The sequence below is a fragment of the Lynx canadensis genome, chromosome A3, assembly GCF_007474595.2.
Source record: "Lynx canadensis isolate LIC74 chromosome A3, mLynCan4.pri.v2, whole genome shotgun sequence".
NCBI classification, from domain to species: Eukaryota; Metazoa; Chordata; class Mammalia; order Carnivora; family Felidae; genus Lynx; species Lynx canadensis.
Window position 1 is genome coordinate 22,658,626 of NC_044305.1, and position 261,040 is coordinate 22,919,665.

The window sequence follows — 261,040 nt, forward strand, 5'->3', positions numbered from 1 at the left end:
GGAAAACATAGCCATATACTCATTCTAATCCTCATCCCACTGTCCACCTTGGCCAAGTGACCTCACCTCTCTGAGCCTCAGTTTCCTCATGAGCATAGGGGATAAGCCCGCCTTCCATGGGACCACAAGGAATCAAAGCCACACCCTGGGTAAAGGACAGAGCATAGTACCTAAAGCATTGTTTGTGCACTGGTGGACAAGGGGCTCTGAGAGAGGCAGGGGTGACTACCTGAAGGAATCAGGGAAGGCTTCCAGGAGGAGGTGACACTGGACCTAACTTCTGAGTAATGAGCAGGAATCCAGGAGGCCTGAAGAGAAAGCACCTGCTAAGTGTGGGGTGAGGAACTTGGGGAGCAGAGAACAGACATTCCCTGTGGCCACAGCACCAGAGAAGCCTGACTGTGAAGGTTTGGGATGCCATGATCTGAAGGGGATGGCTCTCACTCCAAAGACACCAGCCGGTACAGTGGTTGTTTGTTTGTTTGTTTGTTTGGGGTTTTTTTTTTTTAGTGTTTTTTAGAAACTCCTTTATTAACTCCCTATTATTAAAAATGTCAAACATACACAAATGCAAGAAGAGGTGCATTTACAGGGGGCATTTGAAGCAGGGTGAGTAGGGTGCCTGATGCCCAGGCCCTCTCTGAACTCATCTCCTGCTCTCTCTGGCTCCAAAGTGAGGCCAGATGGCCTCGGAGGGTGCGGCAAGGCCAGCAGCTCGGAAGCCCCCACCTTCCCCAACCAACCAGGCAGTCTGAACCAGCCATGTTCAGTCAGAGCTGGAGGTAGCAGCTTTCTTTTACTAACCAGTGAAAAAGAAAAAGAAATTAAGTCTTTTTCCAGCCAGACTACATTTCCTGCATCTGAGAGGGTGAGAATTTGCTCTTGGAAGGGAAGAAAGAGTCTCCTGTCTGGAGCTTCCTTTTTGAAGCTCCATGAATATACATAGCAGGCAGAGAGGGCTCTTTGAGATGCTAACAAGCTTCTTTACCTTGGGAAATTGAGGTCACTAAGGGGCCTTGACTAGTGGGGGGCTGGGGTGGGAGAGGACTTGCTGGAGAGACTGGAACCCAGGCAACCCAGCTCTGACCTTGGGCAATTCCATTCTCCTCTGAGCCTTTATTTTCTCACCTGTGAAATGGGGCCACTACCTCCTGGGGCTGCCAGGGACAGATGATGCGAAGTGATGCATCCAACATGGTACCTGGTACACAGTAGTCAACCCAATACTTACTGGTGCTTTTTTCATGGAACCCCAGGGCTGGAAGGGACTGTGGGGCAGTTAGTAGTAGAGAAATATGGGTTTGGCAATCTAAATGACCTGGGTTCAAATCCTTGCTCTGTCTGCCACTAGCTCTGTGTCCTTGGGTAAAAAAAAGAAAAATAAAAAATAAAATAAAATAAAAAATAAATATCACCTCTTTGTGCCTCAGTTTCCTCATCAGTAAAACAGAAAGAATTGTTTACCTATCATGGGTACTATGTGGATGTAATAAGCTAAGATATAAACCTTTCATCAATACTAATACATAAAGCAAATTTTAGTTCTTGAGTTTCATGATTATGTCAGCTTTGGCCCCTCCCTGTAGCCCAGGCCTGGCTGAGTGGAGAGGAGGCGGTGGGGAAGGCGCGGTCAGGGGAAAGCCTGCAGGCTGTCAGGAGAGACAGCCAGCTTCTTATTGAAGAAGACGAGGGAAGAAAGGTATGAACCCTTTGCCTTGTCCAACCCCTGATTCATGCCTCATCCCCAAGCCAACCACACTCCTCAATGCCTCACGACGATGACCAGCCCAGCCTCCTCATGGTGCCCCTTTCCATACGGAAAGTCTCATGAAATGCAAATATGATCACATCACCTTCTCACTCCAAGTTCTCCAGTGACTCTCCAAGGGCAAGTCCTTCCTACAGCTGCATGCCCCTCTTATTTCTATGACCTAATCTCCTGCTGCTTGTCCCCTACTCTTCTAGCCACATCTAAACACTGCAGACAGTCTCCTTGACACATAGCAGGTTCTCAGTAAACATCCATTGAATGAGTGTGAGTGAGTAAGTGAAAAGAAGCCAAGGAGATCTGCTGCCAGAGAAACCCCCTTCTCTGGCCCCTCTCCCCAGGGACAGAGCGAGTGCTGGCAGTGGTTGGGCAGGCAGGGGGCCAGCAGTCTGGGCGACCCCTGCCCAGCTCCTAATGCTGCCCAGACTGCAGGTCTAATTGCTACAACTCTGGAACAAAGTGAGTTAATGAGGCAGATTAATGTTCTCATGTCACTCCTGTTCCTTCCACAACCATCAGGAAGCTGGAGGAGAGGCAGCTGGAGCTTTGGGGGATGCCTTTGGGTGGCCGAGGTGCCTGATCCCCACCCAGCCTGGCCATGTGGGCTCTCTCACTCTTTTCCTTGCTCCCTGATGCCACAGGTCATCCACAAAGAGAAGGGAACAAATATTAGGTGCCTTTGGTGTTGTGGGCACTGGACATGGGGACCCATTTATTCTTCACAAGGTAGAAGAATGAATTACTGTCTTTACTGGTGAAGAGGGGTGTCTGAGGCCCAGAGAGATGGGGTGGTCTGCCCAAGAGACCCCAGCAGGGTTGAGATGTCTCTCTCACATCGTGCCCCAACTTGTGAGGGGGATGGAGCCTGGTTTAGACTGGCCAGTCCCCTCTCCTCACCACCTGCACTGGAGGTGGTAATAATAATAATGTAACATAATAATAATATAATAATATATATTATAATACAATAATACTAGTAGTAACATAACATTATAATATAATAATACAATAATACTAGTAATAATAACAGTAATAACAGATAACATTTACTGTCTGCTGGACATTGTACTAAAAACTAAGAAGTCACTAAAGCCTAAACAGACCTATGAAGTAGAGCACACTACATGCCCATTATACAGATGAAGAATGTGAAGCACAGAGGTGAAGATGCTTGGCTGAGATCACATGGCGAGTAAGTGGGTCCGGCCTTCTGATCTATATTCTCCACCACCTTCCTCCATGGTCTCCATTTGGATTCCAACCCAGGTTCTGGCCTTAGGGGTGGGGGACTGGTCACCAGGTCACCTTCTCCTGACTGCTGCCCCCACCTCTGGCCTGGCCCACTGGGCTCTCACTGCCTTCAAAGGTGGGCTTTGCAAGAATAACACACATTGTGTGTGTGTCTTTAAGGGCATTTTTAAAAAGTTTATCCTCAGAGAGAGAGAGAGAGAGAGAGAGAGAGAGCGCATGTGCACACTAGTGTGCAAGTGGGAGAGGGGCAGACAGAGAGAGGGAGAGAGAGAATCCCAAGCAGGCTCTGTGCTCTCAGCACAGTGAGAGCACAGAGCCTGACGCAGGGCTTGAAACCACAAACTGTGAGATCACAACCTGAGCCAAAATCCAGAGTAGGACACTTAACTGACTGAGCCACCCAGGCGCCCCAACACACACTGTGTTTTAACTGTCATCATTTGTTCTTTATTACAAAACAATATATGTTCACTGTAAGAAACAGGAAGGAAATAGGCATTTGGAAGTAAAAATTATTCTTTTCCCAGAGATGGCCACTTTTGATATTTTGCTGCATGTCCTGTAGTCTCTATTTTGTATATATAATCACCATCAAGACATCCGTCAGCAGCATAAGACTTGCTCTGTGCTTGGCCCTGTGCTGAGTATCTTGCACAAATTATCTCGTGCAATTATCTCATTTCACCCTCACTATGATAGGTAGATAGACAGATAGATAGATAGATAAAAATTTCTATTTTCAGATAAGCAAACAGAGGTTCAGAGAGGCAAAGTTGCTTGTCTGAGGTCACAGAGCTGGTCACTGGTACAGCCAAGTTCAAACTCACATGTTTTGACTCCAATAATCTGAACTGTTTTCTTATGATAACCTCCTAGAGCTGGAATTGCCACATCAAGCATATGCAAAATTCTAAGCTTTGGGATAATTCTGTACCAACCTGCCCTAAAAAGGAGGGGGAGTGCCAGTTTACATCCTCACCAAAGAGACTAAGGAGGTCTATTCCCCATACACTTGTCCACACTGAATTTTATTTTTTTAAACCTGTCAGTTTGATACACAAACAAGATGTACCATCACTGTTTTTGATTTTTTTAATTTCACTGTGTGTGTCTTTGTGTGTATCTAGGACCCAGCTGCCCAGAGCCTGCAGCCCCATGTCTCAGCACAGAACGAGGCACCTAGGAGAAGCTGAGCCATCACGTTAAGGGTCATACCTTAAGGCCAGTCACCTGACACCTTGGTCACTGCGTACTTTGCCCTTAGAAGAAAGTCTTACCTGGAAAATAGAATGTCCTGGAATGCAGGTATCCCTTGGCCTACTTGACAGATAGGAAAACTGAGTCAGGAGTGGCCTCCACCAAGCTTTTGGCCCTGACAGTTCCTCTGTCCCTGAGTTTCACTCTGCTGTGTAAAAATTTTGAATTATAAACCTTAAGATTCAAGAAATTCAATGAATCCAAGGACAAGAAATACGAAGAAAACTACACTAAGGTAAATCATAACCAAGTTGTTCAAACCAGTGATAAAAAGAAAATCTTAAAAGCGGTCCGTTTAAAAAAAAAAGATGTTACATACTGAGGGACAAAGATAAGAATGACAGCAGATTTCTTGTCAAAAACAATGTAAGCAAGAAGACAACATCTTTGAAGTACTGAAAACAAAAATCCATCAACTTATAATTCTATGTCCAACAAACATAACTTTCAAAAATGAAGGTTAAAATAAAGACTTTTCCAAACATAGAAAAGCTGAAAGAACTCACCACCAGTAGACCCACACTACAAGAAATGTTAAAGTTCTTCAGGCTAAAGGAAAATGATATCAGAGAGCAATACAGATCTACAAAATGGAATGAAGACCACTGGAAATGGTAACGACATGGGTAAATATATAGGATTATTTTTCTCACCATTAAATCTCTTTAAAAGATAACTATTAGGCAAAAATAATGTTGAGTTTATAGCATATGTAAAAGTAAAATGCATAATAATAATAACACAAAATGTAACATTATGCTATACATGAAATGATGTATATCATTTAAAAATAGACTGTGATAAGTTAAAGATATATACTATAAACCATACAACAGTTGCTAAAGCAAAAATAAAAAGTTATAGCTAATAATCAACAAGGAAGAAAGAGAATCATAAAAACATTTACCTAGTCCTAAAGAAAGCAGAAAAAGAAGAAAAGGACAGACAGGACAAAGAGAAAACAAATGGCAAGAAAGAAGATTTAAACCTAATCACATAAACAATCACATTAAATATAATAGTCTAAACATCCCAACTAAAGACAGAGATTTTCAGACTGGTTTAAAAAACAGACCGAATTATATGTGCCTATAAAAATGCACTTCAAATATAAAAACACAAATGAGTTAAAAGTAAAAGAATAGAAAAATATATATCATTTTGATACTGATCAAAAGAAAACTGGAGTAACATCAGAAAAAGTAGGTTTGGGACAATAAAGAAAGTCATTTCATAATGATAAAGAGGTCAATCATCATGAGAGATAAAAATCTCAAATATTTATGCATTTAATATTAAAGCTTCAAATACATGAACCAAAAGTGATAAAAATGCAAGGAGAAATAGACAAATCTCCAATTATAGTCATAGATTTCTATGCCCCTCTCTTAATAACTGATAGAACAAGTAAACAGAATATAAATAAGGCCACAGAAGATTTAAAAACTATTGACCAACTTGACCTAACTGACATTTATAGAACACTCTATGCAATAATAGCAAAATACATACTCTTTTATGGAATATTTACCATGACAGACCATATTCTGGGGCCATTAAATAAGTCTCAATACATTATAAAAGATTTAATTCATAAAAAAATATGCTCTGGGGCGCCTGGGTGGCGCAGTCGGTTAAGCGTCCGACTTCAGCCAGGTCACGATCTCGCGGTCCGTGAGTTCGAGCCCCGCGTCGGGCTCTGGGCTGATGGCTCAGAGCCTGGAGCCTGTTTCCGATTCTGTGTCTCCCTCTCTCTCTGCCCCTCCCCCGTTCATGCTCTGTCTCTCTCTGTCCCAAAAATAAATAAATTTGAAAAAAAAAATTAAAAAAAAATATGCTCTATGATCACAATGAAATTAAAATAAAAATCAATAACAAAAATCTGAGGAAATCCCAAATATTTGGAAATGAAATAACATACTTCTAAATAATTCATTGGCCAAAGGAAAATCAAAAGGGAAGTCAGAAAATATTTTGAACTGAAAAAAAATGAAAACATGACAACATAAATTTGCTGCTAAAGCAGTATTTAGTCCCAAATGCCCATATTAGTGAAGTGAATTTTTTTATTTTTTATTTTTATTTATTTTTAAATGTTTTTATTTTTGAGAGGAGAGACAGAGCATGAGCAGGGGAGGGGCAGAGAGAGAGGGAGATACAGAATCTGAAGCAGGCTCCAGGCTCTGAGCTGTCAGCACAGAGCCTGACGCAGGGCTCAAATTCATGGACTGTGAGATCATCACCTGAGCCAAAGTCGGACACCCAACCGCCTGAGCCACCCAGGCACCCCCAACCCCGGCAAATTTTTTAAATAAAAAAAGAAAAGACAAAAATTACCAATATCGGGAATGAAAGAGGTGACATCACTACAGATTATACAGATAATAGAAGAAGAATAAAATTCACTGAGAAGGTACAGTAATCAAGTCAGTGTGGTATTGTCATAAGGATAGATCAATAGAACAGAATTGGGAGTTCAGAAGAATAACCCTTACATTTATGGTCAGTTGATTTTCAGCATGGATGCCAAGACCATTCAATGAGGAAAGAACTGCCTTTTAAGCAAATGATGATAGCACAACTGAATACCCATATGCAAAAGAATAAAGATGGACCACTACTTACTTCACACCATTTGCAAAAAATGAACTCAAAATGGGTCAGTGACCTAAATGTAAGAGCTGAAACTATAAACCTCTAGATTAAAACATAGGTATAAATCTTAAAGACTTAAATTAGGCAATGGTTTCTTAGATATGAAACAAAAAGCATGTGCACCAAAAGAAAAAAAAATAGAGAAGTTGAGCTTCATCAAAATTAGAAGAATATAAAAGGACACTATTTTTGTGCTATAAAGGACACTATCAAAAATGTGCTAAGACAACTCACAGAATGGAGTAATATCTGCAATCACATATCCAATAACAGATTTGTGTTCAAAATATATAAAGAACTCTTACAACTCAGTAATAAAGAGACAAATTGCCCAATTTAAAAATTGGCAAAGGATTTGAATGAATTTGAATGAATGTCTCCAAAGAAGATATATAAATGGTCAATAAACACATGAAAAGATGCTCAACATCATTAGCCATCAGGGTAATGCAAATCAAAGCCAAAACGAGATACTACCTCACATCCGCTAGGATGACTACAGTTAAAAAGACAGACAATAACATTCCTGAGGCGAGGGATATAAAAGAAAAATAAACTATTGGGACTGCATCAAAATAAAAAGCTTCTGCACAGTGAAGGAAACAATCAACAAGACTAAAAGGCAACCTACAGAATGGGAGAAGACATTTGCAAATGACATATCAGATAAAGGGTTAGTGCCCAAAATATATAAAGAACTTATCAAACTCAAAACCCAAAAAACAAAAAATCCAATTAAAAAAATGGAAAGAGGGGCGCCTGGGTGGCTCAGTCGGTTCAGCGTCCGACTTCGGCTCAGGTCATGATCTCATGGTCTGTGAGTTCGAGCCCCGCATCGGGCTCTGTGCTGACAGCTCAGAGCCTGGAGCCTGCTTCAGATCTGTCTCCCTCTCTCTCTGCCCCTCCCCCATTCATGCTCTGTCTCTCTCTGTCTCAAAAATAAATAAACATTAAAAAAATTTTTTTTAAATGGAAAGAAGACATGAACGGACACTACCGTAAAGAAGACATACAGATGGCAAACAGACATCTGTGAAAAGATGCTCAACATCACGGATGGTAAATCAAAACTACAATGAGATATCACCTCACGCCTGTCAGAATGGCTAAAATCAACTACACAAGAAACAACAGGTGTTGGAAAGGATGTGGAAAAAGGGGAATATTCTTGTATTGTTGGTGGGAATGCAAACTGGTGCAGCCACTGTAGAAAACAGTATGGAGGTTCCTCAAAAGTTAAAAATAGAACTACCTTATGATCCAGTAATCACACTACTGGGATGTATCCCCAAAATACAAAACATTAATTCAGAGGGATACATGCACCCCTATGTTTGTTACAGCATTATTTATGATAGCCAAATTATGGAAGCTGCCCAAGTGTCCATTGATAGATGAATGGATAAAGAAGATGTGGTGTATATGCACGCACACACACACACAGGTGGCGCGCGCACACACACACACACACAATGGAATATATTCAGCCATTAAAGGAATGAAATCTTGCCATTTGCAATGACATGGATGGAGCCAGAAAGGTGTAATAAGTGAAATAAATAAGTCAGAGAAAGACAAATACCATATGATTTCACTCATAGGTGGAATTTAAGAAACAAAACAACAAGTCAAGGGAAAAAAAAAGGGAGAGAGAGACAAACCAAGAAACAGACTCTTAACTACAGAGAACAAACTGATGGTTACCAGAGCGGAGGGGGGTGGGGGGAATGGGTAAAATATGTGATGGGGTATTAAGAGTACACTTATCATGAGGAACACTGAGTCATGTACAGAACTATTGAATCACTATATTATACACATGAAACCTAATATAACACTGTATGTTAACCATACTGGAATTAAAATTTAAAAACTTCATTTTAAAAAAGACAATAACAGGAGTGCCTGGGTAGCTCATTGGTTAAGCATCTGACTCTTGGTTTCGGCTCAGGTCATGATCTCACAGTTCATGAGTTTAAGCCCCGCATCAGGTTTTGGTGCTGGCAGCAGGGAGCCTGCTTGGGATTCTCTCTCTCCCTCTCTCTCTCTGCCCCTCTCTCTCTCCCCAACTCATGCTGTCTCTGTCTCTTTTGAATAAATAAATGAACTTAAAAAATAGAAAGACAAAACAAACGGTGAGTGTCTTGAAAAAACTGGAACCTCCTATCCTGTTATGGAAATGTAGAATGGCGTAGGCACTTTGGAAAACAGCCTGGTAGTTTTTTTAAAGGTTAAACATAGGCCCATATGAAACTAGCGATTCCACTGCTAGGTAGATACCCAAGAAAAATAAAAACATAACTTGTACACAATGTCCATAGCAGCTTTATTTGTAACAGCCAAAAAGAGGACACCACAAATTGGATACCAAATGCCCAATGTCTGTAAATTGATGAGTGGATAAAATGTAGATAAATACAATGGAATACCACTTATCATGAAAAGGAACGAATATGACATGCTTACATGCTACAGCTTGTATGAACCTTGGAAACGTGAAGCTCAGTAGAAAAGCTGGTCACAAAAGATCACATATTATATGATTCCAATTATATGAAGTGTCCAGAATAAGCAAATCTACAGAGATAGAAAGTAGATTAATGGTTGCCTAGGGCTGAGGGTAGGGGAGTGGGTAGGGGGAAAAGGGGAGTAGCTGCTAATAAGAATAGAGGGTTTTTTGGGGCGCCTGGGTGGCTCAGTCGGTTGAGCGTCCGACTTCGGCTCAGGTCATGATCTCGCGGTCCGTGAGTTCGAGCCCCGCATCAGGCTATGTGCTGACAGCTCAGAGCCTGGAGCCTGTTTCGATTCTGTGTCTCCCTCTCTCTGACCCTCCCCCGTTCATGCTTTGTCTCTCTCTGTCTCAAAAATAAATAAACGTTAAAAAAAATTAAAAAAAAAAAGAATAGAGGGTTTTTCTGGGGGCAGTGATTAAAATATTCTAAAATTTATTGCTGATGGTTGTAAAACTCTGTGTACAATGGAATAAGAAGCCATCATTCTGTACACTTTAATAGGCAAATTGGGAGGGGGCGCCTGGGTGGTGCAGTCCGGTTAAGCGTCCACTTCAGCCAGGTCACGATCTCGCGTCCGTGAGTTCGAGCCCCGAGTCGGGCTCTGGGCTGATGGCTCAGAGCCTGGAGCCTGTTTCCGATTCTGTGTCTCCCTCTCTCTCTGCCCCTCCCCCGTTCATGCTCTGTCTCTCTCTGTCCCAAAAATAATAAATAAAACGTTGGGAAAAAAAATAAAAAATAAATAGGCAAATTGGGGGCGTCTGGTGGCTCAGATGGTTAAGTGTCTGACTCTTCATTTCCCCTCAGGTTATGACCTCACAGTTCGCAAGATCAAGCCCACATTGGGCTCTGTGCTGACAGTGTGGAGCCTGCTTGGACTTCTCTCTCTCTCTCTGTCCTCTGTGCCCCCACCCCACTCCTCTCTCTCTCTCTCAAATAAATATTTTAAAAATAGAAAATAGGCGAATTGTACAGTATGTAATTATATCTCAATGAAGCTGTCATATTTTTTTAAAAGGATAACAAAGGAATATTATGAACAACTTTACGTCAATAATTTTGACAATTTAGATGAAATGGACAATTCCTTGAAGATACAAATTGTCAAAGCTCATGCAAAAAGATAGAGATAACCTGAGTAGTCCTATATTTATTAAAGAAATTGAATTGGCAGGTATAAGTTTCCCGCCAAGAACACTCACAGCTCAGATAGCTTCACTGGTGATTCTACCAAACATTTAGAAGAAATAATACTAATTCTGTACAAACTCTTGTAAAAGATTGAAGAGAAGGAAATACTTCTCACCTCACTTTGGGGGCCCTGATACCAAAACCAGATAAATTCAATACAATAATGAAAACTACAGACCAGTATCCCTCCTGAACACAGATATCAAAATCCTAAACAAAATTTTAGCAGATCTAATTCGACAGTATATTAAAAGGCCAATGGGGCTCATCTTAAGAATTCAGGGTTAGTTGACATTTGAAAATAAGGCAATGTAATTAACTGTATTCACAGAATAAAGAGAAAAACCATGTGATCATCTCAAAAAACACAGAAAAAGCATTTGACAAAATCCGACATCCATTCCCAATTTAAGACATTCTCAGTGAACTAAGATAGAAGGGAACTTCCTCAACTTGATCTCACAGCTAGCATCACACTCAATGGTAAGAGATGGGGAAGCTTCCCCGTCTAAGATCACCAACAAGGCAAGGAGGTCCACTTGGACCACTTCTAATCAACATTCCATTGGAGGTTCCAGCCAGGGGATTAGGCAAGAAAATGAAACAAAAGGCATCCAGATATAAAGAAAAAAATAAAACTATCTTTATATGCAGATGATATTCTCACCTATGTAGAAAATTCCACAGAATCCACATACCAAAAGAGCTATTATAACTAATAAGTAGGTTACCAAGGTGCAGGATACAAGATCGATATACAAAACTCAATTGTATTCTATATACTAGCTACAGACAAACAGAAATTGAAATTTAAAAATACCTTTTATAGGGGCGCTTGGGTGGCTCAGTTGGTTAAGCATCCAACTTGATTTTGGCTCGGGTTTGCCCTGAGTTGGGTTCTGCACTGTCAGTGTGGAGCCTGCTTGGGATTCCCCCTCTCTCTCCCTCATTCTCTCTCTCTCTCTCTGTCCACCTCTTTCTCCCCCTGTCTCTCTGCCCCTCCCCCATTCATGGGGGAACTCTCTTGCTCTCAAAATAAACACACATTAAAAAACACCTTTTAGGGGCGCCTGGGTGGCGCAGTCGGTTAAGCGTCCGACTTCAGCCAGGTCACGATCTCGCGGTCCATGAGTTCGAGCCCCGCATCAGGCTCTGGGTTGATGGCTCAGAGCCTGGAGCCTGTTTCCGATTCTGTGTCTCCCTCTCTCTCTGCCCCTCCCCCATTCATGCTCTGTCTCTCTCTGTCCCAAAAAAAAAATAAACGTTGAAAAAAAAATTAAAAAAAAATACCTTTTATAATAGCATCAAAAATGTGAAATACTTAGTAATAAACAGGACAAAAGATGTGAAAGACCTTGATATGGGAAACTACTGCTGAGATAATAAGTTAAAAAAAAAAAAAAACTTCCCTGGGGCACCTGGGTGGCTCAGTAAGTTAAGCGCCTGACTTCGGCTCTGGTCATGATCTCACAGCTCATGAGTTCAAGCCCTGCGTTGGGCCCTGTGCTGACAGCTCAGAGCCTGGAGCTTGCTTCAGATTCTGTGTCTCCCTCACGCTCTCTGCCCCTCCCCCACTCGTTCTGTCTCTCTCTGTCTCTCTCTCTCAAAAATAAATAAAAACATTTAAAAAATTAAAAAGAAACTTACCTAAATAAGATATTTTGCTAATGGGCTGGAACACTCAATACTGTTAAGATGTTTATTCTCCCCAAATTGACACATATATTAAAATGGATCTCAATCAAAACTTCAACAGGTATGGGGCGCCTGGGTGGCTCAGTCGGTTGGGCAGCCGACTTCGGCTCAGGTCATGATCTCGCGGTCCGTGAGTTCGAGCCCGGCGTCGGGTTCTGTGCTGACAGCTCAGAGCCTGGAGCCTGTTTCAGATTCTGTGTCTCCCTCTCTCTGACCCTCCCCTGTTCATGCTCTGTCTCTCTCTGTCTCAAAAATAAATAAAACGTTAAAAAAATTAAAAAAAAAAAACTTCAACAGGTAGAGACTGATAAGCTAATTCTCAAACTCATGTGGAAATACAAAGGACCTACAATAGCCAAAACAACATTGAAAAAGAAGAGGAAAGTTGGAGGGCTGGTTTCAAAACGGTGTGATGCTAGTATAAAGATAAATAACTTAGTGAACAGAAGAGAGAGTCTAGAAATAGACCCACACAGATACATGGACCACTGATTTTTTTAAAAAAGTAATATCTACACCCAACACGGGGCTCAAATTCACTACCCTGAGATCAAGATTTGCATGCTCTATGTACTGAGCCAGCCAGATGCCCTGGACAACTGATTTTTGATGCAGGAGCATAGACAATGCAGTAGAACCAGGAGAGCTTTTTGAGCAAATGGTGCTGGAATGAATGGGTATTTATAAACAAAAAGTGAAATTTAATCGGTATCTCACACTATATAAAAACTAACTAGGGGCGCCTGGGTGGTTCAGTCTTAAGCGTCCAACTTCGGCTCAGGTATGATCTCGTGGTTTGTGAGTTCGAGCCCCGTGCCGGGCTCTGTGCTGACAGCTCAGAGCCTGGAGCCTGCTTCGTATTCTGTGTCTCCCTCTCTCTCTGCCCCTCCCCCGCTCATGCTCTGTCTCTCTGTCTCTCAAAAATGAATACATGCAAAAAAAAAAAAAAAAACTAAAAAAAAACTAACTCAAAATGGATCATAGTTCAAAATATGAAACCTAAAATTTTCTTTCAAGAAGAAAACATAGAATAAACCTTTATGATACTGGGTTAGGCAAAGACTTCTTACATATGACAACACCAAACACAATCCAGAAAGATTTGTACTTCATCAAAAATGCCTGTACTCTGAAAGACACTCTTAAGGAAATGAAAAACCACAGACTGGGAGAATGTTTGCAAAACATATATCCTCTATAGGACTTGTATCCAGAGTACAAAAAGATCCCTTAACACTCAATAATAAGAAAGCAAACAACCCAATATAAAAGTAGACAAACGATTTGAAGAGACACTTCAGTGAAGAAGATACACAGGGGCGCCTGGGTGGCTCAGTTGGTTTAGTGTACAACTTCAGCTCAGGTCATGATCTCATGGTTCTTGGGTTTGAGCCCTGTATTGGGCTCTGTGCTGACAGCTCAGAGCCTGGAGCCTGCTTTGGATTCTGTGTCTCCCTCTCTGTCTGTTCCTCCCCCCAACCTCAAAAATAAATAAAAGATTTTTAAAAATTAAAAAAAACGAAGATATACACATGGCAAATAAACACATGAGAAGCTCAACATCGCTGGCCATTAAGGAATTGCAAATTATCACCTGAAGGAAATATCACAGCTATTAGCCTGCTTGAAATTAGTAAGATTGACCATGCCAAGTGTTGGTGAGGGTGTAGAGGAACTGGAACTTCCATACACTGCTAGTGGGAATTTAAAATGGTACACCCACTTTGGAAAACACTAGTTTCTTAAAAAGTTAAACATACACCTACCATGTTGGCCAGTTATAACTCTCCTAGGTATTTACCCAAGAGAAATGAAAGCATTTGTTCATATAAAGACATAATCACATATTCATTGAAGCTTAATTTGTAATAGCCCCAAACTGGAAACATACCCAGCATCTACCAACAAGTAAATGTAAACTGTGGCATATCCACCCAATGGAATACTACTCAGCAATAAAAAGGAATGAAGTACTAATACACATTACAACATGGATGTATCTCCAAATCATTATATTGAGTGAAAGAAGCCAAACAAAAAGAGTATGTATGATTCCATTTAGAATTCTAGGAACACAAAAGAATGCTTGCCTGGAGGGACAAGAATAGAGAGTAGGAAAGGGAGGCTGCGAAGGGGTAGAAGGGCAAAGGGGAGGATTATCAAGGGCCACAAGGAAACTTTGGGGAGTGATGGATATGTCCATTATCTTGATTGTAGTGATGGTTTCAGAGGGGTATGTATACATTTGTCAAAACCTACCAATTTGAACACTTTAGATATATGATTTAGTGTATTCCAATTATACTTCAGTAAGAGTTGTGTTTTAAAAAGGAAAATAAATCAAATTTACACTGGGAGAAAAAAAGAGATTAAAATACCTTGACTGTTTTTTTTTCGATTTAGAGGTTCTAAAATTCTTTGAGTTTTGAAATATTAAGTTTCATCTATTTGAAGATCCATAATCATTTATTTCCAGAATGTAAACACACCTCATTCTGTCATTGAAAGATAACTGTCCTGAGGTTGTGAGATGTACTGGTAGGTACCAAGTAAGATGCTATAATTCTAAATCATTTCTCCCAAATGTAACACCCATAATCTAAGATCCCATGATTCCATCATTTCATCAACCTCCATTTTTTTCCTCCAAACAATGGCTCAGAATTTAAATCTCCTCCTGCTTTAGAGACTAAACGTGATATTTAGAAACAGTTTTAAGTAATATGGGGATGTGCTTCCACCTTGAGAACAAGCAGGGAGGGATGGAACAGAAGTGAAATACAAGAGTGTTCTGGAGTGTCATCCCCACTGTGCAAAAGAAAAACATCCCCAGGGAGAGTGACCAATGGCACGTATCTCTAACACTACAGTGGACACCTCTAGTGAATTTTCTTTTTGTCTTCTTCCTTTGTAATATTTTTACATTTTAATTTTTCTTTTATTTATTTTTAAGTCAAGGGGCTTTATTTTTCAGAGTAATTTTAGGTTTACAGAAAAATTGAGGAGAAAGTACATCCCTCGATTGTTACAATCGATGAGCCAATGTTGATACATTATTAACTAAAGTTGGTAATTTACATTAGGGTTCACTGTTTGTATTGTAAAGATCCACGGGTTTAGACAAATGTATAATGTCATGTATCCACCATTTTAGTATCATACAGATACAGACTCATTCAGTATCATATAGCATCATTCAGTATCATTCAGTACCGTACCTCTGCCCTAAAATCCTCTGTGTTCCACCTACTCATCCCTCCCTTCCCCCAAATCCCTGGCAACAACTCATCTTTTTACTGTCTCTACGGTTTTACCTTTTCCAGAACGCCATATAGTCAGAATCAGACAGTATGTCATCTTTTCAGACTGGCTTTTGCATTTAAAACTCCTCCATGTATTTTTGTAGCTTGATACCTCGTTTCTTTTTATCACTGAATAATATTCCATTAAACGGATGTACCACAATTTATTTATGCATTCATTTATTGAAGGACATTTTGGATGCTCCCATTATTTTATTTTAAATCTTTGTCTTAATGATTTATCTCTTTTTCATTATTTTAAAAAATCATGTACATGTTGGCAACAACCTAAACTAAATGTCCATCATTTGGGAGCTGGTTCAAGGGGGTCTGACTTTGTAGCACAGGTCCCTGCAGCTATCAGAAATTATCTTTAGGGGCACCTGGGTGGCTCAGTCGGTTAAGTGTCTGACTTCAGCTCAGGTCATGATCTCGCGGTCTGTGAGTTCGAGCCCCGTGTCGGGCTCTGTGCTGTCAGTCCAGAGCCTGGAGCTTGCATCGGATTCTGTGTCTCCCTCTCCTCTGCCCCTCCCCCACACACTCTCTGTATCTGAAAAAATGAATAAACGTTAAAAAAAATAAATTATCTTTAGTAGGTGTGTTGGTGAGGGTGTGGAGCAACTGGAACTCTCACACTGTGCTGGTGGAATGAAAATTGGTTCAACCACTTTGGAGGACTGGGAGTATCCACTAATGCTGAACATTTTCATCTTCTATGACCCAGAAACCACTCCTGGCTATGTACCCAACAGAAATAACCTTGTAAGTTCCCCAGAAATATCTATAAATAAGTCCAAAGCAGCTCTATCCACATAGCTAAAACTGGAAATAATTTAAATGTCTCTCAACAATAGGATGGATAAAGTATGAAATATTCACTCAGTGAAACACTAGGCAGTGACAGAAAAGGATGAACTACCAATCCACAACATAGATGAATCTCCCAGACAAAATGATGAGCAAAAGAAGCCAGACACAAAAGAAACATCCTGCACGATCCCATTTATATGAAGGTTTAGAACAGTCAGAACTAAACTATGGTTTTGAAAGTCGAATAATGGTTGCCGCTAGGGGTCAGGGGTGGGGAATTAACTGCGAAAAAGCATAATGGAGTCTTCTGGGGGAGCTGGAAATATCCAATATCTTGATCTGAGTGGTGGTTACAGGGTAGTTACACACATATATCATATATATGTCATATGATATATGTAACATATATGACACATACACACGAGTCAAGCTATACTACACACGTAAGATTAGCGCACTCTACAACATGTTATACCTGCTCAAATGTTTCAAATACATACAAACAGTTTAAATATAATAATACTCTGCAGTTTAAATATAAAATTATTATATAATTTAATTAATTAATATATTATTTAATATATAAATAAATATTTAACATATTTATATTAAATTATATATTATATTATTTATATAATACAATATATAATGAACTCAGAAAGATGGCCAGCATCAAGGGAAAAAGCCACAAACAGGATTAATATGACCCTAGTTATGCAAAATCATCTACACACATGCACTTTACCTACGGATGACTTCAACATTGTATGAGCCACCATTTATGAGCAATTTCTGTATGCCAAGTGCTGTCCTAAGCACTTCATTCCATCATTTCATCCTTACACGAGTCTTTGAGGTAAAGACTATCACTAGTCATTGCTGGCTCCACTTCACAGACAAGAGGACTGAGGCACAGAGGTTAGGTAATTTGCTTAAAGTCAACCAGCTAAGTGGCAGAGTTGGATATGAACGTGGGTCTTACAGCACCAGAGTCCACACTCTTACGTAAACCCCCAAACCCTGCCCACAGCCCCTGAGGCCCCACATGGTCTGGTCCCTGCCACCCCCTCATGCTTCACCTCATCCTCTCTTTCCCCAACACGCAGCCTCCCATCTTCCTTTCTCTTCGCTGAAAACACCACTGCCCTCACACCACAGGGTTTACACCTCTGCCATTCTCTTGGACAGGAATGATTTTCCTCAGCTCCTCTTTGCTAAGGGGACTTCTCTTTACCTCTTAGGCCTCAGTCCAAGCGTCACCTCCTCCAAGACGCCTTCCTAAAAACCCAGCCTGGGCTGAGACCTCATAGTTCCAATCACCCTTCCCTCTGGACCTCACCCCTGTTTTATCTGCTTTTTTTGAGTTCCCTAAGAGTGCAGAAGTGTCCCTCAGAGTCCTGCCTCCTCTGCTCACTGCAGTGAGTGAGCACTTAACAAATATTTGATGAGTGAGTGAATGAATGAATCCATCTGCCAGGGAAGATCAACTTGGAGAGACATCTGGAAGGCTGACATCAAAATGTTAATGATGGTCACCACAGGGAGGTGGGTTCCAGGGAATGTTTACACTCATTTTTTGTACTTTGGGGTTTATCTGGCTGGACAGTGTTCTGGTGGGTACGTATCTTTTTCCAGCCCTTCAGCATTTCCCCTGTCTAGGGCACCCCTGCTACCACCCTCCCCTCCACCTCCGCCCCTGCACACACTCTCCCAGCTCTGCCTGCAGCCCCAAGTGGGCGGTGTATTAATAAACGGAGGGAGAAGGTCACCAGCTTGCAAGCACTGAGCTGTCCTTGACTCGGGTGCAGATGAAATGCGCTGAGGCGGGGGAGCTGTTCACCAGCACCGAGCACGTGTGAGCTATTTCTGATTCCCACCCAGCCGGGCACAGCACATCTGCCATGGGAGCCAGGGCCAGCCTGGCGGGCAGCGGGGGGATCCACTGACCAGCCACCAGGCCGTGCTCACAACCAGACCCACCACTGCCCCGCTGAAAACTCACCCACAGTCTTCCAGTGTTCGGGGGGGACAAGACCCTCAGATTGGCAGCTGAGGCTCAGCAAGACCAAGTTCCCACCACCCTTCCTGCCCCCCGCTCTCCCCAGCGCAACCAGGCTCTCCCTTAACTCCCGGCCTTTGCATGTCCCATCATTTCCTCCGCCAGGAACGCCTGCTCTGTCTCCAATTGTTGGCTCCTTCCCTCTGAACTTAGAAGTCTCAGCTCAGACCACTGGTCCTCCAGGGAGCCCTGTCCCTGTCCTAGGGCTTCCTGCTGCCGCAACAGGTATCTTGATGCTGTCTTAGTGGCCTGTGATCCGCCTCCCAGACTGTAATGTGGCCACTGTGAGGGACCCTTATTAGTCACCTCCACGCCCCGGGCATCCAGCGAGGGCCTGGGCCGCAGCAGGCACAATCCACGTAACCCACTGGCTACACAAGGGAGAAGGTGCTCTGAGTGCTGAGAGGGACCAGAAGGCAGAGAGGCTTCAGGAAGTGGGGGGGGGAGTGGGGGTCAGGGGAACAGGAGGGAGCAAATGACTAAATTTGGCTGGGCCTTGGAGGCCAAAAGTCAGAGAGATGTGGCTCTAGGGTACAGGGGAGGTGGAGAGGAAGACCCATCCACAGTCAGTAGGGGAGAGTCCTGGTCCAGCCAGCCCAGCCCGAGCTCCAAGCAGCACAGGTGCCAGGTGCCAGGTGTGGCTGCTCAGAGGTCCTGCCTCCCCCAGCCCCGACAGAGCAGTGGATACGGAATCTGCACAGAATGGAGCATTTTGTCTAAATATATCTGCTCCCCAGTGAAGGATACACAGGGAGGGAGCGGGGGGGGGGGCACGGTGGGCCTGCAGTGCTGGAAAGACCTTTGCTCGCCCACAGGCACTTGCTCACAGGCCCACAGCCCCCTGCCCTGGCAGAAAGGGTCCACTCTGGACCCCAGGGAAAGAGGTGAACCTGGGTGGCCTCTCCAGACAGGATTCCCATTGCCTGACGTCCCACCTAAAAGCTGCTGCTTTGAATATGGGCCAAGCACAAATCAGGACAGCAGAGGAGGGAGGGGGACACAGGCGCAGGGCCTGGGGAGGTGACCCAGGGGTGGGCCTGGGGGAGGGAGACCCAGAGGTGGGCTGAGGGAGAGGACACAGAAGTGAGCCTGAGGGAGGGGGACACAGGGAGGGGGCTTGGGAGAGGGGACCTTGGTCTAGGCAGTCCAGAGTCCAGCCTCTGCTCACCACCTTCTTGCAACAAAGGCACAGACAGGGAGACAACTCAACAGGGTCACATCGGAGCCTGAGGGCAGTGAGGGCCAGAGGATCCAAGCACCCTGGCTCCCAGGCATCCTGAGAGTTCCTGGAATTCTCTTCAGCTTCCTGAGGTTCTCTCAAGGACCCTTCAGAGTAGGATAGCAGAAAGAGCACTAGATCCCAAGTCCAAGCCTCTGATTCAGTCCCATGTCCACCACTGAGGCCCTCAGGCGAGTCATGTCTGGGCCTCCACTTCCCCATCCGTAAAATGGAGATAAGCACATCTCCCTCTGTGTGCTGGTCTCACTGGGAGGCCCAGGCTGACCTGTGAACTGATCTGGACTGGAGTGTGAGGAAGGAATGCCAGAGGGTCCAGTGTGCATGTACACATGGAGAGAGAGCAGATCAGAAGACAGCATAACATCAGCTGCTTTTTCTTGAGCACCTACTATGTGCTGGGCCCTGCCCTAGGTACCTTAACACACAGAACTCACTTCGCCCTGACATCAAGCCTCCAGGCAGGCGGTGACATCATTATCCCATGGGGAACAGATGGAAAAACTGAGGTTCAAAGAGATTTCTGTAACCTGCTGAAGGTCACATAGCTGGTGAGCTGAGCCAGAACCCAACTCAGGCCAAACCCTCAGTCAGCTCACTTCCTCCTGTGGGTGGACAAGCTTGCTGGCTGCCACCCCAGGGTGGTCAGCCTATGGCTCTGAAAAGCCTTCCCAGAATCCTCACGGCTGAGGCAGTTGCCACTTTCCATTCAATTTTGTGCTTTCAATTAAAAACAAGACCAGGAAAAAAAAAAAAAACCTGCTCATTAAAACAGCTGGACATTAATACTTGCCGCTATTAACACCTCATTTTTAAAGGGCAATAAGTCTCCCTTTAAACTCCCAGAGTCTCCCGCCCCACCCTCACTCAAGCTCACCCTAGACAGGATGATACAGTGGCTAAGAGCATAGGCCATGAGGACGGGCAGTCTGGGTTCAAATCCCAGCTCTGTTAGCTGCTGCTCGACCTTAGGAGTGTCATTCTCCCTCTCTGTGACTTGTTTCCCCATGTGTAGAGAGGGGACAGTCATCCCTCCCACCCAGAGTCCTTGGGTGTATTAGAGAGAAAGATAATTCAAGATCTGGCCCAGGTCTTACTGGAACAGTCAGCAACACTCCTATTTAGCATATGGATGATGAGTCTACACCAGATTCCCTCAAAGTGGCTCCTGCACTGTATATATGTGAAGAGAGGTAATAAATGTTATGATCGTTTAAGCCACTAACTTTTGGGGTAATTTGTTACGCAGAGGTAGATAACTAAGGCAGACGGTGAGCCTTGAGATGGAGTGGAAGAGAGGCGAGAGAGCCAGAAGCTGCTTCCAGAAGGTGTGGTTTACCCTGCTCTCATGCTGGGTATGCAGGGGCTCCCCTCTAGTGGCCCCAGTCTGTCCAGAGATGCCTCCCTCCCAACCTCAGCCTTCCCTGGGTGGCTGCTTCTTACAACTGTTTACAGATGCCAGAACAGATCTGAAACAGCTCATCTAACCCACGGAGCCTACTATGTGCCAGCACAGAGTTAAGGCTTCCACATTGGTTTTCATTAAATTCTCACAACAGCCTCTGAGCTGATATATTATCCCCATGGCCTAGAATAATGTCTGGCACAGTAGATGTTTGTAATAGTTAGTGTGGACTAGGCTGCACTGACAATAGACCCCCAAATTTCATGGGCTTACAGAATGAGAAACATATTCCTTTCAAGCAGTTGGGCTCCTCCCCAGGTTGGCAAAAAAACAGCCCTGGTGGGTCCGTAAACTAAAAGGAGTCAACCGAACAACCAACTTCCCGATTGCTCGACACCAGGCACCCCCACATTGCCCCAGATGGGCTCATGCAGTCATTGCTCCTACTCCAGTACGGGAGAAAAGGAGCGAGGGGACGTGTAGGCTGAGCTCTTGTCTGAGGCACCTGCCACATGACCTGGCCCCTGTGCAGGAAAGGAGCCTGATGGGGGCACCGGCTGTACTCTGGCCACCGGGCTCAAAAGTGCTCGGCTCACACTCATGAGCCATGCACCCACTATGCTCCAGGCCCCAGGCTGGGCACCGCTGGGAGCACCAAGAAGCATCAGCCTGGCCCCTGCCTGGAGGGGTAGGGGGGGCAGACATATAAGTGGACCTCATAGGCACAGGCACTCTGGAGTCCAGGCAGGAGTGGCTCACGTGAATGAGAGAGAAAGTCTCCTGAAAGGGCAAGGCCTAGGCTGAGTGGTAAATAACAAATAGGAGTTACCAAGCAAAGACTTTGGGGAAGGGTATTCTGGGCAGAGGGAACAGTAAATGTGAAGGCTGGGGGCCAGAAGACATGGAATGTTCTGTAAGTCCCAATTCACTCAGCTGAGCTGTAAGTGAGAGCATGCCGGAGGGGGCCGGAGGGGGCTGCAGGAGTGCACAGGGGCAGGTGACAGAGGCCACTCAGAGCTCTGGGCTACTATGAGGTGTGAGGGGCTGGGTGTGGCTTCCGGATCACTTTGCCTGCATGTAGATGGTCTATGGGCAGGAGACCTGGGAGGGGGATGGGAGAGTCATCTTGGCCAGAGGCCATGGAGGCCAGAGCCAAAAGACGCTTGAGAAGGGGACATGGGGCAGGGAAGGAGCCCAGCCTCTGCTCTGTGGCTGAACTCCCAGACCTGTCCCAAGGGCTTCAGGTGCAAGGCTGCCTCCCCACCGGGAGAGAAAATGGCCTTGTCATTTATCAAACCCAGCCTGGCAAATGGTTCCTGGAGGCCTCGGGGCCTGCTGGCCATGGGTCCTCTCTGCCCACCACTGCCCACTGCCTGTGCCCCTGCCCCGTCCAGCATCAGCAGAGGATGGTGACACCAGGTCAGCAGAGGTCAGTTGGCTCTGGCCTCAGCCTCAGCAGGCAGGCAGATGGCCAACACTCCATGCCATGCCGGGAAGGCCTGGGGTGTGGCCAGCCAGGAGAGCACTGTGGGTCTGCCCTGCTCCGAACCTTCTATGGCTCCTCAGTTTCTTTCAGTGGGAAGCATCCATGCAAGGGCTGGTACTGAGGAGAGGAGTCCCCTCTCCACGCTAACCTGCGGTGGGACCTCAGTGAGAGCCAAGGGTTCTGCTAACTACAACCAGGGCAGTCCCTTCAGGAACCCCTCGGGGATCTGATTCACATCTGGCAAGTTTCCAGCCCCACTGGGGCAGGCTGCTTCACCTTTCTGGGCCTCAGTTTCCTCATGTGTCAACAGTGCATCCTGTATCCCACCAGGCCCTGATTCTACCTCACATGAAGCCCCTTGCTCTCCAGGCTTTGGAACTTCATACTGCCCCTGCTGCCCACCACAGGGTTTAACTCCTTCTCCTCCCAGGCATCAGGTCTGTCACCTCCTTGGGGCAGCCCTCCCTGACCCCACCAGACTAGGTTTCCTTATACTCCGTGGCAGCAGCACAGGTCACTGATGTGAGTTTATCTTCGTCTGGGAAGTTCTCATGACTGTTGGCCCTCCCAAGAGGATCGCGGGCTCCCAGGCCAGGGACCAGGAGTTCCACTGGCTGATATAGGCCCAACACCTGCTCTGGCACAGAGCAGACACTTCGCATGTGTTTGCTGAATGAATACTTAGAAGAAAGGAGGAAAGAAAGGGAGGTCAGGAGGGATGATAATATCTACCTCCTAGGGTCGAGAGCACCTGACAATACACAAAAGGCCTGGCTTGAGTGGGGGGCAACGTCACTCACACGCACGTGTACACACATCTCTCACACACTCCCCACACACATATACACACATACCACATAAAACGTTCACACATACTCCACACACACACACATACCCGCCCCCCATGCGTGTAGGGGAGCGAAGAAGGGGCCTGAGGGTGGCCTCACCTCCCTGTCCACACCCACATTCACCCAGAGCCCCCTGATAAACCAGATATAAGAGAGTCAGATCACGGGGTACCTGGGTGGTTCAGGTCGGTTAAGCATCTGACTTTAGCTTAGGTCATGATCTCATAGTTCATGGGTTCAAGCCCCGCATTGGTCTCTGTGCTGTCAGCCAGAGCCTGGAGCCTGCTTTGGATTCTCTCTCTCCCTCTCTCTGCCCCTCCCCAGCTCACACTCTGTCTCTCTCTCAAAAATAAATAAACATTAAAAAAAAAAAAAACTAAAAAAAAAAAAATTAAAAAAAAAAAGACAGAGAGAGTCACATCTACAGATCGGCAGAGGTGGACCTGGCCCAGTGGGGAGCCAAGACCTCTGCCCAGACCTCTGTCCCCACCCACGTTGTCCCTGGAAGGCCTCACACATGCCCAGTCCTCCAGGAATCTCTCACACCCCAAAGGTGGCAGGTTTCCCTGGAGAAGAAGTGCGAGATGCTGACACCTCCTTGCCTGTCATCACACCTTGGCTTCAAGGGTGGGTGCTGGAGGTCGATGAGGAAGCTCAGAAAATTCCCAGAAGTGCCAGCCAGGTAGGGGTTCAGAGATGGGCTGGGGCAGCTCCAACCCCCTACCCCACCCCACCCTTACCACACAGATGGAGAAACTGAAACCTAGAGAAGGGAACAGGAGGCTCACAGTGACCCAGCCGGCTTCCTGCCTGGGGTCTGCCTTCTGGCCTGGATGCCTGACTCACACGGACCTGGGTTTAAATCCTAGATCTACCATTCACCTGCTGTACAGCCTCAGTTTCCTCGGATGTAAGATGGACATGATCAGAGCACCTTGCTCCCTCCACTGTGGGGGACACATATGGAAAACACACGTGGCAGAGGGCCCTGTCCCTCCAGGAGCTCCTCCTGAGTCACAGGGACCCCTCAGAGCCATCAACACAAGCTGCCCAGTCGGCCTCAGAATCCCAAAGCCCAGCCTTCACAGTGCACACTGCCCAGAAAAGGCAGGCAACCACGCCAGGGTCACACAGCAAGGCCCCAACACACTGGGACTCGAACTGGGCCCTGTACAGCAGAGCCTCCCACCCTACAAGTGGATCTGGCAGAGCCGAGGAGGTGCCAGGGCTTGTCGGCAGCCAGGGGAGGGAGGGAGGCAGGCAGGCAGCTGGGGGTGGTGGGAAGAGCCTTTTCTCCCTTCTCCCCTGTCTTTAGCAAACCCGGATCCCCGTCTCCAAGCTGCGCTCCAGAGCCCTTGATTGCTGCGTCACTGCGCGCAGTCAGCCCGCAGTGGGCGGAAGGAGAGGCTCCCTCCCTCTGGCTTGAGCTTAGGGGACAGGGATAGGTGGGAAGCCAGGCAGAGGGTCAGGGGTAAGGACAGGGAGGGCTCCCTGACACCTCCCAGAGGGAATCTCAGCTCCGTTCACCCCTGGAGTCACAGAGGGCTGAGCTAGGCAAGCCTTGGAGACCTAACCCCCGGAACCTCAACAAACAGATGGAGATCATGAGGCCCAGAGAGGTGCTGGGATTCCGTAGGGGAGTCCCAGCAGCAACCAGGTCCCAGTCATTCCAAACCCCCATCTCCTGGGAGCTGCAAAGCAAAAGCCTCCTGGACCCACCCCTGTCACCGCAGGCTCATCTGTCACAGTAGAGAGAAAATATGTGAACCAGAGGCCTAGTTTTCACTCCTCAGCCCGATATCTGGGGGCACAGAGACCCCCTCCTGCACAATCACAAATACTTCATCAGGGTGTGGTTCTGAGCCCCTGTCATGGGGCCCAGCACAGTGCGAAGGTACACAGCAGGTACTCAATAAGTGGTCTTGTACTCCGTTTATATGCCAGGATGCCTGCCCCATTTCTCCATTATCAAAGACAGAACCTGCCCACATCATATGCTTTCTAAAGATGACCCCCTCATGTACCAAATGTGGCTAGAGCCATTTTTGAAGCAAACTCCGGGGGATGGGTCACCTGTACAGGCCTTCTTAGGCCGAAGGAAGGAATGCAAATGCCACGTTTGTTCTGCTGCCTTCTCACAAGCATCTGTACCCCTGTGCTAGGCCCTGGAGGCTGCTGTATGTGAGGGATCTGCCCCTTCATCGAGTGATCCCAGGAATCCAGCGTCTCGTGCTGCATCTATGGTCCCTCCTCCACACCCGTGTCACCACCCAATGCCCCTGGAGCCCTATAGATGGGCCACCTCCAGAACTGTGAGTTAGTGAAGAGCAAAGTCACGGGGAGGGGCCATTGTTCTCTTGCTAACAGCCATGCGACCCACCAGGCCTCTGGTGGGGCCAGGAAGGGACCACTGACATCTAGGGCGCTCCTGAGCTGCTGTGGGCTCAGGCCAAGTCCTACCTCTAGCGAGTGGCCAGGTTCCCACAAGCCAGGGTCTGGGTCTGCCACATTCAATTCCCACGGCCCAACGTGCACCTCTATACACACACACCCCCTCACCCATCACTGCTGGCGAACACATCTCCAAATGTGGCGAAGACTAGATTCTACACTCTAACCGGTTTGGATTCAAATCCTGGCACCCTCCACTTTGCCAGCTCTGGGGCCTTGGGCAGCTACAGCTCTCTGCGCCTGTCTCCTCATCTGTAAAATGGGGATAATAATAGGGGTCATGGGACTAAAGGAGAGGCTGAATTTAAGGGGCTTTCAGCTGGTGCTCATTAAACAGAGGGCCCAGCACTGCACTTGGCTCCCGGGAGTTGGTCACTGGTACTTGGCTCGGTGAGTGGGTGTTAGCCACTGACACCACTGCCATTATCATTATCATCACCAACAGCAGCAGGGATCCCCAAGCCTGGTTTTGCAACCAGCCCTGGTGAAGGGTGTAGCAAAATTCTCCAAACAAAATTTGCTTCCATTCATTTTGGGTTTTTGAAAAGGCCACGTCAGACAGCTTGGCGGGGAGGAGGCGGCGTTGCGAAACCCAGCACAGAGGGATCCAGAGCCCCACTCCTCGGCTCAGGAAATGATGTGCCATCAGCTAGCAATAGGCTCCTGTGCGCGGGCACCCCAAGGGCTCCTGGGCTGTGGGTTCACCTCCTGCCACCCTCTGGGTGACCTTGGGAAGCTACCCAAACTCTCTGAGCCTCAGTTTCCTCATCTGTTAAATGGAGACATGCCCACCTCTGGGGGTAGGGGGCGGGGTGGAAAGATGTGGAGATTAAATATCTTCTGCAAACTGTTGTACATGGCCTGAAGGCCTCTGTCCTGGCCAGGGGCATCCACCAGCAGACTGTGGACAGGGTGTAAGAACAGAACACACACTCCCCCCTCCACCATGGGCCATGACAAAAGTCTGGTCACATAAGTCTTAGTGGCCCCCCCCACAGGAGTCTGATGAAGTCAAGGGTGGGCTTGTCTTTGGTCCAACACACAGGAGGCCTCTCATCAGTGACAGCCTTTTCCAAAAAGGGTGCAGTGAGAGTGTGCATAATGGGGTGCCTTTCCCACCAGAGCCAGCCCCTGCACTCCCTTAACTGACAGGTCATCTGTCAGAAGAAGCTGCTGAGCCTCATCAGCTCCCCGTTGACCCCCGCCCCAAGCGCTAATACACACTGGCCTCCAAAGCCACTAGAGCAAACCCAGCCCCATCCCAGCTCTCCACACGCTCAAAGAAGAGGCAGGGGCCTTGAGAATTCCCCTCCTGGGCTGTCAGGATCACAGACTCCACACTGAGACGGTGGAAATTCTCTGAGATCACAAGGTCCAAGCTTGCACTTTATCAGGGAACCCAGAGAGGGGACACGCTGCATTCAAGGCACACAGCAAGGCAGCAACAGGGCTCCGGGCACAGACGGGACACTCCCCATGCCGGCACGCTGCCCCCCCTCCATGACAAGCCTCCTGTGGGCTGCCCCCTTCCCCAGGCCTGCCCAGCACGTGGCTGCCTCCCAGCTCTCATCAATGTAGTTCTCTCAGCCAGCAGTGCCCTTCCGGCCATTCTCCATCTACCCAAATCCTCTAATCCTCCCAAATCCACCCCAGATCTAGTACATGTCCTCCAGGAAGCACTTCCCACAGGCCCAAACTCTTCCCAGCACCGGACAGCACCAGCCCCCACCTCCAGGAAGGGCCTGGCAGGGTGACTACAGTTCACAGAGCAGGGCCCTGTGGGTTTGACTCTGTCCCCATCCCTAGGGGACACTGAGCAGGCCTCAGGAAGCCCTAGTGGCCCAAAGACAGAATGGAGCATTAGGAAATGGCAGACAAGCTAGTGGACAAGTTGGTGACCTACTGAATGAAAGTAAGGAAGTGATGATGTGTATAATGAATTGGCAGAAATAAATGTCAGACCATATACCCCTGAAGACACAGGCTCCTGCCCAAGCATGGCTCCTCACTCTCTTATAGAGTCTTTGAGGTCCTACAGACACACTGGGATTGTAGAGGCTATGGGCCTCTAACCCCACAGAGCCTGACCAAATGCTTTTGAGTTTGCAGGCCCAGCTGGAGACCAGGAGCCCATATGGACAGTTGTATTGACAACTAGACCTCGTCAAGGCTCCCACCATGTTCTGCCACCCAGCCCTTGACTTAGGATGGCCCAAATGACACCTGTCCATTCATTCAGCCAAATAAATGGACCGAGGTCCAGAATGAACCAAGGACTGTTCTCAGCACCAGTGGGATGGCATAAAGAGGCAGGCATGACCCTGCTCTGCTCCACACAACTACATCAAGAGGCATCCAGTAATAAGGAACAGTGGCTGGTAGTGAAGGCAGAGGTCCGTGGGACTGGGAAGTGGTAACAGGGATACAATCTGGCCTGGGTGTCAGGAAGGCTTTCTTCTGGAAGTGATACACCTAAGTGAGTCTGGATGAGAAGTAGTAATTAAGTAGGCAAATGGGAAGGGGGCGGTGTTCAGGTAGAGGAACCAGCGTGTGCAAAGACCCTGAGGCTGGAGGCAATGAGGCCTGTTCCAGGAACGAAAGCAGGCCAGGGGGACCCAAGCCAAAGAGGGAAGGGAGGAGCTGTAAGATGTGGCTAGAAAGGTAGCTAGTCTGGGGAGGAGGCTAGGCTTCATTCTAGGAGTAGTGGGCATATATTAAGTACCCATGGTGTGCTTTAAAAAAAAAAAAAAATCTGCATTCAAGATTTTATTCACATTATAGAATGTTTAAGTGGAAGTGTTTAAATGCACCATAGTCAGATAATGCTATTTTTAATGCTTTTCTGAATGACTGAATCTATCAATTAATCACAGATATACGGGAGCATAGAGACCACCTGCTCCTGTCCCACAGAGTGCCCAGTACAATTCCTCAGAGCCTCCCCATCATGTAGAAACACTGGCATTTATGAAGCTAGTGGCCCCATAAACTGCACAAGAAATTAACGAGATGCCAGTGGGTGCCCCTGGTACGTCCAATTCGTCACCAAGTCTTACAAAAGCTCTAAAGTACACAATCTATCCTTAGCTCCGAGTGCTGTTCAGCCTCCTTTCAAAAAACACCAATTCAGCTGCCAGGCAGCCTTGCACCCAGGGCACAGCCCTCGAACCTGCAGCTCTGTTTCAAGGCGGAAACCAGCCGGATGCTGCCGTGGGTCCCACATAACCCAGCCATCAGGCCTGCTCTGCCCCACACTTTCTCTCTAGTCGGGGCCTTGCACTCCGCCCCCAGAGCCTGGCACAGACTGTCTCTCCTCTGCCCCCAGACAAAACAGGGGCTCCTTGAGGGTGGGGACCACATCAGATCATTACACGTCTCTAGCATCCAGCACAGGCCCAGTCCAGTCTCTGATGGATGAATGAAGGAAGGGTGCCATGGACATCACACAGAGGCACACTCACAGAAGTTGAGCTGCTGTTATCTGGGCTCCAGGAGGACTCAGGAGTCCTGGCGCACCCCTGCCACAGCACAGGCACACGCACACACGCCTGCCCCACGTGCACAGCCAGTGTCTCCAAGAGCTGCTGGGAACACACTCTGCATCTGCTGCTGACTGGCCTCCAACAGCCAGCTCCAGGGCCTGGCGGTGGCTCCCAGCACTCCAGCCACCAATCGGTCACCCAGCTCTGCAGCCCCACCCAGCCCTGCTGCCCATGGGAGTCTGGCTTAGGCCCCTCAGGCCACCCTGGGACCAGACAGCCCACAGTTCCCTCTGTGGGACAGAAACTGGGCTCCTCCAACAGCCACTCTCGGAGATGATCCTGTACAACCTCCAGCCTCCACCACCTTGAGCCTTCAGGAAAACACAGCCCCCTCCCACAAGTGAAGGCACAAGAGCAGAGACAGCCAGAACCAGGACCCTGGGGAGCTAGGCTGAGACTGAAGGTGCACCAGGGGTAGAGGCAGGCCGGTGCAGCCTCCTGGGGCTGGGGACTGCAGCCTGCCCCCCCCCCCGTCATTTCCACTTCCAGGCAGGTGGGGGTGCAGGAACCCTCCCCCCCACAATTAGCACTGCCCCCCAAGCTTGAGGCTTACATCCTCAGGGCACCTCATCCACCCCCTCACCCACCTCCCCACAACTGGCCTTCGCCAATCCATAGCCCCTTTCCTCATTTCATTCCCACAACATCAACAGTCCCTGGCTGCCCGCCCCTCTGCAACACCGGCAGCTCTGAGGAAGAAGGGGAGAAGGGAGAGGGATGAGAACACCAAGGAATGGAACGATGGAGGGGGGGTTGGAGCCGGTAGGTTCGGCCGAAAGAGGCCAGGGGCAGTCATCACATGTCCAGGTAGCACATGTCCCCTCCCAGCAGGTCCCGCACATCTGGACCCAGCTGGCCTCTCCGGCCAGCGGGTCCACCTGCCACGGGCTCTGAACGCGAACCCCTTTCACCGCGGGGCGCCGCACGTGGGGGCCTCCCGTGGCCATGTGAGCGCCCCCCCAACCCAGGTGCCCAGGTCAGCCCAGCCCCTCCCGGGTACGCAAACAGGGAGGGGGCGCCATGCAGCGCTGGGAGGTGGGGTTGCCCCCGCCCCCTCCCCAGATGCCGGGTCCGGGAAAAGAGCTCCGGAATGGGGGTGCTGGCTGGGCAGGCTCCCGGGGCTACTGAGTCGGGATGGAGGCAGCTGGGCTGAATGGAGAAATGCCCCGGCCGGCCGGCAGAGCCCTCCCTCTCCTTAGCTCCCAAGGTTGGTGGGGAGGGGAGGGGTCTCCCTGACCCCCTGGCCGCCCTGCGGATTGAGGGTCGGGCCCGAGGAGGGGCTTCCCAGCTTTGGCAGCCTCTTGACATCGGAGAGTCCGCGGGAAAAAGAGGTGGAATGGGGGTCCAGCCCTGGCTAGGGGGTTCCGGGCCCAGGCACGCCACCCCCACCCCCGCCCGCTTTGGGGGTCCAAGAAAACCTAGACTGGAGGATCCCACCCAGAGAAGGGGGCTTGCCAGCCGCAGAACCGCCCCCTCGGATTGGGGCTCAGAAGACGGAACTGGCAGGGGGAGGGGGCTTTCCTGCGCCAGCGCCGCCCGTCGGTTTAGGGAGGTCTGTCCGGGAGGAGACTCGGATCGGGGGTCTCGCCGAGGGACGGGGCGCACCGGCCCCGGAAAGGGGGTCTGGCCACTGAGCGCCACCCCCGCGCCCTCACCTGCGCCGGGCGCCTCGGCCGCCTCCGGCCCTCTCGGCCGCTGCGCTGCGCCGCCCGCCGTTCGGGTCCGCTGGCAGGTCCGCCGCCTAGGCCCCGGCCCGGGCCCCGGCCCGCGGGCGCCCCATGCCTCTCCTCTGGCCGGCGCGGCGCCCCAGATGCGGCTGCGGGAGGAGGAGCCGCGCGGCCCCGGCTCCCGAGAGCGGCGGGGAGGGGGCGGGGGGCGGGGAGATGCGCGCGGGGGAGGGGGCCGCGCGGCTGCGCCCAAAACCAGGCGCGGATCCGGCCACCGGCCCGGGGCTGGGTGGGGGGGGGCGGGGGGCGCGCCGATGCCAGCGCCCACCCCCCACCCACGCCCCCGCAACCCGGGGTGGGAGGGGGAGGGTCTCCGCGGCCAGCGACGCTCTGTCGCGAGCCGGAAGGGCGCTTGGAGATCCGCGGTCGGCCGCCCAGAGAGTGCAGGCTACTGGTACAAGGTCACACAGCGTGGGCTGCGGTTAGCGCGGGAACCTGGAACCCCAGGCTACAGAGCTGGGCAGTAGGAACCTATGTGGACCCGGCGTCGGCCGGGTGGAGGAGGGAAACTGAAGCTCACAGTGGACGAGACTGGCCAGGTCCACACCGTGCAAGTCCGGAGGGTCCTGGGATTTGAACTTGGGGCTACTGAGCCTGGGAACACGTGCCCCGTCCCGGTGACCCATTTCCTGCAGGTGCCTTCTCGCCTGTGGCAGCACAGGATTAAAACAATCCCTGGATGGACCTGGACTGTGTACTCATACTACTTCTGGGGCTCTGTGATCGTAGATAAGAGACCGCCCCTTTTGAGCCCCAGGTTCGCCACCTGTAAAATGGGGACAACATTAGTATAGTATCTACAACTTGGGTTGAGGATCCAAAGAGATGATAGGTCTAAGCTCCTTGACGGTGCCCGACATTCAGTAGGTATCAAATGAATGTGCTCACCCTCCCTGGTTCTCACATCTCCCAAGAATGCTAGTTGAATGCAAATAGAGTCAGAACAGTGATTGTTAAAGGGTGGTGTTCAAAATCCAACGAAGCCCATTTTTCTAGCCTCGTTCCCCATTTGCCCACCCTGCCCACATCCCCATCCCAGAAACACCTGCCTTTCCCTGTGCCAGCAATGCCTTCCCACCATCTCCACCTACAAACTCCTATTCACCCATCAAAGCCTAGAGTAATCAGTTGTATACCCCAGCTACTCACCCTCCCTGCCAGTCCATCCATGACTCCCTTCACCATTCCCAGTGTCTGGTGTAGGTCTCTGTTTTTTGGTCTCTGTTTTTGTGGACCTTGACAACTGTGGTTAGAGATGTCACTCAGAGGAGATGACACCATGAGGACCAATGTTGCCTAAGAGGGTCCCTGGAGGAGGTGTGGCTCCACAGGGTCTGGAAGGAAATGTGGGTTTAGAGTTCTAGGGGGAGGAGAGAAAGCATGTAGCCAGCAAGAAGGTGACTGTATGTTTGGGCAGGGTGTCAGTGGGGAGGAGAACTGGCTGGGGGGGTTAGGAAGACCTTATTGTCTGAGCTGGGAGCCATTGAGAGGCCGGAGCCAGACAGCAACCTGGCGATACGTGATCAGGTCAAAGATGAGCAGGCTTTGCGTTGGAGGACACCTCACACAGGGGTCCCAGGAGACTTGTACAAGGATATTCAAGCAGCATCATTTGTAATAGTGGAAAGCTGGACACTAACTGTCCATCATCAGGAGACTGGATAAATAGCGACAGACTCAAACAATGGAAATTCTCCACGCCACGATCTTCAAAATAGATGAATGCAAGCCACACATGTCTATGAGGATAAATCTCAGAAACACACTTGTTGATTCAGTCTGTGGAAAGTCAGAATTGTACCCTTATTATTTGTGTATCTTTGTTGAACTTTATACTTCAATACAATTTTTTTAAATAAAAAAATATATATTGTTGGATGAAAAAAACAAGTTGCAGATGGATAAACAGTTTTTGTCAGATATATAAAGTTTGAAAGCCTGCAACACAACACTATGTATTGTTTAGGGACACATACATATGTCATACATACAAACTACATACAGGAGTGATAAATAGCAAATTAAAAAGGGTAGTGACCCTGAGAGAGAGGGAGAAGGGAATGTAACAGGGGCTTCAAATACACTTGAAACGGTTTATTTCTTAAGTTGGGTGGTGGGTACCCAGGCATTTGTTATACTGTTCTCTAGACTTTTTTTTGTGATCATGAAACATTCATAATGTATTAATACTTTTTTTTTTTTTAAAGAAAGTCAGGTGGTGCCTGGGAAAGTAATTGGGAGACATTGCTGATTCTTGAGTGGGGTCAGTGGACCAGAAATGGCAAGACTAGAGAAGGAAGGCAGAGGGAGTCTTGTGTAACAGTCTAGGAGAGAGGTATAAAGGTCTGAACAGGGACAGGAACAGAATTATGGGGAGGCAGGGAAGGATGGGAGAGATTTAGAGGAGTAAACAACTGATGTGCTTAGGCTACGGTCATAAACTTTAAAGTCCGCAGGGCCTGGGCAGGTCACTGAAGCAGGGTATGAGGATGAAGTCCTAGGGACTGGTAGGTAGGGGCAGCCCCAGTGCCAGCTGATTGTTGCCACGTGGGAAAGGAGGCTCAGTGGGCCACATCTCCCCCCCCCCTCTTTTTTTAAGAAATCAGCAATTCATATTTTTTAATGCAAAGTCTCCTAAATTTAAATTATGGCAACTAAATTGAAAAAAGAATTAATTCTGTAGGGACCAAGTCATACTGGTTTGCAGTCTCTTCAATAAAGAAATGAAATGAAGGGGCCGTGGCACCATGTTTTCCTGCCTGTGAGGCTGAAGCAGCTCACAGCCCAAGCAGCAGTCAGGGAGGGCTTCCTGGAAGAAATGACACCGAACAGGGAACGCAGAAGGTGTTTCAGGCTGAGAGAACAGCAAATATAAAAGCAGGGGCTGAGTTGAGTGAGTCTAAAAGAAAAACAAAAGCAAAAAAAACACCACCACGATGTCTCACAGAAGGGGAACGCGTGGCCAGTCAACACACAAGGAGGTGCCTGACCTCATTAGTCGTCAGGGAAATGTAAATCAAGACTATGATGAGATGCCACTTCACACCCATTCAACTGGCAGAAACAAAGAAAGTCTGACAATACTAAGTGTCAGTGAAGATGTAGATGGATCCGGCTCTTCTGTCTGCTGAGGGGAGGGCGTGCCAATATACCACTGTCACCCGGTGAATCCATTCCTGGGTACGTCTGCCCAGAGACACCCATGCACATGTATGCTGAGCCAGGGCTTCTCGAACTTTAATGTCCGTGGAAGTCACCCGGGGATCTTGCAAAAAGGCAGATTCTGATCCAGCGAATCTAGGGCAGGGCCAAAGATTCTGCATTTCTAACATGTTTCCAGGTGATGCTAAGGCTGTTGATTCTCAGACCACATTTTGTGGAGCATCAGGAAACATGCACAAGAATATCCATAGCAGCGCTGTTTGTAATAGCAGAAATCCTGACAACAATCCAATTATCAATGGGCAAGAGAATGAATAAATAGATAAATGAATTGTGGTACAGTCACACACGGCCCTCAAAACGAGTGAGTCACAACTACACTCAACAACATAGGTGAATTCCCATCGATACAACATTTCGCTTTTTAAAAAGGCTAGATGCTGTTCTTGTTTTAAAGTTGATAAGTTAAAAAATACATTGTGTAAGCATTTGTACATGTAATAAAATGAGAACAAAGAAACTAGGAAAATATATCCTCAGAATTCAGAATATTAGTGTCCTCAGGCAGAGAGCCGGGGCTTCAGGAAGGACCCTGGAAGAGGATGGAATGACTCAAACCAAATAGAGTCCATTTGGCAGCAGGTAACCTCCAGCCCTGGGTAATGACCAGCTCTGGTAATGACTAGATCCAGACAGCGACCACAGCTAGCTAATGATAAGACTCGGCTTGTGACCAAAGCAGATAATGTCCAGATCCATCACGACCAGATCTGGGGAGGCCTGGCCCTAGCGCCATTCTCCAAGGCAGTCGGGCATCTGGACAGCCCCTTGGGGGAAAGGGAAAGGGACGAGCCTCCCAGGGCCCCCGAAGCCAGGGAGGGTTGGCCTCCTCCTCACCCCACCCTACGTCCCAAACCTTCTCCTAAACAGCCTTGGGGCCTGATGCCTCCTCCCCGTTACTCCGCCTCAGCCGGCTCAGCCTCCACATCTCCTGACTCCACTGCTACTCCAGCCTCTTTCCATGGCTCCTGCTCCAGTCTGCCCCCTCCCAAACCACCCTCCACCCCAGCCCTGTCTGTCTAGAAAGACAGATCTTTCTGGAACACGGATCTGGTGTCACCCCTGTGCTCAGAACCCTGCATGGGCTCCCCAACACTCGGGAAGGAAGTTTGAACCCCTCAGCCTGGTCTTTAAAACCCTTCACCGTTTGGTCTTTGCACCATTTCCTAATTCAATTCTGGTCAGACCCCAGGGCTCAGGTCCAGGCTCTGCAGTCTCTCCGGAGGACAAGCTGTGTGCAGGCCCTACTACCTGGGATGCCTCTTCCCCCACTGCTCACCTCTCTGAATCCAGCTCGATGTCACTCACTCTGGGGAAACCTTCCCTGACTTCTGCACCCTACTCTCCGTTCCCAGTTTGTCACTTCCAAATACTTAATTTGTTTCCCTTTAGTATTACCAAGCATTTATTTATTTATTTTTTCCGTCAGCTTTATTAAGGTATAATCGACAAACAAAAATTATATATATGTACAGGGTACATCCTGGTGCTTTGATATATGTATACGTTGTGGAATGATCACCACAATCAAGTTTATTAACATGTCCATCACCCCCACATAGTTCCCTTTTTTTCTCGTAGTGAGAACACTGAAGGTTTACCCTCTTCGCAAATTTCAAGTATGCAATACAGTATTGTTAACTCTAGACTCCCCGAGTCTTTATGATGACTCTATGTCTCTATGTCTCTATGTCTCAAACAACACTCTATGTCTCAAACACCTCATAGCAACTGTTGTTGGTGTCCGCCTGGGACTCCAGCTTCAGCCATGGACACCGGTCAGCTCCCAGACACCGGTCCCTCCACTTTTCTGCCTGATGATGGCGTTTTCTGAAGCCACAAGAGTTTGCTCTGCCCAAGCACAGGACAACTTGGAAAGGCAGAAGAGTGAATGCCCCCAGGAGCAACCTTCGGTCATGGTGGTCGGGAACCAATAGGCGAATGCCCAGCCTCCTTCAGGGAGAGGGTTCTGAGGTGTCCTCTCCACCATTTCTCAGAAGGTCCCCAGCAGGATGAGTTCCAGGAGCCGCTCACTAATGCACATTTTATTGACATTCACTCCTGCCCCGTCTCACCCTCCACCTGCTCTGCCTCCTACTTACTGGGATCACCTCCCAAAGAAACCCCCTGTGCTCCTCACTGTCTCGAGGTCTGCTTCTGGGGGAGGCCAAACTAAGCCACACCTGTTTGCTTCCATTTCTCCCATAAGACTGGAAATGGCTCCCTGAGGCCTGAGCCACATTGAGTACACCTCAAATTCTGGCCTCCAACAGTCTGAATTCAAATCCTGACTGTGCTGATCTGTGTGACCTCGGCCAGGTCAGTCACTCGCTTGTACCCACAGGCTCAGCCAAAAGAAGTAGGAGATTCCCAGGCTGTTAATGAAATATATCCCAAGGTTGGGGAGGGGGAGCTATGTAGGACTTTTCCCTCTTCCTTCTTTCCTGTGTTTTCCAAATTTTTGAGTGTTCATGTATTCCTTCACAGTGTGGAAGGAGTGTGGGCTCCAGAGTGAGCAGGCGTGGGTTCAGATCTTGGCTCTGTTACACACTGGCTGTGACTGGGAAAGTCACCCAACCTCACGGGGCCTCAGTTTCCACATCTGGAAAATGGACACAAGAATGAATACCTACTTTGCAAAATGGTTGTGACTTCTGTGATGGAAGCTTTTTGTAAACTGCACAGTGAATTGAGAGCCCGAGTTATTGTCATCCCTGGGGCTGGCATCAGGCCTGGCCTGGAGGAGGTGCCTGGAAAATGTTTGGAGAACAAAATGAGTGAAGCTGGTAGTGGAAACCCCAGGGTGTTCCTTATCCCATTCATTTGCTTGTTCATTCACTCAGTGTTCAGGATACCCACTTGGGCCAAGCCCTGTGCTGGGCACCGAGGGTGCACAGTTGCAGAAAGAACATCTCTGGCCTCAGGAGACTTGCAGTCTTCAGGGGAGATCCAAGAAAACCCACCATTCTGGGGGCTTGGGGGGGGGGTTGCTGACTGAGTATCAAGGAAGTATGGGAAGGCTTCTGGGGAGAGGTAATGCCCGAGCTGTGCAGGACTTAACCTGATGAGCAAGGGGAAGACAGAATGGGCATTCCAGCATGAAGGGACAGTGCACCAAGGTCTGAAGGCCAGACTGGGCCCACACAAGCCACTATGTGCAGCTCACTGGAGCTAAAGCCTCAAGAGTTCAAAGGTAAAGCCAGAAAGGTCAGCAGGTGCTGGATCATCGTGACCTTGAAGTCCTCTGAGGAGTCAAGCTTTTCAGTTGAAGGTGATGGGGATCTATGGAAAATGAAGACAAGAGTGGGAAAGAATCTTCGACTTTGTTTGTGAACCAGGACAATTCATTTTGCCTCTCAGAGCTCCAGTGTCCTCAGCTGTACGATGGGCGCATAAATACCGCAATAGGGATGCTCTGAGGAGGACTTGAAGTATGCTCGTTGCCTGGCAGTGGAAGGTGTTCAGTGGATATGAACTAAATGAATGAATGAGTGAGTGAATGAATAAATAAGTTTCTGCCGGGATCAGGAGCATACTGGTACCTTCACTCACGCTATCCTAAGCCTGGTGGACAGCTCCCAGACACGGGTCCCTCCACTTTTCTGAAGTCACAAGAGCTTGTTCTTCCCAAGCACAGGACAACTTGGAAATGCCCCCCACCCTCTAATCCTACCGTTTCCCTGCCCTGCCCCTTGCAGTAGGGCCTCCTATTCACCCACAGGCCAACAGACTAGAGGGCTGGGACTAGTTCTAGGGTCATGAAGTGAGTTAACTGCACAGACAGGTCCAGTGCTCTGTCCTTGCTCTGTGATGCCAGAAATGTCTTTTCTCTGGCCCGCATTATGGATGTGCCTCCAGGCCCTGCCCTGGTGCTTCCCGGGATGGGGAGGTGTACGGGTTCCGTTGTCTCCTTGAAGGGCCAGAACCGCCTGCCTCTGCCTCCCAGATGCCCGAGCCACCATCTGCTCCCACCCGAGCCCTCAGCTCTTTTCTTAAAATAAGTCTTCTTGTTTCCTTGGAGACATCTCTCACATGGAAGAAAGGAAGGGAGAGAGGGAGGAAGGGAGGAGGACAGGTTGGGTCCCATTTCCTGAGTACCTACTGTGTGTCAGGCCTGACCCTCATCCCACTCCTTTGACATGGGGATCCCTTCTTCCCTTTTTGGGTGAGGTACTGAGGCTTGGAGACATGACATGACGTGCCCTAGATCTCAGAGGGAGTAAGAGCTGAGTCAGGATTCGAACCTGGCCCTGTAGGGCCCAAAAGCTAAAGCCTGTGTGACATGAGGGAGAGGTGCATTTCGTATGGCCCTTGCCCCATGTCTAAGTGTCCAGGACAGTGCCCATCCCCCCAAGTCATCCTCCCTTATTGATCAATGTAGAAAACGCTTATGGATACCTGTTGTATGTTAGGCCTCAGGCCAGACATGGGGCTGAAAGAGCGTCTCAGATGCAAACAGGAAAAACTCTTTTCCCTTGACACAGAGTGTGGGGGAAATGCGAGGGGCAGAAGGACCCCAAAAAATGACCACTTGCCCACTTATTTCCTGTGCATACACCAAAGACTCCAGAGGGACCATTTCAGTGGATCCTCCAAATACCCCAGCTTGTGTGATTTAAGAGCCCCATTTTCAGAGAGGAAACTGAGGCCCAAAGAAGCAAATTCACTTATCTCAGGATACATAGGGAGCAAGCGGTGGAACCAGGATAAAGTCCCAGACACAGAAGATAACTTGCTGGAATTGCCCCCACAGACCTAGACAGAGCGCTGCTGTGGGATATGGAAGGGTGTGATGGCTGGGATCCCAAGGACCCTCAAGTGAAGAGGAGAAAACAGAAGGATGTGGACTCATGGGTCTCAGCCTCTTTTTGGCCTCAGCCTTCTTGAGCCAGCTCTGAGGCTGATACTACCAGGGTTTCTGGATACCGCCAGCCCAAGCAGAGACAAACCCCACCTGCTTTAATATCTAGTGAATCCCTAGTGATCCCTAGTGATCAATCCCCTTTGATCCCTAGTGAATCAAAGCATCTCACAAACATGCCTCACCCAGTGGACATCTGGTCAGCCCCAAGCACTTGTGTCCCCTACCCAAGTAGCCCGTCTGGCTGACTGCACTAGTCCAAATCTTGGGTGTAGAGGCAACTTTCACATCTCATGGCTAAGCCTAGAACAGGAGAGCATATTTCCAAAGATTTCGGGCAGAAGTGTGGGATCACCATCAACACAACGCCTGTGTGCTACGTGCTACACAGATTACACCCTGCATCTCATTTTCCACTCTGCAGTGCAGGTCTTTCTTCATGGACTGTGGCAACCCCGCAGCAGACAGAGAAAGAAGGGAGGGAATTCCAGGTAGAGGGACCTGCATGAACAAAATGAAGGGAACACAGGGGCTTCAGAAAAAAGCAAACAGCTGAGTGCAGGTGCATGGGGACAGCAGCAGAGCAGAGTCTGGAGCAGGGGTCCAATCAGGAAAGACCTTGAGTGGCAGGTGAACAGCTCAGCCTTCATCTGGGAGGCAGAGTGGTGCTATCACAGGGTTTAGAACACAGGGAAGATGTGATTGTGTATTGTTTCGTGGTGGCCAGTGTGGAAGATGGCTTTCAAGGGGGTGTGAGATGGGAGGAGGCCACTGCCACTGTCCAGAGGAGAGATGATGAGCCTGGGCTAGGCTGGAGCTATGGAAAGGGAGAGGAAGGGGATAGTTGGGAGAGAAGTCAAAGAGGCAGACACAGGAGTTGCTAACCGATCCAGATGGGGGCAAGGTAAGGGGAAAAGGAAAAATGAGACTCTGGTTTCTAGTGTGGGTGGCTGGTAGGGCCACCCTTGTGATGGGAGATCTGGAGAGGACAAAGGAGAGGAGGGCCTGCCTGGGGATTTGAGTCATATGAGGTATCTGCAGGACACATGGTGCTGCCCCTCATGTGGGCTCCATGGCCCACAGTTTTCAGAGGTGTCCATCCGCAGACTCCATTGAACCTCTGAACGATCCTGTGAGGTCAACACCATTATTCTCAGAGTGCAGGTTCAAGGCTCAGAGACTGACGGTGACTGATCAAGGGCTCACAGAGTGAGTGACGGAGCTAGGTTTTCTTCAAGACCAACACTTTTCTCGTGCACTCAAGGAGACTCCTAGTCACACGGAGGCTTGTAAGAAGACGTCCAGGAAAATGGGCAACCAGGGGAGAGGCTGAAGCCGGAGACAGAACGATTAAAGGCAGGGAGTAGACAAGGTCATTCATAGGGAGGACATTGGGAGATGGGACAATCACCTGAGCAGAACCTCAAGAATCAGCAGGCTTTGAGAGTTGAGTCTAAAAGGATGTAAGCAGAGAAACAGAAGGAAAACCGAGAGGGTGCAGGCGGCAGAGCTGGGGAAGACCATGCTTCTAGAAGAAGAATGTGGCCAACAGTGTTAGGAAATGACTGTTTTTCCTGAGCTGCTCGTACCCGGGGCCTATGGCAAGGCTCCAAGGAGACAATGAAGGCACTACGAAGCTGTCGAGCACTGGACACAGGCCAAGGGTAATTGTTCTGGTCCTGACTCTGCCACCATCTCCTCCAGGTGACCTTGGAAAAATTCCTTTCCCTCTCTAGACCCCTGCTTCTCCCCCTGTCCAATAAGAGGTTTCCAGCTCTGGAGGCATTCCTTTATCCATTCTATTAGTTCAAGAAATATTTACTGAGAAACTGCTATGTGCCAGACACGTTCTAGGAATTTGGGAGACTTCAGTAAACAACATAGATAAAGATCCAGCCCTCCAAGAGCTTTCAGCTAGCAAAGGGAAAGCTGATCAATTCACCAAAAAACAAAACAAAACAAAAAAACCCTACACACAATAAAAAAGTAAATGACACAATTTGTTAGGTGGTTATAAGTTCTATGAAAAAAGGGAAAAGGTAGATCAGGGTAAGAAGAGTAGGGGGTTGCTAGAGTTGGTGCAGATTATCAATTTTAAAGTCTTTTAATGTTTATTTATTTTTGAGAGAAAGAGAGAGAGAGGGTGAGCAGGGGAGAGGCAGAGAGAGAGAGAGAGGGAGATATAGAATCTGAAGCAGGCTCCAGGCTCTGAGCTGTCAGCACTGAGCCTGACACAGGGCTCGAACCCACAAACCGTGAGATCATGACTGGTGCCAAAGTCAGACGCTTAACCAACTGAGCCACCTAGGCGCCCCAGATTATTAATTTTAAAATAGGGCAGCCAGATAGCACCGAGAAGGTAATATATGAGGAAGAGAGTGAAGGAGACATGACACCCCTGCAGATACCTGGGGGAAAGCACTCCAGCGGAGGGAGCAGCCAGTGCAAAGGTTCTAACGTGAGAGATGCTAAGATGTTCCCACTATAAAACATCCAAAAATGTTAGATTAAAAATATATATATGGAAATGGACAAGTCTTACAGGCCAGAAACAAAGCAAGAATGTGAAAGCAAGGAGATAAACCTGCCCAGAAGCTGTGGGTGCTGTGCGGACATGTACAGCTCAGGTAACACAGTCTATGACCCATGTAAGACTGAGAGCCAAAACAGGCAAGGGTCATTCTGCAAAAATTATAGATTTGGGAAGGGCTATAACACTGAAAAAAAGGATGAATTAAAAAAAATCCTACTTCACAGAAGCAGGCAGCAAAGAAAATTGTCTGTTTCAGCCTGGCATTTTACAGAAAAATCTCCTCTGAGAAGGTATGGCCATTGACTGGCCCCCACATGGGTTTTAGGCCTGAATTGTTAAGTATTGATGAGGTACCGAAAAAATTCAAGCTGAGAACTTCAATTTAAGGTGGACTCCAAGAAGGGCACCTGGATGGCTCAGTCGGTTAAGCATTGGACTTCAGCTCAGGTCATGATCTCGTGGTTCGTGGGTTCAAGCCCTGCGTCAGGCTCTATGCTGACAGCTCAGAGCCTGGAGCCTGCTTCAGATTCTGTGTCTCCCCTCTCTGTCTGCCCTTTCTCCACTTGTTCTCTCTCTCTCTCTCTCTCAAAAATAAATAAACATTAAAAAAATTTTTTAAATAAAAATTAAAGTGGACCCTGGGTGGAACCTGGGTGGCTCAGTCAGCTGAGCACCAGACTTCAGCTCAGGTCATGATCTCACGGTTTGTGACTTTGAGCCCCACATTGGGCTCACCACTGTCAGTGCAGATCCTGCTTTGGATCCTCTGTCCCTATCTCTCTCTACTCCTCCCCCACTTGCATGTGCTCTCTCTCTCTCTCTCTCTCTCTCTCTCTCTCAAATAAATAAATAAAACATTTACATAAACAAATAAATATAAATTTTTTAAAAAGTGGATTCCAAAATTAACAAATCCAAAAGTTAGTTCTCTGAAAAAAGATCAAGAAGAGAAATACAAAGGTAACACGAAGCAGATAACACAAGTTACCAACATCAGGAATGAATAAAGGAATAAAGGACAGATACTACAGACATTTAAAAGGTAATAAGAGAATATAACACTTCCATGTCAAAAATTGGATAATTTCATTGAAATGGACAAATTCCTTGAAAAACATTACTTATCAAAACAGATACAAGAAGAAATAAAAGTTCTGAATAATCCTATATATGTTAAAGAAATTTAATCTGTAATTTAAAACCTTCCCATAAAGGAAACTCTAAGCCCAAGTGATTTCACTGGTGAATCCTTTTAAATGTTTAGAGAATAAAAACATCAATCCTACAAATTATTCTAGAAATTAGGAAAGGAGGGAATATGTCCCAACTTGTGATTTCAGCCTAAACTTGTTACCAAATTCTAAGAAGGAAAGTTGTAAGCCAATACCTCCATGGATGTAAAAATACTAAATACTGTAATAATAATACTAAATGCTATAATATTAATACTAAATACTACCTGGTGGTATACAGCATAGAACATCATGACCCAACGCAACTTATTCTACAAACACAAAGTTGGTTTGATTCAAAAATCTATCAATATAACTCTCTTTAACAGATTTTTAAAAAATGATCATCTCAAAAGATGTGGAAAATATATTTCAAAGTCAACAACCATTCATAATAAAAACTCTTGGTCAACTAGGAATAGAGGATATCTTCATTAATCTTATCAAGGGCATCTGGAAAGCACCATAGCTAACATCATACTTACCGGTGAAAATTTGAATGCTTTCTTATTTAGATTAACCGTCCACTATCATTATTGTTTATTCAACATCACAAGCTAGCCAGAGCTACAAGGCAAGGGGGAAATGTACTAAATTGAAACAGAAAAGTAAAAATGTCATTATTCACAGATGACATATTGTACATGTAGAAAATCCAAAAGAATCTACAAACTATTAGAATTCATAAGTGAATTTAGCAAGGTCTGTATATACAAAATCAATGTTCAAAAATTAATTATATTTGCATATATGAGCAACAATTAAAAATAAAATTTTAATGGGGTGCCTAGGTGGCTCAGTCGGTTAAGCGTCCAACTTTGGCTCAGGTCATGATCTCACAGTTGTAAGTTTGAGCCCCATGTTGGGCTCTGTGCTGACAGCTCAGAGTCTGGAGCCTGCTTCAGATTCTGTGTTTCCCTCTTTCTCTGTCCCTTCCCCACTCGGGGTCTGTCTGTCTGTCTCTCTCTCTTTCAAAAATAAATAAACATTTAAAAAATAAATAAAATAAAATAAAAATTTAATAATACCATTGCAATAACACCAAAACTCATTAAATACTGAGGAATAACTCTAATAAAAAATGGGTGGGGCACCTGGGTAGCTCAGTCGGTTAAGTGTAGGACTTCAGCTCAGGTCATGATCTCACAGTCCAAGAGTTCAAGTCCTGCATCAGGCTGTGTGCAGTTACACAGTTGTAAGTTTGAGCCCCATGTTGGGCTCTGTGCTGACAGCTCAGAGCCTGGAGCCTGCTTTGGATTCTGTGTCTCCTCCTCTCTCTGCCCCCCCCCGCCCCCGCTCATGCTCTGTCTCTCTCTGTCTCAAAAATAAATAAAAACATTCAACAAAATGGGCAAGTCTTCTACACTGAAAACGACAAAACCTTGTAGACAAAAATTAAATTAGACCTTAACAAATGGAGAGATATACTATGTCCTTAGATTGGAAGACTCACTATTTGAGAGGTGTCAGTTCTCCCCACGTAGATCTATAGATCCCAATCCCAATCAAAATCCTCTGGACAATTTGATAATCTCATTCTGAAACTTACATGAAAATTCAAAGGACTTTCAATTGTCGAGATTATATTAAAGGATAATAAAGATGTAGCACTGGGGTGCCTGGGTGGCTCAGTGGGTTGAGCATCTGACGCTTGATTTCAAGCTCAGGTTATGGTTCCAGGGTTGTGGGATCAAGCCCCTCATTGGGATCTGCACTGAGCATGCAGCCTGCTTAAGATTCTCTTTTTCTCCCTGTGCCCCTCTCCCCTGCTTATGCTCGCAGTCTCTCTCTCACAAAAAAATGAATGAATGAATGAATGAATGAATAAACAAACAAACAAATAAATATTTAAAAATAAAGCTGTAGGACTAACAATACTAGATTTTAGGGTATATTGAAAACTATAGCTCAGAGGACTAGGACCTAGAAAGTACAAAGAACTCTCAAAACTCAACAGCAAAAAATATTCAATCAGAAATAAACCCACATAAATAGAGTCAACTAATTTTTGAAAAAGGAGCAAAGGCAATACAATGAAGCGGAGATAGTATTTTCAATAAATGGTGCTGGAACAACTGCACATCCATATGCAAAAAAAAAAAAAAAAAGAATCTAGGCATGGTCCTTAAACCTTTCACAAAAATTAACTTTCAAAAGACACATATGATGAAGGACTGTTATCTAAAATATCCAAAAACTCTTAAAACTCAACAATATGAAAATGAACAGCCTAATTAAAAAATGGTCAAAAGACCAAAGAAGATAGACAGATAGAAAGTAAGCATTTGAAAAGATGTTCAGCATCATTTGTCACTAGGGAATTGCTAATTAGAACAAGGTATCTCTCCCCACTGATTAAAATGGCCACAACCCCAAACATGGAAATCACCAAACGCTGGTGAGAACACAGGGCAACAGGCACTTCTCGTTTCATTGCTAGCGGGAATGCAAAATGGCACAGCCACTTTGGAAGACAGTTTCTTACTAAACTAAGCATACTCTTAAACTGTATGATCCAGCAGTTATGCTCCTTGGCATTTACTTAAATAAATTGAAAACTTAGGTCCACACAAACACTTGTCTATGGATGTTCATGGCAGCTTTATTCATAATTGCCCAAACTGGGAAACAACCAAGATGTCCTTCAGTAGGTGAATGGATAGATAAACCGTGGTCCTTCAGGCAGTGGAATATTATTCAGTGCAAAAAGGAAATGAGCTGTCAAGCCATGAAAAGGCACGATTGAAACTTAAGTGAATATTACTAAGTGATAGAAGCCAATCTAAAAGGACTTCATAGTGTATAATTCCAACTGGTGACATTCTGGAAAAGGCAAACTAGGGAGACAGTAAAAAGGATCAGTGGTTGCCAGGGGTTGGGGGGAGGAAGAGATGAACAGGCAGAGTAGAGAGGGTTTTTACAGCAGTTAAGCCATTCTGCATGATGCTATAATGGTGGGTGCATGCCATACGTCTGTCCAAACCCACAGAACGTACAACACCAGGAGTAAATCCTGATGTAAACTATGGGCTTTAGGCACTGATGATGTGTCAAGACAGATTCATAGATTTTAACAAGCCATTCTGTATAATTACACCACTCTGCTGGAGAATTTTGATAGTAGGGAAGGCTGTCCAAATGTTGGGGCAGCAGGTATATAGAAACTCTCTGTACTTTTCACTCAATTTTGCTGTGAATCTAAAACTGCTCTAAAAACTAAAGTCTTTACTTAAAACAAATCTAAACACACTATTACCATATAACCCAGAAATTGCACTCTTGGTCATTTATCCAAGAGATACAAAAACTTAAGTTCACACAAAAACTTATACATGAATGTCCACAGCAACTGTGCCAATAGTAGCTGAATGCTGGAAGCAACTCAGATCTTCACTGGGTGGATTGTCAAACAAACTATGTACATCCACACTATGGAATATATACCTCAGTAATAAGAAGGAAGGAAATATTGATATCATGGCAACTTGGGTGAATCTCAAGGGAATTTATGCAGAAAGAAAGAAGCCAATCCTAAAAAGTTACATAGTATGCAATTCTGTTATATAATTTTTTTTGAAATGACGAAATTATAGACATGGAGGACAGATTAGCCAGGGGTTAGGGATGATCCACGTGGTGGGGGAGAAAATGTGGGATGGAGGTGGGTATGGCTACAAAAGGGAAACACAGGGGATTCTTGTGGTAATGAAACTGTTCTGTATCTTGACTCGTGGTAGATACATGAACCTACCTGTGTGACAAAATTGAACAGAACTAAACACACACACACACACACACACACACACACACACACAAATGAGTACAAGTAAAACTGGGGAATTCTAAATAAGATTGGTAGATTGTATCTATATCAATATCCTGCTTGTGATATTGCACTCTAGTTTTGCAAGATGTTATCATTGGGAAGAACTGGGTAAAGAGCACATGGGCTCTCTGTTATTTCTTACAACTGTATGGGAATCTACAATTATCTTAAAATTAAAAGTTTAATTACTTCACAGTACACACAAATGTCAAATCATTATGTTGTACACCTGAAACTAATATGATTATATCTCAATTAAAGGGTGAATTAAAAAACCTTAATTAATAGAATCAGCTAATTTAAAAAATAGTAATTAAAAAAATTTTAATGTTTATTCATTCTTTTGAGAGACAGAGTGCAAGTGGGGAAGGGGCAGCAAGAGAGGGAGACACAGACTCCGAAGCAGGATCCAGGCTCTGAGCTGTGAAGAACAGTGCCTGACTCAGGGCTTAAACCCACAAATCGTGAGATCATTACCTGAGCTGCAGTCAGAAGCTTAACCAACTGAGCCACCCAGGCGCCCCTAAAAAATAATAATTGAGACAGTGTGGGATCAGTGCACTGATAAACAAATAGATCAGGAGTACAGAACAGAGAATCCAAAAACACATCTATGCATATTTGATCACCTAGCTAATGATGTGCTCTTGAAATTCAGGGAAAGAATACATATTTTTGTAGTTTTCAATAAAAAGTGTATTTAAAAAGTATTTATTTTGTATTTTTCTATTTTCAATAAATAGTGCAGTCAAACTGGATATCCACATGAAGAAAAAGAATGTTGACCCTTATCTCACATCATTCACAAAAATTAATTCAAGATAGAAGACCATATATCTGTACATGGAAACTAAAAACAATAAAAGTTCTAAAGAAAATATTAATAAATATGTTCATTTCTTAAAAACTTCTTAGAAGAATGATAAATTAGATTTCATTAAAAGTGAACTCTTCAGGGAGCCTGGGTGGTTCAGTCTGTTGAGCACCCAACTCTTGATTCCAGCTCAGGTTGTGAGATCCTGATCCCAGGGTGGTGAGATCAAGTCCCATGTCAGGCTCTGCACTAAGTGTGGAGCCTACTTGGGATTCTCTCTCTCCCTCTCCCTCTCCCTCTGCACCTCCCCTGCTCATGCACACCTTCTCTCTCACTTTCTTTCTCTCTCTCTCTCTCTAAAAAAAGGGGGGGGGGCATTCTTCATTTAGGAGATGTGAAAGGTAGGCCTCAGATTGGGAGAAGGTACATTTTGAATATATGCATACAACTAAGGGTTCATATCCAGAACATACAAAGAGTTCCTAAGAATCAATAAGAAATAGACACCCCAAGTTAAAAAATAAAACATATCAGAACAGTTGAATGATGAAGGCCTCGCAAGAGGGGCCACTGGCCTGTTCACACCTCAAAGGCTCACCCAGGACCCCAAGCCCCCTGGGCAGGAGGACTCCCCTTGGTTCTGGGCAGCACAGAGCCTGAGCTCCATCACAGCTTCCCCTGCCCTCAGCAAGAGAAAATGGATTTAAGTCATGGTGCTCCAAACAGGCTCTAGAGGAAAAAAGACTGAAGAAACTGGGTCTGAGATAGCTCACAGTGGTGGATTTCAAATTATTGTCAGGATTGGGGGAGGTCTGGGATTGGATATTTCTCAGGAAGGTGCAGGATTTCCTGAAGGAGGGGACTGATCTTGGGCCTGAGCACCACTGGCCAAGCAGCTGCCCTAACCAGCCACTGTGGGCACAGACTATCAAGGTGGAAAGATGAGAGAACACCCCCGGGGAACCAAGTGTGGGCAATGTTAGTTCCTCTTGTTGCCACTACAGACTGTCTGCCCTACACCCACCAACACTGACTGATCCCAGACACTTGATGCAATTGGGGGTTCCAGCACTTCAGAGACAATTCCCAGGAATTCCATTGTTTGTAACCTCAGTTTTCATGATCATATGAGGAAACTGAAGCACAGAGGGATTTAAGATGACTTGTCCCAAATCGAAGAGAAAGTAAGTGGCAGAGCCAAGAATCTAATCTAAGCAACCTGACTCCAGAGCCTTCTATGGAATGAGCTATGTGATCTCTGAGTTCACTAGCTCTAGAAGTCGTGCTTTCAAAGATTCTATTTCTTGGGGCACCTGGGTGGCTCAGTTGGTTAAGCATCTGACCGGCTCAGATCGTGATCTCACGGTTCGGTTCGTGAGTTCGAGCCTGCGTCGGGCTCTGTGCTGACAGCTGAGAGCCTGGAGCCTGCTTCGGACTCTGTGTCTCCCTCTCTCTCTGCCCCTCCCCCGCTCATGCTCTGTCTCTCTGTCTCTCAAAAATGAATAAACGTTAAAAAAAAAAAAACTTTCAAAGATTCTATTCCATAGCAGTGCTAAAATAAAAATAAAGGAAAGTGGACAAGTAGTGGGAAGTTTCTTGAATTTTGAGCTGCAGACTCCCAGGACTAAAAGAGATCTTGGGGGTCAGTTAGCTCAAAACCACTGTTTACTGCTGTGTACACAAGTTCAAGAGGATTTCCTGATGTCCCCGCAACAGCATCAACGTATCTGCAAATAGTGGACTAGAAGCAGATACAGATTCACATCATTTAAGTGCATTGTGAGGATCCAAAGAGCTCTGTAAACTGAAAGTTCTTTCATGGTTAATTGCTGGTTGGCTCATTTGCAGGCAAAAATCTGACCTCAACTGACGTGAGGCTGTTGTATACCAATAAGTGTGATTATTTACATATTTTGCTGCAGATATATCAATTAGTTTCATTAGAGATACTACTCCAGACTCAGTAGTGTCCCAGAGTTGGTACATACTGACTCATGGGAGCTGTTTGTTAAATATTTAGGAATTTTGTAAGCCATTCAGTTGGTAGCTTGAAATGAGATGTGGCTGGAGTATTTACACCATGGAAATCAGAAAATGCCACAAATCAGGCTTAGAAAAACTTTCTGAGCATCAGTTTACCAGAGCACCACTGCCCTACACTCTGCAGGAGGTGTTACATAATGTGGAGTACATACCACTTTATTTTTCCAGTAAATTCCAATTAATTCTAAGTTCCAAAAAAGGGGGGCAACAGATGTGAACATGGACCAAACAGGATATCAAGATAGCCAGTAAACATAATAGGTGTTCTACATCATTAATCATCATGAAAATACAAATTAAAGGCACAATGAAACACCACTACATCCCCACCAAAATAGCAAAAATTAAAAACACACAATGCTAAGTGCTGGTGAGGGTGTACAGCACCTGGAACTCTCATATCTGGCTTGTGGGAGAGTAAATTGGTAAATTTAGTATCTCCTAAAGCTAAACATCCACATACTCCATCACCTGAGAATTTTACTCCTGGATATTTACCCAATAAAAATAAGTGTTTATGCTTACCAAAAGTAATATACAAGAATGTTCATAGCTTCACTCATAATGGCACCAAACTGGAAACAACCCAAATGTCCATAAATAGGAGAATGGATAAATGAATTGTGGTATATTAATATAATGGAATACTATACAAATTATCACCATATACAATAACATAAATGAATCACATGTTACATCTAGATAAGGAATCCTGCATTATTCCATTGTATAAAGTCTCACAACTAATCAGAATATTGTTTCCCTCAAAAGTGTTGTAGACTTTACTTTTCATAGGAAATAGTTCAATTTTTGAAAGTATAAAAAATACAAAAATAAACTCTGTGGTACTTCGGATGCTCAACAGAAGCAAAACCAAATCCTCCTTGGGAGAAAACATTCTCATTCTAGCCTTCAGTGAATTCTCATGGATACAGTCCAACTGACAACTAAAAAATTTCAAAGCATTCAAAAAACATGCCACCTTGAGCAAGACAGAAGAAACATCAGATAACAGAATCAGATCCCCAAAGATTTCAAATTTTTTTTTTCAATGTTTATTTATTTTTGGGACAGAGAGAGACAGAGCATGAGCGGGGGAGGGGCAGAGAGAGAGGGAGACACAGAATCGGAAGCAGGCTCCAGGCTCCGAGCCGTCAGCCCAGAGCCTGACGCGGGGCTCGAACTCACGGACCGCGAGATCGTGACCTGGCTGAAGTCGGACGCTTAACCGACTGCGCCACCCAGGCGCCCCTTTTTTTAAATTTTTTTTTCAATGTTTATTTATTTTTGGGACAGAGAGAGACAGAGCATGAGCGGGGGAGGGGCAGAGAGAGAGGGAGACACAGAATCGGAAGCAGGCTCCAGGCTCCGAGCCGTCAGCCCAGAGCCTGAGATTTCAAATATTTGTATTATCAGATTGAAAATATAAAATAAATACACTTCTGATGTTTAGAGAAATACAGAGGAAGTTGAAAACACAAATAAGGAACAAGAGACTCTCCAAAAAGAACAGGTAGATTTGAAAGACAATGAAGTCAAACTTCCAGAAATGAAAATGTAATAAAATTGAAATTCAAAAATTTTTGGAAAGTTTCAATAGCAGTTTAGCCTCAGATGAGGAAAAAAAAAAGGGACCTAGAACCTGAAGAAATTATCCAGAATATAGCAGAGAGAGAAGGAGAGGGAGAGGCAGAGGGAAGAGGGAAAATATGAGGCACAGAGGACACACTGAGAAGGTATAACAAATGAATAGAGTTCCAAGAAGAGAAAATAGAAGAAGGGAGGGAGAAAAAGTATTTGAAGACTTTTCCAGGCCTGATGAAAGGCATGAGTCTTCAGATTTAGGAGTCATGATAAGTCCAGGATGGATAGAAACACAAACACACAAAAAAACCAGCCTAGATGTCCCATAGTCCAACTGCAGCCACCTATGACAAAGAGAAGATCTTAACAACTATGTGTCCAGTGAGGAGACCTTTCCAGTACCAGGTATGCTTCGTAGGACCCAGAAGCTACCCTTCCAGCTAACACCTGAGAGAGGTCATTTGTCACTTTGACTTAGAGCCTTTGTGAGGCAATATACCTCAAACTGAACGATAGATTTCAAACCCAACGTGGAAATGTGCCCAATAACTGGACCCTCACCTGGTGGGGAAAGGTGTTCACTCTCTCCAGGGCTATTTTCTATAAAGCCTTTTCCTCGGCAGCCACACCTTCTAGAAATCACTGGAAGCTGAGTGGCACTCAGCCTTCCCACTAGTCTCCGTGCTTCTAGACTCTTCCTTTCCTGTCCATTCTTCATGTAGGAGCCAGAGTGATCTATTCAAAACACAACTCTGATTCTTACACTTGTTTGCCTTTCTTCAATGCACACCCGCCTCCCCCAACACCCTGCACCTGCAGAATGAAGTCCAAGCTTCCTTAACTGGCAGTCGAGGCCCTTAGGATCCAGCCCTGATGAAGTTTCTAGACTCATCTACCTCCCTCCACTTCTGCCTACCCACCCTACTCTGCCTTTTCTCAACGCCCTGTGTTCTTTAATATCTCTGAATAATGTGCTGTTCCTTCTCTCTGCCTGGCAGGCCCCTCTCCCTCTTGAGTGTCTTGAAATTTTAAGCTCATCCTTTTAGATTTTGTTTAAATGTCATACAGTCACAAAGGCCTCCCTGATGTTCTTCCTATCCCAACACCAGTGGGATGCTTCTGCAATTTTATTTTATTTTAATAGAATAAAATATTTTTATTACCGAATTTTATTTTAATAAAGTCATGGTATTTTTCATATTACACTGTAATGATCTGTTGTTTACGTGTCTGTCCTGTTGCACTTGCCATACGCTGTGAGCATATTGAGGTCAGGGACCAGGTCTTACCATATCTGTGTCACCAGGAATCTGCCAGGGCCTCATAGTGAGGTGGATCCCATTCCATGCAGAAGGTAGGAAAGTGAGCATGAAAGGTGAAACATGCATAGTTAAACCTGACCTATGATTCGTGAGTTCGAACTCAGAGTCTGGCTCTGTGCTGACAGCACAGAGCCTGATTGGGATTCAACGTCTCCCTCTCGCTGCCCCTATACCCCCCAGCCCCCCGCTCTCATTCTCTCCCTCAAAAAACAATTGCCCCACAAGATCCAATAAATTATCCCTGAAATGCAGCATTTGTGGTTTTGCATCCACCAACCTATTTAGTAACACGTTCCTATAGAATGATTTGGAAAGTCACATGGCTCAGCTCATACTCCCTGAGGGACACACACCCACTGCCTGGAATGGCAGGTAGAGTCAATTGTGCTTTTAAAATTAGTTTTCTCTCCCTCTATCTTGCTCAGAATATGGTTGAATTCATGTAAGATAAATGTGCACATAATTCACCTACCCAGCTGAATAAATGAAAGGACAGACAGATGAAAGAGGGGGTAGGGGGATCAATTTGTGAGTGCATGGCTGAATAACAATAACAATAAATAGCACTAATGCTAATCATCATAGGTGATATTTATTGTGCACTTAATATGTGCTGGGCACTCCCCTAGACACTTTATGTTTATTAATCCATTGAATCTTCAAACAACCCTATGAAGTTTATACTATCACCCCAATTTTACAGGTGAGGAAATTGAGTCATAGTGAAAGTGAATGAGATATAGAGGTGGATGGATGGATGGATGTGTAAGGTGGCTGGACTGATGGAGGGGTAGTAGACAAACAAATAAAATAATACCTGTTCTTTTGTGCCAGATTGAGCCCTGCCTTGTTATCTCCAGCCTTGGTGCCTGGACCTCAAAGTCAACCTCAATCTAAGCTCTTTGTTCTCTGACCCCCTCAGACTACGACCCCCCATCCTGCATTCACAATGCTGCCTTTGCCTCCACTTAGCACAGCCTCTCACCCAATGGTCTACTAGTTTAGACAGCCAAACCCATCTACTCCTTTCAGGAGCAGATTATACATAGAGCAGATTATGTGGCAAAGATGGCCACAACAGGGTCTGCAATTCCCCATGCTGTCCCATTGAGAGGTGAGGTCTGTGTTCCTTCCCCTTGAACCTGGGTGGGCTTGGGACTATTGCAGAAGTGAGGCAAGGCTAATTTCCAAGGGTAGGTCATAAAGGGTGACACAACATCCACCTGGCCCTCCTGGGATGCTTGCTCTCAGAACCCAGCCACCATGCTGTGAGGAAGCGCAATCTAGTGCAGGGAGAGAGGGCACAGAAAAGCCACGTGTAGTTGTTCTGGCTGAGAGCCCCACTGAGGTCCCAGCTGATAGCCAGCATCAACTGCCAGACATGTGAGTGAAGACACTCCAGATGATTCCAGCCACCGGCTGTTGAGTCACCTCTAGTTACGGAGTCTTTCCAGAGAAGACCCTAGACATCACAAAGCTGGCATACCCACTGTGCCCTGTCTATATTCTTGACCTACAGACTGTGAGCAAAATAAAATGATTAGTTTGTGCCACTAAGTTCTGGGGTGGTTTGTTTTGCAGTAATAGTAACCTGAACATCCTCCCCCTCCCTGCACCAGCCAGGCCCTGCCTTGACATTCCTAGGGAAGGTGGGGGGGGGGGGGCGGCGCCTGAGCCCCAGGCTGCAACTGAATCCTGTGTCAGCTGCCTCCGAGGCCTGTGGGCACAGGGAGCAGGCCTCTACCAAGCTCTCCTCCCCCGGCTCTTCAGGGTGGAATGAGGTCAGCTTCCAGGTGTCCCGGATTCCCTGCAGACAGGGGTCAAGACCAGGCTGGGGCCCCTGCTGATGAGGCAGGGCCTCGGCGCAGGAGCTTGACCCCAGCAAAAGCTTGTTCTGGCTCCATCTGAGCCTGGCCTGGTTTGCTTCCAGGTTTTGTTCTTTTAAAAACTGGTTCACTCAGTGGGTATTTAAGACAAAAACCACAGACCTTGGTCTGATTTAAGGGGAAAAAATAGTATTGGGGTCCGGGAATCTGACAGACCTAGGCTGAACCCCAGCTCTGCCACTTGCCAGCCGTGTGGTCCGGTAAATTACATCACCTTTCTGGGCATTGTCTGTGTAGTGGGGATAAGAACAGCTGCCACCTCCCGGGTTTGTTATGAGAGGAGATGAGCTGAGCTACGGGAGCGCCCTACTCAGTGCCTGGCACACAGCAGGAGCCCAATAAATGCCAGTTGCCTTTCCTCATTTCTGAGGGGAGTATGGCTCTCTTTCATCCACCAGGCCTAACACAGAGGCTTGTATACCCAAAGTGCTCAGTAAATATATCCGAAATGAATGGATGAATTTCTCGGCTCATCTCTAACCTCTACCCACACGTTGACACATTTCTCTTTCCCAATAGACACTGACCCCCTTAGGGCAAGGGCAAGGACACCCACTCTTATTCACCTTTCTTTATCCATTTGTCTCCTCAGCATACAGTAGGTGCTTAGTCAGTGACTACTAAAACAAATAAGTGCCCCCTTGGTTCAGCAGAGTCCTCAGTTCAGGATTTGCATCGGGTTCCTGACGAGGGTTGAGGTGAAGCTGCCACAAGACAGAGCTCTCTGCCACCTGGTTTCCATCTACCATCAGCCTCTACTTCCAGAACCGTCTGCTGACCAGCGCTTCCCTACCTAGAGCCTCAGCCCGCTGTATTTTGGTCATCACAGCCCACACGGTACATGCACTCCCAAGGCTGTATGCAGGCCTTAGACACCTCTCAACAATTTTTGTAGGTCAGAAAAGCTGCACAATTCTGGAGGGTGTGTTAGGCTAGGTGCCCCAAATGCAAATCCTGGATGAGGATCAGGGTGCAGTAGTTTAGTTGGGATGCAGGGAATGAGTCAGGAAAGGGAGGGAAGCCAAGATGGGTGCTGATACTCAAGTTATTGCTGTGGGCGATCGTCGCACTGAGGGGCGAGGAAGTCTTTCTCCACACCCCCTCATCCCCTTGGTCAAGGGTGGCTTCTGGGGTATTAAGCCCCCCCCCCCAGAACTTTTGGTTGAGTGTGCTCCCTCAGCAGAGAACAGAGAGGCCATGAGCAGACACCTCTGGGAACACAGCACAGTATTCACATGAGCATTTGTGTCACAGGGGAGTGACTTAACATACAGCAGTCACTCACGGCTTGAGGTGCAGTGAGAGGCTCTTAGTTCTAGGAGTTCTGGGTTAAGTCTGTCCCTTTACCTGCCACTCAAGAATGCAAGTGAGTGCGGGTGACACCATTACAGGGATAACTGAATCCACTCAAATTGATCATATTTAAAGTAAATCATTTGGAGAATCTAGGACTTTAAGTTATTTGTGTGACAAACCTCAGATCCCAGCGGAGAGGTTGGAAACTGCAGCACAGAGACAGTAACGATCCTCTGAACCGCCACAGCAGATTCCCTCTGATCCCTTCTGTGTCCAGTGGGCTGCAGACTCCAGCCCCTCTGACCTCTCTGCAGGTCCGAAGACACTAGATGACAAGAGGAAGGGACTCTTCCAGGGCCCCCAAAGTTTTCTGCACCTCTGCCCAGACATCCCTTCAGAAGCCAGTCACCTCCAGTCTGCTCCTTACCTCTTAGCAGGTGAATTGAGGCTTCCTGCTTATTTCTAGACTTTTCCTGAACCCATTTCAGGAAGGACCAGCTCTGAATAGCAGACTTGGGACACAACAGTGATCATAACAAAGACAACAGCAACAGCAGCAACAATAATAATGACGATGGTATAGGTGGCCCCCAACTTCCCACGGTTTGACTTAGTTTTTGACTTTACAATGGTGTGAAAAAGATACACATTCAGTAGAAACCACACTTCCCAATTTGCATTTTGATCTTTTCCCGGGCTAGGCACGCACAGGAGGATGCTTTCCCGTGGTGCTGGGGCAGTGGCAGCGAGCAGGGCTCCCAGGTACGGGAGTAAACAGCTGATACACTTGGCAACCACTCTGCACCCAAACAGCCATTCTGTTTGTCCCTTCCAGTACAGTATTCAGTCAACTCTAAAGTGAGATATTCAGTACTTTATTATAAAACGTGACCCGTGGGAGATGACTTTGCCCAGGGCAGGCTAATGTAAGTGTTATGAGCACACTGAAGATAGGCTGGGCTGAGCTCAGATGTTTGGTAGGTTAGGTGTATTAAATTTTCGACTTACTGTATTTTCCACTTATCAGGACATTAACTCCATCGTGAGTCAAGGCAGATCTGTACTTGTCTCTTGAATCCTTTTTAGAGACAGGCAGAACATGGAGAAAATGGTACCTCATATTTGTTTAGCATTTTGTGGGCTTATCACATAAATGCTGCCTCGGATACTAACAACTTACCGAACACTACCAAGTGACAATTGCTGGAGTCACAGCAATGAACAAGATGGACATAGTCCCTATCCTCATGGAGCCTGCATTCTCATGGGAAAGGTGGACAAGAAACAAGCAATTATAACAAAGCATGATCATAAGTAGTAGCATTTGATAAGCATCAAACGCTGCTAAATTCTTTGCATGGATTGCTTCATTCAGTCCTTACAACCAATATTTTGAAGTGACAGTGTTTCGGCCTCATTACACAGACAAAGAAACTGAGGGACAGAGAGGGTAAGCAACCTGCTTGAGACCACACAGCTGGCAAGAGGCACATCTGGCAATTCTGAAACCAACCAGGCTGTTTCACCCTTGTGCTTTCTGCACCTCAGTTTCTGTATCTGTAAAATGGGAGCAAATAAATAATAGTCCCCCCAAACCCCACCCATGGCCATCGTGTCATTGTCAGGCTTAACCAAGGTAGTGATGGGAACACTGTATAGATGGCCAAAGTGTGAGCTGCCGGTTTTCTTATTCCTGCCTGAAACTCTGGCCTCCTGTGCTTGCATCTTGCCCCTGATGGCTGTCTGTGCATGACCAGAGCTGCAGCCCCCTGGCAGGGCTCTTGGTTAGTGGAGAAATCACTGTTTGCCCTTACGAACTCTCTAATGACAGCACAGTTCTGTGGCGTCTGTGCTGATTTAATTATAGATTAATCAGGAGAGCCAGGGCAGGAGCTCTCCTCTTGTCTCCAGCAAGCTGGAACGTGACCCCTACGTGTGCACATGCATGTGAGGGACAGAGGTGGCTCCCTGGCTCAGGGGATAGCTACAGTGAGTCCAGACCCCTCTGCCTGCCTCTGACCAACACCTCCCAAGCTGAGTTCCCATGACCAGGCCTTTGCTGTTCCTTAGACACCGAATGCCCTTTTTATCCCATCCTATCTCTTCACAGTCATGTTTTCAAGGCTCAGCCTAAATATCACCTTCCACAGGAAGCCTTCCCTGATGCCCCCAGGTTGGATGACTTCTTCCCCTTCTGAACTTCCAGAGAGGTTGACCTGGCTTCATCTGGAGGCCCTGAGCACTACCCACTCTGAGCTCACCTCCCTCCTGGGATAGTATCTCCTTGAGGACAAGTGTGTCCCCAGCGCCCAGCCTGGGGTTGGCATCAGTAAACTGACTGAATAATGAATGGAGTAAATCTACACAGAAATTCCCATGGGCCCAAAGAACCTAGAGTCAAGAGCCCAGCCTTCTTCCGGTCTCCCAGTCTCCCCGAGGACTGCTGTGCCTGCCTGGTAGGGCTCACACATCCAGGTGATCCCTGTGGCCCTTCTCAGAGGTTAGACGGCCTCCTTGGGCTTCTCCCACCTGCCTGGGGACTGGCCTCCTGAAGCTCACTTATGGGGAGCTCGTATCCACAGATGGCACAGGCCAGAGAGAAATAAGCCCCGAGTCCTCGCCCCTCTGCCAGAACAGACCTGTGACCATCCGGCTGCCTTATTTCTTCCCCATGAACCAGACCAGATGACCCACTGCTCAGCAGTGACTGTAGTGATGACAGAGAAATGTGTTGACCCTTTACAACACCCCCACCCCCCACCCCATGAGCATTATGTACATTACCTCATTTAAGTGACTCAGGGCAGTGGCCCTTCTTGGCCCCTTTTGCAGATGGGTAAACTAGAAGCAGAGCAACTTCATTAGTAATGGCAGAGAAGGCTTAAACTCAGTTTAGCTCTGGAGCCTGTGCCCAGTGACACCCCACACATGCTGTACCCTATGCCAGCTGGGGCCCTTGACCCCTGACCCTGGGTCACCCTTGCGTGGTGGGATCCGTGGGCCTAGGCTGGTACCTACTGCGGCCGGCATCCTCTGGGGTGTCATGAATGAACCACCTCATGAACATGCAGGCAGGCCCCTTGTGCTCAGCGCTCTGGGCTAAATCTGATCACAATGTGGGATAAATGAAGCGGCAGGATAAATGCATTAAAAATCACGGTCAGAGGAACATGCTGTTCAGGGAGGGGTCTGGGGAGGTGGGAAAGGAGCAGCAGGAGAAGGCCAGGTGCTGCCAGCCGCTCCCGCTCCCGTACAGCCCCCGATGAAGTTCCCTTCCGTGGGGGAGGACCCTCCCCCTATTTCTACCCTCCCCTGGTTCCTATGGAAACGCAAAGCAGAGCATTTAGGAGGGGAAATGCCTAGCTATGAGCGATATGGGGAGGGACTCAGAATAGCAGCTGGGACTGGGGACAGGGGTGGACAGGGTCTCTTTCCTGACATGGGGTGAAGTTCCAGAAGGACCTGGTCTAGCCCAGCACCCCCAAAGGCCCCTTGGCAGCATCCAGAGATGCAGTGTTGTGAGAGAAGCACTTTTGGCCAAATCAGGGCCAAACACGGGTGGTGCCTTTGGGTAATAACATAATCATAACAGCAGCTGAACAGCCACAGGGCATTTGTGCCTTGCCCCACAATGAGAGGAAGGCCTGTGACATCTCTCTTACAGGTGGGGAAAGGGAAGCTCAGAGGTGTAAAGTGACTTGTCCCACGTCCCACAGGTGGGAATGGGCCAGGCAGCCTAGCACCAGGAATCTCTCTTCACTGCACTGCATGCCTGCTGTGGCACCATTCCATTGTAACAGCACCTCCTTCACAGGGTAAATCGTTCATTCAGCGAAGATTCATTGAGCAGCTACTCTGTTTTAAGCACTTATTCTAGGCACTGGGGATGCAGCAGGGAGCAAGCCAGACAGAGCTGCTGCCTTCAGGAAGTGTACTTTATTGGACAGAGATGGGTGGCTTACAGACTTCCACACTCTGGCCCACACAAGGGCTGGGGTCCAAGGTCTAGGCTAGACGTGAGGGCTTCACAGAGCTCAGAAGATATAAAGCCTGGTTCGTGTTTGGTTGGCTCTGTGTAACAAATGCAGGCTCTAAATCCAGCTCTGCCACCTGCTGGCTATGAGATCTTGGGCCAGTTACTTACCCTCTCTGTTCCTCACTTTCTCCACCTATAAAATGGGGATGATAATGGGACTTACCTGTTGTGCCTGGCGAGGTACCACATTTAAACACTTAGGATGGTGCCAGGCATGTACTGAGTGCTCTCAAATGTTAGCTCTTGATGTTTTTTATTATTAGACCGTTCAGGCAAGAGCCTGCTCTCCCATGTCCCCACCCCAAGCTAAAGGTGTGCTTCTGTCCTTTCTCTAAGCCCCTCTGACTTTAGTCTCCCGGGAGCTGGCTCCCTGGGTGGAAGAGGGGTGGCTGACAGGCTCACAGGTCATTGCCCACTTGGCCTGAGCGCAGGTGGGTGTTTGTGAGAGAAACACACCATTGCCCACTCTCTGCTCCCAACAGTCCCGGCACAAAGCCAGAGAAGGAAGGAGGCTACTGAGAGGTGGACCTACCTGAATCATGTGGCAAAAAGGGACCTGACTGGGCAGGGACATCGAGCAGAGTATCTCTGCTCAAAGAAACGTCTCCCTGGCCAGCGGCTCCCAGGGTGTTGGGCACATTGCTGATCTCCTGCCTTTCACTGTGGTCTTATAGCACAGCAGTAATGTGTTGCACAACACAGACTGGCTCCATCGTGTTCTAGAAGGGATTCCTAAACCCAGGAATACAATGAGGAGCAAGAGTTAAAAGAAACGGAAATGCGTGAGCCTAACTCAGGAGCCTCGTCTCTAGCTGGTGTCCCGATCTGCTTGGCTTCCGCATTGTCAAACGCACCCGCCATGCCTTTTAGGAGTCGGGGTTGTCCCTGATCTCTCTCTGCTCAGGGAGCTGAGCTTTGAAAACAGGAACGAGAGGGAGCTTGGAAAATCGCAAAGGGCTGTATAATCCAGAGGGATGATTTGGAGCTGCCTGAAGACTCGATCTCCCAGCTTGAAGGTCTGACAGCTGTTTCCAAGTTGACCTCCGGGAGGGCTTTGTGTAAACCCTTATGCTGGCCATTCAAGAGGACTGGATGGCATGGCCTCGTCTCTTGGGTGGCTGCATCTCCTGTCTTCCTCCCCTACCTCTCTCTCTTTCTCTCTCCTTTCTGGTGAGTTCAAGCTTGCCTTTCTCTCACATGGTTTTTTCATCTCCTGAGTCAGAGTGGAGCAAGACCCTGGAGAACAGAGCAGTGCCTTGATGGATGGAGAGACACTGGACACAGAGAGACGGTCCTGAGCTGGCCTGGCCACCAGCACCTAGGAAGCTCCTGGAAGAAGCCCCATCCCATCTCTGCTTGTTCTCCCTGTTGTCCAGTGTGGGCTCCTGGCCCTTCCCGCTCTGAGCACCTCAGTTATGCGATATCACCCCTCTTCTGCATTGGCTGCCCCCATTCTCTCCTCTGCCCAGGCTGACCTTCAGCTGCTTTGGAGCTCAGCCCCCTTCGTGCACCTCAGGCCAGCAGCCAAGGCTCTCCAGGCCTGGCAGTCCCTACGCATGCTGACCTGGCAGTATCTTGACTGCTTTCCTCTCCTCAGAGCAATGAAGACTTTGGTGACGTGTCACATTCGTTCTCCAGCTGTCCATGGTCTCAGACCAGTGGGGATTTCGAGGCACAGAGAGGGCATACTGTGTCCAGGGTATTCAGGTAGAGGGCTGTGGGGCGAGCCAGCAACAGCTGGCTTGTGAGCTCAGGACTCTGAGAGCACAGTTTTGAGCCTCGCTTCCTGGGAGGAGCTACAAGCACAGGTGAGCCTACCTGGGCCTAGGCCTTTCTCTAAGCAATCAGCTCGGAGAGCAGGAGACACAGCACGAGCACTCTGCCTACTTCTGCAGATCTTGGCTCCTTCCCTGTAGACACCACCAGAGCGGGGTTGAGCCTCTGTGTCAGCCTGGTGTTTAGACTTACTATCAGAAGTGATGCAGTTTGAACAACAGAAAGCACTCTGACCCAGCAATTCCATTGCTATCAAGCCTAAGCAAAGATGCTTCTCCAAGCAGGTTCACTGCAGAAGTGTTCCTACTTGAGCAAAATCAGAAATCTGTTCCCCAACAGTGGAGAGTGGTTACGCCCAGGTACATACGGACAGTGAAACACTGGGTGGCTGATAAAAGTGAGGTTGTGGAGGTAAATATGCTGACATGACCTTACATGAGTGAGAGAGAGAGAGGGAAAGAGAGAAACCAAGAAACAGACTCTTAACTATAGAGAACAAACTGATCGTTACTAGAGGGGAGGTGGGTGGAGGACGAGAGAAATAGGTGATGGGGATTAAAGCGTGCACTTATGATGAGCACTGAGTAATGTTAGAATTGTTGAACCACTACATTGTACCCCTGAAATTAATATAACACTGGATGTTAACCATACTGGAACTAAAGTTAAAAACCTTAACAAATAAACTTTACAAAATAGCATGTCAGTGGAATCCCATTGTATGTGTATGTGTGTATATATACACACACACACAAATGTATACATGAGAAAACCTAGGTGCTTTATAGAAAAATTCTTAACTGCAACTCAGCAGTAAGAATTAGGGAAACTTATGATCCAGTATTTCCACTACTGGGTTTTAACCCAAAGAAAACAAAAACACTAATTTGAAAAGATATTATATATATTACTTACAATAATATTATAAATATATACTATTTACAGTAACCATGATGTGGAAGTCACCTGTATCCACTGATAGATGAATGGATAAAAAGATGTGGTATCTACGTACAATGGAATATTACTCAGCCATAAAAAAGAATGAAATCTTGCCATTTGCAACAACCTGGATGGAGCTAGAGAGTATTATGTTAAGTGAAATAGGTCAGTCAGAGAAAGACAAATGCTATATGGTTTCACTCATGCATAGAATTTAAGAAATAAAACAAACAAATGAAGAAAAAAGGGGACAAAAAACTGGACCCCTAAAATACATGGAACAAACTGGTGGTTGCGAGAGGGGAGATGGGTAAGGGGATTAGGAGGGCACACGCCATGGTGAGCACTGAGGAATGTATAGAATTGTCAAATCACTACATTGTACACCTGAAACTAATATGACACTGTAGGTTAACTTCACTTAAAAAAAGAATTAGGGGAACTTAAGGAGTTGCTTTCCCTTATCTGTATTTTCTCATTTTTCTTTATTACGGGTTCATTGTAGAAAGAGTATAGTTATCATTGTGCATTTATCTTTTTTTTAACAAGTGTAAACCCTTTGACCAGTAATTCTAATTCCAGTTAGTTTCCTAAAGAAATCAATCATTAGGATAAGCACAAAGATTTAACTACAGAAATAAATGACTTGCTTCTTGTGGGGGGAAAGATAGACACAAACTAAAGTTTTCTGCAGGGATTGGTGGGTTGAATACAGCGCGATGTGGTGCGCTCACATGCAGGAGCGTGAGCCACGCGGCCACTAAAAACCATGTGGCAGAAGGGCAGTTGTTGACTGGGACAGATGTTTGTGAATAGATGATTGGAAGGGAAAAAACCCAGGTTTTAGAACAGTATGTACTGAATCAGCCCCTCTTTCTGTAATGTGTGCTTGGTCCAAAGTCTGGAAGGATGTATGTGTAGATGTGAATGGGTGTTTCATCTAGACAGGTTGATTACAGGTGATCTTAATTTTCTTCGTTACACTTTCCTGATTATTTTATCAATATGTTTTATTGTATCATTTTAACAACTAATTTTTTAAAGAAGGAAAAACTAAACAACCTATTCTGAGAAGTCACGTAGTGAGAGGGAGGTGGCGGCGAGCATTGGGAGCGGGACCCCATCGTCCCACAGGGAGGGACAGGGAGGAGCCACAGCACCTGCTGAGAGGGCTAGGATTGGGGGCCGCCCGCTTTGCGCCGGCCCCAGGAGACGCCCTGCGCCTGCGCCAGCTGAGGAAGCTCACCCCCCCCCCCCCACCCCCGCCCCCTCCTCCCAGGCCTGCTCTCTGCCATTCACCCTCTGGAATTAGCTTGCAGAGACCGTTTTAGGAAGCCCGTGGGCGGTTGGAAGCAGCTTGTGAGCAGAGCTGGAGGCCGGCTGAGAGCTGCGGAGAGTGAGTGCCCAGAGGAAGACAAGACAGAAAACAAAGGGAAGCCGGTGCCCTTTCCTATTTTTCTTTTTGGTCTGATTTTTCAAAAACAATTCTCTGGAAAATCCTTGCTTTGGTCGAAATGCTTCCTCCTCTTCCATTTCCCCCAGGCCTCCATATAGGGGCCAAATCTAAGCCTAAAGTGGGGACCAATGCTTCCACTAACTCCATGTGCAACCTTGCTCATCCTCCCTGGGCCTCAGTTTCCTTTTCTATCACATTGCACTGGAAGGGACTCAACGTTCTCCTCCCACTCTTTAGGTCCATGCTTCCATCTCAGAAGAGAGGCTTCTGGACCTGATGTCTCCAGAGACTCTTTACAGCTCAGAGAATCTGAGCTTTGTGCTTTGAGATCCCTGAGAGTCTAAAATATGCTGGCAAGAGCTGGATTTTGCAGTCCATGATTCTAGAACGTAACGGTATTAAATTGCTAAGACTCTAAGTCTAGGTTCTAGCCAAGGCGCTGCTCCCTGTTCCGTATTGAAGACTGTATCTGGGGATGTCTCACCCTCACCCCCACCAGACTGAGCCTGGCCTTCGCCAGAGCATCGGGGGCCGCCTTCCCCAGCCTGGTCAGAGACACCCGCAGTCTTGGGTCCTTGCAAGCAAGACACATGGCTTCAGACCCCAGGTAGCCTCCTGAAGTAGACATGGAAATGGTAGTTCGGGAATACGATGCCCTCACCGTGTGCCAGGCTGCAATGAGGATTGGCCGTTTGTCAGCTGAGCCTCTGCCCTGAGCCAACAGCTATTGTCTCTGTTTATTCAACACCCACCGCGTGCCAGGTCTGGGGGCTACAGAAATTACTGGATCTGAGAGACACTACATTTATGCCCACTTTCCAGATGAGGACGCTGAAGCACACACAGGTCTAAAGACTTGCCAAGGTCACAGAACTGGAAGGTGGCAGAGCTAAACCTGAACCCATATTAGCTGACTCGAGAACCCTGCTGAACTGCTCTGCTGCCTCCCTGCAGACACCAGCCCTGCTGACCCCCAGTGGGCAGTCAGCCATGGGGAGAGACAGCAAATGACTTGCATACAATCAGGCTTCTAAGACAAGGACCCAGAACATACACCTGGCCCTGCCCACCCTCCCCAGCCAGGGTGGCTGAGGTGTGTGTGGAGGTGGGTGGGGGGGGCAATGTTTCACAAATGAGCGAGGCACGTGTTCAGCTTGCATGCATGTGGGTGTCTGTGTGGATCCAGGAGAGTGTCTCCGTGTCTCTGTGTGGGTGTCCCTGTGCACAATGTGTGCGCCCATCTGATGTGTGTGAGCAGTTTGGATGTGGGGGCTGCTGTGTCTATCCTAGAGCGTGTTAGAAACAGATGAGTGTGAGCTCTGTTGAGCCCATGAGAGGGAAGCAGTGAGGGAGAGTTCTGCCTTCCTCAGAGGGCTGAGTGTAAAGGCCTTCAGAGTTCCATGACCTTGGGACCCTGAAAAGCTGCTTGTCCCCTGGGTATCTCCGCATTTTGCCAATTTGAGGTTGGAGCCCCAGATCCTACACCATTGCTTTTGTTGGCTCCTACACCCACCTGGTGACTGGACCCACCACCCAGCACTATTGTGGGAACCTCTTGGGCTAGATTAACCTTGCCCTTGATCCATGGAGGGCCAGTGAAACTCATGCAAAAAGGCAGCTGGGTTCCAGGGTCCCTGGTCCTGAGCCCAGCTGTGTGTTCACAAACAACTTGCCTTCAGTCTCCCCTTTCCTCTGCCCTGAATCAAGTCTGCTAATACCAAGTGACTTTGGGATAGAGTCCTAGAAAAATGATGTGTGATCTCAGAACTGGAAGGAAACTTCACAGCCACCTAGTAAAACTACTCTCCTGGTAGATGTCTGTGTTAGCCCCATTAAGCTTCCTAGGTTTTACTTGAATGCTCCTGAGAATGGAGAGCTCACTACTTCAAAAGAGCCCACTCCATTCTGGGCAGCTTTGACTATGAGCTCTGCCTCATACTGAGGTTTTAGATCTGCCTCCCATAACTTCACTCCACTGGTCTCAGCCCTGCCCTCTGAAGCCAACGAGAGTCCAGTCCTGCCAAGCCATGGATACAGGGTGAGGCCCAGAATGCCTGAAGAGAGCTTGGGGATAGCTGCCCTGGCTGGACCTGGGTCAGGATCTCAGAAACAGCTTTGGGCTCTGGGGAGATCTGGGAACCACAGCCTGGAGAGAAGGGTGTGCATGCATAGTGAACAGATGACAGGGAGGGGGTGTGGCTCCCTCCACAGCACAAGACTGCTGCCGGGATGAATGATGACATGTGCAGGGAGCTTGGCACATGGGGGGCTGGACAAGTACTGCTTTTAGGCTATTATTCATCCACCCAGCCATTCATTCATTTACTCTCCTCCTCTGGGCCAAGCCCAGAGGGCCAAAGATGAAACAGGCACAGCCCTACCCCCTAGCCCGGGATGATCAGGAACAGGGGGGGCAGATGCAGCTCTGGCATGTCATTGTAACTAACTGGGTGCATGCCCAGAACCCAGGTCCTGGCTCCAGATGCAGCTCACAGAGGGGGCTGCAAGTATCTTTGGCTTGGTCCCTTGCTCTTGGAGATGGGGAGCACACATTCCCCTGCACTTCAGGAACTAGGTACTGGGCTTCCACAGGAGGGCCCATACAGGCAGGGCCAATACAGCTGTTTTACAGAGGAGAAAACTGAGTTCCAGAGCAGCTAAAGGACTTGTCCAAGGGTTATAGCAGTGTCAAGGCCCCCGATATATTCAAAGAGCTGCAGCTTTCTGGTGGGGTATTTAGGCCCAGCACACAGTTCTTGAGCTTGGGGCAGGTGGATGAGACCCCAGGGACACCTCCCAACGGAGTAGCCTCATCTCTGCAGAGCCCACACTCCGGGCTGGACACAGGGTAGCTTGGACACCAGCCCTGACACAGCATGCTAGGTGGCCAAGATAAAGCCCTTGCCTTCTCTGGGCCTCTCTCCCCCCTACTCTAAGAAGAGGGCACTTGAACTACATCAGGAAAGTCAAACAGGTTTCTCTCATGTGCCAGCTTCCTGCAGTTGGCTGAGGCTACCTGGGGCACCGCATTGAGAAGGAAAGGGTGTCACGATCACTTCATCACATCTCTTGTGGGTGAGGGACTGGAGTGGCACTATGTGTGCCGGGACACACCCTGCCTGGATCGGAGAATTGCTAGGACACTACTCCCATCTCTCCCCTGGCACCGGTGTCCCGTGTGCCCAAGAGCCTGAGAGCTTCCTCGGGGTCCACCATGCCCCATGGGAGGCAAGAAACATGTTGAGACTCTTTCTAAGGAGCACCCAGGGCATTGTGTGCTGTGGCCAGTGCTGTCCTCACAGGCCACCAAGCCCAGCTGGCTTGAGATCTTGGACCTGGCTTCACAGCTACACAGCCCTGTGGCCTGACCAGCTCCCTGTCCTCCCTCCCCCTCTCATCAATTCCAACAGACGATCAAGCCAGTGTGGACCGAATACGAAGAAAGAGTCTGAGTGAAGTGCATGAGCAAGGCCTTTCCCCGCTGCCCTCCTGGTGCTTGGCCTCATCCTGGATAGATGGGGAAGGAAAAGAAGGCATTGCTGACCTACGATGTGACCTACGGCCTTCACGCTTATCCTGAGAGGTGGTTACTACCCCCATTTTACAGAGGAGGAAACTGAGTCTCAGAAAGGTTCAGTGACTTCCCTAGTATTATCGTGATCCATGGGCAAGGCTGGGATTCTGGCATGCTCCAGAATCCAGGTGTTTCCTCTTCCTAACCAAGTGGCCACCAGCCAGCCAGTGATGAGAAGAACACCACAACTGGGGCTCAGAACGACCCCAGGTCTAGCCCCAAGCAGCATCTTCATTGAGCTTCTGCAGGATCTTGACCATTTACATCGCCTCACTTGCTCTCAATGTCCTCACCTGTAAAACTGAGCAGCAAGTCTCTGCTGTCTTGGCATCCCTTCACCCCCTGCCCCTGCTTCTGGTGTCTCCCCAGAACGAGGGCAGGGCAGGGTCAGGATCTAACAACACCGCGCCTCTAATCCAGACGGGTCAGTTCTCCTGCCAGGGGATGGACAGAGCCCTCCATGGATTAGAACATGGTCCTGCAGCCACACAAGAGGATAGTAAAGCAGAAAAGTTGCAATCCACGGGCTTGCGAATTTGATTTTGGTTGGCTCGTGCAGTATTTTTTTTAAATCTGGATTTGCTGCCAACATTTAAAAATAGAGAAGTTGCACTTAAAAATCCAGATTTCCGTCTTCTCTTAAAAAACTGGAAGCTTTGACAAGTTGGCCTTGAATTGGCCCGGAGGGGCTGGAACTGGGGAGCAGAGGCATGCTCTGTGTCCTGTGGCCTGCCCGACCCCTGTTGGCATCCTCAAGTTTGTGTCCCATGATGCAAGGGCTAGGAGCTCAGGCTCTGGATTCAGGCCGGCCTGGGTTTGTCCAAGCGCGGGGTTCAATCGCAGTTGACTATCAGAGAGCTCCCTAACTTCTCAGGGGGCCAGCTTCCATGCTGGCAAAATGGGGAGTCCTTATAGTACTTCCTTCATATGGAAGCTGCTAGGCTGCAAAGAGTGAATGTATATAAAGCTACTGCTGGGGTTTCACCTGCTGCCGGGCACATAGTGAACACTTGGTAAATGGCAGTCATGGTCTTGACCACCACCACCCTCTCTGGACAAGGGCAGGGAGGTCAGGAGCAGCAGCAACAGCAGCGCTTGATGCCCTCCCCAGCCGGGCTCTGGACCATCCTGGGGCGCCCCCTTACCAGCACACATGCTGGTGGGGCAGCGGCAATCCTGTCTGGGAGGTACATCCCCAATCAGCAGGTCAGCAGCCACTTAGTACTCCAGTGCCATCGCTGAGGCCCATGGCACCCTCCATGCTGCTGGCCAGTGAGCCCAAACTCTTCTTCCCTTTGGGCAGGAAACAACTCACCAAGTGACCTTGGACGAGTTCTTTTTCCCTCCTGGGACCCTGGTTTCACCAACGGCAGCATGAGCGGTGGCCTTTGAACTGTGACACCTTGGGAGTCTGGCAGATAGGCAGGCCAAAGCCTCATGATGCAGGAATGAATTAGTCAGGATTCTTTGGCTGCAAGAGCAGAAACCTATCAAAAGGGGCGTAAGAAAAAGATATTGTATCTGTCTTTCTGTGATGGCTTATTTCCCACAACAGAATGTCCTCAGGGCTTGTCTCCACGTTGTCACATATTGCAGAATTTCCTTCTTTATTAAGGCCAAATAATATTCCGTTGCATGTATATATCACATTTTCATTATCCATTTATCTGTTGATGGACATTTAGGTTATTTCCACATCTTGGCTATTGTGAGATATCTAAAACAGTCAGATTCATAGAATCAAAGAATGGAATGGTGGTTGCCAGGAGCTGGAACGATGGGGAAATGAGGAGTTACAAGTCAATGGATATAAAGTTCTAGTTAAGCAAGATGAGTAAGTTCTAGAGATCTGCTGTATTACATTGCACCTACAGTCAACAATACTGTTTTGTGCACTTAAAAATTTGTTAAGAGGGTAGATCTCATGTTAAAGGTTCTTACCACAATCAAATAAAATTAGTCAATAAAAAGGTATTGTATTTGCTCGTGAAGGAGGAAGCCTGAGGATTGTGTGCTACAGGTAGGGATTGATCCAGGTGCTCCGGTGATGTTATCAGCTCTTTCTTATCTCTCAGCTTAGCTTCCTTCTGTGTTGGCCTCATCCTCATTTCTGGTGCAAGGGCTTTTGGGTATAATAAGCCCTATTAGGTCCAACTGAGAGTCCTCTACTCCAGAACTCCAAAAATAGAAGGCACCCTTCTGTGCCTATGAGAAGCATCCCAGGGATGCTAGGCCAAGTGGCCTAGCTAAAGTTGTGTCTATTCCTGCAGATGGAAGGATGGCTGAATTACTGTAATTGGCACTCCTCCCAAGGATGACAGAATATAAAGTTTTCCTCAAAGCAAAGGAGGCTTGACGCTAGAAGAGAGGTGAATAGAAATGAGTTGTACAATCTACTGGCCATTCTAGGGGCCCCTTTAAGTGCAGGGACAGAGCCTTCTCAGAGAGGGACCATTTACGCACTTAGCCCCATGCTTGGAGCAAGGCGTCACAGAATCATGAACAGATGATTGTAGCCCTGAAAAGCCACAAGAAACTACCGCACATCACCAGACTGTGATAGCAAGGGCCAGCTATGTATGCGGCTCTGGCTGTAAATGCCATGAGGGGGTCAGGAAGGCTTGCGAGAAGCCCTTGGTGGCTGAGGAAAGGACAAGGGTGGAGGCGTGAGTCAGGGCGTTAGGACTTCAAATCTGGACAGGAAAAATCAGAGTAGACGTGAATCACGAAACGTAGGAGTGGGGATAGATTAAGTGGGGCTGAGGAAACACGGTTTTGACTGTTGCAAAATACAAAATAAAAAAGCATAACACTGGGAAAAACTAGAACAAAATATGGGCCCATATATACTTCATCCTGATGGATGAATAGACTTTTAAGCATTAAAGCAGTGGGAAAAATCAAATCAAAAAGAACAAGCTTGACGTATTTGACATACAAAAGAGTAAAGCGTACAGTTCAAAACATAAAATCGAAAGGCAAATCGGGGGGAAATATTTCTAACATTTAGATACATTACGATAAGATAAATGCATATGTTTTAAAAAAAGAAGATCCGACAGAAAATGAGCAGAGGACATAAACACTTTCCAAAAGGGAAATGCCTAATGGTGTAGGTTTCTTCATTCGAAATGTACCACGAAGACCCCCCAACCTCTCACATCCCACTCTCTACCTTCAGGCTGCTAGGCTCCAAATTAAACAGTTTATTGATCCACAGAGGGGATAGCAGGGGAAAATACCTGCGCAGATGCCTGGGCATGAAACCAGCCTCTCAGAGGCCCCACATCTGGCAGCATCTTTCTCTAAAGCAAATGTCTTTTGCAGATTCCACTGCAACTCTGGTAGGACCGAGTGAGAGGGGCCTCCGCTCTCAGGCTCAGGTGCACCCCGGACTAAGCAGCCCCTCAGCGGCCCCAGTGGTCTGTAAGGGGCAGAAGCAGCCTCCTTCTGGACCAGATGTTGCTCCTCTCCACCTCCCTGGAGCCGGGTCGATCCAGTGTGCCCACGGGCCAGATATGACACAGAAATTCTGCGTGGAAACATGAGGCAGCTGTTGCGAACCGAGGGGCCAGTAAGTTGTCGGGCTGGCAACCTTGGATCCACGGGTAACTCTCACAGATGATGTAACTGTCTTTCCTGCGGAGTGCTTGGAGGTGGCCAACACTGCTGCATTTATACAGGTGGGCTGGAATTCTGGCTCTGAGACTCGCTGGCCTGAGCCTCACCTCTCGATGCCTTGGTTTCCTCGTCTGCACGATGAGGAATAAGGACTTCCTTGAAGAGTTGGTGCTCCGCCCGAATAAGGCAAGGACCCAGCTCAGTGCCCAGCAGCTGGGAGGAGGCCCCCACCACACGCTAGGTCATATTAATCATGAAGCCCACGGAAATGCTGCGGGTGGGAGTGGGTGCAGGGGTGATTCTTGAGCAGGACAAATCAGTACCAACTGCGGCTGCACACACCCCCGGTTCTCTGTTAGCCACAAGAGAACCCTAACAGCAAGCAGACCCTCCTCACTGCCCACTGGCAGCAAGAACACCCACGGTGGAGGGGGGTGGGACGCAGAGCCACCACAGCCTATCACACCCCCTGATTCACTGCTTCTCAACAGAGCCATTTCCAGTCCCCTGCCTCCACCCCCTGGCTCAGAATTCCTGTGGCAGCTGCCCCCTCCCCCCAATCCTTCCTCATGCCCCACCGGCCCAGATATACCACAGACATATGGGAATGGGAAGGGCTGACAGATCCCTGATGGGACAGGAGAGAGGGCATTTGTGTGGGGATGGGGACCCCACGAGTCAGTATTGTGCCTAGATTCTGAGACTGCAGCGAAGTAAGGGCTTATCAGGCTAGAAGAGCCCTCGAAAGGCCTCCAGTGCATCCTTCATCTGAGGCAGGAATGCAGTCCAATATGTACACCTGACAGCAATCTGGCCCAAGTCAGTACCCTCTGTCACCTGGGTTACCACTCTAGCTTCCTTACCGCTGTCCCCACTCCCACCCCTCTCCCCTGGCAGTCTGCGGCCAACGCAGCAGCTTGTGATCCTGTTAAAACAAAAGTCAGACCACGTCACTCTTCTGCTAAAAACCCTCTAATGGGTCCCCATTTCACTGAGTGAAATGCTTACAGCCCGTAAGCCCTGGACAATTTGATCCCTTGTGGCTGCCCAGATTTCCTCTCCAGCTATTCCCTGTGCTCTCACCATATTGACCCCCGGTGTTCCCGTAACCCACCAGGCATGCTCCTGCTCCAGGGCTTTTGCATTCCCTGTTCATTCTGCCTGGAACGCTCTTCCCATAGATGCCCACATGGCTCCTTGCTCACCTTCAAATCTGTGCTCAAATGTCACCCCATTTAAATTGCAACATCTCCTCTTACCCTCCCAGCACTCTCAATGTCCCTTATCCTGCTCTAGTTTTTGCCAGAGCATTTCTTACAACTAACAATCTCTGTAACCTACTTCTTATGCTTGTTGTCTGCCCCTCCCCTCCAAATGAGCGTAAGCTCACCGGGGCAGGCACTCAGAAAGTACTGTTTGGATGAAGAAGGAACAGAGCCCACGGCAGCCTCCCTGTAACTTCTCCCATGGTTCCCAGCTCTGCACTCTGAAGGGCGCAGAGACCTCCTCTGTCAAGATAGCTCCCCCAGCCTCTCTGCTCATGGGTGAGGCCCCACATGTTTCTCCAACTGCTTCTCACGTAAGAGCTCCCTCTCCCCAAAATGTAACCTATCTGTCAGGATCCCTTTAGAAGTAGAGTCCTGACCTGAGCCAGGTAAAAATGTCTGGAGGCGACACAGGAAAAATAGAGAAATCTGGGGAGGGGAGAAGATAGACAAAGAACCAAGGAGGAAAGACCTGTGGAGTTTCTTTCACACAGGCCATCTGAGAAGCCCCCTACTTCTCCTACCTTCCTCCCACCAAGCATTTTAACCAATAACTCCCAAGATTCCTGTTCTCCAGAGAAACCTGGAGATAACCCTGTTATCCCAGTGAGCACCAGATTGAGGATGCAGGACAGAAGGCCTGGCAGGTTGGGGACACACCCCTCCCCCCAGCAGGGACAGCCGACACTATTTCTGGCTCTCATCACCCCCAGCCCCCATCTCAGCAGGGAGGCCAGTTCAGGGCAGGAGCCCAGCGTTGGGGGAGAATGAGCCAGCATGAGCCAGCATGAGCCAGCAAGGAGACCCTGGATACTCCATAGGTAGAATGTTCTAGTGAAAACAAAGCCTGCCTGGGCCAGATGTATGGGACTCTGAGGCATAGAGGTGCCCTGGTCTATTGGGGACCGAGGAGAGGAGCGGACCTGCGGAATCACAGGACCACACCACCCCCAGTTATCAGCAGGTAGCTCAGGTGAGCGTCCCACTCCATTCTGCTTTGGATCTGGTGGATGTCACGGGGATGTGACTCAGTGACGGCTTTGCCCAGACATTCACCGTGCATTTCCAGCCCCCGTTGCAGCAGGGCATTTTGGCCAAGCCAGAGTCTGATTAGTTGGAGAAACTGACATGTCACGGTGCCCTGAGAATATTAAATAATATTTACAAGGGGATGACGTTGGGAAAGTAATTATCGATGGTGAGAGGCAGTCAGCGGCGGGGAACTCCCCCACTGCTCAAGCAGTGACAAATTAGACGGATGGGCTCAGATCAGCGAGGGTTGTCGTGGGGACAGCGGGAGTGGTTGGAGACTTGCTACCTCTGCTGATTCTGTTAATAGGATAAAGCAGCCTTGCAAATAAGAGCCAGGCCTCAGGAGGCCTGCATTTGAGGGGATTTGGAAATCAGGCCAGGTCCTGCCAACAGCTTCACTTTTAGATGTGTTAGAAGTGGAAGGAGCTTACAGATCAGCAAGGCCACTGGCTCTCCATTTGCAAGGTTTCTGCCTTCCAGAAATATTGCAAGTATTAAGTAATAATTAATTTGTTTTCACATTTTTTATTCATCAAAGACACATAGAGGACTGCCAGCTGGGACCAGCAGGAGACAGAGTCGATGTCACTCCGGCCCCAAACAAGAGACCTATTGGTTTTTTGTCAGTCCGGACACATTATCCTGTGCAAATGTAGTTTCCCTTTTGAAAACATTTAAAATAACACAATGGTCCACTTTTAAATTCTTGAGGGAGCCTGGAGAATCTACATCAGAAACCCCATATCTAAGCAAACTCTCTTACTTTACATGTAAGTAGACCGAGGCCCAAGGAAGTGACTTGTCCGACTTCACACAGCTGGCTGGCAACAGGGCCAGGCCTAGATCCGGGAAGCAGGGAGAAGGGAAGGCTGTCCTAGACCTGCAAGGGCAGGGAGAGAGTACATCACAGCAGTGAACACAGCAGCTGAGTGTGGGCTCTGGCCACCAAGGGGCTCGGGCTTGACTCTTGTGCTCAATCCTTACTAGCTGTGGGACGCCGGCAGAATGACCGAAGTTCTCTGAGCCCATTTTCTTACAGTAAAATGAGGATAATAGTAGCACCTAGCCCATATTTTTGTGAGGATTAAGTGAACTAACAGAACACTTAGCAAATAGTGGTTACTTTTTCTTAATCCCTGTTTGTGTGGGTTGTAGGGGGTAGTGGGTCTGTGTAGATAGCAGACCAACAGCTTGAAGAACATAGTCACATGACCCAACTTCCAGACGCTGCTCTGACAATGCCAGGAGGACACAAATTCTGTCCCAATGGAACTCTAAGTACTAAATTGCAATGCTGTTACTTCTGGGTAGTTACTCAAAACTGAGTGTGCCACAGGACCCAGGCCATATCCAGATTCACAGCCTCTGAATCCCTGTGGGGTGGGACTTGGAAATATGTACTTTAAAAAGTTATTATTGAGATATAATTTACATGGCATAAAATTCACCATTTTTAGGTGTGCACTTCCAGTGGGGTTTTTTTGGGTATATTCATAAGGTGGTACAGCCATCACCACTCGCTAATTCCAGAACCTTTCTATCACCTAAGAAACCCCGGAGCTATTGGCAGTCAACCCCCTTCCCCACTCTCCCAGTGCCTGGCAACCACTAACTTCTCTCTCTGTGGATCTATCCTGGACAACTCATATGAATGCAGTCATGTAATGGGTGGCCTTTGTCTGGCTCTGTTCATTCAGCACAATGTTTTCAAGGTTCATCCATGTTGTAGCATGGACTAGTAATTCATTCCTTTGGAATGCGTACTTTTAACAAGCTCCCCAGGTAGTTCTGATGAGTGGGCTTTGGGTGGAAGAGAATAGCAAATTCACACAAGGAGGAACTTCTGGTTATTATAAAGCTACAGGGCCTCGATCCTTTCAGGTATGCCTATCTCGGAAGCCCCACTGGTCACAGCAGGCAAAGCTGGCTGCTTGCCTCCTCCAGAGACTGAAGATGTTGGGCAGAGTCTCCTGGTGCTCAGTAGGGAGATGTGGGTCTATGGACAGTGGCCTGGCAGCTGAGAACTGGGCAAATTAACTGCAAGAGAGACTCACACAAGGGGATTTAATCTCAACTCAAAGACTTTAATGTATGTTATGCTCTTGGAAAAACATCTCCAAGGAAACAAATGGAACCAAAAGTCTTAACCAGCACGGATTTTCATTCAGAAACCTGGTATGAGCCGCAGCCTTGGAAAAGAATGGCGCAGGGATTCTGATCGTAGTACAACGGTTTGAGGTCAGGGTGGCAGGACCCATGTATGTGGGTACACCCTCAGGACTCCAAGGGAATGGGAGCATCATTACTCCTGTGGCTGACAGCTCCACAGCAGGACTGGGAAGATCCAGGTGGGTCAGGTCATCTCCAGAACTCTGAACACAGACAGAGAACTTCAGCAGGGCCAAAGAAGCCTATTCTGAGCAAGAACCTTCCTCTTTGTTGTTGAATCTCCAGGTCATCAGAAATAGTCATGGTGGCTCTGGTGAGGAATGGGGATGTACAGAGGGGCTGCCAAGTCCCACTTCTGGGACTGAGGCCTCAGAGTGGAATGGAAGAGAGGAACGTGGCATCAGCAAGGCCCCTGAGGTCAGGGGCCACAACAGTCTTGGATGATTACCCACTGGGACCTCTGGACAGGAGGAAGGGATGTTGATGGAGAAAGCAAAAGCTGACCACTCGTCAGACTCAACCCACCTGTCTTCTGGGTTCCCCCTTCCCAATCTGGAGCTCCTGAGTGGTCACAGGCCTGTGTTTTCTGTGACGTGTTCCCATTCAACAAGGGACAGACAGAAATTCTAGCTCATTTCCCTAGGAACTTCTAGTTAACTTTTAAAGTCACCAACGGATATCTCAGACCCTGTGCAGTCCAGGGTGTCTCGTTTTCTAACCATCCTGTGGAAGGAGCTATCAGTTCTCTTGGGTTTTTGGCTCACATTCTTCTCATTCAGAATGAAGTAGGGTGCTGCTGAGGCAGGTCTCTCCCGAGAGCTTCTATAAGAGCCCATTTAGAATTCAGTTAGGTTAGTCCCATGGCCAGGCTGATGGGAGCCCATGAATGTGCCCTCAGGATGCACATAGCCTCTATGGTACTGAAGAAACTTATTTACTGGTAAAAGAGGGAATTCTGGCTCTAACTTTGCAGAACCTGGTGGGGCCACTACCCCTACAGGTCCCGGTAGGAAGGGATGAATGGAGAGGCCAGGACTGCAGCTGTGTGGGAAGGGGCCTCCCCTGGCTGACAGTATTCCCCGTTAGCCAGTCTCCACACCCTCGGGGAGCTCCACCACCACTGGGGCACAGTCCTCTGGCTCTGCCTCAAAGTCCCACCGAAACTTCTTGGTCAGGTGAGCTTGGAACTTTTCAGCTTTCTGCCTCAGGGTGGCATCCACGGCAACGCTGCAGGCGGAGGAAAAGAAAACCTACAGAGAACAGAGGATAAGTCACTCCTGAGAACACAGTGGGGGCCGAGAAAGCTGTGGAAATTTCCTCATGGTGTTCAGCTCTCTGGGGCGGGTGGATCAGCTGCTGCTGGCACAGGCCCAGGCCACCTGCTGTGCTCCCCCCAAACCAAGAAAGAAGGTCCAAACCCAGCTGAGAAGCTGGGGCAGGACTAGAATGGAAAATTACTATCTTGGGCAGAGATGCCCCATTGAGAGTAAGGCCAGTGGGGCCATCACCCAGGCCTGGTCCCCTGAGGTGCTCTCCTGGGCACCTGGACAATAACTACACCAGCTGGTATCAAGAAAGGCTTGGAGGGCTTATAAGCAAGCCCCTGTGTCCCATAAAGTCACAGGCCCTATGCCAACGAGGTGGAACCGCTGCTCTAATCTACATGGGCCACAGGCTGCCAGACTGAGGTTTCTATTCCCTTTGAAAGTTGTCTTTGAGGTTCTTCTCTTGAAACTGTGGTAACACACACGTAACACAAAAGCTACCAATTTAACCAGTTTTTACATTATCGTTTGAAAAACTAATACACGTGATATTTACCATTTTGACCATTTTTAAGTGTACAATTTAGTGGCATTAACTACGTTCACATTGCTATATAACCATCACCACCATCCATCTTCAGAATTTGTTCATCCCCCCCCAAATGATACTCTGTACCCATTAAACACTAACTCCGCATTGCCCCTCCCCCAGCCCCTGGAAGTCACCCTTTGCCTTCTGTCTCCATGAACTTGTCTGCTCTAGGTACCCTGTACAAGTGGAATCATACAGTACTTGTCCTCTTGTGCCTGGCTTATTTCACTTAGCATGAAATGTCCTCAAAGTTCATTCATGTTGTAGCACGCATCCGAATTTTCTCCCTTTATAAGGCTGATACTCCATTGTATGCATATACATTATGTTTCCCATTCACCTGTCAATGACCATGTGGGTTGTTTCTACTTTCTGGCTATTATAAATAATGCTACTGTGACATGACAGGAGTCCCTGCTTTTAATTTTGGGGGGTATAAACCTAGAAGTGGAATTTCTGGATCATGAGGTAATTCTGCTTAATGTTTTGAGGAACCACCATATGTTTTCTACAGGGGCTGCACCGGTTCACATTACCATTAGCAATGAACAAGGGTTCTAATTTCTTCACGTCATTGCCAAGATCTGTTATTTTTTCTTATTTATTAAAAAAAATTTTATTTATTTTGAAAGAGAGACAGAGTGGGAGAGGGGCAGAGAGAGAGAGAGCGAGACACAGAATCTGAAGCAGGCTCCAGGTTCTGAGCTGTCAGCACAGAGCCCGACGCGGGGCTCGAACTCATGAGCTGTGAGATCATGACCTGAGCCCAAGTCAGACACTCAACCGACTGAGCCACCCAAGTGCCCCCATTATTTTTTAGTAATAGCCACCGTAATGGGTATGAAGTGGTATCTCACTGCGGTCTTGATCTGCATTTCCCTAATGGGCAGTGATGTTAAGCACCTTTTCATGTAGATGTACTGGCCATCTGTATGTCTTCTTTGGAGAAATGTCTACTTAAGTCCTTTGTCCAGTTTTAGTCAGGTTTTTGTTATTGTTGAGTTACTGTAGTTCTTTATATATTCTGGATATTAATCCCTTGTTTTGATGTTCTTTTTAATTCGGTTTCATCTGATATAACCATGGGTAGGGGGCAGAACAGTAATTTTCTCTACATGTGATTTTCCTGGATCCCAATTACTTCTAAGAGTAACAGCAAACTCATTACTCTTTCTCATATTATTTTACTGTTTTCAAAGAAGTTTCAGAATATCCCAACGGATCCTCACAATGCCCTGGAAAGACACACCAGAATGCCTATTTTATGGAAATGGAGGCAAAGAGGAGTTAAATGACTGGATAAAAACCGTGCAGAAGGGAAAGGGTAGTTTTTTCCAGACTACCCTACAGACACAGGAGCATGAAGGTGGGAGAAGCTCTTTGTTCCACATCAGTCTAGTGCTGTGGCCAGCCCACATTCCACCATGGAAGGAATCTCATCTCCAGGAGCCTTGACCTGATAAAATTAACAGGTGTACTCTACATCTGATTCCAGGGACACCTGCTTCTCCACTGCCTATTAGCAGGAGTGAAGCTCATTTTAGCGGTCTCTGTTTGGATCCATTTTGTTGGAGTGGTAGCAAGGACAGAAGTGACTGAGGTTGGGGCGGAGGGGAGTATGTGCAGAAGCATGCGTGGGGGTTACAGAATTTGGTTTCATTAACTTGGGAATCGACTAAATACAGGAGCGGGAAGCAAAGCCACAACAAAACAGATCAATAACTAATTAGAGGGGTTGTGTGAGCTTGGTGGTGGGAGGGCAGCAGGGAAACCGGCCGCCTGTCTATAGGCAGCTAATGGAGCTTGCCCTGGAGTGCTGAACGTGGAGCCCGGCTGAACTCTGGGGAGGGGCCCCTGTACGGGAAGCAGAGAAGCCTCATTTCAAGCAGCATTAGCTCTGGAGGCCCTGCATACCCTTGGGTGTGCCCCAAGGTCCTGGGGAGGCTGCTGGCTGAATTTGCTAAAGCCTCTTCCTGTTCCTCTTCTTACACAGTAAACTGTACCCCTCTCCACACAGCCCTGCCTCTCCAGCCACATTGAGCAGCTGCCAAACATGCTCTATTGCCTCTTCTGTGCCTCTCTACACACACATGCTTTCTCCTCTGCTCAGACTACCCTTCCACCCCAACTTTCACCTTCTTCACCTACTAATTTCCACTAGTGACTCAGGTCCAGCTCAGACATCACCTCCTTTAGTATGTCTTCCCAGACCAAGGATGGAACAGGTGCTCCTTTATGCTCCTCCAGGGCCCAGGGTTACCACGAACATAGCCTCAATTTCAGTTAGGTAACAGTCCATTTGCTGTTGAGCTCTCCCAAGAGACAAGGAGCCACTCCAAAGCAGTGACTCTCGGCTACTGCATACCACACTCCTGGCACGGAGTCTGACGTAACGGTGTTTAAAAAGCAAAAAAATGAAGACCACAGGTTCTATGAAAATCCATTTTTGGTTCACTTTTGCAGTCCTTGGTACCAACTAATTGCTCAATAATTATGTGATGGTGCTGCACAACATAAAGGACTCATCCTGGGAAGGAGGTGGCCCCTGAATGCCACCAGCTCACAAGCTACCTCCTTGTGACATGCCTCTTATAAAAGCCCAAGCTGAAATGAACTGCTCCAGCTTCTGTTCCCCTCACACTGGGCCTGAGCCTTCCTTATAGCATTTCTCACACTGTGCTTGTATCACAGTGATCTGTGCTCCTTATGGGTAGAGGATGAGTCTTTATTCTCAATGTGTTCCACATAGCGTATCGCCCAGGGCCTGGCATAGAGTTAGGGCCCACAGGATGTTCACTGAACAGATATGAATGAGATGCAGGGGCTGCCCTGCATTTGGCAATGGCCAAGAGGGACAGGTCCAAACAGGCTGGGCTCATACTCATCATTCATCCTTCTCAACCATCTCTCAAACGATGCCGGGGAGTAAAATCAACCAGAGGCAGGTATAAGAGAAGGCTTCTGTCTGAAAAATAAGGCTTCTAATTTAAAAAGTGCTTTGTCCTTTTTAAAGAACTTGTCAATTTAATCTTTACAAGCCTGGACACTACAAACCTGGGAGGTAGGAGGCCAGGAAATTGTTATTCCCACTGTACAGATGAGAATGGTGATAAACACTGAGCAAGTTAATAAATGTTGAGCGAAATCCAGTCCAAGTAGAGAAACCTCAATCCTTTCTCCCTACCGAGACCTTCTTTTTGTCTTGACACAGACTTAATATATTAGTAGTATTTTCAGCACTGCCCTATGGGGAGCCAGGGACTTTTTTTAAAAAGCAACTTTACTGAGGTATAATTTACATACAACTAAATTCACCCATTTTAAGTGTTCAATTAGTTTTGACAAATGTGTACACCCATGCAACCACTGTATAATATAATCAAGGTATTAGTTTTTCTCTTTCGGTATTCAGTGTTACGAGTCTGAGGCCCACACACCATCATAATCAGAATACTGAATAGTCTTGTCACTCCAAGAAACTCCCTTGTGCTGCTCTTTAGTGGTCAAACCCTCCCCCTACCCAAGCCCCTGGCATCCAATGGTCTATTTTTGCCCATGTAGTTAACAAACTTAATATTTAAAAAACCCATGATTCAGAAAAGGAGATGTATAGACAGTACCTAGTTTTCAAGTAAGAATTTACCTTGATTCTCTTGTTTTTAGATTAATTTTATGGTTTCTTCAGAACATTTAATAATGATCTATTTGTTTTACTTTAATTAAAGTGAAATCAAATAAACACTTAACATCACTGAGAAATGAATCATCTTAATATCGGAAGATTAATCCTGGATATTTCAAAAATATTTCTGAAAAAGGATAATAACACTAGACAAAAAACTGCATTTATCTAAAACTAAAAGCAAACCCCAACAAAAATAAAATAAAATACAATAAAAGCACAGCCCTTGGGTATTTTTCTTTAAATATAGAAAAAGGTATTCATATTTTCATCATTAAGTCTATATATTCTAAAATTGTAAATAACTTTAATCAGAAATGTGAGAGCCTCCTTTTAAACCCAAGTTAAATAAATTGAGTTCAGTCAGGTCACCTTGAGAAATTCAAAATATCAAGGTGGGTAGCTGAGTCACTATCTTATCCTATTTTTTGGACAGACAAAAAAGATGAAATTTCCTAATTTTTCAATTCCCAAATGATTATTCAACTTAGAATGAAACTAGCCAGAGGTAGAACATTCTCTTTCCACCTGCAGAAGAAGAAAGTGGTCTTAAAAGCAAAACTATCATTTCACAATGATTACCAGGAGTAAAAAGCAGCAGGAATCATGTCTTCTGACGTCACTTTAAAGACTTTGGGATGTTTCATCTGGGGCTAATAAATGGGAACCCACCACAGGCTTCAGAATCAAAACGCAGCCTTGCTATCCACTAGCTCTGGTGATCTTGGGCAAGATGATGTGACCTCTCTGATCCCGTTTCCTCACCATAAAGTGAAATTATACACTTAACTCTGAACATTGTTGTGAAGGCTAAATGAGATAATGCACACAATAAATGTGACAAAGGGATAGCTGGTGGCAGGAGGTGTAAGAGCAGGTAGATGAAATTGATCATGGCTGGTGCTGTGATAAAAATACTATAGACATCATTGTCAGAGCCAGTGTTTTCCATCAAGAGTTAAAGATGGACACTGGCATTTAGAATATTGGCAAGAAATGAAGCTGGAAAGCATAGGTGGCCTACTGTGACTAAAAGTATTTTAAAAAACAGGTTACGTGACTATATGCCCAAATGCTATGCAATCAGCAACGAGAATCCTTATTTTGTACATAACTCACTTTCTAACACACTATTAAATTCAGATTATCCTTTCATTGGTTTTAAACAAATTATGGTGACTCAAGTTGCTTTTAATAAAAGAAAAAAACTGTATCTATTTTTGTAAAACAAATAATTTTTATTCAACCTAAATCCATGGGATTTATAAAAATCAGTGGCGTCTATTCAAAAGGGCCTCTAATGACAGAGGCCATTACGTGGCTAATTTTATACCAGCTAATGTGGCAGCCTTTAAGTGCTTACACATACAAACACCAGTCCCTCTCCGTGGGTAGTAGCATTTAAGTTCCTAAGTAAGAAAGCCAGTTCCACTTACTTGACTACCTGGGGGCAGAGCAGGCGGCTGGCTGAGGAAGGCTTTCATGGACTGATTCATTCACTCATACACACCCTGAGTGAGTGCGTCTGTGTGGGGGGACTGGATTCTCACTGCCAAGATGGTACCAATGTTAACTCTCCATTTAAAAAAAAAAAAAGGGGAGGGGGGCGCCTGGGTGGCTCAGTCGGTTAAGCGTCCGACTTCAGCTCAGGTCATGATCTCATGGTTCGTGGGCTTGAGCCCCACGTTGGGCTCTGTGCTGACTGCTCAGAGCCTGGAGCCTGTTTCGGATTCTGTGTCTCCCTCTCTCTCTGACCCTCCCCCATTCATGCTCTGTCTCTCTCTGTCTCAAAAATAAGTAAACGTTAAAAATTAAAAAAAAAAAAAAAGGTACTATAATATCCTTTTCTACAGTGTGCCTGTTGAAATCTCACTCATCCTTCCAACACATGGTTAAATGCCTCCTTTCACAGCCACTGCTGATCCTCTACCTCCTCATATTGCAACTCCAGTCTTAATCAACCAATTCCTTTATGATGCTTATACTGTCCTTTGATCTCACTGCACTGTTTATACCCATCATATTAGAGGCATCTATTTACACTACCACATGATTGATGCATTCCATCCATCTAAAAACATCCAATTACACAAAGTGAGAGAAATGCTAGGCCTTGACTAGGTGTTGAAAATAACCAGATGAACAACAAACAGGCTTTGGATAAAAGTTCACAGCTTAGTGGGGAAGTCAGGCAGACAACGTACACATTTCAGCATGCACGGCCTGTGCAATATAATAGCAACACGTCCAAAGTAGGCTAATAATATGTAAAGGAGAGAGATCAGGGATGGCTTCACAGAGAAACGCCTTGAGGGCATCTTGTAGGATGAACAAGTCCACATCGGGTAGAACAAAAATCATGTTCAGTTAAGAAGGCATGAAACATGGGCATAAAGTTTCAGTCGTGCCAAATGAAAAAGTTCTAGAGATCTGCTGTGCTTATAGTTACCAATACTGTACTGTAAACTTAAAAATGTCTTAAAAGGGTAGATCTCATGTTATGTGTTTTGTGCCATCGGGGGAAAAAAAAAAAGGCCTGAAATAGCATGGCATACGTGGGAATGTGCAGGGAGACCACTATTGCTAGAGTTGACATGGGGGAAGTAGGGAGAGGAAGGAGAAGCTGGAGAACAGGTCAGGAGCCAGATCAGAATGGGCCTTGTGACCTATGCTTGGGCTTTGAACTTTCTAGGAAACAAGGAGATGCAGAGAAGTAGGATTATGTCCGCATGTCAGAGAAGCAACTCAGGATGCAGCATGAGACATGGGTGGACTGACCGGGGTTGGCGTGGGAGCTGACAGACTGATGCAGTCTAGATGAGACCACACAGGTCTCAAGGCCTGCCTCAGGAAAATGGTACTAGGGCATGACAGCCTTCTAAACAATGCTGTCTGGAGGGACTTGAGTCAATTCATTTGTTTACTTTCCCACATCAGGGACTCTGTCTTGTTCAAAGTTCTATTCCCAGTTCTACAACAGGGCCTTGAATATAGCACATGCTCAGCAAATACCTGCTAAATCAATGAATAAATCCCTCAAGGGCAGGAACCCTGACTAACTAATATATGTAACCCTCAACAGCTTCAGCAGAGTGTTGTATATAAAGGCAGGATGCTCAAAAATATGTGTTGATATATTTTTTTAAAGGCACCTGTCCTGGATTTTTCTAAAAAATGAACATCAAATGTTCTTGGTGAAAAGTCCAAAGACAGAATTCTTCCATCAGCTTTGCACACTCCACTTGGGCATCTAGCAACCCATCTGGGTCCTCTCTGCTTCATAAATCATTGTTGGCAACACAGCGTCAGTAATTAGAGCTCAGCTGTCGGTTGTGCTGACAATGGTCAGGACAGCCAATGACACAGTGTGGCCCTCCTATGTTTGTGTGACAGCATTAACGCACATCACAAGGGTAGCACGTCATTCCCATGGGCCACTGCCAGAGGCAAGTTAGCAAGCGGATGCCCCCTCTCACCCCTCATCAGTTACTGGCTCACACAACCCAGTAACTTTGGTGGGGGGGGGGGCGGAATTTCCCCTTAGGAGGAAAGATGAAGGGATTTAATTCCTCTGTTATATTAATAGCCAGTAAAAGAGCAGTTTTAGAACTCTTCTGAAGTAGAATACGCCAGGCTCAAACCATCAGCTGACCAACTTGTCCCCATGGTCTACACAAGTCTTCCAACCGCCAGAGTTTTGTCAGCTGCCTGCTCACAGGGATTCTTCCAACAGTATGTTTTTTTCTCGAAAAGTGTCCACTACCTGAGAAACAAGCCCCTGGTGGTATTTCCACTAATGTCAATCAAGAATCCTTACTGGGGGGATCTACGTCATATGCAGTACCTAGGGGCATAAGCACGAGACTCAGGCCTGGTTTCAAATCCCGACTCTGCCACTTACCAGCTCTGTGACCTTATATAAATGACTTAATCTTTCGAGTCTCAATGTTCTCATTTGTAAACAGGAAATATTCCTCCCTTCCTTGAAGGGCTTCGGAGAGATTAAATGAGGGAATCCAAGAAGCATGATAACCATGATGCCTGATACTCAACAGGCATTCCCTGAAAGTTCATTCCTTCTCTCACCCTGGGTGGGTGTGGGAGGTTAGTGAATAGCCACCTTGTAAGGAGTGGGCCTCATAGTGGTATCACACACAGGGAGAAAAAAGCAGCTCAGGGAACAAAAGTATGGAAATTGACAGCTTCTGCATCTTCTACACTTGAGAAACTTACAAAATGTGAGTGACAGAGGCTGTCCCAAGAACATAAAGGAAGCTAATCTATTTGCAAAGGGAGGAAATAGCACAGGATGAAGATTGTAAGTTGTTTGAAGCTTCTTCCCTAATTATCACTCATAATGAAAATTTAATTGCCAAGTTAAAAGCAAATTTCACTTTTTCGGTCAGAGAATCTCTGCAGAAACTGGCACGTTTTGTTTGAACAGGAAATCAAAGTTACTTTAATGCTTAAATGAGATCTAAGGAGCTGCAGATGTTTCCCTGGAAATAACAAGCTTCAAAACTCTGTCCTACTGGGTAGTACCAACTTATGGCTACAGTTTTGAGCTGAATAACTCATAGAGGTGGAAGTTATTCAAATGCCAAGTACCCCACTGCGTGGCACTCTAGGAGCAAGTCAGGGAAATGGTGGTACAGAGAGAGGGTCTCTGGCATCAAGGAACTCACAACTGAGTAGAGGAGAGAACCAGGAAACAGCCCGAGGTTAGGTAACTGAAACAAAAGAGTAACCTTCCCAGGGTGCTTTCACCCATCCTAGCCTTAATTCTGACCCCCATGGGTGTCAGCCAAAAGATGGCTCACCTGTAAGGTGCTGGTGAGGAAGTTGTTCTGGGAGACAATGTCCACAAAGAAGTCAGCGGGGATCTCGCCGAGCTGGTGGTACAGGATGGAGATGAGGTTGATGTAGAGGGTGTGGTGCTTCACCATGGCTTCTTCGGACCGGCACAGGAGATTAAGGAGCCGCTTCCAGTGCTCAAATGCCTCATACACATTCCCCAAGAGGAAGCATACAAATGCAAACTGGAGTTCACCTGAAAGGCACAGAGAGAATGATCCTGAGACGGTGGAGTGCCGGCTGACTATACAAGGCCGCCAAGTCTACTGGACCTCAGCAATGGGTGGTGGCCTTGTATCCTGGCACCCCTGCAGAGCACTCCTACTAGGCGGGGTTTTGCACTGAGCAGATGCTCAGTAAAAGTTTGCTGAACTGCTATAAACTCAAGCCACGAAAAACCAAACTGTGGTTTTGTAAAATCAGACTACAAAAGAAGTACACCTAATATATGCCTGGCACTTAAGAAGTTTACCAAATGTGTTCATGCATATTATGCCAGGCAGATCCCAAACTTGACTGCCCAGCAGAATTACTAGGAGAGCTGATTAAAGATGAAGCTGCCCAAGCTGCACCCACGGAGATCCTGGTTGAGGACAGATGATGAAGCGTCACTATCTGTAGCTCGAAAAAGCTCCCCGGGTGATTCTGATGCAGATGGTCTGTTCCAGCACTGGGGAAATGCTGTACTACACCATGTAATCCTCAGTGCAACTCCAGAAGGTGTTCAGGGAAAGTGGTACTTGTCTCATTTTGCAGATGAAGTCAAGGGACTTGCCCAAGGTCACACATCCAATGCTTGCCAGTGGGAACAACAGAAAGATAAAACAGATTTCCTATCGGGTGACAACAGTTCCAGAGCCCCCCAGAAGAGGAAAATTCGTGAGTATTTGTTCCAGGCTTAGCCTGCCAGCCAAAATCACTTGCATTTGCTTACCCACAGGGCTCTGTAATTGGATCTCTATGAACAGCTTTGTGGCTAAATAGCACCAGCTCTGGAACCAAACTACCTAAGTTCAAATCTCAGCTCTACCCTTCACAGCTGTCTGACCTTGGGCAAGTTACTCAATCTGTTTATACCTCAATTTCCTTAATTGAGGGCTGTGGTGAAGATTAAATGAATCAGTATAGTACATGTAAAGCATTTAGAATAATGCCTGGCACAAAGGAGCACTCAAGAAATATCGGTTATTATTATTCCCACATTTCCACCAGATGCCTGTCTCAAACAAAGAGACCTGATGATCCAGAAGCCACTGTCCTTGGGCAAGCAACTGGGTCTCTCGTTGCCAAGATATACTGTTGCTGATGAGAGACATTCTCTCTGGCTTCAAATTTAATGAGGGCTTCTGTGGTGTCATACCTACATGTGGGCCATACAAAGAACAGATGCACTCAACACCAAGTACCTCTTTAAATGCATGCTGTTTGATCTCTGTTCCCTCCAGAGCCCTGAAAAACTAGTACCCTATTCCTAGGCTTGTGGAACTAAGTTTGACTAGCTGCCTGGTCCAGATATTAGATGTTGACTGATATTTTCAAGACACAAATTTTCTTTGTACGATTGAGGTTAATGATTTGCTTCTACAGTTGGCTTTACCTGGTTAGTTGTGGAAATAGGAGCTTATTCTCTGAATTTAGGGCACTTACTTGAATTCATGCATTTCTGGCCTAGTCTAAAATTAAATTATGAGATCAGAAATAATTTCAAGGAGCTGTCAGGAAGATATAGTTATCCCTGCAACAGACCCTTCACAAGATTACTGTGAAGAACTAAAATGTTTAAGAGGTAGAAAACAGGATTTCTGTTCATTTCTAAGCCAGAATTTCAACTGTTACTTACTAAACGATAATACTGTGTAATGCATTAAGATGCACCCATTAAAACATGCCCTTTCATCAGCGAGCCAATGATATAGAGGACCCTATATTCAAATTTCTCATTGCTCTTCCAACAGAAAAATAGGCAAATACCTGGACAATTTGTAAAAGAAAAAATATAAATAGCTGTTAAAGGTGTGACAAATGTTTGTTGTCACTAGCAATCAAAGAAATATAAATTGAAACAAGACATCGTTCTCCAACCATGCAGTCTTTGCTAAATTGCCATTTCAGAGGTGATACACAACAGCCTCACCCCAGCTGGCAACATGCTCCCTCTGATCAACAATTTCAGCCCTGGGGGCGCCTGGGTGGCTCAGTCAGTTGTGAATCCGACTTTGGCTCATGGTTCGTGAGTTTGAGCCCCGTGTTGGGCTCTGCTGACAGCTCGGAGCCTGGAGACTGCTTCGGATTCTGTGTCTCCCTCTCTCTCTGCCTCTTCCCCACTCATGCTCACTCGCTCTCTCTCTCTCTCTCTCTCAAAAATAACCGTTAAAGAAACTTTTTTGAACAATTTCAACCCTAAATGTATGTCTAAGTACACACAAGGATGTTCACTAGATGACACAATAGAGAAAATAGGGACATCTTAAAGGTCCATCAACAGAGGGTTAGTTCAATAACTATGGCACATAAGCAGCCACATTAGAGGGACTGTTTCAATGACATAGAAAAATGTTTATATTAAAGCAGATTATAAAATAACAAAATAATATACTGTAATCTTGTTTTTGTAAAAAATCATATATACACACAAACACATATAATTAAGTAGAAGAAAAAAAAAACTAAAAGGAAATTCATAGAAATATACAGAGACTCAAATGAAATACTGCACATAGATACATACATATATAAAAGACAAAAAGTTAATACACCAAAATGTAAAAAAGGTTATTTCTAGATGGTGGGAATTGGGAGTGAATTTTTGTTTTGCTTCTCTGATGACCATATATTATTTTTGCACTAAGGGAGAAAAGCAATAAAAATTTTTTAAAAATCGCCATCCTGGGGGCCCCTAGGTGGCTCAGTCGGTTGGGTGCCCGGCTTCGGCTCAGGTCATGATCTCACAGTTCGTGAGTTCAAGCCCCACGTCGGGCTCTGTGCTGACAGCTTGGAGCCTGGAGCCTCCTTCAGATTCTGTGTCTCCCCCTCTCTCTGCCCCTTCCCCACTCACACTCTATCTCTCTCTGTCTCAAAAATAAATAAACATTAAAAAAAATTTTTTTTTTTTAAATCGCCATCCTGGTCTAAGCCGTGGAGAGACCAACACCTTGAGAGAATCAGGAGCGAACTGAGGAGGCAGATGGGAACCCAGAGCCCTGGGCTCTGGTCTCATTTCAACCACATAGTTGGCCAAATCCTTTCCATCTGTGAACCTCAATCTGTAAAATGAGGGGCTGGGCCACATCAGTGGCTCCCAAACACAGGATTGGCTGCATCAGGTTCACCTATGGTGCTTGCTTACTATATAGACAGACAGACAGACAGACAGGTATTGCTCCACTCCAGATCTCTTGAATCAGTCCCCAGGGGGACTGGGTGAGACTGCTTCCTTAGCCAAGTTTAGGAACCACTGGACTAGATAGTCCAAGATGCAGCCCTTACTCTAAAGCCCTCTACCATACACTTTTCCCCTGGCCCACTCCCAAAGAGTCTCGTCCCTCCTCACCGAGCACATCCTGGGGGCTGCTGGGGAATTGCTTGCTGAGCACAGTCTCCAAGGCATAACTCAAGTCCATGCTGTGCCTGGTTATCTCTGCTGGCGTGGCACCTGCCGGGTATGTCTGTGTGGGCAGCTCTGAGAAGCGGATCTCCGTGCCGGCTCTGGGCTTCATCTCTGGCAGCCGGGCCAGGCCCTCCTGGTAGCTTTTGCACTCAGTGCCGCAGCGAGGTAGATTCTGCTTTATCCGGTCCTTAGTGTGCTTCATGGACAGCACAGGAAGCACCTCTGAGAAGGCACAGATCTGCCGGCTCTCAGGCTGCAGCTTCTCCATTGTGGCCTCACTGATGAAGTTGGTGAGTGAGATCCACTTCTTGAGTGTGGCATATGGGTAAGGTCCCAGGAATTGGTCCAGCTCCTGGAGGTTGGCCCTCATGGCCTCCACCTCAGCCTCTGGGGCTGGGGACAGGTCTACCTCTTCTCGAATTGCATTCCAGCGCAGGACCATCAGCCCCCGCTGCTGCAGGCTAAGGAAAAAGCCCATACGAGGCCCCACCTCCCTGGGATTGGCCTTGTCCACAGAGCTATAGTGGAGGAAGTGGATGCCTGGTGGGATCATCTTCACGCCCCGGAACTTGGGCCCCACCTCCCAGGAGTTGTAGTCGATGCCAAACTCTGTCCCCTTGGGCATATTCAGGATGACCACGGTGGCCCCTTCAAAGAAGAGGCGCTTGGCAAGCTCAGGATCCATCTGCATGGCAGCCATGAGACCAGTGGTATGTGACCAAAAGAACAACCCTTCTTGTCTTACAGAACTGAAAAAAGAAAGAAATCAGAGTTCATCATTTGCTGAGGATTCTCCATGTGCCAGATTGAATCAGACCCTTGACATAATTATCTCCTTTAATCTTCACCACAAACCTTAATCAGTTTTACCAATGAGGAAAATAAGACTCACAGAGAAAGAGGATTTTGTGTTTTAATGAGCGAGAACACTCACTTCACAGCTAGAAAGACATCAAGGAGAAGTGACATGCTCAAGGTCTCACAAATTAGAACTTAGGTACCCTGTCCTCCAGGCCAGTATTCTTCCCACTGTCCACTCAGGATCTGCTCTCACATCTCTCTCTCTCTCTCTCTCTCTCTCTCTCTCTCTCTCTCTCTCTCTCTCTCTCACACACACACACACACACACACACACACACACACACACACAACAGAGGCTGAAGGTGGGGAAAGCCTGGGTGGTCTATTTGAAACTATAACTGTGCCTAAATTGTCTTACACTACACCTCTGCCTAAACTCGATTGCTAAAGAGTCCCAAGGACTTGAGAAGGATATACCCAATTTCTCATAAGCCACAAGGAAGGCCCAGATATGGACAAAAGGTAGAAAGTGAGTGCTCAGTATCTAAAATTCACAAAAGGTTTGGGAAGTGGAGAGCTTTTCAGCCACAAACCTCCTCTTCCCATTTTACACATAAAAACCCTAATGTCCAAGGAGTTAAACAACTTCCCAAAGGGTGCACAGTCAGCAGAAACTCTGGACCACTTGCCCAGAATGGATTCAGGTGGCGTGGCTGGCCCAAGATCAGTATTTAGAAGAGAAAGAGCTTAGAACACTTATTTTAGCCACCTCTGAACTATCCATGAGGCCATACTGATAAAACATGTATGCAGGCAGATACTGACTGGGTGGTATTTATAAGGAATGGTTTCAACATGAACTAATTTAATCCAAACAATTATCTAACCTTCTAGTCCCAAGATACTTACCTATTCAATTCAGCAAGTAATCACCGAGCGCCTGCACTATGCCAGGATCTTTGCCTGAAACAATAATCTGTGAAACATCCACAGAGTAGGACAGTCACTGCCCTCTAGGCACTTCTAACCCAGCCAGATATACAAACAAGACCCCCAAATTTCACAAACAGAAGAACCAGCTGCCCGTTTTTCTTACTCTTATGTTAAAACTAAACTGGGAGGAAAGGAAGACCAACCAGTTTCCAAAAATGTTAAGGGCATATTTTATCATCTTAACCCAAAACCACTACAAAGGACTCTCACTCTGAATCAGCACTTTTTTCTCAAACTGCAAATCACAACTCATTAATGGGTCAAGAAAGCAATGTAGAGTTTCAACCAACATTAATTTTTTTTTAAATGAAAGGAACAGAATTAAAAAAAAAATCAGAGTGCATCATGAGTAACAAAGATAATAACTGTTTTCTGAAGTTTTTTTGTGTTTGTATGTACTTTTGGTCATAAGGTAAAATGCATTTGTTACTGTAGGTCACAGTCAAAAGTCTGAAAGCCACTGCTAACTAATTTGCATCATCACCTTCTTATTCCTAACCCTGAATTCAGAAGGTACTTAATAAATACTTGCTAAATTAAGAGCTATTGCATTCAGAATAATTGTTCATCAATTAGCCATTTTCCCTTGGGGCATCTGTGTGCTCCTCCTTCATAATGACATTCCTTTATTCCAATTCCACCAGCCCATAATTCTCCTCACTGTATCGTCAGCAGCTGGCACATGGCCTGGCACAGAGAAAATGCCCTGGAATGCAGAAAGTCACATCCATCTGCTTCTCTCTACCGCATCCTTACTCCAAGTTACCTGTCCCTCACCCAAAGAGTGCCTGCCCCTCCAATCCGCTCTCCATCCAACAGCCAGAATGAACTTTTTGAAGTGCCAATCTAAGCATGTCACCACCCACACTTAATGTCATCTGAGTGGCTTCTCATGTGGCTCCTGGAAAACCAGAATTCCTACCGTGACCTACAAACCCTACAAGGTCTGTGCTGCCTGGTCCCTGGCAACTCCTCCAGACTGTTTCACACCACGCACCCCACCCCTGCAAGCTCTCTGTATCAGCCACACTGGCCTCTTTTAGACCCTCAAGCAGGAGTCTGCTCTGCATAGAAAACTCTTCCCTCCCCTATTCCTCAAATCATTTTTCTGATCTCAGCACAACTGTCATTTCCTCAGTCCAGCTTCCTTGAGTCCATGTCCTGGTGCTAGATCAGGTATCCAGTGATACACTCTCAAGGCGCCTTGTACCTTTCCATTTCATTTATCAGGCTGCAAATTTGCCTATGTTTAATAGACAGCTGTCAGCTCCGTAAGACTTGAGCCTTTTTGTACCTCGAGCACATAAAAGATGCTTGATAAGCATTTATTTAATGAAAACATGATATCCATTTTGTAGATGAGAAACGAAGGGATGGTTTGGGCAAATACCTTACCCAAAATTACAGAGTCGGACATAACCACGTCGGACGCGGCCACAGTCTCCGGCCCCCAAGTTCTAAAGTTAGGGGGAAAAAGCGCGAAGTTACCCCGGGTGCCCCAGGAAGTAGTGGCGACGGTGTCTCTGGTGACGGTTTCTTAGGGAGAAAGGCCTGCAGAGCCACCAGGGTCCCACCACCGGCCAGAGACCAGGACGCGTACGTCCCGGCGAGGTATCCCACTTCAGGGCACTCCGCTATCCGGAGCCGGGAAGAGGGAGCCCGGGCCACACAGACAACGAAAGCAGAGGAGTTAAAACAGGCCAGGACGCCGCACTCACCAGCTTCGGACTCTCCCACTCTGAGACACCGGGGAAACTCACCGGAAGTTCTCGCGCTTTGGCGCGGGACGGGCGCGACGGGGAAAGCGGCCCGGCAGAGCTCTTGGTCTCGGGAAGAACGGTCCGCGGCTGCAGGTTCCGCCCCATCAAATGTCGTCTTTTGCCACTTTCAGTTACACGTTTCAGCTCCTGAGCCATGGGTAACAACTTTCACCAAACTATGCATATCCTGCTCCAGAAACACATCCACCAGCACTGGTCCTTTGGTCTCAGTCATTGTTGCTGAAGCTGGGGTCAAGATTATGACTGCCTAGTAGCCACAATCTGATGCTCAGGAATGGTCCGGGTCAGCCAGTATCTACCTGAGTATCATCTCTGGCCCATTATCACCCAGTTTCAGCTTCCAACCACACTCGGCCCTAGAGGAGATTGTCAGATTGTCAGAAATCAGCCCCCAGCGTGGAGAGGAACCAGTCTCAGCCACAGTAGCCACCACATGGATCCCTCCAGCCATAATCGCCCAGTATCCTCAGGCGGTGCAGGCAACGACAGTCTTAGTCTCTGTTGTTTCCCTGGAACGGAGTAGGAAGCGCCAGGTACAAAGTCTCAGCTGGATATATAACTAGATATACATACAGATGAAGATGTAGATATAGATCAAGTTTAATTAACTATAGTATTAGTAAATGGATTCTATTTGGGGGCCTAGCTCTGTGCTGCGTGGTTGTATCAGGCAGGGTTCAACCAAAGAGGCAGAACCAATAGGAGATATATATTAAGAGATTTATTGCAAAGAATTGGCTTATGTGCTTGTGCGGGCTGGCTAGGTAAGTCCAAAATCCATAGGGCAGGCCATTCTTATGTGACTTCTAAGCCTTACATTAACCCTAGTAAGTAGGTATTAGTATTCCCAACTTACAGAAGAGAAAACTGAGGCTCAGAGAGGTTACACAGCTGGAGAGTGGCAGAGCTAGGATGCAAACCAAGGTCTGACTGGCTATTCTTGTCCCTGTGCTGCTGCTGCTTAGCTAGCCTGTCATACTTCCTCAGTGACAGCCGGACACACCAATCTGTCTCAGTCGAAACTCATCTCTTAGTGGGCTACAGACTAGACTGGGCCTTGAGGTCATGGTTAATCACAGTAAGATGCTACAGGATTAACCAGAGATGGCCTTCATCAGTCACAGTCATGCATGTCAATCTCAGCCTGTTGTGTCAGTTCCATTTCCTGCACGAAGAAGCTCAGCTCCCTCTCTGAGCTTCCTTATTCCCAGTGTTAGGTGCTGAGCTCCACAGTCTGGTCTCAGAGCTCCCCATTCCAGCCGAGCTCACTGTTTTCTCAGACACTCCAGGGCACTGAATTATGGGCATGGAAGCTACAGACGGTGGCCCTGGAATCCCACCTTGTGGGTCACATCTCCATCCGAATCAGGGTTTTCAACTTTGGTACTATTGACATTTCAGACCAGATAATTCTTTGTTGTGGGAGCTGTCCTGTGCATTGTAGGATGTTTAAGAGCATCCCTATTCTCTACCCACTAGATGCCAGTAACCCCCCTCAGTTGTGTCAACCAGAAATGTCTTCAGACATTGCTAAATGTTCCCTGGGGTGGGGGTGGGGGCAAAATGGCACCATGCAAAATGCATCCAATTATTATCAGTGGTTCTCACTTGTAAGATTTTGGGCAATAAAGAAAGGTGGTCTGGGGTGAGTCACCTAGTAGAGTAAAAAGGAAAGTGTGGTACATGCAACTCAGGCAGTCCAAGGAGTGAGTTTAAGTTTTACATAAATTATATTTTATATTTTTGCATTTTTTAATTTTATATTTTTGCATTTATTTTTATGAAGACCTCATTTCTTTGGCAAGTGACACTAGTTTTCCATTTATGAAGTGATATCATTTCCTTTACATACACATTTATAGAGTCAGTTTAAAGAAAGAAGTCGATAATGGGATGGTGGCACATATAGGGATATGGCAACATATATGGCGGTGGGCAAAGGCTGAAGCTCGGGACTGGTGTATACGTTATCTGCTAGGCTCCCACGGAGAAGGATTATAGGAAGAGATCCCAATGCAGGTGGTCTTCTTTCGAAAGAGGATGGGTCATGCTGTTCCTCCACACACCAAGCCCCTCTTCATCCTGGGGCCCACGTGCTTTTTCCTTCTGCCTAGCATGTTCTCGCCCAAGGTCCTCACCTTACTGGACGTTTCTCTTCATGCAGCTCTTCTGCAGGGGGGCCATAACTGGCCACCTTACTTAAAGTGGTCTCCCTCAGCAACCATCTCCTTCCTCTGTGCATTTCCTTCCCGGTGCTAATCACTCTGGAATTGTCTCTGACTGCTTGACTGTTGTGTCATCTGTTTCCTGCACTCTACTAGCATGAGAGTTCCTGGAGGGCAGGAATGTTGTCTTATTTGCTGTTGTGCCTGCAGAACTTAACCCAAGACATGGGCCACACTGGAAACGGCAAATGTGTTGAATGAAAGCGTTCAAGGTTGGGATTTCTCCATCCTAGTTTGCCCTTCCCACAATGCCAACTTGTACCCATAGCCAAGGTCAGAGACAGAAAGAGAGAGAGAGAGAGAGAGAGAGAGAGAGAGAGAGAGAAAGAGAGAGGGAGAGAGAGATGCCAAGACAGTTTGTGGTTAAGCATCAAACACATTTATTTCACTTTTATTGAGTATACAAGAACAGAGAGCACACGCATACAGCACAGAGCACTGAGGTGGGGGAGCGCGGGACGAGAGGGGAGGGAGGGGTGTGAGTAAAAAGGAACAGGACAGCATCGCAGTTGGTTGGTAAGGTGCTTTTGAAAAAAAAAATTATTTAGAGTGATGTTGCTCATGCAATTGCAGGCCAGTCTTGGAATGTGCTTGCAGGATTCAAAAACTGAAAACAGGTCCTGGCACTTCCTGTACCCTCAGATGGAAAAGATCCCGAGAAAGCAAAATAAGAGAAAATGAGTATCTGTATGACAGCAGACTGGGAAAAGCCCCTGGAGAGCCTCTGGTTTATCCTGCTCATTTGTAAGTGGGGAAACTGAGGCCCAAAAGGGGATGGGGGTGGGATGGGACTAGTCCAATGTCACATGGCTGAGCCAGGATACCCTCCAGGACATTTTCCACTCTGCTACATGGTCTCCTGGGTGGAAAGGCAGCACAGAAACGATGAGAAATGTAAAAAGGAAAAACAGAAAAGTAGGTTGAAGGCAGACAAGACAAACATCTATATTCCCTATGAAGAGGAGGATGGGGAGGAAACAGTGCCCTAGATTTTAGCTTTGCAGCTCCCCTCCTCCCTGGTGGCACTGCCTGCCTCTCCATGGAAGGAAGGTCACAACATCCATGGGATGGAGATCTCCACAAACCCTGGCCGGCCCACAAGCTAAATCTGGTCACTTCATCCCTGCCCTGAAACCACACATTCAGGGGCTTATAATGAGGTGTAGAACCCAGAACAATATTCTCCCTCCATGGTGTGACCAGTGTGGTCATGATGCCTGGCAGGGGTGCCTGAGCCAAATTCCAGGTGGCCCAGGGAGGGTGGAGCCACTCTGGCTCATGGCCCAGAAAGAATGGGAGCTCTCAAGGTGTGTGTGGAGGGTGGGGGGGGGGGGCGGTGCGGGGAGGGAAGGTTCTGTGGCTTCTCCACCAGGATGGTAAAAAGAACCTGGTGCGTGGAAAGTGAGCTGTCGCACTCAGGGGAAGTTGGAGCGGGCCACCAGCCTTGCTCCTGGCAGGATGTGGCTGAATCTGCCAACTGAGCCCCAGGTGCAGGACTCTCCCTGCCTGCTCTCTGTCCCATTTTTGCCCACAGAGACAAACGCTGTTCTGGTTTCCTGTCCTGCCTCAGGTCAGCACCAGCTTAGCAAACTAAGCACATAAGTCACTGGGGTAACTGGTAAGTAAGCCTGGGCCCTCTGGGGGGTATCGCTGGGCAATGGCCAATACTCGGAGAGAATGTGGGAATCTCAGAGGGGCAAGCCATGATTGAAGATGTAAGGCTGGCTCAGAGGACTTCCGGGTCCCTCCCCTCCCCCATATTCTCTCCTTCAGCCCAAGGATACTGCCTGGCACATGTAGGTACTCAATAAATAAAATATTTGTTGAATGAATTTAATGACTGCTTTAGTGGTGGGACTGGGGAGATAAGATGGGACTGAGAAATTAAAGTGTAGTGGGGACACATTTCCTCCAAAGAAGACTCCGTGAGCTCAGAGAAGCAGCTCATGGCAGGCAAGCCTGGGAAAGACCATGTGTGCCAGAGGTCAATGCCAAGCTTTTGATGGGACTTTCTCCAAGAGCTTCTGTGATCTGGAGGCAATTTGGGGGACTCCGAGGATACAGGCTCAGAGCTCAGATGCTGGCTGAAGGGGAGGTTTCTGAAGCCAGCGTCTTATACATGGATGGAGGCTTTGAGCAACAACACCTTTCACCCTCAGCTTATTCAGGCGCAGGCAAAGCCTTTGGAAATGCAGTTTTGACCTATCAGGGCCTGCCCTGTGTCCATGGTCTCTATGGCTGCTTTGGCCCAGAAGGAAGAGAATGAATGTGGAAGGGCAGAGGATAAGAGTGAGCTGAGACTCTCCAGACAGCCAAATTAAAGCCACAATCCTCTGCAGCGGCCAGGGGCATCACCTCCCTCTGGATGGGGAGTCAGATGTCACAATGTGGTCAGGGAAAAGACATGTGGCCAAAAAAAAAAAAAAAAAAAAAAAAAGAGAAGACTGAAAACTGAAGCAATTTCCCTAGGGAGGTAGCAGAATCCTAACTCTGGACCCCACACCTGAGCATAGACCAGGCCCTGGTGGCTACTGCCCGAGGGGAGAAGGCATCTTGGGCTACATCTGTGTTTCTTCCTTCTTGCCAAACCCCTGCCCCTCCATCTGGGGACCCCACCCCTCCCCACCAATCAACCAATTACAAATACCACACACTGTATTACTACACCGAACCGTCAGCTCCTACTGTGAGCAACCCACAGCCAGAGTCCTGGTCTCCTTGGCTGGGCCGGTTCAGGGAGATCTAAGAACCTTGGGATACATCAATCACAGTCGGATAATTATAATTTTAAAATGTCAGCTTCATACTTACCAGCACTGTTTATTTTAATATTTGTTTCCTGTTATATGTAATATACATAACTTAAAAGCACATCCATACACATTTCCTACAAGCTGCACCTTCAATGAGAACCCATAAACATAAAATGTCTACTTCCCCTTCCTGTGGCTGGGTTTTCTGTTCTTGCTTTCTTTTCTTTTTCTTGTTTCAAACCAGAGTCATCTGCAGTGGCCCTTAGCAGGACCAGGAGACAGAGGGAGGTGGGGGGGGGGGGAACGCAGTGGGGGGGGGGGAGGGGGAGGAGACAGCCGAGACAGAAATGACCATAAGACACGTGAGTCAGGGGGAGGGAAGGTGGAAGAAAGGAAGGTGGATTTTGCAGCCCAGTGTCAAGACCCAAAAAATAACAATCCAGTGTTCTTCCTCCTTTCTGAGTGGGGGTTTGGGGGGGGTGGGTTTCTTTCTTTCTCGGCAAATGGTTGACGGTGGGTGTCTTGCTGCTGCGACTTCTCTTGCTTTGCTGCAGAAGTGTTTCCTTTGCATTGGAGTGGGCAACACGCCGCAGAACAAATGGAATGCTCGTCCGCTCAGTGTAACGTGCAGAACCAGGGTCGTGTTGGACTCCTACAATCATTGTGGTCTGGCTTGCTTCTGGCGTTCCATGGGGCTTCGAAAGGGGGAGCAAGAGATTATTGTCATAATTTTTTTTTTTTTTCCTGAAAAGTCCCACCAATTCTTCAATGTGTCTGCAAAGGAAATGTAGGCGTTCAGATGTTGGTTGTTGCTGTTGGCCGACTGCTCGGCCAGCCCCAGCAGCAGTGCAAGGACGCGGTGTTTCCTGTATATATATCTATATCTATATATATCTATATATATATGCTTTTCCTTTCCCAGTCCCTCTTCGGTGACAGCACGTCACAGCTGGGACTTCGGTGTTGAGTCGGAGAATCCAGAATGAAGGCCCCTTCTTGACGGTTCTCTGGCTTGGGTTGGACCAGAAACGCCAGCATCTCTTCACAGAGGTCAGGATTCCTACAGCCAGAGGGAGGGAGGGAAGGGGACACAGAGGAGGAGGATAAAAAAATATTAGTAACTTTTGGTCACTCATCTTTAGATACGTGGCAAGGGGTTGTTTTAGCTGCCTTTCCTGTATGCCCTTTATTATGGCTCAGGAAGATACAGTGACTTGTCCAAGGCCACAGAGCTTGTAAGTGGCAGCTGAGACCTGCACCCACATCTGTCTGACTCCAGAGCCCATGTGTGTTTGCTTGTTTGTTTCCGGGAAGGTGGTATCTTTCTCTTCCGTCTGGAAATCTGTCTAAGTTTCCTTTAACACTAAGAAGCTCAGATCACACGCGATTCACCTTTTCTTCCTACCTTCTCCCATTCTAAGAAATATTTAGTTGCAATTGTAGATGTTCTTTGGTTTTCCTCTCTGGTCTCCATGGGCCTGTGTGTCCTGAGGATTAACCCCCAGGGAGAAGTATTTAAATAAAGAAATTGGAGTCTGGATTCCAACTCAAGTTTGACTCCAAAATTTTGTGGTGAAGGGCGTGGGCTATGCAATCAGACTGCCTGAGTTCAAATCCCATTCCATGGCCTATGAGCTCTGCAATCTTGGGTGAGTTTCTTAACTTCTTTAGGCCTCAGGTGCTCCCTTGCAAAACGGGTGCTTCCTCATGCAGTTATAGGGAGGATTCGAAACAAGCGTTAGCAAATAGGAAGTGCTGAACAAACACTGACTGTCCTTATTATTTCTATTGTTGTTGCTAACTTAGCCACACTCTATTTTGATCTCCTTGAGGGCAATGGCTGCCTTTTACTTATCTTTGTCTTTCAATGCTCAGCACTGTGGGTGGCACACAGCAACTACCCAAAACCATTTAACAGGTGGAGTATCATTCCTGCCCTTCGCCACTCATGTATGGTCACGTGCTAATGCAGCCATATAAACAAAATCCTTCGCGGCTTATGTGACGTATGGGAAAACTGAGACCCAGAGGGTTCAATGTCTTAGTGAGTTGGTGGCAGAAATGAGACTACAACACAAGACTCCTGCTTTGAAATAGGTCAATTTTTTTCTCCCATTTAATCAAAATCTTAAAGGTAAGGACGCTGGGTGGAGGCTGCCCTCTTGCTGGCAGTGTTGAGGAGACAGGCCCTGTCTGAAGGAGGTGGGCCAGTAGAAGATGGAGCAGAAGCCTCACATCAGGACTGTGAGTTGCAGGGAGAGAAAAGACCCTGTGTGAGACGGGTGTGCTTTCCACACTCACAGCAAGAACTTTAAAGAGGAGGAACAGGAAGGCCAAGAGTCCACTGGAGTCTGAACAAATGTTTCTGGAGGGTTCGGGGAGGGAAGAGAGGCTGGATCAGCAAGATGGATGCCTGTGTGGAGATAGGGCCTTGTGCACCAGGCTGCTGGCAAAAGCTTATGGTCTGACTCTCTTAGGGCTCGTCAATCCCTGAATGTGGCAAAAGATAAGGATGCAGGTTCACACTGCTGAGCACCTTCTGTGTGTGAGACACTGTCCTGTGCGTCACTGCTACGGACTGAATATTTGTGTGTCCTCCCCCCACCAAAATTCAGACGTTGAAGCCTTAATTTTCAGTGTAAGGATTTGGAAGTGGAGGTCTCTGGGAGGTAATTAGGTCATAATTACCTTATAAAAAGATGCACACGAGAGATCCTCTCTCCCTCTCTCTCTGCTCTCCACCATGTGAAGGTATATAGAGTATATGTGAAGGTATATAGAGAAGATAGCCATCTGCAAACCAGGAAAAGCGTTCGCCCCAGGAACCGAAGTGGCCAGCACCTTGACCTTGGGCTTCCCAGCCCCCATAATTGGGAGAAATAAATGTGTATTGTTTTGTTTAAGCCACCCAGTATATGGTATTGTGTTACAGCAGCCTGAACTAAGACACTCACAGATGTTGTTTAATTATTACAGCAGCTCCAATTTATAGATTAACTTCATTTTGTAGATAACGAAACTGAGGGAGGGACACCAGGGAGGTTCCTCTGGAACCACTGCTAGCCAGGAGTTTCTGCCTCCAAAGCCTGGGTGTGTTCTTTCTACTCAATTCTGCTAACTACCTGAGGAAATTTTTATTTTTTATAGTGGTAGGCTGCGATTTAAGTCCCACAGCTCAGTGTAAACACGATGTGAGATGTCTTCAAAAGCCCAGACACTTCAGAAGTGGCAGGGACATCTGAACAATGCCATATTATAATTTATTCTTCTCGGTTTATTACATCAGAATCCAAATATACAGCATTTTGTTGGCTTACTTTGAGTTAATAGTAATAATAGTCATAATTAGCTTTTCCTGAGCACTTACTATGTGCCAGGCACGGTGTTAACTAATGTATATGTATGATGTCACTAACCCTATGAGACAGATACCCTGAGAAGGAGGTTAAGGAGGTTAAGACCACAGGGGGCTCTGGAGTCTTACAGACGAAGTTTGACTCTCTAATCATGCCCCATGGCTGTGAGCAGGTCACCTAACATCTGAGAGCCTCCATTTTCTCATTTGTGAGATGAATGAGCAGCTGACAATACTTATATCAGGGGCATAGCCTGGTGCCTAGAACAGCACAAGCGCTCCATAAATTTTAGCAACTGTTATTATTGTGCTTATTGTTGCTGACAACTAGATGATGAGGGAACCTCTGAGATAAATAATTTGCTGAAAGTCAAATGGCTAATACCAGGCAGGGCTGAGATCTGAATCCAGGTTTGCAGGATTCCAGATCTTTCCTTGGGATACCAAGATGCATCCATCCATCAAACCAATATAGTTCAAACACCTTAAAAAGAGTTTTCAAATTCAGAGAAGACCTCTCCCCCAGAATGAGTCTGACTATATTAGGGGTCAAAGGTGGTTCCTACTTGGCAGTAACTAGTGGTAAAGCATGTGGGCGAAAAGACAAGGGAGAAACTTCTGTCTCCTTCAGAGCAACATGAACAAGGTGACCTTTACAGAAGGATCCAAGAGGGAGAGGTGAGAGAAGGTTTGGGGGGGACAGAGGGAGGGAGAGAGAGGAAGAAAAAGGAAGAGAGAGAGAGGAAGAGAGAGAGGAAGAGAGTGAAAGGAGAGAAAAGCGGGGAGAGAGACAGAAGGAGAGACAGAGAGAGAATGGTGGTGCATGGACAATGGCATCAAAGGAAGAACTACAAGAGAGGTGAGGAGGACAAATGAGACCGCCAAGTGGGCAGACATCAAAAGCTCCATAGTGGGGCGGGGGGGGGGGGCAGGAGGTGGTCAGGACACGGAGGCAGGGACCAGAGCTCTGAGTGGCCCAGGCAAATGGGAAGGCAGGAGCCTGGAGGACCCGCTGGAAAGGCGCTGGGAAAGATGGGAAGGAACAGACAGGGAAAGGAAAAAGTATGAGAAATGCACGACAGATACTCTAGGAAAGCATACAAACCAGCAGAAGACCCTGATGGGAAAGGGCTAGCCCCATCTCTTCATTTTGCAAGTGAGGAAAGTGAGTGCCCACGAGGGGATAGCTGGGATTGGAGCCAGGTCTCCGGATTCCCAGCACAGAATTCTTTGCATTAGTGGCTGCTCATGGACTTCCTAAAGACCAGGGTATAAATAAAGATTCCCAGGTCCGGTCCAGCCCTTCTAAATCAGACTTTATCGCAACAGTTCTTTTTTTCTTTTTTCTCTTCTCTTCTCTTCTCTTCTCTTCTCTTCTCTTCTCTTCTCTTCTCTTCTCTTCTCTTCTCTTCTCTTTTTTCTTTTTTAAGCAGGCTCCATGTCCAGCATGGAGCCCAACATGGGGCTTGAAGTCACGACCCTGAGATCAAGACCTGAGCTGAGATCAAGAGTCAGATGCCTTAACCGACTGAGCCACCCAGGCACCGAGACAACAGTTCTCTGGCACCTGTATTCCCCAGGTGACGCTGTCAGCTCAGGACCAGCGTGGCAAGTGTCCTACGCTACCACCCTGAGATGTGGGGGATGAAGAGCAAGAATAATTGGACAACCGAGGGGATAAGAGTGACAATTTGCATTTAAGTCTGAGGAAGGCTGGGAGGCAGGCTCTGCCCATGACCAGCTTACACTTCTAGAGCAGTGCTGTCCAACAGAAATAGAATGAGAGCCCTGAATGGAATTTAAAATTTTCTGGACGATAGTTTCTAAATTTTCTAGATATTTCTAGTTTCCTAAAATCTTCTAGATAGAAATTTTTTAATTTCTAAATTAAAATTCTAAATTTTAAATTACCCTAAAAAGAAGAAAAGAAACAGGGGGAATTAATTTTCACAATATATTTTACTTAACCCAATATATCCAAACATTATCATCTGAACAGGTAATCAATATAAACATTATTGAGCTATTCTGCATTCTTTTTTTCTCATTCAATCTTCAAAATCCTGCATGCATTTTACCCTTAAAGCACATCTGATTTCAGATTAGCCAATTTCAAGTGCTCACAGCCATGTGTGTTGAATAGTACAAGGAAAACATGTCCATCATTGCAGAGACTTCTGTTGGACAGCACAGTCTAGACCATGGTTTGGCAGCCTTTCAAAGTGGCAGGAAAATGTTTCAGTGCTTTTTCTTCTGACATGAAGGGGGTGGTGATCCACATTCTTGTATTTTTCTAGAAAACACAGTTTCATTCATCAGGGAAGAGGGTGCTGACATTTCTAGCACCCCCAAAGATTCCCTTGTGACTCCTCCCTGTCAATACCAGAACTGTCAGTCCCAGAACTGACCACTATTCTGATTTTTATCACTTCTGGACTTCTTGTGAATAGAATCATATTACATACCACTCAACTCAATGTCTGTGAGATTTTGTTTTATGGGTCTGATAACATTCAGTGGATTTCCAGTGGGACCTGACCCCCCCCCCCCAACCCAATGTAGGCTGATAAAAGCCCTATCTGCTGCAGTACCCATCTCCTTCCTCTTGTTCAGCAAGGCACTGGTGAAGGTCCGTCCATAAGGAAACAGAAAAGTACATTTCTCTTGTTCAGCAAGGCACTGATGAAGGTCCGCCCATAAGGAAACAGAAAAGTAAATTTCTGGCCCAACGTGGCCTGAGAAGTCAAGGGTTTGCAATCGAGCAAAACAGATGGGATCGAGGACTCTGGTCATCATATCCCCCTTAGCAACATCCAGTGACCTGTGATGGACGCAGAGACTCAGGGACAAGAAGGCGGTACTGGGCCTGAGGGGACTTTTTCTGGCTTCAAATTTCTAGGTAATGGCCAGTGAGGCTATGCTTGCTTCCAGCTGTCCCACCTCAGTACCTGCCATCAACCCCCATCTCCCTGTTCTTACTGCTTCTGGATTTACTTTTCTGGGTCTGGGGCCTGAAACACCCAAGAAACCAAGGAACCAGCATTCCTCCCCCTTGTCCCCCACTGATTTGTGGTATTTGGGGGAGCCACGTCTCTCCTTTGAGCCACAGACCAGGAATATGGGGGATGAAAGCTGTGTTAGGGACCAAGCCACCTGATGGGCTCTCAGATGGAAATGACCCTCAGAAGATCTGGACATTGTTTCCTCCTCCCTCTCATGGCTGCAGAGCCTCAGAGGGCTTACCTGTGGCTTCCTGTCCCTCTCCTCCGGGGACGGGTCTGTTTCTCTGTATACGACAGCTTTGGTTACCAGCATGTCAGGATGCTGCAGTTTGGCCTCCTTGATGGCCAATGCCAGGGCCTGGGAGGAAAGAGCAACAAAGTGAGGAACCATAGGGTATCGAATACGAGACAGACCATGAAGACCAACAAGCCCCTTAGTGTACAGTCATGGAAATGGAGGCTCAGGGAGGGCAGTGGTTGAATAGTTAGAGACCAGAGCTCAGGTCTTCTGGCTCCTTCTGGCCCTCATTCTACATCCATTCCTTTAGGGCTTCTTGTCTGAATAGGGTCAGCCCGAAGTGGACATCATCTCTGCCCACAAGGGCAGCTGCCCGTGGGTAACCCAATATGGGAGGGACTGGGCACTGGGCAGAGCCACCGGGAACAATGTCCCCCGTCCCCATACCTGGTCTTGATCAACATCTTCATCCCCAGTGATGATGATTCGCTTCTCGATCCTCGTCTCAGAAAACCCCCCTTTCACAGTCTGCAGAGAGGGAGAGGGTGGCAAGGTCAGCCCTGGGGCCTGCTGGGCATGACAAGAGGCCCATCCAAGGCATCCCTCAAGGGCAAGGCTGGAACCAGCAGTCACCTTCTCTCCTGGCTCCCTCTTCTGGTTTTGGGACTTTAGGCTGCATGTCTTGCCCCCTGCCACCATACTCCCCTAACTACCAAACCGCCCTCTCTAGGTCTTCCAAGCCCAGCTCAAGTGCTGTCTCCCTGACCCTGGCTGGTGACCCTGCCACCCTCCCACCTTGGTACTCCCTGAGCACCAAGTCTGTATCTCTCTTGTGGTTCTGGGGCTCTCTACCTTGGGGTGACCTTGTGTGTGTGACCTGGTCTTGAGGGCAGGGTCTGTATTTTGTTCAATTCTGTGTCCCCTCCTCCCCCACTCCCCTGTCCAATCTGACCAGGGCAGGTGCTAAATGCAGACTGGTTGAATGAACACATGAATGAAATGTGAATGGTGACAAGGTTCTATCTTGAATGACTTCGAACAGTACTCCAAGAGAAAACTGTGTGGGTGATACTTACAACCTCCACTGTTTCCTGAAAGGGCGGGGTTTGGGTGCAAGTTTTGAAGTAGAAGATGGGGAAGGACAAAATTGCCTGGCATATTAAAGAGGGTGGTAGTGGAGGGAAATCCCAGCAAGAGCCAGGAGCAGACAGAAAGAAGGGGGCTCCCTAACTGGCAGGGCCAGGAGGAACTTGGGGAAGAAGAGTTTTCTGAGCAGTATGCAGTGGGGTAGGTGACGGAAAACCTTCCCACAAAACTTTCAGGGAAAGTCAACATCGCTCACAAATGCTCTCAGTGAGAGTGGATATTTTCTGGGGAACATGCAAAGGTGCTGAGTCCTTCCTGCACAGGAGCAAGCAGGGCCGGGACAGTGTGTGTGCAGGAGGGCCAGTGGGACCCACCAGACTTCTTCGGATGACTCAGCAGAACCTCCACCTCAACCTGGCTCCCTGGCCTCTCTCCTCCAGGCCTCCATCTCTGGCCCGGGCCCCCTCCTGCCTTCCTCCCGGCTACTTGGGCACAGATATGCTGGCCTGCCTGTCTTCAGCCTCAGCTCGGTGGCTGAGTCACAGCTGACACATGGGGAATGACTCCCTCCTGTGGCCCTTGCCTCTTCCTTTCCCCATTGCAACTCATACCCTGGTCCAGGTTCCCCATCCCTAGTCTTTCCATGCCTCTCTCTCTTCTCTCCCCTGTCTACCTATACATCCTGCTGGATCTAATCTCCTCCCCTTAAACCCCTTTGCCCTGGGTCACTCCCCAGTTAAAAAACCTTGACAGTGTTCCAATGGCTCTTAGCCTCAGACCCTTCACAGTCACATTTGTCCTGGGATTTGTTTCATTTGTCTCCATTGTGCTTCACCTGCTTCGAGCCCCCCCCCCCCAGTTCCTCACAGTGATGCCCCCTACGTGCTACTACTCCCTGATAGAGACCACTTCCGCTGTTCCCACAGTCGTGCACCACTTGCACCCTAGCAAGAGGCTGGTGTACGGCTAATGCTCACTAACATCTGCTCAGTGAACAAATAAGCAAATGCGCAGTCTCTGCTCCCATTTTCTGCACTGTTTAGAATGTCTGCATCTGTCTTCTCCTCCCTCACAAGTCCTACCTGGCCTTCTAAGACCCTGCACAAACCCTACTCTTTCCAGAAGACCCCTCTTCACTCTTTGAGGCTTCCTTACGTCGCCTCTTCTAAATCCTGCCAGCACTTAAGTTCTATAAGGTGCAAATGCCATGGCTCAGAATTACTTCCAATGAGATGGTCTTGCCCCCCAACCCAGCCTGGCTGTCGATGTTGAAGGGCAGGGTCTGTGCCTAGGACAACCCATAGTACAGAACAAAGCACAGAGCATTCCAGAAACTAGGAACGCTACAGGTCTTCTCTGTCCACATTACAAGGCACAGCGATGGCAATGACCTTCCCCAGCCCCACAGCCAGGCTGGGGGCATATGGCACCCTGCTGCTACTCACTTTGGTAACATGGGTGGTGGTGGAGGTGGAGAGGGTTTCCGCGGTGGCGCCGTAGGTGCTGGTGAGGACATCTTTCCCGATGATCTGCAGAATATAACCACCCCCCACCCCAGGGTTCAGGTAAGGATACTGGGCTCTGCAGGGTGGGGGTGGGGGGAGTGAATCAAGGGGGCCCCCACAAAGGTGAAGTTTGGAAGCCAAGATGCTTCAAACCACTGACTTTAAGAATTCAGGAACACTGGAATCTTTAGAATGCTAGATCCATGAAACTCGCAACCACTGAATCTCAGATTCCTAGAACCTGAGATTCCTGAGGCCCAGAATCCTAACAAGACCCCAGAATTCAAGAATCCTGGTATCTTAAAAGAATGAACGGGGGATCCAGGCTGGAGACAGAGCCCTCCCAAGCTCCCACCCTGTCACAGCCAGGAACACGAAGTCTCAGGGGCTAGACAATAAGAAGGACAGACTTGAGAATGCAGGAGATGCGAGAGACCTCACGGTGACAGACTCAGTCACTGGCAGCCACATCCAGAGTGCAAGCCTCTGCGCTCCTAGTCCCTCTTTCCCCTGGCCAGTAAGGAGAGCAGATGCAAAAGAGCTGTCACATCACAGGCGCCACCAAGGAGAGGGGCTGCTTCACCCTCACGCTGCAGTGCCCTCTGGTGTGCATATGTGGGGAGGGGGGGTGTGTGGAGGCAACAGATGAGACTCCGGTGGGTACAAGGGAGTCCTGTGGGCACCTGAAAAGGAGCCAGTTTCCTGGCGCTGTACTTAAGAGGGCAGCCTACTGGGCTCTATGCTGTACTTGCTGTGGGCCACCTGGGGACCTGTGTCCACATTCTCAGCACAGAGTACCCTAGCCTGAGCTGGCCCTACCCACTTACCGGAGAAAGAGAACGGATTTCCGTGGCCACCGTCTGTGGGCCTGGGATCATGGCAGCTGCCCCCTTCCCGGACTTGAGACTGTTCTCCTGGGGGAAACAATAGTGCTCAGATGGCCAGATCTCACGTGGGCGGGCCCCCAGGATGGCCAGAGTATGTAGCCATGTAGCTCTCATGGCCACGAGGTTGAGGAATGACTTTTGTCATGCATTCGCGTGCTCACACATGGGCCTGCTCTCACACTTACTCTCTTACTCACTCACACACTTAGACACTTGCTCACTCATTCAACATTAGGAGTGCCTGGGGTAAGGGACATTGGTGAACAAGACACGGCATTGCTCTCGGGAAGCACTGACAAAGGAGCAGAGACATTCAGGTTTCTGTCCTGGCCCTGCCATGTTCCAGCCACATGGGCTGGGGCAGAGCCACTTCCGTTCTATGGGCCTCATGGATTTACCTATAAAATGGGAGTCCTGCAATGTAGGTTCATCAATGGTAACAAATGTCTCACTTTGGTAGGGAATGTTGATAATGGGGGAGACTATGCATGTGTGAGGGCAAGGGGTATATGGGAAACCTACATGTTCTTATACATGGGGCATGCGGGTACCTTCCTCTCAACTTTGCTATAAAACTGTTCTAATACATAAGCTGCTCTTGAAACTGCTCTGAAAATATGAAGTCATAAAGTTATTTTTTAAAAAAGACATCCCTGCCCAACTCTCACAGAGACATTATGAGGCTAGCAGAGGAGAAAGGGCTTTGCAAATGCCAGTTTTAGGATAAACATAGGAATACAGGCTGGCTCCTAACAACATAATGATTACCAATATTTGCTGAGTACTTGTATGTGCTGGGTATTATGCTAAGGATGCACTATCTCATTTAATCCTCAGAACAACCACAGGAAATTATTTTAATATTCCCGTTTCACAGTTGAGAAATTAGAAGGCCAGAGAATGTCAAGAGGCTTGTTCAAGTCCACCAGCAAGTTAGTGACGGAGCCCGGATTTAGACCCATGTTTGTCAGTCTCCAAGTCCAACATGCTCCTTCGGTAACACTACTCTGCCCTCGGAACTGTTACCCTGAAGCAGCTCTTCTGGTCCTGTGGTGGATTCTAACTGCTAGATGCTCCTGGATTGGCTGGATGTACTGCCCCACATCTGGCAGCAGGTCCGGCCGCCTGCCTTCACCTCCCACTTTCTATGCCATCTCGGGCTCAGTCCTCTCCATCCCGCAGCCCAGAGCTGTGTCTGTTCTGCAGCTGCCGAGCAGGCTGAACCTTTGTCCTTGTCTGTGCATGGTACTAGATCTGGATCTCTGCCTGCCAGGGGACAGGTGAGGACAGAAGCCATCTGCCTTTGCCCTGCCTACCCCCCCCCCATGCCTGCCTCCAGCTGAGACAGTGACCTGGTTACCTGGCACGCCACCAATGAGCAACCTTTTCAGATGGATTCCCAGAACGTGGCCCAGCAGCAAGCCTTTAAAAGGGCAGCCTTGCCAACAGACATGAAAAGATGTTCAGCCTCACTAATCATCAAATGCAAATCAAAACCACAATGAGATATCACCTTCCACCTGTCAGAAAGGCTAGCATCAAATAGACAAGAAATAACAAGTGTTGGCAAGAATGTGGAGAAAAGGAAACCCTTGTGCACTATTGGTGGGAATGTAAGTTGGTTCAGGCACTGTGGAAAAGAGTGTGGAAGTTCCTCAAAAAAATTAAAAATAGAAATACCATATGATCCAGTAATTCCACCACTGGCTATTTACCCAAAGAAGACAAAAACATTAAATGAAAAGACATATGCACCCCTATGTTTACAGCAGTATTATTTACAATAGCCAAGCTATGGAAGCAGCCCAAGTCCATCGATAGATGAATGGATAAGGAAGATGTGGTGTGTGTGTGTATGTATGTATATAATGAAATGTTACTTTGCCATAAAAAAAAATGAGATCTTACAATTTGCAACAACATAGATGCACCTAGTGGGTATAATGCTAAATGAAATAAGTCAGACAAATACAATATGATTTCACTTCTATGTGGAATCTAAAAAACAAAACAAGCAAACCAGAGAAAAAAGCAGAAACATATCCACAAATACAGATAACTGGCAGTTGGAGGGGTGGGGGTGGAGGATGGGCAACCAGGGGTGAAGGGGAGTGGGAGATACAGGCTTCCAGTTACAGAGTGAAGAGTTCGGGGGGATAAAAGCATAGAGAATATAGTCAGCAGTATTGTAATAGTGCTGCACAGTGACAGATGGTAGCTACGCTTATGGTGAGCATAACATAACGTATGGACTTGTCAAATCACTATGTTGCACACCTGAAACCATTGTAACATTGTGTGTCAACTATACTTCAATTAAAAAAAAAAGGGTGGGGGCAGCCTTCTGGGTTCAATGCTTCCTTTCCATCAGCTTAGGAAACAGTCACTAGCCCCTTTGAATCCTACCGTCACTCCGGGAAATTCTCCCCTAAAGCCTCTTCTTGCCCACTGCTCCTCTTTCCCAGACAAGGCTTCACCTCCACTGACACATTGAAAATAGAGGCCACTCACTAATGGGGACACAGGTCATTCAAAACAAGGCACCATCTGTTCTGTCTCTCCTTTATCTTCAGCCAGTGTTTTCTCCTGCCTCAAAGAGGTGCGGCTCCTTCCTCTCCCTGGCCAGGGCAATGCCACCATCTTGGTTCTGGACACTTCCTCCCTCAGACTGAGGGTTCTCCTCCTCACCACCCTGTCTGCACTGCCTCAGCCACTCAAGGCCTTCTCACAAGGCCACTGTCTCATATCTCTTTATCTATAGCCCAGATCTTTCTTGAAACTTAGACCTTTAAAATCAATTGTTTCCTAGACATTTTCCCCTGGAAATGTCCCACAGGTTCCTAGCACTCATCAGATCCAACCTCGAATTCACTGCCTCCCCGCCCCTGACACACGCCTACCACTAAAGAGCAATCCCCTCGAGTGCTCTCTGTTTACATCAGTGCTTCTCAGACTTGAGGGGTGTCACAGACTTCTGGGCCCTGCCCCAAGGTTTCTGAGTCAATAGGTCTGGGGTGGGGCCCAAAGATTTGCCTTTCTAAAGGTTCCCAGGACTGCACTTCAAGAATGGCTAGGTTAGGGGTGCCTGGGTGGCTCAGTCGGTTAAGCATCTGACTTTGGCTCAGGTTCACAAGTTCGAGCCCTGTGTCAGGCTCTGCACTGACAGCTTGGAGCCTGGAGCCTGCTTCAGATTCTGTGTCTCTATCTTCCTGTCCCACCCCCACTTGTGCTCTCTTTCTCTCAAAAATAAATAAACATTAAAGAAGAAAAGAAGAAGAAGAAGAAGAGGAGGAGGAGGAGGAGGAGGAGGAGGAGTGGCTAGGTTAGGGACACCTGGGTGGCTCAGTCAGTTAAGCATCTAACTATTGGTTTTGGCTCAGGTCATGAATTCACAGTTTGTGAGTTCAAAGCCCTACATCAGGCCCCATGCTGACAGTGTGGAGCCTGCTTAGGATTCTCTCTCTCTCCCTCTCTTTCTGCCCCTCCCATGCTTGTGCATGCTCTCTCTCAAAATAAATAAATAAACATTGGGGGGAAGGGGGAGGAATGTCTGGGTTAGTGTGCAAAGTCACCAGCCCACTTTCCCTCTGTTACTGAACATTCTGTCAATGACCAAATCCTGCGTTTTCCTCTCTCCAGTTATCCCTTAACCCCACTCCCCTTCTTTACACCCACCTCCTCGCACACGGGCCCTGCCCCAGTCCCCAGACTAGCTCTCTGCCTTCTCTTTGGTTTCTCCCAATGTCTGGTCTCCCAATGTGGTCTCGGGATGCTGTCTGTCTCCCTCAGTGCTAGATTCACAGCGCCTGGCACAGTGCATCACATAGTGTGGGTGTTCAACAAATATTTGCCAAAGGAAGGATGGAAGGAGAAGGGAGGACATCAGGGAATTTTCCCTCTTGTGATGTTCCACACGGTTGCTAGAGTAATCTTTCTAAACACAGAGAAACACATACTTGATGACATCATGCCCTACTTCAAAAGTTGGGAGTGATGCCCCACTATCTCCAGGATAAAGTGTGAACCTCCTATATGACATTTGAGGCCCTTCAAGCCCTGGCCCAGCCTACCTTTCCAGATCTTTCCCCTCCCTACCCCACTCCTCTTCCACACACCTGACATCTTGCTTTACAGACCACCTGCCTTTCCCCAAATGTGACATTCCTTCCCATCCTTGTTTTTGCATCTGCTATACTCCCACTGCCTAGAATGCCTTCTGCTGGGGCTGACCCTTCACTTATCCTTTAAGTATAGCTCAAATGTCAATGCCTAGGTAAAGCCTTCTCACTCTTCCTGGTAGGGGTATCACCCCATACCTATCCTCCCTGAGCCCCCCCCACCCCTGCCCCGCCCCCGGAAAGCATTATTGCACTGTTCCATGAAGGCAGGAGAAAATAACAGCAGTTCACATTTACAGACCCCTTCCCAGGTGCCAGGCAAGCCTCTGCACAGATTACCTTGGTCCATCCTCAGGTCAACCCTTTGAGGGATGTACTATTATTGCCCCCATCACCCCATTTTATAGAAGTGGAAACTGAGGCTTGGAGAGGCTCAGATAACTTGCTCAGGGTCATCCTGCCAGGAAGTGGGAGAGCTGGGCCTTGTTCACCACTGTGTGCCCAGGACCTAAACAATTATATGTACCTGTGATCATTATTTGAACAAATGACTTCTAGCAGGTAGCATATTTTCTTCATCTCTGTATTCTGTACCAGGCAGACAATAGAGAATAATAAATGTTTTTGGAACAAATAAATGGATGGATGGGTGGGTGGGTGGGTAAATGAACAATGTAGCTCCCTACTCACTATGGTATGAACTTAAATTTAGCCCTATAAGCATCCTGATGCCACATGGAGAGGACTAAGGGAGAAGAGGAACTGAGTGACCAGGAAAGAGGGTGCGCACTGGTAACTGGTTGGGATTTATTTGTCTTTGCTCAAAACCTACCTGCTGGGTAGTCTAAAGGCAATTCTCTTCCTATGTGTATATCAGGGTTTCAGCAAGAGAAAGCATTTGAAAACAACTTTCCACTGACTCAAGACAGATCCAGCCCAGACATTAGCATCAGCCCCAGCCCCAGCCCCGGCCCCAGCAGCCACGGTTCACAATGGTCAGAATGAGGGTGCAGAGTGGGTGATGTGTATAGTGAGGCTTCTGGGGTCAGAATGCCTGAGTTTGACCTGGTTCTACCACTTACTGGGTGTGTGACTTTAGGAAGTCACTTAACCTCTCTGTACTTCAGATTCCTCATCTGTAAAAGGTGGAGAAAATAGAGAATCCCCTTTAGTTTTTGTGAGGACTCAGTGAGATCACCATTCATGGTTCTTGGCACTTTGCATGGGAACACAGCCTGGGTGCCTAATGCTATCTGGTCTGTGTCACCATTAAAGGATCTGACGTTACCAGACTCTCTTAAGAACCTGTGAACAAGGCAGAATGGGAACTATTCCCACTTTACAGATGAAGACACCTGAGGCCAAGGACCTTCCTTCACATGTCAGACCACAAATAGGTAGCAGAACCAGAGTCCTGAGCTTCCAACTTACGTTCACTGCATGCCACCTACTGACCAAGGTAAGGAAGTGGCCTGAGACATGAGAAAATGCACAGCTGCCAGGAGCTAGCTGCCAGGGATCTTCATGTATTGCCAATAATCAAATAACCAAATGGTACCATCCTCCCTTTACCCCTGCTGTGGCTGAGATGGTCCAGATAACTGACACTCAGGGATTCCACCTCCCGCATTATTCAATTTGGAAAACTGGATGTCCTGTGGTAACAATGGTCCCAGATTCTACATCCCATGTCTGTTGCAGTGAGGGCAGATGAGGACTTCCCCAGATGGCCAAGGCTGTGATATTGTTACCTGGCTGTTTTAGTGCAAGGGGGCTGGTCAGAGAGGGAAATCTCTCAGGTCCTACTTACCATGGTGGTTGATATGGTCTCCGTGGTGATGGAGGGAGCAGTTGTTATGGACTCCTTTCCCCCTGGGGCAGTCCCATCAACCTGCTGGCCAGAAGAGTCATGAGAGATAGAGAGAGAGAGAGAGAGAGAGAGAGAGAGAGAGAGAGAGAGAGAGAGAGAAGCACACCAGATGCACCTGAAGCTTCTGTTACTTGGGTGGGTGGCATTCCCAGTTACAGAGTGATGGGCTGTGTGAGTGAACATGCACTGGTGGGGAGGGGAATCTGTCTACACAGGGAGTGAATCACAGGTGGGAGGGGGATGCTCACAAGTCCTCCTGATCATTTGAACCATCTTATTTGACAAAGGACAACAAATCAGATAGCCTGACAAGTCTAGGCAAATTTTAACACATGTGTTCTTTGATTCCATTGCTGGGAATTCATCCTTTGCATGTAAACTTTGAAAACTTTGCCAAGAAGTATGACAAAAAAGTTCACTGAAGCATTCACCATTAACTGCCAAGGACACAAACAGCCACAAGTCCACTGATGGGAGAATAAGTCAGGACTCACTCCCAAGTGGGACTGAGAAGAGCAAGGTGGGCCCACATATGGCAAATGAGGAGTGATCTCCAAGACAGTTATCAAGAAAAAAAGGTCAGGTGTAAAAGAGCATCTCTTTCGTGCAAAATTCTAAAATATCTAGAGATGTGAGTGTATAGGTTGGAATATGCATATTTTTTTCCTAGGAAGAATCACAAGACAATTTCAATTTGTTCTATTTGAATTTCATAATGGAACACTTGGCTGGTTTTTTAAAATTTTCTTAACATTTATTCATTTTGAGAGACAGCAAGACAGAGCACGAATGGGGGAAGGGCAGAGAGAGAGGGAGACACAGGATCTGAAGCGGCCTCCAGGCTCTGAGCTGTCAGCACAGAGCCCGATGCGGGGCTTGAACCCACGAACCGTGAGATCATGACCTGAGCCGAAGTCGGATGCTCAACCGACTGAGCCACCCAGGCACCCCATGCTGTTGTTTTGATGTCAGTGAGAATTACTGGGCTGTTGAATTGGGGGCCTTTTTTAGTTTCTTTATATTTCTCTATACGAAAGCAAAATAAAACATGTGTTACTGAAACAAAATAGGACAGAGAGGGAGCACATTGCCTGCAATCACACAGCTCGTCAGAACTTGAGCGTCTTGACCATTGCACTAGCTACCATGTAGACCATCATGCAAGTGATAAAAAGTGGGGGGGGGTGTATTCTGGAAATGACAGAGTGGCCCACATTGTGTTGGTTTACACCTTACTTTAGTTCTTTTTTTTTTTTTTTAATTTTTTTTTTTTCAACGTTTATTTATTTTTGGGACAGAGAGAGACAGAGCATGAACGGGGAGGGGCAGAGAGAGAGGGAGACACAGAACTGGAAACAGGCTCCAGGCTCCGAGCCATCAGCCCAGAGCCCGACGCGGGGCTCGAACTCACGGACCGCGAGATCGTGACCTGGCTGAAGTCGGACGCTTAACCGACTGCGCCACCCAGGCGCCCCTTACTTTAGTTCTTAAAACACAGACTAGTCTCCTCTCCCTGCACTGTAGCCCCTCTGGCCACAAGGAACCTAGAGGGTATCAGACCTACAATCTCAAGGTTTAAAGTTTAAAAACCACAAAAGAAACTTAGGAAATGTACCATGCACCTGTACACCTGCAGTTCACCTGTGTCTATTTAGGACCACTTTCTCCAGGGGACCAACTACATTTCATCTTGCTAAGACAAATGATTTTCTATCTTTTTCTCACTTTGTTCACATTGCCAATCTGATATGGAATCCGCATACGTCAAAAAATGACCCAATGTGAGCCATCCTAACAAAAGCTGGATTGAGATGTCTCCCTCTTCTCTCCCAGGGATACGTCAAGAAACCTCTTGAACCCCTTCAAACAATCTGAAAGCCACAGTCTAGTCCACTAGCCACTAGCCCTTACGGCACTCCCAGAAAGACAAGGGAGACATGCTCATTCCCATTTGAGAGATGGGAAATTGAGGCTTTTAAGAGGCGTGGTGTGCCCAGGACAGAAAATCATTCCACTACCCACTTCTAGAGCTCAGGGAGGACAATGAAGCTTAGAAGAGCATCGGGGGTTAAAATGGGGGCTCTGGGAAAACAGTGTGGCAAGGGTTGGCCAAGGGACTTGGCCTTGGTGGGGACACCCACCCTTAAATGTCCAATGCTTACGATCAGGGTGCAATGAAAGGCACGGGTTACCTGGGTGCTGTCCACAGTGGTGACTCTGGTCTGCAGTACAGCCTCTGGCTCAATCTTCTTCTGATGGCCAGGCTGCTGACAGTCATGGTTTCTGTTTTCACAGGCTGTAAGGAGATGAGAGAGAACACTCCATAACCCAAGCCCCTGCATGGCTCCTGCTCACAGCCAAATGCAGTGTAGCCCCCATCCCTGCAGCCAGCCAAGTCTCTGGAAGGGCACACAGGTCAGGGCAAAGAGGCACGGTGAGATGTCATAGACGAATAGCCAAGGGGAGAGCCCGAGAACTATCAGCAGTACCCAGACAGGCCTGCTCATGGCCCTGCAGCCACATAACCTCATGGTGGCCATAAGTTGTGTTTTAGGCTACCATTAAAAGAACATCTACTATTCAATTAATATGTTCTGTGTCAGGCCCCACACTAAGTATTTTCCTATATACATCCTGAATGACTTCCGATGATTATGCCATCACCTCCCAGCTGCTTCATTTGAACTGTTCTTGAGAGCAGGAGTCATACAACTGGATGCCTACAGAGGCCAGGCAGGAGATGGAATGGGTGAAGTGGGCTTACGAAGGACTGGAGTGAACTGGAGAACATGTAGGGACCAACTGTGGCCATGGCCTCTGAGTGACTGGATCATTGGATTTTCTTAATGATATTAAAAAAAAAAAAAAAAAAAAACACTGTGGATTTTATATTCAACATCCTTATTTTTAAATCAAGGTCCAAGAAAACACATCTGCTAGCCAGATCTGGCCTGGAGCCACCAGTTTTCAATCTCTACTCTAAAAGGCTTCAGTTAAATGATCAGTTTCTTCAGAGTCCTCCATCCAGGCTAGTTCACATGACTATTAGCATATTAACATATGTGAGCTGAACGAATGAATGAAATAGCTTGTCATCTGGCTGGGAAGGCAGTGAGAGGATTCTCACAGATTACTGTCACCCTGAGATCTAGCCATTTATCCAGTTAGTCATCTATCAGTGCCTGCTATAGGCAGGCTTAGAGCAGCTGCCACCCAGTAGGAAAGCAGACCTGGCTGCCACTAACCTGACTAACTGGGACAATGCCGGGAACAGAAACATTACAGAGCAAGGGGGCTGCAGCAGGTCCAACACTTCTGCCCAGGGTGGTTAGGAAAGCATTTGCTAGGGAAGTGATATCTGAACTTGGTCCTGGAACGTGACGGGTTGCAAGGCAGAGAAAGGGAGGGAAAACCTTCTACCCAGAGAGTACACCATTGAGTGAAAGCCCAGAGTAGATGAGCTCATATTTCAATGCCTGGAACACGGGGGAGAGGGAGAGTGGTGGTAGGAGGTAGACTGGGACTGTAAGAGATGAGGGGGCAGAGGAATCACGTGACAAAGATCCTCTGAAGGAAGGACACAAAGCAGAGGAGACCAGACACAGTCTATCCTGGTGTCCCCCTCCATGCGGGACATTTCCTCTTCTCTAGGAGTTTCCACTGCTACCCCCAAGACCCCAGGGCCAGATGAATTTAAACTGCTGCCCCTTCCCCAGGAAGCCCAGGCCCCAGGGAGAGGAGCCTGGGCCAGGATCAGGAAAAGCCACCAACTTCCAAACCAGGCTGCAGGAGCCCCGCGAGTCCGCAAGCCCCATGCTCTCTGCAGGTGCCATGCAACACAGGCAGGGAGAGGAGGAGTCGAGTAAGACCAGACTGTCTGGCATCGCTTGACCTCAGGCAAGCAATGGGGTCACAGGGTTAAAAACGCCAAGGAGTGCATGTTAGGGGTAAACCAAGATGGCAAACATGCGAGCACAGAACCATGCTGTTCTGCGGAGGGACAGTCATGCCAACACGAGACAGAGCTTCAGGCTGAGGGGCTCTGGGCTGCAGGCTGGTGGCTCAGTCTTCTCACAGATGGCCCGGGGCCCTCTGAACATGCAGTGCCCGCCAGGCCCAGGTCTTCAGGATAGCTCCACTGTACCTCAACTGGGGCATATCTGGGGTGGCGCAGGCCCCATCGATCTGGGCTATCCTCGCTGCCCCCAGACTCGTCTTCCTGGCTGGGGCCCCCCTTGCTGAGATCCCGGGAGAACACCAGGCCCTCAGTTTCGGAGTCGCTTTTGTCTCGGTCGAGCTCAGGCAGGCTGCGGGAGAAGTCTTCAAAGGCGCTGCCGTGGTAGTCACCAATGGACCGTGAAGTCAACCTCAGCCTCCAGGCTGGATGTGGAGCTGACCGTGATGCTGGAGCACTTACGCTCAATCGCCAGGTGGTTGTCTTTCAGGAACACCGCGTCCCTCTCCTGGTCCTGGTCCTCGTCTCCCGTGTCACTCTCTGGGGCCTTGGGACGGGGCGGTTTGACCTTCTCCTCTGAGCCCTCCTTAGCCCTGCTCTCTATGGCCAGATAAAAATCAAAGGAACAGGGGTGTGGGGTGGGAAGAAAGAGAGAGAGAAATCAAGATGGTGAATGACAGAAGAAACCCTGGGGCCATTTCAATGTCTCAATAGAAGAGCAGGTCAGGAAACGAAAAACGCTCCCGGAAAGATTCCTTGGCATGACAAACAAGCTTTAAAAAAACCGCAAAGTTCTCAAGAGTGGGGAAACGCTCCTTTCCGAGGGTCTCCCGCTGATGGCCAAAGCGAGTACAAAAGCAAACATCCTGCCAGTTCGTTCTGGACAGGAAGCCCCATCCAGGGTCTGGATCTGGGAGCTGATTAGAAGCGGCATTGTGCGCAAGGCAGGGATGGGAGCCTGGATCCAGGCCCATCCGTGCAGGTGGACATCAAGAGACAGAAACCAAGGAGGGAGACCCAGGGATTTAGGGAAACCCGGGACGGGGAGGCAGGGAGGCTGGAGCCAAGAGCTTTGAGAAACAAAGAGGAAGCCAACATGGTTTGTCAATTCCACTGAGTCTCTATGGGAGGGATCAGCATCGTCTGGGGGGAGGAACAACAGGGGTTAATTCCTGGGAGCTGGGTGCTGCATCAGTTCAACCCTGAGCTCCATGAGGGGCCGGTGGGCAGGCCCATGGAGTGGAGGTTCTAGTCCCATCAGTGTAATTGACAACAGCAGGCCAAGGAAACGCTGGAGGGGAACCAGCAACTCTTGTCCGACATACATACCTCTCAACTGGCCTGTCAGGGATTAACACCACATGCACATTTTTGGCTGTTCATGACGTTCTTTTTTAAAGCCCAATCTAACACCCACCAAATATTTTTTTAAAGTAGTTGGCTTCAGGTTCTAGAGATTCAGCTGCACTTAGAGATTCACTTGCTAAACTTAACTTCCATTTTAGTTTCTGGAAGGTTGAGAGGTGTGAGGACACATTCCAGACAAGCGAGAGTTGAGCTGCCACAAGAGGCACTGCCCGAGCAGGTGGGAATCTAAGGCAGCGATGCACCCCGGCCAGGTGAAGATGACTGGGTCATCAGGGCACCAAGGGGCTGCAGAGACCTGAGGGCCCGAGGGGCTGGCGAATCTCAGGCGCCCCCCTTTTCCAGGGGGTTTGCTGCTAAGCTGGTGATGTGCTTCTCTTCCCTGACCGCATCTCCGGATGTGTTCTGGATTAGAGAAGATAGTTAGTCTTAAGGAGGCAGAAAGGAACTTGGCAGTGGGACCAAGAGGGAACCAGAAGCGAAGGATGGAAACCTCTGGACTGTCAGCTTCCCAAGGCAGGAGAGCCAGGGAAGGGAAAGGGTGAAGGAAGATCGTTGGACAAGCCAAGCAAAACAGGTAGGAGCCCAGCAGGTGGGGGCAGCAAGGCAAAGCAAGTGTGTAGTTTGCTGTGGTGGTGCCAACCTTCTCCACTTGGGGCTGTGTGACCCTCGTGGCACCAGGTCACACCACAAGCCGAGGGTCCTCTGTGGCTAAGCTAACACAGGCCAACCAGATGACCCATCATTCCGCCTGGGCTATTCTCAGGCTGGTTTAGGGGAAAGAACTCATAGGAATGGACAAGCACCTCTGATCGCAGTAATGATGAGGGGCCACTGAAACATGCTACTACGGAGCTACGCAGCATGCGGTCTACTCCCCCAGCTCAGGGGCAGCGGTGGGGCAGGGGCTCACGTGGCCAGTTCCCCCAGTGGCTACCTCCAGCGCAGTTTCACAGCCTGAATCAGGGGACACGAGCTCAGAGTTCTGTGCATCCTTCCTGTTGGGATGTGGTAGAATGCCCTCCCTGAAGTGTCTGGCAGCCAGTGGCATCACTGAGGAATGGCTGGCTTTGGGGCCAGCAAAGTCCCCTGGGGACTGGAGCTGGACGAAGCCAGATCCAAAAGCTTATTCCGCTGTTGCTCTACCTGACCCATGGAGGTCTCTGGAGACAACTCGTTTATTAGGGCCCTGGTTTCACCTTAGACTTCACTCGGCGAGTTTCAGCTCCATGGGTCTCAAAGATCCGAATTTTATTGGCCACTGAGGTCTTGCTAATATCTTCCCAGGGAGCCCTCTCGGCCCCCCAGCCTGGAAGGAGGTCATCTCCCTTTGCTTCCCTGGAGGGAACACCAACGACAGGGGTACAGCTCCCTCAGCTTCTTCAGAGACAACTCTGGGCTTTCTGCTGGCAATGGGAGGTGCCCTGCGCTCTCCTCTGTCCAGGGTCACGAACAGTCCTACGTGGGTCCTTAGGCTCCGGGCTCTCTTTAAAAGGATGGGCATGTTTGAGAAAAGCAGGGGACTGTTCTCCAAAAGGATCCCCAAGGGTGTGGAGGCTCCCCTGATCCACGAGGGACTGGGCTTGGAGAAGTTTCCTCTGGAGCTGCCTGAGCCTGAAAGGGACCAGGGAAGCTGGGACAGGGGGGATCACCTCCATCTGAAGAAACGCTTGAGGCCTTGCTGTCCTCCGTCACAGGGTCTCCTGTTTGTGTGTGAACCAGTCCCCTGTCTTGGGGCAGGAAGCTGCCTCTGTCCGGTTTGGCTGGCTTCCTGACATCATTAGGAGGGATGGACCGCAGAACGATGCAGGCTGGGAGTCTGGGCGCATGCCTCCTCCTCTGTGAGGTGAGTGGTTCTTCCATCCTGCTGGGATATTTTCTCAGCCTCTTCTGTCAAATCTCCACTCTTGGGGGTCTCTTCCTCTGTGCCTATGTTGGATGCTGGGTGGCTAAATTCTCTTTCCACCCCCGCCTAGCTTCTTCCCAGTCCTCAGCAAATGTCTGCCCTGGAGAAGGTCCCTTACCAAGCTGCTCAACAAAGACCTCCAGGCCATCTGGTCTTCTGTGGCTCCCACGGATCCCTGCCCCTTGCTCTAAGGAGGCTGTGTGGGCTTCACTCTCTTCATCCTCATCCCTGCTGGAAGCTGCAGCAAAGCCCTGTAGGCCTGAGGAATTCCGCTCAGAGCTCTCTAGGAGCTTCTCTGGGAGCTCTATCCTGGTCTCGTCAACAGGAAGGGCATCCAGAGGTGGAGGGGGGGACTTGGTCTTCAGAATCTTTCTCTCCATAGTTTAAGTAGAAGCTCCGCTCTGCAAAGGAAGGTTCAGTTTCAATCACTCGAGTCGGCTCTGGCTTCTGACTGGGCTGGGTCCAGTAGAAACGACTGGAGTCCTCCCTTGTCGGAGGCTGGAGAGGGGATCTCGGCCTCTGCTGGCCTGGCCCCTGACGCAGCAGATCTTCCACAAATCGGGATCTCCTCCAGCTCCTTCCTCAGTTCCATCTGGCCCTCCAGCTGACCACCTGAGATCCAGCGCTTCTTGATGGTCGCCTCCCCAGTGCCCACCCTCAACTGGGAGCCCTCAAGGAGATTTTTCTGCCAGTGTGGAGCCTGCAGCCAGAGAAGGCCCTCCTGGGCCTTCCCTGACCCAGGGGCCTTCCTCCCACACTGACTCGAAGTCTCAGGGCTTGCAATCATCCTTCCTTGTTGCTGGGTCTTTGCTCTTCTGACTCCCACCATTTCTCTCTGTGGCCACTTCAACTTTGAACTTGTCCACCAGGATGTTTACCTTGGAGAGTCTGCCATCAGCAAGGATATTTGTTGCGGCCTGCCTTACTTTCTTCCTGCTGCGTGGTGGCCGCTTTTAGGAGACTGAGTTCTTCTGGCCTAGTGTACTCTCTTTCTATAAATACCCAATGCTCTGAACCCTGTGTTTCAATTGGAGCAAGAAGAGTTACATGAAATATAGGCACATGAAAAACAGGTCACTGTTTCCTGTGCAAGAAGGGACCAACCTACCACCAAAAGTTAACATGTCTCCAGAACTGGCTGGGGGGAGAAAGGCGTGACATGCTAGTCAGCCTCATTAAGGCTACCCTTCCCGTCAGGCACCCAACAAATTATTTACCAACTCCCCTCAACCACTACCCCAACTTGGTAAAATGGGATGGGGTCTCATGCCCTCCCCATGTTTAATCATGGGACAATGGAGATCCACAGATGGGCCAGGACTCTTCCTCTTCCTTTTTTAATAATACAATTGCCACTGTCAGAGGAGAAAGTAACTTACATCACATGGAGTCTTTGAAGGTTAAAACAAAAAGAACTCCTAGGAAATCTTCTAGTCCAATTTCCTCATTTGTGCAAATGTGTAAACTGAGGCCTAGAGAATGTCAGTGACTTACCCAAGGTCACATTTAGTTCATGGTAGAGTCAAGAAAAGAGTGCCTGATTTTTGATTCCTAAGATCCTTGCTGACTTATCTCACAACCTACAGAATACGGATCCCAGTTGTGATCTAATGTCAAGAGGGAAAGCACTGAATTAAATTCCACAGGCTACAGCCTAAAATCTGACTTTTCCTGCAAGAGTTCCTGGGAAGGAAAGAGATTAGAGTGGAAAATGCCAAATGCGCAGCTCAAGTCAGTGCCAGTCACCACAATGGCTTGAACAGCTTGAATTTGTAGGGTTCATTCCCAGGGAAAAGAATACCAAAGCCTATTCTTGGAGAATTCTACACAAAATCACAGAAAGAGTAGAAAGGGCTGAACAGAAGACATGATGGAAGGAAAAGATCTAAAGACCCCAAGTATCTATCACCCTGTCAAAAGCACCAACAAGAGGGTAGCACTGTCAAACTGTCGACAAAACAGCTTTCAACATCCTTCCTACAGGTCCGTCAAACAATACTTAGGAGGGAATGATGGACTTCAGAATCATTAAAAAAAGCAAGAAGGCCACTGGAATTCTAATGTTGCAGCCAAAGAATACGTTCTTCACATAAAATCTCAATGGAAGTCCAATATGTAACCCAAATACACGGCTGCCATGTTTAAGGGGGAGGCCTCGGCTGCCCTAGTGTCAAGGTATCACCCTCCTTTGAAACCACTGCTCTGACTCAAGCCTCTTATGGTACAGATGTGGAAACTGAGGCCTAGAAAAGGTAAGTACCATGTCCAAGGTCAGAGAGTGAGCTAGGGGAAAAGGCAGGCCTAGAATCCAGTCTCTGACTCCAAGTTCTGGGAAGTGCCTCCATGGTAGATGTGCTAGAAGCTGCTCCCAACAGGAGGGGAGAGATTTATATGACTGGGCTCTGACTCAGGTTACGGCCTGATGAAGAGTCTGTCAGACCCCATTAGATCTGAAGGATTCTGAAAGATCAGAGAGCGCTGTAACTCTCACCTCCACTCCCTCAATCCATGCTAGCAAAAATCTCCATGGTTCTCAGGGAATGAAACTTCATTGAAAGAGTCCTGTCCCATCTGTGGATCCTGCCAACAGGTAGGAGAGACAAGCGGAAGGTAGAAGGCCCATGTGTAGATTTCTGGGATTTTACTGCAGGTTGCTAAGTCTCAGGACAATACCATGTGAACCATCCCAAAGAAAGTGCTTCAAGAGCCTATAGAAGCCAGGTCTCTTTTCTCTTCTACTGAGGAAGGAGGCACCCTCAGTGGCCCCCATTTCAAGCGTGTAGTGACATCATCAGCCTGGCAATGGTGGCCACAGATGGTCAATGATACCCCTTCTGGAATATTCTTGCCCCAAGTCTAACCAAAAACTAGTTTCTAGAAACTAGAAGCCTAGAAATTAAGCTGAGTGGGGTGGGAACTAGCACAGTATAGAAAGAAAAATTCTGCAGAAAGGAAAAAGGAAACACATACTTATATTTAGTTAATCTGTGCCAGGCAATGTCCAGGTTAAATTTAATCCAAACGGTGATGTGGAAAGCAGATACTGTTACCCTTATTTCAGAAGGGGAAACTGAGGTTCCCCAGAGGGGAAGTGACTTACACAGATCACAGAGTGAGCAGTGAGGGAAAAAGAGGCTCTGCTTTTAACAAGTGAAAATCCTGAAAAGAAAAAAAAAGACTTGAGAGCAAAAAGAGAGAACTTCACTGGCACGAAGGCACCGGTAGGACTGCACCTGTCTGAAAGCTGTTCTGACCCTACTACACAAGGCAGATGGGACGTCTGGTAGCCCTGTCGCCACTCTTTCCACAGAGCCAGGGGACCTGCAGTGCCTGTTCAGAGCGCCCCCTGCTATCAGCTGGAAGTACTGTGGCAAGGAGCTGAAGCTGTAGAAGGAAACAGAGCCAGTTCTGTTCCCACCCAAGCCATGACAGGGAGAAAATCTCCCACCAGGCAGTTCTGTGGTCTCTGGGCTGTTGAGTCCCCACCTGGGGCTTTGGGTCACGTTCTGGGCCCTGCTCTTTACAGAAGACACCCAGAAGAGGGGATGCAGGACAAGAAGCCCTCTAGAAACCACAACCTGAGAGAAACCTTTGAAGAAAGGAGGAGTGTTCAGGGGGAGAGGAGGTGCTTAACTCTGAAGGACTGTCCTGGAGGAGGATGCAGAGCAGATCTAAGGGCAGCAGGGGGCAGAGCAAGGCCCCACAGACAGGTAATCCAGAAGGGCAGGTTTTAATTCAACATGAACACTTCTCAATAGATGACTGGAGACAAAATGGTCTGCTGATATGATATGGTATGGTCTGAATGATAAGAGCCCCCTCTGTGGAAGGAGCTGGAATGGACGATTTGCAGGGATGCTGATGAAGGGCGTGTGTTGCCCACCACCCCTGCTCCGGAGTATGGGCACCTGTCCTTGGCTCTAGGAGCAGCTCTGTGCTCCAGGGCATCACTTTTTCCCTAACCTTGGGATGCTACTGACTCCTGTCTGACTTCTGGTAGTTGTTTTAGTTTCACATTGAAGAAAACTTCGGACAGGAACTGTGATTTCTGTTTACCACCTATGTGCTGACTTCTGTCTCTTTTAGAGTTTCAGCACATTTTTTCAGCAGCTAGAAATTTTTTTCCATGGGAATTTAAAAAGGGAGATGCCCTCATATGTACTTTTTGGGAGATGCCAAAAGGGGAGAGCCAGATATCAGGGAGGAAGGAAGTTCCACCCAGATGATTGGTCAGTACCTCCCAATCCTCATGGTCTATGAGCTCTTGGCAGGGAGGAAGATACAGTGCCACCCCCCCACTCCCTGGGCCTGGATGCCATGCCTAGCGGGACTTAGGAGCCCTCCCAACCTCCCCGCTGCCATCCTGGGCACAGAAGTGATGCTCTCCCTCATTAGAACACTTGCCTGGCCAACATCTCTTCAACCCAAGGAATCTCTTGGAGCCAGATGCCCACTTTTGTCTGCCTGCAAGAGTTTAGAGAAGACGAAGGCGGAGGATGAATGAGAAGCCATCCCCTAAACAGCCACTGTTAGACCTTACTCGGGCTTCTGAACAGAGAAAAGACTTCAGGGCAGAAGGCATTTAGGTGCCATGTCCCCTGATCCCAAGCTTAGGCCTCAGAGCCTGCCTGTAAAGTCAGGAGGGGCCCAAGAGAAGGAGATCATTTCAGCCTCTACTTTGACCCAGAGCCAGACTCAGACTATCCTGTCTTCTCAGAATATGGTCTCAGTCTGATTCCTGAAAAAACAATGGATGAGGGAGGGGCTGGCCCTTATGGATCCCTGGGATGGGGACAATTCACTTGTCACAGCATGGGGATACAAGGGCTACCCATTGCTTCTAACCTGCATGGCAGAGCCTGGTCCACCCCCCTCACCCCAGAGAAAGGGTTTCGTTGAGACCATTAGAGTGGCTGTGTGTGGGCGGGGAAGTGCCGACAGTAACCTCAGGAGACGCTGCAAGGCTTTTCTGAGTGAACACTTCCCAGCCTGTGGCCGTCCCAGGCTCAGGTGCAAGTCCCTGCGGAGAGGTTGTCCTGGGTCCTCCGGTGACTGCAGGGGAGGCCCAGGGCCGGAGGAAAGGGAAAGAGGGAGGAAGGGAAGGAGAGACAGAGATAGGAAAAGTGGGAGAGAGAGGAAGCAGGAGAAACACACACACAGAGCCTGTAAATAGCCCAGCTTTGTAAATCCCACACCCTCAGGGTTTGCGGCTTAGATCAGGAAGGAGCCAGTGGGGCAGGAGAGAGAGGAGCTGCCGCTTGTGGCCCTTTAAGGGATGAAGGCCCACAGTCAGCGGCCAGCCAGCACCTTGGCTTTGGACCTTTTCTCACTGCTCTCATTCAAGAGATGTGGAACCATACACTCTCACTCCAGAGACTCTTAAACGAGAGGCTGGGGAGCCATACCGCTCAGACTCTGATCCCAAATTCTGCCCCGGGTGTCTTTGGTTTAAGCAATGGTTCAATCCTGCAGTTTGGGTCTTAGCCCTTCATAAAGTTATCTTTGAAATGAAAACCTGGGTTTGGGAAATGGGAACTCTTCTTAAATTTGGAGCCCCTATTTGATTTAAGTTTCCCCCTGTCTTCCCCTGGTCCAGATGAGGCCCAACAACATATGAGGAAGCTACTAGGACCTCTCTCTGATGACACACTCTTGCAGGAGAGCCCCCACAAAGTCTGTATTTGGATCAGGGATTCCAGTCACCATCGGCAATGGCCCCATAACCATACAGCACTTTGCAGTTTCTAAAGTGCTTTATACCCACTATTTCACTCAGCCTTGCTAGCAACCCTACGGAATGGCAATTTTGGTCCCACTTTAGATGGGCTGACTAGGCTGTGAGGCTCAGAGAGGTATTGTCACCCACCCAACAAACCAGTCCAGTCCTTGCCTACAGCTTCTCCCCATGTCCCAAATCTTCAAGGGCCTCTAAATGCCAGTGGGGGCCTGCTAAATGGTTCATAGCTCCAAGCTGAGCTCCTGGAACAGAATCCCTTCCAGCAGGTGGACTACACTTCTTGGAGCAACAGTGAGGGGCAAGGGTTGGAACAGATTCCACCTTTTAGGAAGACCCGTCTCTAGCAGTTCCAGCTATTACCAGCAGGTGGGGCACACTCCCAAGCCAGGCTGCTCTGAGGCACTTGGGCCCTCCTCTGCTGGAGTCCCACCCTTTCAAAGCCATCTATCCTCACCCACAGCCAGGCCACTCTGGTCAAGTCTCTCAGGGCAAGAGGAGTGGGGCATGTAACTGGATCACCAGGCCAGCTCCCATGGCCCAGGCCAGAATCTTCAGGGTCTCATTTGCGCCAGGGATGATCACAGAGGTCCTCAGTAGATGCAGATTTGCCCTCCTTCCATGGCACTGAACTTAAAGACCCTCAAAGCATCCCTAATATTGTGAATCACCAGCCAGGAAACTACAGGCCAGCAGCCTCACTGGACGAGGCCCTCTGTTATCTGGCATGTCAAGGCCATATGGGGAGTGCTAATTCAATCAAATGTTTACTTATTAGATCATGACTGCATCACCAATTTTCAAAGCATTAGAGAGCAGTACATTCACAGTGGACTCTATCCTGGTCTTCACAAGATTTGGTCTTGCTCTCAGGCAGCTTTGATTTAATAGCAGATACAATGGCCTGGGACACAAGAAAATCAGGGTCTGGTCCCCTCTTCTATCAGCTATGACACTGAACAAGTACTTCCATTCTGGGCCTCAGTGCCCCATCTGTAAAGAGATGACCCTGAACCAAGTACGTTGAGAGTCCTTCCAACTTTAAAAGGGGTTCTGATTTGAAATTAGCCCCAGGACTCTCAAAATGAAAAAGTAACTCCTACTGAGCATCTAGGGACTCTACCAGTCCCTCCATGGTTGATTTTCCTGACTCCTCACAACATTCCTATGAAGTAGGTACTATTTATTATCTCTACCTAATGGAAGCTCAGATGAGGTTAAGTAACAAGCCCAGAGTCATCCAGCTAGCAGGAAATCAGAGTCAGAATTCAAACCCAGGTGGTGTAAGTCTAGATCTGTTGGGTTTGAGACAAGTAAGCAGCAGTGCTAGAGAGAAAACACCTAAGTATAAATAGGGGTTAAATATTGCCAAGATTTTGCAGTGCTAAAAATAATAGCTGGGATTATAAATACAGGAATTCTCAAGGTCCTATCTTTATCTCTTTTTCATTTGAGAAAACATCCCATGTTTTCCACTCTGAAAGACAGGTGGGTGTGGGATCCTTTTCTGAAGCAAAAGGCGCAGGTCTGATTTTTTTGGAGGATTCGTTCCCTCTAGTGGGCTCCAAGGATCCTTCCAGGAGGGAACACCCCCCCACACATACACACACCCCACACACACACAGCCCATCTGTGTTTTCACAACAGGCGCTAAAGGATCTGGTTACTGGATACAACTACTGGGATTCTCAAAGTTTAGTGTGCATGAAAATCACCTGGGGCACTTGTTTAAAATGCTGATTCCAAGGCTCTATCTCCAAATATTCTGATTCTGTCGGTCTGACATGGAGCCCCAGAACCTACATTCCTAAGAAACACCCCTCTCCATTGTACTCCGGCTGATGGAAGGGAATACACCAAGCCACAGTGTCTTCTGAGTTTTTCAAGGTGGTCCCTGGGGCCCAAGGATTCCAAGATACAGTGAATTTGTCTTTCCCAGCCTACCTCCCCCCCTCCCCATCAGCACCTTGTGCAGCAACTCGAGGAGGCATACAGGTGAGAAGGATGAGTGTAAGTCAGTGCAGAGCACCTTCCCAACCCTCTTTACCCAAAGCCCCTGTTGAGGGGTTCAGGGTGAGACCTACCTCATTGGCTTTCTCAGGAGTGCCCTTGGGGGAGGGGGAGGCGGGCGAGGAGGGCAGCCTGCGCTCCCGTTCCCAGTCTCGATCCCGGTGGATCAGTTTGCTGTTGGGTTCCTTCAGGGTCCTCTTGAGCTCATTTATGCTGGCCTGGTGCTTGAGCAAGACATCTTCTGGCTTGTCTAAGAACTAGGGGTGGATGGAGAGGGCAGTGGGTGTTAGAGGAACAGCTCCAAGCAGGGGATGCAGGGCACGGTGCAAATGGTAACCATGGCGGTCGCTGCCCTACATCAACAAGGTGATTCCCATCCAGGACTCCGTCTCACCCTCACTGAACCCCATGAACCAAGCAGGGCAGACATGATTAGCCCTGACAGGTGCACAAAGCACCTAAGATTAAAAAGAGGATCAAAAGGCACTTAAGATTAAGAAGAGGAGGCTTCTGGCCAAGCACCACCTTTTCTTTCCCTTTGCCTGGTTCCCGGCCTCAAAACCAGCAAGGTAACTCAAATCCCATAAGATGGGTGAGTTTCCACTGGTGCTGTGCACCAAGTCTCAACTGGGCATGGAGGTGACTTTTCTGGTTACAACCAAGGCACAGTGAGAACTGGCCAACCCTGTTCACGGGCTGCTCTGGTTCACTCCCTGGCCTCCGGGGCACCTGGTCCCTTCCAGCCAAGACTTGGACCATTGTGCTTAGCAGGACCCTCAGTCTAGGCCCCTCTTAGCCCAACAGGTGAGTTGCTCAGGCCCTAGGGGGCTTAGCATGCAGATACTCCTTAAGCCAGGGATACCCAGAAAAAATGAGCCACAGGAGCCAGGAAAAGATTGTGTTCAGCATTCTCTACTGTGAGCCACTACTTTCCTAATCACCCAGGATTTTCTGGATACCTGGTGGATACCAACTCCTCAAGAGCAGACAGGGTAAGATATGGCTAGATAGACAAAGTAGGGTGCTGTGGGTATTCAAGAGATGAGGAGAAATGGAGACCAGGAAGAAGAGAGGTAAGGCTGGGCACAAGAACTGATCTGGGTATAGCTGGAGTCTTAGATGTGTCCCCCATTAAACTGCCAAGTTTGAGCTCAAGCCAGTGCAGCATGACAGAGTAATCCACCTCAAGGTCAAGTGAGGATCAGCCTTTGCACAGGAGCCAGTAGGCCTACTTTTAGGGGTGGGCTGTTAGCTCAAGCATCTTTATCTGCAAGGCTGTTTTAGGATCATGTAAACTCAATTCAGGACAAGAAATGAACAATCTCAGCTTATTATAAAGTCAGATCAGCTGATTCTGGAAGAATTACCTGGAAGGCAAGCTTGCCCTTGGACAAGGCTAAAATCTTCCCCTGGGCTTATCTCTGGCATCCAAGGATCCACTATGATTGACTCATGAGTTAGGAAGGAAATTGATGCCACTGAGGCTTCTGTTTTCCCTCCAGACATCTGTCTGTACTTCCAGTATCCCTTCCTGAGCTGAACTGCCTCAGAACAATGTTTGAGAAGTCAAACCCGACAGGGTTTGCACAAAGCAGTGGGCTATGAGCTGCAATGGACCCAAGATGTGGCTTGTGACCTATCCTGAACCTGCCACACTGGCTCTGTGGGCACATAGCATTCCTGAAGACGAGAGAGAGGGAGCAGTGGAACCCTGTGATCCTTGATTAGGGTTAAGGGCTTTGGGGAAACCTAGTCCACATGTCTTGCTGTGCAGATGGGGGACTGGGGCCTCCAGCGGCTTACCCATGACCCTCAGAGAGTCAGGCTGAAACCCAGTTTGTGGACACCAAGGCCAGGCTCTTACGCCCCAGCCCTGTCCTCTCCCTCAGGGCCTACAACAGACTGGCTTCTAGAGTAGTACAGTTTCATATGAAGAGTTGGGGATTGTGTGAAAGGAAAGGTGAAGTCCTTAACACAGAGGAGTAAGTCCAAAGAAGCAACGGAAGGGAGAAGGAAGAGGAGAGAGAAGAGAAAAGAAGAGGCTCTCCACACAGCAGCAAACTCCACCCAGAGGGAGGGAAGCTGGAGTGTGAGAAGGCCAGAAGCATCCTGAGGCTCCTCCCTCCCCACCCCACCCACATTCTCACATCTGGTTGCCAACAGATACAAAAAGAAGCTTGGGGGGAGGACACAGAGGACACAGAGGAGGTGGAGGCATGACCAAACAGTGGTATGGAGGAGATGAGTCTGAGGAAGGGTTCGGGTGGGGTGGGGGAGATGAGACCAACGAAAGCATGGAATGGACTGGAAGAGCTGGCAGACACAGGCCGGATGGTCAGCAGTTGGGAAGCAAGCATGGGTGGTAGGAAGAGGCAGAGTGTGAGCTAGGTAGAAGGAGGGAGGGGGAAGCAGTTGGTTAGGGGGTAGTCTGAGCAAGGAGCTGGATAGTGGAGGGAGAGAAGGAAAGGTGGTTGGGGAGGGAGAGGGGCAGGAGGAGGGAGGAGCCGTAGTCGGGGGAGGAGTATGGCCGAGGAACAGAGGCAAAGCTGAAGCTGAGATGGTACCAGGACATAAGCCTGGGGTGGACTGTGGGATGGTGACAAATGAGCTGGGGATACGAATGGCTGGGTGAGTGGTGACAGGTCCCATGCAGTACCTCCTGCTTGTGTCTTGGCGTGGTTTCCTGCTCCGGCTAGCGAGAGGCGGGAGAAGGAGAAGGAACGGCAGGGTCAGTAAGCAAATGGATTAGAGGCACCGCAATGGCCCCTGGCCAGATCTGGTGCAGCAGGTAGCCCAGAGGGTTCTTTCCTGAGGAGCAGGGGCCAGGGAAGCTGGTGGGCCACCCAAGGGGCAGCGAGGTAGCCAAAGGTGGGGGTGTGAGGCAGGGTGCTGGCCCGGGGAGGTGAAGAAGGGGGTGGGAGGACTGGGGGCAAAGCAGGCAGTCACACTCAGTAAACAGGACATGAGGGCTCTGGGCATTCATGCTTCTTGCCGTCAGCATGTATGTTCAGGGGCCTGTGCTCCAAGCTACAACTGCATGACGGAAATACGCTACACCCATGTGTGCACATGCCCGTGTGCATGCTTCTTGCATGTCTGGGTGCATGACCCTACTCTGAGAGGGGTAAAAAACTGTGAGTGAATGCATGCCCACCGGAGGCCATGCGTGCCTGCAGGAGTGTGTGCACAAGTGTGTGGGAAATGCATGGGGCAGGAGGGGACATAATTGAACCTCATCCTTGTGAAGGCCTACAGGGACACCCCATCATGCTCTGGGGAGGAAGGGGCCATGCAAACCCAAATCGCAGTCAAAGGGGCAAATTAGGAGTGGGCAAGGGGAGGCTGAAGTCCTCTAGGGGACAGAGTGCCCCTGTGGGGAAGCAGGACAAAAGGAGGGGAAGGGGGCAGCGTGCCTACCACCCAACACCAGGGGATGTCAAGGTATTGGGCAAGGCCCTGTCCATGGTGCATCCCATAATGAGGGTGCTCGGCCACAGCTGGAAATACCTCAAGGCCAAGGCCGAGGCTAGACCCAGAATCAGCCTCCTGATCCCCAGGTCAGAGGGTATGAGAAAGTCAGGCTCCTACCTTTAGCTCCTTGATCTTGGTGGGAGTCCTGACCTCTCCCTCCTCGGCCTCTGACCGCCTACCCCCAGACTCGCCATCCTCCTCTTGCTTGTCACCATCGGGTCCTGCGTCATGGTTCTCACTAACCGAGGCTGGGCGGGAGAACTCCGCTAAAATGGGCAGAGATGGCCAGGCGGCCTTGTGAGACCTCTCCTGGGGGGACAGACAGGGAGCCAGCCCTGCCAACCGCCCAACCATGGTTGGAGTGGAGCACAGACATCCACATCTCCAACAGGTCAGGATAAGTACAGGGGAGGTAGCCGTGTCCAGTCATGAGGATGGTACGAAGCAGAGCTGCCTCCCAGCCCCAGACCCCCTCCTGACTTCTATGGCACTAGAGCTCAGGTTTAATTCTCAAATCCATCTCTTCTTGGCTGTGTGACCTTGGGCAAGTTATACAACCTCTCTGGGCCTCAGTTTCCTCATCTATAAACAATACTTATTTCAGACAGCTGAGGGAGGAATGAATAAACTAATGTGTGTAAATACTTAGAAGACAGACTGGCACAGAGTGAGCCAATTCAACCAATGTTGGACCACAAATGTTGATGTTTTTGTTGTGGTGGTTGTGACAGAATACTCACTTGACCATTATTTGGCAATACATAGATATTGTGAGATTAGCTTTTACTACTGAAAGCTAAAGTCCTGAGATTTGCAAATAATTTAGCCTCTTTATAAATTAGGGAAAGTTCAGAGGGATCCCTGTAATAACATCTTTCTCACTCACTGGCATTCCAAAGTACTTTTCTGAATAGGAAAGAAAGGGATGGAATTAGAGGCTTTACACTAGGCACTGGACATAATCCAGACTATGCCCATGGATGTCTTGGTGGGAAACAATGCCTGGAAAACACTGAATTGAAATGACCATGGCATGGATTATCCTTGGGGCTGGCCTAAATTAAAAGAGAATAATTATTCTTTCTATTCACATATACTCACTTCGCAAAGTGCCCTTTTATGCACACCTCTCATCTGATCCGCACAATCCTCTGTGTTGATGGCTAGAATGGGAATCACTTTCCTCACTTTACAAAAGATAAATTGAGACTCCAAGAGGGGAAAGTTCCCACTGGTGACCTTTCAGTGAATCAGGACAAAGACCTAGGTCTCCTGGTTTAGAGTTCAGCCTTCTGGTCCTCCAGAGGGATGTAGGAGAGGATGAGCCTCACCAGCTCTAGACCAATCTTTGCTGCCCTGCACAATCTGGGCTTCATGTAGGAAGCTGCAGGGGAAAATAAAGGGACTGTACTTTCCCTTTGCATAAATGTTAGCTCTCAACCCTTACTTAGCTCTCCTCCCACTCAAGGAGAAGAAGGAGCTTCCTCAGCCTCAAATGGACCTTTGAAAAACTTCGTGTCCTCTGAACATGGTCAGGGAGTCCTGGGACAGGTCTCACTTCACACTGCAAGAAAAGTATCAGACTCTCCTGATCACCTGGAAAACTCCTAGGTATCCTTCAAAACCCTGCCCAGTTGTCACCCTCCCTTCAAAGCCCTTTCTGCCCCTCCTAGACAGAATTAATCCCTCTCTCCTATATTCTGTTTTGTGCTCTGTATTCTGTATATACTTCTCCCACGGCTTGAATCACATTATATGCCTACAAACCTAGCGTTCTATGGGCTCCTCCAAGGAAAGGGTCATACTTATTCTAACACTTGCAAAATATTGTTGAGCAGAACTGGCTTGCCTAGAGCAGAACTAACTACCCCAGTGTGTCCTGGGAATAACCACTGTTTCCCCAGGCAAGTCCCTACCCCTTACCTTAACCTACCTCTGCAAACCTAAAAGCAATAATAATTTATTATTGCTACAACAAACAATAAACCATTATTGGGTATAATTTATTAGGTCCTTCTATGTGCCAGGAACTTTTTGAGGGGTTGTAGAGGCATGACCATATTTAGTTCTCCCTATAACACAACTAAGTATGTATTACTTATTTTGAAGAAGAGGAAATAGGCACAGGGCAGTTAAGCTCTAGACCTTCCAGCCATTCATGTATGGATATTTATGACCACTTCCTGGCCTGCAGAGCAGCTGGTGAGTACGAAGGCTGAGATTTGAACTCAGATTTGCTTAACTGAATCTCCCCAATGCCCATGTGGCCTCTGAACCTCTCCTACAAACTTCAGTGTGCATATCCTGGGGAGAGTCCTTGGCCAAGGCCCAGGAATCTTCATGTTTAACCAGCTTACAGGTGATTTCTTGCAGGTGGTCTGTGGGCCATGTTTTGAGAAGCCCTGGTCGGCTGGATACAGGACAATGTAGGGCCAATTCTCACTGATATTAAGGGCACCTGTCAGCCCAACAGGACTAGGGCAGTGGAGAGCACCATGTGGTTAGATGTCGATCAGTTCACTGGAACAAAAAGAATGACTGAGAACAACCAACCCCTCAGCCTCCCATCAGGTAAGGCATCACCAGTCACATTGCACATTGCAGTCACAATATACCATTCTCCTCGGCTGACAGTCTGTGAATCACTAAGCATCATGGGGGGGGCCAGAAAACCATATGGCTGAACCTGCAACCCCAAAAGGCCACGACTCCGGGAAGTTGCGGGAAGTCCAGAGAGTGGCAACATCATATTCCAGCGAGAGTGATGCTGTAGCCTAGGCGAAACCACCAGGAGCTGCCCAGGTGCATGCACCAGGGTCTCGGGCCACCAGGCTTGCTGCAAATCAATGTGTGAGGTGTCCACCACTGTCACTGCTCATTCTGCAAAAGCCGGTGTGCCCCCACTTCCCACTAAATGCCACCCTCTCCCATCTCCCATTTGGGGCATACCTCCATCAAGGCTGCGGGACATGGTGTACCGTTTGCTGGAGGAACGCTCAAAGAAGGGCGCGGGCCGATCAATGAGGGCGCTGGCCTGGCGGGTCTGTGCCTGGGTCCTCCCACTATACCGGAACTTGGAGCCCATCACCAGGAAGCCCTTGGGTGGGGGCTCAGGTGACACCAGCCTGCAGTGGAGTGAGGAGGTGAGGAGGGGATCGGACCTACGTTGTCAGGCCCAAGGCTAGACCACAGCTGGCCTTTCATCCCACTGTCCCACAAGCTACAAGTCAAAGTGGTCCATAACGGGAGGGACTTGGGTAAAGGGGCTTTCATGGAGTCCCTCCGAGTTCCTTCTCCTGCTTCCCCCCCTCACAGAGCATACGACCCCAGGGTCAGGCTCACCGGAAGAATGTGTGGTGCTCGATGCAGACCTTCCACAGCCTCTTAGCTGACCGGTGGTTTGGGAGTTTAAAGCCAATTGTGCTCTCAAACTGCTCGTACTGTGAAACCAAAGAGAGTGGGTTAGAAGCAAGGCCTGGGCTCTCGTGCTGCTGGTCCGTCCTTTCTGAACCTCTTCTCAGGCATGTGCGACTCTAGCCTGTTCATTCATTTACTCAATAAAGTGGACAGAAACCTTACTCTGTGACAAGTCCTAAGCAACAGAGACAGCATGGTGACCAAGACAGAAGATTCTTGGGGACAGGGAAGGGGGATGCTCTGATAACAAATTAGTAAACAAAACCACTTTAGACGCTGATGAGGGAATGAACAGAGATGTGTGATGTGACAGAATACCTGGGCAGGTGTGGGGATCAGGATCTGTCCTAGAAAGGGTGACCTGGGAATGCCCTCTAAACAAGCGATCTTTGAGCAGACATCTGAAGGATGGGAAAGGAACCCACTATGTGAGAGAGAATTTCAGGTAGAGAGAACATCAAAAGCAAAAGGCTAGAGGCAGGAAAGATCTTGGCTCATTCTAGGATGTCAGGTAAAGCCAAAGGGGCTGGAGCACAGTGCACATGGGACAGAGATACACGGGAGAGGTAAGTGGCCACACCTGGAGTTCAGAAAGTAGCCCATGAGCCAGAGAGCTCTTGAAAGATTTAAGGTGGGAGAGTGAGCGGGGAGGGAGGGGGGTAGTAGTAATCTCATTGCATCAGACATGACCTGATGAAAGGGACTTTTGAGCTCTTTTTGGCAGTTATGAGAAAAATGCCCTGAAGGCACAATGGAGGCAGGGGGACCAGTGAGAAGTACCTTGTAGAAATGTAGGTAAGAGATGGTGGCTGTTGGTGACTGGTACAGTGGAGAAAGACAGAAGCAGATGGGTTTGCATTTATTCGAGAGGTAGAAATAAATGGACTTTTTTGATGGGTGAGGTATAGAGGTTGAACATATACACGTTTGTGGTGTGTGTGTGTGTGCGTGTGTGTGTGGTCATGTATTTTGGTATGTGTACATACTTGAATATTTCATGTAAGCAAATACATGGATATGGATGGCCAGGTACTCATTGATCTGTGTAACTTGAATATATGGGTTATCTTTATGTGTGCTCCTGTGTTTGTGTGTTATGTCTGTTTGTAAATGATGTTTGCATATAGGCACATACATAAGGCATGAAGTCTTTTGTTTAAAGTAGGCTTCATGCCCAATATGGGACTTGAACTCATGACCCTGAGATCAAGAGTCGGATGCTCTACTGACTGAGCCACCCAAGGTATGAAGTCTATGTAGAGAATCCCAGAAGAAGAGTGTTTTCTCCTTACCCAGGACCCATGTATACTAAGTAGGAAAAACCCAGGCTCAGATGTCAGGGTCTTCTCTCCATTCTAGACAATTCCAGTGAGAAGAAGGGGTTCCCAAGGCAGGCTCACCTCCCCAGGCCGGATCTTGATATAGAAGTTACTCCTCTTATAGGAGATCTTGAGAATCTTGGGCCAGGCGAAGCGGTTGATTCTCAGCCGGTCCCGGTAGATAAGCAGGCCATTGGCACAGACTCCCAACATGATGTCAATGCCCTCGGAGTCCTGCGTGAGTAGACACCATCAAATGGCAGGCCTGGAGTCCACACCTGCCATCTGGCCTGAAACCCCTTCCTGAGCTCTGCTTCTAAGAGACTCCAGGATCGGGGTTAGAGCCTACATGCTGGAGCCCCTGACCCACCCCACACAGTCATTCACTCCATTCATTCATTCATTCTGTTATTTATACACCCAGTTGCTTTTTTGATCATTCTCTCTGTCACTTACTTAATCATTCATTCGCCAGAAAACATGGAGTGATACATATGTGGTACCAGGCCAAGCTCTACGTGGTACAAACAGGTTCATAAGTAAATATAATATGAGAAAGGATTATGGAACTTTGAGGAATGAGAAATAAGAATATAAAAGGATTCAGGTTGGAGGGAACACAGGGTCTGGCACACCAAGCCCTCTGGAAGCACCAGGGACACACACACACACACACACACACACACCCCAGATGCTAGGCGGACCCTGGGACCCAGCAGTACCTTGGCATGGTGCAGGTCTACTCCATACATGGAAAGCTTCTTGGCGTTCTCTAAGAAGTGGATTTCTGCTTCTCCTGGAGTCATGCCCCTAAGAGAAAGAACATGATCACAGACAGCCATGGAAAAGGCCCAGGCCTAAGTCCTGCTGGCTGAAGGTGGCTGTGATCAGAACCTGTGATTCTAGGAAAACAAATGTGCTGGAGTGGGCATATGACTAGGCCTCGCCCAGTCCCTCCCCTCTGCTCTCAGTGCAAGATGGTGCACCCCCAGCCCCGGCTTCAGCCACCCAATCCCTTCCTGTTGCCAAAGCTCAGGTCTAGTCTTGTCTCCTCTGGGAAGTATTCAAGGGATGAGGTGGGAGTCGGGATTTCTGCTTTAATCTGCCACTGAGTTAAATGTGAACCATAAATTCTGCTTCTCCTTGACTGAAGAGCCACTGTGGAAGACATTGTTCATTATAATCACCCAGAGCTCCTAAATTATCACCCCCATAAGATATTTCTCTCTGAACTTTGTATCAGCAACCACTTCATCTCCCCTGAGAAGCAGGTGCACGTTCTCCTTTCTGAAAAGAAAGTTATGTAATTCATCAAGTTCCTTCTTTGCTTTGGCTGCCAGGAAACTGTACATTTTCTATTTAGTCACGGCTAACATTATTGAGCACTACATGGGTTAATGTTCCAAATGCTTCACATGTATGAACTCACCGAACATCGTACAATTCTGTAAGGTATGTCTTACCATTTTTCCCACTTTATAGAGAAACCAGCACAGGGAAACTCAAATAACTCGCCTCAGGCCACACAAACTATTAAGCAGCAAAAGTCAGGATCTGAGTCCAGACAATGTGGCTCCAGAAGTCTGTGCTCCTTCCGAATCCTCACTTACATCTGTCTCCTATCCCCCTGGGCCTCAGTTTCCTCTGCTCTGTCTACCCTCAGTGAGCTGCTGTGTGACATGCCTGGACACTAGATGTCCAGGTGGCTTAAGTCAAAAGAGCTGTAAAAGACTGAAGGGGTGGCTATAGCATTCTCCAGCCTCTATTTGAGCTTCTTTCTCTGAATCATCAGGACTTTCACAAATCCTAATACATCTTGTTACCTATGACAGGAATGACAGACGGTGGGGCAGGCAGGCCGTCCGTCGCTCCCTCTTCCTGAGCCCAGACAGACACGGCTAACCAATGCGGTTTCAGTATCCTGCGAACATAATACAGTAGCAGCCACTACTACCCAGAGTTGGTGTGCAAGTCTCTGAGAGACACCACTTGCCACTCTGGACCTAGCACTCCATCACACTCCAATGGGCTTTCCTCCCCCTGTACACATTCCCTCCACATCCGGTCCTAGGCCTCCTCTCCAGATGCAGCCCCCTGGAGACAATTCACCTGACTCCTCCCATCCTCCATTAGCAATAAGGTAATATCACCATACCCCACCCCCCCACACACACATACACAGCACTTCATGGCTTATAATGCACTTCACATCATTTATCAAATTAGGTTCCCATAACAACCCTGGACTTGGAGCTCAAAGCACTTCCAGCTTAAAGGACCCTAGAGGCCATTTAGTTCTAGGTGATTCCCCCAGGGGTGGTACGAACCAACCTCACAGCAGCATTTGGAAATGGGGAGGGGGCATTTGGTTGTTAGATGACTAAGAAGGTGTTATGGGCATTTGATGCCTGTAGCCCAGGGATGCCAAACATCCTGCACAATGAATTCTCCTGCCCCAAATACCAACAGTTGAGACACACGGATAATCTAAATCCATACATGTGCAAGTGAAAGATGGGGCTGCTAAGTTAAACAGCCAGCTGCACAATGACCCATCTAGTTAACCATCATCTAACTCCTAGAACAAGGTGCTTTCCATTGCACAACTATTCAACCCCTAAAATCACAGAGAGCAACAGTTAAGTATGTGGCATGTCTGTAATGTGTACCATTTAGTCCCCCAACAACACCACAAGGCAGCTTCTATTAGCACTCAAACTGAACAGATGAGGAAACTAAAGCATAGGGAAGTGAAGTGACCTGTCCAGATCCCCTGGCTAGAAAGTGGCACAGGGAGAACATGAACCCAGGCAGTCCAGCTTCAGAGCGCAAACTTTGAACTTCACGCCAAGACTGAGACATCAGGACACAGGAGAGTTTTGCTTATCTCCAGCTGGCAGATAAAGAGACTGATCCTCGGAGGCCACAGACAGGGAATTATCATACCCACAGAAAAGCTTATGAACTTGAGGTCCAAGAGGTCATTTATGGTCACACTGCTAGTTCTACCATTCCCATTTGATAAGACCCAGTGGGATGAGATGATTTGCTCTCGGATACACCTCGAGTCAGGGGCAGAGCCAGGCGGGGGTACTTACAGCGCAGCATCTGGGGCCCTAGCTAACGGCTGAGGAGCCAGGGAGACCCCTCACCTGTATGTCTTGTGCAGCTCCATGATCCTCTCCTCCAGCTCCCGGGTCTGGTTGGGGGCAAACGGAGTCACTGACATAGTTGCCTACATGCTCCTCAGGCATCATAGTCGCCCAGTTCAGCCTGCACAGCGTAGGAGCCCAGCAGGGCATGTGTGACGAAGGAGCAGGGCAGCCGGCCCGTGATGATGTCCGCCCGCAGCTGCAGGCACAGGTAGTATCTGGAGATAGGGGAGAGTGGCCATGGGCATGGGCCCCACCCCCTCCCTAGACACCCCCAGCACAGAGGCCCACCTGCCCATCAGAACCAAACTGATCAACACTCGGTTCAGCAGAAAAGGGATGCTCCTAGACACTGGCATTTCAGGCGCTGATACTTTGGGTGTGTCCTAAAAGGATGGTTTTGTCCATTTTGCGTGCCTTTAAATATTTTGTTAATTTCTAACTTTGAGGACTTTTCCCTACTGTGGAAACATTAAATTTCTAACTTATTTTGAAGCTAAATACTCTGCTGGTTGACGATTTTTTTTTAATTTTATCTATTTTAATCCTGCAATTAATATATTCTTATTGTGGAACAGATGTAAACTTTTCTTGTTGTTTTGTCAATGTTTTTTTTTTTAATTTATTTTGAGATAGGGGAGAGAATGCACGTGTGTGTGTGCAAGTGGGGGGAGGGGCAGAGATCCAGGAGAGAGAGACTCTCAAGCGGGCTCCATGCTGCCAGCACTGAGCCCAACACGGGGTGTGATCTCACAAACTGTGAGATCATGACCTGAGCCGAAACCAAGAGTCAGATGCTAACCGACTGAGCCACCCAGGTGCCCCTGCAGATGTACACTTTCAGGATAATTCTAAATTTCTTCTTGATGTCTATCTCAGCCCTAATCCCCTCCCCCAGAGATCACCCCTATTATCTGTGTGGCTGCTCTAGATTTTCTTCCTCCGTGGACATACAGAAATTCGCGTGTTTTGATTCATGGGTCTTTTTAACACGTACATGGTATCAAATGATACATCTAATTCTACAGCTGCTTTTTCAACCCAACTACGTGCACCAGTGCCCTTCCCAGATCAGCACAAATGACCTGACCTCATTCATTTTAACTTCTGCACCGCATTCCACAGCCAGGACAAACCTGTTTGCCAATGTTTTCTCAAACTTTTTATTTTGCCTCCAGCTGTAAGTGAATTGTCTAAAAACAAATTGTTTTAAAGAACATTTCCAACCATAAGGCTATGGTTTTTTATAACTTTATGCACACTTGGATGATTTTACAGTTTTTAGATCCATTTTAAACAATTTTTTTATTGCTTTTTCAGTTATTGCATTAAAAAAATGTTTCAGTTCATTCTCAGGCAGTGATGCCTCCTTGCCCATTTTGCCATGTTTCACCATTGTTTGCAATCATCTATTGCTTTTCCTTTTTTTTTTAATTTTTTTTTTTCAACGTTTATTTATTTTTGGGACAGAGAGAGACAGAGCATGAACGGGGGAGGGGCAGAGAGAGAGGGAGACACAGAATCGGAAACAGGCTCCAGGCTCTGAGCCATCAGCCCAGAGCCCGACGCGGGGCTCGAACTCACGGACCGCGAGATCGTGACCTGGCTGAAGTCGGACGCTCAACCGACTGCGCCACCCAGGCGCCCCTATTGCTTTTCCTTTTAAGTGGCTTTTACTCGTATAATTTTTACTGCTCCATGACATTATTTTGCGGTCTGAACTGAAGCTCTGACACAAAGTATGTGCGGCCTCAGTGTGCACTCAGGGCCAAGGCATAGGCTCAGAATCAGTAGTAGCTCAAACATCACAGGCACCAAGTGCGGGCCTAAAGGCATTTTTGTTCAAGTCTAAAAAATAGAAAATCACTGCCACTCTGACCAACATTTCATTTTGTCATTCTGACCAGTTTATTTTGAGCCTGAATATTTTTTACTAAACCAGCTGCTACTACTATCCCATTCCCTGAGGTCTTCCATGCCAAGCAGGGCTAGTTTCTCTCCTGGTGTCCCTAGAAGCCCAATGCCCGGGGTCTGGCACAAAGAGGAGAGATATCAGCGGGTAAGACCAGAGGAATGGGGACTAAGCTGGTCTACAACCCTCAGCCCTCTTGGAAATGGAATTGAGACCTTGTTGCTGAATCTTGGTCCCAAGATGACCTCAGGGCTTAGAGCAGGGCTAATGAGGCCAAGACTTCAGGTCTGATCTATCCCAGGGACATCTGTATTATCTCCCAAGGCCACAGTTGGCATTGTGCCTGTGGCCCATTGCTTGGCAAACAGGCAGCCAATATTAAGAAGAGACCCAATGGGAGAGAGAGGCTGGCTTAGTAGCCCCTCCTCTGCTCTAAGAATAACTCCAAGCCATCATCTTATTATTGTTGGGAGTATGGGGCCCAGCACATGGATAACACAACCCCAGGATATCATGAAGTGAGATATCATGAGTTCCTCTTGGAAAGGGCTTAGATAAAGAGAAGGGTCTCTACCTGTTCTGATTCCAGAGGTGGGATGAACCCCCATAGAAGTTCTCATTCTGAAAAATGCTTTGCACCCCACTTCTAATCTTCAAGCCACGTGATCTACTGGCCCTGAGGCACAATGAGATTGTACATACAATCCATGTTCACTCCAGCAGCCCAGGCTTGCCTCCATGGGGCAGGGGGATCATGTCTCATTTGACCCTTACATGCCTGACGTGTGCACAGGGCAGCACATGGGACCAAATCCCTATGGGCAAAGGCTCCTGTGCTCTACTCCTGCCTTATCTCCAAAGTCAAAAATGGTGGTCCACCCAGAACATCAGCCTTCAGATGTGTTTGGCTTGTCCCATCCAGAGATGGCCTCTATCATGATTTTTAGAAGTTTGAATTAGCTACTAACATTTGAAATTTGTGGATTTTCCCTCTCAAATCTCTAGCTTCACTTCAACAGTTCCTACATGGCACTGATTTCTGGGGCTAACAGCAATTGTTTTAGATGGTGTGTGCCCTCTTGAATTTCAATTTCAATCAGTGAAATGGGTCCCAATGCTGCTTGGGATGCTTCCCTCTCTAAAGCTGAGGGTGCGCTACCACTGCCTACTCTGTTTGCATCACTTTTTCTTGCACTGAGTCAGCTTCTTTTGTTGATGCTGTCTGCCTGGACTTGCTACAGGCATCTCAGTTTGCAACTGCCACATCATCACTGCCCCATGTCTACCAGGGCCGGGTGCCTTTGTTCCTAATCACATGGCCAGCACACCTACCCCCTCTCTGCTGCCCTCACCTTGTGATGTCTTCTGTCAGCTGGGCAGGATCAGGGGGGTAGAACTTGACCGTGAAGGCAAAATTCCAGGGGCTGCCTAAGAGGAGAAGATAGGGGAACAATCAGAGAGGCCCCATCACCCCAGTGGGTGACCCAGATGCATCATACTATGGGCAACTTCTCAAAGTTTTCTCATATCTATAACTTCAGGACAATCTAATCAGGAAGACTGGAATATTATTCCCACTTGAAAGATGAGGAGACTGAAGCTCAGGTTGAAAGACTCGTGAAACAGCAATGGGAAGGAAGGTAGAAAGAAAGAAGAGCAGTGGTGCATGTCAATCCTACTGGGAATCACAAACTTCACTTCAGGAAACCTTGCAGCAACTCCTATGAGAAAGTCTTATGATTATCTCCATTTTGCAAATGAGGACACTGAGGCCCAGTCAGTAAAGTGGCCAGCCCAAGGTCACTCAGCTAAGAAACAGCAATGCTAGGGCTCAGACCCAATCCTCCTAGCTCCAGAGCCCATGCTCCCTCCTCCACATCAAAGTCTATGCCATTTGATGTTAATGGGAAGAAAACAAATCATATCAAATGGGTTCCCTCACTGTGGACTTCTCAGAGCCCTCACTCTGCTGTTGTCAATTGCACCCCTCAAGGGGACATGCATTTAGGGGTTTCCCAAACTTATTTGACCTGCTGTGTCCATTTCTCATAGGGCATCCTGCCAGATTACTGTTCCTAGGAACCCCCTTCATAAGACTGCCCTGTGCCAGGTTGGCTCCACATCGGATGGCAGAACGGGGTGTTAGCAAGACCTAAAAGGCAAGCGTAACGAACAGAAAGTAGCAAAGGGCTTTTCACGGGATAAATGTTAAACTCCACACTGAGATACAACCAATCAGTGGTACACAAATAGGCAGAGAGAGAAATAAAGGCTGAGGTTTTAGCTGGAAACAAGCTCTCCAAGCCAAGAAAAGGGATGACCACTTAAGAGAGAGGAGGCCTTGGAGGAAGGCTACTATCTAGAACAATGGGCAGCTCACTCCTGGGACAATGTGAGAAAGCAAGGCCCATCCAAGGTAGGACCATGGTCACAAAGGACTGGAGGCCATGCCATTACCACCATCCTTGTCCCTGTGATCCTCACCGTCTTCCCCAAAAAGCTGTAATGTCTCCAGTGCTTACTAAGTGCCGGTCACTTTGCTTGCTAAGAACTGTCCACGCACATATAGGAGTTCGAGCTTCATAATGATCCTGAGGTAAATTTTTTTTTTATTTTTAATGTTTTATTTATTTTTGAAAGAAAGAGACAAATGGAGGGGGAGGGAGGAGGGGCAGAAAGGGGGACGGGGGGAAGGGTAGAAAGAGAGAGATACAGAATCTGAGCCAGGCTCCAGGCTCTGAGCTGTCAGCACAGAGCCTGATGCAGAGCTCTAACCCATGAACCGTGAGATCGTGACCTGAACCAAAGTCAGACGCTTAACCGACTGAGCCACCCAGGTGCCCTAAACTTTTGTTTTTATAGATGAAGATTCTAAGAGAGTAAGTCACTCTCCTAGGGTCACTGAGCTAGTCAGCGGTACAGAACTGGGATGTAAGCTCCAGTCACCTGACCCCAGAACCCACAGCTAAAGCGGCCTCAAGGAGAACAATCCCCGCCTCAGGAATAATAGTAGTAGCAGTAGTAGTAATAATAGTAATAACGACAGATAATATGTACTAGATGCTTCTAGGTGCAGGCACCATTCCAGGTGTTGTACACATGATAGCTCATTTACCCTGCACAACAACCCTAAAGATAAGTCCTATCATTATCCCCACTTTACAGGTGAGGAGACTGAGGCACAGAACAACTGAATAACACAAGAAGTAGTGTTGAAGTCGGGATTCGAATCCAGTCAGTCTGGCTTCCAGTGTCTGTCTTTCAACCATCACACCAAACTACCTCAGGGAAGCACCTACTATGTGCCAGGTGCTGTCCACATGTAACCGACACCTCGCCTTGTGAGGCATGAACCCTAATCCACTTGCCAAGGAGAGACAGAAGCCCAGAGAGGCACCCAGAGAGATTTAGGAGGAAATATACCCAGCTCTGAAGCCCAAGACACAAGGACCCACGGTGCTGCCTTCAGGAGGCTGAGGGGCTGAGCAAGAAAATGGTGGGGCGCCTCACTGGCTCGGTCAGTGGAACATGAGACTCTCGATCTCAGGTTTGTGGGTTCAAACCCCACACTGGGTGTAGGGATTACTTAAAAATCTTTTTAAAAAATTGTTCTATGAGGGCCCCAGAAGGCAGAACAAAGATGAATGGGTAGAAGTCCCAGGGGTAGGGATGGAGACTCTGGCTCTACCGAAGGAGGCAGAACTGCTCCTCCATGACCTGAGATGGTCACAAGCAGCAGCCATTCACGAGGCCTGGGCCGTGCTGGCCGGGGCTGCAGAGATAGGGGACCGACTGACTCCCTGCTCTGGGGAAAGATGCTGAGCTCCAACGATTCTGTCTTCTGCCTCTCCTTTCCAAGCTCCTGGTCCTCCTCAAACACTGCACACTTGGCTGCATGTACGTGTTCCAATTCTTGCAGGCATGAGAGGCAGGCCTCCCAGCTGGGTTGGGACTCCTAGGGACAGCCCGAAGCCCAGGCCTAGGACCCTGTCAGCCCCAGAGGAGCATGCTTCGTCTGTGTGCCTGCCTCTTTGTCTTCAACTGACAGGAGCCTACAGGAAGAATCCCTCCAGCCCCTCCCGGAGAGTCAGCTGGCATCCCTGGGCCCAGCTGCCTGCTGTCATGGCAACAGGCTCTGCTTTCCAGCCCCGAGGACCAGGGAGTCCAAGCACAGCCAAGGGGGAGGAGCTCCCAGTGGAGGCATCTCTGCTTCTAGGCTCCAGGTCTCCACCTACTGCGTGCCCCCTGGCTGAGCACCTACTTCCTCCCTTCTGCCATTAGAAGGCTGCTCCACCCCTCCCAATATGCCCTTCCTCTCTGAGCCAGAAAGGACAGGTTGTCTCTTCGCCCCAGGCCTTGAAAAGAGAGCAGGATGGTGTTGGGAGGCCAGGGCTAAAGACCTGGATTGGCCAATAGTTCACTCTGCGACCTTAGGTAAGCAACTGCCTCTCTCTGGGCCTCAGTCATCTATCATTAAAAACAGAAGATGGCCCAGACCAGGGCAGGCCTAGCTTTTCCCTAACATGTTAACTCCCATCAGTTGGCCGTGGTCTGCAGTGTTGTGTGGATGAGGATTCTGAGCTGAGTCAAGGGTCACCAATCATAGAAGTTTACACCAGCCTTGGACAGGAAGGAAGCTGTTTTCAGGCCATCAATGTGTCCCCTTATCCTAGATGATTCTGCAGGTCCGTTCTAGGCCTATCACCCTGAATGCATCTATGATTCCTCTGCTAACCTGCTGTGCAACTCTAGGTGGTCATTTCTCTTGTGCCTACCTCGGATTTTCATTTATAAGGCAATGCCGGGCCTTCCCAAGATGTGCTGTGTAGCACAAATGAACTCATGGTTCCGGATCCTTTTCCCCAAGTAGGAGAGAGCAGCACAGCTGGAGCCCCTGCTGCCTGGAGACCCCACCCGCCCTTCCACAACATCCCCAACCATGATAAGCCACTCACTCCGAATCTGCTTTTTGATTTCCTTGGAGGGGTCCAGCCAGTTCTGAAAGAGAAGATAGGGTTCTTTAGAGAGAAGATGGGGGAGAGGGCCAGACAGGGCTAGGAGAGAGAGACATCCTGAAATAGCCTGTTAGCACCCTGGTGGGGAACACCCTTCCCGGACTGAGCAGTCTGGGCCCTTTGGAGCTGGAAAGTGAGGGAACGAGATCTCCATTCACCACCGGGCTTGGGACCCTGGATCCATGGCTGGCATTGCTCTGAGGCAGCAGGGTGGGCAGGTCCCTGCAGCTGCAGTGGGACAGGTGGAAAGGAAGAAAACTCAGATAGGAGGCTCCCAAGGTGGGGAAGAGGTACTGGGGTAAGTGTCTCAGGTCCCCCAGGAAGCCAGGCCATGGCTCTCCAGGTATGCATCTGGGGGGGTCACTTGCAGGTCCCCAAGAAAGGACTTGGTGGGAGGGGTAGAGACAGAGAACTGAGGCAGAAAGGGCTGGCTGAACCTTGGGTGCATGCAAACGGAAGGCACTTAATGAGAAGCTAAGGACTGATGGAAGGAGTGGGATGCAGGCAGGACTATGGGGGCCTAAAAGAAGAGGTCCCCACCCCCACCCCCACACAGCACCCTGCTTGCCAGCACAGGTACCTTCTGGCTATCAGCGTCACAGAAGGTCAGGCCGAAGTAGTCCTTCTCCAGGAGGTTGAGGTGCTCACAGACCAGGTCAAACAGCACCTGGCCCCGGCCATGTTTCTGAAGAAGAGAGCAGAGTTGCTATGAGGCCAGGACATACCTCAAGGGGGGGTTCCATCAGGGCAGGCTTGGAACCCCCAAGAGCCTTCCGGCATCTGAAGACAACCTCAGCACTCCCACCACCCATCTGACTCTGCTCCCCGAGTCCTACTGGATCCTGTGACACTAACGCCCAGCTCACCAACTGCCTTCTTCCAAGCCCTGCTGGGTTTCTCCTAGACCTTAGGCCGGCTTTGGGGAGTGGGGGTGGGGGTGACTGATTCTTCCTCCTTTGAGATTAAGAGAAGGAGGCTAACTTTGACCCAAGGAACAGAAAAGCCAAAAGTCCAAGCTGTGGTTGTAAGAGGAAGAGAAAAACCACCTGAAATACAAGGGACACAGGCAGGGGAGAAGGGAAGGGTCTAGGACTCAGGGTCACGGTGTGACTCTCCTTCCCTGACCCTCCCCTTACACTAAGTCTGAGTGACATCCAGGGCAGCCCAGCCTGGAATGCCACCCTCTACCCAGGCAGCAAGTAAGGTTTTTATAGGGGCTCCCGGGGCCTACAGCAGCCTCAGCTGGGAGCAGCACGGTTAGAGCCACCTCCTCCCGCACTCCCACACAGCCAGGCTCAGTACCTCGCTGAACCACTGTCTGGGCCTGAGGATTCAGCAGGACAAAGCCCAGAACCTGGCTGGGTACTCCAAACCCACAGATGAGCACCAGTAAAAGGATTACAGGCTGGGAGAACATGAATCAGTCACTATTTAAAGAGGGAGGGGACTCCAGAGAGAGGGTGAGGTCCCTGAACTGTCTGGCTAGGTCACCAGGGGACTGGGACTGGGCCTAACCCTGGAGAGTAGTTTGGGGAAGCTAAGGGATTCCTGAGTCTGGAAGAGTCCTTCAGATAGAATGGACCTGGCCTCAGCCAAACCCTCCATGCCCTCCTGGGACAAGCTGAAACTGCATCTTGGGCCAGTGTGGGTAGGAGAGCACAGGCGGAATATATCCCTTTCTTTTGCCCAGGAATAGGCAAGATGTTCACCTTGTAATCCTTCTATAGAAGAAATAAACATTAAATAAACAAACAAATAAATACAAAACAACCCTGCAGAGAAGAGGGACCCAGTCTACCAGGGCCCAGAAATAAGCCATGTCCCTTAAGACCGGGGGCACTGGAGAAAGGGAGGTGGTTCCTGTAACTCTCAGCAGTAAGGCCACTCTCTGGACTCTTTCATACACATGGAGAGAGCCAGGAATGGTGCCCAGACTGGGGTGGACCCTCTAAGGGGATGAGTGAGAGCTCAGAATTAGGATGGGAGTCCTAGCCTATACAGGAAAGGGAGATGACAAATGTGGGGCCAGGAAGGCTGATCCCAGACAGGAGGTGTCTTCCCCACCCACCCACTGTGGGACAGGATCATGCCACACAGTTTCTACATGGCCTAGGTGAGGAAGTCCTTCTATGGGCAGCCTCTCCATGTCTGGGGGACACCTATACCACGGAATCTTCAAGTGACCAGTCTGTCCTGGTGCCCTGGAGAGGGGCATTCACAAAGGAAGACCCCTCCCTCCACCCAATAAAAACATAAAAATGACTCTAGTTGAAACACCAGTGTCTGCTAGGTGAGACTGAAGAGCCCAGTCCACAGGCCTACTGGCCCTTGGATGGGGACTCCTTGCCAAAGTACAGCCCCTCCCCGCCACCCACAGAGCTGTTTTCTGGCGCCAGCCCTGTGCCTCGTCTAATTCTATTTGCAATTGTAACCGCCCTCTCCGGGCCTCGGTGCCACCATCTGTACAAAGCAGGGCTGGCCAGGTCATCTCTCCAGGATGCTGCAGTCGGTCCAGGACTCCATGAAGAATGGATGCTCTGTGGCTTGGCCCAGGCTGAGGGCACACAGAAGCTCGCCCTGGCTCTGGGGCCAGTCGGCTGGGGTAGGGCATGTGGTGTGTGCTCCCTACCTCCACTTCACACTCGTACTCAGAGGCATCAAGCAGGGTGACTCGGCAGATGGCACTCTTGTACTTCTTGGCAATCTTCTGGGGTGATTTCTGGGCTCTGCTGGGCGTGGTCCTCTCTGACAGGCCATCAGCCTCCCCATAGCCCTTCTCCTCCATGTCTAGGCTCTGTAGGTCCAACCAGGGGAAAAGTCTGGTCAGTGAGCTTGAGACCACAGCCTTTCATCCAAAAGAGACACAATAACAATGCAGCAGCTGGGGCTAAGATGGCCCCCAAAATGAGAGCCACTGCCCTCCAAGACCCCCAGGGTGGCCAGTAGCTATGGCAGGTATACGCAGGAGGAGAGCCAGAGCTACTATATGCAACAGAGTAGGCTCATGGAAGGGGTCCACTTCTTCGGGTGGAAGGAGGTATCCCACAGAACCAAAGCCGGTGACCAGGGCTGCCCTATCTCCCTAAAATAGCATGTGAGTTATCAGAGCATCCATCTGGCCTCCTCCTTATCAGACTGTCACTGGTCTAGCATGAGGCTGAGAGCTTGTGGACTGACCTAATGGAGGGAAGGGCCTGCCAGCCAGGCCTAACTGCCACCAATGCCCTCAATGACCTTGGCCAAGTTCCTACCCTCTTGGCCTGTTGTGAATGAAGGGGGGTGTGAATTCGACAGCTAGGTGATTCAGAAGGTCCCCTGTCCCTTCAGGGTAATGGATTTTGCTCTGGGGTTATACTGGGCTTGCCAGGCTAGAATGGACAGGTTCAGGGAATAGGCAAATAAGGTTGAAAGAACACAAGTTTTGGAAATCAGATCTAGGTTTTACGTCCACCCGTCACCCAGCAACATGACATTGAGTAACTCACATCATCTGCTGAGCCACCATTTCCCCAAGTGTAAAATATGGCAATTAATATTATTCTCTTAGGGGTGTCTGGCTGGCTCAATCGGTAGAGCATATGACTCTTGATCTCAGAGTCATGAGTTCAAGCCCCATGTTGGGTGTAGTGCTAACTTAATTAAAATATATGTATTATATGTGTGTGTGTGTATATATGTATGTGTGTATATATATATATGTATGTATATATACGTATATGTGTGTGTATATATATATCTGTGTGTATATATATATTTGAATATATATATATGTATGTGTATGTATATGTATATGTATATGTATATGTATATGTATATGTACATGTACATACACTCTCTGTAGGTTTGGGAGAATTAAATATAAAAGTGAACACGATGCCCCTAGCACAGTGCTTGGAATGTAGCGGGTCAGTAATAAATCTCAGTTTCCTTCTTCCCTCCCCACTAAGAACTGGCTCTGGATTCCTGTTGGGCAGGAAGAGGGATACCCATGCTCTCAGGCACACACCTGTTCAGCAGGCCGAGTGTCCTGCTGGGGCGGGTGCTTCTCATTGGAGTTGGCCTCGGGGTGGCCGTGGCCTGCAGGGGTCACAGGGGTGGTCGCCGCAGCGGCTGCCTCAGGCTGCTGTGGGGTCTCCTCCTGAGCCTTCTTCACCTCAGAATCCGGGCCTGTCTCTGTTGTCATGGTGACCAGCACACCTGCATTTGCATGAAGGAGAGCACATGACAGGGGAAAGGGGCAGCGATGGTGTGACAGAATAGAGAGAGGGGGACAGGAACCACATGCAGAGAAAGACAGATGGAGACAAATGGACAAAGAGCCACAGAGAGAAGGAAGGAGGGAGGCAGGAAGAGACAGAGGAAGTGGGGATGGGAAGAGAGCAGAAGTCAGGGGTTACTGGCCGCAGCTGAGGTCACAGACCCCCTCCCACTCTAGCGACCATATAGCTCCTCAGGGACTCCTCCTGTCTCTTGGCCCAGTTCTGGAAGGGGGCCCTTCTTCAGGGCAATGAAAAGTCTCTCCAGGGAACCCCACTCTGCCAAGAGCACAAAGGCTAGTCAGTGACCCCCTCCAGGCAGGCCCTCGGCCAGGCTGTCTCTCCAACGGGAGCACCTGGCACACAATAGCCTCTCAATAAACGGTGGATAAACTGAACTCAACCAAAAGAGCCCTGGGCTCCAGGCCCTTCCAGCACGGACTCTGAGCAAGGCTCTTCATGCCCCAAGCCTCAATAATTCCTACACCACTCTCTCCACAGGGAAGTTGACAGAATGGATCTCAAGGATAAGACAGGAGGGTACTATTACAAAAACACATAGCCCTGATGATGTAAAAGTCAGGAGAACTGAGCACAGGCCCCAGGTCTGCCACAAACGGGGCAGTCACTTCATCTTACTAGGACTCACCCAAAAAGCAAAGGACTTAAAGAAATTATCTCTGAGGCAAGGCTACTCTTAACCCTTTTCCCCTTGGAGCAGGAAATGAGATTTCAGAGAATCAGGGACCTATTGCCCAGCTATTCTGTTAGAAAAAGCAAACTGCAAGGAGAGGAAAAGAGAAAGAACGGCACGGTCCCATTTTTATATTAAAAAAAAAAACAATAACCTCAACAATACCTTTTTTTGTTTATATACATGTAGTGAAAGATCTGAAAGGATACTGACCAAAATGTTAAGACAGGTTAATAATTGAGAAACGGATAAAGGAAAAAGTGGGAGTTCCACAGGGTGGGATAAAAAAGAGAACTTCATTTTTTACTTTATGTGCTTTGGAATTCTTGTATAATTTTAAACATACATATATTTTTAACTCACAAATTGGGTTTTTTTTTAATGTGGCAAAAGCACCTATTCCTGACCCCAATCAGAGTGGATCCTCAAAAAAAAAAAAAAAAGTTTGAGCCAAAACCCGAGGAACAGAGAAATGGGCAGTAACCCTCACCCTTGAGTCTAGAGCCTCCCTCTAATTCCATTATATTAAATGAGAAAGATTCAGATTACACCTGGCAGGTCTCTTCCCAAACCCATCCACCATGGGAGGCCTCCAATGAGCAGAGAGACAGACGGACATTGGCCCTACCTTGTGCTATGCACATGCTCTAAGCCCTTACCCCACACTCCTTTCTTCTCCTTCAGCTTCTCTCCCAACATTCAGAAAGCATCAGCCCAGCCCAAAGCAAAGGGCATTGGACAGAAAGCCAGGGGCCCTGCATGCCCCACTAGGCCAGACAAGAGCTCTAGGGCCCTGAACAGGTCACACTTTATAAGCTATAACTTGTAGCACAAATGAAAGGGTTTGTTGTTACTGATGCTGCTATTAAGAAGTAAGATGAGGAGGAAGGGAAGGCCTTGGTCACACTGTCTCATCCCCACCCAGAAATGCTTTCCACTCATGTCATTACCCTGGGCTTTGTGGCTCACCTTAAAGCCACAGTTAAATAAAGGCTCTCTGTCACTTATGTGACAGCAAGTGTCAACTCTGTGTCAGGACACAAAGTAACAGAAGCAGCTCCAGGAGAGCTCATGGCATCATAGGGTCAGAATAAGACTTGTCTGCTTGGGTCTAGATCTCTTCTAGACCTGCACTTGAGGATATCAGCCATTATGCTAGGTAAGGTCTGTAAGAAGAACCCTTAAAATAAATTTACTACTTAATTTTGCATTAAAAAAAATCTACAGGGTGCCTGGGTGGCTCAGTCAGTCAAGTGTCTGACTTTGGCTCAGGTCATGATCCCACAGTTCGAGAGTTCGAGCCCTGTGTCAGGCTCTGTGCTGACAGCTCAGAGCCTGGAGCCTGCTTCGGACTCTGTGTCTCCTTCTCTCTCTGTTCCTCTCCCGCCGGCACTCCGCCTCTCTCTCTCTCTCTCTCTCTCTCAAAAGTAAGTAAAGATTTTTAAAAAATCTACAGACTAAGCTGTAGGCTTTCTGCTGTGAGAAGCAGATTCCACATGACCTTCATAGGCCCCAGGCAGCCCAGAGGCTCTGGCGCATCTACTCCTCCCCTCCACTTCAGTCTGGTTTCAGACTGTACTCCCTGAACCTTCTCGGGACCTGCATCAAACAGCCAGGACAGCAGTCTTAAATAAATATCTGAGCTCTTCCCCTGTCCAGCTCTCCAGCACGACCTGCTGGCTGGGAATGCTTGGTGCTAACAGCACCACACATGAGAGGAGGAGGAAGTCTTTCAATCTCTTCTTTTCCAGGTGAGACTCAGACAGCAAAAGAGACTTGAATGACTGACAGGCAGACAGATCTTCCCTGGTCCCTCCCACCCACTCTCCTTCCCATCCAGCCTCCTGTCTCTCCAGATCCGAGCGCTGCGGCCATTGTTCTTCCCACCTCACTCTGCTGCCTCAAGCAAACTTGAACAGAATCAACTGGAAGGAGAAAGCACTCTAGCCCAGGCTGGGAGCCAAACAGGTGGCATGAGCCCCACCAACAACCCCACGGCCTAGGCCTGGTTAGATAAATGATGGCTCATGCTTTCTACAGAGTAAAAAAAGATGATGTAAAAGATCATGGAAATGTCTGAATGACAAGCTTGATCCACAGCAGCTTGTACAGATTGACCCGATTTTGATGAATACATCTATATAGATGCAGAATATTCAACAAAGTATTAATTATAGTTGTTTCTAGATGCCAGGAATACAGATTATTTTTCCTTCTTTCTGTTTAACTGTGATTCTCAATTTTCTATTACACTTGGAGATTTCTTGATTTAAAAAAAAATTAGAGGTTAAAAAATAAAATATTCCAATGCACGGGGCTTGGTATGACAAGATGAGAAGAAGACAAAGTCTGCTTAAACTTAAAATTTTTATGAATTTAAAAGAAAAGTAACATTATTATTATTATTATTTAAGCCTATGATGAGATCCTTCTTTATTTGACAAGTCCAAGGATAACAGCATGGTTCTCTCACTAGGCCACAGAAAGCAAGCCAGGAACCTGGCCTTGGCTTCTGCCAGGGCCAGTCACGTGGGCACAGTTCTGCCCAGACCCAGGCCAGCAGAGACTACGGGAGCCCTCTGGGCACTGCGGGGGGCCCCAGGGGAAGCACGTGCTGGTTCCTTAGATCTCACTGCAACACAGGAGTGTGATGCTCACCCAGAAAGTGGCTAAACACCCAGGCAGGATGTGATTTAGATTTATTGGTGTATGTGTCAGCCTCTAGAAGAGTCTGGGGAGTTGGCAATTGGGAGTATGACCTAGAGTACCCAAAAAAAGGCTTACAGGGTAGGGAGTGGAGTTAGGTTTTGCAAAAAGGGAGAACTATGGGTATGGCAGGGAGGGCACTTGGGCTGAGTCACCAAGTAGGCAAATGTCCAGAGATGGGGAACGAGGAGGGCTGTGCGGAGGACAGAGAGGAGGCTTTGACATCCTGACACCTCAGAACAAGAAGCCTATAAAAGGTGAGCTCCAAACAGCCTGGCAGGTGGAACAGGTTGGAGATGGGGAGAAGTGAGGGAACTGGGGGGTGCGGCAGGCAGCCTTGCAAGAGTTGTAAGCATTACTCTGATGGAAAGGGCAAGACTCCCATCACTAAGCACCACTGCAGGCCAGGCCCAGGGTCAGGGATTCAACACACCATCATCTCATGGACACCCCACAGGATACCAGCGCAGGGGGCAGACTTAGATCAGACCTGAAGCCTGGCTCCACCACTGGCTCACTCTGTGACCATGGGCAAGTGACTTCAATGCTCTGAGCCTCAGTCGCCTCATCTGTAAAATGGAGATACTCCTCCCTCCCTCTGAGAGTGGTGGTAGAGATTCAGGAAACTAACCAAGACAGAGCAATGAGCATGGTGTGTCCCCAATAAAACAACCCTGAGAGGGTCTATAATCACCAACAGTAATGAGAAACAGGGAGTAGTCTGAGAACCAGGAGTTCAGAAGTACCAGCCCAGGGGCACCTGGGTGGTTCAGTCCGTTAAGGGTCTGACTTAGGCTCAGTTCATGATCTCACAGTCCATGGGTTTGAGCCCCACGTCTGGCTCTGTGCTGACAGCTCCGAGCCTGGAGCCGGCTTCGGATTCTGTGTCTCCCTCTCTTTCTGCCCCTTCCCCACTCATGCTATTTCTCTTAAAAATAAACAAACATTAAAAAAAAAAAAAAGAGAAAGAAGTGCCAGCCCAGAACGGATAGAGAAAGAGATGTTGTAAGAAACAGAGAACAGGTGCGCCTGGGTGGCTCAGTCAGCTAAGCATTCCACTTCGGTTCAGGTCATGACCTCACGGCTCGTGGAATCGAGCCCCGCATCGGGCTCTGTGCTGACAGCTCAGAGCCTGGAGCCTGCTTTGGATTCTGTGCCTCTCTCTCTCTCAAAATTAAATAAACATGAAAGGAAGGAAGGAAGGAAGGAAGGAAGGAAGGAAGGAAGGAAGGAAGAAACAGAGGCCAGAAAGGCCAGACTGATGGCACTAACATATGAAAACCCAATCAATGCACAGCATTCGAAGGGAGAAAGGCCAGCCAGAGAAGTAAATGCTGATGGTACCCACACCAGTTCCATCTGGAGGAAAGGGGCACAGCCCAATCTGAGGCAAGTCCAGAAGGCTGGCAGCATTTGATACTCTTTAACGTTGCTGCCAATGGCTGGCTCCCTTGGCTCCCCCTCCAGGGGCACTATGGCTTTCCATCTGGGTGGCCTGCTGGGAGAGGACATCCTAGCCCAGGCAAGGCAATATCCACTTGGCCTGTAATTGCACCAACTCATTAAAAATGAACCAGCCAGTTTATACATCAGACCCTACAGCCAAGGTTAGAGTGAATCAGCATCTCTGAATCCAGTAACTTGGATTTGTTCTTTTTTTCCATCCCCACAGGCATAGCACAGGCCCAAGCCACTGGCAACCCATGGCTGCCTAGCCTCCTTCACGGACTCTCTGTGGCCACTTGGGCCCCTCTAGGGTTTATTCTCTTCAGAACAGCCACAGGGATCTTTTGTAAACTCCATCTGGATGGCGTCCTCATTTTTTAAAAATTCAAGTTACAGTTGACACACCACATTACCTTCATTTCCCAATATAGTGAATGGACAACTATATGTCACTATGCTCCCCACAGGTGTAGCTACCATCAGTCATCATACAACACTATTAAGACACCATTGACTGTATTTCCTATGCTGTCCATTTTCTTGGAGACCCTCCTTAAAACCTTCAATGAGTTACTATCAAAATAAAATACAAGCTTCTTATCAAAGTTAAAGGTCCCTGCTTATGGCCGCTGCATCAGCTCCACCATCGCTATGAGCCTGTCATACTTTCTGTCTGCTCCTCAACCACAAGAGGCTAGCCCCTGCTGTGGGGCTTTGCCCACATAGACAGTGGGCTTGTCCCATCTCTTGGCATGGCAGCTCTCATCCTTAAGACCTCAATCCATGCACCTCTTGACCTCTCTAAGTAGGTCTTTCCCCCCACCCCCCCCTTTTTTTTTTTTTTTTTTTTTTTTGGTGAGAGCATGCTGGATATGGGGCTTGGTTTTATTTTATTTTGGTTTTGCCATTTTTACCATTTTTAAGTGTAACTATTCCATGATGTGAATTAGTCACAACCTTGTGCAACAATCAATGGCCACTATCTGTTTCCAAAATTTTTCATTACCCCAAACAGAAACACTGGGCCGATTAAGCAACCATGCCAGTTGGGTGGTTTTGGTATTTTTTTTTCCACGGCAACTATCACAAATGAAACGTATTTCTTTTTACTTGTTTCTATTCTTCTAGAACATCAACTCCATAAAAACAAAACTTTATCTGACTCATTTGCCATTATCCCCAGGACTGAGTGTAATTCTTGGTAAATACCAACAAAGCTAACATTTACAGAGTTTGCCATTTGCCAGGCACCAGCCTAAACACTTTATATCAATTGAACTCTTTTAACCTTCACAATAACCTATAATAGGTACTTTTATTATCTCTATTTTATAAAAGAAGAAACCGGAGCACTGAGAAGTTAAGAAACTTGCCCAAGATCATACACTAGTGCATGGCAGTACCAGAAGTGAAACCCAGGGGGTCTGGTGTCAGAAGGATGGGTAGATGGACAAGTGGGTGATGGGTGGGTAAAACACCAACAAGACAAGTTTTAAGTCTACTCAACTGAGGACAGAGACCTGCGTCGCATTCACCTCGGGAGTCTTTGCGGCTACCAGCCAGCCAACCTGTCCTGATGACTTATCAGACGTTAAGCACCTGACTTTTCCATCCAAACTCCTGATACTATCATCCTTATTTTACTGATGAGGACAGACAGACCCAAAGAGGTATGCTGATTTGCCCAAGGTCATATGATTGTGCCAAGTCTCTCTGACTCCCAAGTCCCTCCCACTCCATGGCATTTTAGCAGCCTCAGGAGGCCTGTACTAATTTCTCCAAAGGGTGAGGCTGGCTAAGGAAAAACTTCCCGAGAGTGAAAGACAAATACACTGGGAAGAGCTGAGTTCAGAGTCAGGACCACTGTGTCTTGCTTCAGTTCTGCCACTTCCTATCTGAAGGGTCTTGGGCAAGTCACTTCCCCCTTGTAAACATCAGCTTCCTCATCTGCCAAACAGGGATGAGAACCCCTGTCCCCGCACTTCAGAGTACAGCCATGTAGACAAAGGACATCACAGACAACCAAGGACCTTCAGATACAAAAGTTAAAGTCATATATTTTAGGAAGAGTATATTATAGATGCTGATGATATATACCAGAAGCATGTCTTTGCATGCATGTGCAGAGCAGTGGAACATCATGAGGGTACATACAGCCATGTGTGTCTATGGTCACGACAATTACTCCCTAGCCAGTAAGGCTCTCTTCTAAATCTTGCACACCTGTGACTTTTGCCCAGGCATTCTTGGGAATTCTAAGCCAGGTAGGAACTAATGGAAGGAAGGAGAAAGAAGAAAGAGAAAGAGAGAGAGATGGACAGGGTGTGAAAGACACCAAAACATCAAGAGAATGCCAGGCAGCAAGTGAGACTTCTGTTTTGAATGATGTTTTCAAAAATCACAGTTACCAAGATAACTTCTTTCTTTTGGGGAACTCAGGGGGCACATCTCTCCCATCCCCTTCCAACCATGTCTCCTGAGCTGTTGCACCTCCAGGTCTATGCCTTGCTCAAAGAAGCGGGAGGCTGACTCCTTGGACTGAGCTTCCTTGCCTGCTGACTTCTGGTTGGGTTTGGCCAATGGGAGGAATGAGTTAAAGGCCAATGGGAAGTTGGGGAACATCTTCCCAATTTCCCTCCCTGTGGTTCTGGCAGTGGCTGAGCCCTCTGTGTCAGCAACTTGTACAGGTCCAGCCATCACTGATTTCTGGTAATACTGTTCCCTCCCTCTGCTCATTCAGGCAGAACGGTGAAAACAGCTTCTGTCACTGTTACTTTGTGGGTACCCTTGTGGATTCCCTTAACCCTGCCCACACCTTTATTCACAACTCCTTAGTGTAAGCATCTGAGTGGAATTCTGTTTTCTGCCAGAATCTGACTGATAACACTTCCTGACACTAAACAAACACATGAATTAGAGAGGGAGGGGAGGAGAAATCGGGAAAAGGCAGAATCATCTAGTGGTCAGGGATAAAATGGGAGACAAGGAGAACGTAAACAGGTCTCTTAACCTCTCTGTGCCTCAGTGTCTTCATCTGTAAAATTCATGATGATGCCTATTTCACACGGTTACTATGATTGAACCAGATCATGCCCCTAAAGCACTTAACACATGCCAAAACCCACAGTTAGTACTCAAGAAATAGTAGATATTCTCACCTTGAGCATTAAGCCAAAAGGCTAAAGTGTGAACAATAGCACTCCCTTAGAGAAGGAATTACACACTTCTCTCTGTTGGCTTTTTAGGGGGTTTTTCTGGGTCTCACAATTTTTCCCCTATGAACATGTATTACTTTTGGAGTCAGAGGAGAAAAAGAAAAGAATTAAAAGAAAAGAGACAGGGAGTACGAGCCTATTAAGACTTACTCTTTCCCCTCTAGAGATGATGTTCCTTCCTACGGGGATTTCCCCAGCACAGAGCATTCACTTCCCAGAGTGACAACCTCTGGGTGGACGTGAATGAAATGCCTCCCTGCCGCGAGGGAGGAGGGTGCAGGCTGAGACAGCTGCCTCTGGGGCCCTGTGTAGCCTCCCGGCCAAGGCTCAGGAGCCCCTGACAGAGGCTGCGGGGTTAAAACAGGAGCTGGGCCTGCAGTCGTTCATTCGGTAGCGGGGAGATGGCAGTCTGTCAGAGGTGCCCGTGGGCACCGCATTAAACAAAACCAAGCAACGTGAAGAGGCTGCCACCCGTCAGCACTGGCTTCTTGCCCAAAGGGTTCATGTGCCACCATGGAGCCACAGGCTGAATGTGCAGTTGTGGGCTGGGGACCGCATGATATGCCCAGGACTGCAGAGTAACGGCATCAGAAAAGAGAAATGCCTCCCGCCTGGACCACACTGATGACTGCAGAGGCAGACAGAGACCTCCCCATAGCGGGTCTTCCTCTGAAAGCCAGGCGATGAGCTGGCTGCCTTCCAGGCTTTGTCTCATTTTGAGCTGCACAAGGGCCACACAGGGCAGATGGGCTCATTCCCCAGGCTGGGTTGGCCGGCCAAGGTCACAAAGCTAGTCAGTTCAAGTAGAGCCAGCACTAGGACCCAGATCTGCTGGCTGACGGTCCCGTGCTCTTCCCCCTCAATCCTGCCACATCCCACAACCTCCAACTTACTGTCAACCATGTAACCAAAGCTACCGTTGCTCTGGATGTAGAAATAATAACAACAGTACCAACCCCTCCCACACGTGGGGTGGCTTATAATTTAAAGAATCCCTTTATAATCATCATTTCACTTGGACCTCACCGATCAGCAGCTGGTGAGAGGGAACATGGAACAGCAGTTATGAGCAGGCTTTGGACCAGAGTTTGAATCCTGGCTTGAGGACCTTGGGCAAGTTACTTAACCTCACTGAGAGCCAGTTTGAGCATGCAAAATGAGAATAACACCCCCGACGCCTCAAAGGCATTTAGTGTGAAAGAAATGAGAGAATGCATATGAAGCTCGCCCTGGCACCATGTTGTCACACAGCACTCAGTAAGTGGCAACAGTGGCTCTCATCAGTAAGGTTGTCACTATCACATCGATGGGCAAAGTGAGGTCCAAAGAAGGCAAAGAACTTGTCCAAGGACACTCAAGGTGTGAGTGGCAGCATGACCCAGGCAGCAGCTTGTAGCATCCAAAGAGAATTTGGAAGTTCCACAAGTGAGCTTCATAGTGGGTCAGTGACAGAAGGGGGTTTCCCTGGGATATCCCCACCCTTTGAGCAGGCCAGTCCTCAGTATCCTTGTCCCCCAGGCTCTGCTGAGAAGCAGGGGTGGTGGGGTGGGGGCAGACCTGTAGACCTCCCCAGGCAGCCCTCATGGCCTCACAGTTTCTGACTCCTTTCACTTCATTTTCTTTAATTGTTCAAACACTCTTAGAGTTCATTGTCAGCATTATTTAGAATAGAGTAAAATTGGGAATAACTTTAAATGTCCATCAACAGGGCACTGGCCAAAGTAACTAGGATACACCCATTTTTTAAAAATGAGTTACAGGGGCACCTGGGTGGCTTAGTCGGTTAGGCATCCGACTTCGGCTCAGGTCATGATCTCACAGCTCATGGGTTCAAGCCCCGTGTCGAGCTCTGTGCTGACAGCTCGGAGCCTGGAGCCTGCTTCGGATGCTGTGTCTCCCTCTCTCTGCCCCTCCCCCACTTGTGCTCTGTCTCTCTCTGTCTCTCAAAAATGAATAAATGTAAAAAAAAATGTCTTTAAATGAGTCACAAAAGTGTTACGTACTTGTGAAAAATTTTGCGATGGATTTTATACCGACATAAAAAGATGTCAAAATGTAAATGAAAAAAATGCAAATTGTAAAACAATGATATAATTTATGGTCCCATTCTGGTTTGTATGCTTATGTAGGCATAGAAAATACCCTGGCAGGGGGCGCCTGGGTGGTTAAGTGTCTGACTCTTGATTTCGGCACAGGTCACGATCTCATGGTTGGTGGGATCAAGCCCCATGTTGGGTTCCACGCTGACAGCACAGAGCCTGATTCTCTCTCTCTCCCTTTCTCTCTCTGTCCTTCCCCTGCTTATGTGTGCTCTCTCTCTCTCAAAGTAAATAAATAAACTTAAAAAAAAAAAAAAAAGAAAATACCCTGGCAGGACCCACAACAAACATATTACTATCATTGGCTACTTCTGGAGAGGATTTTGGTTAGGGAGACAAGGGGAGAATACACATCCAAATTATTAAGATTTTCATATATGTCTTTTTAAATTAAAACTAAAGAAGAAATAAAGTATTTTTAATTTTTTTAACATTTATTCATTTTTGAGAGTAAGAGAGACAGAGTGCAAGCAGAGGAGGGGCAGAGAGAGAGGGAGACACAGAATCTGAAGCAGGCTCCAGGCTTTGAGTTGCCAGCACAGAGCCTGATACGGGGATCGAACTCATGGACATTGAGATCATGACCTGAGCTGAAGTCGGATGCTTAACCGAGTCACCCAGGCGCTCCAGAAATCAAGTCTTTTTTAAAAGAGTTGTTCTACTGAGAGCAAACTGAGGGTTGATGGGGGGTGGGAGGGAGTGGAGGGTAGGTGATGGGCATTGAAAAGGGCATCTTTTGGGATGAGCACTGGGTGTTGTATGGAAACCAATTTGACATAAATTTCATATATTAAATAAATAAATAAATAAATAAATAAATAAATAAAAGAGTTGTTCTGATCAGTCTTATTGACCTCCTATCGCACCTGCTGTAGCTCCCTTTCTGCCTGTTCTCTTCCAATGTTATCCATGGTCATATCTAATTTTACACCAATATAATCTGAGTGCTTATAAGTTTATGGGTTTTTTTTCCATTGAACATTAATTGTATCAGATATATTTCCACATTATTGTATCATTATCATCACAGTTCATATTCATGGGTACTTTACTATGTGCTGGTTACCAAGCTAAGAGATTTACATGCCTTAAATCACTTAATCTTGACAACTACCCTAAAAGCAGGTACTTGGACTGTCTACATTACACATAGGGAAAGCGAAGCTTAAAAGATCAATTTGCCAAAGCGTGGCAGCTCATAAGGACAGAAAGTAGACTTAAGCCCTGGTCTGTGTGCCTCCCAAGTTCTTGGCTGGGAACCCCTCCATCCTACTCCTCTGCACAGCTACTCAGTGGTAAGAATGTGGAAGGTAAGGATGAGGAGACCAGGTCCTGGGTCTTATAGCTTGGATGGCCTTGGACAAGTCAATTCCCCTCTGCTTTGTTCTTTCAATCAATTCTTTCAACCAGACAAGCATTTGCAAACCACTGAGCTATAAGCTGAGGAGAGAGCAATGAATAAAACATGAGCCCTGCCCCTAAGGGGATGAGAACCCAACCTGCATCTCTTCAGGGCCCCAGAGGAATCTAACCCCTGTCCCACCTCTGTCACAGGGAACATGAAATGAATAAAGGATGCAAAGGAGCTTTGCAAGTACACAGCTCCCTACGCTGCAAAAATAAGTATTTCTGTGGCTGTTCATGGCTGTATATTACTTTATCCACTGGATGTTCCAAAACGTTCTCAATCATCTTCCTATTGTTGGGCACTTAGTCCCAATTTGCTGCTATTATACAGGAAGCTCTGATGGGGATTCATCCAAAGGAAATTATTCAAAAGGGGGAAAAAAAAAACCCAGATGCACAAAGATGCCATGCAACCTTCAGAATGACTGAAGGGAGACAGTTCTTCATCCTAAACTCACAAGGCCTCAAACCGAATTAATGGCCCCTGTGGTCTTCCCCACCCCAACCAGCTAAGCCACCCACCACGTGGTAGACACCCTCCCTCCCCCAGCCCTCCAAGTCCACAAGGCTGATGCTTCTCAGGCAAGGCTGCAGTCCGCCCCCTCCTGTGGTTCTTACAGTCGACAAAGGGACCTTCCCAAACAGTTCTGTCATGCCTCAGTGCACGCATGCCCCATGCAGACCAAAGAGCCTCCAGGCTCCTGTCAAGTGGAAACACCTTAGCCTGATGTTCAAGAGGGACTGAAGGGAGAGAGAAGTAATGTTTACTGAGTCCCTGGGATGTGCAAGCTAGGTCCTTTATATAACAGCAACCACACGTGGGCTCTACACGGTAGGTGTGTTTATCCATATTTTACAGATGAGGAAACTGAGGCTCAGGCCAGCTAAGTGATGTGCCCGAGGGTACGTGGCTGGTACACAGTGGAGCTGTGACGAGAGCTCAGGTCTGGTGGATTCCAGAGCCTTGGCGAACACCCAAACCCGAGCTGACTTTGTCACCTCCCAGTGCCCCCAGCCCCCTGTGCCAGCTGCCCCATGCATAGCAGACCACCCACTCTTCATCAAAGGCGTCCCTACTTCCTTCCCCTCTGACCTGAGGGTGCCCTTCCCTCACAGCTACTGAAATTCCACTTGACCTTTCATGCCCAGCACAAAAGCTCCTGATCACCAAAATAGGAATCCATGCTCAGCATATGGAACACACTGCCCTTTACCTTCCCTGTGTCCCGTCTGTGCCTCTCTGGTTAGACTGTGAGCTCCTCAGAGGCGACACGGGGCCTGCAGGAGGTACTCGAGAATATTCTTCAAATTGAACAAAACTGAACATGACCTCTGAGAAGAAACTGCAGGCTGATGACATGCCATGAGGAACACGGCTCTGGTCCACACCACCTGGATTTAGATCAGGGATCCCCTATGAGCTAGCCATGGGACCCTGAGCAACTGTCTTTCCCCCGCCTGCAAGCCTCAGCTCCCTCAATCTGTGAAATGAGAAGAATCCTACCTCAGAGGGGTTTGTGAAGATTATTTGAGTTGTACACGTAAGCCCTTAAAACAATGCCCGCATGTAATAGGTGCTCAATAAATGCCGGCTGTTACTATTCTTATCCACAAGCCTCCTACCCACAAAGGAAGCAGTGCCAGCCTTCTCCCACCTTACTCATCCACCCAGATGCACGTCCTCTCCCTATAGGGCCTCTTCGTCACAGTCCCAGCTGATCCCCCTGCATTCTCATCCTGTGTTTTCAGGTCTTTGGGGTCCTATCGAATGAGGTGGGGGTGGGGGTGGATGAGTGTGGGGGCTAACTAGACTTCCCTGACAGCCAGTGGGGGCAGCGAGCAGCCCCACTTCTAGGGGATCCTGGCCAGGAAGCAAAAGGCCGAGGTGAGCCCTCTCTCAGGGCTCCTAGCTAGTGCCTCTCTGCCTCTACCTCTACCCCTCTGGAGCACTTGGGCCACAGAACCACCTTTGCCTCACCCAACACAGACCTCTCTACCTGGACTGGCCCTGGAAAATCAGTCGTCTGGCTCTGCTAGACACCAACCTGGTACTCCCAGACACTGCTCCAGGTATAATGTCATGGTAAGAGAGAGGGGCTCTGGACACACACAGTCCCACACTTTCCAGCTGTGTAGCCTCAGGCAGGTGACACAACCTCTCTGAGCCTCAGTTTCTCATTTGTAAAAAGTGGATAATACCTGACAGGATTGCTGTGAGATATGCAAAGCACTGGCACACAGTAGGTGCTCAATAAATCCCATCACCCTGGGGTGCCTGGGTGGCTCAGTCAGTTAAGCGTCCAACTTCGGCTCAGGTCATGATCTCATGGTTCGTGGGTTTCGAGCTCCGCATCGGGCTCTGTGCTGACAGTGCAGAGCCTGCTTGAGATTCTCTCTTCCTCTCTCTCTTTCTCACACACACACAAAATAAATAAACAAATTTTAAAAATAAAAATAAAAATAAATGCCGTCACCCCGATTGTATAATCACTGTTACTACTACAGATAGAGATTATTATCACCTTTTAATAAATGGGGACACAGAAGCCCAGAGAGGCCCACAGAGAAATCCATGTTGGAGCTAACACAGAGGTATTTCCCACCTCAGCCAGTCCAGTCAGGAGACCTATCTACTGCCTCTGGAGGCTCAGGCCTAGAACATCCCTGGGCATCCAACATCCTCTTGTCTCCATTTATAACCAGGAAGGTCAAGGGCTACCAGCTGCCCGTTGCCTCAGCCCTGACCCATTATCTGTGAGGCAGCCTGACCTTTCCTCTTCACCTTCTGGGGACACTGGCTGGGAGGCCAATGCAAGACCCCTCCTAAGGGGTAGCCTCAGGCTCCAGGTTATAATGTCCAGCCCCTGCCAGAGTCCTGTGTATGGAACAGCCATGGCAAAAAGGAAACAGATTGGGCTGCAAGAACCTCAAACCAAGAGCTAGAAGACCTGGATACATTAGTGCTATCCCTCCCACTCAGCTGCTACATGACCTTGGACAAGTCATTCTTCGTCTCTAGGCCTCATTCAAGCTTTCAGTATTTACTAAGTGAGGACTACATGGACAAGCATCATTCTCATGCAGGTTCTATGAAAGCTCCATGAAGCTCACAGAGCTGAGCCCAGGGAACTGCTGTGTGGCCCAGGAAGGGTTTTAATAGGAACAACGCCCCCTGCACTGATTTCCAGGACCGCCTTGAGGTGTCCCCCAAGGGACCATGTTCCGTACACCACAAAGGCTGTACGTTGGGTTGCCGGGCAGGCATGACCTCAGGCTGGCCAGCAGAAGCCAGCTTCATCGCTGCACGGAGCTGGCAGCGCCTCCCTGGGCCACGGTGGCTCAGAGAGGAGGCTGGCACAGGCTGCCTCTGCCGCAGGCTCCATCTGGAGGAATGGGTGGGCAGGCGGGCACATAGCCGCCTCTATTCTCCTCACCCTTGCCCAGGTCAGGCAGCACTGTCTTCCAGGAGCTTCTGGGGGCACGGTTCCTGTCCCCAACTCTCAACCTGGCCCCTGATTCTGGAAAACTCCTAATGCTGGGAGGTGGGGGAGAATTGGAGCCGCCAGACCCCACACAGCCCCAGAGAGGCCCTAAATCCAGCCCTCTTACACTCCCACCTTTGCAGTGGAGATGATATGCAGATCCAGAAGTGAAGGCGGGAACACGTGGTAGTGCCTCTCCCCCACCAATGCCATCTCAGAGCTGGGGGGAGGGAGCAAGGACCAAGGCCTGCAGCTAACAAGGAGACCAGTATCTTCAGAACTCCTTCCTAGTCCTTGTCCAGCCCCTCAAGGTCCCCAAGGACCATCCTGGGGCCATAGCTCTGCCAAGCAGTGGCCTCAGCACCTGGTAAGTACCCTGGCGGCTGTAGTCACTCATCCCCCCCCCCCCTCCACCCCCACCTCATACCTGTCCCCAAGACCCCGGTTTCTTAGGCCCTTGGACACAACTGGGACCCACAAGTCCTCTCCCTCTAATTGGTGGGGGCAGACTCTGGTCAGAACAATACCAAGCCAGAACCACAGAGGTCCAGGACTAAGATCCATCTGCCCAGTTTTGGGAGACTTGGAGGGGAGATGGGGTGGGAAGTGAGCCCAGAGTGGAGAAAGGTCTATAACCAGACGGTGAGGAAGAGGGCAGCAGCTGCCCAGTACCTCGGCCTCTAACCAAGAGACTGGCCTGCAGCATCTGAAGCTTGGAGGAAGAGACCCAGTAGCCCCGGGCCTCCACAGAGGCAGCAAGAATGGTCTCCGAGAACAGAGTGGCCCAGCTAGGGAGCCTAGCACCCACCAGCCCTGCATCCCAACAGTAACCACCAACCCACAGCCTGCCCACCTCTCTCTCCAGGCCTTCGGGAGGCTGCAGACCCGGAGGTAGGGAGGAACAGCAAGAACCTCCCCCACACTGGCCAGGGGGCCAACAGCCTGCAAACTCAGTTCCTCCCGGTCTCGCCCCCAGTCCTCCCTAGGGCTGCAGGCTGGGCCTACATGCACTGAGTCCCCAGCCTGCCGTGCCACCTGATCCCCCCTCATGCCTACCTGAGCCCAGGGGTCCCCATCTCGAGCAGGCTGGGCGGGGGGCGCCCCGTCGGCTCCTGCGGGGCCGGCAGGCCGCGGGGCGGGGCGGGCGCGCGGGGCCACGGCGGGCTCTGCGGAGCAGCCTGTTCCGCGACACCCCCGCCCGCTGATGGATGCCGACTGCAGCAGCGGCGGCGGCGGCGGCGGCTCGGCGTGCGCCGGGGGCTGGGCACTGTGCCCACAGCCCCGGGCCTGGCGCCCGACGCGCGGCCAGCCCCCGCCCCCGCCCGGCCTCCGCGCCCAGTCCAGGGGCTGCCGCCGCGCGCGTCCTTCCTGCTCCCTCCGGCGGCCCTGCCCCTGCCTCCGCCTCCTCTCTGCCAGCCTCCTTCTTCTTCTGCCTTCTGTCTCTCTCTCAGGCTCCCAGGCCACCTCCTCTCTGGCGCTGCCACCGGCAGTTCCCAGACCACTGCGGGACCGCGGTGGAGCCACGAAGCCAACTCTTGCGTCCCCGCCCCCCCCTCCCCCCGCCAGCCTGGGCCCTCCTCTCTGGGCCAACCCCTCTTGGGAGCCTAGCAGGGACAGAGGGAGGGGGAGGGAGAAGGAGGGAGGATCCCTGACTCAGAAGGGGTGACTCAGCCTCAGTGGGCCTCCCAGCCCACCAAGCAGAGCCGGATACCCTCACCTCCCCAGCAGCACAACCTCCGTGGGACACAGGGCACCTCCCCCATCCGGGAGGAGGTATGTGCAGTCTCCTGGGATCCTGTGTGTCTCTGAGTGTGTGTATGTGTGCATTTGCCCATATGTGGTTTGTGGCAGTTGACCCTAAGTATAACTGGGGGCTGGGCCCGTGTAAAAATGTGGGGTTTTTTCTGGATTTGTGTGAGGCTCCAGGAAAGTGGTGGGGGTGGCCAAGGGGTCTGTGGCACTGAGATAACTCAAAACCAAGTGAAACCCTGTTCCTCCTCTCCAGCAGCACTAACTCAAAAAGCTGGTCCCAACTACCACACCGCCCAACTCCTTTGGTCCATAGGCCAGGACCTCAAATGGCAGAGGGAGGTCACTCTGCCACTGTCTTGACAGTAGTTTTGGGCAAGTTGTTCTCCCACTCTGGGCCCCCGGTTTGCAAACAATCAAAGAAAGTTGGAAGTACTCATCTCTAAGGTCCCATCTCATGGGGGAAAGCCCCAGGGAAGATGGTGGGTAATTCCCAACATGATCTCCAAAGACTTCTGCCCTTGGTCCACATTTGCAGCCCACATGACCCCTACTCCCTAACTGCCCCCCAGGCATACATATCTATTTTTTCATTCTTCAAATAATTCCTGAGTGCCTAGTGTGTGCCAGCCAGTATTCTAGTCACCCCAGACTCCATCACACTGGAAACTACAGAGGCCCAAAGCTGGGAGGCAGCCCAGACATGCAGCCAAGCCATCTGTCCCCCTAAACTGCAGTTCCCTCAGTGTCAGCTTCACCAGTGGGATTGTGTCCTCCAGTGTCAACTCACCAGCATCAGCCTCTACTTGCACACTCAGGGACAAGCAACTTCCTCCTTCCACTTCTTCCCACCAGAAGTGGCTGCTCCATCATGGTGACCTCCACCCTAGGTCCTAATCACCCCTAGGGCCTCCACAGAATGAGGCCATGCCTTCTGCCCAGCAACCTTTCAGAGAACTCAAGATAGCAATTGTGTCCCTTTTTTTCTACCCCCACACCAAGTCTTTTCTTCTCCAACTTAAACATGACAGACTCCTGGGGCGCCTGGGTGGCTCAGTCGGTTAAGTGTCCGACTTCAGCTCAGGTCATGATCTCGCAGTTCATGAGTTCGAGCCCCACATCAGGCTCTGTGCTGACAGCTCAGAGCCTGGAGCCTGCTTCGCATTCTGTGTCTCCCTCTCTCTCTGCTCTGCTCCTCCCTCGCTCACACTCTGTCTCTGTCTCTCAAAATAAATGTTAAAAAAAAAACACCAAAAACAAACTTTAAACATGACAAACTCCTTCACTAGATATTCCCAAGACACAGCTTCCTGTCCCTTCACTCTCCCTGCTGCCCACTAGGCTTAGGAGTGGGCAGAGAGCAGACAGAAGGCAGCCAGTTCCTCCCAGTCCTAGAGAACGTGCCCCTGCTCTAGTCAGGCGCCGGGAAGATGGACAAATCAGGCCAGGGCCAATTCACAGAAGGACCGGAGCCCCACTGAGCAGACTTCCTTTCAGATGTCCTCTTTTGCCTTTGGACTTTTCATTCCCCCAGCTTCCCAAATTCCTCCCAGGAACTCCCCTGGGCTTCAGGGGCATGGCCTTGGGCAAGTTACTTTGCCACTGGGGATGCTTTGTTTCAGTTCAGTTCACTATGCATTTATTCAAATGAATGAGTGAAAGGATCAGTAAAACTTAGGAATTACACCAGATGAACTTACTGTTTTTTAGGCACATCTGCTAAAGATCCTTGGCTCCTACAGGCTAGTACTTTCATTCTGGATTGACTCTGAGCCTCTTCTGTTCACTGACCTTCCCAACCCTGGGCCCCTGTGGGCAGGACAGAGCGCAGAGCCTCCTAGTTCACTCTCCTTCTCGGGAACCCCCTCCTCCCCTCCCTTCCTCCCCATCCCCTCCCCCCTGGGTCAGAGCCACTTTCCCACCCTCCTCAGCTAGATGGGAGCTTCTCACTTTCCCAGAAGAATCCAAGCTACATTCCAAAGGCCAAGACAGGCCATTCCCAGACATCATTCTGGATTTATACCCAAAAGGCCCAATTCCTTCCAGGTCAGTGGGACCACACAGAAAGGTGCACATCTTCATTATTATCATTATTTCTACTTTTATTATTGTTGACTAACATTTCTATTAGGACATTCCAGTTTGCAAAGTACTTTTGTGTGCAATCTTCACAACATCTTGTGAGATAATATCATCCCCATTTTATAAATAGGCAGCTGAAGCCCAGAGTGGTGAGCGACCTGTCCAGGTTATAGTTGCTCAGTCATACTAGCTCTCTAGACCACTTTTCACTTTACCCATAATAGCATTTTCCAGAGAAATCTGGCTGGGGGGTGGGCTGGGGGTATTCTGAAGAACACATGGCCCTTTACAGGCATCAGTTGAAATTAATACTTCAGTTACTTTGCTGCCTTCATTCCCTAGGCAGGGAAACTGAGGCACAGGAACAGGACCCAACATGACTACATCTCATGAAAGCACCCATAGAGAAATGCTAGGAGCCTAAGTGGATAAAGAGGAATCCACTCAGTGAAGAGGGTCTTTTCAGTTCCCATAGCTCTGAATTCTGCTTCCAGCCCTGATTCTACCACTGTCTACCACTTGGGGAGATTATTTGACCTCTCTGAGCTTATTTTCTCATCTGTAAAATGGGAGAAATTATTCCTGTCCTATCTCTATTACTGGGTTGCTGTGACGGGAGATCAGCAAATGCTGGCAGAAGAGAAAGGAGGACCACTCAACCCCTCTCTGGTCTGCCTAGAAGGCAGAAGAAATTCTTTTCTCTTAAATTTTAACTCAAGGGAACTTGATGTAAAAGTGCCAGGATACAGGAAATCCAGGAGAAGGATAGAAGTGACTGGCTCCATTGGCTGAGAAGGCAAAGCACACGGGTCAGCCACAGCCCCCCAAGGCCACTGGTGGGGCAGAGAAGAAACAAAACCCTTCAAGCGGGGCCCCTCCCACTCCCTCTTTTATCTTCAGTGCCCTCTGCCAGGTCACCCCAGGCAGTCCATGGTCTTGTGATTCCCAGCCACCGGGGCCCTTTGGTTCCTGGGTGGGCAGGGTGGGTGGTGAGGACTCCTCGCCCAAGGATTTAATCTTTCACTCAGCAAGCAGTGCTGTTCATAATGAGCCGGGCCTTGGGCTCAAGGCAGGCTAGAGGAATTGGGTAGGCTCTGTCCTTGGCTTTACAGTCAGTCCAGTGGCAGAGCATGGCACATAAGCCCGTACATCAGAGGGTACTGTAAGATGAATCCCCACCATTTTCTGAGCACTTACTCTGTCCCTGACACCAGACATACATTCATTTATTTAATGCTCCCAATAATTCTCCAACATCGAAACTATTAACTCCTTTCACAGCTAAAGTGAGGCCCAAAGGGGTTAATGACTTTCCAAAGCTCACCCAGCTAATAAATGGCAGAGCCATGTCTGTCTGATGCCAAACCCTGAGTGTCACTCCTTATGCCCTTTCCCCGCCTCTACAACTGTGCTGCCCACTATGGTAGCCACTAGCCACATGTGGCTCTTGAGTACTTGAAATGTGACTGATACCAAATTGAGATGTGTTGTAAAGTACGTACTGGACATCAAAAATTTAATTTAAAAAGAGTGTAATATATCTCATAATTTCTGTATTGAAGTGATGATATCTTAGATGTATTGAGTTAATGAAATATATTATTTGAATATTTCATTGGTTTCTTTTTGTTTTTTTTTTTTTCCATGTGGCCACTAGGAAATTGTAAATCCCATGTGGCTCACATTACATTTCCTTTAGTCAGCAAGGGTATAGATAATCTGAAGTCCTAACCCAGCCTGTGGGGCTCAGAAAAGGCTTCCTGGAGAAGGGGATGCCTAAACTGAGAGAGGTTAAGGGCAAGGTCCTGGCTAGGAGGGTATTCCAGGGCAAGAATGCTGCAGGGCATCTGGCTTTGGTCCCAGAGAGCTGGAGGGCCTGGGTAGGCTGAGCTGCAGCCCCAGGCAGTTGAGAGCTAGGCTGGTCTTGGTCTCAGGAGGAAACTACCAGAGCCAAACTTCCCAGAGCAGCGTGACCCACAGGCCTGGGACAATCTCCCTGAGAAGGCTGTTCTCACTGGTCCTTAGAACTCTCTGGAAGGCACTGAGGGGTGGCTGCATCTGGGTGTAGAGAACAGGCAGCATGGACAGGCAGCAGCACTCACCTGGCAGGGACTTCTCCCTCCCAGATGCCCCTTCAGTCTCCTCCAGGAAGTCTCCAGAAGCACTGCAGTCCCTAGGGATCCCCTCTTCTGGAACCTCCAAGCCCAGACCGTGGGAGCCTCACACTCCCACATTAGGACATACTCTAGCGTGGAACGATGACCAAGCTGCTTGGGGGGGGGGGGTCACACAGTACAAAGCATTTTTCTATACCTAGTGTGGTGTTGCTGAAGAGTGTGAGGGCAATAGCTACCTTTGGGGAGGGGGCCGGAGGCAGGGATGGGGGAGGTTCATTAATTTGTACAGGAGCTGTGTGGCCCTGAGCAAGGCCTTAATCTCCCTGAGCCTTAGTTCCCACCTCTGTAGAATGGGGATAATACTGGTACCACCTCTTAGAGCTCCTAGGAAGACATGAGAGAATACCCACAAAGGGCTGAGCGTGCCCTGCGGTACCCTCAGTCTCTCCAAAGCCTCCAAAGGTTGCCTCCCCTCCAGGAAGTTCACCCTGCCTGCTTCCTCCACCTGTGTTCTACCCAGCCTGCTCCTCCTCTGGTCTGCTAGACTCCACATCTCTGTGTCTCCACTTCTGAATTCAGAGCTCAGTTGCCATGAGGCTTTCTGGCTTCTCCAACAAGACTGCAGTTCGGCAAAGGTGGGAGTCTTACCTCTCCCTTTCCCCCTCTGCCTTCTCCTCCTTTTTCCCCTCCTCTCCCTCTTCTGAACCCACAGCCAGGCCTCTGCACAGGTCTGGGCATCCTAGGGGCCCTCATAGCCCACTCAAGTGGCTTGGACATTTGGCTGCCATCATTGCCCAAAACAACGCAGGTCTGGACAAATGTGCACATGCTAGTCCTCCGCCGAGCAAATCTCTAGGAGCTGTCCTGCTCTGCTTCCTCAATGGAGGAAACTTCGGTGGTCCCCCATTCTCTGATAAAGCAAGTCAAACACCTCAGTCTGACTCTCCAGACTGTTCACAGCCTGATCTCACCTGGCTCTTCAGCCTCATCCTCGGGAGCTGTCAAAATCAAAGGTTCCAGGCTCCCAGGGCATGGCAGCCAGCCCTGCCTCTCTGCTTCTGCACACGTTCTTTCCTCCACTGGGGAGACCCTTCCTCCTTTTCCCATGGTCATTCATCCAGGCATCCTCCAGGAAGTCCTTCCTGGTTGCCTCCTCTTGGCAACAACCCCTTCCAGCTGGAAGGAACTTCTGGGCTGCTCCCTCCCACACTCTGCCTCCAGCCCTGGGTCTCATAAAGTGAAGGGTCTTAATGCCTGTCTGCAGGGGTCCCTGCAACTGCCATTGAACCTGGTGGCAGGGTCACTTTCAACCTTCATCCCATGAGGGCCCAGCTCTTAATATGTGTATGCTGTGTGTCCTTTGGGCCATCCTCACTCCCAGAGCCAAGGCTAGGAGTAAGAATTCACCAGGATGCCAGGACAGACACTCTCGAAGCTGAGTTCTGCTGACCCCAATGCCACTTCAGCTCCATTAATGGAGCCCCAGACTCCAACCACCTCTGGGAAATCAGCCTTTGACCAGGAGTCTGAAAGCCACACTCCAGGGACCTAAACATGAAAGATCTGGCTATGGTCCCACTGGATATAGATATCTGTCCACCCAGCCTCCCATCAGGTGCCTGAGGTGTCAGCTGAGGTTTGCATCATCAGAGCATCACAGATTCCTTACAGTCAGAAGAGACCTTGGAGAGTATCGTACAGAGGCTGGGAACAGAGAGAGGCAAAGGGAGGAAAGTGGAAATGTGTCTGCGGTCCCATGTGCCAGAAGATGCTGCAGTGACACCATCAATCACATCATCATCCTGGAGAGCAGCTGAGTCCCCACTACCTACTGGCACTGTGCCTAGCAATTTGGGTACATTTTCAGTTTTTAATCTCTTACTGTCCTGTAAGGCAGAGGTTATATATGCCCCTTGATTTTACAGGGGGAGGAAACTGAAGCTCAGAGCAATGAAGTCACTGAACCAAGGTCACACTGCTAGTGCGTAGGGGGCGGGGGCAGGATTCAATCCCAGGCATGCCTGACTCCAAAGCCTGTGTTTTTCCATCACTAATCCTGCATACATTTGGTTTATCACAAATTCACTGTGGAGATGCTGGCCATATTTTAGTTCTTGTCTAGACTATAGTTACACAAGTATGTGTAAACTTACAATCGGTGTACTTTTCTGCATTTATATTATAACTTCAATAAAGTTTACTCTTAAAAAAGGTTTTTGTCCTGGGGCGCCTGGGCAGGGGGTCCGACTTCGGCTCAGGTCATGATCTCGAGTCCATGGTTTGAGCCCCACATCGGGCTTTGTGCTGACAGCTCAGAGCCTGGAGCCCTGCTTCAGATTCTGTATCTCCCTCTCTCTCTGCCTCTTCCCTGCTTGCGCTCTGTCTCTCTGTCTCACTCTCTCTCAAAAATAAACATTTAAAAAATTAAATAAAATAAAATAAAATAAAAATAAAAATAAAGAAAGGTTTTGTCCGGGCACCTGGGTGGCTCAGTCGGTTAAGCATTGGACTCATGGTTTCAGCTTGCTTAGGTCATGATCTCACAGTTAGTGAGTTTGAGCCCCACGTCAGGCCCTGACGGTGCAGAGCCTACTTGGGGTTCTCTCCCTCTCTTTCTGCCCCTCCCTTGCTTGTGCTCTCTCTCCCTCTCAAAATAAATAAATAACTAAAAACAAAAAAGGTTTTTGTCACAGAGATGAATATATGCTAGAGATTTTCAGGATGTAGAATACTCTTAGTACTAGATTCTGAAGCTAGAAAGATTCTCTCTCTCTCTCTCTCTCTCTCTCTCTCTCTTCTTAATTTTCAACCGTCTTTTGATTTCAAATGGGACTCTTCTGAATATCTCTAAACCACCACACCAGGCCAAGCAGAATTTCACCTGCCACCCATTGCTCAGACCACAATGGACATTTTCTTGTGCTCATATTCCTGGCACAGGTGCCACCCAGCCACCATTGTACTTCGAGAAGCTGGTTGGCACTGCTCTGTAGTCTTTGCCATCTTCTCCTCATCCACCCATATGCAGGGATCAGACAACTACACCAGTCACACTGCATCACTGGTTAATCCCCAGCTTCATAAGGCAGCCAGGCAATGATGTTTGGATGCTCCCATCTCCTTGTACCAGTCCAGGCTAGGCAGAGAAGCCTTCTGTGTGTATAAACACAGCCTTCTGCTTAGGTGGCTCCTGCCGGACTCCCCTCGCCAACTCGGCCCTCTGTGGCTTTTATCTTTCTGCCCAAAATAACCATTGGCTTCAATGGTTCTCTGGGCATGAATCAGATTCTCGTGAGAGCCTATGAGCAGCTGGAGGACAGGAAGGGCACGTTATCCATCTCTGTTTCCCCAGTGCACCAGGGCAAAGGTTTGTGGGATTTAGTGAGCTCCTCTCTGTGCCTAGAGGGATCTGAGCTAGGCAATGAGAGCTCACTAGCAAACAGTCATGCTCTCGGAAAACTCATGGTTTCAAAAGAGACAGAAAACACCTACACCAGCCAAATGCGATAGAAGGCAAAAAGTACTAAGGGCTGTAGGAAAAGGATGAAGTGTTTGGAGTTAAGAGGAGAAAGAGATTGGGGGATGGGCAGTGTCAAAGGTTTCGAGGCAGGGGCACCTGAGTGGCTCAGTTGGTTAAGTGTCCAACTCTTTTTTTTTTTTAAGATTTTTTTTTTTTTAGCATTTATTCATTTTTTGAGAGGCAGAGAGAGACAGTATGAGTGGGGAAAGGACAGAGAGAGAGGGAGACACAGAATCCAAAGCAGGCTCCAGGCTCTGAGCTGTCAGCACAGAGCCTGACGTGGGGCTAGAACTCATGAACAGTGAGATCATGACCTGAGCCGAAGTCGGACGTTTAACCAACTCAGCCACCCAGAAGCCCCTTAAGTGTCCACCTCTTGATTTCAGCTCAGGTCAGGTCATGATCTCAAGGTTTATAAGTCTGAGCCCCATGTTGGGATCTGCGCTAATAGTGCAGAGCCTGCTTGGGATTCTCTCTCTCCTCTCTCTCTCTCTCTGCCCCTCCCACGCTCGTTCTCTCTCTGTGTCTCTGTCTCTCTCTCTCTCTCTCAAAAATACATAAATAAATAAACATTTTTTAAAAAAGGTTTCAAGGCAAAGGTAGCATTTGGGCTGAACATTAAAAGCAGGGCATAAGGGCAGTCTAAACAGAGAAGATAGCATAAAACAAGGCATGGGGCTGGGGAGTACAGGATAGACCCAAGAAACGGGCCTCGAATGGCCCTGAGCTAGGGATGTTGAAGGCTGAGGCTGGGGCTGGAAAGGCATGTGGTACCAGTGAAAGCCTTGAATGACATACTAAGTGGGTTCCTGCACTGTCCAGCAACTAGCTACATGTGACTATTTAAATTTAAATTAATTAAAATGGAAAAAATATAAAATTCATAGCCACATGTGGTTAGTGGTTACCATATTGGACAGTGCCAGATGTAGACCATTTCCACCCCTGTAGATAGTTCTACTGGATGGTGATGGTACACATGGCAGAGAAGAATCCAGAAGACTTTGAGTGGAGGCATGACATGATCAGAGCTGGGCTTTAGGGAGATAAATTTGTCCTAGGTGAGGAGTAGGTGACTGGAGAGTAGGAGAGGCCTGGGTCTGGTGGTGGGCTAAGGGGCAAGATCAATGACCACTTCCCTTCCCTCTATGCACCTCTTCCTCTCAGTAGTCAGGAAAGCAGAGAGCAGTGGTCCTCAAAGCATGGTCTCTGGAATAGCATCATCATCTGAGAATTCCTTAGTGTGCAAATCCTCAGGCCCCACCCCGAGTCAGAAACTTGGGGTCTCAGAGCAGCAACCTGCATTTCGACCATCCCTTTATGGTTCTGATGTACACTCAGGTGTCAGATCTGCCAGAAAAGAGGCTAGGGGCCCATGCTGGTTCCAAAGTGACTCTACACTCTGGAGTCAGAAGATGTGACTCCATGTCCTATCTTGGACATTCACTAGCTGTGCTTAATCTCTCTGGCCTCAGTTTACTTATAGTAACCCTATGCGGTTTTTACAAAGATCAAAGAAGTTAATACATGCACTTTTCTTAGAAGCGTGATTGGCACATAGTAAGTGGTCAATGAATGTTAATTATCATTTTTAATCCTCATGTGCCACTTCATCTAAACTCCTATAGCACAAAGTTGAATTCTTCCCATATACAATGGAACAGCATCTGTTTCCTACCATGAGCTATGACCACCTGCCTGTCTGTCATATAATATTACTAGGCCCACTCCCCCATAGCACCAGTTACTTTTCTCCAGGCCAAAAGTGTCAATTCCTCTCTCAGAAGGCAAAAGCCCTGCCTGTGTCAAGGCATAAGAGGAAGATTTAACGTCTTGAGCCAAGATGCCCTAGAAGGGAGCAAGTCAGAAGATGCCCCGTGAGTCTTCCCCTCCTCCAAGACTACCTGGAGTAGGAATGTCTGGAGGTGAGCACCCAGCTGCCCACTGCCACTGAAAGTTTCAAGCCTGTTCAGTTGATCCAGTGCAGTGCAGCCAAAAGGGCATGGGAAACAGTACCTGGGGTTCTGCCTACTGCAGGTAGCTGAATCCTAACTCAAGGAACCAGCCAGGTGTAGATGATGTCAACAAACCTGGATTCTGCTCTTGGCAGTGAATCTCAGGCAGCCATTTTCCTCCCTATATTAAATTTCTTCACCTATAATGGGGTTGGGGGGGGCGGGTGGTGGTCAGCCTATCATGGTTCTTAACCTTTTATGGGTCATGGTTTTCTTTGAAAATGCAATGAATATTGTAGAGCTTCTCCCCAGAAAAATGCACATGGATACACATCTAAACACACACACATTATGCACATGAACATGCAAGCACACGCATGCGTGCGCACACACACACACACACACACAATTATTACTTCAGGCATCAAGGGACCTCATGAAGCCCATGCATTGATTACCCCCTGTATTCATGGATACTTGATTAAGAAATGTTGGCTAGATGGTCTCTAATCATCCATGATAAGAAGTCAGCTGTATTTGCATCTAATTTAAAGGAATCATATGTTAAAAACTTCACCAAAATGATGAAATTTGAAATGGGATCTCATAGGATTCAATTGTTGATGAGCTAAATGCTATGCATCCCTCCCAGAGCCTGCCTCCCCCCCACCCTGTCATATTGCCTCCAGTCTCCCTCCCCTTCCTGCTCCCCCCATTCAGCAGGGAATGAGCACACAGTCCTGAGAGACAACCCCTGCCCCCACCGCTGTCTCTGCCACTTCCCAAAGAGTAGACAGATTGTCCTTAGCCTGGAGAAGGTAGACAAGGAGGAGCCTCGTCTGCCTCTCGTTCCCCCACCCCAAACTCGCAGCTCAGATGCCAACCACTAAAGAGGTTCCCAGATGCCACCCCCACCCCCAACACACACACACACACACACACACACACACACACACACACACGCATGTACCCTCCCTCACATAGCCACAGCCAAGTGGCTGCACCTCCAGACACTCATTGGTGCGGTCACTCAGAACAGGCAAGAGTTATTTTTAGAGGCCAAGTGACAGGATGGGTGAGAGCAGTTCCACTCTGTCAAAGCTACTGCTGCCACCACCGCCTCTGATGAATCACTACCCACTATGTGAATGTAACACGGCTGTCAGCATGGCCAGAGAGGCTGCGCCAGCTTCTAGATGAATGTCTTGGATTGGTGACCACACTGATCACACCAGGCTGAGCCCAGGATCACACCAGGGGTAAGACTGCCCAGCTGAGCCAGACCAATAACCCAGAACAGCACAGCCTCCCCTGACCAACATAGCCTGCACCAGACAGCCTGCACCAGGCCAAGAGGCCATGAAGGTGCCTCTCTCTGTAAAAGTCCCTTCAGAGTGCCAATTGATACCTCTCCCCTTCCTCAGTCCATCTGAATGAGCCTCCCACCTCCCACACCACTGCAGTCGGGGTATTAAGGCAATGAGCACCCAGTAAATCAGACAGACTTGAACAGTATCAATGCAGCTGTCGACCGTTTCTAGAGGACACTTGGGAAAGTTCATGATAGCCTGAAAAGTGTACATAACATTTTTTAAAATGCACATAACTTTAAGCCAGAAATTCCCCTTCTACAAATTTATCTTGTGGGAACAATGGATATACACGAAAATATAGCTATAAAAACATTTTATATATATATATATGTATATATATTTTTACGTATGTTTTATATATGTTTTTATGTATATTATATTTATGTATATTTTTGGTTTTGGCTTTTGGTTTTATGTATATTTTTGTATGTTTATGTATACAAGTCTTGTCTCATATACCAGAGTAATGAAGGAATTCTAATTAATAGAAATGCCCAAAGGGGCACCTGGGTGGCTCAGTTGGTTAAGCATACAACTTCGGCTCAGGTCATGATCTTGCAGTTCATGAGTTCAAGCCCCACATCAGGCTCTGTGCTGACAGCTCAGAGCCTGGAGACTGCTTCAGATTCTGTGTTTTCCTCTCTCTCTGCCCCTCCCCTGCTCACACTCTGTCTCTGTCTCTCAAAAATAAACACTAAAAAATTAAAAAAAAAGAAATGTCCAAAAAGAGTGGCTACCTTATATAAACAGTGATACATACTTATCCTGAAATACCATGCAATTGTTAAAACACAAGGTCGTGGATCTATGTGATTGTATGTAATAACATTCAAAACATTCATAACATAATACAAAATTTTAACAAGCAGGTACAAAATAGTGTGTAATATATGATCCAATTTCTATAAAATGTGTGTGCATAGAAAAAAAACTGGAAGGAAACATACAAAGAATAATGTTCCCAGATGTTGTTTTATGACAGTGGAATTATTTCTTTTGTGCTTATTTGGGTTTTGTTTTACTTCCTTGCTTATTTTCTGGTGTGTGTGTGTGTGTGTGTGTGTGTGTGTGTGTGTGTGAGAGAGAGAGAGAGAGAGAGAGAGAGAGAGAGAGAGAGAACATACATTATTTATATAAGGAATGTAATGAGAAAGGCCCGTTACCCTCACCTGACTCACAAGTTCTGGCCTGAACCATTTACAGCCCTTTCTGGAATCTCGCTAGAGCCCCCACCGCTTTAGCCAGCACTCATATGGGTTCCCTCTGGCTTTGAATTTCCATGCCCTCCCCATTTGGCCCCTGGAGTGTCACTAGTTGAGGGCCCCATCCAGCCATCCCCCAAGGTGTCCTGACATAGGCCTCCACAAGTGAAAGTCTCCTCCTCCAGGAACCCCTGTCCATGAATATCATCCAGACAGACAGAGCGCATCTCATTTTACAATAGGGAAATAAGTATTACAATAAAGATAAGAGTGGTAGTGAATCTGTTAGTGGGAACATACACTGCTGCAGCCACTGTGGAAAACAGCATAGAGATTTCTTCAAAAAGTTAAAAATGGAAATACCATATGATGCAGTAATTCCACTGCAGGGTATTTACCCACTGAAAATGAAAACACTAATTCAAAAATATACATGCATCCCTACATTTATTGCAGCATGATTTACAAAAGCCAAGATATGGAAGCAACCTAAGTGTCCATCAACAGATGAACCAAAAAAGATGTGGCATGTATGGAATATTACACAGCCATAAAAAGGGATGAAATTGTGCTGTTTGTAGCGATATGGATGGATCTAGAGGGCATCATGCTAAGTGAAATAAGTCAGACTGAGAAAGACAAATATCATATGATTTCACTCAAATGTGGAATCTAAAAAAAAATGAATAAACAAACAAAAAGGAGAATCACACCTATAAACACGAGAACAAACTGATAGTCACCAGAGGGGAGGAAGATGTGCAAAATGTGTGAAGGCCAGTGGGAGATATAGATTTCCAGTTATGGAATGAATTAAGTCACAGGAATAAAAGGCACAGCATAGGGGATACAGTCAATGATACTGTAATAGCCTACGGTGACAGATGCTAGTTCCACTTGTGGTGAGCATAGCATAAGGTATAGAGAAGTTGAATGACTATGTTGTATACCTGAAATTAATGTAACATTGTATGTCCGCTATACTTGAATTAAAAAAAAAATTTAAAGAGTGGTAGTGAACATTCACTATATTTTGTGTTTTCCTTTTTACAGAGCACTTTATTATACACATTTCACTTAGCCCCCACAATGGCTTACAAGGTGGGTGTTACTACACCCATTACACAGATGAGGAAACTGAGGCCCAGCAAGCGTAGCAGCGCAACACTTACCAAAGGTCACATGGTGAGTTAGGATTCAGACACAGGTCTGGCTTCCACATAGAAGGAGTAAAATGGAAGAATTAAACAGGATATCCTGAGTCTGAATTCTAAGGAGCCATATTCTACAGAGCCCTCCCTTCCAGCCGAGCCCATAGTTGCTGCACCACCATCCCCTGCCCAGGACCCCACAAAAGCCTATCTAGAGCCACATGTCCTGCATCTCCACACCAGCCCTTCGCTCCCTCCCAGCTCTGGCAGTGGGTCCTTGCTGCCTCCTCAGGTCTCCTAGCAACAAGACATCCTGTCACGCACTCTCTCCACCTCTGGGCTCTCAGCTCAGGCCCGTTTCATTGAGGATGGTGGCGGCTGGCAGGCTCCTCTCACAGGGGTTTTGGCACCCCCTGTGTGGCTGATGGAATCAGGCTGCATGGTGCCCACTCTAGGCCTGCTCCGGCTCCACATTTGGGGCACTGGCTTTGGCTGCACTGTCCTTTTCTAAAGCTTCTGACTATCTGCTGACTGGGACAAAAAAAAAAAGAAGAAGAAGAAGAAGCTGCATCCTAGGCCTTGAATTCTAGTCAATTCCAATTTACTTTGGTACTTTTGAAGTGTGTACATGGAATCTTCCCACCAGAATATAAAAAATAGCAATCAAAAAAGTACCAGCAACAAAACAGCTATTTTATCTTCATCCAGTGATCAAAACCACCCCTGAGAAGCAGGACCTAGTATCCCCATTTTACAGATGGGGAAACTGAGATGTAACTTGCCTAAAGACACCTAGCTAAGGAATGGCAGCATAAGGATTTGCACAAGTGTGTCTGACACCAAAATGTATACCCTGACCCCTGCACCACACTGCATCTCTTAGGAATAAATCACCTGGTCCGACCCCTTTACCCCTTAACCATGGAGAAGAGGAATCTGAGACCCAGAGAGGGAAAAGGATTTGTAATCAGCCAGAATATCTATTTATTTACTGAGCAACTACTATATATGATGCACTGAGCTAGTGCCGTGAATGACGAAAAGTTTCAGCTTCCACGTTCGTGGATAGTTGGGTTATGACTGTAATTGTCAAAACTGAGCAGTGGGTTCGTGGAGGTTCATTATACTATTCTCCAAACTTTTCTGCATGTTTGAAATTTTCCATAATAAAAAAAAGTTAAAGAAAAAAGGACAACAGAAAGATGGCTCATGAGCATGTAAATTCTAAGTCTGGCTTGAACTTAGAAAACCAGTAAAATCACCCAAACTTAGAAATATTTTGCTCTGACAGTTTTGAAGGTCAGGAAAATCAAGCATACTGGAACCCACTTAGAAGCCTCTCTGTCTCCATCTTTCTATACAATTGTCTGCCTCTGTGTTGTTGCTAGGAAACTGGTGAGCCGGGAGAATCCCAGTCTGGCTGGCTGTGCCCTCTCCCCTCCCACACTGTCCCTCAGGTAGGGGTGGAGTACAATGCCCCTGCCCCCAGACCTGACCGTATCCACTGGGCAGTTCTCCGTGGGTCCACAAGCCACGTGATGCAGACTGAGACCCTGTCCGCCACTGGGAGAGAGGCAAGTATAAGTCCAGAGAACTATGATTAGAAAGCAAATTACAGGCCTCTCTCTGCAGGTCCCCAACTCACAAAAACTTCCTAGCAGTCGGAGGGCTTTTATTCAGTCAGGTTGCCCAAAGTCTCCGGAGAGGGCAAACACATCCAAGGCGGGAGACTGACAGTGTGATTATGAATGAGAGGAACTACATAACAGAAGCAGAAAATGTGGCAGGTGGAGAGAGAGAGGCCACTGGGAGGCAGTACAGCATAATGGTCAAGGACTCTGGCAGCAGGTCGGCACCTAATCGGCGGCTCCAAGGCTTCGGAGCTGGGAGACTTCGAGTACAAGACTTCACCTCTCTGAGCCTTCATTTTTCTCAGCTGCAAATGGGGGATCATTCTACCTATGATACAGACTAGACATAGGGATTAAATGAGGCAATATAGGTCAAGTGTTTAACCCAGTTCCTGGTACACAATAAACAGTGGCTTAAAAAAGTGCTAACCACATGATCCAGCAATTCCAAGGATACACAAAAGACTTGAAAGCACGTTCTTGAAGAGATATTTGTGCATCTGTGTTCATAACAGCATTATTCAAAACCACCAAAAAGTAGAAGCAACACAAGAATCCAACAACAGATGAAGGGGTAAACAAAATGTGTTATATACATACAATGAAATATTTTTCAGTCTTAAAAAGGAAGGAAATTCTGACACATGCTAGAACCCGGGTAGACCTTGGAGACATTATGCTAAGTGAAATAAGCCAGACACAAAAAGACAAATACTGTTTGATTCCATTTATATGAAGTATATACAGTAGTCAAATTCACAGAGACAGAAAGTAAAGTGGTGGTTGCCAGGTGCTAGGGGGAGAGAGGAATGGAGAGTTATTGTTTAGCGGGTATGGAGTTTCAGTTTTGCAAGAAAGAAGTTCTGGAGATGGATGTGGTGATGATTACACAGCAGTGTGAATGTACTCAACACTGCTGAACTGTACTCTTAAAAATGGTTAAGATAATAAATTTATGCTATGTGTATTTTACCACAATAAAAAAAAGTTAATAAAAAAGAAATTACCAGGCAGAAAACAAAAAACTGAGTAAAAGACTAAGAGACAAAGCTAAGGAAATAGGAAGAACTGGAAAAGTATGCAGAAATGGGGTGATCCAAAGAGGAGAAACAGGGACGCCTGGGTGGCTCAGTGGATTAAGCGTCAAACTCTTGATTTCAGCTCAGGTCATGATCTCACGCTTCATGGGATCAAGCCCCATGTCAGGGTCTGCACTGACAGCATGGAACCTACTTGGGATTCATTCATTTATTCATATTCTCTCTCTCTCTCTCTCTCTCTCTCTCTCAAAATAAATAAACATTTTTATTTTTTTATTTTTATCTTTTAAAGTTTAATTTTATTTATTGTGAAAGAGAGCAAGTGGGAGAGGGGCAGAGAGACAGGGAGAGAGCAAATCCCAAGTAGGCTCCACACTGTCGACACAGAGCCCTTGTAGGGCTTGAACTCACGAACCGCGAGACCATGACCTTTGCGGAAATCAAGAGTTGGACACCAGCCAACTAAGCCACTCGGGTGCCCCTGTATAAACATTTTTTTAAAAAGAAGAAGAGAAACACACTTCACATGCACACCCTTTCAAAGCCATGGAACACAAATGGAGGACTTTCCAGCAAGGATTTGCACTTCCAGGATACTCAGGGCCTGCTTTCTACCCTGAATTCTGCCCCCACTCAGGGGATGTTCTGATAATCAACAAAGCGTAGGCCTGTAGCCTCACTCTTCTCCATCTTCCTGGAATCCTCAGGGAAAGAGGGAAGGATGGAGGACCAGAAGGAAGTGAAGGAAGGGATAACAGGTAGAGACAGCAAGTGCCAGGTGGCAGAGCAGCATGTGAAAAGGGCCTGAGCTATGAGCCACGTGTGGGGAGCACTCCAGGGCAGCAGGAGGCTCAGGTTTATCAAGGGAAGCAGGAATGGGGTGGGGGGCAAATGTGAAAGGCCTTTACTGACCGCCTACCACACGCTGGACACCGCCCCACATCTTCATTTTAGTAATCCTAAGAGGCAGGAGTTCATGTACCCACTTTATGGAGAAAGATGAAAATTCAGACAGATAAAATAACTTGTCCCAGGAAAACCAGATGGTAAGCAGAGAGTAGGGATTCAAAAACCAGCTGACTCCTAACCTTGTGCTTATTTCTTCTGCCTACGGGATATCCGTGCAAAAGGCCAAGACCATGGGCTCTGGACTCAGAATCCCAAATCCCATGCTCTCCCCTCACTAGCTGTATGACCTAGAGAAAATTACTTAACCTTCTGGGTGTCAGTTTCCTTATCTGAAGAGTGGGAATGACCGTAGCACCTTCATCATATGGTTTTAAGAGAATTCGATGAATAATATTGCAGGAAGAGTGCACTGCATGTGGTGATGCTGAGAAACAGAAAGTCTCTTTTATAATTCATTATGCCTAGGCCCCTAGGAAACCTCCCCCCACCCACCTCCGCCGCCACAGACCCCCGCAGACAGACCTGCCGCCATTGCTTGTCCCTGGATGAGACCAGTGCAATCTTTAGAGCAAGGCAGAGGCCAGACACAGATCCCTGAGAGCATTAACAGCACGATTAGATAATGACCTCTCAGGAGCAGCAGGAACATCCTGGAAATGACCTCCTCCACTCTCTGCTCTTGACTCTGTGGCCTAAGTTGTTCTGCAGATGCTCAGTGGGATGTGATCTAAGTAGTCTCCATTCTCATGGGGTGAACATAATAGAAACAGGCTAGGCTGCCAAGTTACCTACCTGTTGGCCTCCACCATGGGCTGACCCTTGCCCCTCGACACCTTCTGGGATGAGGTGGCCTACAATCACAGAGCATCAACACCAGGAAGACCTTCAGAGACCATCTAATTCCACCCCTCACCATACAGATCAAACACCGAGGCCTGGAGATAAGTGGGAAGCTACTTAAGGTCACATTGTGAGCCAATGGCAAAACTAGAACACAACCCTGGGCCACCTAACTCACTGGTTTTTCCAATTTATTTTGACATTCCTACATTTTATTGTGTCAAATTGAAGTTTACATATTCAAATTTCAAGAGGTTTAGTCACCCCTATAAACCTAACTCTGGGAGGTTGGCCTTATGGGAAAGGCAAGATCTTTGGGGACAGAGACCTGGATTCAAATCCTAGCTCCACCTCCACCACTTCCTGGCTGAATGGCCCTTCAATTATTTATATATTAGAAGACACTGGAGGGCAGCGGCGAAGAGGGTAGGATAGCTAGCTCTGCCTCTTCCTGGCAGGCAAGTCCTTCTACCAATCACTACTTCAGGGTCCTCTTCTATAAAGCCGGCCTCGTGTGGTCATAAGCACAAATGAGAAAAATATAAATAAAGGACCAGGCACAGTGCTTGCTATGGAGTAAGCACTCAATAAATGATGTCTACTCTTAATACTATTATCTCTAACGCCAAGATTGGAGCATGCTGCCATCATGCCATCAAAAGATACCTCAGTCTGACGGGTCTAGCTCTCTCAGCTCCTCTCATGGAATTATGAGGTGTTAAAGCTGGCAAGGGCCCCATTTTACAGACAATAGAATTGAGACCCAGAGGGAAATGACTTGGTCAAGGTCATGGAGCAAGTTAATGAGAGAGTTGAACCAGAACCCAGATCTCTGGACTCCTACTGACTTAATTCTACAAACACGAGCTCTTACTGTCCAGGCAGCTGTGCTTGCATGTACATTTGGGGGGAAGAGACCCCAAATACCAAAGTGTAGCTGGCTTCAGCAAGAATGGAATTAATCAACCTTGCCATCATGGCAGACCCAAGTCAGAAGTAGGGTGGGGCTCCATGCTGGCAGACCAGGCCAGCTGGGCCAGCTGCCAAAGTGGTACTATAGGCACAGCTCGGGACCCGCTCATCAGCTACATAATAAAGTAATTATGGGATTAGGGATAAAATTAGTCACTTGTGTAATTATTTCGCTCAGAACAAGAAGAGAAAGGGCCTTTTTAAAGAGTTGTTCCTCAGCCCCTCCCACGAGTATTGCTGTAGAGGTGCAGATGAGTGAACATACACACAAACACATATACACATAGCGGTGATGGCAGCAGATGAACAGGACTGCTTGGCTTCCTGTGGCAGTGCCTCACCTACCAGTCCTAACCCTGACGGCCGGGGACTACACTCTCTGATGTGTGTGCTTCATGGAACACTTTTGTCACACTGTCGCAGGGTACACTGCCTCCTCTCAGAGCCCCCATCCCAGAGAATCTGGTCCCTTATGCCTCTCCCCAACCATGGCATAATTAGATCTGGGCTCTCCTGGCCCTCCCTCCATCGTAGAGAGGCTGGTGGTACAGTTACCACAGTATCTGGAGGACCACCAATCCAGTGAGACCCCTGGTACTGGCCACTGTGTTAGGCAGAATAATGGCCCCCCAATGATGTCCATGTTCTAATCCCTAGAATCTGTGAGTATGTTACCTCGAATGGCAGAAGGGACTTTGCATGTGTGATTAGGTTAAGAATTTTGAGATGAGGAGATTCTCCTGAATTATCCAAGTGGTCCCAATGTAATCAGTCATAAGGTCCTTATAAGTGAAAGAGGGAAGCAGGACACTGAAAGTCACAGAAGGAGGTGTGACGATGGAGCCAGAGTTTGGAGTGATGCCATTGATGGAAGGGACCATGAGCCAAGGAATATGGGGCCTCTAGAAGTGGGAAAGTTCAAGGTATAGTTTCCCCTGGAGTCTCTAGAAGGAATGCAGCCCTGTAAACACCTTGATTTTGGCCCCCATAAGGCCCAGTTCCAGACTTCTGACCTCTAGGACTATAAAATAATACATTTGGGCTATTTTAAGCCATGAAGTATGTGGTAATTTGTTACAAGAGCAGTAGGAAAGAAACTAATACAGCCACCTAATGAGGGATCCTGGAAGCCCACCTTTCCCTCCAGGATTGAAGCCCCTGACAAAACTCTCTCCCCAAGGGCCAGCCAGGGGGGTTCCTGGGGCCAGCATGTACCCTGAATGCACCTCTAGGGATTAGGCTTGTACAGGAGGCCCAAACTTTAACCCAGAGGGATATCTTTGGGGGAAATGGCACTCCCAAAATGGAGAAAGGGGGATAGTTCTGGAAGGAAAGGGAGAGGCCCCATTTGACAGCTCCACTCCAGGGACTTGGCCCCTCTGACACACTCTCCAACATAGGGACACTGGCCTCCATAAACCAGACCATTCCCAGGAGTAGGTGGGCATCAGGGAAAGAGGCTACCAAGAAGGCCAGAAGCCTGGGTTCTTGCCCCAGCTTGGCCCAAATCCCAGGTGGCATACCTTGTGAGGTGACCACTCTCATCATGCCCATTTTACAGCTGAAGAAATGGACTCAAGACAGTGGAGAGGAAAGCCTAGTTTGAACCTAGGCAGCCTCACTCCACAGCCCTACCTTAGCCCTCTCTTAGCATGAATGAGGCTGAAGAGGCTGAAGAAGCCCCTACATATAAGGAACAGGCTCTACAGACCTGAGAGGGGTCAAAAACAGCCTGCCCTTCCACTCTGGATGCTGGGCTTTAAAGTGGCACAGCAGTTGGGCAAGATTTACTGACAGTCTAAAAGGTAACCACAGCCCTTGACCTAGAATTCCCCTCCTGGTACCCCACCCTAACAGACATCATCTAAAAGACAGAAAAAGCACTTTATGTGATGTTCATTGCTGTGTTGTTCATAAGAGCAAAGACTGGAAACAACCTGAATGTCCATCAACAGGAAAAGGGGTGAATTGATCACGTATTTAATGGAATTCTCTGTAACGACACAGAAGGCAGCTTCGAATACACCATTAAGCGAAACATGCAGGAGAGCCTTAGAGATGCACCAGAGAGGACTATACTTATGTAAGAAAAGGGCAAAGGGGAAAAGTTGAAACACACCAAATCCCCAATAATACTAAGGAATCACTTTTTCCCTCTCCCTGTTTTTTAAAATCTTGTACTGTGTTGTTACTTACATAATTAAAAAAAGAAAGTTTTATTTTAAAAAACAACAGTAACTGCAATGAAGCCCCGAGGAACCCACAAACTGAGAAGTCGAGGAGAGAAGGGGAAACAGGCAGATGAGGATGGCCAGAGACGTAGTGGGAAAGCTGGAAAGAAGGGTGTTGTGGAGACCAAGGAAAGAGAAGGAAGAGGAGATCCCTGGGGTCAGTATGGCCTGTGAGGCTCTGGTGCCCAATGCTTGTCCCTAAGCCCCAACCACATTCACAAGGCAAGCCAGGTGCCAAGAAGGCTCTTGTCACTGACTCCCTCATGTTCTCCACTGAGGAGTCTCAGCGTGCTCCCACCGTGACCAATGTCCCCAGGAACAGCAATTCCAAAGCAAACCAAGCACCAAAAGAAGCAATGGTGCACAGCACCCATGGCCATCCACTCCCATCCCAGCCCAAGGGGAACAGAAGAGGCCTCATGTAGAAGAACCTGGTCAGGATTTTCCTGGTCCATAACCCCTCACTAATTCTACCACCAGTGTTTCCACAGGGACCCAGAGTCCACACATGCACACATGCATACACACACACACACACACACACACACACACACACACACACACTCACTCCTTAGGCCCTTTCTCAGCCTCTTTGAGACATGTCCCTTAGAGCCTGTGCCTCCTGGGTACAAGCAGATGCACAAGCATGCCTGAGTCACATACCTGTTCACACATATTCCCCCCACACACACACACACACACAACCCATCAGCCTGCTTTCTTCTCCAGAAAGCCCCCTTCCTCCCTCTCTCCACTCACTTCATCACAGACCTCAGGCCAACTTGAGCACAGGAGGGAAGTTCCCCCAGCAATTCATGCCCGACATCACTGTCCCATCCCTATATACCACCACACTCATAGCAGACAGTGGCCAAGGTGGAGGGAGGCTGGGGCACAGAGCTAAAAGCTAAACCAGGATCTGAAGGCCAATGACCTAAGAAGCCACCTCTGACTCTCTCAATCTAGTGAGCCAACAAGAAGCAGAGCTGAGTCACTACCAGATGTCCCCCATTACTCCCCCATTCTAAGGAAACTGGCGTCCCTTCCTTCAGCCCACAGCCCAAATGTATGGGCCATCCTCCCAGTCAGCCTGTGGTAATGAGCGTGGCTGGGCCAAGACGAGGCCAGTATCAATTAGGCCACCCCCTTTCCTGCCAGTGAGCTCAGCCTCTTTACTTTGCTCCAATTTCAGCTCATCTGAAAAACCCTCATTTGAGGTCTCTGGAGAATCTTAAAAGTGTTATTCAAACATTAGCTCTGACACATGGCCTCCCCCACTCAGACATCACCCGCCCCAGGCAACACTTTTCTCTCCTGCTTTTTGGCACTGCCAGGAACGAACAGCTTCTACAGTCCGCCACATGGCACCACAGGTCTTGCCACTTCAAGCCCTCCAATCCAGGCCTGCCCCAGCTCCCTGCCATTTTCCTGGGAGAGATCGGTGAAGGGGATTTGGTGCTTCTTGTATGGCAGACATGTCATTTTCTTCAACCTCTGTAACAACCCCCTGAGGTGGCATTATGATTCCTGTGTCACAGATGCCAAAAATGAGGCTCGGCGGCCCTGCCAAGGTCACCCAGCTGGCACGTGGCTGCGTTAGGCCTGGAACTCAGGATTACTGAGCTCCAGGGCTCTCCCAATGGCTCCACCCACCCCAGCATGCCCTGTTCTGCACACTGCCCAGCCCCACCCCAAGTTGGGGCATCCATCACTGGCTATACTTGACCTGTTACCCTGAGCCTGGGTCCAGGTAGAAGGGATGACATAAGAGGGGCTGCAGGATTTGGGGTTTCTAGGAGAAACTTTAGAGAACACAAATTTCCTAGGGAAAAAAAAATGAAACAAAACAATGCTAAGAGCTGTTCACAACTCCCTATTCTGCCATGCATTTAACCTGGGCACCTACAAGAGACATGGTCAAAGGCTAGACGGAGTACAGAAGGTCAAAAAGAGCAGGATGTGGGCTGTGTGGTCAGAGAATTCAAAGCTGGAAGGGCCAGAGAGTTCAGCCCAATGCCTTTGTTTTTACAGGTGGGAAACTGAGGCCCAAGGAGGGGTAGGGACCCATCCAAGGCCAAGAGTGAGTGTGTGGCTGTGCTAGGATTCAAATGCAGGTCTTATGACTCTTAGGTTACCTTTCCCAGACCTAAAGAATGAAGGGCCTGGAGCAGATGTTGCCTGGGATAAATGAATGAGTGAATAAACAAGGGGACCCATCACCTCTACAGCTGAGGGGGTGGAGCACAGAAACCTATGTGGTACTTCCATGGGGACCCCAGCCTCCCTCTGGTTTCTCACCCCATGAAAGATGCAGGCAGGAGGAAAGCCCTTCCATTCACCAAAGCTGAAGCTCCACCAGGAGCCAATCACAGCTGTGGAAGAAGGCAGAAACTTTGGTTCCCCTGGCAACGCAGACAAAGGCCTCTCCTCAGCACAGCAATCAGCTAAAGTAGGGATGTAGACTGCCTTCCACCCCAACCAGATAGGGTTCTCCTCTCCTTTCCTCATAAGGAAGGAATGGACCCAATCCTTCTGGTTTTCGTTCCCAACCTCCAGCTACACTATGGGCCTATCTCAGATTGGAAGGAGGGGGTGTGCATGGGCTTCAGAGTTAGGGGCTTAAGGCAGTAGTCAAGTCCTGCACAGTCTGTGAGTACCTTCTGTCACCAGGTGTGTGACCTGAGCTGGGACGGGGGCCTTTGTGAATGTTCATCAGGTCATCACCCCCACACTCCTCTGAGAGGCAGTGCCAGCTGAAGAACCACAGAAGAGCCTGGAGCAGAAGGGCAGGTCCCTTGACCCAGGCCCAGCTCTGGCATTAAATCACAACTGGACCCCAGCAAGTCTCATCTGCTTTCCCATGGGTCTCATTTTCCCCATCTATGAAAGTTCAAGATCTAAGACCTAGGGTTCTCTGGAACAACAGCCCCTGTCCACACTCATCAAAAAATAATAGGTAGAGGGGACGAATAGGAGCTTACCTTTTGAAAGGCTTCCTAGCCCCCTGCCAAGAGCCTTGGAATACACGATACATTCCACTAACTGTAATTGCCTCTTTCCACACGCTTTGAGGAAAAGGAAGAAAATCACAGGAAAACTGATGGACCCTGGAAAACAGCTTCCAATCAACACCCCCAGCTTCAGCCGCCCACAGGCCCAGCCACCCCTTCCCTCGCCCAGTCCCTAGCCCCGCAGATAGGAAGTGAGCACAGGCAGGAGATGTGCACAGCTTCCCTGGTGAGCTCTCTCATCACTAGGGGAGAAGTCAATCACTCAGAGATTTCAGAAGGATTTTCTACACGGAGAGTCAGAACCAAAAAAGTAGTTTCTCAGGAAGCTTCTCAATTCCCAGAAAAGTCAAACTACTGACATCAAAACCCACGTGCATTCGCCATGCTTTCAGCTCTGTAATCCCCCAGCCACCCTGTGGAGAAAGCCTGCAGCCATCAGGATGAGGCAGGCTTCCCTCGCCTCCCACACTCCCCATCCCCCACATCCTGATCTGGTCCCTCTTCACTTCAATATGCTGACCTGCCAGAGTTTAGGCCCCTCACTTCTCACCACCTCCATACCTACAGCCTGCCCATTGGGTTTCCAGGCCTCCAGCCTTGCCCCTCCAACCCATCCTCCCACTGCCAGAAATCAGATCACCTCATTCTCAACCTAACACCCTGCAGTGGCCCTCATCGTCCCCCTGATAACGTTCCAGCTCCTGGCCCAATACACAGGTGCTGAGGAGCTGGGCCTGCCTGGCCTCCACTTTCCTTTCCTGCTGTCCCAAAATGGACAGCAAACTCTGGCCACTCCAGGACACCCTCCCGTTTCATGCCTCTGAACCTTTTCTTTTGCACTTGTGACTGCCACTGCCTCGAATGCCCTTTCTGAAGCCTACACTATAGGATGAAGATAACAGCTCCCCTCACTGAGTGCTGAGTAGGTGCCAGGCCTTTACAAAGCCCTCTGCATTCCCTACTTTATTGTCATCAAGACCCTATGAGACAGGCACTAAATGCAGCCTGTTTACAGCCTAAGAAACAGAATTAAACACGTGAATGGGCAAGGCAGAAGTCACACGGTTGATAAGGGGAGGAGCCAGGATAGCAATCCAAGCATCTGACCCTGAGGTGGCCTGATCCTTTGCCCCCAAGGGACAGGGCAGTGGCAGGCAATGTGGAATCAAAAGACAGCATGTTCCCAACAGCACTGCCTCTTTATGGGCCTTTAGGAATAGTCTGCCTCACATAATGCCTCTAGAGAGGCCCTAGCCCATTCCTGTGTCCCCAAGTGTGTCCCCAACCCGCACTCCCTGCAGCTACACAGCATGAACTCTGCAAGCGCACACAGTGTCTGAGCTCACATGGCAGAAGTACAGCTCTATAGTTACAATCAGTGGCCCAGCAAGGACTCCAGGCAACGTCTTTCAGGAAGTCTAAACTCTTGCCCTAGCATCAGGAGCTTCCAGAATCCAGTACCAGTTCAGTTCACCTTCTCAACCTTGCCCACTGTATCCCTTGCCCCACACACACATGCTCTAGCCACAACACATTGGTGGGTATTCACCATCCACGTTGGTTCTCACTAAAAGCTGCTATTTATTGAGCACCTATTAAGGGCCATGCCCTAAGCCAGGCACTCAACTAGCACTCTTGTGTCTCTACAACTCATTCATTCATCCAACAAATCCTTCTTGAATACCTGCTATGTGTTATGCAATGCGGAGTCAAGAATGAACATGACATTAAAAATAAAAGACAAATGGTTACAAATTGTGATAAGTGTTATGGAGAGCCAAGAGGCAAAGGCACAAAGCAGTGCAGTGAGGCAGGGGAAGGAAGTGTCTAAGAAAGCTGAGTTGTAAAGAAGAAGGACCCAAGGCTGCCAAGAGTCAGGAAAAGAGAATTCTAAGAATAGGGAACAGCAGGTATAGATGACCTATGGTAGGGAAGAATTTGTTAAGCAGAGAGAAGATTCCTACAGCTGAACCAAATGACCAGTGGGGAGCTATATGAGTAGAGGGGGAGACAGGGACCAGCTCATTGAGGGCCCTGCAGGCCATGGTAAGGGCAGAGGAAAGACACAGAGTGACAAGATCTGATTTGTGTTTTATGAACATCACTTTGGCTGCCACTTGGAAAGGAAACTTGGGAATACAGATAATGTATGTAATTTATGCAAAGTAACTGGCATCACGCTGGCTCAATAAATGTTAATTCCCTTTCCTTCTCTCTCTACCCCTATCCAAGGCTGGGAATGTGCTCATTAGCTCCTGTTCCTTCCCCTGATCTACACATTGTCAGAATTTGAATTTTCTGAGGAAAAATGATCTGTATACTCTTAACTGTTAGATGTGGTCCAGCGAGAGGATACAATTTGCCTGGTGTCATACGGTGGGGCTGTGGCAGCAGAAGGCAGAGTGCCTTCCCTCTTTCTCCTGAACTAGACCCTGGGTGGATCTGAAGGTCAGGAGGAAGTGGAGGCAGCAAATGTTGAGGCTTACCCCTGGAATCTTGTTCTCCCCGCTTTATCATGGAGAAGCTCAGAAAGCCTGCTTCTCAGGTAATTCCATGCTCAGGATAAGGGGGAGGGAACTAGAGTAAGCGCCACCTCTAGGCACACTCTTTCTGCTTGACCCAGATAAGGGCAGGCCAGAATATAGACAGAAAACCCTTCTAATGGAGACTGGATACTTGCCAGGATATTAGCTGATGCCCCCACCACCCCCAGGAAACAAGCAAGGGTCGTGACCCTCATTTTCCCATTCAGAACCTAAGGTACTTGGTGTGCTATAACTTGCCCAGGGATGGATGGGGCGCCTGTGTGGCTCAGTCAGTTAAGTGTCCGACTCTTGGTTTTGGCTCAAGTCATGATCTCACAGTTCATGAGTTCAAGCCCCACATCAGGATCTGTGCTTTCAGTGCATGCAGCTCCAAGTGTGGAGCCTGCTTGGGATTCTCTCTCTCTCTCTCTCTCTCTCTGCCCCTTCAGCTTGCTCTCTCTCTCCAGCTTGTGCTCTCTCTCTCTCAAAAAGTAAATATAAATAACAATTAAAAAAAAAAACTTGCCCAGGGATGAAGAGAAAATGGCAGAGGTCAGGGGCGCCTGGGTGGCTCAGTTGGTTAAGCTTCTGATTTTGGTCAGGTCATGATCTCGAAGTCCATGACTTCCAGCCCCACATCAGGCTCTATGCTGACAACTCACAGCCTGGAGCCTGCTTCAGATTCTGTGACTCCCTCTCTCTGCCTTCCCTCACTTGTGCTCTGTCTCTCTCTCTCTCTCAAAAATTAAAATAAACATTTTTTTAAAAACTAAAAAAAAAAGGCAAAGCTATAACTAGAATCATAGTATGTGGCTGCTTGAGGATTACAGAGCCCAAAGCCCCATCATACAGATGATGACACTGAGGTCCAATAAAGGATTTGCCCATGGTCACATGCTGACTAGGAGTTCCAAGGCTCCTGCTTTCCAGCTCCCCATGCAGCTTCCCTGAGAAAGGTGGGAGAGAGGGCAGAAGGGAGGCTGGAACTGGGGGTGGGGGGGTCAAGGACAGGGCAGCACTGTCTCCTCAGGCCTGCCCCGCCCTGGCTCCCAGCCTTCCCACAGCTCAAGGGTGTGGCAAAACCTGCCAAACCAGTCCCCATGCCTGGGCCAAGCGGCAGAGCCCAGAGCTGCAGGCTGGTGGGTAGGCTGCAGAGACAGGCAGCTGGGGGGCAGGGAGGACACATACAGGCTCCTCCCCAGCCTGCCAGCCAGACCACATGAGCACTGCCCTGGGGCCAGCATGGGTGCTCACAGCTGAACCACTCCATCACCTGGAATCAGGCACAGCCAGGACTCACCAGGTCTCCTGTCCCCATCTGGCACAAGGCCCTGCCCTCTGCTTCCCTTCCTCCTCTGGAAACTCAACATGTCAGCTGTCAGTGCCACTATGGCAAGAGATCCAGGACTTAAATGAGAAACACAGCAGGAGGCAGGGAAATGTGACAGAAATGACACGTAGACACTCCTCCCTTCCCAACCACAGCCACCAGTATGAGGTCCCACCACCCTATGACTTGCTAGGTATACACATGCTGTACCCTTTGTCTTCCCCCAACCACAATGACCAAGGCCCAGGAGGAAACAGTTGAGCACAAGATGTGATAGTTGGGGGAGGGGATCAGTTCTCACACAGCTCGATGACACTCAGTGTAGACCCAGGAAAGCCTGCCCTTTTCAGGTTTCAGTTTCACTAGCCTTTCTGTGGAAGGGCTAGGTCAGCTCCATAGTTTCAGAAAGTCTCGAAGTTTTGCTCTCACCCCATCTCCACCCCATCTCTCGACACCTCCTGCCCAAAGGAAAGCATAAGAGTTTACAGCCACCAGCATGGACAGCCCCTGCTAGACGGGGCTGGCCTCTGTGTCAGGGGCTGCCTTGCTGGAAACGTGTTCTGTCAGCCCTAGTGCCAGCCTGGGGAAGCTGGGCCCACAGGCCAGCGGGCAAATTCTCGGGTCAGACTATGTGGGAGATGATGATCCTACCAACTTTTTCCCGGTGCCCAGATCCCCATTCAGAAACCATTCCCAAGACCTGAAAGCCCCAGGAGCCAATTGCTGGGCAGGCAGGAACGTTGGCAGTTGGCATCAGCCTAGTGAGGCTGTGAGCACAGGACACGTGGGCCAGACAGGTGCTCCACAAACATCAGGGACTATCCTCATATCTCAACCAATCCCCTCCTTTGGTAGACAAGGAGGAGCCCCAGGGAGAGGCAGGAACTGCCCTGAGGTCACTCAGCAAGGCGCTGCAGAGGTGAACAACAGCCCAGGCCTGACCCCGCCCCCAAGCCTCCCAGCACACGCCACCCCCCACAGCACAGACATTTTTCCAGATTCAAAAGCATGCATCCCACATTCTCATCACCCCTTGGGAACTGCCAGAGACTGGCAAGAAGTCTGCTGCTCGGCACGGATCGTGTGTTTGCCTGCTGTGTTCACCTCTGCATCCTGGCACGTGAGACAGTGCCCAGCGAATGAATGGCAGAAACTCAGTGAATATTGGTTGACTAAATCAAGACTCACTGGAGGAGCGACTGGAGGCAAAATCCACCTCTAGGCCCAAGTCACTGGGGTGGGGGCTGGGGGAGCAGGAAACGGCAGAGAGAAAAGACGCATCTGGCTTTTCGGGGCTCAGGACGCATACAGGCTGTATGGAAACGGCAGGGGCACCGTTGACACAGAGCTCTAGAAATCCTGGGCCCAGCGGTGTGAAACAGGTTGCACCCAATCACACCAAATGTACTTCAAGACCTGTGTGTGTGTGTTTCTGTGACTTGACGAGGCCACTGAACCAGTCACTCTGTCATTTATTCAGTCACTCATGTACTCTCCAAAAGTTATGGAGTGACAATCAGGGTGAGTAACAATCATCCACTGCCCTGTCCGTGCTGCCAAAGCCAGAGGCTGATCCTCGCTGCACCTCTGGCCCGGAGCGGAGCTTCCTGAAGACCCAGGCCGAAATCGTGGCAAGTCACTTGCCTCCCCTAAGACCCACAGCTGCGTTTGTAAAGTGGAGACGGTGACTGCCTTCCTGCCTCTGTTAAAGAGTGCTCTAAAGATGGCATACAGTCATGGAGGTGAACACGCTTTGCAAACTGTAAAGTGCCAAAAAAGATAGAAGAGGTTATTGATAACAGAAACACTGCCATCCCTAGCTTAGCTGGCCCCACAGAGCCCCAGTCTCTAAATATCAATTACCATCACCGCTATAGTCGTCAACAACACAGTAACACCCATCAGCACTGGAGTGCTCGACTGTGTGCCAGGCACAGTGCTACCCACATGGCCTGCATTCTCTCATTTGGGCTCCATTACCTCCTAAGTAAGCGCTATTGCCGTCTCCATTGTATAGGTGGTAAAACTAAGGCATAGAGAAGTGAATCATCTCACTCAAATTCACACAGGAGGGGGCAGAGCAGGGGTATATCCTCAAGTGTGTCTGGGTCTGGAGCTCGAGCCCTTCTCAGTTTCATCTGGCTGCCTATGTGGGAGCATGTCACCTTGTTAAAGCGACTCCCCATCTGCCAAAGCCTGTGATGGCCCTGAAGTGATGTGGTCACCTCACTGACCTTTGTAGTACTAAGCCTGAGGTGGATAGGACTGGCTAATTTCATCATCCTTGTTTGACAAATGAGGCAGCTGAGCCCCCAGGAAAACTCTGCAACCACTGACTCAACTCCTTGATCACAAAATAACAGGACACAAAGGACTGGAGAGAGTAGATCCAGATGGGGAAACTGAGGCCCAGAGAGGGAAAGGGACCTTCCCAGGTCATTTGTTCAGACCTTTCCTGAGACCTTCTCAGGAACGCACATATGAAGAAGGCAGTGTCTGCTATTCTAGTTTTTTTTTTTTTTTAATTTGTTAACGCTTATTTATTTTTGAGAGACAGAGAAAGACAGAGTGTGAACAGGGGAGGGGCAGAGAGAGAGGGAGACACAGAATCTCAAGCAGGTTCCAGGCTCCGAGCTGTTAGCACAGAGCCCAACGCAGGGCTCAAATTCACACACCACGAGATCATGACCCGAACTGATGTTGGACCAAATGAGCCACCCAGGCACCCCTGCTCTTCTAGTTTTATAATGCTGCCCCTATTCCGCTGCTAGCTCCCCCTGTGTGCATCCAGGGCTGGCCGCAACTGGCGACTGATGCCAATTACTTTCCTAGTCTGAGTCTTGGCCTCCCCAAGCAGGAAAGGAGAAACTAACCAGCAACAAGTTCTGGAGGCCATCATCACTTCCGTAAGGCCCAGGAGGCCAGTCTCAGAGCCTTTACTCTCTGCTGTCCCCAACTCCTGGGAGGTCTAGAGGTAAAGAACATGCTAGCACTATATTCACAGACTTGTGCAACTATCACCACTACCCAAGTCCAGAATCCCAGTTATCCTTACCAAATACTGAGCTGAAGCTCAGTTCCTTAGGAACCCAGGGCTCTCCCTGCTTTGGGCCAGATTTCACTTTTCTAGGAAAGCCCAGAGTGCCCCTAACAAAAATTTCTCTGGGGCAGAAATGGAGCAATATGTAAACATTCAGTGGACACTGTGTTCCACTTAGTGAAACAAAGGTGTGGATTTTCTGGGAAAGGGGTGTAAAACATCCACCCAGTGCAAGCCTGCCCCTCACCCCCATCTTGCCACTCTAGCTGTCCTGAATGCAACCATTATGCTGACCCTGGCCTCAGTTTCCCCATCCACTTCCTGGGAAACAGGCTGAAACACATGTTTCCAATGTCCCACAGAGGGGTCCTCCCCAACAAATGGTTAATCTCATCCACCTTGTGGGAAGAAAAAGTCCAGCCTGTTAGGTCAGTCAAGACTGGCCAGAGCAGGAGGTTGAGACTGGCTGGGGAACTCTCAGATTCAGAACTGGTGACACTTCATTCCATAGGCCTTAGGAAGCTTGGGAAGGTTTGAACTGGGGACATAACCCCCACATACCTGGCTGAATCAAAGAGGGAGTCTCAGTGGCTGTCCATATAGCTATCAGCACTGAGCAATGAAGAATCAGGCTTCCTGGACATTGGCTTCTCTCTTCTACCACTGCTCTGCTATTCATTAGCTATGTGGGCTTGGAGAAGTCACTTATCTTCTCTGAGCCTCCATTAACCCACCCACAAAAGGGGAATAATTATACCTTCCCTGCTTTACCTCTCAGGATTATGGTGAAAATCCGATGGGATGATAAATAGGAAAGCGCTTCTCAGGAAAAATACAAGGGGCTTTGATTCTAGTCCAGGTGTGAGCCAGATGATAGGGGCCATGGGGATAAAACACGCTCCAGTGAAAGAACTCCTCTGCCCTTCCGTACCTCTTTTCCTGCTATAGAAATGCTGGAATCCCTCCAAGAAGGGTTGGAAAAATCCAGAGATCTCAGAGAAAACAGGGGTCACAGAAGGAATGCTGGACATCTGGGCCCTGTCTGGATGACATTCGCTAAGCCTGCCCACCCCCCACCAGAGACAGCCCACTCTAGCTCTCAGACAGGCAGCAAGCCATGGGGGAATGATCTGTACCCACGTGGGGGAGAGTCTGAGGAGCAGCCAGGGGAACCAGAGTCAGCATTTCAGAGCCCTGCTATGGGAGGAGCAGTGGGTAGGCAAGAGGAAGGAGGGGGAGGGGAGGGGGGAGGGGGCATTCTCCTTGTTGAGTGACCCACGCTTTCATCCCTCCTGCAAGAGATAATGACACAGGCACCTTCGTGTGACAAATGCACCTACATAATTTTCCTTCTCTGAGCCTCAGCTTCCTCATCTGTAAAATGGGTTGATAAAGCCTCTGATACACTGAGTCCAGTTCAATAAATATGACTGCCATCCTTCCATCCTTTGAAACCAAGGAGGCTCCCAGGGCTAACATTACACTCTTCCCCCAATTTGGAGTTGTCTGAAGAAAAATCTGAAGACACTTCCAGGACAGAGCCCTGGCTCTGAGGGCACTGTCCATCTTCTGACAAGGTGCATGAGATTAGCTGTGCAAGGAGGGGCAGGGGGAAGTGAGGAAGAGAAGGGGGCCTCTCCGCGGCTTAGAGGTACATGCTTCAGCCTGCTTCCTGGGGAGGGGATGGGAAACCCCACCACTTGCCAAAGCTGTTAGAAACCATCCTGCTTCTGTGAGCTTTGTGTTATTTGGAGGAAATGCTGACTCCTGGGGGGGGCGGAAGCGGGGTGGGTGGGGAGGGGGTGGACCACAAGGGGGTGTTTTTCCCACCATTCACCACTGGGAGGAAGTGAATAAAGGATTGACCCCTGTTGGCACCCACCATCCACCTGGGGCCTGCCCTCCCTATATCTTGGAGAAAAGGTGAAGGAACAGGGCACCTGTGTGCAGCTGGAGGCAATCAAACCTCTTCACATGACTGAAGAGAAGAATATGGAAGGAGGGGCTCCCTCTGAGAAGCCTGAGAGACAGCTGGCCACCCTCCTCCCTCCACTCATTAATTCTGGCGGCGTTTCCCCTCCATGCCTCTCCCCAGGCAGCTCCCTCCTCCTAGAGAGCCTTCCCCTCCAAATCCAGCCCCTTTGAGGAGCCCAGACAAAAATGTCCCCTCCTCCAGGAAGCACATTTTGACTGCTGTGCCCTTGCTGTTCCCCTTTCCCTGAGTTCTCTCCTCTGAGCCTCAGATGTACTGTTCCTATCCCTCTCCCATGGCAATGTGCACCATGGACTGTGTCACAGCCACACCTACACACATTTATTTCCCCTCTGGGGGACAGATGACTGTAGTGGTCCCTAGCACAGCCTTCGGAGCTAGGCAGACTTGAACTCAAGCACCAGCTCTATCATTTATGAGCCATCTGATCATAGGAAAGTCGCTTACCTCTCCGAGCCTCAGTTTCCTCTGGAAAATGGGTGCAATAACAGTACCTACTCCATAAGGTTGTTGTTGCAATTACGTGAGATAATGCACACTAAGTATTCAGCACAGAGCCTGGCACAAGGCAAGAACTCGGTTAATGCGACTTATTTGTTACGGTGACCTTTTAGGAGCTTCATAGATGATTCTTCTTTCCATCTGCCACAGAGCCACACATTGGATGGATGGGTTTATATAGAGGCAAGTCTGCATGCAACACAAGGAAGCCCTTTCCCACAGGCAGAGCAGTGTAACCTGGGGAGGGGCTGCCTCTACACGTCATGAGCTCTGTGTCACGGAGCAGCAGACATAGGACGGCCAGCCACTTGAACTACCAATGAGGGGCAACAGATGTGGTAATGGAGATGGGCTCTGAAGCCAGACTCCTGGCCTCCTCCTACTCAATGTGTGACCTTCACTAACTGTGCCTCAGTTCCCCATCTATAAAATGGGGATAGTAACAGTACCTACCCAAAAGACTATTGTGAGGATTAAATGAAATAATACTGGGGCATCTGGGTGGTTCAGTGAGTTAAGCGTCTGACTTCAGCTCAGGTCATGAACTTGCGGTCTGTGAGTTCAAGCCCCGCATCAGGCTCTGTGCTGACAGCTCGGAGCCTGAAGCCTGCTTGGGATTCTGTGTCTCCCTCTCTGTCTGCCACTCCCTTGCTCATGCTCTGTCTCCCTCAAATAAATAAACATTAAAAATTTTTTTAAAAAAAGAAATAATACCCATAAAGCAATAAAACATGCTCAGCACAGGGAGAAAAATTCAACAAACATTACCTATTATTATCATTATTGGTATTTGTATTATTATCACTGAAGAGAAGAGTTAGAACCCCTTGCAGGCCTACAAACTGTTTGCTCTCCTATAACCCGGGACTCCACTAACATCCTACAGCACTCTCACAGCTCTGTCTGTCCTGCAGGCTTGACTCCCCTTCTAGTTACGGCCCTGCTTCTCCATTAGCTACATGGGTAGCCATATGACAAAGGCCTGGGCACTGAGAATGTCCCTATCCCCCCACAACAAGGACTGACCCAATCAGAGTCCTTCCCTTGGATCAATATATAGATCCTAGAAGAAAAATAGTTCTTTTTTTCTGTTTGGGTTGCAAAGCTGGGGTAGTGGACGGATAGTTCCTAATGAAGGCAAAGAGGAGAGATAGCAGTGATAGGATACAGATGGAGAGTCCACTCGATTCCTCATCTTTCAATTCCATGGACAACCCCAGGATCCATTAAAGTCCTTCTCTGGTTCAAACCACTTTGAGTTTTTGTCATTTTATTTATGAAAAAGCCATGCCCAATTATACAGGCCATAACGTAGATAAGGTCTATGCTGGCCATGGGCAGGGCAAGGCATAAGGCAATACTGCAACTGTTCCTGTGCGTCCTGGCACAATCTCTATCATTTGGGCTGCAAGGGACGGTCTACAAAGCTTGTTCTCAAGAATCATCCTGACCCAGGGGTCTTTAGACATTGCTTCCTAGAGCCTTAGGAATCTGCAAAGGGAAACTGCACCTTCCCAAACACCCAGGGAACAAAGGGCAGTAAGGAGGGCAGCAAGATTCTGGATAAACTGCTGCCAAGCCAACCTCAGCAGTTCTGCTACAAAAGCTTACATACTGGGATTCTGCTGCCCCAAAAGGTTTGAAATACCCTCTTCTGATTCCCAGAAGAGCATTAATAAGTAGCCAGTGCGGATGTGTCCATCCGCATTCTAACAGAAGAGAAAACTGAGGCCCAGTTCCAGATTGCAGGCCAAATGATTTCCACTGCATCAGACTCCCTGTGAAAATCTATCATTTCTCACATTTCCTGTCTCCTCCAGTAAACTGATGACGGTTAATACCTAGAGTGTCATCTTTCTTGGCTCTAATCCCTACAGGGTTGCCTGCTTCTGAATCTGGCTCCTCAGAGGGCTTACAGGAAGCTCAAGGAACAAGTAGAATAAATGTATGAACCAACTGCTATCTCCTCTTACCAAGCCCACACCTCCCGCGACACACATACCTTAGTTCCCCCTCTCCCTACCCATTTGCCCAAATGTCCAGGAAAGACCAGCAGGCCCCCTCCTGGGAACTCCTAATCCACCTCCTCTGTCCTGGCTGTGCTGTGACTATGGACAGAGGATTCCTTGTTCCCAGTGCTTCCTGCCCAGAAATCTCCGTGGGGCCCATGTGCTGGCAGGAAAGAGCCAAATCACTCCTTTTAGCTAGAGCTAAAGCCACCCCTCACCCCCGCCACCCCCCAGAGCAACATGCTCCCAGCTCTGCTTGGCATTTATTCTACCTGCCTCAGCTGGCTCAGTCCCACCTTGTCCCCATAGCCCTTGCTCCCTAGACACACACACACACACACACACACACACACACACACAAACGCGCTCATGTGGAGAGTCCCCTAGGGGTACAGAAGTGCCTCCAATCTAGTCGAAAACAAAAACCAGACGATTCTGGAATGACAACATCACAGAGCTGGCAGATGTGCCTTACTAATAACCCACAATGACATTTGCATATTACTTCACAATTTCCCAGTCAGTATAACTTCATTGGCTCAGCTCCCTCTCTATGCCCTCACCCTGCCAGAGCCACAGAACCTCTGAGCTGGAAAGGGGTTTCGACACACCCCATGCCAGCGGTTTGCAAAGCATCTCGTGCAGCGCCAAGGAAGGGTTCCCTGTCATTATCTGGAGGCTGCTGGGGGCTGAGGAATCAGCCAATTAGAGTCCCCCACACCTACCCCCACTTCAACCACGCCACAACCCCTCTGGCTATTTTGCACATTGAGAGTCTTTGGGGTTCATTTGAAAAAGGATGTTCCTACTGGACAGTTTGAAAACAACTCATTTGTTGTTTTCCTCCACTCCATGTCCTGACAGTATATATATGATCCTGAGGCCAACACAAAGAAAGGTAGCTGCCCACCGTCACTCAGTAGTCAGTGGCATAACCAGAATGAAAACAACCTGTCCTGAATCTAGTGTACACCTGGGAGTGGTTATGCAAAAGAAAGCAAGGGCTGCAGGGTCAGGAGATCCAACTTCCAGGTCCAAGGCCATCCATCACGGATATAGGCAAATAGGCACTATAGGCAAAGCACACTGTCTAACACAGAGGTGTTTGATGAGTATGCATTTTAGTCCCTACCTCAAAATAAGCCAAAACCAGAGGACCTTCAGCACCGCCCCACTTTTTAAACCTACCAAAAATCTGTGGCCGAGACAAACCTTCATGACAACCCAGCAGTTAAACATATCAAAATAGAGAGCTTGAGGGCCTGGAAGTCCAATATGTCCAACCTAAATGCAAGAAGGAGAATTAGGCTGTGCCTTTGTAACACTCACCCCTCCTCCGTCCACACCAGCTCCCCCAGGGGAAGGATGTCAGTCAGGCACCTGGAAGGAGGAAACAGCGTTAGCTCCTCCGAAATCGAACGAAGTTCATAGACCCAGCAAGGAGCTGGAAACTGAGAGGCTGTCATTTAGCTCTCTGAGGAACCTTAGGGAAGTTGCTGAACCTGTTAAACAGAAAGGCCTGTGTGACTACACAGCAGAGCTAAAGGGAAAGTAACACTTTTGAAGTGGAAGCGGCCAGCAGGGGCCAGGCCATGAAGGGCCTCCGAGGCTGAGGTAAAGAGTTCAGTCTTAATTGTAACAGCAGTGGGAAATCACTGATTCATAGGGTAGAGAACAGACTGGAAACAGGCAAGAGCAGCTCTCAGTGTACGCATTAGGGGTTCTTGTGGTTGTCCAGGGAGCTTATGACAAGGGCCCAGACTGGGGTGGTCACAGTAGAGCTAGAAAGAAGTAGATGGATTCAAGAGATCCTTAAGAGGCGCTACCCAGGGGTGTCTGGGTAGCTCAGTCAGTTGAGCATCCAACTGCGGCCCAAGTCATGATCTCGCAGTTCATGAGTTCTAGCCCCACATCAGGCTCTGTGCTGAGAACTCAGAACCTAGAGCCTGCTTCAGATTCTGTGTCTCCCTCTCTCCCTCTGCCCTTTGCCCGCTGTGTGCTCTCTCTCTCTCTCTCTCAAAAATAAATAAACATTAAACAATTTTTAAAAAGGGGAGCCTTGGGGCGCCTGGGTGGCTCAGTCGGTTAAGCGGCCGACTTCGGCTCAGGTCATGATCTCGTGGTCCGTGAGTTCGAGCTGTCAGCTGTGCTGACAGCTCAGAGCCTGGAACCTGTTTCAGATTCTGTGTCTCCCTCTCTCTCTGACCCTCCCGCATTCATGCTCTGTCTCTCTCTGTCTCAAAAATAAATAAATGTTAAAAAAATTTTTTAAATTAAAAAAAATAATAAAAAATAAAAAAAATAAAAAGGGGAGCCTGGGTGGCTCAGTCGGTTAAGTATCCGACTTCCGCTCAGGTCATGATCTCATGATTTGGGAGTTTGAGCCCCACGTCAGGCTCTGTGCTGACAGCTGGGAGCCTGAAGCCTGTTTTGGATTCTGTATCTCCCCCTCTCTCTGCCCCTCCCCAACTCGTGCTCTGTCTCTCAAAAATATATAAACATTGAAAAAGTTTTTTAATTAAAAAATAGTAAAAGAGATGGTACCCAAAGAATTTGGTGATGGACTGGACATGGGAGATAAGGGAGAGCAAAGGCCTGCCTACCCCTCAGACACTTCCTTCTATGTCAGTCCTGATGGTCTCCAGCACCCAGGAAAAAAATATACCCATTGCTCTCTCAACCTGGCCTCTCCTTGCCTCAGTCTCCTCAGCTGTAAAATAAATATGGTTTGACTCAATGGTCCCTACATTCCTTTTAGCATTAATATTCTGTTCTGGTCTAATTCGCTCACAGACTAAGGCTCAACTGCAGGCCCAGCCTCATACCCAATGGGGCAGGAATGTTGGAGGGACTGGATTCAAAACAGTACATCTCCAGGTGGGATGAGATAGCTCCACTTCACACAGAACACGAAAATCAGGTGACTAGGAAGGTTGAAGGTGGACCAACAGGAACAAAAGCTGTGAGCCCTACTGTCTGCTCTCTGATCCAGCTCTGGAGGCCAGCATGGGGCTCAGGACACCATTCACTCCAGGTGTGACATCAGTCTCCCAGCAGCGGACAACCCGCTTTCCTACTCACTGGGGTGAACTACAGGAGGCCAGGTAGCAAGGGTGCCTGGGGAAAAGTGCGGTACAGTGGGTAGAAGCTCGGGGCTCTGCAGTCACACAGACCTGGTTTGAACTCCAGCTCCACCTCTAGTTCTGAGGCCTGGGGCCAGTCGCTTCACTTCTCTGAGTCTTGGTTTCCTCATTCGGGAAACAAGATAGTGTCTGCTTCCAGGGCTAACAGGAGGGTTCAGTGAGATGTTGTGTGAAAAGCTCAGCACAGTGCCATATCACAAGGATCACAGAGGTAGCAGCCTCCACTTACAGATGTGGAAGCTGAGACCCAGAAAGGTGGAATGATTCACTGAAGACCCTACAGTGAACCAGTGCAGGCGTGAGACCCAGAGTCCGCGTTCTTAACCACTGGGTCGTGTGTGCACCATTTTGATTCCTGCTTCTCAGATGAGAAGGTTGAGACTAAAATATTACAAGTGACTTGACCAAGGCCACAGAGAAAATTAACAGTAGAAGAGGTATTTGAACTCAGGCCTCCTTGATGAAAAAGCCCATGTCCTTCCCTGTGGATATCTAGAGAGTAGATGTGTATAGAGAAGCTTCAGATTTCAGAGCCCTTTAAACCTGGAACAGGGACAAATGCAAATCTGGGCAGAAGGAGGGGGATGGGGGTGGGGAAGCTACCTTGAGAGGAAACCAGAAGGAGCTGGTAAAACAAAAGCCTCTTTCTCAGAAGCCTTCTCTGGGGACTGGGCAAGGAGAGGAGGGGGCTGACAAGCAGGGCCATCATCCTGCCAAGGCTGAGCTGAGGGCTGGATCTAAACAAACAGAAACAGATCCAGCTTGGCTACCAACCTGCTGTGTGATCCTAGGCAGGTCACACACACATCTACACACACTCAGTTCTCTGTTCCTTCAACTCAAAATGAGGTGGTTGTACTGAATGGCATGGAGATCCCCACTTATAAGAGACTAATAATAACCATTCCTCATAAGCTCCAGACTCCAGATCAGTCCCTGCTCCTAAACCCCAAAAGGTGGCCTCTTAACGCTGGCTCCACTATTAGCACAATAGGGTTGAGAAGTCCTGCATTTGGGCTCTGGCCAGTTAGCCAGGTCATTTCCCTTCAACAGGCTTCGGCATCCTCATCTGTAAAATGAGCATATATTGGGGTGTCTGGGTGGCCCAGTCGGTTAAGCATCTGACTCTTGATTTTGGCTTAGGTCATGGTCTCACAGTTCATGAGGTTGAGCCCCACATCCCACTGACAGCACGGAGCCTGCTTGGGATTCTCTCTCCCCTTCTCTCTGCCCCTCCCCTGCTTGCTCTCTCTCTCTCAAAATAGATAAATAAACATTTAAAATGAACATAGGGGGCACCTGGGTGGCTCAGTTGGTTAAACGTCTGACTTTGGCTCAGGTCACGACCTCACAGTTTGTGAGTTCGAGCCCCACGTGGAGCTCCGTGCTGATAGCTCAGATCCTGAAGACTGCTTTGGATTCTGTGTCTCCCTCTCTCTTTGCTCCTTCCCCTGCTTATTCTCACTCGTTCGCGCGCGCTCTCTCTCTCTCTCTCAAAAATAAATAAACATGAAAAAAAAATTTTTTATTAAAAAAAATAATAAAAATGAACACATATCTTTGCCTGATCATTTACAGAATGGGAAGATCCAAGGAGCTACCTCAGAGGCATGAAATTCCCTGAGGTAACCAACAAAGCAACCCGCACCCCAGTCCTCAACCCAAATCCACTGTCAAGGTCTTTTAACTTCTCCTTTCTCTCTGGCCCATGTCCCCTTCAGAAAAACAGAACAAGAGAATTCAAGCTGATGGATACCACAGCAGTATCAACAACCCCCACAACGAGTAACCACAACCACAGCTGATACCAGACTACTGACACATGCCAGGCACAGTGCTAAATCCTACACTTGGATTATATCTCAGGTAATCCTCTCAGTCAATGAGGTGAAGCCCACTGTTAATCTAGATTGACAGATGACAGACTAAATTTCAGCAGTCAAGTGACTTGCCCAAGGTCATACCCAGAGCAAGTGAATGGTGTGGCCACCCAGATAGATGCAGGCTTTTCATTTGATCTCAGAAGTCTTAATCTTATCGTTGAGGCTTTGGGGTTATCCAGGGTAACATTCCACCACCGGGCACGGCCCAGATATAGGCAGTGGGGGTGGGGGAGGTGAGTGAGTAATATCTGATCTTCACCCCCCAACACAGCTACCCGAAATAACTAGTCTTTATAGTCTTGTATTATTTTTATTCAAATATGTTCAACTCAACTCTGGCTAGAACAGCACTGTCCGATACCAATATAATGCAAGCTATATATGTAATTTAAAATTTTCAGGGGTACCTGGGTGGCTCAGTCAGTTAAGCATCCGACTTCAGCTCAGGCCATGATCTCACAGTTTGTAGGTTTGAGCCCCGCATTGGGGTCTATGCTGACAGCTCAGAGCCTGGAGCCTGCTTTGGATTCTGTGTGTGTGTGTCTCTCTGCCTCTCCCCTGCTCGTGCTCTATCTGTGTCTCTATCTCTATTGCTGTCTCTCTCTCTCTCTCTCTCTCAAAAATAAATATTTAAAAAAAATTTTTTTTTAATTTTCAGAAGCTGGGGCACCTAGGTGGCTCAGTCAGTTGAGCATCTGATTTTGGCTCAGGTCATGATCTCAGGTTCATGAGTTCAAGTTCCTCATGAGTTCAAGCCCCACATCGGGCTCTGCTCTAGGCACAGAGCCCACTTCAGATCCTCTGTCTCCCTTTCTCTCTACCCCTACCTCGCTCGTGTACACACGCACACACACTCTCTCATGGTCTCTCTCAAAAGTAAATAAATGTTAAAAAAAATCTTCAGGAGCTGCATTTTAAGAAGTACCAAATAATGGGTGAAATTAATTTTAACAGTATATTTCTTTAGCCCAATATATCCATTTCAACATGTAATCAATATACAAAATATTGAGATATTTTACATTCTTTTTTTCATACTAAGGCTTCCAAATCTGGCGTGTATCTTACATTTAGAGCACATCCCAATTCTGATGCTAAACTTTCAGAGGATACTTAGATTCCCTTAGCCTTTACAACTGAAAGTAAATTCACAAATCTAATAATCTAATTTTTGTAGAAGTTTTTTGATAACTGAATGGAGTATTCTTGTTTTTTTTATTTCTTTTTTCTTGTGATGAGAACTTTTTTTTAATGTTTATGTATTTATTTTGAGAGAGAGACCGCATGGGGGGAAAGAGGCAGAGAGAGAGGGAGAGAATCCCAAGCAGCACAGAGCCTGACACAGGGCTTGATTTCAAGAACCATGAGATCATGACCTGGGCCAAAATCAAGAGTCAGAGGTTTAACCAGCTGAGCCACCTAGGTGCCCTGGAGTATGCTTTTTACATTTTAAATTAATTCAGGGGTGCCTGGGTGGCTTAGTCGGTTAAACATCTGACTTCGGATCAGGTCATAATCTCACGGCTCATGGGTTCAAGCCCCACGTCGGGCTCTGTGCTGACAGCTCTGAGCTTGGAGCCTGCTTTGATTCTGTGTCTCCCTCTTTCTCTGCCCCTCCCCTACTTGTACTCTCTCTCTATCTCTCAAAAATAAATAAACATTAAAGAGGTTTTTTTTTTTATTTTAAAGTAATTCAAACCAAATAAGATTAAAAATTCAGTTCCTCAGTACCACCAGCCACATTTCAAGTGCTCTATAGCCACATGTGACCAAGTGGCCACTGTATGTACTGTATCTCTAGACAATCAAGTCCTAGATGGCAGGGATGGTGGCCTCCATGGCCCACAGCCAGAGCTAGGCCTCCCAAAGTCAGTTGAATCTGAAGAGAATGGTGTCTACTCATTCAGTGAACGCCTACTGAGCCTAATATTAATATCCACCTCCGGTGCCTGTTACCTTCACAGTGATAGTGACAAAGAGATCAGCGTACCAACTGTTCAGAGAATGACAGTGTGGCTCAGAGAGGTGGGCCACCTCCCAAGGTCACCCAGCTTAGACCCCAGGCCTGTCTGACTTGGAAGCCTGAGCTCTGTCCCTAAAACTTGACAGGGGACAGGTCTGGGGTTCAGTCTTCTAGAGAAAGAAATAAGCCTTTGTCACTATTCTCATGAACCCTATCCCCTAGTCCAGCAGCAGAGCATAACCCAGAACAGGACACCTGATGAAGAGGATAAAAGGGAAGGAGAGCAGGAGAAAGGCATGGCGTGGCCTGCCTTAGGTAGCAATCCTGTACACAGATCTTAGGCCACTTGTGACGCCATCCCTACCACCTCCCACCCCTACAAGGCAGGAGGCAAAATCAGCAAAGGTCCACTGGCTGCCAGCTCTCTGGGTAGGTCCCCCAAGGTAGGCGCCATGCCCTGTCTTGCACCTCCCCCAAGAGCACTCATTCAGAGGCTCTAGGATCCTGGCCAGAGCCATTACTCACCTCCCAGGGTCACCTCAGCTGGAGTCCAGGGAAAGGGTCCAAGAAGCAGCCGGCCCGCTGGAAGGAGGGGAGGGAGGAACAGACCCTGGAGGCAGATTCCAGAGTCAGGGAAAAAGGTGGCAGGTACAGGCCAGAAAACCCTGGTGGTCTCCGCCCCTCTCCAGGGGCACACAGCTAGCGTTCAGCCCCCTCCCACCAGCCCCACAGGGTGAAAGTCTCAGTGGCTATTATTACATTTAACCATTAACTTTGATTCTTTTCCATTTCAGCAGGGGGCAGATCATGCAAAAAAGTCCCTTCTGGGGCTAATGAGACTTGGAAGGGGAGAGAAAAGGAAGGGGTAGGCGTGAAGGGAGAAAGGAGTGGTTAGTGAACCCCCTCACTTCCTCCTTCCCATCCCATCCTACCAATGTGGGACAGCCTTCACACCAAGGCAGAAGTTCCATAGGGTCAGGGGCAGTGACCTGGTATATAGTAGGTGCTCACTAAATATTTTTAATTAACAAGCAAAGGAGCAGGGTGAACTAGACTAAAACAGGCCAGATAGATGGGCAGACTGATGGAGAAATACAGGAGACAAAAAGTGGCTTGCCCTGGGCTGGCACCTCCCTGACCCCTTTGACCCCAGGTCCTCACTGAGACCCAGGTGGACTGAGGACTGGGACCACAGCCACCTAGGGCATGCCACGGGTGTGGCTTTGAAGGAATGTCCCCCATCCTTGGCCCTGTTCTTCCTACCTGTGACCTTTGGAGGTCTCACTTCTTCCCCCATAAAATGGGGGTGATACTGGCAGAGCATCACATATAGGGCTGTACAGGGCCATGCCCACAGATGATGGGGTGCTCTGTGCCACTGTAATACAATCGTATCTCCTGCTGCTTGGCAACAGCCTTTTCTCTTCTTAGACCACCCCCTGAATTCCTCCACCCCCCAATATTCCCCTGACTCCCACCTATGTGGTCCTTTTTCCTTTCCGGGAAGGAAAGCCCAGAATAATGACGCTCCAGCCCACTCACATCCCACTCGCCTAGGATCACACACACACCCTGGCAACAGATTGCTACCAATATGGCATTTGCTTGTCATTTACACCCTTCCTCGGGTTCTTTGTCTCCCTCCTCACCCTCTTCCCCCAACCCCAGAGCAGGCCTAGGTCCACAGCCCACCTGGGGCTGGCACTGAACTCACCGTGGCCAGTGAACTGGCCAGTTCTTGGGCAGGGGCTCCCCCTTCTGGGCCTCTGCTTCCCATGTGTGTATGTGGGGATGAGGAGGGTGGATCAAGAGATGGCTTCTCCTGCTAGCCAGCTCTGATTGTTAGAGATTCTGACACTTCTGGGATCAGTTTGTGCTTTACCTTCAGATAGACCAGAGTTTGGATCTCTACCTCGACCAGGTAGACAGGCGGCCCTGTTATTACGAGACAGACTCCAAGGCAGGCCTGCAGAGGCCTGGGACCACAGCCCACCCCTGACCATTCTCAGCTCAAGCCCAGATAGACAAAGCTCCCCCCGCCAATACCCCCACAACAAAGCCCTACTCTTCTAGTCTTTTCTCTCTCGTTCTCCATAGTGGCATTGTGAGCCATCAAGCCCCCAAATTCTTCTTGGCAAAACAAAGCTTGATGCCGCCCCTCCCTAAGCCCCTTCTATGTGGAGATTCTGGGGCTGCCTCTACTTCCACTCTGTTCTTTCCTGTATCCTTCGGGCAACTCTTCAAGTGTGTGCCCCCACTTTCTCATCTCCAGCCTGGAGCTCCTCTCTATCTCCACAGGGAACACCTGTCTACGCCGATTATGGAGTCCACCCTGATCTCTCCCTCTTCAGCTCAGTCTGCCATATTTCTTCCAGATGCTACTCCTTGTAGAAGACTCTTACTGCCCCTACTTGACCTTAGAACCATGGAGACCAAGAGGCTCTTGGAATGATTTTTCTGTGTCTCACTCTCTCCCCCCAGTATATGATGCTCCAACCATAATAGGTGTCTGCCAAAACAACAATGATAATAACCATTAACTGAGAAATAATGAATTATAATCATATATTGACCATTTATTCTGTACAATGCTCAGATCTCAGCATTTTACACATATCATTTCAGTTAATCCTCCCAAACCCCCAACAGATTTGTTATCTTTAGCCCTTTGGTTTAAGCTGAGAAAACTGAGGCTTAGAGAGGTGAAGTGACTTATCCAAGGTCACACAGCCAAGAAATGGCAGAGTCAAGACTGGAGTTGAAGTTCTTACCCACTGCCCTACTTGGCCTCCCTCCAATCCACAAAGAAAAAAGGGGACGTGTGTGAAGTTGTACCAGGGATGGGGCCATGGGGCCTCTAGAGAACCCAGCCCAGCCCAAGGTCAGAGGCAGATTTTGCAAATAAAACTCAATAACCTTCTATTAAGCACCTACTCTGTGCAAAGCCTTATGCTAGGTGCTGGGGAGCAAAGAATGATACATGAGACATCCTAGTGCTCACAATCCTGCAAGAGAGGCAAGCCCATGTCACACGGTAAAGCTAAGACCAGGGAGAAGTCGTCCCCAGAGGGGAACAGACAAGGCGCTAAGGGAATGCAGAGCAAAGACAGATTTTCATTACAGGAGTAAGGGTGGGAGGGTCCACAGGCTTTGTGAGAGAGAGGTTTGCATCTGAGCTGAGCCTTAAAAAGGTAGACAGGATTTCAACAGTGATTAAAGAAGGGGGGATGGCATTCTTGGCAGGAAGAACCCAGGGACCTGGGACAAAGACGCAGGTAGGGGCTGGGCATGTCCCAGGAGCCAAAGGAAACACATTCTCCAAACCCCTCTCCCTGACACTGGCCCCAGTGTCCAGCCCTAAAGAGGTGCCACCTTGAGCATCCCTAGACTCACAGGCATCTGGATCACTTACTGTGAATGGGCACAGAAAGAGAGAAATAGCTGGGCACCTGGGCATGTGGTTTGACTGGAGGGACTCAAGGGATTAGAATCCAGGCTCTGGATGGAATCTTTGAAGATGAGAGATGCTAAAGGGAGGGGCACTCCCTTCAAAGTGGGGGAAGCTGAGGAGACAGCAAGGAAAAGGGCAAAGAATGTGAACTGGGCAGCAGGAAACCTGGCTTCTAGAGCCACTGAGCAAAGTTACATGGGAATTTGGGCTTATCCTGTCCAACCCCCATTTTATAGCTGGAAAAACTGAGGCCCAGGTAGGGGAAGGAACTGGCCTACAGTCCCTCAGCATCTTCACTTAAAACCAGCAATGTGCTGAGAGTCAGGAGAGATCTGCCTTCAATGCATGATTCTGCTGTTAGCTCCCCAGTGACCCTTTTCCAGTCATTAGGCTCCCACTCTTATAAAACAACCCTAAAGATGGGTCGTGATTCAAAGACTCTGATAGTGCCTATGGATCCTTTCCCAAGATCAAGGCACACTCTCAAAATTATTCATGCCATTTCAGAAGTTCATGAACATTTGATATCAACATTCTCCAAGGATGATCTGAGAACCCTTGGTGTCACAATCACCTTGACAAGGAATCTGTTAAAACAGGCTGATTCCAAGGCCCCACCATGGATCCCACCCTCCCAGAAGGCAGCTGAGTTTGAATCTCTAGATGAGTCTTAGAAAAGAGTCTATTTTTAGCAAGTTCCCCTTTGCTACTCTTAGAGGAGCAAATTTTGAGGCGGCCTGCCTTAAAGAACCTTCAGAGGAGGGAGTAAGGAGTGAGATGCTGAACCACTCTCCTTTTAGCTATGTCACATATTGCACTTCTGTTTCCTTGCCTATGAAGAGAGGGCTCTGTGTCTTGAAGGCTTAAAGCCACTGCTCATTAATCAAAGTTCCTTCTGGTTGAATCACCTGCTCAAGCTGACCATGGTCATGGTCTCAATGGGGGTGGAAGGAGTCCCAGCAAGCTGACTGAAGAAGCTCCCCAGATTTAGAAGTGACATTCTGAGATTAGCAGCCCTGCCTGTGAGGGAGTCTGAACTCCAGGGTTGAACTTGGAGTGACAGGTTCCCTATCAGCTCCAGCCTGCAGATTCCTTTCTTCTCTCTGGACTTTCTCTGGCCCTTAGCCAGCTCTGGCTTCCTTCCTTTTCCTTTCTAGCATGAGTGTCCTCCTAAACTTGAGTTCCCTGGTTCTAGCCTCTGCTCCCCTGCTTCCCTCCCCTCCCCATCACTGAGCCTGATAGAAGATCTCCAAGCCCCCAAGTGCCCTCCCAAAGAGATAAAGCTATCATGCTTTGTAAATGACAAGCTTATTTAACTAGAAGACTCAGGATAATCTGTGAAAAACTAAGGTGACCAATGACCAAACAATATCTAGGGAAAAAGCCAAATACCCTCAGACCTGCCCTGTCACCTGTCCGTGATGCAGGTGGGCTGCTGCCTAGACCCAGATGGGCTCAGAGCTGTGGCCAGCCCTGGGGCCAACACTGTAGGAAGGCCAATCCCTGAGTGAGGTGACAGCACAGGCTGGGAAGCAGGTGAGCTGGATTGGAGACCCCGCTCTCTGAGCTGAGAATCTGCTCTCTGAATTTGAGTGAGTGCACATCCCTCTGTGAACCCCTGAACACTCTTGAATGTCCCATCCAGGGCAGTATAGGAAAGATTCAAGAGTACCCATGGGCTTTCAATAGATCTATGTTTAAATCCCAGTGTGCCACTTGCTGGTGGAGGGCTGAGTAGGCCTTGGGTAAGTTATTTAGCCTCCTTTAATAAAATGGGGATCTAATCTCTGCCTTGCTGGGTAGCTGCAAGGATTAAAAGACATAAGGCATGTAAAGCGCTTAGCATGGGGCCTGGCACATGGTAAGCCAATAACGTAAGCAGCTGTTTATCAGTCACCAGAGTGGGCCTCTGACGAGGAAGACTCTAGGCTTTCTGATTCATAAGTGGCCCCAAGCAACCCCAGAACCACCCACTCGAACTGGGTCTGGAGACTTTATCTTTAGATTTCCAATCTGGAGAGAAGATGGGGAGATGAAGAGGGGAAGGCAGGACAAGGGAGTGAAGAGAAAACTAAGAGGAGGGAGGGAGGTAAGGAAAATCAAGGGGTGAAGAGGGGTCTGGCTCCTCCAGCTGAGGGAAAAGGAAGAGGACTTCAGGGCAATTGTCAAGGCAGGATAAGCCTTCTCTCCTTTCCAGAGCCTTCCCTACGCCCACCAAGGCAAGGCTTAGAGTGACACAGTCTGCTGAGAAGCACAACCTTGGGTGTCAATAGGGACATTGAAGCTTGGGTTACCTCCAGGTTCTGGCTCCCCACGTTGCCGCTGCCCGCCTGTGGTGGCTTCTTCCCGCTGGAGCAGGCAGAGATGGCCAAGCCAGGCTGAGAACAAACAACCTGCCCATTCAGCCTGCACAGGCACTGCCTGCTCACTCAAGGGACTCAGGGACCCCCTTGCTTGGGATTCTGACCCTGGTTCAGCAGCACTCTTCCCGTTGGCTCCCCGTCTCTGTGCTGCACAGTACCCTCTGAAGGCTTCCACCGGCCCCACGATCCTGCTCCTTGGCCAACATTGCAATAGGGGAAAACCACTGTTCAGACCCTCAAAAGAAGCCACAGACAAGGTGTTCCAATTGCCACTGACCAGCTGTGTGACCTTCGGGATGTCACTTTCTCGCAGAGTGTGTTTCCCTTCTTTGGCTAATGAGGGCAATGGAGGGTAAGGACCATCTCTAAGGTTCTCCTAACTGACAGTGGCTATGCTTTGTAGGAGATCTCGGGGCACACAGGGGCAAAGAAGACTTGCCTCAGGAGAGGAGTGGGCTGGGCAGGGCCCCGCTGAGAATGCAGTGGACGTGGCGATGGCCGAGGGTTATTATGATGATGATGATTATAATTGAAAATCCCAGCAGCAGACTCTTAAGCAATTTACAAAGAGCTTTCTCATTTTCCCCTGGGATTCACAATCTGGTGAGGTAAGTAGAGCTGGATGATGCTAATTCATATTAGGCAGATGAGGAAGTGCAGCAAGATTTAAGTGATGTGTCCCAGCTACTAAGTGCGGGGCAGGGGGTGCCAAAGAGGAAGTAATCATTACCGGGCTCCTACTGTGTGCCACCTCACCAGGCTTACTCACACCCGCTATGCAGACCAGGGCTGACCTCCACAGCACAGCATGCCATTGCAGGGGCTACCGTCTCCATTTCACAGGAGACGAAACTGAGGCTGAGGAAAAGTAATTGATTTGCTCAAAAGCTCATGCTCCCTTGCAAAGCTTGGATTTGCACCCGGGTTTGTGGGGCTCCAGGATTTGCACTCTTTTCCATCTTCCTGTATGTACTGGGTTGAATAGTGTCCCCCAGGTTCATGTCTACCCAGAACTTCAAGAATGTGACCTTATTTGGAAATAGTCTTTGCAGATGTAATTAGTTAAAATAAAATGAGGTCATACTGGATTAGGGTGGATTCTAAATCCAATATGACTGGTGTCCTTTTAAAAAGAGGAGGTGACACAGACACAGGGAGAAAGGGGAGAAAACCATGTGACAACAGAGGCAGAGGGAGTTGAGGGCCAAGGAACACCAAGGCAACCACCAGAAGCTAGGAGAGAGGCTCGAGAGAGACTCCCCCCACGGAATCTTCAGAAGGAACCTTGCTGACACCTTGATTTCTGACTTCCGTCTCCAGAACCGTGAGAGAATAAATGTCTGCTTTTTTAAGCCACCCAGATTGTGGTACTCCATTGAGCAGCCCTAGGAAATTAATACACTGTGAATCCACTGAGCAGCAGACCTGGGACTCTTATTTTCAGATTCCTACTCACTAGGCAGCCTTGGGTTAAGGGGTGTGAAGGCCTGTGAGAGGTCAGTCTTGCCTCTCCTTCACCTCCCTGACCCAAGCTGGCCTGAAGTCCACCACCTGTGCTCCTTCCCATCCTAGGTCTCTATCCACCCCACAGGGACCTTCTATCACGCAAACAAGCATCCTCTGAGACCAGTCTCCAGGTCAACAGCACTCCTGCCTCCACCTGGCCCTCTATCTGGCCCACCCTCTACCACCACCTGGAGAGCTGTGTTTTTGAAATGCAAATCTGATTCTTTCAGAGGCTAGCTTAATCCTCTTCCCTAGCTCCCTACCACCTGTAGAACTCCAGCTCTTCAGCCTGAGCCAGATCGGACCCCAGACTTCCTCTCCGGCCTTACTCCAGGCCAGTCGTGCCCCACCTGTCCCCACCACTCACCACCATCTGCTCCAACAGATGGAACTATTTGGAGTTCCCCCTAACAAGCCCTGGTGCCTTTGCACATGCTGCTCTAACTACTTGGAAGATAAATCCAGCCCAAACACCACCTCTCTTCTTTGTGAAGACTTTTCCTTAGTGAACAACCTCACCCTGATACCTTGTACACTGTACATCTTTACACGTCTGCCCGTTTACCCCGCCTGTGAGGACTGCTGGATTCATCTCCGTTCCTGGAGCCCTAGGGCCCAGCACAAAGGCATTCAAGAATGTTGAACTGGGGTGCCTGGGTGGCTCAGTCAGTTGAGCGTCCGTCTCACGTGGTCACGATTCATGGTTCACAAGTTCGAGCCCCACGTTGGGCTCTGTGCTGACAGCTCAGAGCCTGGAACTTGCTTCAGATTCTGTGTCTCCCTCTCTCTCTGCCCCTCCCCAGCTCGTGCTCGCTCTCTCTCTTTCTCTCTCTCTCTCTCTCTCTCTCTCTCTCAAAAATAAATAAAAACATTTTAAAAAGTGTTGAATGGAATAGTAACAATTGCTAATACTTACCAAGTGTTTACTACCAGCTCAGAACTATGTACAGCATCCCATGTACGTTACCACACAACCGTATGGAACAGATACTATTATTGGTTCTGTTTTAGGAAATGAAGGAAGAAATGAAGTGCCTTGCCCAAGTCTACCCAACTGGTATGTGGCCAAGCCTGAATGACTCTCGAGCCAGTGCTTGTAACCAATATTAGGTACACCATCCATCCTAATACCGTCATTTTACAGAAAAGGAAACAAACAAACAAAAAAGGAAAAGTGACTTGCCCGCATACAAGGCATGGACCCAGATCTTTAGATTCCTTATTCAATGCTCTTCCTCTTCTCATTCTACAGAACCCTATTCCAGGAGGACACAGACACTAGCAAGGCTGTATTTCCTTGGAGAGCTTTCTCCTGCCTCCCCTAGAGCAGAGTCCAACATGGATGGGCCCAAGCACGTAGCTGGCGTCCATCTATGGCCAGGAGATATAGTAGTAAAAAAGACAGATAAATCTACCTCTAAGAAGTCTGAGGCCTGCTTAGATATTACAATGTCAGGGCTTGAGGGGACACTTTGGGAATCACTTAGTACCATCACCCATTATATAAAGTCATCCACTTCAACAAATTTGTCAAATACCAATCATAAGCTGGGCACTGTGTGGGGACACTGGGAAGAATGACAAGCAAATTTCTACCCAGGTGACATTTGCACCTTAGTGAGGGGAGACAAACAACTAGCAAGTTTATGTATAATTACAAACTCTCATGAACACTATGAACTACAGGGAGCTCTAAGAACGTGTAACAAGAAAAACTGACATTCCAGGGAGTTGGCAGAAGCCCCCCTGAGAAAATCACTCTTGGGCTGAAATCTGAAGAATGGGAGTTAAACAGGGTAAGAATCAAGGGAAGAGTATGCTAGACAGAAGGAACAGAATGTGCAAAATCCCAGAGGCCAGAGAGCTCATGGTGCCTAGATGAACTAAAAGAAGACTAGAGTAGCTGGTTTCCAGAGAGGTGGGCAGGGACTTGATCCTGAAGGTCTTAGAGGTCAAGGTAAGAAGCGGAGAACTGAGCAGAGCAATGACACCCCTTGTTCAAAGCCAAGCCCAGAGCAGACAACGAGTTATTACTTTATTCGGTGAAGGGGTAATTTGTCCAAGATCTCAGGGAAGACCTGGGACTTGAAACCAGAACCCCCACCTGCCAGGCTGGGGCTGCGGGGCCACTTCAGTACGTATGTGGGAGAAGACAAGGGATGCTTTCCCGGTGTTTCAACCTATAGGAGGTTCCAGTTGCCTCTCTGTACCTCTCTTAAGTTCTAGGGCAAGACAATCACCTGTGTTTGTGAAAACATAGACTGCTGGGCTCCATGAGTTATTCAGTTTGTCCGATGGGAGCCCCCCAGATTTGCATTTCTAACAAGATCCCAGGTGACCCTGCTGCTGCTAGTGGAGTGACCATACTTTGAGAGCTACTGCTCTAAAGGATATGGGGGCAAAGGGGCATAGTGAGTGGGGACCACAGTCAGGATCCTTGGGGGCTAGAAAGGGAGATTTCTAAATCTGGGTAGCAATGAGACAAACTCCATCACTCTGAGACACCTAAGGGAGCTCTGAGTCCCAGAATTTATCTTACTACCTGCTCAGCCAGGGAAACTGAGGCTTAGGGGGTTTAGACTCTTACATAAGAGAAGTGCAATACAAATGTGCTGAGTGAACAGATAAACACAAAAGGGTTTGACCAAAGTCCAAAGAAGACCCCTGGACCAGACTCCAGGGGTCCTGAGCTCCAAGCCAGAGTCTTTCCTGTCCCAGGAAAGGGATTCAGGAAAGGGGACAGCAAGCTCAGCTTTCCCCAGATTCTGCTGCCAGAAACATTTTAAGAATTGCAGAAATCTGCTCTTGGCCCCCAATCCTATCACCCATCCACCCTCCTTCCTTTTACACTCTCAGCTCCCTCCCTTTTACACTCCAAATCCTGTGCACTTTATCCTGGCAAGCAGAGCAGCGGAGAGGGGAAGTGAAGTAACAGGGAAGAAAAACTGGAAGTGGAGGAAGAATTCTTGCACTTGGATGTCCTTCCTCCGGAACAAATCCTTTCTTCCATAAGAGTCTCAGCTTCCCTCTATCCTTGTATCCAGGCTACCCCCAATCTACCCACATTTCAGTACCAGCATCTGAAACCCACAAAACCAGGGGTTTTAAATTTCTAAACCAGCTTTTCACCCAGTTTTTCTATATTAGAGTGGCCCTGGACAGAATTTTTCTATCCTATCCTAGCTGGCAGCAAAATGGCATGTCTCTTGCAAACCCACACACATAGACTCACTAATATACAAACAGCTATACATGTACATAAAAACAAATATACCAGAACTTATAAAAACACATACACATGTACATCAAGATACATTTTTCATTGTTCACTGATAAAACATACCTAGGCACCCAAATGCAGAAGAAAAACACAGAGAGACACACATGCAGACAGACTACAAATCTAGACATGCATGCGCTACACCAGTACGTGGGGAAAGGGGTACAGACACACCCAGAGACCACTCTCAGAGTAGAGGTCTCCTGAGGGGCGGGGGGTCGTATTCCCATAAGGGCTCTGGCCCTTTAAGAGAGCGGTTTTCCCTCCTTTCAGGGCACCTAAGGTGCAGCTCTACCCCTGAGAGCTGTAAGGGTGAGGGTGGGAGTGTGGCTGACTCGATCAGGCCCCGTCGGACTCTGGGCCACTGTCCCCAGGCCGCCACAGGAAATGGATCCTTGAACCGACTTGGTCACCAGCCTGAGGACCGCTGTTGCTGCCACCACCCCCCCACACACACCGACACGCACACACGCCCACCCCTCCACACACACACATACGCACACACACACGCACACGCGCGCGCACACACAAACACACACCCGGGCTTCAGGCAGGACACGCCCTCCGCTCCAGCTCGCCCGGGTGCGCGGGCTCCGCCGTCAGCCCAGCTCTTTCTGGCCCCTGGGGTGTGGCCGCCCACCTGCCGGCAGAGAGTCTCCGCCCGGCGGGGACACTCCCGCCGCCGCCGCCACCCACCGCCCCGGCCAAGTGGCTGGCTCCCGGGGACTAGAGCGCGTCAGCCGCCGCCCCCCCCCCACCCCTTCCTCCCGGCAGTGCGGAGACAAAGCCGCGCACACGCACACGGGGGCTACGCGGATGCACACCCGCCCTCACACGCGCACACCCGGGGAGTCATACTGGCGCTCACACGGCGACACACACACACACACACACACACACACACACACACAGCCACGGGGTCCAGCCACAAGCGAGGCCACTGGCACACACCCTCATCCAGATGTACACACACTCAGCTACATATTGGGACACACCCTCTAATAGACACATTCACGGACACACGCAGACACACACACCCTCACCCAGATACACACACGCCATCCAGTCCAGACACGCGGAGACATACAGCGCACACACACACCCCCCCCACGCAGATGCACACCCCGAGCACACGCACGCGCGCACACACACAGCAACCACTTGCCCAGACCCACGGGCACACGCGCGCTCACACCCAACACCCGGAGACGTGGACCCCGCCACACATACCGGCGCCAGTACTGAGACTCACGGACCGAGGCCCGGGGCTCCTGGCTGGGACGCCCGCCCCCCGCCCCGCGGGTGTCCAGCCCCCTGGAGCCGGCCTGTCAGTGCTCGAGGACGGGAGACCGAGCCCGGAGCCCTCGCCACACACAGACACACACGAGAGCAGACGCGGCGGGGTCCCCGGGGCCCGGGCGATGGTGGCGCGGGCGGCTAACCTGGCAGGGGCGGCGCGGCTTCCGGGCGCTGTCTGTCCTCAGTCCGTGCGTCCGGCGGCCGCCCGGGCGGGCTCCGAGGCGCACTCGAGCTGCGCAGAAATGCCCCGCTCGCTCGCTCGCTCGCTCTCTCCCTCCCACGGCGCCCAGCCCCCTCCCCGCCCTCCCCCCACACCCCGGCTCCCCCTCCGCCCCGCCCCGGCCGGCTGCCCCCGAGGAGGCGGCGGTGATCCCGGCCTCCCCAGCAGCCGCCCGCGAGCTAGCGAGCAGCGGCGCCGAACGGCGAGCAGCCGGGGAGCGCCGCAGCCGCCGGAGCCGGGGCCGCGCGTCGGGAGGAGCCGCGCCGGCCCCCGGGGAGGGGAGGGGAGGGGAGGGGGCTGAGCCCCGCGAGCCCTCCTGGCGCCCGTAGCCCGCCGCCCGCTTCCCCACGTGGGCCCTGCGCCCGGCGTCTACCTGAGCCGCCGCGGAGCTCAGAGGCCGGGGCCGAGCGGCGGGGCGACGGAGAGGAGACCGACCCCACCCGGGCCTCTTCGCCCTCCCCGTCCCGGCCCGGTGGGCTCGCGCCCCGCCCCCACCTCCTCCCTGGGCCCCGGCAGCGCCGGCCTGGGTTTTCCGTAGCTAAGACGCCTCGGCTCCCGGCCCGGTGCCCCGGGCTAACCCCACGGCCCGGCGTCCCGCTCGCCGGCCTCCTCTACCTCCAGCCGGGACCTGGCCGACGCCCACCAGCCTCCCCACCACCCGTCCATTGTTCCCGCCGCCAGAGCTTGCGGAAGATCGCGCAGCGCCTTCCAGCCCTCTCCCAGGTGGCATTACCTCTGGACTCTCTGGGGCCCTCCCAAGAACTGGCCCCTGACCCCAACGCTCACCCTCCACAGGCTCTGGCACGACCAGAGTAAGGAGCTTTTCTAAATTAGGGTTATAACCTCTAGCCCTTATAGGCGCTCCTTCAGGTCCTACTTGGAGTATAGACTGAGGTTTGGGGAGGGAGGAATTAACGCAAGTTCAGCAAGATAGCAGCGGGGAGAAGATGGGGGTCCATTCCACAGATGAAGAAACTGAGGGCTCCTGGGACAAGGCCAGGCCCTCCAGAAGTACAAGGAGTAATGAGCCTGCCCTCCTTTGTTAGATACTAAATAAAGCAGAGCCAGGGGGAAAAAGCAAGTGTTATGTATTTCATGGGTTTTACTGAAAGTCAAAACGAAGGTAAAGGCCTATTATGTGCAGAAGCTTTCACCTCCTTTGTCTCCCTTAGCCTATAGTCCTATGTGGCAGCTGTGATTATCCCCATTTTGCAGATGAGCGGCCTGTCCTAGGTCTCTCCACCAGGCAGCACAGCTAAGATAAAGCCCAACTATTATTCAAGTTCTTCACTATGGTCCTTTCCTCCAGCATAGGAAACTAAATGCCAAACAAGCAGCTGAGAACCTAAAAAATCAAGGAGGGGGGCTCAGTTTGCACTCCAAAGAATTTCCACAAACTAAGAGCAGAACTGAGGGAGCCAAGGCCCCAAAGCAAGACCAAGCACGTCTTGTCCAGGAGGAAAAAATTATAATTAATAATAAGAACTAATGATAACCGGCATGTTTGGAGCACTTACTACGTTCCAGGCACTGTTTTAAGAGCTTTGCTTGCACTAACTCATTTAATCACGCAATAACACTGTGAGAAAGAGGCTCTTCTTATCCCCTCTTTCTACAGTAGGAAACTGAAACACAAAGACAGTACATAGTTTGATGAAGTGGCAGAGCCGGGATTCAAATCCAGGAAGCTGATTCCCAAGCCTGCGTTTTTAACCACCGTACACCAGACAGAAGCAGTCCCAGTTGTGAGACAAAGGCATGTGAACTAGAGCGCCCACCACAGCAGAACCCTCTTTAACTTGCTGCCGTCTGTCTCCCCGTGTGTACTCAGGGCACAGCACGCAAAGCCTGGTATGGAGGCCTCATCTGTTAAACTGCTGCACGACTGCCACATGGGGCCAGAGTGCTGAGTGCCACGTGCGGGGCTCACTTGCAGCCCTCTCTGCTCTGCTGGCATTTTTATCAGTGGTTTCAGATGAAGCAAAGGAAGGGATGAAATGCTTATCAGATCTGCTGCTGGCATGAAGCTGGAAGGGCAAACACTCTGTAAACCAAAATTAGTTTCCAGAAGATCTCAGCAGCCTTGGGGCTGTGCTGGAACCAACAAGATGAGGTGCCGCACAGAACAAATGTAAATTCCTGCCCTTTGGTTCAAGCCAAAGCAGTCCCACAGAACTTTCTGCGATGATGGAAATGTCCTAAATCTGTAGCCACCAGTGGCTGTAGAGCACTTGAAATATGGCTAGTACAACTGAGAAACTGAAATTTTAATATTTAATTTTTAGTACTTAAAATTTAACTAGCCACATGGGGTTAGTGACTGCCATATTGGACTGTACAGTTCCAAATGATCAAGTGCCCAAAGTATAAGATATAAAGAACCTAGATTAAGAAGAGTTCCAGTGAGTGGCACCTGGGTGGTTCAGTCAGTGGAGAGACCGACTCTTGATTTCAACTCAGGGCATGATCTCACAGTTTGTGAGACTGAGCCTCACGTAGGGCTCTGCTCTGAGAGCTCAAAGCCTGCTTGAGAATCTCTCTCTCCCTCTATCTCTGCCCTCCCCCACTCTGTGCTCTCTCCCCCTCTCTCTGTCTCTCTCTCTCTCAAAATAAATAAACATTAAAAAAACAAAAGAAGAGTTCCAGTGAAAATGACTTAAAGGTTTGAGTTGACCTCAAGTTCAACAGTGCAATGTGGCTGTAAAAAAGAAAGGAAGGAAGGGAGGGAGAGAAGGAGGGAAGAAAAGAAGGAAGAAGGGGAAAGTGAACATGATAATACTGTATCAACAGAAACCAGAGGTCAGACCAGCCAGGTGCTGCCCTGGGCAGATCACGTCTGGGCCATGGGGCTCAGCTCTGGGACCCACATTCTGAGGGCAACACTGTCACATGAGAACATGTCTAGAGGAGGAGACCAGAATGCTGAGGACCTGGATCCCATGTTGTGTGATGACTGACTTACAATAGCCTGGAGAAGGGAAAGCATAGGGTGGATATAGTGGCTATCTCCAAGCCTCTGAAGGGTTGTCACACAGAAAGGGGAATAATAATTTCCTATTATTCAGGTCTAATAAACAAAAAAAATTCTGCAAACCCCTAGGCCACATTATCTGAGGGAAGGATCTATGTCTAATTTCTCTTTCTGTTCCTCTGGGCATCCAGTCTACCGAGAACCTGGCCCATATTACACACTGACTACAAACTTGCTGACTGAATGGATGTGAAAGAATCCCACTCAGCTCTAGTGGGTAGACATCAGGGAGGACAATTTCAGCTCACTATAAAGAATGCACTAACCATCACAGCTATCCGAGAATGAAACAATGACCTTGGGAGTCACTGGGACCCAATGACCTTGGGAGTCATTTATTGACTCCCTAACAATAAATGTATTAAAAGAGATTGGGTTTTCACATCCACGCGGCCAACAGACACATGAAAAGATGCTCAATATCACTTATCAGGGAAAGGCAAATCAAAAGTACAATGAGCTATCACCTCACAGCTGTCAGAATGGTTAAAATCAATGACACAAAAAACAGCAGGTGCTGGCTAGGATGTGGAGAAAAGGGAGTCCTCTTTCTTGCACTGTTGGTGGGAATGTAAACTGGTGCAGCCACTGTGAAAAACAGTATGGAGTTTCCTCAAAAAGTTAAAAGTAAAACTACCCCCGTGAGCCAGAAATCACACAACTAGGTATTTACCCAAAGAATACAAAAATACTAGTTTGAAGGATACATGCACCCCAATGTTTATAGCCGCACTACCTACAATAGCCAAATTATGGAAGCAGCCCAAGTGTCCATCAATAGAATGAATGGATAGAAGATGTGGCATATATACACAATGGAATATTACTCAGCCATAAAAATGAATGAAATCTTGTCATCTGCAACAACACAGATGGAGCTATAGACAGTATTACACTAAGAGAAATAAATCAGTCAGAGAAAGATAAATACCATGTGATTTCACTCATAGGTGGAATTTAAGAAACAAAATAAACGAGCAAAGGGGAAAAAAGAGAGGGAGAGAGAAGCAAAACGAGAAACAGACTCATAACTGTAGAGAACAAAAAGTAATGGTTACCAGAGGGGAGGTGGGTGAAGGGATGAGTAAAACAGGTGATGGCGATTAAGGAGTGCACTTGTGATGAGCACCAGGTGATGTACAGAGGTGTTGCATTACTATATTGTACACCTGAAACTAATATTACACAGTATGCTAACCAACTGGAATTTAAATACTTTTTTGAAAATTTTTTAATGTTTATTTTTGAGAAAGAGAGAGAAAGAGGGAGACAGAGCGCAAGTGGGGGAGGGGCGGAGAGTGAGAGGGAGACACAGAACCCGAAGCAGGCTCTAGGCTCTGAGCTGTCAGCACAGAGCGCGACGACACGGGGCTCAAACCCATGAACCCCGAGACCATGACCTGAGCCGAAGTCAGATGCTTAACCGACTGAGCCACCCAGGTGCCCCATAAATAAAAACTTTTTAAAAAAGAGATCTGTGTATTTTGTTTAATGTTTATTTATTTTGAAAGAGAGAGAGAGAGAGCATGCAACCATGACCAGGAGAAGGGGCAGAGAGAGAGGGAGAGAGAGAATCCAAAGCAGGCTTTACACTCAGCATGGAACCTGATTCGGGGTTCCATCTCACAATCTTGAGACCATGACCTAAGCTGAAATCCATAATCAGATGCTTAACCGACTGAACCACCCAGGCACCCCTAAATAAAAACTTTTTGGAAAAGAAGAGAAAATGCCAACACATAATGTAAGTAGCAAAGCCAGCCCTCATTCTCAATCTAATCAGCAAAAATTTATTTACTTTCTGTCAGAAAAGAGACTGGGTCTTCATTTGGAAGCTGAACTAGGAACCAGGTGACCGACCACTCAAGCTGAAAAATGGGCAAGTTCTATTAGGAGGGAAAAAACAAGATCAAGGCTGTACTTCCAGACAGCTATTGGGCTGTATGTACAGAACAAACCAACATGGAGGGACCAGAGGCTGGGAGGACCAGTTAGGAACCACTGCAGTGGTCCAGGAGATATGAGAGGAGACAAGGGGGCTGTCAGAACGGAAAACCAAGGACAGCTATGTCACGAAAGGAGCATTGACCCTCTACTGGGAGTCAGGCACTGCAGGTTCTAGTCCTCCCTCTGCCTTTAACTTATTGTGTGCTCTGGGGTAAATCCCTTCCCTTCTCTGGATTTGTTTTCCTGTCTCTGAAATGCAGAAAAATCCCCAAGTCCCTTCTAATTCTGGATTCTTTTTATGGGAGAGAGATTACGAAAGATAACTGGGATAATGTATCAGCCTTTACAAGCTTCAAAGTAACAATGCCGTTGTTCTCATTACTATTGTTATTATTATTACAAAGGCAGCTTCCCCAGTAAAGAGATTGGTAGGAGAGGACAAGAAGTCAAAGGACTGCATCTGTAGGGGTGGGAGTTGGAGACAAGGTCCTCCAGTCTTTGGGGAGGGCCAGCTAACAACTCTACCCCTCCCCTAAGTTCTGTGAAGACAAACAGGTCTCTGTGTTGTCACCTTATGAACTATTTCCTCATTCCTTTGAGCCACACCCCATACTTGGCTAAAGGAAGCAGCCAGTTCTAGGAAAAGTTAGACTCTGTCTCCCTTCTTTTAATGTTTGCAAACACCTGATGTGGTCTTTTCCTTAAATCATCTCTTATGAAAACAGCCAGTAATATTGGGCACTATATGCCGAGCATGTTACAGAATTTTCTCACCTTGGAAGGAAGCTATAATTATTATTCCCATTTTATAGGCAGGGATACTATGGCTTGTGGAAAGAAATGATTTCCCCACAGTCGCACAGTTTATGAGGAGGATTCCAATACAAGTGTGTGCATCCAAGGCTGCGTTCTCAAAAGCTTCCAGCATTTTACTATATAATTTTGTAACAACCCGGGGAGGAGGGCAAAATCAGTATGGTCTCCAGTTTAGGGCAGGGAAAACTGAAGCTCAGAGAGGTTAAGTTAAATCACTCTGACAAGTTAGTAAAATCTTTCAATGTGCAGTTCAACGTTCTTTCCACTTCTCTGTTCCTCTCCTCTGACCCAGCAGCACTTCCCTCCTTCTTCTGTACCTTGCAGGGCCTCCCCAATCTTCCTAGGTCTGATGGGCAGGGACTTGCCCAGCCCACTTAAGAGAAGGACTTTTACTGGTCCTTTTTCTGGGGCAGGGAAAGGGAAGCATTTTTGAAAGGCAAAAGTTAATTCCACCTCCTCCCTCCACACACACACCACCAGCACACACACCCCACCCCAGGGCCTTGAGGTGACAGGGTGAAGGCTTACAGGGTGAGTCACACGGAGCTGAATTGCCAGTCACCGGAGCACCAGGTGCTAAGCTTAGTTTACAGGGGTGGAAAAGTAGGCCAAGTGCTCTCATCCCCAGGAGGACAGCCCAGTTGCAGGCTGTGCCCCCAACTCATCTCCTCTCTGAATGCTGCAAACATTTAGGAAACACCGCACAAGCCCCAGGGGGCAGAGGGGGTAAGGCTCTGCCCCCAGGGGGCAGAGGGGGCAGAGGGGACACAGGACAAATAAGAGTGCATCCCCATGCTTCAGAGTGAGTACAAATGTGAGTACAAAGTAATATATACTTATAAAGAGTGATGGGGGCACATGGTGATTAATTCCAAGGAGAGAAACTAGCAAAGGAGTTGAGGTTAGAGTGGAGTCTTAAAGAGTGAGTTGAACATGCAGAAGTGGCAGAGGGGAACTCCAGGCTGCAGGAATGCATATGCAGAAGCCCTAATGCTTAGATACATTTGGACTCCATCTAGCAGGCAATAGGGAGCCACAGAGTGCACTATGGCTTTGGAGAAAGACAATCTGAGTTTGAATCTGCCTTTGTCCCTTCTCAGCTGTTTGACCTTGGACAAGTTTACTTAATACCTTTGGTAGAGATATTATTATTCCCATTATTTGCTTTCCCCCTTCTTGTAAGATTATGCATTCTAGCCAGTTGCTTTGTGACTTGAGTACCCTCCAGAGGAAGGAGTACATTTCCACGCCAGGCTTGACCACATGACCTACTTTGGCCAGTGAAATATGGGTGGGAGAGATTATATGCCAGTTCTAAGCAGAAATTTGAAGAGCCATCGGATGTTTCATTCTAAAATCATACTATTTTATCTCTCCCATTGGAATGGCATGTCCTGGATAGGGTCTGTGCCCTCAGCCCAAATTTGAAAGTGAAAAGACCCATAGGACAAAGTTCCAACCACCTTACAGCCACACTACAGCTACTGATGTTTAATGCGAGGGAAGAAACTTTGTTGTTGTGTAAGACACTGAGATTTGGGGACTGTTTGCTATCACAGCATGATGTAGCAAATGCTACCTAGTACGCTCCCTACAACATGGGTGATTTTAGTAGTATCTACCTTATGGACTATTGTGAGGATTATTTCAGGCAAAGTGTATAACCATTTCATCAAGGACTTGAAATGGCATTATAAAATGATCACTCCGCCCACACAGATATAGAAATTTGATAGAGGACAGACATGACATTTACAAAAGAAGAGCAGAGGATGTTGTGGTGGGTTGAAAAGTGTTCCCCCTCCCCAAATTCATGCACCCAGAACCTCAGAATATGACCTTTTTTTTTTTTTTTTGGATATAGGGTATTTGTAGATGTGATTAGTTAGGGATCTAAAGATTAACTCATCCTGGATTTATAATGGGCCCCAAATCCAATGACTAGTGTCCTTATAAGAAGAGAAGATATACAGACTCACAGAGGAGGTGGCAACGTGCAGGTGGACGCAGAGAATACAGTGATATGTCTATAAGTCAGAGAACCTCCGAGGACTGCAGGCAATCGCCAGAAGCTAGGATAAAGGCATGGGGTGTTTGCTCCCTTAGAGTCTCCAGCAGAAAGATGGATGCCCACCCTGCTGACATCTTGATTTGGACTCCAGCCTCCCAAATTGTGAGAGAATAAATTCCTGTTGTTTTAAGCCACCGGTTTGTGGTAATTTGTTATGACAGCCCTAGGAAACTAATACAGATGGATTACCTTAAAAATGATACTGAACAATTGGTTATTCGTTTGGAAAAAAATAAAATTGGATTCCTACCTCATGGCATACACAAAAATAACTATCTGTTGGATTAAAGACCTAAATTTGAAAAGCAAAACTTTTAAATCTTTAGAAGTAACAAAAGACCATTCTTAGGACCTCAGGGTGGGGAAGGCTTTCTTAAACAGACACAAAAACAAATTATATTAGTCTGTGTTCTCACAGAAACAGAACCAATAGGGGATAGATAGATAGATAGATAGATAATAAGAAATTCGTTCACGTGGTTGGGCTGAGACGTCCCAAGATCTGCAGGTGGCAAGCTGGAAACCCACGAGAGCCAGTGGTGTTAAGTTCCAGTCTGGAGAAGAACAGTGTCCCAGCCAGAAGACATCCAGGCAGAGAGAACAAATTCTCCCTCACTCTGCCTTTTTGTTCATTCAGGTCTTCAACGGACTGGATGAAGCCTGCTCACACTGGGGAGAGCAATCTGCTTTACTCAGTCTACTGATTCAAATGTTAATCTCATCCAGAAACATTCTCATAGACACACCTAGAATAATATTTAACTAAATATCTGGGCACTCTGTGGCCCAGTCAAATTGACACATAAAATTAATATGGATAATTCTCAAAAACATAATGTTGGTAGAAAAAAAAGCATATTGTAAAGGATACAACTTATATAAAGCTTTAAAATATACAAAGCAATGATATATATTGTTTAGGGATACTTGTAGTAAAACTTTTAAAGATGTCTATTGGGGCGCCTGGGTGGCTCAGTTGGTTGAGCGACCGACTTCAGCTCAGGTCACGAGCTCACAGTTTGTGAGTTCTAGCCCCGTGTCAGACTCTGGAGTCTGCGTCGGATTCTGTGTCTTCTTCTCTCTCTGCCCCTCCCCCACTCGTGCTATGTCTCTCTCTGTCTCAGAAATAAACATTAAAAAAAATTTAAAAAAAATAAAGGTGTTTATTACCATGATAAACACCAGGATAAACTGTAGGATAGTGGATACCTCTGGGTAGAAAGGGAGGGGAATGGGCTCTAGGAGAGGTACACAGGAAGCTGCAATTTTGTCTGTAACAGTTCATTTCTTAAGCTGGGTAGTATGCACATGAGTGTACACTACCATGCACTATAATTTGTCTCAAGATATAATTAACATACCATAAAATTCATCATTTTTAAGTGTATAATTTACTGGGCTTTTGTTTATTCACAAGATTATGCAACAATCACTCCTGTAATTCCAGTACATTTTCATCACTCCAAAGAAACCTCATATCCATTAGCAGTCACTCCCCATTCCCCCCTCCTACTAGCCTGGCAACTATTAATCCACTTTCTCTTTTTATGCATTCATATAAATGGATCATTCAGCATGTGGTCTTTTGTGGCTGGCTTCTTTCACTTAGCATAATGTTTTCAAGATTTACCCATGTTGTAGCATGAACCAGTATGTTATTCCTTTTATGGCTGAATTATAGTCCATTGTATGTAGATACTACATTTTTGTTTATTGATTTATCAGGTGATGTACATTTGGGTTGTTTCCACTTGGCTGTTATGAATAATGATACTATGAACTTTTATGTGCAAGTTTGTGTATGAACTTACGCTTTCATTTCTCTTGGATATATAGCTGGGAGTGCAATTGCTGGGTCATGTGGTAACTATACTTAACTTATTGAAGAACTTCCAAAGCAGCTTCATGATTTTACAACCTACCAGCAATATTTGAAGGTTCAATTTCTCCACATCCTCACCAACACTTGTTATTGTCTTTCTTTTTTATTATAGCCAACTTAATGGGTATGAAATGATATGCACCATGCTTTTTGGTGTATCTGAATTATTTTGTAACAATTGTTAAATTTAGTATTTAATAAAGAAAGACCATTTAATGCCTTGTGTGGAGGATGGACTGGTAGGAGTAGAAACAGAAGACCAGTAGGGGTGTGCTGCAGATGTTTCCCGGAAAGATTAGACCTGTCTTAGAGGGTCATGGCAGAGGTCATGAAGGACAGGCTCAGGTCCCACTTAGAGGCCAACACAAATCTCAGAATGGACTCAATCAGTTCATGGTGTCAGCCCAAAGCAGCTCTGAAATATGGAAGGTTTTCAGTGGACTTCCAAATCTTCTCCCTCACACAAAAGCCAAATTGCTATTGAGAAGCTGTCAGAAATTGACATTGGAGGGAGGAGCTTGATAGTTGAAGGGAAAATCTTATTTGCTACATGATTTTAGACCATCTTTTGTTTTTCTGACCTACGTTTCCTAGGATGTGAAATGATTCTACTCAAGAGCCATCTCTAGAGTTTCTCGCCTCTAGGACATGCTAGATCCTATAACCATAGGCCAACCTTACATAGAAGAAATATTCTGGCTTTTATTTTCTGAAAATCAGTCAAGCTCAGAGATACGAGGAAAAGGAACATAAAATATTTTGACCCCAAGGATGTTTGACTCTATTTATGAATACAAACATTGTATTTAGGATTATATCAACATCAATGAATGTTCAAGGCAATTTTGTTCTCCTGAGGTAAATTCCATTAAGCCAATTTAATTCCTTGACCGATTGTGGCACAAACTGTTTCCAACATTTTCCCGTTTTTATTTTAATGAAATTATTTTCACTGAGATCATTTATTTTCCATCAAAACTTGACTAGAGAGGTAAATTGGTCAATTCTTCATCCATATGAAATATTTCTTGGTTATGGTTTCTGCCACTTTGAGAGTCTAATTTTCTCAGGTTAGATCCCACAGATCTAAATTCTGTCCAAAAAACGTTTGATTCTTCTGACAATTTTTAGCCTTGTGATATTTTAGTATATACCCATTATTTCTATCAGTTCTTGTATCAGTTTCCTATGGCTGTTGTAACAAATCACCACAATCTTAGTGGCTTAAAACAACACACATTTATTCTCCCACATTTCTGGAAGCCTGAAATCCTAAATCAGTAGCATTGGGCCCAGCTCCATCAGAGGATACAGAGGAGGATCTGTCCCTGCCTCTGCCAGTTCCTGGTGGCTGTGAGCACTCCTTGGCTTGTGACTGCATCATTGAAAACTCTGCCTCTGTGGTCACATTTCCTTTTCCTTTGCAGTGACAGTCAAGTCTCCCTGTGTCTATCTCTTATAAGGATTTCATTCAGGGCCCACCCTCATAATTCAGGACAATCTCCCCATCTCAAGACCCTTAACTTAATCACATCTGCAAAATCTTTGCCATGTAAATAAACAGGTTCCAGAGATTAGAAGCTGATATCTTGGAGGGAGGAGACTGGGGGGGGGGGGCATGATCCAGCCTACTACAGTTCCATTCATTATAGATTGGATAAAATACTGATAGTTACTTGTGGGGTTTATTTATTTATTTATTTATTTATTTATTTATTTATTTATTTATAGAGAAGAGAGAGAGAGCACAAGAGGGGAGGGGCAGAGAGAAAGGGAAAGAGAGAATCCCAAGCAGGCTCTGCACTGTCAGTACAGAGCCCAATGCAGGGCTTGAACTCATGAACTGTGAGATCATGACCTGAGCTGAAATCCAGAGTCAGGCACTTAACCAACTGAGCCACCAAGGCACCCCACGGATAGTTACTTGTAAGCTAATGTTCTTGCAGCATTACTCACAGTAGGCAAAAGGTGGAAACAACCCAAGTGACCATCAATAGACAAATGGACAAACAACATGCGGTGTATCCATACAAGGGATTATTATTCAGCCATTAAAAAGAATGAAATTCTGATACATGTTACAACATGGATGACCCCAGAAAACATTGTGCTAAGAGAAAGAAGCCAGATACGTACGACAGGATAAATATTACGTGATTCCACTTACATGAAATATCTAGAATGAGCAAATTAACAGAGACAAAAAGTATAATAGAGGTTACCAGGGACTGAGAGGGAAGTAGTTATTGTTTAATGGGTACAGAATTTCTGTTTGGGTTGATGAAAAAGTTCTGGAAATAGTGGTGATGGTTATACAACATTGTGAATGTACTTAAATGTCACGGAACAGTGTCCTAAATCAGTTAAAATAGTAAATTTTAGGGTCCACATATTTTGTCACAATAAAAATAACAATCTGTATTCCAAAAAAATAATAAAAAGCAGAGTAAAAAAATATGGATAACTGTATTTATTTTTTTAACTTATCCAGTAACAATTATGATCAATTTTCTTCAGATAGTCCAGGATTGCTGGATTTGTTTAGGATTTGCCTACTGTGTTGCTAATATAATCCTCCCACATATTTCTATCACTTTGAGTATGGTACACTAATTGATCATACCTTTGGCAGATCGAGAAGCAAACGATGGGTAAATGTTCTTGGAAAAAAATGCAGGAGTCAAAATATCATTTTATGGGCAGGTATAGAACTCATAAAGGATTTATGTAGTGAAGGGCAGGGAGGGATGTCAGTTCCTGCTTCTAATGAAGACAGAATCAGCAGACATTGCAACAGGACAGACCTAGATTAAAAATCAGGAATTCTCTCACCACTGTGAGGTAAGAGGATGGGACCAGTAATTTCTGAGACCACTCCAGCTCTAACAGTACCTAGCTCTGTTACTAAAAAAATGAACAGGAATTCACACTTGCCCAGTGCGTGTGGCTTGTATGGCATTGTGCCAAGTACTTTTTTAGTGACTCTGTATGGGTGGTATTACAACCCCCATTTTACATACAAGGAAAGAAGGGTCCAGGTCACTTACATAATTCACTCAAAGTTCTAGAGCTAAGACGTGGCACAGCCGACGGGGCGCCTGGGTGGCGCAGTTGGTTAAGCGTCCGACTTCAGCCAGGTCACGATCTCGCGGTCCGTGAGTTCGAGCCCCGCGTCGGGCTCTGGGCTGATGGCTCAGAGCCTGGAGCCTGTTTCTGATTCTGTGTCTCCCTCTCTCTCTGCCCCTCCCCCGTTCATGCTCTGTCTCTCTCTGTCCCAAAAATAAATAAACGTTGAAAAAAAAAAAATTAAAAAAAAAAAAAGACGTGGCACAGCCGAGACCCAAGGCCAAGGATGTCTGACTCCAAAGTCATATGCTCCACACTAGGCCATGTTATGGCATTCTCTTTTGTAGAGATACTTGGGAAAGATGTTTCGCTCTGGGCTACAGGCATGGGCCACCCCCAGCTCAAAAACAGGAGCCTGAAGCCACTTGTTAAGATTGCTTGGAGCTGCTACTCTCATCAAATGCCAGGTCCGAAGACAGGGGCTACAGGTCCCACCATACTAAAGGAATCTGGCTAGAAACTCTCCACCGATTTGCAAAGATTGAACACGTTACAAATGTTCACCTGCCTTTGTAAATCTCTGGAGCATCTTTCCCCCAGGTGAACTGGTTGTGGCCCTGGGAGAAGGAAAGGACAGTCCCTTTTGGCAGAGGTATGACTTCTGGCTTTTGCAGTTCTCTGACTTCAAATGGGCAGAACAAAAACCTGAAACCAAGTTACAATGTATAGCACACCAATGTGAGTGAAGGATCTTGCACATGGGTTTTATCAGAGAATGTACTGTAATAATTTCCCATTAGTGGCTGTTCTCCTGGCCTCCAGTCCATTCTATACCTCAGTGGTCTGGTTAATTCTCCCAAAGCACAGTTCCAGCAAGGGCCCTCTCCAGCTCAAGAGACAAGTCCAAACCCCTCAGCTTGGTATCTGAGGCCCTCCGTGGTATGCCTCTATTTCTACTTCCAGCTCCTGCCAATCTTACGGCAAACTTTACCCTACTCACTGCTCCCTGTTCATGCCTCACCTTTCCCCACAACATCGGACTGTGGCAGCTGTGCCCAGTTCTAAATTCCTTTCATCGGGTAATAATCACTCCCCTCCCCACCCACCCCCCCGCCCACCTTCCTTTGGAGAATTCTGCTTTTCCCCTCATTCATAGAACCCTGTATCCTCCAATAGAATCTATCTACCTGACCACATGGATTAATTCCAGGCTAGGTATGTGACCAAAACTGAGCCCCCAAACAATCTTCTCTGGGATTCTTTTGCTGTGGATAGCAGGCAGGCTGTCTCACTCTCCTCTGATCTGTCATAACTCTTATCTGAACTCTTCTGGGCTGCCTAGCACTTTCTAGCTTGTACTATGGTTATTCTTATATTCTCTGCAAGATTGCCTCAGCCCCGCTTTCTCCAAGTGCTCCACTTCTTTTCAAGTGCTCAATTTTAACAGGCATTCCCTGACTACCTCTCCTATGCAGACATAGTTCTATGCTCTGGGGATATAGAGCTGGATAAGACATCATCCCTTATTGAATGGACGGATGAATGAAAAACATCCTTGGGCCTCACCTAGTTTATCACAGGGGATTTGGGCAACAGAAAATAGTAAATATAAAGACAAAAGTCATTAGCCTGGCATTCAAGACCTTCTCAATCCAGTTCTAATGTTGTGCCCCTGCTACCCACACACTCTTAGCTCCAGCCAGACTGAACTGTTTGTTGTCCGGAGATGTCCCCATGTGTGTGTGTTGGCCCAGGCTGTGGTCTTCTCTCATGGGCTCTTCCTGTTTTTCTCTTCCATTCATATCTTCCCTTTCCCCATCTCACATCAGCCTCCTTTCTCTCTCTCTCTTTTATCTCTTTCCTTTCTACTCCCCCTCTTTCACCATCTCTCCCTTCCCTTTTTCTTCCACTCAGCAATTGCTGAGCTCTCTTCTGATACTTCCCTCCATCCCACTCTTACCTTTTTTTTTTTAAGTAGGCTTCACACCCAGCGTGGCGTGCAACATGGGCTTGAACTCACGAATCTGAAATCAAGACCAGAGCTGAGATCAAGAATTGGACACTCAATCAACTGAGCCACTCAGGTACCCCCTACTCTTACCTCTTAATTCTCCTCTCCCTTTTGTTTCCTGACCCCCTTCCTGCTCTGTGCACAGTCCCCTCCTCTGGGGATAAGATGGAATAAGACAAATTTAAATCAAACAGTTTCTAGATCTCATTACAAGAAGGCCTCAAAGTCAGGTGGAAAGGAGAGAGGGGAAACAGGGTGGAGGGGTTCCTGGAGGCAGAGAAAAGGCTGCCTAGCGACTGCTGGTGAATCAATGGAGAGCATTGTGTCAGTTACCCACCTCCAACCCACCCCCAGATCTTCCCTTTCCTCCCTGTGATTACAGAATTATGAAAAGTCAGAACTACAAAAACTCTTGACATCCATCTACTCTGCCTCCATAATTTTGCAGCTGGGAAAATGAGGCACAGCTAGGGAAACAGAGGCACAGAAAAGGGAAGCACTAACCAATTTCATCCAACAAGTTAGTGGCTCAGCAGGAACTGGAGTCCTAGGCCTCCCATCCCACACCCCCAGAATGGTGGGGACCCTTTCACACATACTACACTACCTTCCTCCCTGTAGTCACTAGTCCCTCCCACCCAACTCTACCACACCAGGTTTGGGATTACATCTAAGGATTCCCAATCTCCCCTTCCCACTCTGCCCCCAACCAGAGACCCCTAACAGACCACATCAGAGGGTCCAGCCTTAATTCCTCTAGGAGCATATTTGGCAGTGGCAGGATGCTGAAAGTGTCAATCTGGCCTGTAGTGTGACCAGTCTCCTCTTTGGGGAGCTCCATTATAAGCAGCCTCTAGTGAGTTAAGAGATGTTCCCTTAGACAAGACCCTTTCTCACCCTCCCAGCCTAGCTGGCCTCCTAGAGACTCTACCTCACTCTGCCAGCCGCCAGCCATGGATTTCAAACAGAGGCCACCCAGACACAGGATGGTCCATGGCTGCCAGTGGAGGTGGCTGGAGGTGGGGGGATGGGGAGGGTGTGTTCCAGAGGCTCCACTTTCAGTCCTGCTCCTCTGCTCCACAAAGGGCCACTGTCTGAGCACAGAGGGACCCTGGAGGGAAGGCCTCCCAAGGTGCTCGGCAACAGGGCCGTGTTTCATCATGCTGGGCCTCTAGGCCAAGTAAACATCAGGGTAGAAACAGGCCTAGCAGTTCATTCCTGCAGACAGGATTCTGGATTCATGAGGGCTAAGTGGTGTCCTCACCCAGTGCTTCCCTGAGACAATGAGGGTCAAGGTCATTTGCCCAATTTTCTCCAGAAATGGAGAGTCAGGATGAGAAACTGGCTCTATCCTAGTCCACGTCCCATTGCTCAAGGAGCATCCTATTCCCCCTCTTAAGAAGCCCAAGTTTGGGGCGCCTGGGTGGCTCAGTCAGTTAAATGTCCATTTTCGGCTCGGGTCATGATCTCAAGGTTTGTGGGTTCAAGCCCCACATCAGGCTCTGTGCTGACAGCTCAGAGCCTGGAGCCTGCTTTGGATTCTGTGTCTCCCTCTGTCTCCGCCCCTCTCCCATTCACACTCGCTCTCTTTCTCTCTCTCTCTCTCTCTCTCTCTCTCTCTCTCTCTCTCTCTCCCTCTCTCAAAAATAAATATACATTAAATTTTTTTTAATAAAAAAAAAGAAGCACAAGTTTTACAAGAAATTTTTAAATTAGTCCAGGAGAAGGTGAGAGCTCTTTGAGCTTGGGTAATCAGGGAAGACTTCCTAAAGGAAGTGCAATTTAGGTGGGATTCTGCCTTCATGCGTAGGTAGGATCTCCACAAACAGGAAGGAGAAATGCATTTCAGGCAGGCAGCACAGCACTGACAAGTTGTGGTGTCTGGAAATCAGGAGCATTTGGGGTCTATGAAGAGACCTATCCAGCAAGGGGAGAGAATTCACATAGGAGAAGGTGGGAAATAAAGTCGGAAAGTTTGGTTGAAAGTTAAACCACGATGAATCTTAACAGCCAGGTGAGGAGTCATGGAAGTTTCTGAGCAGAGCAGGGATGGGGTGAAAGCAGAGTACCAGAAAGCTTAGGCTTATGGTATTATGAAAGAGTCCCTACATCGAGCTCCAGTCCTCTAGATGACCTTGGGCTGGTTATGGCCTCTCTCTGGGCCTTGGTTTCCTCATCTTAAAATAAAAGGGTTACACCAGAGAATCCTGAAGACGATTTGCATCTCTAAATGCAAAGATTCCCTGACAGGGAGACAGGGGCTACATACAATTAAAGGAGGAGAGAAGAGGAGAGGAGAGGAGAGGAGAGGAGAGGAGAGGAGAGGAGAGGAGAGAGAGGAGAGGAGAGGAGAGGAGAGGAGAGGAGAGGAGAGGAGAGGAGAGGAGAGGAGAGGAGAGGAGAGGAGAGGAGAGGAGAGGAGAGGAGAGGAGAGGCGAGGCTGTGGCCACATGCCAGCTATCTCTGGGCTGCATTTCCGCAATGAATCATCTGCACAGAGCTGTGGAATGGCCATCATCACTACCGCCGCTGCCAGGCACTATGCTGAGTACACCCCACTCTTTTTTAAACTTCATTTTTGTGAATAGGACGTGCATATACATACTGCAAATTTTAAGTCATAAAAAGATACATGCATAGTAAAAATAAATTTCCCTCCTTCCCCTATTTTCAGCCATCCATCTCTTTTCCCACTGTCACCAGTTTCCTGAGTCTTCTTTCAGAAATAATCTATACATAGATAAAGATTCTGTGAAGATTCTTTTTTTTTACACAGATGGGAGCATACTGGACATACTTCTGTACCTTGTTTTTTTTAACTTGGAAATTCTGAAGATCTTTTCATACGAGTATATAAAGAGCTGCCTCATTCTTTGTATGGCAGATCATGATTTACTAAATTAGCCCCCTATGGATATGTGTTTCTTTTCTATTCTAAACAATGCATCAGTGAATATCCTGAACATACATTATGTGCTAAGCTCTTTATATGACTTTATACTCACAACAATAATTTAAAGCAATTATAATTATATTGATCATGCAAATGAGAAAAGCGAGGCACAGAAAGATTCATTGACTTGCTCAAAATCACACAGCTCTTATGCAGGAGAATTGAGATTCCGACATGGTCAGTTTGACACCAGAGCCAATAAGCTCAATTGTCCCATTACTGCTTCTCAAACTTTATCACACATTACCATCACCTGGGGGTTTGCTAAAACACAGATCACAGATCACTGTACCTCACCATGAGAGTTTCTGATTCAGTTCATCTATGGTGGGACCCAGGAATTTGCATTTCTAACAAGTTCCAGGGGGATCACTCTTTAAGAACCACCACACTACACCAGCTCTCTCACCTTCAGCTGTTCAGGTTGTCCAAAAAGAAAGCAGTTGGAACCCAGCACTTGGCCTTGACAGGATCAGAGTTGAGAGGCATAAATCTAAGTTCCATGAGAGGAGGGTGAGAGCCCAGCAAAATGTCTGGCACTCACTTGTACTCAATAAATACTTGTCGAATGAACGAGTAAATAAATGACGTACAAATGCTCCATGCCACTTGTTGCAGCCCCTGCCTGGGGAAGCCCCACTGCCCACACTGGCTGAGAGCCAACTTCATGTTGTGAGAGTCTGCAAGGAACTGAATGTCCTCCCCAAATTCATATATTGGGGTCAATGAAGAGACCTATCCAGCAAGGGTAGAGAATTCACATAGGAGAAGGTGGGAAATAAAGTCAGGAAGTTTGGTTGAAAGCTAAACCACAATGAGTCTTAACAGCCAGGTTGAGAAGTCATGACATTTTCTGAGCAGAGCAGGGATGGGGTGAAAGCAGAATATCAGAAAGCTTAGGCCTATGGTATTATGAAAGAGTCCCTACACAGAGCCCCAGTCCTCTAGATGACCTAACTAGCAAGGTGACAGTATTTGGAGGTGGAGCCTTTGGGAGGTAATTAGGTTTGAAGGACGTTATGAGGGTGGAGCCCCCCCATGATAGGATTGGTGTCCTTATAAGAAGAAGAGAATTCACATAGAAGAGACCATAGCTCTCTTTTTCTCTACTATGTGATGACAATGCAAAAAAGACAGCTGTCTGCAGGCCAGGAAAAGGGCCTCACCAGGAGCAAAGTCAGCCTGTACCTCGGTCTTGGACTTTCCAGCTTCCAAAACTTTGAGAAATAAAAGTTTTTTAACCCCCAGTCTATGGCATTTTGCTATAGCAGCCCAAGCTGACTAAGACAGAGCCCTTGGGAATGGCGCCGTTTATTTCCTCCCATTTCTCATTTTGCTTATAATGAAATCAATGAGGCAGCCAGGCCTTTGTTATTAATGGAAAGGCAGCATCTTAGAATGCTACAGCTCCATCAAGATAAGCTAGCCCAATGCTCTCATTTATTATTATTAATAACAATAACTATAAATCATAGCACACCCATGCAATTGACATGCTTACTTTTTTAAAAAAATATATCATTCCCTCTAATCTAATCCCCTATGTTTCCTTCCCCTTTATTCTGGTACACAGCCTCTCTTTCCATCCCATGTGGTTGATGTGGCTGGTCCATACACACACACACACACACACACACACACACACACACACAAACCATGAGAAAGATTTAAAGTCAGGAGGAAGTCTAAGGTCTGCGAGAGGCCCCTTCTGCAGAGCAGTGAAGCACAGACAGAGATACCTCACAAACATAGACAAAGTTTTCAGGGTCACGCGTTGTTGCCCGGAGACACCCAAACACCAGAAGCACTCCTCAAGGTGCTGACTCTGTTACAGAATTAGATGCCTGAGCTCAGGGGCCTTGAGGAACCCCATAGTTTCTTCCACCTGCCTCTCTACCTGGCCTTGAGTCCTGTTTCTGCTGCCTGGCTCCCCCACCGGGCTTCTGTCCTGGGATCCAACGCCCCAGCAGTGCCCCTGCTTTAGACCTTCCCACCCATCCCCAAAGCCCAGACTTGTGGCTGAAAATGTCTAGGTCCCAGGCCCCTGGACAAGCAACACGTCCGAAGCCACTGATTGGACAGCTGGAGTGAAGGTGGCCATTAGGGAGAGCATCTCAGGGGCCAAGGCAGTCAGAGTGGGCTGGTCAGTTGCACAGCGGGCAGGCCGTGTAACTCAACTCCTGTTGAATGCCAGGGAGGTCAGCCAGCCCGGCAGCGGGCAGGTGGAGTCAGACACAGCCGCTCTCAGTCAAGCCAAGTCAGACAGACGGACAGGGAGGGACAGTCTGGCAGACTCCGTCACCCAGAGCCCCAGCCCCTGAGGCACAGACGGTCAGCCAGAGCCAGCCAGCCAGCCATGCAAACTCAGCCGCACAGCCTGACAGATGCGGTCAGCCCACACATCAGGCGGACTGAACCAACCTTCCCGGTGTCCAGCCAGGCGGGCTCCGCCACACACAAGGCTGTAGTGAGTCCCCACGCGGTCAGGGTGGTCAGCGAGTCTCCTGCAGCCAGCCAGGGAAGGGGCCCCCGCAGGAGCGTCAGGCCCAGGCCTAGCCACACTTGGCCGGCCGCTCTCAGGAGGCTTAGCAGAGATGTGGTCAAACCACCGGGCAGACAGATCAGTCGGAAAGCGGGTCAGTCAGACACAGAGGGCCTCGGTCAGTCAGATACAGCTTGTCGAGCACAGATGGGGGCTGGGCAGCCAGACGCAGTTAGATGGACTCAGTGAGACACGCCCTGTCGGGCCCGGATGCCATCAGCCAGGTAGGGGCAGTCAGTCAGTCAGCTGTGGTCAGGCGAACAGATCACACGGCCTCGGTCCGTCAGGCACCCACGGAATCTGCGTTCAGTCAGACACAGCCAGACAGACGGATTATCAGGCAGTGATGGCGTCTGTGGTTAGTGTGACACAGTCGGTCAGTCCAATGCGGCTTGTCAGGCTGTTGGAATCAACCAGAACGCCACAACTGCCGCGGAATCACCGGACCCGAGGCCCCGAGCCCTGTTCAGGGTGGGGGCGGGGCCTCGTTCCCGGCCGGGCCGTGGACCCGCCCCTCCTCCACCTCTCAGCCTCCAGGCGTTGCCATGGCAGCCGCGGACCAGCCGCGGCTGCCTGCCCCAGCCCCCGGAGCCCCTGTGCCCCTGAGGTGGAGCTCCCAGGCCGGTTGGGGGCAGCGAGTGCGTTTGGTGACCAGGGTAAGCAGGCTGTGGCGGAACCAGGTGGGGGAACCAGGATAGAAACCCAGGCAGTCTTAGCTCCTAGACCCTCAACACATCCTCTGGCCCCCTCTGTGTGATCTCGCATGGCAGAGCATGAGTTCCCTTCAGCAGGCCCCCCTGGTCCGCTACAGGACACCCAACCCTATGCTGGGCCCTGCAGCATGAAGGTCCTGCTTGAGTCTCTGCTTCAAGGACTCAGAATAAGGAGCTATCAAAACCAGGAACCTGGCCAAACCAGGGGACAAACTCTGAGTCTGTCTCATCCAGTCCGGAGAAGAGAAAGCCTTTTAGTCAGAGAAGTCCAGACCAAGGGGCTGTGAGCATCGCTTCAAAGCTTCAAGTCCATAGATTTTATCAAATTCCAGCAGCGTGGGCCAGGAGTTAGAAACACATCATGGGTCATAAATTCAAATGCATACCAGGGCTAGAAAGGTAATGAAAGTCATGAAAACAAGTCAAGTGAACAAGTTGGCAAATCAGCCCCATCTAAAAGGGGCACTGCCTCTTGGCTCCTGCCCTTTGTGTTCTCAGACACCTGCTGTCTCTAGTCTTCTAGTTGGGTGCCATTGGCTAAGTCATTTAACATCAAGTCTCAGTTTCTCCATCTGTATAACAGGAAGGAAATTTTGGCTTTATTTCACAGGGTGAAATTTTGTGGAGATCAAACACATTGTATGTAGAAAGTATTTTGTGAGCTGTAACGTTATAAGGTGGAGGGAGAACAAACAGGAGGTTGACTGAACATCTAAGGTACATCTGCTCCATGATCTATGAATTCTGACAGCATTCCTCTGAGGCAGGGCTTAGCATCCCTCTTGTTCAGGAGATGAGAATGCCCTTCAAGGAGTGTGCTGACTTATCCGAGGTCACAAGCTTGTACATGATGGAGCCAGATTTAGAATTTAGGTCTCTCTGACTTCTGAGACCAGTCTCTTGCACCAATTTGACAAAGTGTGGCTTGGGTCCCAAGCCAACCATCACTAAGATGATTTCAGGTGGATCCCAGATGAACATTTTAAAAATAATTATATAGTTTGTTATTTTACATTTTTGAGGAGGCTTATTGATACTACAGAAGTTCTAAATTTCACACAGCCAGGCTGTAGTAGGCTGAATAATGGCCACCCAAAGATATAGGGACCTAATCCCTAGAACCTATAGATGTTACCTTATTTGGGAAAAGGATCTTTGCAGATGTGATTAAGGATGTTGAGATGAGGAGGTCATCCAAGATTATCCTAGTGGGCACTAGATACCATCACAAATAGCAGAAGGAGATTAGACAGACACACAGAGAACATGACAAGCCAGTGCAACTGTGGAGGCAGAGACTGAAGTGATACAGCCACCAGAAGGTAGAAGAGCCTACGGAGGGAGCATGGCCCTCTCAACGCCTTAATTTTAGCCCAGTAAGACTAATGTTGAACTTCTGGCCTCTAGAATGATGAGAGAATACATTTCTATTGTTTTAAGCTACTTGCTTGGTGAAATTAGTTCTAGCAGACACAGGAAAAAAAATACACAGATCTGCATGACTTAAAATTCACGCTCCAAACTAGTTCACCCATCTCTTTTGTTAAAGAAACTTATTATTTTAAACAAACCTTTATATTTACAGAAAATAAATGTAAATCTTTGATTTACAGACTACAGAGATTTCCCAGAGCACAGAGTTTCCATATACCCCTCCCTCAGTCTCCCATATTGTTAACATCTTAAATGACTGTAGTGCATTTGTCACAGCTAAGAAACCAACCTTGGTACCTTCCTATTAACTAAACTCTACACTTTCCTTGGATGTCACTAGCTTTTCCACTAACATCCATGTTTGTTCCAGGGTCCCATCCAAGATATTACATTTAGTCGATATGTCTTCTGGGTCTTCTCTGACCTAGAACAGCTTCTCAGACTTTCCTTCTTTTTGATGACCTTGTCAGTTTTGTCAGAGGAGTACTGGTGAGGTGTTTTATAGAGTACCCCTCAATTTGGACTTCTCTGGCTCACCTGGGGTTATAGGTTTTGGTGAAGGATACCACCGAGGTAATGTACTTCTCGTGACATGTCAGGGGTACATGCTGTCAACATGTCTTGATCACCTTTAGTACCTGGCCAAGGTAGTGTTTAGCAAATTTCTCCCTTGTGAAGTTACTTGGTTTTCCTCTCTTTCTACTCTTTGGGAGCAAGTCACTAAGTGCAGCCCACACTCAAGGGAGGAATTAAAGTCCACAGCCTGGAAGGGATAAATTATTTGGAATTCTTCTATAAGGAAGATTTATCTATTCTCCCCAATTTATTTATTTATTCAGTCATTTATTTACATCAGTATGGACTCGTGGATATTTAGTTTACATTTTGGGCTATAATCCAGTACTATGTTATTTCTTTTCTTCCTCAAATTGTTCTAGCTTTGGCCATTGGGGGCTCTTTCAGGTTGTCTCTTGAGTCTCTTTGAAACTAATTGTCTTGCATCTTGGTTGTACCGAGATGATTTCAAGTGGAACCCAGATGAACATTTTTTGAAGAGTTGTATGTTTACATTATCAGACTTCGGAAAACATATAACCAGCATGTCAAATCGGTGATTTCACAAATAGCACTGAGGACAAGGCTAATGTAGTGATGATTGTATTAAGTGCGTCAATTCACAGAGAGGTATTAAGTCAAAACTGGTATTGATGGTACAGGGGTATGGAGGAAGTTGTTAAGCTGATTAGGGAATGACTCAAGTTCGAGAGCTCTGTACTAGGGCAGAAGCAAACCTCAAATGCAAGCAAAGGATGGTAACTATGAGGATTATGAGCAGCCTCTCTGGGACACACCTACACACAATCCATTTCCTGGGGCCCTGCGGCCAACCTGACCTTCAGTGCAGATGTGTGCTGATGTTGATAATGGTGGAACTGTGCATGCCCAGGCCCGGGAGGGATGGGTGCTGCACTGTGTTTGTTTCCTGAGCGAGTTGTGTGGGTGGCTTGCTGCTCAGCACCATTCCCTGCTAATGAGCTTGGAGCCTTTGGCCTAACAAACATGTTCTGTGTCACAGGCCTGACATGTGATGTTTCCCAAGGAGAAGTGCCAGGAAGGCTCATTATTTTTACTTTTTCTCCTTGTCTCATCCTTGATTTGAGACAGGTAGAAAGACATGATGGAGTCAGCGGTCAGAATGCAGTCTAGCTCAGAGTCTTGTCTGGGGTCTCCGGGCCAGTCCCCCGGCCCCACCGAGGATGCTCAGAATGAAATTGGAGCATTTGGCTTGCCCCACTCTGCATAATCCTGAGTCCTGACCCATGCCCTGAATCTGCCACCTGGCTGAGCAGTGAAAACCTAGAAACTCTGGTCTGATCTGAAATAGGAAGCCCTTCAAAAAAGAAGTCTTTTCATTTCCCACCTTCTAGTCTAAACTGTGGGTGGCTGTAGGCTGGTGTGTGCTCAGGCCTCTAAATCCTCTATAGTGCCTTCCCAGGGAGCTCTAAAGTCAGATGAAGTGGGTTAGAATCCTAATTCTTCCTGATAACAGACAAGTGGCATAGCCTCTCATCTATAAAAGGAAGATCTAATAGTACCCCTAGGTCACAGACTTAATTAATGCAAATTAAATGAGACAATGTATGTAAAGTGCTTTAGCACAGTGCCTGGCCCAGAGTAAGTGCTCAATTAACTTGTTCATTTGTTTAACAATTATTAATGTCTACTGTATGCCAGGCACTGTACTGGGTGCCAGGGACATCAGGGAAAACAAGAAAAAAAGAAACTAGAAAATAAATAAGGTGAAGTATATAAAGCCAAGTCCTTTGTACAGTACTTGCACATAAGAAGTACAGAGAAATGTTCATAATTATTATTTTTTTTAAATAGGCTTCACCCAGCGCAGAGCCCAGTGTGGGACTTGAACTCACAACCCTGAGATAAAGAGTTGGATGCTTAACTGACTGAGCCACCCAGGGACCCCGAAATGTTAATTATTAATCATAAAATAATGATATATTATGATGAATGAGTAAAGGAAATAAGTAGGGTAATGTAACAATAACTGAAAGAAAGACCCTGAGACAGGTAGGTCAGGAAAGGTCCTCTAAAGAAATGATATTGGAACTGAGACTTATGAGATGAACAGATACTCAGTCTTTCCAAGAGTCAGCTGCAGACCCTTCCAGTTAGCAGGAACAGCTTGTATAAAGACCCTGAGCTTGAGAAGAGCTTGGAGAGTAGAAGGAAAAGCAAGGAGGCCAGTGTGGATAGGGCATAATGACAGGGCAGTAGGCTATGCTCAGAAGTTAGGATTTTATTCAGTGTGATGAAAAGCCACTGAGAGCTTAAACAAGACAGTAACAAAATCTGATTTCTGATTAAAAGTTAACTCTGGCTTCTGTAGAGAGAATAGATGAAAAGGGAAGAGTAGGAGAAACAGTCAGAACAACAATTAAGAGGCTGTGAGAGTCATCCAGACCAGAGATGCTGCTGCTTTGAACTAGGTTATATATCAGCAGTGTCCTGTGACTTCCTGGGATGATGGAAATATTCTACATCTATGCTCATACGGTAGCCACTAACAACCTATGGCTCTAGGAATGTGGCTAGTGCAGCTGAGGAACTGAACTTTTAATTTCATGTTATTTTAATTAAAATGTACATAGCCTTGTGCAGCTGGTGGCTACCATATTGGATAGTACAGGAAATGAACAGTATGTTAAATATATTTAGGAGCAAGAAAGGACTTGTGATGGTTGGGGGATGGAGAGTAAAAGAAAGAGTTGAATTAAGGAAGATGCCCTACAGTACTATTTGGGAACTGGGTGGAACTACCATTTACTGATTTGGGGAAGAGAAGGCTCTGCGGAGATGTCAAGAGTTTTGTTTTGCACAAGAGGAATTTGTTGGAACTACTGTTGGAACATTCAAGAAGAGATATCAAGTAGAAAGCGGGAGGTACAAATGTTTGTCGTCGTCGTCATCATCATCATCATCGTCATCATCTTTAGGTTCCAGGGATACTAGCCTGTTGGCTACTTAGGAGGTAGGGAGCTCAGAAAGAGGGCTAGGAACTCTACACTGAGAATTTCCTTCACCTTGTCTTGGTCAATGTGTCAACCATCCACCTAGCCAGACTTCCCTAGAGTTTGAAACCCCTATGTGATCTCTAGCTCCTCCTCCTCCTCCCTCTTCTCTCCAGGTATTGAGCCCAGTGGCTTCTTTCTTTCTCTCATGCAGCCTCATATCTTTAAAGACATCTATATACTGATAACTCCCAAATGCATATGTCCAGCCCAGACTCTCCCCTAAATGCCAGACTCATAAATCCAACTTTCCACCTGACATCTCCACTTGAATGTCAAACAGGCATCTCAAATTTGCCATGTCTAAATGTGAATTCCTGAAATTCTCCCCAAAACTTGCTCCTCCTATGGCCTCTCCCATCACAACTAATGGCAATTCCTTCCTTCATTTGCTCAGGCCAAAAGTTTTGGAGTCTTCCTTAATTCCTCTCTTTCATACTTCTTATCTGGTCTATCAGCAAATCCTGCAGGTTCGATTATATTTATCTTAAATTCAACGCTTTTTTTTTTTTCTTTACCACCTTTGCTGCCATCATCCTGGGACAAGCACTAGCCTATTTCACGTGGTTGACGGCAATAGCCTGCTAGGACTCCCCGCTTCTACCTCTGGCTCCACTTCAGCTCTCCCCCATGCTGCAGTTCAAACCCCCCAGTGGCTCCATTTCATTCAGAAAGAAAGCACCAAATTACTTTTTGCCTCCTTCACAATACATGACTTGGCCTAACCTCTACATTCCTGCCTGCTCACTCTGCTCCAGCATCTTTGCTGTTCCTGGGCCAGGCCCCTATGCTTCAGCTGTAGGGTCCGTGCAATGGCTGCGCACTGACTGTGCACCCCTGCCCCCGCTGCCAGGAAAGATCTTCCCCGTGTATGGCTCATTCCTTCACCTCTCTCAAAAGTCACCTGACCACCACCAAAAACATTCCACACTCATATTTCATATGCCCCTTCTCACCTTTTTATTTCTCCACAGCACTTTCGTTATCTTTTTCACGCATTTTAAGGATTGTGTTTCCCCTACTAGAATGCACATTTCAAGAGGGCAGACATTTTCGTGGTTTTTTTCCTTCACTGCAGCATTCCCAGTGTTTATGTGACACACAGTAGGTGCTCAATAAATAGATGGCAAATGACTGAAAAATCGTAAAGAGCCTCCTTACCCAACAGTGGGGATATGAGGGAATCGAGAAATACGCATGCTCGCCAGCCCACAGAATTCTGAGGCGGGTAACCGTTACCGTTGCCGAAGGTAAGCCAGGAGGGCGGCCCGACCCCACGTGACGCCTTCCTCGCCCTTCCCCACACCGGAACGTTTCAGTCCCGGAACCTCGGTTCGCGGGTCCCGGCGCGAGGGCACTTCCGGTGCCGCTCTTCTCTCGCCAGTGAAGAGAACTGCCAAGTCAGTTCCGGCAGAGAGCGAGGTGAGAAACGCCGCGAGGCCGTCTGTCCCGGGGCCCTCCAGGCCCTCCGGCCTCGGGCCGGCAGGTGAACTGGGGGGCCCAGGGACAGGTCGCTGTCTCTGACCTGCAGAGACCCAGCGCCGTCGCCGCGGCTGTCCACTGGCTGGGCCCAGGCCTTGAAGCAGCCGCGAACCTCTCCCCACCCCCGCCCCCACTTCGGCGCCGATGGCGGCGGCCTCTTGGAGGAGCCCAGACCTCGCCGGCCGCCCATTTTCCTGGCCCAACTCTGCGGGGCCTACGCGAAACACCCGCCCAGCAAGCGGGGACGCGGCGCCTTTGGACGTCGGGCGTGGCGGGGCGAGAAGAATGGAGGCCACTCGGATGCCGCGCGGGAGGGCCGTTGGGGCCTTCGAGGGCCCGAGAAGGCGGGTCTACGTGGACGCGAGCTCTGCCACCCTTGGGCCTCGGAGCCCCACAGATGCGGGCCGTGGGATGACCGCTTCGTCCCAGTTGGACGAAACCTCACCTCCGGACAATGGACAGAGGCCCTAACGGGCCCGGAAGGTGAGCGAAGCCCCAGTCCACGACGGGTGGAACGGTTAACGGGCCCTAAGGCGGTTGGTCTTCGTTCTACCAGACGTTGATATTGGAAGATAGAAATGGGAGAATTCCGCACCGCATTTGACCAATAGGAAGGCCACCCTTTGGGAAGATTTTACTGGCCGTTTATAGAAGGCCTGTGTATATAATATGAAAAAGCTGCTCTCAACTTACCCCCCAACCTTTCAAAAGAAAACTGTTGCTAAGTCTGGGCTTTCTACATGTAAAGAGGTTGCCGACATATGATAGAGTTAGAAAATCACATGTCTTGTAAATGCCTATTTGGTTTTTTAAAAATCGTAGACAAGAAATGTCTTTTGGAAATGACTTTTTTGAAATGGAATTGTCAGACCACCTCTAGAAGCGGAATTGTCAGACCACCTCTAGAAGCGACATCAGGGGCGAGCGACACACGTCCACGTCTGTTCAGTGGGTAAGAGGACATGAAGTAGAAGACCTTGAGGAAGAAAAGAAGGTTCTGTGCCAGACTGGTCATATTTAGAAGACATTTTCATATTATAACCATTTTTTGTGTGTGCTTTTTATTCCTCAGCTACTGTATAGTTAACAATGCTAAGTACTTTTTTGAAATCTCTAGTCTTTCCAGATGTTCTTAAGTGCCTGGTATGTTAAAAATAGAGGTAGTAAAAAGACATTCTGTAAATACCTTTTTGTTAAAGTTCATAATGAAATACTGTTTAATTTTGGGGAATGGCCAAACCACCTCATTGAGCAGTAGGCATTGTGTTTGTGCACTGGTTCAGAGGAGGAGAGAGGAGAAGGAAGTACCAAGAGCTCTGCCAGTGTGTTCATAGTGAGGCAAGATTCACCATTGTCCTTTGTGTTCCTGCATTTTGTATTACTTAAGTGTATATAGTGTATATACTGGACAAGTGAGTCCTAATTTTCAGCATCTAGTCTTTCTAGATGTTAAAGAGGTTGCCAGTGTATGACAAAAATAGAGTTAGTAAACTAATACATTTTGTATATTTTGTGTTAAAATTCCTAGAAAGATTGTCTTCTGAAAATTTGAGCATTATAGCCCATTGAGTTGATGGAGGGAGAGAAGAGAAGGGTTTGTCTTCGGCTAGAATGTTCCTATTTTGAAGACACTCTCACGTTATAACTGTTACATGTATGCAGTTTATTCAAGACTGCTATGTATATAGTGGACAAATTAAGTCCTTATTTGAAACATCTAGTCCTGTCTAGATGTTTAGAAGTGCCCAACGTATGTTAAATGTAGAGGTAGTAAAATGTCACTTTGTAAATATCTTTTTGCTAAAAGTCATAGGAAATTGTCTTGGGAATGGAATTGTTAAACCACTTCTGAGCACTCTTCAGTGGTTGGAGGAGGTGGTAGGGAAAGAATTGCAAAAGGTAATATGCTGGTGTGTTAATACTTGGACATTTTCAGGCAAAATCATTTTTTGTATGTTAACATGCATTTTGTTTTGCTGTGTATATAGTGTATATAATGGACAAATGAGTCCTAGTTTTGCAACTTCTAGTCTCTAGATGTTAAAGAAGTTGCTAGTGTATGACAAAGTAGTAAAATTAGCACATTTTGTACACGTGTTGAAACTCAAAGGAAAGCTTTTCTTCTGTAAATGATTTTTGAATATGAATTTGTTCAACCACCTCTAAGCATTACACATGCCTATACTTGTCCACTGGATTAGTGGTGGAGAGAAGGAAGTGAGGGAGGGAATAGTTTAGGCCAGAATGGTCAGATTTAGAAGATACCTCAGATTATACCCATTGTTAGGTGTGTGCAATTTTATTTAACAGTGCTTTGTACATAGTGAACAACTAAGTCCTTATATGAAATATCTAGTCTTTCTAGATATTTAGAAATGCTTGATGTACTTAAAAGTAGAAGTAGAGTAATGCTTCTTGTAAATAGCTTTTAAAAACTGATGGGAAATACTATTTTTGGAAATGGAATTGCTAACTCACCTCTCTGAACAGTATGCTTACTCGTTCATTGGTTTGTGGGAGGTGGGAGGGAAGAAATTGCAAAAGATGTTTTGCTAGTGTGTGCTAGGAAATTTCAGCTTGTCCATTGTCCTATATGTTATGTGCATTTAACTTGACTGTATATATTGTAAATATACTGGACAAATGGGTCCTAATTTTATAATATCTAGTCTCTAGATATTAAAGAGGTTGCCAATGTATGACAAAAGTAGAGTTAGTAAACTAACACATTTTGTACACTTTGTGTTAAAATTCATTGAAAGGCTGTCTTCTGAAAAGAACTTTTAGAGATGACATTGTAGTCACATCTAAGTGACACATGTGCCTATCTGTACCCACCCAGTGGGTTGGTGGTGGAGAGGAGCTGTGAGAAATAAAGGGTTCTAGACTAGAATGTTCCTACGCAGAAGACACTTTCAGATATAACCCATTGTTACATGTGTGTAGTTTATTCAACACTACTGTGTATATAGTGGACAAACTTAAGTCCTTATTTGAAACATCTAGCCTTTCTAGATGTTTAGAAGTGCACAAAGTATGTTAAAAGTAGAGGTAGAAAAATAACACATTTTGTAGATACCCTTTTGTTAAAATTCATGTGAGATACTGTCTTTTTGAAAATGGAATGATCAAAATGATCAAACCACCTCTCAGCAGTACACATTATATAATAGTTGTGCTGGTTCAGGGAGGAAGAAAGCGCAAAGGGCTGTATACCAGTATGTTTATAGTTAGGCAGGATTAAACCATTGTCCCCTATGTCTGCATTCGCATTGGGTTTTACTTAGCTATGTATATAGTGTATATAAAGGACAAAGGAGTCCTAATTTACAACATCTAGTCTTCCTAGATGTTAAAAGAGGTTGCCAGTGTATGACAAAAGTAGTTAGTAAACAAATACATTGTATACACTTTGTGTTTAAATTAGTAGGAAAGACTTCTGAAAACAACTAGAGGAAGTGAAATTGTTAAAATCCCCTCTAAGCATTACAGATGCTTATACTTTCCACTGGGTTGATAAGAGGTGAAAAGAGGAAGGTCTAGGCCAGAATGTTCCTTCAGTCCTACTATGTATGTAGTGGGCAAATTTTGAAACATCTAGTCTTCTAGATGTTTGAAAGTGAACAATATGTTAGAAGTAGAGAAAGTAACAACACCCTTTAAGTTCTGTTAATTTACAGGAATGGTTGTATTTGGGGAATGGAAGTGTTAAACTTGATGTCTTGGAGAGTATTCACTGTGGGGAGTGGGGGGGTGGGGGGAAATGAGAGAAGGGTTCTGTGCCCACGAGTCTTTAAGACAAGTTCAGATTGTCTAACCATTATTCTGTATGTGCATTTTAGTTAATATTGCTGTGTGTTAAAGGATAAAACAAGTCCTAATGCCCAAAGTGTATTAAAAGTAGAAGTAGTAAAATAATCCCTTTATAAGTGCCCTTTTGTTAGTTTTTAGGAAGGACTGTTCTGGGAGTGTCTGTTAATCTGCCTCTTGGAGCTAGATGTAGTCCTATACTTAGTCATTGAAATGGTGGAGGGAGCAGAGGAGGGGTGAAGGGAAGGGCTTTTTGCTAGTATCTCCACATCTACAAGACAGTTTTAGGTTATAAACATAAGTCTATATGTGCATTTTTATAAAGTACCTGTGTTTGTTGTGGACAAGTTCATTATTTTGTAACATCTAAGCTTTTTGGATGTCCTGAGATGACAATGTATGATACAATGTACAGCTACTGAATTAGCCAATTTCTAAGTTTTTGTTGTTGTAATTGATAGGAAGGAAGCATCTTGGGCATGGAAGTGTTAGGCTGTCTCTGAGAAATGTATGTCAGGACTTACTCATCAGACTGGCAGCAGAGGGGCAGAAGGAAGTATAGTGGGAGAGATGCATGTGGATGTGTTCATATCTATATTCTAGTGATAACTGTTAATGTGTGTGCATCTCTTTGGCTGTACTATAGGAATACATTAAGTGATTCAGTGGAAACATACGTCCTTGCTAATATTTGAATAGTATAGATTGGATAATGAATTCTTTTAGAAGCATTATACTTTGTGTACTCTGTTACTTTATGTCTCATTTTTAATTGAACATTAAGGGAATGCAGTATTTTAATTGTAGCTCTGCCAATATCTTTATCTAGAGGCCTGTTAACATTTTTGTCGCCAAGAAAGGCAGGATTACATTTTTTTCTTTCAGATGGTGTTGGTGTAGTGTATTCTTGGTTATCAAAATACTCATAGTTTTGGGACTTTGAAATGGTAAAATTCATGGTGTGTAAAAAAAGCATGATACATAACTACGATCTTAATTACATTAAAATGCTTAGTTGTGTCGATACATGGGACCTAGAAGTCAAACTGTAAACTGCTTGTGATTATGGATGACTTTGTTCTTTGCTTCTTGTGTTATTCAGTTTCCTTTTATGCACATGTTAACTTTAAAAAAATAAAAATTTTTAAAACCTACATGGAGTCTCCATTGCTTGTAAAGTCCGCACGCTGCCGGAAGGTACAGTGTTTGCACCTTTCAGGCCTAGGCTCTGAGGTAACTGAAGTTTCATGTCTTATGACAACTTCCTCCATCACTCAGACAGTAGCCCACCTCGGTGCCCTGCTGTTCTTCCAGGTAACCTCACACTTCGGTGGTTCCAACTTTGCTCAAACTGTTTATTCTGCCTGTAGTAAGTACCCTTTCCACATTTTTCACTTAGCAGAATCATTCATTGCCCAACCCAATATTTTTTAACAACTAAGCAATTATTTTATTTTAGAGTGTGTGAGTGGAGGAGAGGGACAGAGGGAGAGAGAAAATCTTAGGCAGGCTTCATGCTCAACGCGGAGCTCGATGCTGGGCTTGATCCCATGACCCTGGGATCATGACCTGTGCCAATATCAAGAGTCAGACGCTCAACCAACTGAGCCAGCCAATTGAGTTGGGCCCCCAAACTCAATTTTTAATTTATATGCTCAGTCTTTCTACAAGGACCTGACACCCCAGAATTAAAGTGCCAGAACCAAATGTCAGAAGTTAGGCCATTTCCCTTGCAGCCGCTACTTGTGCCTCATATGTGGAACCCACTTGTACCTTCACTATTACATGAAAGTCCACTGGATTGAGCTTACATAATGCCTGACACATGGTGGGGGCTTAGGAAATGACTGCTGAATATAAAGGGGACCAAAGCTCAGCTTTTCAGACTAGCGTGGTGTCACTGCTAATAGGCACTGGTTGAGTAGCTGGGCCTCCCCAGGCCATAGCTGACCAAACCAGACAGTGCTGGTCAGATGTAGCACCACCCCCAAATCAGGCACAGAAAACATTCCTAATGGAATACCCGAAGGAATCTTACTCCCAACTTTGAAGTGGGGCTCAAGAGATGGGTCTCCAAATGTGGGAAGGAGTGTTTCTAGTGTTTCCTTGTTGGTATAACCCAAGTGGGCTTGGAACCAGAAGGAGGCAGGTAGAGGAGACCCTTCCCGTTGCTTTCTCAGGATCAGGCCTGGACCCCATCCTCTGTTGATGTCCCTGTGAGACAGGTGTTAGCTGACTGAGATGGGATTCAGGAAGACACATGTCTCAAATGCCTGGCCTGGCCTAGGAGACCCAGGTGCACTTGGACTAATCCAAGTCTGCCAGCCCCAAATCCACCAGAGCTAACGCTAAAAGCTGAGGCTTTCCTCTGCCATTTAATGTGGATTCACCCATAAAGGTTTCCAGAGAGGGAAGGCTCATAAAAAGCTGAGACGAGGTTAGGTCGCAGGCAGTCCTGAACCTCCAGGGTGAAGCTACCCTCAGTGGACAGAAAAAGGAAAGTCCAGAGGGGACAAGCCCCACTCACACCTCATAGCTAGCAATATGTATTGCCAGGGGAGGAGCACTACATAGGGAGTCAGAGGCCTCTGTTCTTTTCCAAGCTCTCTTACTAACTGGGGGATACTGGCCAGTTGATCCCATTTAGGTCTCAGTCTCCTCATCTGTAAATGAGGGTTCTGGCTGGTTGAGGAGGTATGCCTCTCCAGATCAATTACTGGGCCTTCCAAAACCATAGATTTATTCAGTGCCAGAGTCAGGGCCATTCTCTACCAAATACTATTCTCTACTAAAAGGAACCAGGGTCCTTAGAGAAATGGCTAATTCCAGGATTACATTGAGGGAAGTACAAGATCATCCTGGAATATCCTATTGTGGCAAAAATAAGTGTTCAGAGAATGTGTCAAAAAGATTGTATCAAAACACAGAATGATATAGTAACAGGTTTTAACACATTGCATAATATAGGAAGCCATGAGTCCAATACTGATATAAATAATGAGTGAATAAATGAAAAGTATAATAAGGAAGAGGATATTACATAGTTCCATATGTCCTCACAGAATCCCTATCAAAACAATATGACATAATCAACAGAATGAAAAGGCATCTGTGGAATGAACAACATTTTTGCAAATCATGTATCTGAAAAGGGGTTAATATCTAGAATATATCAGAAACTCTAACAACAAAAAATCAACCCGATTAAAAAATGGACAAAGGGGGAGCACCTGGGTGGCTCAGTCGGTTGAGCATCCAACTTCAGCTCAGGTCATGATCTCATGGTTCTTGAGATCAAGCCCCACATGAGCTCACTGCTGTCACTGCAGAGCCTACTTCAGACCCTCTGTTCCCCCATCTCTCTGCCCCTCCCCAGCTCGTGCTCTCTCTCTCTCAAAAATAATTTAAAAAAAACATTTTTAAAAAATGGACAAAGGACTTGAATAGACATTTTTCCAAAGATGATGTACAAAAGGCACATGAAAAATGCTCAGCTTCATTTATCATTAGGGAAATGCAAATCAAAACCACAATGAGATATCACCTCACAGCCATTAGGATGGCTACTAACAAAAAACAGTAACAAACATTGACGTGCAGAAATTGGAGCCCTTGTGTACTATTGGTGGAACTGTGAAATGGTGCAGCTGCTATGCAAGACAGGATGACAGTGTCTCAAAAAATCAAAACTAGGACCACCACGTGAGTCCAGCAATCCCACTTCTGGGTATATATCCAAGAACATTGAGAGCAAGATCTTAAAGAGCTATCTGCACACTCATGTTCATAGCTGCATTATTCACAAAAGTCAAGAGGTGAAAGCAACTCAAATTTCCATGAATAGATGAATGGATAAGTAAAATGTGGAATATGCATGCTATGAATGTTTTTCAGCCTTGGAAGAGAAGGACATCTTATCACAATATGGATGAGCCTTGAGGACACTGTGCTAAGTGAAATAAGGCAGTTGCAAAATGACAAATACTGTACAATTCCACTCATATGGGGTATATCTAAATAGATTCAGAGACAGAAAGTAGAATGGTGGGAAGTGGCAAGAGGAATAGTTTAATGGGTATTCAGTTCAAATTTGCAAGATGATATGGATCTGAAGATCTGTTTCACAACAATGTAAATATGCTTAACACTACTGAACTACTCACCTAAAAACAAGATGGTAAATTTTACTTTTTTTTTACCACAACATACATACATATATAGTATATATGATTTTCGAAATAAAAAGGGAATATGTATCAAAAGTGATTTTACAGTAGAGACATCATTTCAATCCAATAATCAAAGTTATCACCAGTAATGGGACACACTGAAATCTCACACCACTTGATAGCATCCAATGAAAAGGAGACAGAGAGAGCCAAAGCATAAGAGACTGTTAAAAACTGAGAACAAACTGAGGGTTGATGGGGGGTGGGAGGGAGGGGAGTGTGGGTGATGGATATTGAGGAGGGCACCTTTTGGGATGAGCACTGGGTGTTGTATGGAAACCAATTTGTCAATAAATTTCATATATAAAAAAAAAAAAAAAAAAAGAAAAGGAGACAGAGCCACTTCTGTGGTTCCTGCCAAAGATGTATAACCTAGATCTAATCATGAGAAAATATAAAACCAACCCAAATCAGAAGACATTCTATAAAGTAACTGGTCTATATAATCTTCCAAAGTGTCTTAATAATCCATTTTCTTCTTGATTCTGAATTTTCTCTTGGGGGTGGGGAGGTTTTAGAAGTTGAAGGATAGGTAGGGCAAGACAATAGTGTGTGAAGAACACACACCAGACCCCAACAACTTTACAAATGATAGCAGTGAGGCTCCAGAAACAGAAGGAGCCTGGCTGAAGGCTACACAGCACACGTCCAGATGCACCACTTTTCCACAGCTATGTCCACAGGGCTAAAGCCCACAGCCTCCAGCAGCCATGAAAAACCCTTGTTCTAGCTTTGATGCTGCTTCCCAACCACCTAGAAACTACTCACCCTCATTGTCAGCTCTGAACCAGTGGTTACAAATTCTGCAACTCAGCACCCCTGTGGTTAAGCCCCTTAAATCCCCAAATAAAAAGGCCTCGTGGCAAAACGGCCTCTGGTGGTATCATGGGAGTTGTCAAGTGACCTGTCTCACCCCTGAGACTTTCCACAACTGGAAGGTACAATTTTTCCAGGAGTTGTATAAAAGGAATGAAGAATTTAAAGAATGTTTTTGCTTCCAATCCCAAGATGTGATCTTAAACACTTCCTATAACAAACTCTGGCAATGTCTCCTTGTGTTTATTTTTCAAATGGGTTTTTTTTCATTTTCCCCCAAACAGTGGAAGCTGTTCATGCTAGGGCTATATTTTTGGCTCAAGTGGCCTGGGTGTGCCTCTCCAAGTATGACTATGCTTATTTACATATGGAAAATCATTCCAGAGGGTGATTATATTCTCTCAGACACAGTTGCAGGGTTGTGTGTACTGAATGGTGAAAACAGGTGGCTCATTTGGGATAGATGAGTAACGATGGTGTGGCAGCACACGCTGCAACTCTGCCTGGAAGGGCACTGGGTGCAGAGAGAGCACATGCATTTCCTGGAACAACCACCTGGTAGCTGAGTGAGGTTTGACAAGGCTTTTGCCACTCTAGGCCTCAGGCTCCTCATCTGTCAAATGAGGATAATGCCAGGAAATGCTTTCAGGACAAGCCATAGCCTCTCTAGAGTGCCTCATGCAGTGCCTGGCACACAGCGGGTGCTCAATACCTGGGCCCAGGCCCTTCTACCTGGTGGCAGGTCACTGTGGGTTTCCTGAACCTTGGATCTGGGCCCAGGTGGGCAGTAAGGACCTCTGTGGCACTGAAAACAGTTTGTTGCTAACACTATACCAAGGGGTGTCATGTTTGCTCCTTTTGCACGAGCTTCTCTCCCAAATCATAATTTGTCCTCCCCTACCTGATTCTGATCCCTGTTCCATGTTGCAGAGTGTATGTGAGGCAGCCTTAAGAACCACTGCTCATTCTGACGCTCACGGCCTAGAAGCTGGGAGGCTCTCACACACTTAGAAGCAGCCACAAGCCTCCCCATACTGCCCCCACTCATTCTTTCAAACAGCACCCTCACCCACAGCACATGTTAGTGCTTTTGTTGACCTGCTCTGCTCTCTCCCTCCAACCTGCCCTTACATGTTGACATTAACCATTTCAGAAGAGTGTAGAGTTTGGGCAGGATGTCAACCAGGATGCCCCCCCTGCCCCCCTCCACATCACTCAGGATGGCCTTTTGCACTGATTATGAAGACTTAGACTTCCAAAGATTCGGTTTCCTATTTCACTCTAAGGGAAAGAGAGTCTCTGGATGGCCAAATTGATCTCGGTCAAAAAGGTGCTAATAACATCTAACATGTATTGATCACTTACTGTGTACCAGGGACTTCACAAGTGTAACCCAAAAATAACTGGAGACCCATTCTCTGCTTGGTTACTGAATTCAAAGAAACAGCAGTACCACATAAAACCATAATTAAGAGCTACGCAAATGTTTACTTGGCTTCTTC

The 261,040-nt window shown here is 48.0% G+C and overlaps 2 protein-coding genes across 4 annotated transcripts; both read right to left on the minus strand.

Moving 5' to 3' along the window:
• Positions 1–75,578: 75,578 nt before the first annotated feature.
• On the minus strand, positions 75,579–93,252 carry AAR2 (AAR2 splicing factor). 3 transcript variants are annotated; one of them, XM_030309682.1, is made up of 4 exons: positions 93,197–93,252; positions 89,628–90,433; positions 86,044–86,273; positions 75,579–76,934 (listed from the first exon to the last, which is right to left on the minus strand). In XM_030309682.1, the coding sequence occupies exons 2-4, from the start codon at positions 90,382–90,384 to the stop codon at positions 76,767–76,769; spliced, it is 1,155 nt and encodes a 384-aa protein (XP_030165542.1). In that variant the 5' UTR covers positions 90,385–90,433; positions 93,197–93,252; the 3' UTR covers positions 75,579–76,766. The 3 variants fall into 3 exon arrangements, with proteins under 3 accessions (XP_030165542.1, XP_030165544.1, XP_030165543.1); XM_030309684.1 differs by lacking the exon at positions 93,197–93,252 and adding an exon at positions 92,874–93,072; XM_030309683.1 differs by lacking the exon at positions 93,197–93,252 and adding an exon at positions 91,395–92,405.
• Positions 93,253–95,840: 2,588 nt separating this feature from the next.
• Positions 95,841–223,148, minus strand: EPB41L1 (erythrocyte membrane protein band 4.1 like 1). The gene is given in 25 exon segments (XM_030309685.1): positions 95,841–99,297; positions 104,836–104,952; positions 105,280–105,360; positions 107,364–107,447; positions 108,251–108,337; positions 114,239–114,322; positions 116,491–116,552; positions 116,555–116,594; positions 129,343–129,525; positions 131,925–131,960; positions 132,857–133,005; positions 135,689–135,864; positions 136,082–136,179; positions 137,557–137,709; positions 138,198–138,285; positions 140,628–140,693; positions 140,695–140,723; positions 140,725–140,845; positions 143,892–143,967; positions 147,495–147,537; positions 148,135–148,239; positions 150,184–150,348; positions 151,561–151,751; positions 205,370–205,420; positions 223,072–223,148. Coding segments are annotated over 23 exon segments (2,229 nt in total). The 5' UTR covers positions 151,738–151,751; positions 205,370–205,420; positions 223,072–223,148; the 3' UTR covers positions 95,841–99,288.
• Positions 223,149–261,040: the final 37,892 nt, after the last annotated feature.

Bases quoted from the DNA above. Each gene is read 5' to 3' on its own strand.
- AAR2 (XM_030309682.1), bottom strand. From the start codon at position 90,384: ATGGCTGCCATGCAGATGGATCCTGAGCTTGCCAAGCGCCTCTTCTTT. The intron at 86,274-89,627 runs GTGAGGAGGGAC...TGTGCCTTTCAG, and splicing joins CAGCCCCCAGGATGTGCTCG to GTGAACTCCAGTTTGCATTT. The intron at 76,935-86,043 runs GTGAGCCATCTT...TGTTCTCTGTAG, and splicing joins TCCTCACCAGCACCTTACAG to GTTTTCTTTTCCTCCGCCTG.